This window comes from Equus asinus, chromosome 2 (genome assembly GCF_041296235.1).
Source record: "Equus asinus isolate D_3611 breed Donkey chromosome 2, EquAss-T2T_v2, whole genome shotgun sequence".
Taxonomy (NCBI): Eukaryota; Metazoa; Chordata; class Mammalia; order Perissodactyla; family Equidae; genus Equus; species Equus asinus.
The window spans coordinates 154,750,146-154,973,662 of record NC_091791.1 but is presented as its reverse complement, the minus strand read 5'-3'; the positions used below and the strand labels follow the sequence as shown (position 1 = coordinate 154,973,662).

General features: G+C 48.7%; 11 protein-coding genes and 1 long non-coding RNA gene across 31 annotated transcripts; 7 read left to right on the top strand and 5 right to left on the bottom strand.

Annotated features, from left to right (window-relative positions):
• Positions 1-21,105: 21,105 nt before the first annotated feature.
• Positions 21,106-51,060, top strand: RAD51 (RAD51 recombinase). The gene is made up of 10 exons (XM_014840738.3): positions 21,106-21,597; positions 24,683-24,785; positions 26,295-26,432; positions 32,297-32,414; positions 34,084-34,175; positions 40,397-40,491; positions 47,915-48,028; positions 48,381-48,510; positions 48,735-48,856; positions 49,324-51,060. The coding sequence occupies exons 2-10, from the start codon at positions 24,699-24,701 to the stop codon at positions 49,445-49,447; spliced, it is 1,020 nt and encodes a 339-aa protein (XP_014696224.1). The 5' UTR covers positions 21,106-21,597; positions 24,683-24,698; the 3' UTR covers positions 49,448-51,060.
• RMDN3 (regulator of microtubule dynamics 3) lies at positions 51,061-66,752 on the bottom strand. Of its 13 annotated transcripts, none has more exons than XM_044765127.2 (13): positions 66,632-66,752; positions 66,054-66,256; positions 64,101-64,293; positions 63,550-63,708; positions 58,104-58,383; positions 57,222-57,324; positions 54,846-54,906; positions 53,191-53,266; positions 52,950-53,027; positions 52,609-52,707; positions 52,333-52,386; positions 52,109-52,189; positions 51,061-51,801 (listed from the first exon to the last, which is right to left on the bottom strand). In XM_044765127.2, the coding sequence occupies exons 2-13, from the start codon at positions 66,244-66,246 to the stop codon at positions 51,748-51,750; spliced, it is 1,431 nt and encodes a 476-aa protein (XP_044621062.1). In that variant the 5' UTR covers positions 66,247-66,256; positions 66,632-66,752; the 3' UTR covers positions 51,061-51,747. The 13 variants fall into 13 exon arrangements, with proteins under 13 accessions (XP_044621062.1, XP_070359620.1, XP_044621064.1 ...); XM_070503519.1 differs by having other exon boundaries at positions 63,550-63,693; XM_044765129.2 differs by having other exon boundaries at positions 66,054-66,253; positions 66,632-66,740.
• Positions 66,753-70,938: 4,186 nt separating this feature from the next.
• On the top strand, positions 70,939-76,131 carry GCHFR (GTP cyclohydrolase I feedback regulator). 2 transcript variants are annotated; one of them, XM_014840742.3, is made up of 3 exons: positions 72,066-72,504; positions 74,340-74,434; positions 75,628-76,131. In XM_014840742.3, exons 1-3 carry the CDS (start codon positions 72,469-72,471, stop codon positions 75,749-75,751), a joined length of 255 nt encoding a protein of 84 aa, XP_014696228.1. In that variant the 5' UTR covers positions 72,066-72,468; the 3' UTR covers positions 75,752-76,131. The 2 variants fall into 2 exon arrangements, with proteins under 2 accessions (XP_070359658.1, XP_014696228.1); XM_070503557.1 differs by lacking the exons at positions 74,340-74,434; positions 75,628-76,131 and adding an exon at positions 73,639-73,817 and having other exon boundaries at positions 70,939-72,504.
• On the bottom strand, positions 72,658-112,509 carry DNAJC17 (DnaJ heat shock protein family (Hsp40) member C17). Of its 2 annotated transcripts, XM_044765135.2 has the most exons (12): positions 112,377-112,509; positions 86,939-87,008; positions 86,571-86,629; positions 86,251-86,338; positions 84,728-84,813; positions 84,392-84,488; positions 83,768-83,811; positions 83,260-83,337; positions 82,614-82,694; positions 81,977-82,087; positions 72,964-73,038; positions 72,658-72,885 (listed from the first exon to the last, which is right to left on the bottom strand). In XM_044765135.2, the coding sequence occupies exons 1-12, from the start codon at positions 112,452-112,454 to the stop codon at positions 72,796-72,798; spliced, it is 957 nt and encodes a 318-aa protein (XP_044621070.1). In that variant the 5' UTR covers positions 112,455-112,509; the 3' UTR covers positions 72,658-72,795. The 2 variants fall into 2 exon arrangements, with proteins under 2 accessions (XP_044621070.1, XP_044621072.1); XM_044765137.2 differs by lacking the exons at positions 72,658-72,885; positions 72,964-73,038 and adding an exon at positions 76,247-76,502.
• C2H15orf62 (chromosome 2 C15orf62 homolog) lies at positions 77,178-79,520 on the top strand. Its single transcript, XM_014840741.3, has 2 exons — positions 77,178-78,674; positions 78,799-79,520. The coding sequence occupies exon 2, from the start codon at positions 78,993-78,995 to the stop codon at positions 79,518-79,520; it is 528 nt and encodes a 175-aa protein (XP_014696227.1). The 5' UTR covers positions 77,178-78,674; positions 78,799-78,992.
• An 81-nt stretch (positions 112,510-112,590) lies between the features above and the next one.
• Positions 112,591-119,159, top strand: ZFYVE19 (zinc finger FYVE-type containing 19). Its single transcript, XM_014857379.3, has 11 exons — positions 112,591-112,882; positions 114,171-114,292; positions 114,459-114,512; positions 114,899-115,017; positions 115,117-115,262; positions 115,636-115,744; positions 117,213-117,422; positions 117,864-117,943; positions 118,265-118,363; positions 118,499-118,626; positions 118,711-119,159. Exons 1-11 carry the CDS (start codon positions 112,829-112,831, stop codon positions 118,787-118,789), a joined length of 1,200 nt encoding a protein of 399 aa, XP_014712865.3. The 5' UTR covers positions 112,591-112,828; the 3' UTR covers positions 118,790-119,159.
• An 887-nt stretch (positions 119,160-120,046) lies between these two features.
• PPP1R14D (protein phosphatase 1 regulatory inhibitor subunit 14D) lies at positions 120,047-131,451 on the bottom strand. The gene is made up of 4 exons (XM_014857288.3): positions 131,070-131,451; positions 120,783-120,866; positions 120,549-120,581; positions 120,047-120,360 (listed from the first exon to the last, which is right to left on the bottom strand). The coding sequence occupies exons 1-4, from the start codon at positions 131,322-131,324 to the stop codon at positions 120,295-120,297; spliced, it is 438 nt and encodes a 145-aa protein (XP_014712774.1). The 5' UTR covers positions 131,325-131,451; the 3' UTR covers positions 120,047-120,294.
• A 6,968-nt stretch (positions 131,452-138,419) lies between these two features.
• SPINT1 (serine peptidase inhibitor, Kunitz type 1) lies at positions 138,420-151,228 on the top strand. 6 transcript variants are annotated; one of them, XM_014857377.3, is made up of 12 exons: positions 138,420-139,473; positions 139,728-139,873; positions 140,182-140,721; positions 147,145-147,272; positions 147,500-147,635; positions 147,726-147,896; positions 148,081-148,107; positions 148,423-148,548; positions 148,665-148,715; positions 149,465-149,635; positions 149,848-149,895; positions 150,331-151,228. In XM_014857377.3, exons 1-12 carry the CDS (start codon positions 139,121-139,123, stop codon positions 150,540-150,542), a joined length of 2,109 nt encoding a protein of 702 aa, XP_014712863.3. In that variant the 5' UTR covers positions 138,420-139,120; the 3' UTR covers positions 150,543-151,228. The 6 variants fall into 6 exon arrangements, with proteins under 6 accessions (XP_014712863.3, XP_014712864.3, XP_070359614.1 ...); XM_014857378.3 differs by having other exon boundaries at positions 138,420-139,477; positions 139,728-139,961; XM_070503515.1 differs by having other exon boundaries at positions 139,313-139,473; positions 139,728-139,961.
• On the bottom strand, positions 149,068-153,481 carry LOC139043251 (uncharacterized). The gene is made up of 3 exons (XR_011500311.1): positions 153,358-153,481; positions 150,045-150,126; positions 149,068-149,194 (listed from the first exon to the last, which is right to left on the bottom strand). It is a non-coding gene; the product is annotated as an uncharacterized lncRNA (long non-coding RNA).
• Positions 153,482-162,418: 8,937 nt separating this feature from the next.
• Positions 162,419-164,763, bottom strand: RHOV (ras homolog family member V). The gene is made up of 3 exons (XM_014857372.3): positions 164,220-164,763; positions 163,966-164,024; positions 162,419-163,768 (listed from the first exon to the last, which is right to left on the bottom strand). The coding sequence occupies exons 1-3, from the start codon at positions 164,425-164,427 to the stop codon at positions 163,325-163,327; spliced, it is 711 nt and encodes a 236-aa protein (XP_014712858.3). The 5' UTR covers positions 164,428-164,763; the 3' UTR covers positions 162,419-163,324.
• Positions 164,764-183,219: 18,456 nt separating this feature from the next.
• On the top strand, positions 183,220-191,662 carry VPS18 (VPS18 core subunit of CORVET and HOPS complexes). Its single transcript, XM_014857371.3, has 5 exons — positions 183,220-183,638; positions 184,677-184,818; positions 187,418-187,509; positions 187,657-189,527; positions 190,328-191,662. Exons 1-5 carry the CDS (start codon positions 183,548-183,550, stop codon positions 191,051-191,053), a joined length of 2,922 nt encoding a protein of 973 aa, XP_014712857.3. The 5' UTR covers positions 183,220-183,547; the 3' UTR covers positions 191,054-191,662.
• A 21,637-nt stretch (positions 191,663-213,299) lies between these two features.
• Positions 213,300-222,588, top strand: DLL4 (delta like canonical Notch ligand 4). The gene is made up of 11 exons (XM_014857369.3): positions 213,300-213,767; positions 213,879-214,148; positions 214,641-214,698; positions 215,498-215,761; positions 216,172-216,232; positions 216,319-216,449; positions 217,939-218,108; positions 218,282-218,501; positions 219,654-220,356; positions 220,863-220,971; positions 221,507-222,588. The coding sequence occupies exons 1-11, from the start codon at positions 213,702-213,704 to the stop codon at positions 221,510-221,512; spliced, it is 2,058 nt and encodes a 685-aa protein (XP_014712855.2). The 5' UTR covers positions 213,300-213,701; the 3' UTR covers positions 221,513-222,588.
• The last annotated feature ends 929 nt before the right edge of the window (positions 222,589-223,517 follow it).

Genomic DNA, 223,517 nt, shown 5'->3' with positions numbered 1-223,517 from the left:
TAAAATCATGCAGGAAGAACATCAGTGTCATGGCAGAATGAGCTTGCCCAGGGCTCTCTCCCATCCAATATACAAGAAAAAGAAGCAACCGTATTCCAACAGAAAATATCCTAATATCACAGGCATCCTTGGAGAGTCACAACAGCCAAATGATGGAGGGCAGAGAGGCTGGAGCCCCCCTCGGAGGAGCTGGAATGGGATAAGAGAACTTCACTCCCTCCCCTAAAGACTGGGATTGCTGCCGTGGGAGGCTCTGTGAGGGAAGGAGTGGAGGAGAGGTCACACATCCACAGGATCACCCAGGACTCCCTAGTGCCCTTGCAGCCTAGAGGGAAGCCCTCTAATGGGGCGAAAGCTTTTGCGTGGGGTGACCTCATCAAGCCAAGACCCCAGGAGACCAGATAGTGAGAGCTGATCAGGAAACCCGGGACTGCATGCTAGAGAAAATGCCCCCCACCCCCACCCCAGTGCTGTGCCATGCCATCTCGGCTGAAGGCAACGGGCTCAGAATACACGGCTCTCAACCCCCATCCAGTGGCAATAGGCTGTAACTACAACCAAATAATATCACAATGGGAAAAACCCATACTTCCAGCATCAGGCAATTCACCAAAACTCCAGACTAGAGAGAAAATGACAAGCACCCAGAATTTAGTCCTGGGCATGCAGAAATAAGTAAACTAAATGACAATGAATTCAGAATACCTATCGTCAAAAAATTCAATGAGGTAAAAGAGAATATACATAAACAGTTCAATGAGTTCAGGAGCTACTTCACAAAAGAGATTGAAACTATAAAGAAGAATCAATCAGAAATACTAGAGATGAAAGACACAATGGAAGAGATAAAACAAAATATGGATTCCCTGAATGCTCATGTGGACACCATAGAGGAGCAGATCAACATAATCGAAGATAGATATGCTGAATTGCTCCAGACAGAGGAGGAGAGAGAACTGAGACTAAATTGAAATGAAGAAAGTCTCTGAGAAATATCCGACTCAATGAGGAAATGTAACATAAGAATTATAGGTATCACAGAAGGTGAAGGGAAGGAGAATGGAGCAGAAAGCATGCTCCAATAAATAATAGTGGAGAACTTCCCAAATCTAGGGAATGAGAGAGAAATATGTGTCGAGGAAACTTTCTGATCTCCTAGATTTGTCAATGTAAAAAGACCTACTGCAAGGCATATAGCAATAAAACTGGCAAAAATGAATGACAAAGAAAGAATACTCAGGGCAGCAAGGCAGAAGAAAATAACCTACAAAGGAACCCCTATCAGACTTTCAGCAGATTTCTCTACAGAAACCTTACAAGCTAGGAGAGAATGGAATGACATATTCAAAACTTTAAAAGATAAAAATCTTCAGCCAAGAATACTCTATCCAGTAAAAATATCCTTCAGATATGAGGGAGAAATTAAATCTTTCCCAGACAAACAAAAGCTAAGGGACTTCATAGTCTCGAGACACCCCCTACAAGAAATCCTCGAGAAGGCCCTCATACCTGAAAAAAGAGAAAAAGGGAGAAAGGGGTCACAAAACACAGAGTAAGGAGACAAATAGAATCAGAATAGGATAGCAAATATTCAACAACAGCATTAGCATAAAGGGAAGGAAAACACCAAAAATAATGACAATCATGTCACTTTAACCACAAACTCACAACACAAGTTGGAATAAGATATGAGAATAATAACTTAGGAGGGGAGGAGGAAAGGAACTGAATCAGTTTAGACTAAGGAAATAAGAGGCCATCAGAAAATGGACTATGTTATGCATAAGATTCTTAATACAAACTTCAGGGTAGCCACTAAACTAAAAAGCAGAACAGAGACACAAAAAATAAATAAGGAAAAAACTAAGAAACACAACATAAGAAACTGCAGAAATCAACGGTTAGACCAAAACATACAGGACGAGAAACAAAAGAAAATGCAGGAAAACCAGAAAATGAGTGACAGAATGACAGCATTAAGCCCTCATACATCAATAATCACCCTCAACATAAACAGATTGAACTCTCCAATAAAAAGACACAGAGTGGCAAGATGGATTAAAGAACAAGATCCAATAATTTGTTGCCTCCGGGAAACACACCTCAGCTCCAAGGACAAACACAGACTCAGAGCAGAGGGGTGGAAGATGATACTCCAAGCTAATGGCAAACAAAAGAAAGCAGGTGTTGCAATACTCATATCAGACAAAGTAGATTTCAAGATAAGCCAGGTAAAGAGAGACAAAGAGGGGCAATATATAATGATCAAAGGAACACTACATCAAGAAGAAATAACGCTTATAAATATCTATGCACCCAACACAGGAGCACCAGAGTTCATAAAGCAACTATTAACAAACCTAAAAGAAGATATCAAAAATAACACAATAATAGTAAGGGACTGCAACACCCCACTCACATCACTGGAGAGATCATCCAGACAGAAAATCAACAAGGAAACAGTGGAATTAAATGAAAAGCTAAAACAGTTGGATTTAATAGACGTATGTAGAATATTCCATCCAAAAACAGCAGAATACATGTTCTTCTCAAGTGCGCATGGGACATTCTCAAGGATAGACCATATGTTGAGAAAAAGGCAAGCCTCTATAAATTTTAAAAAATTGAAATAATAACAAGCATCTCTGATAATCATGCTATAAAGCTAGAAATTAATTACAAGAAAAAAGCTGAGAAAGGGACAAAGATGTGGAGACTAAACAATATGCTATTCAACAAGTAATGGAGCATTGAAGAAATCAAAAAATACCTGGAGACAAATGAAAATGATAACATGCCATACCAACTCATATGTGATATAGCAAAACCTGTATTAAGAGGGAAATTCATCATAATGCAGGCACACCTTAACAAACAAGAAAAATCCCAAATAAGCAATCTCAAATTACACCTAACTGAATTAGAAGAACAAACAAAGCCAAAAGTCAGCAGAAGGAGAGAAATAATAAAAATCAGAGCAGAAATAAATGCTATTGAAACAAAAAAGGCAGTAGAAAGGATCAATAAAACAAACAGCTGGTTCTTTGAGAAGATAAATAAAATTGACAAACCCCTAGCCAGACTTACAAAGAAAACAAGAGAGAAAGCTCAAATAAACAAAATCAGAAATGAAAGAGGAGAAATACAACGGATTATAAGAGAATACTATGAAAAACTATATGCCAACAAAATGGATACCTAGAGGAAACATAAATTCTTAGACTCTTACAACCTCCCAAAGCTAGGTCAAGAAGAAACAGACAATCTGAACAGACCAATCACAAGGAAAGAGATTGAAACAGCAATCAAAACATCCCTAAGAATAAAACCCCAGGAGCAGATGGCTTTCCTGGGGAATTCTACCAAACTTTCAGACAGGATTTAATACCTATACTTTTCAAGCTATTCCAAAAAAGTAGGGAGGATGGAACACTTCCTAACACATTGTATGAGGCCAACATCACTCTGATACGAAGCCTGACAAACACAGCACGAAAAAGGAGAACTACAAGCCTATATCACTGATGAACGTAGATGCAAAAATTCTCAACAAAATTTTGGCAACCTGAATTCAGCAATACATCAAAAGAATCATACATCATGATCAAGTGGGATTCATACCAGGGACACAGGGATGGTTCAACATCTGCAAATCAATCAACGTGATACACCACATCAACAAATTGAGGAATAAAAACCACATGATCATCTCAATAGATGGAGAGAAAACATTTGAGAAGATCCAAGAGCCATTTATGATAAAAACTCATAACAAAATGAGGATAGAAGGAAATTACCTCAACATAATAAAGGCCATATATGACAAACCCACAGCCAACATCATACTCAATGGGCAAAAACTGAGCGCCATCCCCCTGAGAACAGGAATGAGACTAGGATGCCATCTATCACCACTCTTATTCAACATAGTACTGGAGGTTTTGGCCAGAGCAATTAGGCAAGAGAAAGGAAGAAAATGAATTCAAATAGGGAGTGAAGAAGTGAAACTCTCACTGTTTGCAGATGACATGATCTTATATATAGAAAACCCCAAAGAATCCATTGGAAAACTTTTAGAAATAATCAACAACTACAGCAAAGTTGCAGAGTATAAAATCAACTTACATAAGTCAGTAGCATTTCTATACTTTAATAACGAACTAACAGAAAAAGAACTCAAGAACACAATACCATGCACAATCACAACAAAAAGAATAAAATACCTTGGGGTGAATTTAACTAAGGAAGTGAAAGACCTATACAACGAAAACTACAAGACTTTCCTGAAAGAAATTGATGACGACATAAAGAGATGGAAAGACATTCCTTGCACATGGATTGGAAGAATAAACACAGTTAAAATGTCCATACTACCTAAAGCAATCTACAGATTCAATGCAATCCCAATCAGAATCCCAATGACATTCTTTACAGAAATTGAACAAAGAATCCTAAAATTCACATGGGGCAACAAAAGACCCTGAATTGCTAAAGCAATCCTGTGAAAAAAGAACAAAGCTGGAGGCATCACAATCCCTGACTTCAAAACATACTACAAAGCTACAGTAATCAAAACAGCATGGTACTGGTACAAAAACAGGTGCACAGATTAATGGAACAGAATCGAAAGCCCAGAAATAAATCCACACATCTATGGACAGCTAATCTTCAACAAAGGAGCTGAGGGCATACAATGGAGAAAAGAAAGTCTTTTCAACAAATGGTGCTGGGAAAACGGGACACCCACATGTAAAAGAATGAAAATTGACCACTCTTTTTCACCATTCACAAAAACAAACTCAAAATGGATCAAAGACCTAAAGGTAAGACCTGAAACCATAAGGCTTCTAGAAGAAAATTTAGGCAGTACACTCTTTGACATCAGTATTAAAAGGATCTTTTCGGACACCATGTCTTCTCAGATGAGGGAAACAATAGAAAGAATAAACAAATGGGACTTCATCAGACTAAAGAGCTTCTTCAAGGCAAGGGAAAACAGGATTGAAACAAAAAAATAACCCACCAATCGGGAAAAAATATTTTCAAGTCATATATCTGACAAAGGGTTAATCTCCATAATATATAAAGAACTCACACAACTCAACAACAAAAAATCAAACAACCCAATCAAAAAATGGGCAGGGGACATGAACAGACATTTCTCCAAAGAAGATATATGGATGGCCAATAGGCACATGAAAAGATGTTCATCACTACTGATCATCAGGGAAATGCAAATCAAAACTACACTAAGCTATTACCTTACACCTGTTAGAATGGCAAAAATATCGAAAATAAAAAGTAATAAATGTTGGAGAGGTTGTGGAGAAAAAGGAACTCTCATACACTGTTTGTGGGAATGCAAACTGGTGGAGCCACTATGGAAAACAGTATGGATATTTCTCAAAAAATTAAAAATAGAAATACCATATGACGCAGCCATCTCACTACTGGGTATTTATCCAAAGAACTTGAAATCAGCAATTCCAAAAGTCACATGCACCCCTATGTTCATCGCAGCATTATTTACAATAGCCAAGATGTGGAAGCAACCTAAGTGTCCATCAACTGATGATTGGATAAAGAAGATGTGGTATATATATATATATATATATATATATATAAAATGGACTACTACTCAGCCATAAAAAAGGATAAAATCAGGACTGGCCCCATGGCCGAGTGGTTAAGTTCGCGCGCTCTGCTCCAGGCGGCCCAGTGTTTTGTTGGTTCGAATCCTGGGCGCGGACATGGTACTGCTCATCAAACCATGCCTAGGCAGCGTCCCACATGCCACAACTAGAAGGACCCACAACGAAGAATATACAACTATGTACTGGGGAGCTTTGGGGAGAAAAAGGAAAAAAAGAAAATCTTAAAAAAAAAAAAGGATAAAATCGTCCCATTCACAACAACATGGATAGACCTTGAGAGAATTATGTTAAGTGAAATAAGCCAGATAGAGAAAGACAATCTCTGTATGACTCCACTCATATGTGGAAGTTAAACATGTAGACAAAGAGAACAGATTAGTGGCTACCAGGGGAAAGGGGAGGTGGGGGTGGACACAAAGGGTGAACTGGTGCACCTACAACATGACTGGCAAAGAATAATGTACAATTGAAATTTCAAAAGGTTGTAAACTATCATAATCTCAATAAAAAGCTAAAAAAAAAATCACACAGGAAGCGGACAACCTGATCCAGATCATTGCTGAAGTGTCTCAAGACCCCACGTTGCTGCGAAACAAGGACCGCCTGTGCCAAAAGTGTGGCCACAAAGAGGCAGTGTTCTTCCAGCCACACAATGCCAGGGTGGAGGACACCACGTGCCTGTACTACCAGGGCCCCATGCTTTGGCCACTGCTGGACAGAGTGAAACCCTCCTCTCCTACGTGTAATAAATGCTGAGTTGTGTGCAGGCAAAACAAACAAAAACAACAAAAACCATAGCCATCAGGTATTGCACCCTATCTTCACATCACCTCTGCACAGCCCACCTCTAAAGCAACTAGTAATCTACTTTTTATCACTATAAATTTACCTAGTCTGGACATTTCATATAAATAATATTTCATTATATGAATATACCACATTTTCTTTATACATGATTAGGGCAATTAGGCAAGGAAAGGAAAGAAAAAGCATCCAGACTAGAAAGGAAGTAGTAAAGCTATTTGCAGATGATGTGATCTTGTATGTGTATAAAAAATCCTAAGCAATTCACTAAAAACTATTAGAACTAATAAACAAGTTCAGCAAGGTTGCAAGATACAACATCACTATGTAAAAATCAATAGTATTTCAGTGACTACAGTTAGTAATACCTTATGGTATAATTGAAATTTGCTAAGAGAGCAGAACTTAAGTGTTCTCACCCCCCCCCAAAAAAAGAGTAAATGTGAGGTAATGGATGTGTCAATTAACTCAGTGATGGGAATCCTTTTACAATGGATACTTACATCAAATCATAATGTTCTATACTTTAAATATGTTATGATTTTATTTGTCAACTATACCTCAATAAAGCTGAAAAAAAAGACAACCTCAAAAAAATCCATAGTATTTCTACATATTTGGCAATGAACAATCCAAAAATCGAAATTAAGAAAAACAATTCCGTTTACAATAGCATCAAAAAGAACGATATATTTAGGAATAAATTTAACTAAAGAGGTACAAGATTTATGCACTGGAAACAACAAAACACTGCTGGAAGAAATTAAAGAAGATCTAAATAAATGGAAAGACATTTCATGTGCATGGATTGAAAGATTTAAACTGTTAAGATGGCAGTAGTACTATCTAAAGCAATCTACAGATTTGATGCAATCCCTATCAAAATCCCACCAGCATGTTTTTTTGCAGGATGGAAAATGGAAAAGTTGGTCCTAAAAATTTGTATGGAATTGCAAAGGGCACTGGATAGCCAAAAAAAATCTTGAAAAAGAAGAACCAAGTTGGAGGGCTCACATTTCCTGATTTCAAAACTTACTACAAAATTACAGTAGTCAAACAGCATGGCAGTGCCATAAAGACAGATGTAAAGATCAATGGAATAGAATAGAGAGCCCAGAAATAAACTCTTACATATGTGGTCAATTATACAAGGGTAACAAGACTATTCAATGGGGAAAAGATAGTCTTTTCAACAAACGGTGCTGGGAAAACTGGATATCCACATACAAAAGAATTAAGCTAGACCCTTACCTTATACCATATACAAAATTAACTCAAAATGGATCAAAAACTTAAATGTAACAGCTAAAACTATAAACTTTTAGAAGAAAACAGGGATAAATCTCCATCACATACAGATATGGCAATGGAATTTTAAAGATGACACCAAAAGCACAAGCAACAATAAAAAGGTATACTAGACTTCATCAAAATCAAAAACTTTTGTGCACTGAAGGGTATTATCAAGAAAGTGAAAAGACAACCTAAAGAGCAGGAGAAAAATTTGCACATCACATACCTGATAAGAGTCTAGTATCCGGAATATATATAGAATTCTTATAACTTAACAACATAATAGACAACTCAATTTTTAAAAAGGCCAAAGGACTTGAATAGATATTTCTCCAAAGAAGATATACAAGTGACCAACAAGTACATGAAAAATATGTTTGAGATCATTAGTCATTAGGGAAATGCAAATTCAAGCCACAGTGAGACACCACCATAAACCCACTAGGATGGGATGATAAAAGAATAGAAAACAAGTGTTGGAAAGGATGTGGAGAATTCAGAACGTTGTGCAGTGCTGATGGGAATGTAAAATGATGCACCCACTGTGGAAGACAGTTGACCAGTTTCTCAAAAGGTTAAACATAGAACTCCCATATGACCCAGGAATTCCACTCCTAGGTATATGTTCAAAAGAATTGAAAGCAGGGACTCGAAAAGGTATTTTACATCAACGTTCATAGCAGAATTATTCACAACAGCCAAAAGGTGGAAACAACCCAAGTTTCAATGAATGAAAGGTTAAACAAAATGTAGTATATACATACTACAGATGAATGAATAAATAAAACACAGTATATACAATCCATGGATTCAGCCATGAAAAGAAGTAAAATTTTGATTTATGCTATAATATGAATGGACCTTGGAAACATTATGCTTAGTGAAATAAGCTAGACACAAAAGGACAAATATTGTATGATTCCACTTCTGTGAGGTACCTACAGACCTTTGGTTCCACTAGTTTTTACATGCAATTCATTTGTGTGTGCGTGTATAGTTCTATGCAGTTTTATCCCATGTATAGATTTGTGTAGCCACCACCACAATCAAGATACAGAATTGGTCTATCACCAGAGAGTTATGACTCTTACAGTACCACTTTATAGTCACACAAATGCCTCTGTCCGTATCTCCTGGCAAACACTAATCTGTTTTCTATCTGTATAATTTTATCAATTTTAGAATTGTTGTATAAATGGAATTGTAAGATATGTAACCTTGCGATACTAGGGTTTTTTCCACTCAACATGATGCCATTGAGATTCACCCAAGTTGTCATATGTATAAATAATTTGTTCCCTTTTACTGTGGAGGATTATTCCCATTGTATGGATGTACCACAGTTTGTTTAACCATTCACGCATTGAAGGACCCTGGGCTGTTTCCAGTTTGGGGCTATTATGAGTGAAGTGGCTATGAAAACTCAGGGACAAGTTTTGTATAAACATACATTCTTATTTCTCTGGGATAAATGTCCAAGAGTGCACCTGCTTTGTCCATAGGACAAGTGTATGTTTAGTTTTATAAGAAACTGCCATACTGTTTTCCATAGTGGGTGCACCATTTTACACTCCCATGAACAATGCATGAGAGATCCAGTTTCTCTACATCCTCATCAGCATTTAGTATTACCACTATTTTTTATTTTTGCTGTTCTAATATATGTATAATGATAGTACTGTGGTTTGAATGTGCATTTCTCTAATGGCTAACATCTTTTTGTGTGCTTATTTGACATCTGTGTCTCTTCTTTAATGCAATGTCTGTTCATCCCTTCTGCCCATTTTCTAATTGTTTTTTGTTTTTGTTTTTACTGTTGAGTTTTCAAAGTTCTTTATGTATTATAAATATAATTCTTTTGTCAGATATGTGGTTTGTAAATGTTTTTCTCGGTCTGTACTTTGTCTTTTAGTCCTCTTAACAGGGTCTTTTGCGGAACAAAATTTTGATGAATTTTCATGTAAGTACATATTTATTAGGAAATTCTCCTACCTTGCACTCTTCTACTTTATTTCCAGCTTCATCCATCTCTTCCTTTAGGGTATCTATTTTTGATGGAAGTCTCTGAAAGTTGGTTCCTGAAGATTTGTGACCCTAGTTCCACCTGCAAAACATGGGGGTAGGGGCTGGCCCCATGGCTGAGTGGTTAAGTTCGCATGCTCCGCTTCAGCAGCCCAGGGTTTCACGGGTTCAGATCCTGGATGTGGACATGGCACCGCTCATCACGCCATGCTGAGGTGGTGTCCCACATGCCACAACTAGAAGGACCCACAACTAAAAAATATACAACTATGCAGTGAGGGGCTTTGGGGAGAAAAAGGAAAAATAAAATCTAAAAGAAAAAAACCACAGGGGTAGCCAGTATCTGAGAACCAGTTGTACAGACTCAATTTTACAGAGTCATGAACCCAATGGAGACAGACTCCTTTCCCAAGACTGATTCCACCTGGGATGGATATCAGTCCCTAGGATGCCAGCTTCTCTGGAGTTTATCCTCTAAGAATGGAAGTAGGCAAAAAGAGACATTAGCTTCCCACCATGACAGGACTCTCACAGAGCTGGGAGTAGCTATCTGCTCTGAGCAGAATCTACCACATCTTGTCTCACACAAGGCCTGATACTGGCCTTGATATCAGTTCCCCTACATTGAACCAAGCGTATATGGAGTTAAAACCAAAAGCACTTGTCCCCCTCACCTGCTTCTTTAAGTTACATTCATATTTAAATATCCGTTGTTTCAAACCTTTGTATCCCTGAACTTCACAGGGCAAATAGAAGTTACAAATTGTTAGAACCCAGATGGCCTCATGCTAATATTTTGGCTAGTTAGAGGTCCTTTATGGTTTCATTACAGGGAAACCAATATCCAGAGACTATCAAGAAGCTGAAGCTTCCCAGAGCCCAACTCCTCGACTTCCTAGCATCAGAATCCATCATTGACCCCAGGCAGACAACCAAAGATGCTCATCCATAGATTCCCTTATCTCACCATCCTCCTTGCTGCAAGCAGCCTCACAAGGCCAAACGCAGGCTGGTGGGACAACGCTGACCAGCAAGGCCACAGGCTCTCCCTCCCCTACATAAAACCCTAAATAAAGACCCTTACTTGTAGCTTTTCTGAGAGTTTGGGATTATAGTGTTAGCTGTCCACTATCCTTGCTCAGCACTTTGCAATAAAATGCCTACTTTCTTCCACTACACCTGGTGTCAAAAATTGGCTTGCTGCTCAGCAGGTGAGCAAACTCACTTCAGGTTCGATATCAGGCCCACTGCTGGAAATTAATTGATGAAACCCCTTTCCTGTAGTGTCCAATCATGGATTCTTTGCCACAAAAACCCTCTTGCTCTCCTGCTTTGATCTGGAATGTTCCCTGTGCCATGGGGAGTCAGTTCCTGGTCTTGCAGATCCCTTATGACTCCTCCTACTACCATCCTGACCTGTGATTACTTTCAGCAGGTGAAAGCCAGAACTTCAATCTTTTTTTTTTTTTGAGAAAGATTAGCCCTGAGCTAGCATCTGCTGCCAATCCTCCTCTTTTTGCTGAGGAAGACTGCCCCTGAGCTAACATCCGTGCCCATCTTCCTCTACTTTACATCTGGGACACCTGCCACAGCATGGCTTGACAAGCAGCGCATAGGTCTGCATCTGGGATCTGAACTGGCGAACCCTGGGCTGCTGAAGTGGAATGTGCAGACTTGACCACTGAGCCACCAGGCCAGCCCCAGAACTTCAATCTTGTAACTATCAATGGATAGATTTTGAATACACTGAAAGAATTAAAAACACTTGTAAGAATATTCTAAAGATAATATGTATAGCACCTCTGAAACATAACATGGAATATTTACATTCCCTTTATATTAAGTCAAAAGGACTCCCCCCAAAAAAGAATTATGTTATATCAATAGTAGGGGGGTGTATGGGGGATAATAACCTAAAACAATTTCTATTTAGTTTTCAAGTGTGTTTTGACCTTCTCTTTGAATATGGATATGCCTGCTATCGTGGAAAGTTCTAACACTTGAAATACAGATATTATATAGTTGCAGCATGAAAACACATGTTAGCAACTTACCCAGCTTTCCAGATGCTGCACTGCCCCCATAACACTATGCTCTGCCCTCTTCCACATTCCTGATGTAACGCACTCCTCCACAGAAAGGCTTTAGCAATCTGCCAAAGCAAAACTGACCGTGCTATGCAGTGGACAGAGCAGGGACTTCGGAGTCTGACATGCTCAAGTTTGAGGCTTGATTCTACCTTCACCAGCTATGTGATCTTGGGCAAAGACTGGACCTCTGCACCTCAGATGCCTCGTCTATAAAACTAAGATAATAAACACCATCTGCCTTGCAAAGCTGTCATAATGGACAAAGGAGAGAAATATATATACCTAGGCATGTGTGTGTGCATATAAAGTGTGATGTATGATGAATTCTCACTTAATGTTAGCTATTATTTTCCTCCAGGGAAAAGCCATAAGAATAAGTAAAAGTAAAGAAGAAATAGTTAACTGTTTCAGTTTCTCTAATACCAACTTTGATTAGTTAAGTGAACAAGACCATGACCGCGGGATCAAGAATCAGTGTTGAAATCTCCTGTGGGGTACATTTATTGCAGATGTAAAATTTCTGGCAGATAAGCATCCATAATAGTGCTCAACCAGCTCCAGTGAGGGAGCACTCACGGCCTTGTTTAACCATTAGAACGTTCCTCCTTATCTTGAACAAAAACCTACCTCAGGGTGGCGTCCACTCCCTGGTCCCAGTCCACAGGATTCTACTCTCAGTTGTACACCTGACAAGGAGAAGGTGGACTTTGCAGTCAGTATCCTAGCTCTGCCATTGATTATGTCTAAGGCACGAAGCAAGTCATAGAGACACTATGTGCAGGTTCTTCCCTTATGTGTAAAACAAGTGTCCTCTCAAAAGTAGGCATGTTACATAACCTGCTACCCCCCGTCCTCTCTCTGACCCTCATTGAGGGGCCTCTGCATTTGGTATCCAGCCGAGAGTGACGCACAGTAAGCCAGAGATACCAATCCATATCTGTTAAAAATATGAATGAGCAAATGAATAAGGATTGGTGGGAGAATCAAATGAACTGACATATCATGTATGCAGCTCGATACCCGGTATGTGGCAAGTGTCCAATAAGCAGTGGCAAGTATTTTACCATACATTAATTCCCAGATGTACTGTTTATCACCTCAGCATTTCTTAGGACATGTCTTCACAATCGATTTATACATTTAATAGAGTGTTGTTTCTTTCTTTCCCCAAAAAAGCAGTTATTAAATCAGAGGTGCATCTGATACTCAACTGCATCTTAGAAACAAGGAAATGCAGTATTGTGACAGATTTTCTAAATCTGCGATTAAAGCATCTGATATGGAGAAACTCAGAAAATGACAGCTGTATCTCCATATATTTGCCAAAGAGAAATAATCTTATCTACCTCACAAGACTGCAGCAAAGCTGCCTGTTTTTGTAAATAAAGTTTTATTGGAATGCCAGAAAAAAAGGGGGGACCAGCCCCAGCATAGTGGTTAAGTTCTGCATGCTCCACTTCCACAGCCAGGGTTCACGGGTTTGGATCCCAGATGCAGACATATAGCACCGGTCAGCCATGCTGTGGCAGCATCCTTTGTATAAAGTGGAGGAAGATTGGCAACAGATGTTAGCTCAGAGCTAATCTTCCTCAGCAAAAAAAAAAAAAGTATATATGTGTATATATGTATGTGATGTATGTGTGTGAGTGAGACAGAAAATGAGAGAGAGAAAGAAAATATAGCAAAATGCTAACAACTGATGAATCTAGGTAACGGGTACACAGGTGTTTAATTGTACCATTCTTTCAACATTCTGTAGGCTTGAATTTTTTCAAAACAAAAAAATTGGAAGTGAAAAAAGGTTTACTTGGTAGCCAAGTAACTAGAAGTAGTCTAGTTCTGAGAGAGATTTGATACAGGCTTTAGGGAAGCTTGATGGAACACTTTATTAAATGTATATGTTTTGTTCCAACTGTTTTTTTTGTTTGTTTGGTTGGTTTTTGGTGAGGAAGATTGGCCCTGAGCTACATCTGTTGTCAATCTTCCCCTTTTTGCTCGAGGGAGATTGTCAGTGAGCTAACATCTGTATCAATCTTTCTTTATTTTGTATGTAGGATGCCACTACAGCATGGAGTGATGAGTGGTGTGTATGTCCGTGCCTGGGATCTGAACGGGCAAACCCCAGGCTGCCAAAGCACTTAACCACTACGCCACCAGGCTGGCCCCCAGCAACTGTTTTTTTTTTTTTCAAAGATTGGTACCGGAGCTAACAACTGTTGCCAATCTTCTTTTTTTTTTTCTGCTTTTTCTTCCCAAATCCCCCGAGTACATAGTTGTATATTTTAGTTGTGGGTCTTTCTAGTTGCAACATGTGGGACGCCGCCTCAGCATGGCCTGACAAGCAGTGCCATGTCTGCACCGAGGATCCAAACCAGTGAAACCGTGGGCCACCGAAGCAGAGTGTGCAAACTGAACCACTCGCCCATGGGGCCGGTCCCCCAGCAACTGTTTTTGATGCCAAATTTCTTTTTTTTCTTCCCTAGACTATACCAAATTCTTGCTATTGGTGTTCCTCTATCCTTTAAAAATTTTCCAAATTAAAAATTTTATTGAGTGCTCTTTTTTAAAAAATAAGATCTAAATCTGTACTATTTTTAGTTTTTGAGTGGATAATACATTCATGTGGCCCCAAATTTAAACCTATACTGCTAGTCAGTGGCCATGCTGTGGTGGTGGCCCACATGCAAAATAGAAGAAGATTTGTAATAGATGTTAGCTCAGGGTGAGTCTTCCTCAGCAAAACAAACAAACAAACAAAAGTACCAAAAGGAAAGTAAAAAGTTTCTCTTTGAATGCCTTCAGCCTCTAGAAGTCCAATGCACCATCCATTGTGCCACGAAGCCACCTTTTACTCTGCGGCCAGACAGTCAATTTCCCTTCTTGGAGACAACCAATGTTACTAGTTTCTTGTCCATTCTTCTAAAGCTATCCTGTGTACAAAAGCAAACCTGTATGCAACTAGGTAGGAGTGTGAAATAGGAATTTCTTGGGGCCAGCCCCATGGCTGAGTGGTTAAGTTCGCTCTGCTTCAGCAGCCCAGGGTTTCACCAGTTTGGATCCCGGGCATGGACATGGTACTGCTCATCAAGCCATGCTGAGGTGGCATCCCACATAGCACAACCAGAAGGACCTACAACTAGAATATACGACTATGTACTGGGGGGCTTTAGGGCAAAGAAGAAGAAAAGAAGATTGGCGACAGATGTTAGCTCAGGTGCCAATCTTTAAAAAAATAAAATAAAAATAAAAATATATATATACATTTCTTTTCTCCCTCTTTTTTACACAAATAATAGCACATCAATATACACTATTATTCATTTTCCTTTTCACTTAACTACATTTCTTGATAGGTTCAGATCAGCACATAAAGAACTTCTAACATATATTTTTTTCCTTTTAATTAAATACTGTTACCCAGCCCTAAGGAACCAGTGACCCACAAGTGGGTCCTTTTGCCAGAGCTGCTTCTGCCAATAGAATGAGACTGGGTTCAGAATAGCAGAGCAGGAACATTATTCCTTGATCAATGAATGGAGGAGGCAGAGCTCCTGCTCTGAAACACCTTCTACCCGGAAGGAAAGCTGAGCAGGGTTCTTACAGGATGTGAAGGGGGTGGGGTCTCCACATCATGGCTTAGGGCAAGTGCATTTGGGGCACGCGCAGATCTTCCCTTCTTGTACACGGCACCTTTTGCACACATTTCCTTTCGCCCATGGCACCCCATCGCCATCTTGGACCTTTCTGGGTTGGACCCATCCTGCGGTTGGCCCTCTGGCAATGTTCTGCCTTGGTTCCTGTAAGCAAGTACAACTTAAAAACAAAGGATTAGCCATGTCCGCACCCAGGATCCAAACCAGGGAACCCTGGGCCGCCTAAGCAGAACGTGTGCACTTAACCACTACACCACCAGGAGGGCCCCTTCCAAACTTTTTGATGGTATCACAATATGGTTTTAATTTGCCTTTCTTTCATTATGTGTGAAGTTAAGCTTCTTTACCTATACTTTGGAGCAATTTTTATCTCCTGTTCTGTGTACTGTCTGTTGATAATCTTTGCCCATTTTTCTGAGTTATTTATCTTTCTCATTGGCTTGTAAGACGTCTTTAAATATAAGAGAAAATAACTCTTTGTGATCCAGGTTCCAAATTTCCCCCCACTTTGTTGTGTTATTTGACTTTATTTATGATGAGTTTTGCCATTTAGAATTTTAAAGATACATAGTCCAATGTATCAATATTTTATTTTATAGCTTTTAGGGCTTGCATCATATTTAGATTTTCCCCACTGTAAGATCCATGGTTTCTCTCAGAACTTTTATGGTTTAATACTTTACATTTATATCTTCGATCTATTTGGAAACTTATCTTAACATAAAGTATGAGATAAGTATCCCAAATAATTTTTTCCAGATGGCTATGTGGTTATCCCAGCACCATTTATTAACCAGCCTATTTTTCCCCACTGATTCAGAATGCTTCTTTTATCATATATTAAATTTCTCTATGTATTTGTATCTATATCTGAGTGTGACAGGCAGAATAATAGTCCCCCAATGTCCACATTCTAATTCCTGAGACCTGTGAATGTTACCTTACACGGCAATAGGGACTTTGCAGATGTTTTGAAGCATCTTGACATGGGGAGACTATGCTGGATTAGGTGGGTGGGCCCAATGCGATCACAAGGGTCCTTATAAGAGGGAGGCCGAATGTCAGAGTTAGAGAAGGAGATGTGATGCTGGAAGCAGCGGTCAGAGTGATTGTTGGCTTTCAAGATGGAGGAAGGGGCCTTGAGCCAAAGAATGCAGATGCCTCTAGAAACTAGAAAAGGCAAAGGAAGAGATTCTCTCCTAGGACCTCCGGAAGGAACACAATTCTGCCAACACCTTGATTTCAGGCCAATGAAACCCATTTAGGAATTCTGACCTCCAGAACTGTAAGATAATACATTTTTGTTGTTTCAAGCCACTAAATTTGTGGTAATTTGTTACAGTAGCAATAGGAAACTAAGACACTGGAAAACCATTCTGTTCCATTGACCTATCTTTTTCGTACAAGTACTTTTTAATTATTGTAGTTTTATAATATGTTTTAATATTTGGTTGGTTCAGGCTCTAGTTACTTCAGGATTTTCCTAGCTCTTCTTGCTTTTTATTTTACCATTATAAAGGTGAGAACTAGTTTGATCACTTCCCAAAAAAATCTTGTTGGCATTTATACTGAGATCATGTTACACTAAATTCAAAGATCAACTAATGGAGAACTGAAATGCTTAAGATGTTGAGTCTTCCAAAACAAGTAGACAGTATGCTTTTCTATTTTGTGTCCTTTAAGATCTTAAAGTTTCCTTCTTACAGGATGTGCACTTTTCTTGTTAAGTTTATCCTGAGGCATTTTACATTTTTGTTACGATTTTTAAATTATCATAAGGTCAAAACAAATTCATACCAAAAATTCAAACAATACATAAAAGAATACAGATGAAGGCAAAGTCATCCAAAATTTTACTGGTGAGCAACCTTCTGTAGACTAGGTTCTCTTAGCCATAAAGAAGAGCAATGACTGTTACGTAGGCAACCAACAGTGACTGCCACAAATCCTGCTGGGGTTTCTATTGGGAATTCACTGATTTTGGAGAATTTTCAACTTTATAATCTTGAGCCTTCTCTCTGGGAACACAGTTTTGGAGATTTCTCCACATGGGTCCTGAACATTTCTAAAAGTTTATTCCCAGAAATGTTTTGTGTTTCCAATGTGAATGGGATCTTTTTTTCTATTACATTGTCTAGTTATTGTTAGTACTTAATAAAGCTCTGATCTTTTTATATTTTGTAATCAGTTACACTATTGTCCCTTAAACTGTCCAGGTATATAATCATATCTGTAAATCTTTTCCAACATTTACATCTTTTATTATTTACTTTTAAATTATTTTTTATTATTTCATGCTTTTATTATTACACTTAGTGGCACTTCCTGAACAATAGTAAATAATAGTGGCAATAGACAACTTTGCTCTTCATTCTAATGAAAGTGTTTCACTGGTAAGCAGATGACAGCAGCTTGTTTGGGATATCTGTTTTCTTCTTGATCATGTTAAGGAAACATCTAATTCCTTTTTACCTTTTTTCCCCTTAATCAGGAATTTATGTTGAATTTTAATGAATGCCTTTTCAAAATGATGAAATTTACCATAGGGTTTTTCTCCTTGACCTATTAATGTGGTCAATTATAATTAGAGACTTCCTAATACTAAATCTTCCTCACACTACTCAAATGGATCACCTTGACGTGACACTGGGTTTCCCTTTCCATTCTCCAGGTTGACTATGCCAATGAGATTTTTTTTTTTTTTGAGGAAGATTAGCCCTGAGCTAACATCCACTGCCAAGCCTGTGGGTTTTTTTTTTTTTTTTCTGAAGAAGATTGGCCCTGAGCTAACATCTGTGCCCATCTTCCTCTACTTTATAGGTGGGATGCCTGCCACAGCACGGCTTGATAATCGGTGTATAGGTCCATTCTGGGGATCTGAACTGGTGAACCCTGGGCCACTGAAGTGGAGTGCATGAACTTAACTAATGTACCACCAGGCCAGCCCCTAAGATTATTTTTCTTAAGATAAAAGATTAGGTTTCTGCTTATTAAGTTTTGGTCTTATTAGAGGTTGTCTCCCTGAGATTTCAGATAGGACACCTCGATTACAATTTGGGATATATCCAAAACCTTTCAATTACACATTTATAAATATTCTCATGGATTGTTAATTTAACTGTTAGTGAGAAATCTAGTTTGTCTTATTTCCAAGTTCTTAGTGGGTTGTTGGAAGAAAGGAACAGAAAACTACTCTACACTAAAATGGAAGGGAGATTTATTGGCATGTAGGGGTATCCCATGGACCTCCAGAGCAGTAAGTGTTGTTGGGCCTCTAAGAAATTGGAAGGGAGATCTGGAAAGCAGTCAGAATTCGAAACTGTTTTCTTTCCGTCTCAGACTCTCTCCTACTTTCTTAGTCTCTCAATTTCTTAATCTTTCTGCAGATGGGGCTTCTCTGGTTTGACATCCAGGAACTAGACACAGGAACTTCATTTTAATGACAGATCAAATGCACGAGACTTCACTCAGCCAAGAGGGGTCTGCAGATGTTCTGAGGAGGAGGGTGTGTGAAGAACTGGAGGGAAAGGTGGGTATCTTCGGTATGGAAGGCAACTCACTATCATCCTCAGGAACCCTCTGTAATCACTAAGTTAGTTTGGCTCTACCCCCAGAATGCTTCCTGAATCTGTTCTTTCTGGTGTTGCTCTAACTCACGCCTTCATCTCTTGCCTGAAATATTGCGAAAGCTTCCTAACGGTTTTCGCTGTCTTTACTTTCACTCTCCTGAAATCTGTCCTTCATTGCCACAAGATAATGGTGTGAGGATTAAATAAAAACTTAATGAACTTTAAAGCACTCCACAAACATAAAGGAGTGGTGGAGGAAAAAGTAGATCTAACCACATGACTCGTCTGCTTAAAAACTTCCAATGATTTCCCCATTACCTAAAAAGTAAAGACCAAGCTCCATACGTGGTCTTAAGCTTTTTCACAGCCTGAACCAAACATAACTTTCCAGTCTCGGCACCTCTTACGACACTTTCCCTCTCTCTTCAGACAATACTATTCCTTAACCACATCATTAATTTCCACACCCAAACTGCTCTATCTGCTTATGTCTTACCTCTCTTCTTCTTTGCCCAGGAAACCCTATTTACCCTTTAAAACTGGAATCACAAGCCAAATTTCCTAGTAAACAACAATAAGGTTTACCCTCTCAAAATCAATGCCTCCTTCTACCGGAGTCCTGCAAATACCCAGTAAAGTACCACAGCTTAACTAATATTTCAGTCATTTCTTTCTCCCCTCCACAAGCTCTATTTCCCAGCTTAACATGTCTACTTGAGTTTCCTCAGCTCCACCACCTGCAGGGGCCTAGAAAGTGCCCGGCTCTGGCAATTTGACTGAGTCAGAGGCTCACAACAACCCAAAGTGCCAAAAGCCCATGTTTAGAAACTTCACTGACCAGACAAGGGAAACAATAACAAAAATAAACAAAGAGGACTACCTCAAACTAAAAGGCTTCTGCACAGCAAAGGAAACCATCAATAAAACGAAAAGACAACCTAACAATTGGGAGAAGATATTTGCAAACCACATATCCAATAACGGCTTAATATCCAAAATACATAAAGAACTCATACATCTCCATAACAAAAAAACTAACAACCCAATTTAAAAATGGGCAAAAGATCTGAACAGACCTTTCTCCAGAGAAGATATTCGGATGGCCAACAGGCACATCACAGGATGTTCAACATCATTAACTATCAGGAAAATGCAAATCAAAGCTACAATGAGATATCACCTCCTGTCAGAATGGTTATAATTAACAAGACAGGAAACAAGAAGTGTTGGAGAGGATGTGGAGAGAAGGGAACTCTCATACACTGCTGGTGGGAGTGCAAACTGGCACAGCTACTATGGAAAACAGCATGGAGATTCCTCAAAAAACTAAGACTAGAACTCCAATACGATCTGGCTATTCCACTGCTGGGTATTTATTGAAAGAACATGAAAACACGAATGAGTAAAGATACATGCACCCCTATGTTCACCGCAGTATTATTCATAATAGCCAAGACTTGGAAGCAACCTAGGTGCCCATCAAGGGACGAATGGATAAAGAAGATGTGGTATATATACACAAGGGAATACTACTCAGCCATAAGAAACAATGAAATCCAGCCACTTGTGACAACATGGATGGACCTTGAGGGTATCATGGCAAGTGAAGTAAGTCCGAGGGAGAAAGTCAAATACCATACATCTCACTCATCAGTAGAAGATAAAACAACAATCACATAGAGACAGAAATTGGATTGGTGGTTATCACAGGGGAGGTGGGGAGCGAGGAAGGCGAAAGGTGTGATTAAGCACATGTGTATCCTGAGGGATGGTAATTAGTCTTTGGGGGGTGAACATAATGCAATCTACACAGGAATCGAAATATAATGATGTACACCTGAAATTTATATAATGTTATAAACCAATGTTACAACAACAAAAAGATTTAAAAAGAAGAAACTTCAGAAGCAAATCACTAACAGCTCTCTGGAGCCAGGATATTTCCCAGAGGGATTGAGGAGCTAATCCCTCGGCGTCCTCCGGCGAGGCATACTGGGAGTTGTAGTCTCAGGCCTACCCCACTACCTCTTGGGAGTTGTAGTCCTCGGTGCGGTAAAGAAAAGAAAGGAGCAAGTCCCAAATTTTTAATTAGTCGTTAGGGGGGAAAGGAAGAGGGCAATCCATAATAGCAGGCAAAGTCAAGCTCCGTGGTCCCACCTCAGACTCGCTAGCAGTGGCCGAAGATGCCAGAAGGCGTATCCGAGAAGGACGGGGAGACGTTACGTTGACGCGGGCGTGACCCTGACGGAGGTTTGGCGGGATTTCCGAAAGCCGCCGGGGAGAGCGGGCGCTGAGGCCTGAGACGGAGGCCTGAGGGGGGCCGAGACGCACTCCGAGGCGCGTAGTCGCTAGCCGAAGCTCGCCTGGGTTGTGTGCAGAGGCCGAAGCGACGGAGTAGAGAAGCGGGGCGCAGGCCAGGGGGTCTGGAGTCTGTCCGCGGCAGCCGGGCCCAAGCCAGCGGAGGGAAGTCGGAGCGCGCAGCCCGCCCGAGCGAGCGGCGCTGCAGGCCGAGGTGAGGGTGTCAGGCGCGGCCCGGGCCCCTTTCCGCCGCCGGGCTCGTCCCCGCGGTAGCCGGACCGGCCCCAGGCCCGTGTCCCTCCAGCCGGCTTATGGGGCGCCTCTGCGCCGAGGGAGAAGCTCCAACATGGCGGGGCGGAGCAGGGGCTTGCCCGGGCCCGTCCGACTTTGGGAGCTCGTGGTGGCGAGAACAGCAGCGGAGCCCAGTCTTTAGAGCTGGGAGCAGCCTTGGGGGCCTTTCTTTCCCCCAGCCACTTTAGGGGCGTGGCCGAGGAAGCCCAGATCCGGGGAGGCGTAAGTGACCTAAAGTCGCAGCTGTTGAGTGTCAAGGCCGGGGTTTCCGGATTTCTGGTCAGCCCTCTCTCCCTCACGCCCTGCTGCGCTCACAAAGTGCCGGCCTCCAGTTGCCGAAAGGAGATTTTCGGTATCCAACGCGCAAGACCGTTTAGTGATGCCTACGGAATGATCTGTAGGGAGATTTGGTTTTTAAAACAACTTCTAAAGTGAAGTGTAATAGACGTATGGAAAAATGCACAGATCAAAGCGTACACAGCTCCATGAATTATTACAAAATGAACATACCTGTGTAATCAGCACTCAAGAAGTAGAATGCTGTCAGCACTTGTTCCCCCTGGTCTAATACTCTCCCGGCTTCTCCCCGAAGGGAACCACTGTGTTGACGTCTAACGCCCTTGACTAGTTTTGCCTGTTTCTGAATTTTACATAAGTAAGACTGTATGTTTCTATTTTTGTGTCTGGCTTTGGTCAACATTGCCTAGATTCATACATGTCTTTGCGTGTAGCAGTAGTTCTTTGTCGTTGGTATCTTGTATTCCTTATTCATTCTACCCATGGTTGACGTTGGGTTGTTTCTGGTTTTTTGCTTTTATAAGAAAGGCTGCTGAGGACATTTCTGTATACGTTTTGGTGCACATGTGTATGCTTTTCAACGGGTTAATAATAGAGTATTGAAATTCCTGGGTCATAGCATTTGTCTATCTTCAACTTTCACGTGTAATACTAGTTTTCCAAAGTTGTACCAATTTACATTCAAACCAGCAGTGTTTTGAGTGTTTTGTTGTTCCACATTCTTGCTAACACTTGATTTTGTCAATCTTTTTAATTTTAGCTATTCTGGTAGGTATATAGTTATATTTTGTTCTTTTAATTTTTAATTTTGCTGATTATTAATGAGGTTGAGCGTTTGTTCATACCTTTTTTGGCCGTTTGGATATCTTCTATCGTGAAGGCCTTGTTCAGATCTCTTGCCTGTTTTTCTTCTGGGTTGTCTGTCTTGCTGATTTGAAGGAATTCTTTATGTATTCTGATTATCAGCCCCTGGTTATATATGTGGTAAATATTTTCTCCCCTCACTGTAGTTTGACTTTTCATTCTCTTATTAATGGTGTCTTTTGATGGATAGAAGTTCTAAATATAAGTATAGTTCAGTTTTTCAGCTTTTTCCTTTTTGATTATTGCTTTTTTTTTTTTTTAAAGATTGGCACCTGAGCTAACAACTGTTGCCAATCTTTTTTTTTTCTGCTTTTTCTCCCCTAATCCCCCCTTTACACAGTTGTACATTCTAGCTGTGGGTCCTTCTAGTTGTGGACTTGGGACAGCACCTCAGCATGGCTTGATGAGGGGTGCCATGTCCGCGCCCGGGATCCGGGCCGGCGAAACCCTGGGCCACCGAAGTGGAGCGCACAAACTTAACCGCTTGGCCACGGGGCCGGCCCCTGGTTACTGCTTTATGTATCTAGTTCAAGAAACCTTTAACCCAAAGTTGTGAAGATACATGTCTACATTCTAAAAGCTTTGTTTTTACATTTAGATCTATAATCTAAATTGGAAATTGATTGTTTTTCTGTGGTGTGAGATAGAGATCAAGTTTATTTTATTCTTTAAGGCTATCCAATCAGCCCAGCACTATTTATTGAAAAGACCATCCTTCCATTACTCTGCTTTGCCATCTTTTCCATAAATTATGAAGGGAGACATTTAAATTTAAATTACATTCAGCTGATTCGATATTTGGAATTATCATAAGCTCAGGTTATGCTAAATCTGCCATCTGAGAGATCTGTACTTGAACCAATTAAGAACAAATGATCATGTCAAGTCTCTAAGAATGGAGATTTCCTATTTGTTATCTTTTGAGTTAAATTTATCCTGATGGTTTAACTGTCCAGGTTGTTTTGGTGTGATTTAGGTTCATTTATTCTGTGGACATCAAGACTTGTTCGCTTTTACTAGTACCTCCTGAAGACAGTTACAGATGTTTTTTGTTCTCAGTTCTTCGTTTCACCCTGAGCAATCTTAACCCTCTCATAATGACCTGACTTGAGCTTTTGGCCTTATGCTTATCTGGAAGGTTTCAGACTAAGCAGGGTACTTGCATGTTATTTATTCATTTGTGCATTCACTGAGGTCTGTAATTGATTAAAATGGTGATCTTTAAATTTCATACACTCCTATTAGAAGCAAAATGTGTGACTACAAGCATGATCCTTGCCTGAGCTGGGAATTTACCTCTCATCTCCATCTATTGTTTCTCTATCAGGAATGGAGGCTTATGGGCAATCATTCTGTACCTTCATTTCACTCCTGTCCCACCACCCCCAAACCCTGCTTGCTGGAAGGGAACAATGGAACTGAAGCAGTTTAACCATTCACATTTTTTTTTTTTTTAATTATAAGTAGAGTCCCAGAAAGTCTGCATTCATTTGCCAAATATTTACCAAACACCTGACAGTTATGATGTATTGTAGAGTGTATAGAAATAAATAAAATTTGGCCCCTACTCTCAAGGAATATGAAGCAGGGGACCAGGGGCATGTAGTTGATCTAGTTAAGCTATGCATCTTTAAGAAGCAAAATAGTCCTGGCTCTCCCTAGTCTTTCTGATACAACTAGCAAAGTAGAAGGGAAAGCTGGTGAGAGATTTGTTCTTTTTCCTGCCATGAGTCGGTCAGTGAATAGACCAAAAGCCTAGCAAGGAATTTTTCAGAGATTTATTGTAAACCTGAGTTTGCAGCTCTTTACTTTTAGTGTTCTTCCTGATGGCCATCTGTATTTTTCAGTCTTGAACACTGAGTAATGGCTATGCAGATGCAGCTTGAAGCAAATGCAGATACTTCAGTGGAAGAAGAGAGCTTTGGCCCACAACCTGTTTCACGGTTAGAGGTATGTGTTAGTTGCTAATTTTGGAACTACAGTACTGGACTAGATTCTTCTACCTATTGGGAGAAATCACAACTTTTACATATACCATTGGTTTACTACCTCAAATCAAGACCCAAATTAGAGTTTTCAGGGGCATTGTCAAGGATCCTGTGGAAAGGCTTAAGATAGTTGCTAAACATGTCTGTCTAGATCTCTTCTTTTGTTGAGAATTCTCCTCCTAATTTATCATTTTTCTTTCTCAGAGCTGGATTGTCAGAAACTAAGAAACCCTAGGATCCCATGGCGGAGTCATTTGTACTAAGTATGAAATTACTGTTCAGGGAATTACAGTGGCCAGGGCCAGCTATATGGGAAGGAGAGAGGAGCAACATCTCTCCATTGACCCAGATCTGTGCTGAAGTTAGTAGGAAGACAGCTGTCATAGAGAGGCAGAAGGGCTTGAAGTGTGAAGGTATAAGAGCCAGGCTCTAGCTTAGGACTCTGCACAAGAGCTGGGGCCTTGCACTATTTCTGCCCACTGTACAGAGGCCCCGGTGTGAGTGCAGCTGACATGGGCCAAAAGAAGTAGGAGTGAAAGCAGAGAAAGCCTTCATTCTTCTGTTTCTTTACACATATTCCTCCCATCCCCAGCTAAGCTTCAGGACTCCAGAAGTTACTTAAATGGGTTTGTGATAAACATTAGAGGGTTTAGAGTCATAACTTGTTATCGTGAGCATCCTTAAATACACATGTATATTGCTTATTGCTTAAATATTAATAGCAGACATGGTTTGTATGGGCAGATACTATTCTCTCCCCTCTCCAAACCTTCCCTGACCCCCAAATACATAGACATCTCCCCATGCTTTCCCCCAAGTCATGGTTTCGGTGGCTAATAAAACCAAAGCTGACTTTGTATATAGGGAGGAAGAGGTACCTTTAGGTGGCTTGTTTTGAGAAGTATGTATGTAAGTCCCTGACCAAAAGTAGTTTTCCCCATTCTTAATTCAGTTGTTAGAGCAGAGCTTTCTAGTCATTGTGCTGCCAAAAGGATATTGATATGCTAAGATACTGTTCTTCTTAGCTCTGGGGCAACCTTATCTGTTTACCCTAGCTTAGTGTAGACGATATTATTTTTTGTGTGTGCTTGATATGGGAAACACTGGTTTAAAGTGGCCATTTAGGGCTTAGGGTCTCAAAGTTCATTTAGAGTCCCAGGCATAAAAGGTCGAGAGTTGCAGGTTTATTCCCAGTGCTTAGGAATTACTGGTTTAATCTCATTTCGTGATGAGTCCATTATAAGAGTTTTAATATACATGACATAGTGCTAGTTTAAAACTGGTTTTGCTAATGAAAAGGTTGATAATTTGTTATTAAATACCTCATATGTAGGGCACACTTTTCAAAGCTTTTGCATATTAATATCACAGTTCTCAAAAAGAGCTCTGTGAAGTAGGTAGGGCAAATATCCACACTGGACAGTTGAGAGAACTGAAGCTTAAATTTATCCCTGGTTTTCTTCACTTGTAGCAATGTGGCATAAATGCCAATGATGTGAAGAAATTGGAAGAAGCCGGATTCCATACTGTGGAGGCTGTTGCCTATGCACCAAAGAAGGAGCTAATAAATATTAAGGGGATTAGTGAAGCCAAAGCTGATAAAATTCTGGTAAGTACTGCTTATGTAACCTAGGGAGGCATTAGTGGAAATAGTACAAAGGGGTATACAGTGAAAAGTGGTGGTCTTTCTCCTTCTATCCCTCATTGTTGACAGGATGACCCTGTCCCCCTTTTCAGAGGTGACTGCATTACCAGTTAATTATCTTTGTATGTACCTCCTTGCATAAATTGGAATTTTCTCTAGGGAATTACAGTATCATGGGTTATGACATAAATACTGCCAAATTGACTACCACTTTGCACTCCTACCAGCAGTGAGTGGTGTGTACCTTATCTTTCTGGATATTAGGATGTCATGCCTTAGAAATATATTTGTTAGTATGCAGCCACTAAAAACAGTTTTGAAGAATATTCATTGTCATAGGAAAATGTTCCTGATATAAGAAAGCAGCTTAACAAAACATGCGTGTATGTATGTATACACACATGAATATACGTGTGTGTGTATATGTGCTTGATTTTTGTTTTTAAAAATGTGTGTTTGTGTATAGCACATACACTGGGGGTAAATACACTACAATATTAACTGTTATTTCTGGATGGTAAGAATGTGAACAATTTTTATTTTGCCTCAGTTTTCTGAAGTTTCTACATTTTTTTTTTTAAAGATTTTATTTTTTTCCTTTTTCTCCCCAAAACCCCCCAGTACATAGTTGTATATTTTTCAGTTGTTGGTCCTTCTAGTTGTGGCATGTGGGATGCTGCCTCAGCATGGTTTGGTGATCAGTGCCATGTCCATGCCCAGGATTCGAACTGACGAAACACTGGGCCGCCTGCAGCAGAGCGCGCGAACTTAACCACTCAGCTATGGGTCCAGCCCCATACATTTTCTATAATAAACATATATTACTTTTAAATAGACAAGCTGTTTTTATCACTTGAATTGAAAGTCATATTAATTAGTCTCTCTGTGTATAATCTGTTAATTAATCACAGGCAAGATTCTTTAATGATGACCAGAGAATGTGATTTCAAATCATGAGCTTAGTTTTTTTTACATTAATAAATGACATAAAAATGATTTTACTGGCTTAGCGGAAATGAGGTAGTAACTTAATAATCTCTTATACTATATAGCACTTTAACTTTGAAATCCCATCCTTTTCACTATATTCTCATTTGGCCCTCATAACGACACAGAGAGAGAGGTAGGGCCAGGATTCTCCCTGTTTTACAGATGTGGAAGCTTAGGCACAGTGGTTCAGTGATTTATCCAAGGTCATACAGATGATGGCAGAACTAAGACGAGAACCCAGTTATTTTCATCCTATTATACTGTGATCCTTTGTTGTCTCCCTCCAAGGTCTTAGAGCTACTATTTATTATTCTTGGGTCAGACATCTTTAGCACCCATAATTCCCCATGATTACATTTTATTTTATGCACTTATCCTCTGGTATTTATATAGTTACACAGTTTGATTGGCTTTACCCTTGAACTTTTATATAGTGTAAAGCAAATATTTATCTATAAAGTTATGTTTTCATATTTTGTGTTGATTCCTGTTATAGTTTCACAGAAATTTTCTCTGAAAAAGAATCTTCAAAAGCCAAAGAATCTTCAAAAAGAATGCATTTGTTATTATTGGGAGCTTCCTCACATGTAGTTCTGCCATGTAGCTTAGTCAAATGGACAATATCTGAGATTTGTTTGTACTTATTTAATATCTCATACATTAATATATGCACAACCCAGTATTATACTAAGAGCTTGAAATTTGTAAGCACTGGCAGGGCTGTTATTCCATTTATTTAGTACCAGTCTGTGATAGTAAGCCACTCAGGGCTCAAAAATCATAAGTAATTCTTAATTTAAGTCCTTGGAGTAAAGGTGTTGCCATCCATGGAAGTATGAAATTGTCATTTATTGGATTACTCAAATAAATAAATGTTTGTTGAAGTGGTGACTTAATTGAAAATAAAAGTTCTGAGTCCCTAATGCCTCACTGAAAGATTGTGATGTTGACTAAGCCAGTAGGTGGCTCTAAAGTCTGTTGTTTCTTTCTGGGCATGGATTTTTGACTGAACAGATCCTGACAGGGTCTTTGCTTATGCCTTGTCAGACATTAGTTTTAAAAATCAAATCCAGTGTTTTGTTTCTGTGAAAACATATATACAAACCTGTAATAAGTGAAATGAGATGTGCAAAGTGATATAGATAGGTCTTTTTATTTTTCTGTCCTCTTTGATTTCAGACATTTTATGAGTTTCTGGTGGGTAAAGACTGTGTTATTTGCTTTTAAAGGTTAAAGAATATTTGGTCAGTCACAGTGGCTATCCCCTCCCATTCCCCCAAAGTCTTTGGAACTGAGACTTTCAGCAAGAAGATCCACTGTCACAGTGGAGAAAGGAAACTAAAGAAAAGAAAAATCGTGTTCAAAATATAAATCAAAGTGGTTTCTTAACAAGAGAGAGAGATATGGTGAACAAAACAACTCATTCAGAAGGTGGCAGATTCTTCTGTGGTCGTCTTCACATTTTCAAAGTTTAATGTAGTTGTAATTGGCTTTTGTTGAGCTCTGCTCTCTTGGTGCACTATGACAGCACTGACAGATTCAGCATGCATTTTTTTTGTAATATTTTTCTTTTACTTGCCATTCTATGTAGTGTTCAAGGATTTGGTAGTTCTTAGCTATTGAAAACTCCAACAGATTTAACACTTCTGCCTAGCACAGATGAAAGCAGGCTTATTGTCTAAGAATAGAAGTAAAGTTCTGCCAAATTGCAGTTGCCTGGTTTTACTTCAGATTTCACTTTGGTTATAATATTCTGTTTTTTTTAAGAACTCGTAGACTAGAAAATGTAGAGGTTAAAATCACTAGAAGGGAAAGCATCTCCTATGAGTATTTTTTCTTCAACTTTTTTCTTTTCTCAAAAGCCCCCTAGTACATAGTTGTATATTCTAGTTGTGAGTGCCTCTCTTTGTGCTATGTGGGACGCCCCCTCACTATGGCTTAAGGAGTAGTGCCATGTCCGCACCCAGGATCTGAACCAACAAAACCCTGGGCCACCAAAGCAGAGCGCACAAACCTAACTACTTGGCTATGGGGCTGGCCCCCCACCCCTTTTTTTTAATTATTATTATTCATTTTAAATATGAGGAAGATTCGCCCTGATCTAACATTCACCACCAATCCTCCTCTTTTTGCTGAGGAAGATTGACCCTGAGCTAACACCTGTGCCCATCTTCCTCTATTTTATATGTAGGACACCTGCCACAGCCTGGCTTGATAAGTGGTGCATAGGTCCACGCCCAGGATCCGAACCTGTGAACCCCAGGCTGCCAAAGTGGAGCATGGGAACTTAATTGCTACGCTACCCGGCCAGCCCCTTCTTCAACATTTTGTTATTAAAATTTTTGAACTTACTGCAAAGCTTGAAAGAATTTTACAATGAACACGTATATACCCGTCAAGTAGACTCTACCATTAACATTTTAATATGCTTGCTTTATCACCTATTTATCTCTCAATCCAGTGATCAGTGTATCTTGGAATTTTTCTATGCTTTTCAAAGAAAGTTGCAGATGTCAGTACAATTCCTCCTAAATATTTTAGCATATATTAACTAGAGTTCAATATTGGTTTATAGTTCCCCCCCTTGGTATTTTTATTTTCTAATTTTCATTAATCTTCATTCATCTTGAAGATTAGAAGTTATGGGAAGAGACATCACAGAAAAAAGAAGGGAAGAAATTCTCAAAGAAATAATACAAGAAAATTTCCCAGAGCTTAAGGGAAGCAGAAGTCTTACATAGTAAGACCCACACCTAGATACATCATTGTGAAATTTTAGTATACCAGTCATAAAGAGAAGATTCAGAGAGAAAAAACTAAGTGACCTGAAAAAACCAAAAATCAGAAAGACAGCACATTTCTTATCAGAAATCTGGATGGTAGAAGCTAGTAGAGCAATGCCTTCAAAGATCTGAGAGAAAATAATTTTGAACTTAGAATTCTATTGTAGTAATATTATTAATCAAGTATTAGGGGAGAATAAAACATTTTCAGAAATAGAGGAATTCTGAACGTTTTTCTCTTGTCCACTCTTAGGAAGTTACTTGAGAATATACTTTACCAAAATGAGGGTGGAAAACAAAATCTAGGTTAGAGTGACTCCAACTCAAGTACTCAGTGAAGGAAGACCCAGGACAGTAGCTAGCCTGGAGAGCAGACAGCCCAGTTTGGAGAAGGAAAGGAGATCATCAGGGGGAAAGAAGGATTCAATAGAATACATAGTAAGATTGAGAGGTTGGAAAATTTGAGAAATGATAAAGTCAGACACTTGAGAAAGACATCACTCAGTTATAAAAGTAAGGTAAAATGGAGCGTGATTTTGAAACTGGTGGTGTATAAAAAAGAACGAATTTGAGTTTGACGGTAGAAATCTTTGAGAGACATAGGGTTGTTAACATTGGAGCCTTAGTGAAAGAATTGTATTTCTAGCACACCATTTGGTTCTGCAGTGAATTATATTTACAAAGCTATAATATAAACACGGTAATGAATTTTCAAGAGAAGTATTAAGTAGTAGACAAGTTTAAAGAATAATGCAACTCACTACTTAGCTGTTCATTGATTTTTTCTTTTTGTTGTAGCAAATTTTGAATTACAAGTTTAATCTTTTTACTTGCTGTAGATCTATTCAGTTTTTCGTTTTTTGTTTTTTATAGTCAAACTAAGATAATTTATTTTACTGAATTTAGACTCAAATTCAATTATTCAGTGCCTTGGCTTGGATTCTTTTTCTAGAGTGAGTTTTAATAGTTTGTATCTAGGAATTTCCCTATTTCATCTAAGTTATCTGATTTGTTGGCATGGAGTTTTATTTTTGTAAGATTAGTGGTAGTGTTCCCTCTTTCACTTCTGATTTTAGTGATTAGAGCCTTTTTTTCTTGGTCTAGCTAAAGATTTATCAATTGTGTTGATCTTTTCAAAGAACCAACTTCTGGTTTTCTTGATTTTCTCTATTATATTTCTATTCTCTATTTCATTAGTTTCCGCTCTAATCTTATTTCCTTCCTTCTGCTTGCTTTATGGTTAGTTTGCTCTTCTTTTTCTAGGATCTTAAGATGGAAGGTTAGGTTATTGATTTGAGATCATTCTAACAGAGGTGTTTACAGCTATAAATTTCCCTTTAAGCACTGCTTTTGCCACATCCCATAAGTTTTGGTATATTGTGTCTTCATTTTCTTTCATCTCAAAGTATTTTATAATTTCCCTTGTGATTTCTTCTTTGACTCATTGGTTATTTAGGAGTGTAATGTTTAATTTCCACATATTTGTGAATGCATTTATTTTTAAATTTTGGAATCAACCTATAGATTGATCATTGAAGGCTTATCAATGACTACAAAATAGGATATAAATGTTCTCAACCTTGATAATGTATAAGAAAAGGTACAGCTGACAGAAGGGGAAGTAGACATGGAGGTAAAGGACAAATGTCCTCATTTAAGGTAGTTGAAAGTTACAATCTGTGATTGATGGACCAGGAAATCAAGGTTTAAATATGTTGTTAGACTTTGTATTATAGTGTTAATTTATCATAAATCAGGTGAAGTACACATGTGGGTCTATAATTTCTTTTTTCTTTTTTTTTTTTTTTTACTACATGAATGTGTTACTTAAATTGGCAATTAAAAAGTTAGTCTTCATGGAGTCTCTAAGTTAGTTTATCTTTTAGTTGCCAGAGAGAGAAATTAATCCTAGAACTAGAACTACTAGTATTTTGATGACTTTTTAAAGAGAAATCATTCTGGAAATTTTGTTAGCTGTCGTCTCTTTCTATTGCATGCGTGCTTCTTGTTTTACTAAGTATATTTTGTTGATTTGACATTTCTTATTTTTCCCAGACTGAGGCAGCTAAATTAGTTCCAATGGGTTTCACCACTGCAACTGAGTTCCACCAAAGGCGATCAGAGATCATACAGATTACTACTGGCTCCAAAGAGCTTGACAAACTACTTCAAGGTGTAGTAATCCCTTATCATATGTTGTGAACTGCAGTTAGCAAAGCATCCAGGTCACAGAACAAAACTGAAGTATTTGGGTAGAATTTATGTGTTAGCTATGATTGAGAGAGAAGAGAAGGATCCACACTGAAGAAGTAAAACTGCTGCAGGCTGGAACCTGACTTATAAAATACTGAAGTTATCTTCCAGTTAAATAATTTAATCTCCATTTAATATTGTAGTCAGAGAGTAAGCGCCCTCTGCCTAAAGAAATAATTATAACGTTCTACTCTACTACAAGGTTGACAATCTGATGATTGGTTAAAAAATTCCATGTTTTGGATGGACCTTGAGGGTATTATGTTAAGTGAAATAAGCCAGAGAGAGAAAGATGAACTCTGTATGACTCCACTCATAGGTGGAAGTTAACATATAGACAAGGAGATCTGATCGGTGGTTAGCAGGGGCGAGGGGGGTTGGGGGAGGGCGGAGGGCACAAAGGGTGAAGTGGTGCACCTACGACATGACTAACAATGATGTACAACTGAAATTTCACAAGGTTGTAAACTATCATAATCTTAATTAAAAAAAAAATTCCATGTTTGAATACTACATTGTAGTACACACTAACCTTCAAGACTTTATGGAAAGCTGTAAAGTTTTAAAACTTTTGAAAACATTACTGTCCTAAATTATTGCAAAGTTAGATTTGGTTCTTGTTGCTTCCCCAAATATTTAATAATTTAAGTGCCCCCCCCCCCTTTTTTTTCCTTCTTCCAAAGCCCTCTGGTACACAGTTGTGTATTTTTTAGTTGTGGGTCCTTCTAGTTGTGGCATGTGGGATGCCGCCTCAGCATGGCTCGGTGAGCAGTACCACGTCCGCACCAGGATTTGAACTGGCGAAATCCTGAGCCACCAAAGCAGAGCGCGCAAACCCAACCACTTGGCCACGGGGTCGGCCACAAGTTTTTTTTTTTTAGGGTGCAACATAGCATGAGTTCGAGAATCACACTCAAATTTGAATGTTAGCTCTCCTGTCCCCCCTCCCAGCATTTATGGCTGTATTACATGGTGCGAATTACTTAATAGTTCTATGCTTCAGTTTTCTTCTCTTCTTAATGAGGATAAAAAGACCTCCCACGTTATAAGTTATTGGAATTAGATAAAGTGATGCATATAAATACATAGCACTGTGCCAGGTACACGAGAAACATTTAGTAAATATTAGATGACATATCTTTTTTTTTTGAATGACTGCTTATTGACTTGTGTTGGTATTGTTCTGTGTCTTGATCGTGGTGGTAGTTACATGAAGCTACAGATGTGATGAAATTTTATAGAACACACAAATGAGTGCATGTATAACTGGAGAAACCTGACCAAGCTCTGTCGATTGTATCAATGTCAGAAAACTGATATTGATTGTTTACTTTACGATTGTTATGTAAAATGTTAATATTGGAGGAGTTTGGGTGAAGAATTCATGGGACCTCCCTGTACATTTCTTTGCAGTTTTCTATAAATCTAGAATTATTTCAAAATAAAAAGTATTTTAAAAATTACTGCTTGTTGAAAATTATATTTCCAAATTATGTAAACATCTTTCTGATGAGCTTCAAGGGCATTTCTCTGATTATTGTTTCTAAACATTGTATTGTGCTAAGAGGTGTTTCTTATTGCTCTTTTAGGAGGAATTGAGACTGGATCCATTACAGAGATGTTTGGAGAATTCCGAACTGGGAAGACCCAGATCTGTCATACATTGGCTGTGACATGCCAGGTGAGCTGTTGGGGCTCTAACTAATCAAATCAGCAAGAATGAGTTGATTCCTGCTATTTGCAAGCATCTTTTGGGATGGCACTTTGTCTGTCCTTAAGAATCCTATAGATTCCTACTGCAAAATTCTTTCACATTTTAAGAAACTTCTAGATCATTGATTTCAAATACTTTGGTACCATCTACTAGGCCTCCCCTCACTGTCACCTGCCCTCTTCACTAGTCTAGATTTTATGATTCATCATTAAAATCATTCCTTTACAAATACCCTCAGATTTACATCTCCCACCTGAAGAGATGCCAATCTTAGATGAACGCTGTCTGTCTTCTCAGTGCCTATTGCCAAATAGGCAGTCAAACTGGAGAAAAATCATAACATAATGCTAATTGGCTTCACTTTAAATTCAAGATGACAAAGTAGGTTAACGTTCAGTACTGTTTCGCAGATCTGCTGAATTTCTCCATTTAGGCATACTTTTTCCCACTTAGTAAGACAACTGTCTTGTACTTTGTCCTTTCTCCTCAAACCTTCTTGCTTCTCTTCAACCTTCACTCTCAGCCAATGACCTAACTTACTCTTCATATCAAATCTATAAATCCACTTACATTTATACCCACCTTTTCTTATCTTGGGTTACAATGGAGAAAGTGTCTCTTTTCCTCTCAAAGGCCCATCCTACCAGTGTGATCTGGTTACCATCTCCTGCCACCTTCTCAAGGACTCTACTCCTGTTTTCTGCTCTGCCTCTCTATTAGATGATCCTCATTGGTATACACACATATCTATTTCCATCTTTAGGAGAAAACCTTTCCTGGACTCCTTTTGTTTCTTCTTCCTTTACTTATGCTCCCATTCATGGGTGGATTTGGAAACCGACATGGTGAGTTAAATAATTGCTTAAGGTCGTATCTCATTTAAGTAGTAGATACAGGTGTCAAATGAAACTTCAGAGCCCATGCTCTTAAAACCTTCATAAGATTAGAACCTGTAACTGGCTTGTTCTCTGCTGTATTGCTAGTCAGTCTTCAGCACTCAGTAAATACTTGAATGGATGGAGATGATAAAATAGATGTCCTAAGGCATACCTGATACATTATAAATGGTATAGAGGAAGTAGCATAACTATTTAAGGAAGAGAGAGGGATTACTTCACCCTAGAGTAAGCATGGAATACTTTATGGAGAAAAGAGATTGGACCAGACTCCTGAAGAATGCTAAATTTGAGCAGGTAAAAAAATTAAAAATCATTTAACTGTAGGGAATGGTATGAACAGAAGTACAGGGGACAGGGAGGCATAACGTATTGAGGAGAAGACAATAAATAAACCATTTACTTAGAGGTTTTATTTGGAAAAGTTGTAGGAGATAAATCTTAAAAGGACACATTAAGACCATATTTTAGAAGGTCTTGACTCCAGTGTAAGAAGTTTATATTGGGCTGGCCCAGTGGCACAGCGGTTAAGTGCACATGTTCTGCTTTTGTGGCCCGGGGTTCGCTGGTTCGGATCTCGGGTCTGGACATGGCACCGCTTGGCAAGCCATGCTGTAGTAGGCATCCCTCATATAAAGTAGAGGAAGATGGGCATGGATGTTAGCTCAGGGCCAGTCTTCCTCAGCAAAAAGAGGAGCATTGGCCGCAGATGTTAGCTCAGGGCTAATCGTCCTCAAAAAAAAAAAAAATGTTTATATTTGATTCTGTAAAGAGTGGGGATCATTCAGTGTTTCACAGCCGAAGAATAACATGAGCAAAATTCTCAAAAATATTCTAGTAGCGACCTGTTGAATGAATTGGAAGGAGAGTTGAGAGCTGAGGGTACTTGATGTGTGATTATTACAAGAATTAGCTGATCTGGACTAAAGTAAAATAGTGAGACTGAAGGGATATAGGCAGAAGATACACAGTCATACATCACTTAACAGCGAGGATATGTTCTAAGAAATGCATAATTAGGTGCTTTCATTGTTGTGCGAACATCATAGAGTACACTTACACAAACCTAGATGGTATTGCCTATACACATGTGGGCTATGTGGTACTAATCTTATGGGACCACCATCCTATATGCAGTCCATCATTGAAACATCATTTTGTGGTGTATGACTGTAAAGGGCAGCACTTAATGATTGACAATAAAAAATATCCCTCAGCCCAACAGTGTATTAATTTGGTAACTTTAAAAAGGATTGAGGAGAGAGAGACAGTTTTTATGGAAAGATGAGTTCAAGTTTAGAGGTGGTGAGGTTGAGATGATGAGACAAGAAGTGAAAATTTCTAGCAGTATTTAGAGATGTGGAACTAAGTCTTATACAGAGAAGTAACATTGGAATCTCTGAAAATGAAAGATCTATGAGAGAGAAACATAGAGAGGAGGATATAGAAGAGAAACTGAACAAACTTCACTGTTTTGCAACTTCAAGCAATGTTTTGAGGAGCCCTTTTTCTTCTTTGAGTGGGATCCTAGCATTCCCTGGCTTTAAGAGTATACTGCTGTGAGTGGCTGGCCCACAAAGCACCCTGGAACCGGACTCATTCCCATGGGCCAACTCTCAAAATCTTTTGAAGCTTTATTACAGTTTTAGCTATATCATTGTGATAGAGGAGGCTTCCCAGTATCTTTCTATTCTAGTGTGAATTTTTATCCTCTCGATAAAGTAACAGTAGTTCTTGGAACTCATTTATGAAAATGAATTTAGATATCAAATATAAATTGTTCTTTTTTGTGTTTTTTCCCTTGTAAAACAAGTTATGAACTGTCCTTCATAATTTATTCTGTATTTAAATAGCACTTTATCAAAAATATTTATTACATTGATATAATGCTGTGCTATAGTTAAAGATGCTATGTGCCATAAAAAAAATAGGAATTTTGTTAGGACCTTGTGTCCTGCATAGGATTCACAGTTAGTAAAACACATATCTGTGGAGACTAGTATAATGAGACCGATGTTCTCAAGTCACCCAAGAAAATTTGTCTCCTTATTTTTCTCATGTTACAGATGGGTCCTTCATCAGTCATTACTTCTGCTTGAAACAGTGCATGCCATTTCTTGAGACAGGAAAATATTCTGGTTCTTTACGAATGAAAATTTATCTCACAGCAAGAGATAGTCTCCTGTTTTGCTCATCATTTTCCTTTCTCACTTGTCATTTTAATTGTATTTCTTTCCTCTATTGCTCTACTGATCTTTTCATTGCAGACCAAAACGTCACCATGTGTCTTATGAGACAGTCAAGTTAGGATTCCAAGTAGATCTAAGCTGGTGTCGGCTCTGCTTATAAATAATTCTGAGGAGGGAAGAGCTGGGGAGACATGAGAACTTTTAGGATAATAAGGGAGGAATCATTGAGGAGAAGAAGAAGAGTGGTAGTGAGCTGTGGGAGCTATAGCTTATCTCCAGAGCACCAATAGAAAATTGTTACTAAAGGGAAATAGGACTGTTTAAAATATCACCCTGACATGGGTCATTTGACATGATGTGTGACATTTTGAAATAGAAATGTTTTCCCCATGTTTTGACAGGAATTCATGTGGAATAAATATTTAGAGGACAGTACACAATATCTATAGTTGCCAGGGCAACTCAGCATATCACACTGATGTTCTTCAGTTGTGTAAACAGAATCCTATCCTGGGAATGTTTATTAAGCAGTCAGCTAATGCTGGTCAACAATAAACTGAAGTAAAATTCACAAACATATTCTCTCTATAAAAATAACATTCACAGATGGCTGAACAACTATAGATCTTTGTTTTTTGTTTTCAGAGAAAAAGAATGCTAATTCATTAATAATAGAAAGGATTACATTTCACTATCCTAAGAGCTGAACCAGACATACAGAAAGGATGTTAGATTACTACTTAAATGTAAACATTATCTGCTCTCATTTGTTCAAATTTTTCAACTTAATGAAGTGAAACCCCATTATGTGTTAGATCTTTGTCTAATAGTGAAATTATGTAAATAAAGTTGAGAGCCATAGGTTACAAAAAATGAATACTACATGCTTGTTCAAAGTACTAGGGTCATTTTAAAATTTTCAGAAGACAATTTAACATCAGTACTGGTTTTAAATGCACATGCCCTTTGACAGAAAATGTGTCTTACAAAACTTTTCACATATGGTCAAGGATAAATGTACAAAGAGTTTACACCGTAGCATTATCAAATGGTTAAAGTTAAAAACAGCCTGCATTACTATAAAATAGGAAGATGAGTTAAATTATGATACTGTTATTAAAAATAGCTAATCTTGTGGTGTCTCAGCCGAGTAACACAAAATGGCTGCGATGGCACTGGGAGGGCAAGGTGGAGGAGACAAAATGGGTTGGAGTGCAGAGTACATAGTCCATCCACTTGAGACTGGCCCAAAATATACTGGGACCTTGTCCACTCCTCTGCTGTCAGTCTGCTTACCTGTGCCCAGCCACATTATGGCCTCCCTTCTGCCCAAGGAGGTCTACCTAGCAAGAAAAGAATCCCTTCTCATGCTAGCACTAAAGATACCAGAAAGTGAGAGAAGGGGGGAACCTCATTCGTCTTAATTCCTGGGGACTTAGCCCTCTGAGTGTCAAGATTTTCTCCTCCCCAAAAAACTGAGGCAGTTTCTGCTTTTTGTCCTTTTGGCCAATAGTTCCAAACCTTTCCTCTATCAAGACACTCTCTCTCTCTGTTTTTTGTTTTTTGGTTTTTTTTTTTTGCTTGAGAAAGATTGTCACTGAGCAAACATCTGTGCCAATCTTCCTCTGTTTTGTATGTGGGATGCTGACACAGCATGGCTTGATGAGCGGTGTGTAGGTCCACATCCAGGATCCAAACCCGCAAACCCTTGGCTGCTGAAGTGGAGCACATGAACTTAACCACTATGCCACCAGGCAATCCCCAAGACTCTCTTGTTGTATACATAGTCCTTGTTCCTTCTGTTGATTCCTATCATTTGAAAGATTTTATCTGCCAACCTGCCAAATGATAACATAATCATTTTTTCCTTTCGCAGTTAATAAAGGCTTTGTAACTGAGTATATGCTAAAATCAGTGCCCTAGAGATAGAGGATATCATAAGTCTTCAAAGTGCTTTCTGTATGCTAGGCACTGTGCTAAAATAAACACTTTACATGAATTACTTAATCTTCAAAGATGGGTTTTATCTACACTTTACAGAAAAGGAAGCTGAGATTTAATATTCTCAGGGTCACATAGTAAGTGGCAGAACCACATAGTATATAAAAAGTATTTGTATGAAAATGCATAGAAAATGATGTGGAAGATTACTTCTGGGAGATGAGAGTGATGAAGAAGAGCTTTCAGTTTTTGCTTGACTTATTCTATATTGTTTGAATTTTTAATACAAGCATATGGTACTTTTGTAATTTTGAAAAAAAAAATTCTCAGAAATAGGAAAAGAAAGAAAATTTGGTGCTACCAGGCCCTTAATGTAAAACGTCTTAAAGGATTTTCTTAAGAATTTAAAGGTGAATTATGGCTTCAAAGTAGATTTCTAGGGTGGAAACTACCCTTTAACATGATTCTCTTAAAATTTGTAGAACTTAAAGATGTCTGGCATGGGACGGGTAGCTGGAAGCAGAAATTTGAGTAGCTCTTGAGACAGTTTTCACGGCATTCCTCCTTTTATGTTTTTTCCCACTCTTACTTTCTATTATTATTTTTTTCTTTCTTCTCTTGTTCATTTGTAACATCGCTATGTGCTATTGGAGCAAACACCTTTTTTCTTCTTTGTTGCTGATATTTTAAACTTCTAGGATGCCCCTGGGGCATTGCCAGTATCCTTTAGTAACCCATAGGAACGAACTCTGCTCTATAAAGTGAGGTGTAAGTGTGGTTTGGATATGCTAAAATTAATTGAGTATCACATGAGAATCTAAATGACCTTCCACATGTTTTTACTTTTGAGAGAATTGATCAGTATTGTGTTGGTATACAGTCATAGAATTTTATCACCTACTTTGAACTATATTTCCAAGCAGTCCAACTCTGGCAAGATTCTAGCCTCCCCTGCCAGGGGGCACAATGAGGTTTATATCTACTACTAAGTATATTTCTGTCAGAAGGGAATGTCTCCTCTCTGCCTCTGATTGTCACTTTAAAGTGTTTTTTCCTTTTGCTTTATTTAATGGGGGGCAAATTATAGACCCATCATGGGGAGCTTAGTCACTTATATCAGAAGTACAGTGTTCATTTCCACTGTTATTTTTGTTCTCTCTAGCTTCCCATTGACCGAGGTGGAGGTGAAGGAAAGGCCATGTACATTGATACCGAAGGTACCTTTAGACCAGAACGGCTGCTAGCAGTGGCTGAGAGGTGGGTTACTAGATTAGCAGAGAAATATGGCTGCATCTATCATTATAGTGATTGCCAGGGTTAGTTGAATGTCTAACGAATGTCTCTTCTCTTACTGCTCCATATTCTGAAGTTATATGTGTGGTTCAAAAGAATGACCTTCCTTAGTAGAGAAGAGCATTCTTCATTAGTCAGAAAACTATGAATTGCCATCAGACTGGATAAGAAACAAGATCCAACAATATGCTGTCTTCCAGAGAAACACTTTAGATTCAAGGACACAAATAGGTTCCAAGTAAAAGGATGGAAAAAGATATCACATGCAAACAATAACCATAAGAGAGCTGGAATGGCTATACTAATATCAGATGAAATAGACTTTAAGACAAACAAAATTACTAGAGACAGAGGAACATTTTATATTTAAAAGCTCAGTTCACTGGGAAGGTATAAGAATTATAAACAAATACATACGTAATAACAGAGCCTCAAAATATGTGAATCAAAAACTAACATAATTGAAGGGTGAAATAGACAATTCAACCATAATAATTAGGGACCAGCATCTTACTTTCAATAACAGAAGATTTATCAGATGCCCTGATAAAGGGCATTTATGAAAAACCTACAGCTAGCATCGTACTTGATGGTGAAAGTCTGAATGCTTTCTCCTTAAGATCAGAAATAAGGCAAGGATGTCCATTCTCACTACTTGTATTCCACATTGTAGTGAAGGTCTTAGCCAGTGCAATCAGGCAAGAAAATGAAATAAAAGCCTTCCAGATTGGAGTGTAAGGTGTAAAACTATCTTTATTCACTGATGACATGATCCTAAGGGATCATGTAGAAAATCCTAAGGAGACTACACACAAAAAAAACTGCTAGAACTAAATTAGTTCAGCAAGGTTGCAAGATACAATGTCAATATTCAAAAATCCATTGTATTTCTATATACTAGCAATGAACAAATCAAAAATTAAGAAAACAATTCTATTCACAGTAGCAACGAAAATAATAAAATAGTAATAAATGTAACAAGTGTAAGATTTGCACACTGAAAACTACAAAACATTGCTGAGAGAAATTGAAGATCTACATAAATAGAGAAACATTTCACATTTATAGATAGGAAGACGCATTATTATTAAAATGGTAGTTCTCTCTCAAATTGGTCCATAGATTTGACACAATCCCTATTGAAATTCTAGCAAGTTTTTTGCGGAAATTGACAAGCTGATTATAAAATTTGTATGGAAATAACAAGGACCCAGATAGCCAGAACATTCTTGAAAGAAAAAAAAAAAAATTGGAGGTCTTAGTCTTCCAGATTTTAAAACTTACTATAAAGTAACAATAATCAAGACAGGGTGGTGCTGGTGTAAGGATAGACATACAAATCAACAAAACAGAACTGAGAGTTCAGAAATAAATTCTTGCATTTATAGTCGCTTGATTTTTGACAAAGGTGCCTAGGCGATTTAGTGGGGGAAATAATAGTGAAATAATAATTGTCTTTTCAATGAATGGTGCTATGTAGTTGGATATCCATGTGCAAAAAGATAAATTTTAGACCTTACCCTACACTATACATAAAAATTAACCAAAAGTGGATAATATCTGGTGGTTCTCCAAAAAAAATTAAACAGAATTACAAAATGATCCAGCAAAACCACTTCTGGGTATATACTCAAAAGAATTGAAAGCAGGGACTCAAACTGGTACTAATATGCCAATGTTCCTAGCAGCACTATTCACAATAGCCAAAAGGTAGAAGCAACCCAAGTATCCATCAGCAGACGAATGGATAAACAAAATGTCATACATACATACAATGGAATATTATTCAGTCTTAAAAAGGAAATTCTCACACATGCTACAGCATGGATGAAACTTGAAAGTACTGTGCTAAGTGAAATAGCCAGTTGCAAAAGGACACATAGTGTATGATTCCTCTTATATGAGGTAGTTAGAGTAGTCAAATTCATAAAGACAGAAAGTAGAATGGGGTTGCCAGGGGCTGGGGGTGCGGAGAATGGGAGGTACTGTTTAATGGGTACAGAGTTTCAGTTTGAGATGATAAAAAAATTCTGGAGGTGGATGGTGGTGATGGTTGTATAACAGTGGGAATGTACTTATTGCCAGTGGACTGTACACTTTAAAAAGGTTAAAATGGTAAATTTTATGTATATTTGCTATAAACTTTTTTAAAGGACGATAGTCCTAAATGTAAGAGCTAAAACTATAAAACTCTTAGGAAAAAACCGGAGAAAACCTTTGTGACCTTAAGGTAGGCAAAGGTTTCTTAGATACAACGCCAAAAAGCAAAGACCATGGAAGAAAAAATCAGGAGCCAGCCCAATGGCATAGTGGTTAAGTTCACGCATTCCACTTCAGCAGCCTGGGGTTTGCAGGTTCAGATCCTGGGTGTGGACCTACACACTGCTTGTCAAGCCATGCTGTGGCGGTGTCCCACATGCAAAATAGAGGAAGATTGGCACAGAGGTTAGCTCAGGGCCAATCTTCCTCACCAAAAAACAAAAAAGAAAGTTGATAATAGAGTCACTTTTCATTTCATGAAAATTTAAAACTTCTGTGCTTCAAAGAACACTATCAAGAAAGTGAAAAGACAACCCAAAGAATGTGAGAAAATATTTGCAAATCATATATCTGATAAGAGTCTAGTACTCAGAATATATAAAGATCTTGCAACCTAACAGTAAAAAGACAACCCAATTGAAAAATGAGTGAAGGACTTACATAGACATTTCTCCAAGGAAGATAAACAAATGGACAATAAGCACATGAAAAGATGTTCAACATTATTAGTCGAGGAAGTGCAAATTAAAGCCACAGTGAGATAAAATAATCAAAAAGATAGTAACAAGTGTTGGGAAGAATGTGGAGAAACTGGAACCCTAATATATTGCTGGTGAGACTGTAAAATGGTGCAGTCACTTTGAAAAACTGTGGCAGTTAAACATAAATTTACCATATGACCCAGCAATTTCACTCTGGTTATGTACCCAAGAGATATGAAAAGATGTCCACACAGAGACTTGTAAGTGGGTGTTTATAGTATTATTGTAATAAGCAAAAACTGGAAACCAACCAATTTTCCATCAACTGGTAAATGAATAAGCAAAATTTGGTTTATCCATACAATGGAATGCTATTCAAAATAGAAAGGAATGAAGTACTGATACATGTTACAACATGGATGAATCTCAAAAACATGCTAAATGACAGAAGCTATACACAAAAGACTATATATTATATGATTCCATTTATATGAAATTTCCAGAAGGGGAAAATCTATAGAGACAGTAGATTGGTGGTTGCCTGGGGCTGGAAGTAGGAACAGGAAGTAACTGCAAATAGACATGAGAGATCTTTTTTGGATGATGGAAATGTTCTAAAATTGGATTGTTGGGGGCCGGCCCCATGGCTGGGTGGTTAAGTTCGCGTGCTCCGCTTCCGCAGCCCAGGGTTTTGCCCGTTTGGGTCCTGGGTATGAACATGGCACCACTTGTTAAGCCATGCTGAGGTGGCATCCCATGTGCCACAACTACAAGGACCCACAACTAAAATATACAAGTATGTACTGGGGGGATTTGGGGAGAAAAAGCAGAAGAAAAAAATGAAGATTGGCAACAGTTGTTAGCTCAGTGCCAATCTTTTAAAAAATAAATAAAATTATATTGTGATGATGGTTGTACAACTCTGCAAATTTACTGAAAAGTCATTGAATTTTATACTTAAAATGGGTCAATTTTATGGTATATAAATTACACCTCGGTAAAGCTGGTAAAGAATTTACTTTTACCATTACATCCCCTAATACAGCTTTCAAATAAACTCTCAAAGTTGTCTTACTTATTTTCCCTTCTCTGGGGTCAAATGTGATAATTTGGTCCCTACCACACATTACTGAAACCTAGTGATTAAATAGAATTTAATTGCATGTTGAGATGTCAGACTCCAGTTAGAACCTGCCTGGCTAAGTTGAGGAGAATTTTCTTTTCTAGTTTTATAATTATAACAAAATTCTCTTTACCAGTTTACAATCTGAGGAATCGAAGCCATCAAATGTACACCGTTGAGGCATAAAATTAGGTTGGAACAATAATTGCAGCTCTTTGCCTCTGCTTATAAAATCCTTGTCAAGAGAAAAGAATTACTCCTTTGCAACCTGATCTAAGTTTCCTAAAGATGAGTATAGTAAACTCTGTCTTCCCTCTGCAAGTTGTTTTTGGTGTTCTTGTACATAAACCACACTTTTAATTTTTAAGTATGCTATTTTAGTAGTTGAAGAGTTCTCTTTTGGATAAAGTCATTGATTTTGTCCAGCAACATAAATGTTCAGATAGGATAGAGGAGATAGTAGGGTGTTGGCTATGAGGACAAGGACTTTGTTTTAATCACTCATATCCCTACGCCCTAGAACAGGGCCTCCAGTATTTGTTAATCAATGAATATTTATTAATTAGGGCCATGTTTATGGCTATTTTGTCAACTAAAAGAAAAATAGGTTTAAATAGAAATTTCATCAATTCACTTTAATCACTTCTACCTATCAAGAAAAAATTTTATAATTGAATTTCTGTTTATGTATATTGCACTTAAAAATTTATATTTCTGAGACAGTTACAGGGCCTCCTTAAGCTAATACCTAATTTCCCTTCACAACAGCACAACCCTCACTGATTAATTTTTGCCATGCCCTTGTGCAGAATATTAACCCACATTCAGGTTCCAGGAGCTCAGAGGTTCTCAGGATGTTGTCCTCAGTACTGCTGCATTAGCATCACCTGGGAACTTGTTCCAAATGCAAATTCTCTGACACCACTCCAGATCTACTGAATTAGAAACGGAGACTCTGAGGATAGGGTCCAGCAATCTGTTTGAACAAGTTCTCCTGGTAATCCAGGTGCTTGCTGAAGTTTGAGAACCACAGCCACAATTGCTAGCTACAGGATCACCACCTTTTTTGAAAGCTCTGTTAAGTACTGTGAAGAGAGAATGACAGAACCCCCTTGAGGCAATACAGCTGAGCTTGTCAAACTAACATGTTAAGAATCACCTGAAATATTTAAGTATGCAAATTATCACACCTCTTCCTTGAAAATTGTGATTCATTAAGTCTGGATTAGGCCCAGGAATTTACCTTCTTTTTAACGGGTGTTCCAGGTTATTCTCATCTTTAAGGAAGTTCTGGAAACACTATGAGACAGGATGCTTATTTCCAACTAACTTTTTCCAAGTTGTGGGAATTAAAAATTCCATGTGCTGCTCTAGGAACATAAGCACAGAGATCCTTATAGTCTTTTTTTGTGAAAGCTGCTGAGAGAACAGCCAGGATAACTCTTGTTTTTCTCATAAACCATCCATATTTTGATATCAAAAGATAAATCTCCCTTCCTGGTAGTAGATTATATCAATGCTTCTTGAGGCAAGATTAGAAGACTTGTGTTGCACAGTATTTAGGCCTTTTGAGTCTTTTTTTCTATCTTACAGTTATGATTTGAATATAGAAAATTTTATCTCCTTATTCCTATTTTATTTGGTTGGGATTCCCAAGGTAAAACTATCCTTACATCATTTCCTTATCTCCATGCCCAGACTTAAGTAATAATTCATTATCAATCCACTTAATGCCAGAGCTAAACTTCCATTGGTGTTGATAATGGCGAAGAATAGCAGGAGAAATGTCCAGGAAAGTGCAAAGACTGCGCCTAACATGAAGAATCCATTGTGTGATATGGAAAGTTCAGTTGGGTAGAGTGGAACCTCCTGCTATTGAAGTTCAGCTTATTGCAGTGTTATTTCAAGTGCTAGAACAGTCTTTTGTTTTTTCTATTTTTGGGAGGAGGAAAAATGAGAAGAAAGCTGTTTTACTAAAGCTAAATCTCAGAAAAACAGGTTTGACACTGTATGCTTTTGTAATGATCAGAGTCTCCACATAGAATAGATTGCTTTAAAAGACTGATAGAATTGTAACTGTAGAAACTTTTGGCTCTCAAAGAATTACAGCACATTGATTTTGTCTAAACAGATTCTCTTTTGAACTATGACATAAGGGAGTCAGTATAATACTTTTGGAATATAATTTCAGGTGACAATATGAAAATATTACTTGGGTTAAAGTGATGATATATGGTTCTCTTTTTGTTTGGGTTGTGGATAAAAGCTTTTTATTCAGCAACATTTATTCAGAATTTACAAGGTATAAAAAATGTGCTAGGTAGAGAGGCCTGGTCTTTCCCCTCGAGAAATTTGTAGTCTAGTAAATGAATGGCAGGGTAGCTCCTCACAAGTGCCATAAAAAGGCCTAAGTCAAGTTTTCTGGAAGTGTGGAAGAGGGAGAATCACATATCTGAGAGGTGCAGGGAAGCCTTTATGAAAGTGCAGGCATTTAGTTGTCTTTTTTATAGATAGGTAAATCAAACTACCTTTGAAGCAATAGGGCCCACTGTGACAGATTTAATGAGAATGAAAATTGTCTTACTCAAACCACCTTGAACATTCATGCCTTAGGCAGCAGTTACAAAGGTGAGGAAATATAGATTATTCTAAGAAAATAGGAGATACTGTATTTGCCTTTTTTAAATGCAAAGGAAAAAGAATCATTATGAAGTCTAAGATGAGTTAAGGTATCACTTATTTAACCATACTACATACATGTCACATATTCTGTCTGAACTGTAACTAGTTACCAGCAAGAAAAAAGGGGAGAACAGAAGAAATGAAATATACTTGTTTCTCTTGAACTTCTTACAGTTTTGAGTTCTTGCTTAGAAGGTTTTATTCTTTTTTTTTTTTCTTGAGGAAGATTAGCCCTGAGCTAACTACTGCCAATCCTCCTCTTTTTGCTGAAGAGGGCTGGCCCTGAGCTAACATCCATGCCCATCTTCCTGTACTTTATACGTGGGACGCCTACCACAGCATGGCTTTTGCCAAGCCGTGCCATGTCTGCAACCGGGATCCAAACTGGCGAACCCCGGGCAGCCGAGAAGCGGAACGTGCGAACTTAACCACTGCGCCACCGGGCTGGCCCCGGTTTTATTCTTATATAACAACAGTTTATATTAATTTAATTGATCTGAGTGATTATTTTTGTTTCAGTCCCAATTCTGTCGTGTTGCCCTTGGCTTTTCCAGGAGAACACTGCTTTCTTATACTTGGAAATTGTCATTCTAGTTCAGGAGTCCTCAAAGAATAGATTTGATTTATCTCAAAATCCTGCCAGGAAGATCTCTCTAAAGCAGTTGCTGCTGTCATCTCTTTCTGTAGTTTGCCTGGACTTGCTAATAGAGAGGGAATTATATTCTTTAGCCCCCAACACCACTACTTACCTACACATCCAGGTAATTTCGTTGTTAGAGATGAATTTCTCATCTGCCTGAGTTGTGCATGCAGCCTGAAAATGTTCTCTCCTCTCTTCTAGATATGGCCTCTCTGGCAGTGATGTCCTGGATAACGTAGCATATGCTCGAGGGTTCAACACAGACCACCAGACCCAGCTTCTTTATCAAGCATCAGCCATGATGGTAGAGTCCAGGTATGTGCTCAGTAGAAGCCACTGAATATGCTCCCAGAGCCCCACCCTGAATCCTGTAGAGGCAGTTTGGCCAAATTGATAGTAGCTTCAATTAGAAATGGGAAGATTTAAGTTTTAGTTTTGACACCTTGCTTTGTGGTTTAGGTCAAGTCACTGTTAAAATATGAAACCATAATTCACCTGAACTTGTTGGAAATTTTACCTGGTTATATGGTGCCTCAGACATGAATGCTGTACAAATATTTTAATAAAACATCTATATATGCAAGTGTTTTATGATTATGAAGTTTTAGGGTAGTGAGGAAGGGAGCAGCATCTGACATAGGCTTCAGAGAATCCTTGCTCCCTGTAGGTATGCACTGCTAATTGTAGACAGTGCCACCGCCCTCTACAGAACAGACTATTCGGGCCGTGGTGAGCTTTCAGCCAGGCAGATGCACTTGGCCAGGTTTCTGCGGATGCTTCTGCGACTTGCTGATGAGGTAAGTTGTGGGGTAGTGACAGAGAATGCCTGTTTTCAGGGGCTATGAATTCCAGGAGCCTTGCTGGGAGGCCAGGACATGAGGGCTTGGTATCATCAAGATATCAGTTGGATATGAAGAGAGACTTTAGTCATTCATTGCTTTGTGGGGGATAAGGGTGGCAGCCCTAAGGTCTTTAGAATATCTGTGGCCACAAAAAATGACATTTATGCTTTCCCCATCAGTTTGGTGTAGCAGTGGTAATCACCAACCAGGTGGTAGCCCAAGTGGACGGAGCAGCTATGTTTGCTGCAGATCCTAAAAAACCTATTGGAGGAAATATCATTGCTCATGCCTCAACAACCAGGTAAAGTGATGGGATAGACGACTTCATCTTGGAATGTCATGTTAACTGTGGAGTAGACATGAAGATATAACATTTCCATTTAAACCCTGTTAAAGCTACTGTTGTGTGTAATTACACAGGAGCCCTTGCTAAATCTAACTGTCACGCTCTGGTTAGTTCAGGTGTTTGCTTTTAGTTCATAAAGGAATTAAAAGCCTGAAATGCGGAAGAATGAATATGAAGCATTGATATACCTCTCCCTCGTTATTTAAAAAAAAAAAAAAAACTGTTTCCATGTGGAAAATCCACTAAGGTGGATACAGGACAGAAATGGATTTCTCCAGGTTGGAAGTGCCCTAAAGAAGAACCCCGAAGTCTTTCTAGGAAGTACATATGTCTAAAAAAAATTTAAGTCCACCATAAAAAGTCAAGTATAGAATTTCTTAATTATAATAACTTTAGTGCTTTGGTCTGTGTCTTTGGGTCAGACTGTACCTGAGGAAAGGAAGAGGGGAAACCAGAATCTGCAAAATCTACGACTCTCCCTGTCTTCCTGAAGCTGAAGCTATGTTTGCCATCAATGCGGATGGAGTGGGAGATGCCAAAGACTGAATCATTGGGTTTTTTCCTGTGATAAACCTTCAGTGCTGCAGCCTAATGGAGAAGACTGCTCCCTGGGGTTCTGCACAGGCCTCTTCCTGTTGTGACTGCCAGAAACAGGCTTCCGGGAAAACAGCCATTGTATCAGCTTTTCTGATGGTGTAAACAGGAGACAGGTCAGTAGTCACAAACTGATCTGAAATGTTTATTCCTTCTAGAGTGTATTAATCTCTATGTGAATTCTTTGGATTTGGGAGGGGAGATATGGAATACGTTTGACATAGTCCCTTGGGGTTGACTCAGGACTAACAGCTGTCTACTGGACAATTTTATGCTTCAAAGAAAACTAAAGCTAGGGAGACCTAACTCTTCTCTCACTGTCTGAATAATGTTGGAAAAAATGCCTCAGCTAAGCAGCAAAGGGAATGGGTCTCCTTCAGGTTCTTTTTCTCTGTCAGTAAAACTGTCAATCAGAAGGAGGTTTTTAAGTTTGTTTGCCTGAATTATCTTATGCAAGAATTTGTTTTTAGTTAAGGGTACTGAGTAGGTCTGCTGGGCTGCCAGCCCTTCACCATCTACATGCTGTGGTTTTTTACTGCTAAGAGCAACTCAAGATAGTTCTGGAATCTTAAGCATTTCAGAGGCTCTTTAAGTAAGCAGATTCAGGGTGGGGCTGCTAATAATGTAATTTGTTGTGAATGTGCTGTTTTTCTGGTATAAGCTGAATACTTCAAGATAGCGCCTTCATAATATCTTTTTGGCAGTAGATAGGGGTGATCAGTTTCTATTGCTTTAAAATTGAAAATTTAAAAGGGAAGTCCTACATTCAGATGATTGAGCTGGTTGTCCTTCAACCTAATAGAGAATGTTACAAAATAGATATACTATGGCTTTCCTGTGGCCTTTGCTTTTATTCTGTAAGTCTCATGTAGAGTTCCGGTACTTGCCTGGATTATTCTACTTCTGGAGTCTGAGATAATCCTCGTCTTCCCCTTCAGACTTCTACTCAGGATGGGTTTTAACCAGCTCTTGCAATTTCAAAGGGCCTTTCAGCTAATATTGGGAGGAGAGGTGGTAAAAATCTGTTATTGCCTGTGTTGATCCTACTATGTGTAGGGAGATAGGAAGACATAGTCAATTCACTGCAGCCATGTTTCAAAAGCAGTTCTGTTCCCTGACTTTATAAAGAATGGAGTACCTTCCAGGTCTTCTCTTTTGTTTCTACGCTGCAAAACAAACCTGGGATGGCATAATAAAGCCACAGTGACAGATTCTGGAATGGAAGCTTGGTTCTTGTATAAAAGCATCTCAAACCTAGAAACTTGTCTCAGTTTTTCTTATAGATTAGGCTTTGTGCTGTTAGTCCTAAGAGTGAACATGAGAGGGTCAAGGAACACTACTTAGTTGGAATAGGCCTTGTTAGGCTAAAAATAAGGTCTCTGCCTATGTTTTACACGTAACTAAAATGTTCACTGGAAATAGCATTAACCAAAGAGCTTATTCTAAACTATCTGATGCTGTTTTTTTCTGCTTGTCTGCAGTAGCCTCTGTAGTAAGAAACAATTATAGAAGTGTCAAGCAAGAATAAGGAGCTGATAACAAATAAACATAGGGGAATACAATCATTTCTAGTCAAATTTGGTTTATTTCAAGTTTGTACCAAAATATATACCAGGCAACTTTCAGTCTCATAAGCCTTTATGCACTGCTGTCATTCCAAAACTGCCGGGAATCTAGAAGTCAGGTGGCCCAGCCCCTTGGCCCAAGAATACACTTAGAATCCACATGATACGTAAGAAGAGGGCCATATCAGTGGACTGCCCTGGCCCTTCCTTTTACCCTAGTAGGTAGGGTGTGATTTTAGGACTAAGGTGTGGAAATATTAATCAGTGAAAAAGATTAAAGAGTACAAGTTCTGCGTTTTGTTCCTACAGCTCTCTGAAGTTCATCCACCTCACTAGCAGTTGCAAGGCAGCCCTCAGTGCTCTTACCCACTCTCAACCCTAGGGCAAGTGCTATGCTAGTCTTGATTTTTCAAGAATTTACCTAAGGGAGAGAACAATAGAAACCCAAGCCACAAGTACTTCCCCAATTTCAGATTAGGCAAGGGATTAGAATAAATTAATCCGTGGACAATAGTCAAGAAATTGGAGAATGATAGCAGGTACCCAGTCAGACCCAGGAGTCAGGACACTCCCTTAACCAGTCTTGCTCAGTTTCCTGATCTAAGCAGAGCCTAAGGGAAAAAAGAATTGATTTTTCCCCCCTTAAGGAGTGGTATCCCTCAAGTCGTGGTGGCCACTGAAATGTGATTATTCTCCTAAAATTACTTCCAATTCCTCTAGATCCTTCTGGAAAGCTGAATCCTAGGGAGACAAGAGAATAAGACTAGGACTCAAAATCTAAGCCAACATTTCCCAAACCACTAGTACCCAAGAAGGGCCCTTTACTGCCTACTTTCCTAAGATAGCCTGGAGCCTCTGAAATCTTCCTTCCCCACCCTCCCCCCCCCACCCCCCACCCCGTGAGATGTATACAAAAGAGCCTACATGTAAAAGTGTAGACTCTCTCTTCCATGGAAATAAGACCTCAAGGGAGAATATTCTTTCCTGAAAAGGTCACATGATGACTCAATGATGGAACCCAGCGTTAGAAAAGCTCTTAAAGTATTACCTCATTAGTGACATCTGGCAGCTCCAGAGCCAACTTCATCCACTGCCTAGCTTCAGAGTTTTTTCCTAGTTCTCTGTAGCACTGAGAAGAGACAACAGTGAAAACCTGGGAGAAATACCGCCAGGAGACTAGAAGGGGATGAGTATAGGATGCTTTCAAGAGTTCTCAGAAATATCATCAACATAGATATTTTTGTCTATGTTGGAATAGGCAGGTAAGTTTACCTTGGAAATATATACCCTTCCTGCTTTGGAAAATCCTGGCTGTAGTTCTTCAGCCTGGAGAAGGAAGGAAAGCATTTCAGTAAGGAGTTTCCAAATTTAGTTAGGCTAAAGTTTATTTAAATAGAGATTTCCAGTCCCCAGCCTGAAGACAGATTCAGTGGATCTGGGAAGCAATATTTTTTATAAGCTCTCCAGGTGGTTCTGATTTTCCCATAGAATAAGCAAAAATAAAACTGTCCCCTAACATTTTTGGCTTCTGTCCACCCTTCCCTGTACCTTTAGGAAGCTCTGGAGGGCATCCTGCACAGTGGCACTGAGAGTGCTTTCAAACAAAGCTGTAGCAGTTTTTTTTTCTAGCCAGCCCAGGTGAGAGACCTGCCACCAAAAGACCAAGGTGTGAATAAAATGTTTTAAGAAGTATCTTTAGGAACATCAAATATTCTGTAGTGAAAACAAACAGGGTCAAGTAAGGCTGGGTCCAATCAAGCAGTACCATGACTGTTTAGAGGAAATGGCACCTGGGTCAGACCAGGTTGAGGATCCTGTTCTTCCTGGCAAGGAGATCAGTGTCACAGGACACTTTGGGCCCTTATATCAAGGCCTGGGATTTAGCTCACCTGATAGCACCACCTGCCAAGGAGAAAGTGAGCCAGGGGGTTTTCTGGCTGGAGAGCAATGGCTTTGTCCACATGCTCCTGGGGGGAAAATGTAAATATAAACTAACATCAGACACTGGAGTTGCAAAGGGAAGAGAGGCAAGTTATAGAGGCTCTAGGAACACCCTTCACAAGGATCTAGGATGCAGCAGGGAACCTGGACTAGACCAGCACAAGGGGAGGAGGAGAAGCCTTTCCTCACCTTGAAGCTAAAGCCACTCTGGACGCGCCTCTGGATGCCCTCATGCTCAGCCAGCTGACCACAAAGCACTGCATACCTATGGGGGAAAGCAGCAAGCTCAGGGACAAGGACTGGGTACTGTCACTGCAAGGAATGCATGTGGCCTAACTGTACTGCCCCCTTGCCCCCTCAACTAGAGCTGAAAATACTGTTTCCATCTGTATTTAATTCCTCTTCTCACAGATCTGTGGTCCCAATTCATGTTCTTTAGCAAACACAGTAGGAGATTCACAAGTCTCCAAAGTATACTAGGTACAAAAAAGCTGGGTCCTCCCTAGGAAATCTCTCTTATACTTAATATTTAGGCAAGGGGTCACTCTAGACCTCCAAATTTCACCTCATAATGAATACAATCATAGGTATCATAAAAACTCAGAAAGCAGATCTCTAATAATCAGCAACAGAGTGTTGATACTTGTCTCCTGAGCAGACAGTGAAGGAACGTTTCCTTAGCCTTGGAAGTATACATGTACATCACTGGGAAACCGCACTCCAGGCCAGTCAGACTGGGACGGGGCACTCCAGGAGTTTCTCATGCTAACTTGGGAACCAACAGAAGCAGAGAAAGAAAGCCCTCCAATTTCAGCCCTCTCCTTCACATCCTCTCTCCCAGGGGAACAAAGCCAGGCAGCTTCCCATCTTTTGTCTTCACAAACAAAGGTCTCATCCCCCATCCCCCAGCATTGTTTCTAGAAACACAGCTGACATTAAATGAGCGTCTAAAGGCCCAATTTCCTTTTCTAGTAATTCACTAAATATCTGGGGGTATTTGCATCAGATCCATAGAGAGGCTCATTTCCATGTTTATTCCAAACAGCTGTTTCCCAAGAATAGCTAAGAAAATGAGGTCAATTTCTATCTTTGGGAGCCCAGGAGTCCCAAGAAAGCCCACAGGGAAGCAGCACCTGTGACACCCAAGAAACAGTGACGTGGCCTCTGAGAAGAGCCCTTGCAGAGGCAAAGTTTCAGCAACAGATGGAGAAATAGCCTCTCCCACCTCACGGTCTGAGGGCAGAGATATGGAAAGGAAGGGAGGGAGGTTGGAAAGGAACATTTTCACTAAAATCTGAGGTGCTGGAACCAGGCCCCAGGACACAAGTTGGCAATGACGCATGCAAGTTGGCAGAGCTTTACCTCACATGAGACCACAAAAGGGCTAATGCTTTTTAAGCTAATAAATTGACTGCTGAACTTCCTGGGGGGTGAGCTCACATTCACTTTTCCTCATGCGAGCCAAGCAAGGAAGCCAAAATCCACCACCAGCCAGGGATCACAGCTAGGGGAAAGGAGAGCTTATGCAGGGGACGAGAGCTGCAAATTGTCTGAGCCTCCCTGAGAGCCAAGAGCCCACAAGTTTTCTGGCTAGGATGACTCTTACAAAGACTCATTTCTCCAAGCCCCAACAGAGGGAGGTACCTAACCCCCAAGGCACCTTCCAAAGAAAACTTCTCTGGGTCCCTGGCTGGGAGTAGGGTGGGGCATATCGAAATAAAGGCCAGAGCTCCCTCTCCTGGTTTCTCTGGCAAATGCCTTTGTGGCCAGGACGGAGAAAAGAAAGGGCTTTCCTCTGCTCTAACCCATGCTGGCTCTTCCCGGGCCCCTGAGGGTGTTATTACCACAGGTGACATTCAGCATTCTCAGCCCCCTTCTCCAGAGCGGCCTCCGCTTCTTCTTTTCCTGTAGGACAAAGGTGATCCAGAGTTAACAAGAACTCCCACGCACACTTCCACAGAAGAGGCTGTGGGAAGAATGACTGCTCTAGCTCTCACCAACCCCTCCCCAACCTGGACTGGTTTGGAAATAGTTGTGAACTTGAGCAGAATGAAAAGCAGCAAATAGCTTCTCAGGGATGACTTCTGCTTCACCTTGCTCTCTCTCTCTGTCATCAGCTGCCCCAGCTACCTTGTTTTTGCAACACCCACCTGATATGCTCGAGGCATTTCAAATATAAAAGAACCAATGGCAATCAGAAACTGTCCCCAACAGACCTTCCCCCAGAGGGCTTTTGATTTGTGTTCTAGACAGGCTTCAGGGTGTCCATGAATGCCTCTGAAGTTGTATAAAATGTTACGTACATGTGCATTTTATTGAGGAGAGGGTCCACAACTTTGATCAAATTCTCAAAAGGATCCACAATCCAAGAACATTCTTTATGGCTCTCGGCCAAAACTCCTCACCAGAGCCAAACAGACTGAGGTCTGACCAGAGATGACTCACTCAGTCTTACCCAAGTTTTCTAGGCACCAAGACTAATAAAAATATGAAGGTCAAACCACATGAAAGCTTTAGACAAGGGACCCTTAAGAGTGTCAAGGAGCCTGGAGCCCTCGAGATGAAGACTATCAGGCCTACACACAGGAGAAAAGAGCACACTTAATCAAGTTTAATCAAAGGAAAAGTTCCTTTGATTAAAATGGAACAAAAGTAATAAGGTTGTATATGCAACAAATACATTTTTAAAACAGCTGATGAGAACCCTACATCCCCCTTTCCAAACAGAAGAACCATATGGCCCTGCTAATGAGGGACACTGTCTCTTAGGGGACTTCTCTCCGCCACCCCCCGCCCCCCTTCAAAGCACTGTCTCACTAGGAAAATAATAGTGAAGAATGAGACAAGTAGTTCCTGCCAAGACAGACAGACGGGGGGTGAACAGATATCGCCTGAGATCCTAAAGAATGGCTGCCTCCTGGTGGTCCAGCTTCTAGAGATGGAACAAAATGAAGAACTTCAGAACCAGCAAGGATGGTGCTAAAAAGCTAGAATCCCAGAGCAGGGCCTTCACAGATGCTCTACAGTCATCTCACCTCCAGCAGGAACAGACTAGTCCAAAGGTGTTAAGCTGGGGAAGCCAGACCAGACCAGTGCTGGCCGTGGCTGCTCCTCTAACCACCGCCCCACCTCCACCTGCAGGGTTCATGCTGGGTACTAGTACTAATAAGAGATGATCAATGAGCAAAGGAAAGGAAAGGTTCTTATTGATAACAAGAGTCCAAAAATCAGCCCAAAAGCTGATCAGAATCCTCATCTGAAATTTAGGAGAGAAAACAAACTGTTTTGAAAAGAAAGAAACAGTAATTAAGCAAGCACCTTTTGCTGAAACTTCCAGAGATTTTTCTGAAAATCTGTATCAATAAACATTTAACTCAATTGGCCTGTTTTTCTATATCAACAAAATTCTACAAATGTTTAGAACAATGACCTTGAGTTACTGTTAGATTCTACATAATCAAAGATTCAATAATGTTTGCAAGGCTGTACTTACAAAAGTGGGAAAGCAGACAAATCTACTTTAGATCAGATAACTCTGGATAACTAACTGAACCACAAGGCCTGAAAGCCCATTGATGGTGCCTGACCCAGAGGGTGTGTGGTTAGACAGGATGCATCATCTTCCCCATGAAACCAGCCTCTTTTTTAAGAGAAGCCCTAGGATTCTCAGTGACCTCATGACAGACAGTAACGAGCCCTGAGCCTGGCACAAGTCAGATGCACCCTACCCACCAGGCAACCCACTTTGGCAACAGAGTTGCTAAGTAGATCCCAGGGACTACTGAGCTAGCAGTATTCTCCCAAACTGCTCCTTACAGGTGCTCACCTAACATACCCCACTTATTATATTCTTAGAACACCTGCCCCACAGGCTCCATAACTGAAACAGATTCCGCAGCAGCAGCAGCAGCAGCAAAAAACCTCTTCAGATTAAGAAAGCAGGCTCTGCTGTCTTTGTGGTTGGGAGAAAACAAAGAATTATGCTAATAGGATACACTACTGAAAACACGTGCACCTGTGTTCACCATCATGCTGTACAGACTGCTCTGCCCCAAGGAGGAAGCAGGGCTCCCTGGAGGCCAGGGTTTGTCCCCAGTGAGTACACCATAACTGCCCCGACAGCCTGCATCTTGGTGGTTCCCCTGGGCCCAAGCAGCTGGGCTGGCTCCACCTGCAGAGTCAGTGAGTCACCTTCCCACCAGGAGCCTGTTGGCACTTACCATTTAGGGCATACGACTTCTTCTCGCTTGCCTCCTCAGTGAGCTCACACATGTCACTGTAAGCCCGGGCCAGGCGCCAGAGAAAGTCTTGCCGGCTTCCATACTGCCAACCAAACAGAGGGATGAGGCCCCTCTTCCCTCAGCTGCAGAGAATTGGGGCTGTGGCCTTCTCCCTCCCACCTTTGAGTTTCCAAGGTAGTGTGTTACACCAACACTGACTGACATCAGGCTACCACCCCCATGCAACCTCCCACCTGCAGTTAACTGACGACACTGTCTCTCTAGCCAGTAGATTCCAGAGTGAGGGCACTCTGACCTCCTACTACTGTAAGGAAGAAAGGTCAACTCCAAGATGTAATGAGGCACAGCAAGAGAAGTCTTTTTCATCGTGCCACAATGAAGAACATGAGAAAATGCCCAAGAAAAGGGAAAATTCTGACTTTAGGGGCATTTATACACAAGAGAGCTCTGTATAAATAAGTTCTGGCAGTGAACCTGAGGAGAAGGGAAGTGCAGATGAGTGACCTACACACTTGTCACTTATGGAAACTTCAAGTGGGGCAGCCAGCTTGGACTGCCTCAAGGGAAATAAAAGAGTAAAAAAAATTCCAGTTCTTTCCACGTTTCTCCCTAAAGTGAGAGGTGGTGCTCTTCTGCAGTCTCTCCAGGAGGCAGAGGACCGCCCTGTGGGGGAGGGGGGAGGAGCTCTAGGGTGAGGGGTGCCTGGCCTCCTTGGACTAGGATTTGCAACCCTGGGGGAAAGATGCAGACCTAGCCATCTGGCCCTCATTTCCCCATGTCACCTTGCCGGGTCAGTAACCCCAGTGGCCTGCCGTCATACGCTGGGGGTCAGCAGGGTGGGGAAGGGAGGGGGAGCCTCACCGCCAGCTTGTTGTTGAGCAGCAGCTGAAAGCCCTCCCGCCTGCCCTGCTCACTGCCCTGGTGCAGCTCATCCGCCTGCTGCAGGAGGGGCAGAACATCCTCCAGGCCAGGGGAGCCTCCGGCCTCCAGGGCTCCTGTGTCCAGACCCGAAGCCATCTCCAGGTCCAGAGAATCCTTTCTTCCCATCTTCACAGTCTCACAGCTCACTTCATCTTCCCCATCGTCACTCTCCCTGTCAGAGTCCCGCTCATAGTCAGACTCGGCATTGGCTGTTGTGTAACTGGCAGAGAAATGTAAGTGACACGATGAGGTGAGCCCCAGTGCCCCTAGGGTCAACCCTCCACCCACAAAGAGGGACTCTGCATGGCACTGTCATTGAGAGCACCAAGTAAGAACCGTTCCCACCATTTAGAGGCAGAAATTAGTCCTCAAAGCTTCCTATAGAACTATGGACTGGGAAAATGACCCCGGAGGGGAAGAGTGACCAACTGGGGGCCCTGTGAGAGGTTAATATGAGAACTCCCTGCTTAATTACCATCAAGCCTGCCCGAAAATAGAGAAAAAGAGAAAGTCTAGAAAGGTGTGTACCAAAATGTTGCCAGTAGATCTCTCAGGGTAGAGGAATAAAAGGTCATTTTTCCCTCGTCTTTTAATAGATGATTTCTTTAATAAACATAATCTTCTTATAAACAAAAAAGAAAAAAATGTTTACGATAAAAACCTTAAGATATAGGTGGAGCTGATCTCCTGAGCTACATGGCTCACCAGGCTAATGGTTTATCAATCATTTTTGCTTTATCAGCCAAAGGCACCTGCCAGAACCAGCATGAGTGGGTGCCGGCCTCTGAGGCCATGGATAGCCACAAATAGTCAAACTGTCTTTCTCAATTCAAGATGTACCTCTGCCCCAAGTCAGCAACCAAACCTAAACCACAGCAGGAGTAGCCCTTGGCAACTTTGGGAACTTGCTGGGGATGGGGAGGGGCCACTTTGCAGCAGGGAGCAGGAGAGGAGGAAGATGCAAGCCACCCCTTGGGAAGGTGTCTGGGGCTCCATAAGCCAGGGTCTCCTAGGGCGCCCCAACCCTGGTAGGCCCACTGAAGAGGAAGCCAAGTTTCTCAGATCTTGGCCTCCACCAGCAGCTGATTAGGGTGTTTTCTCTAATTGCCAACTGAATCAGATAAACACTGAGCAAGGGAGAAGGTAAGACTTCCAGAGGCCACAACCAGATACCAGAGAGCCCTCCAAACTGAAGGAAAAGCAGGTTCTGTCAGAGCCAGAAGGTTCTGAAGCACAGGGAAGATCTTAACATCACTTAGGGATAAGCCGTCCTCCATCCTGGAATGAAAGGGGTGGGATCCCTATGGCTGGAGCAAAACAGAGCTGAGGGAAAGGGGTGGGAGAAACTCCGAATACAGTCCATACAAGACAGTCTAAAGTCAGAGGCTGAATGTTTAGGCTGAAGTACTGTCTTGCTCATCCAGAAAGGCAGAGATGACAAGGAAGCAGGCTCCAGAAGGTAGCAAGTGAGCAGCCAGACCTGGTGCCCAATCCACGCTGACTGCTTTATAGAGGAGCTTCCAGACTCATCTAATGAAGGGGCCCCAGGAGCATTTACTACAGGAACTTGTAAGGGGCATTTAAAATCTTCCTGACCTCACCTTGCTTTTTTAGCAGGTTATCCAAGTATCTTTCCCCTCTAACAATTTGCAGTAAAAACTTTAGAAATTAAAGGGACAAGGAAAAGTGGCATCAGATTTCACAACCAACCTGGGTGGTGATGAGAGAGACCACAGGGGGGCAGCCTAGAGAAACTCCCAACTAATTCCTTCCTAGGGCTTAGTCAACAAGCTGTCCCAAATGAAAGTCAAATCTGAGTCTACCAGTGCCCCTACTCAGCCTAGCCAGGCCCAAAGGCAAAATGGCTAAGTGGGTTATCTGGGGTGGAGAGCTTGAGAATCATCACCTCCTGTTGCTACAAAGAAGGGAAGACCCATTCCCTGCTCAGCTGAAGGCTGCCCTGGCCAATCAGGAGTTCAAATCAGGAGTCTCCCAGGGAGGGACCCCTGCTCTTTTCGCTAGAGTACAGGCATCAGCACAGTGTCTCCAGGGAGCTGAGCAGGAAGAAAGTCCTGCACTGCTGTGATCCCTCGGGGTCGTAAAGGGCAGGGAGCTGACATGGACAAGGGAAAGGAGCAGTCAGGAGGGGACTTACTGCCACCCAGAGTGGGAGCTGGTAGAGCCCTGTGAGGCAAAGGGGCTCCAGGGAGGCTGGCACTGGGAGGAGGCCCTTTATTGCACCTCAGCCCCACTGGGAGGCGCTCTGCCTCAGTAGTCTGCAACTCTGCTGCCTGGCATGTGGTGGGCAGGCCAACACTTGTTGAGTGAGCACCAACATCAGCCCCAGGGGCTTCCAGGGCTTCAGAGGAGATTTACCATGTGCCAGAGGTATGCGGGCTGCTGTCTCTGCATTCACACCATTCTTTCACATTTCTTGGGACCACCAACCCAGCCCTGGGAGAAATCCATTAGAAGAGAGAAGGGTGGCCCTTTTGTTTAGCATGCCCCGCAGCTTCTGAGATCAGCCAGGGACAGCAGGGGCCTTTGAAAAGGCCTTTTGGATCTGTGCACTCAGACAGAACACACTGTCCCCACAGAGGGTCGAGGACCCAAGGCTCCCTTAGAGCAAGGAGACCAGAGCTACCCTACTCTGCTCCTTGAGGAGAGCCCACAAGTCAGTGATCAAGGACTCAGTTATATACATATCCCCTCCTTCCGGCAATTAAGTTTCTTTCAACTCCTCAGCCCCATTAGAGGGGCTGAGCTAAAGTATTAAAGACAACCAGGTACGGCCCCTGACCCTGAGAAGACTCACTGTTGGGGAAGATAAGACCAACCCAGATGAGGGGGTAAATGCCTGAGGAGTGGCAATGAGGGTGCATGCGATCTCGGCTGGGATGCCTGGGAAGGCTTACAGGAGGAGCTGGCGTTTTAGGGCAAGTTGGGTTTTGACAGGGAGGAAACTGAAGCTGTGTTTGGTGCAATGCTCGGAACAAGCTCACACGATGATTCTGCCCCTGCCACATTCAGTCAATCCCCTAGGAGCTCAAAGTTGCTATTTTATTTTATTTGTAAGAAAGAGGGAGGCTACAGCCTTCAGTGGAGTAGAGTAGCCCATCCAATCTTATCCTTTTGTCCCTCAAAGCAGCACTCCTTCCCCCAGGCCCGTGTGTTCAAAGCCATTCCAGAGTTAGCGGTCTCCCAGAATTTTTCTTTGACTTATACAGCACTGGCCATGGCAAAAAGAATTATTCACCGTGGTCACCACCCCAGATAGCAGCCAGCTAAACCAGAGTCTGGCACCACGTACCATGTTCGGCCTCCACATGCCACAGGATCGGTCATGGGGCTGAGCCTGCTGGAGCTACAATTAAGAAAGCCACCCTTCCTCTCATCCCATTAGAGGTGGCTGGCAGCCCTGTCCTGTCCTTTATGACCTTGGGAGGCCCAGGGAGCCCCCTAAGCAGTGAAGCACCCCCAGCTTCCCTGGTTAACCACTCTGGCTCTCTCTGCCCCCAGAAGTTTGTACACTTCTTAAGATCATCAAGGACCTTAAGTTCTACATCCTGATCTTGGGCAGAGCTGTGACCTTTCCTTCTGTTCTACCCTCTTACAATGTTCAGAGGCCAATTCCCCACCCAAGTGACCTGCTTCCTTGGGTTGCATAGAGATGCTCTTTAAGTCTCAGTGCCCACTATCAACTACTGTCCTTCTTTCTTTTCAATCCAGATGTGTCAAATATTAATTTCACGTTTGCCCCCACTAACACAGCCCTCTGAAAGCATCTCTCAGCCCAGAGGTAGCAGGTAAATTGAATAGAAAAGGGCCACTTCTGCTAGCTCTTGAGAATACAGATAATAGGGATCAGATAACACAAATGGAGGACTACAGCTCTTTACCAAAACTGCACTTGTTCAAGGGGCACCTGAGCAATAATCAAATCCAGCACAGATGCCCAATGGCAGTGAAGTGGAAAAAGAGAGTAACACTTTCGTAATTTTCTTAGAAAACCAAATGAGGAGAAACAGGGAATATAACGGCCAAAACAAGAAAACAAGGCTGAAATGTCTTGAGTGAGATGTACTGAACAAACCGTCCTGCTACGGGCAGGTCTTCCCTGGGCAGGGAGCTATGGCAGCTCTGAGTCCATGGAAAGAATTCCCAAGGGCTGCATGTGACACATCTTCCTGTGAAAGCCCTTCTGTGCCCTGACAACTGGGCCATGCCTCAAATCGCAGACCCTTACGCCTGCAGATGAGCCCAGCTGCCGGGAGAATGGACTCGGGGTCAGACAGGCTAAGCCAGCACTGCACGTTGCACAGACCCAGGCAAGGCGTCAAACTCACTAAGCTCAAGGCTCCATCTGAGCAACAGGGAGAAGACAACCACCACCTACGTCACAGGATCCGTGTGAGGAGAGAGCTCTCAAGCGCTTAGCAGAGAGTCTGTCACAGGGACAGAATAAATGGTAGTTAATATTATAAGGTGTTTCAGCTAAAAGGGGACAGTGCTGCAAAGATCAAAATTTTAACTTTTGGTTTCCACGTGCATGTTTGGAGCCAAATCAGTCATTCTGACCTGACAGAAGGTTTGGCTGTTCTCTGCACCAGTCTTTTCCTTGAGGAGGAAGAAAGGTCAGATACCAAGGAGAGATCAGCCTCTAGACCTCAGACAGGCCAGCCGGATGACTGACCCAGCAGCAGACCAGGGCAGACGCTGCCAGTGACAGCACCAGCCACCACAACAAGATGTTCATTCAGACTCCGTCCTTGGAACCAAAGTTTCAAAATGGCACCAGTGGTTTAAAATCAAAAAGTCCTTAGCCTAACCAAGTTTGCAGGCTGTCTACCACACTCCTGCTGGCTGCCCTGTCTCACAGTGAGGCCTATGGTCAGAGGTGCTGGGCCACCGGTTACTCGGGAGAGTCATTTTTGTAAAGATGGCAAGGGAGCGTGAGCAAGGAAGAGAGCGTCCAGGGGAGGGGCACACACTTCATGCTTAGAGAGTCGGTCCACCCAGCTCAGCCACTCAGTGAAGGAGATAAAGTCATACAACAAGCCTTACAAAGTCCTCTGATAACACAGGAAAATGCTCACTAATGTTACAGGAAAACCAAAATAAAAAATCTAATAACTAAGTAAAAACAAACCTACTCAGAGGAAAACAAGAGACGCGAGCAATAACCACTAACATTTCCATTTGTCTGGATGACATAAGGTGGATGGTTTTTCTTGTTTCAACTGCTCTGTATTTTACTTATTTATACCCTTACCTTGTTCCAAAAATTATTTATAGCAGTTTGGTGTGAATTTTCCATTGATAAACATTACTTTTACAAAAGGTAACCTGGCTGAAGCCACGACCGCTTCCAGGAGCAACAACTCACCCCCCTTCGCTCTCAGCATCTGTGAATGTGGTTCCCGAGGTGGCCGTGAAGTAGACGGAGCTGGAGCCAGTGGAGTCACTCCTCTCCCGGGCAAATGGGAACCTTCGCCGCCGAGACACTCTCTGGGTCTCTTCCACGTGAGATCTGAAAAGCCGGCCCCTTTCCAGAGGGTGCCATTAAGCCCCATCCAGCCTGTCTTTCCCCTCACCATGAGGAAGCCTCTTAATACTGCTCCTCATCAAAGGGTCAAGAGCAGAGAAAATCCTAGGTCTCTACCCTCAGGGGAACAGGAGGGCAGCTCCCTGGACCCAGCCTGCATGGGCAGGCCAGGTTAGTCAGAAGAAAGCGTTTCAGCTGCTACACTAGACCATGAGGGCCCAAAAGCTACCAGGAATGTGTGCAAGGTAAGGTCCCAAGTATACAGCATGCTGCCAATTAGGTGAGAAGCTAAAATTGGCTTCTTTCTTAGAGACAGACAGCAAAGGCCAGAACCTTAAATGAAAAAGCTGTAGGGGCTGGGGACAAGGCAGGAGACAGGATGCGTTACTCACCGGACCTCCCCAACAATCTGCCCGGCAAGCCCTTGCAGGCTGCTCCTCAGCTCCTCCACCTCCCGCCGCAGTGCCACCAGACTGGTCAGCACAAAGTCCAGGCGGTCCAGCACCTCCTCCTGCCCTTCTCGTGGAAGGCCGGGCAGCACCGCAGCATCTCCAGCCTCGCCTGGGACTGCCCGCAACGGCCGCACTGAAGGAGGGAGGACAGGAGACAGTGATGCCACGGGATACAGTGAGGGAAAGATCTGGCGCCTAGAATTCAAGAACACTTGCTTCTCACTGGAGTTTAATTTACAAAGACCCTTTAGGCTCAGTTAGCATATGTTCACAGCTAAGTCCTGGTCACGAGTCCCAAGTAACTATCCAGAAAAAAAGTCAAGGTCCCCATCTCTAAACAAGAGCCCTCTGTTCCAAGAACCTTCCACACCAGGTCCTTCAGCAGTACTGCACACCACAGCAGATAGTGTAAAATGCTTGCAAGACTGTGGTATCTAGAAGGCAGGACAGCTGCCCTGCTAGAGTAAAAGAGAAACCTTTACCTGACTATATACTGCCCAAGTACCAGGCAGTCAACACCAGCCACACAGCAAAACTAAAACTGAGCTTGCTCACATTCTGATCGTTCACGTCACAAAGAATAGCAAAGAAAACGCTGAGTGCCTCTCAAGAACTTCACTGAGTATCATCAGAGAGGGGCAAAGAGAAAGGGTACACCAGAAAAAGCCAAGCCAAACCTCATCGGATAAACACCATTCCCAAGCCATGAAGTGAGCTGTAGGTCAATTCCAACAGCACATACTGGGAAACGAAGGCAACTGGACTGGAAAATGTAAGAACAGGAAAGAAACCAGGAAGGCAGGACCCACAGTCCAGGCAACCATAGATCTGTTAAAGGAGATCTAGTAACAATCTGGGCCAGACTACCACACACACCCAACAATGTTCAAGAATGTCGAGCAAGAAAGATCCCTGGGAATGTGGCCACTTTCTCCCCACCTCAGCAGAAGAAAGACAACTGCTAGGAAATTACAAACGAACAAAACACAAGGAAAAGACAGACAAGCACACTTGCAATCCTAGGTTACCACCAGGTTATAAGATGCTGACAGCAGGTGGCAACTGAAGGTGATAACTCTTTGAAGACTATTCTAAAACTAACTTTTCCAAACCATCTGGCATTTGGTAATCAGAGATAACATTCATTCCCAATTAATATGGGGTGAAATGATCGGAACGCTCCTCCATTCCACAGACCTGAGGGGAGTGGTTTGAACCAGCCCCAGATGCTTTCCTCAAATGAGTTGTTGACATGGAAAGTTTGCAAAACTGAAAGCACTACCCCTCTCAGCTGTGGCTGCCTTCCAGCGATATTCAGCTTCAACTGCAGTAAGTGCACACCCAGCCCCGGGCCAGGGAAAGTCCACAGGACCAGGTGACCAGGCCCAAGCCTGCCACTTACTTGCCCTGTGACCAACTCAGGAAACTTATGCAATCTTTTTGAATCTGGATTCCCTCATAAGAAGGATAAAAAAAATGGATTAGGTAGTCTCCAACGCCCCTTCAAATTCTAATAGTACGTAACGTAATACACAAGCCTCAAGACGTTTAATGCCTGTAGGATTAGCTTTTCCTTTTGTCTTCTTTTGGGCCCTTCCTCTACTTACTAAACACCTCATCCAACACTAAGCAAGTGCCTTTAATACATACATAGCACTACTGTGGCCAGAACTAAAAGTGAAAGCTGAACAGCCTTTCCACAATACATTTTCCTGAAATTAGAGGTGAAAGAGTACAGAAGAGGAAGACTGCTTTCCTTTTCAATAAGCTTTCCAAAAAGGTGAAACTCTCAGGCACCCCCTCCCTCTGTTGTCCTGTCCCACAGGTTCTGCCAAAGGCAGCCCGGACCCCAGGCCCATCCATCAGCCGTGACTGCGGCCGCAGGGGACCTACCCTGGCGTCCGGGCTCGGACGTCGGCGTATAGTCCAGGGAGTTCGGCAGGCTCTGGGTCTGGGTCTGGCCATGGCGCTGGTTCCATTTCCACCGTCGGCTGTAAAGGGCACAGAGGAATCCAAGGCCCGCGGCGGTGCCCAGCAACAGTCCCAGCCCGGCGCGGGCGCCGCCCAAGGCCCCCAAACTAGACATGCTGCACCTGCTGCCCGCGTGAGCCACCGGGAGCCGGCGGCGGGGCAGGGGGAGAGAGATTCGTGAGTGTGGTGTCCCCACCCCCAAGGCCGACCCCCTGGAGATGTCTCCTTGCCCAGACCCTGAGCTCCCAACCACCCTCACCCCAGTCCGGACCCTAAAGTTGCCGCCAGCGCCTCGAGCCTGACTCCCGCGCCTCTCACTCAGCTTCCCCTCCAACACGCCCCCTAACCCTGACTCCCGATCAGGTTTCTGGGCCTCCGACCCTCCCCCCAGCCTCACGACACGGCAGACTACAAGCCCGCCGCCCTGGCTGCAACCTCCCGGCCTCCCTCCCGCCCTTGAAGGCGCCCCGGCCTGGCAGGAGACCCACGCAGACCCTTACCCGCCTCCTCACCACCATGGCAGCGGCCGCCGCCTCACGCTGTCAATGACCGTGACGTCAGTAAGCGGCGCCTCAGCACCGCGCGCAGTCAGCACGGCGTGGGGAGATGACTACACGAGGCTCCGCCTCCAGCCCAGGTTTTTTCAGGGGGCGGGACCACGGGGCGCCCCCAGAGGGGCGGAGCCAGCAGAGAGCGGGAAAGGGGAACGGAGAAGCCGGGAGAAGGGAGGGAACAAGGGGCAAAGCTGGGACTTCTAGGGCCGCATGCTCCAGCAGTAACCCCCGCGGTCTGCCCAGCTGAGGTCTGTTATATGCTCAGCAAATTCACACTTTCTACCTTCAGATCTACTGTTGCTGGTGCCTAGAATGACCCATTCTCTACCTGGAAAACGCTACCGTGTCCCTACCTTTACCTTAACACTCTGCCAAAACTCAGACTTTATTTGATTTTGGCTTAATTTGTTTATTCATTTTTACTCACACCATTTGCTAAGCACTAGACAATAGCGCCTTTGACAGTTGAGATTAGAACAGATAAATCGTTGGTTATCCACAAGAGGTCCCGGAGTTCCCAGGGTCAGCTTCTGCCTGTTGACACTTAAAAACTCACAGATGCACACCCCAGCACTAAAAAAAGCCTTAAACGCTACATTGTCGTTATTACATTAACCAGGGGTAGGATTATAAATTGTTTTTCCATTTCCAGAATGTAATGAAATTCATAATACCAGCTCAATACAAGGTTGACATAAGGGAAACCATATTGTAGAAAAGAAGCCATATTGTAACTTTGAATGACCTCTAACTGGATACCACTCTCCAGGAGATCTGCCTGCTCCGTAGATTTTATGACCCCTGCTAGTGCATATACCTCCCAGCTGCAATAAGAGGATAAGAAGATACCTTTGTTCTTTTGAGTTCCTTAGGAATGTGATGACCCCCAAACAGAGAGTCTGTGCTGATAGCCATCTCAGTGACAACTGATAGATCCGGTGTGGTGACTCCTGGTTCAACATTCCTAACTGCTTCAAGATTCTCTGCCTCCTGAAGATGGTTCTTTTGGACATTAGTTGGCCATCATCCCTCTTGCTAGCAAGCTGTGATAAAATGCCCTTTCTCTGCCACCATCTTACCTCTTGACGGTTGGCTTTTGCTTCCCAGCCAGCAGAAAGCCCTTCATGTGGTAACATTCTGTTCCTCTACTGGTAACATTTTTTAACATTTGAGTGAGGCTGAAATTTGACTTGATTTCTGATTGCTTAAATTGGTTCAGATACTATTTCGCTTTTTTTGTTTTTAAATCTGTGTTCATCAGTTTTTCTGTGCCCACCCGTGGCCCATAGATTCTTTTAAAGATTGGCACCTGTGCTAACATCTATTGCCTATCTTTGTTGTTGTTGTTGTTGGTCTTCTCCCCAAAGCACCCCCAGTACACAGTTGTATAGTCTAATTATGAGTGCCTCTGATTGTGCTATATGGGATGCCCCCCCAACATGACCTGATGAGTGGTGCCATGTCCGTGCCAGGGACCAAAACTGGCAAAACCCTGGGCCACCAAAGCGGAGCATGAGAACTTAACCACTTGGCCACGGGCCAGCCCCCATAGATTCTTTTATATTCCATTTTATTCTTGTGATCTTATGCAATTTCTTGTAGTTTTAGAAACTAAAAATACAGGATTTTATGGACTATGATTCCAATTTTATCATCGACATTTCTTAAGAGTTAAAATTTAGTTTTGGGGCCGGCCCCGTGGCGCAGCAGTTAAGTGCACACGTTCCACTTCGCTGGCCTGGGGTTTGCTGGTTCAGATCCTGGGTGCGGACATGACACTGCTTGGCAAGCCATGCTGTGGCAGGCGTCCCATGTATAAAGTAGAGGAAGATGGGCACAGATGTTAGCTCAGGGCCAGTCTTCCTCAGCAAAAAGAGGAGGATTAACAGCAGATGTTAGCTCAGGGCTAATCTTCCTCAAATAAATAAATTAAAAAACAAAAAAATTAGTTTAGTGACAGCCTAAATGTCTAGACCAGTCCTCCCAAAATCCTTGACTAGATATTTATTTACCTTTTAATTGTGAGATACTTTACACATATAAGAGTACATTTAGGGGGCCAGCCCAGTGGCGTAGTGGTTAAGTTCGCACCTGCCGCTTCTTGGCAGCCCGGCCGGTTAGGATCCCGGTGCGGACATGGCACTACTTGGCAAAAGCCATGCTATGGTAGGCATCCCATATATAAAGTAGAGGAAGATGGGCATGGATGTTAGCTCAGGGCCAGGCTTCCTTAGCAAAAAGAGGAGGATTGGCAGTAGTTAGCTCAGGGCTAATAAAAAATTCCTCAAAAAAAAAAAAAGTACATTTAATTTATATATACATTCTAAAGACTAATTTAAAAGCAGTGAGGTACCCACCGCACAGCTTAAGGAATAGAACTTCACCAGTACCTTCTACTCCTTTTTAAGGATTCAGTTCAATTAGTACCTCTTGAGATATACTAAGGGATTATTAACTATGATTGTCTTGATGATGAGAAAAGAGTGTTTTTAGTATCCTTTTCCACATTTTTTTCCTCATTTTTCTGAAATAAGCATGCGTTTCTCTTGTAATAAGAAAAAATATTAACTTTATTTTAGAGGTAATAAAAATTCATTTCATCCGGGAAATCTTCCCAGGCCACCACCTTGGTGGAATTAATCTTTTTATCTTTCTCTGCTCCTGAGGCTCCATTACCTCCATTACACTTGGTGCCTGATTATTTGCTTTCTATCTGTCTACCCCACTGGACCGCTCCCTCTTCAGGATGAGGTTCACGCCTAATTCATCTCCTCGTCCCCTGTGCCTAGCACAGCTCTAATACAGAAGCCACCCATGAAAGCTGAATAGAGGAAGGCAGGCAAGAAGGAATGACCAATACCCAGGCCCTGCCACTCAGACGATGCTTTCATGATGAAAAGCGGAGTTGTGGAAGAACAATTTCTCTTCTTTTTGCAGGGGAGGAAGATCTGCCAGACTGATTGTGGCAAGAGGCAAGGCCAGATGGGCAGACCAAGCAGGGGAATTCATTTCCCCCTGGATATTAAAGATGTTATCTGGCGAGTAGGTGGCTGCCAGGGCATTCAGCACGGGGTGAGCAATTCTGGATGGAGCTCTCTATCTTACACTGCATCTGCAGATCAGCTTTGCAAATGTAATAAAGCCCTGGCAGCCTGAGACATGCACTGCCCTTCCATCTCCCCCCAACCCTCCACAGCCCAACCTGAGAGAGCAGAGAGCAGAGCGGACCCCTAACTGCTGCTCTGCTCTCTGGCCAGAACGAGAGAGCCTTATCTACTTGGCTCTCCCAAGAGAGGAGACAGGGTCAAATGCCTTGGGCTAGTGGCTTTACCCCTTGTGTCTAACCTCTAAGGTACTTGACACTTAAAAAAATTATTTTTATTTTTTAATTGTTCTTACAAAATATTTAATGGCTACAAAAGAGTATTTATAATACATGTAGAAAGATTGAGTACATTTATAACTCTTTGCACCCATATCCTAGTGGAAGAGAACATCACTTTTGCCTTTTAAGACCCCTGCACGTCTGTCCCCATCCTGTTCCTTTCCCTTCTCTCAGAGGTGACCAGTACCCTGACTATTACATTTATCATTCCTTTACTTTTCTTTATAATTTGGCCACATGTTTTTATCCCCAAACAATATATTGTTTAGTTCTGCAAGTTTGTGAGCTTTATGTAAATAGGATTATTCTATATTTTTCTAAGACTTGCTTTTTCACTCAGCACTTTCACTGCTATACAGTGCCCACTGCATGAAGCAACCAAAAACTTACTCCACTTTTGATGGCTATAAGGACTGTTTCCAGTTTTTTTCCTCATTACAAACAGCGCTGTTAGGAATATTCTTGCACATGGACCTGGATGCGTGTCAGTGAGTTTTTCTGAGGTTGATGTGGGAGAGGTCTGGCTGGGTCACCCGGGAGGCATCTAGCTTTACTAGATGATTGTTTTCCCAGGTGATTGTATCAATCATAACAATTTGCAATCCCAACAGTAGTCATTCCAGTTGTTAGAGATCTTCACCAATACTTGACGTTTACAGATTTTGTGTGTGTCTGTGCAAATCATTAAAGCAGTATTGACTGTGGTTTAAACTGTAGTTTAATTTGCATTTCTGGGATTTCTAATGATACTGAACATCGTGTTGTACGTTTATTGGCCAGTTCCATTCTCTCTTTTGAGAGTACCTGTTCTAGTCATTTGCCCATGTTTCTTCTACTGATTTATCTTTTTTCTCATTGATTTGTAGGAGTTCTTTATATGTGTTGGGGATTAATCCTTTGTCAGTTTAACAAACCTTTTGTTAAGCACGAATACGTTTTTTTGTGTGGGGGGGGTGAGTGAGGGGGGAGATTCGCCCTGAGTTAACAGCTGTGCCAATCTTCCTCCATTTTGTATGTGGGATGCCGCCACAGCATGGCTTGACAGCATGTATAGGTCTGTGCCGTGGACCCGAACCCATGACTGGGGCTGCAAAAGTGGAGCATGCGAACTTAACCACTACCCCACAGGCCAGCTACGCAGGAATGTGCCTTCTCTCTCTAGCTAAAATGTTAGTTCTGGAGGTAGAGAAGAGGGGTAGAGACTGCAGAGTAACAAATTAGACCAGTAAGGATCCTTTAGGATTACAACTTCCCAGTTCCCTTAGAGCGCTCTCCGCATCTTGTCCAAGTGCTGGAGGCTCTGTAAGCGCCCTTCAATGAAGAGTTTTCAAGGGCAGGGAGGGCACGTTACAGGCTGTTGTTTTGCTTTGTTTTTTTAGAGAACCAATCACAACAAGGCAGGTAAGGAATGTAGAGTTGTCGCATTTTGATACATCCAGACGAGGGCGTGCACGCGTGGAGGTGAACTCGCTGCCCTCTCATTGGTGCCCGGGGCGGGGAGCTTTGTTTTGCCCCAAGTGTTGTCCTGAGTTCTCCCGCGCGTGCGCCACCTTTCTCCAGCATCGCGGGAAGCCGTCGGAACGCAGGGCCAGGATCGGTTGGGCTGAGTCCCTCCAGGCGGGCACCCGGCCAAGCGCTCAGTTCCTTTACAGATTCACCTACAGGGCCACAGAAATGCGAGGCTCCGCCGCTGGACTGGGCATTACCGTCGGGGAGGCCGGAATGCGCAGTGCAGCCGAGACGGCATTTCAGCTGTGGCCTCAAGCCTCCTACCCCTCTCTCCCGCGCGCTGAAGTCGTCTCTGGAGACCGTGTCTTGGGGACGGGAAGTGGGGATCTGCTAAAATCACCCCAACCGCTGAGTGGGGTGAGCTGGAGCTTAGGAGGCTTCAGCGGGGTCGTCGTTGGCTCCCTGCTCTGCTTCGCAGGGACGAGGGCGGGGACCAGCAGGACTTTGGAACCTGTTACTGGAGGCGTTGCAGTAAGAGGGCGCAAGGACGACACGCGCACATGGCGCCACGGCCCGCCGCAGCCGGCCGAGCCCGGCGGGCCACCCCGCCTCCAGGCTGCGGGGGCGGGAGCGGCCCCCCCCCCCAACACGCACCCCTCCTGGCGGCCAGACGACCGGTGGAAGCCGTGGTCGCAGCCCATGTCCCAGGGCGCTGCCCAGAGGGCAGGGGGCGGGCCCGAGTCGCCGAGGGCCTGGGCGCGTCACGGCGCCCGCTCCTGATTGGCCGGCCGCGGCGGTCACGGGCCGGGCGCACCCGGACTGGCGCCGCCCGAGGCCAGCGCCGGAGTAACGGGACTCGCGGCGGCGGGTCGCAGTCCCAGAGCCCGAGGAGCTGGCGAGGGCGCCGGCCTAAAACCGAGGGTGGGAGCCCGGCCGGGACGCGCGCACCATGCCCTACCTGCTCATCAGCACCCAGATCCGCATGGTGAGTACCCGGCGCCCGGCCGGCTGGAGTTGGCGCTGGCCGGGCCGAGGGGGCTGCGGCAGCACCGAGGCGCCTCCCTCCCGGGGGGGGAGGGAGGGGGGGGTGCCTGGACCCGGAAGCCGCCCGGGACACGCCCCCTCGGGCCGCTGGGAGGGAGCCTGGAGACCGGACTCTGCTCGGGTCCCAGCACTCGGGGAGCTCTGGCCAGCCCGGCGCCTCCAGGGCCGCGAAGGAGGCCGGGTGCGTGCGCCTCCGCGCCCGACCGAGCGCCGGGCACCTGCGGCTCCTGTCCTACCTGTCGCGGGAGGTCCGAGCCTCCGGGAGGGACCCAGGAAGCCCTGGCCTCACCGTGCAGCACCCACTGCTCCACACAGAACCGCTCTGCAGGGGGGAAAAAGTGAAATAACCTGAGGGAAAGAGGTTTGGAAAAGAAAAGGACGTGCTAAGGCACTAAAATACCTGTGCCAAGTGCCTGGCCCATCCACAGCCACTAGCTGCACCCATAGGCACTTCCAGGAAGAGCGATCCGAGGCCCTAGGAAAGGAAGAGAAGAAAGAATTTCCTGCTCGTGAAGAAGCCAGGGGAGACAGGCCTTAGGGTTAGAGGTGGGGAGAACACCGGCCAGCAGTCAGAAGTCACGCCCCTTTCTCTCTGCGCAATTTCCTGGTCTGAGAAGGTGCTGGTCGCCCCAGGAGTCCCCTTTTAGCTTCAGAATGATAAGACTGGGTCCCCCAGCTGGGCAGCAGGATGCTTCTCTGCCCCTTCCCACTCCCCGTGCTTGGGTGATCCCTCAGCGGGTACACAGCTTCCTTGGGATGAAAGAGATAGCAGGTGAGCTCGGCGCCTGACCGCAGGGGTCTTGGCAGTGACCTAGGGCGATGGTGTGAGGGCCAGTCACCTGTGCAGGTGTTAAAATGTGGACTCCTGGGCCCCTTCCCAGACCTCCTGAAACACTGTATCAGCCTGGGGCTGGGGAATTCAGTGCTCCTTCTCAGGCAATTCTTTATATATATATATATATATATATATATATATATATTTATTTAAGATAGCAGCTTTATTGATATAAAATACATATAGGCATAGAATTCACCAATTTAAAATGTACAATTCAATGGCTTTTTATTTTTTTAGGATGTTCAGAGTTGTGCTACCATCACCATAATCAATTTTAGAACATTTCCATTGCCTTAAAAAGAAACCCTTTACCCATACCTCAGATCTTACCCGTCACTCCTCATTTCCTGAGCCCCCCAGCCTTAGGTAACTGCTAATCTACTTTCTGTCATATTTGGTCTTTTGTGCCTGGCTTCTTTCACTTGCATGTTTTCAGGGTTCATCCATATTGTAGCATGGGTCAGTACTCATTCCTTTTTATTGCTAAATAAGATTCCATTGTATGGGCATACCACATTTTATGTATCCATCCATCAGCTGACAAACATTTAGGCTGTTGCTACTTTTTGGCTGTTACGAGTAATGCCGCTGTGAACCTTGGTGTACAAGTTTTTGTGTGGAGGTATGTCTTCATCTCTCTGTTCTCCAGGTGATTCTGCTACACACAAACACGGATGGTGGTGCCTGGCATGCAGGTGCCAGTAGTTGGGCAATGCCCAGCTCGGCAAGGAGGGGCTAGAGAGGCCCCACACTGCTTGGCCTGATTACTGACAGGCCCCACCGCTTCCCAGCTTGTGCTCAGCCCCCAAGCTTCCTCACACCCCCTCTAGCCCTTCACTGAAGCTGGCTCAGGGCCAGCAAGCAGGGGAGGACGGAGACGTGAGACCTGCCAGCTCTCCCTGGCAGCAGCCGAGCAGCCGCTGTGGCTTCCCTTGCAGGAGGTGGGCCCCACCATGGTGGGCGATGAGCACTCAGATCCGGAGCTGATGCAGCATCTAGGGGCCTCAAAAAGAAGTGTCCTAGGAAACAACTTGTAAGTAGCGGCATTGCTAAGTATCTTCTCCTCACCAGCCCCAGGCCTGTCTGTCCCTGTTCCCTTTACACAACCATCAAGCCCAGGGTCAGCCTTGGAGCCCCTTGTCCTGCATCCTGGGGCTTTGACCTCTGCAGGGGGGGGTCCCCGTCTATGGCCTCACCATAGCTCCCTGAGCTTTTTTTTGCTCTGAAAGCTTTCCCACTGGCCCTCCCTTCACAAGAGGACCCCAGGACAAAGTCCCAGGAGAGAGCCTGATTCCCTGGGCATAGGACTCCCTAGAGGACTGTTCCTTGCCCTGCCTTGCTCCAAGCGGGAGCCCATCAAGGCAAAGACAGGCAGAGAGAGAAAGGTTTCTGTCTTGAAGAGCCAGCTGAGTAACAAAGTGAAGCCCTAGAAACAGGGAGCAGGCAGCCTGGGTCCTACTTTCGGCTCAGCTGCTACCTGGGGACTTGGCCACTTTCCTTGGCAGCCTCCCCACCAGTTCCACGTCTGAACAGTGAGCGCTGTTTCCTTTTCTGCCCCCTCACCGCTTCCTCTGTAGGCAGGGGGAACTCTGGCTCCACAGGTTCCAAACTCCTGAGAGGGGTTGGCAGAAGGAGTCCCAGTTCAAAGCCAGGAGAAAGGAGGCCAGCTGGCCCCAGCCCCTTGGGCCAGGTTGGAGGGCTGAAGCCACCAACCCCATCCTTTTGCCTCAAGGCACTTGTCTCAAGATGCCTGGCTTGGGGCCTGAGCCCTTTATCCGCTTGATGGCCCTTCAGAATCAACCCTGAAAGAAGAGAAACCAAGCTTTTCCCATGCCTGGAAGCGGCACCCAGAGCCAGGAGCTATTAGGGGCCAGCCCGTTGCTCCAGGACTGCAGGGCAGCCAGAGCAGGCAGAGGCCTGGGGGAGGAGCCAGGGAGAGCAGGCCACTCCTCCTGAATAGAGCAGTGGCCCAGGGCACGTGAGGGGTCGTGGGGTGTCTGGGTTCTACTATCTGTCAGACGGTGGGAAAGTGGTGACTTCCTTAGGTTGTTAGGAGGATGGGCTCATGCCTGCAAAGCCAGGGGAGGGTGTGGGGACTGTGCACTGAGCTTGGCTCCCAGCTGCAGTGAGTGTTCCTGACCAGGCCTCGTCTTCAGCAGATACCAGCTTTGTAGTTGTAGGGGGAGCTCGCACTGTGTACCCGCTCATGCTGCCCCCTCTTTGCAGTTGTGAGTACTACGTCAATGACCCTCCTCGCATAGTCCTGGACAAGCTGGAACGCAGGGGCTTCCGTGTGCTGAGCATGACGGGTGTGGGCCAGACGCTGGTGTGGTGCCTGCACAAGGAGTGACCCCCTCACACCGAGGAGCAGACGGGGCACCCCTTCTTTCGAGTGGTTGCCACTGGCCCCAACCCCCGCCTCACTTCACTACCCTGCCCTTCTCTTCCCAAATCATCACTCTCCTGGGCCCGGAAGCACTGGGCAGTGAGTGGCCTTCTCTGAAACCTGCCTCAGCCGGAGGGAGGGCAGGGCCCGTTGCCCTGGTGTTCCTGCTGTCCCTCCAGCTTCACATCTGGAGAGGGCCCTGGAAGAGGCCATGTTCTGTGGGCAGGCCGAAGGGGCCAGTGAGAGCCAGGCCGCCCCTGGCTGGGAGCTGGGCAGAGCATGGGCCCAGGACTGGGTGGGTGGATCCTGCACAGCGGGTCCAAGCCAATAAAGGGCTGTGATGAGCGGCTGCTCCTCTGCTGGCGCACTGACTCTCACCACAGGGAGCGCCTCTCTGGGGTCTGCCCGCTCACTCGGGGGAGAGGCAGGCCTGGGTGGGGCCCTCTGAGGCAGAGCGCAGACACCAGGGCCACACTTGAGCAAGCCAGCACCCTACAGCTATGTATGCAATAGAGGAAGACTTAAAAAAAAAGAAAGTTTATTGGTGGTATTTAAGAAAAGGGCTGTGGTGGGGAGGCCTGGACGCTGGTGCCTACGTGGGCTGCGCCGCCTTGTCCTCCTGCTGCATCTGGGCAATCAGCTGTTGCCGCTCAGCTGCCTGGCGCATGCGCATCATGACGAGGCTCTCATAGTCCCTCTCAGACCGCACTGAGCCCTGGGGGACAGAGTGGGGACAGGGAGGGGTTAAGGGCAGCAGAGCACAGCTCCAGACCCGGAGGACAGGGACGAGGCAGAGCTGCAGTCAAGAGTCAAGGAGGGAGGATGCCAGGAAGGGGAGGACCCCGGAACAGCCTGCGACCCCGACTCCCCCACATTCCCTCCGAGCAGGCAGGCCTGTGGCCGCAGGCCCACTGCTCAGCTGGCTCCCCTTCAGCCCACCCAACCAGTTATCCCCGCCACCTCTCCTTCCCAGGCCCTTCGCATCTACAGTCAGCTTGGCTTCATCCTTCCCGGGTGAATCACTTCCTAGGCCCTCGGCTCCCTTCACTTCCTCTCAGCCCTTTATTTGACACTCACTTCCTCCACCCTGTGGTTTCTGCTTCTCACAGATTCCAGTGAAGGGAGGCTGTCAAAGGTGCAGGAATCCACTCCGCTCTGCCCCCTCCCAGCTGCCCACCTTCCCTGTGGCCTGGCTCCTGCTGAGGACGCAGGAGCAGGGAGCCCCACCCTAGACAGCCTCAATCAGCCCCACCCTAGGAGGAGAGAGACAAGCAAGAGGCCGGCTTGCCTCCTAAAAACACAAACCAGGGCTCCTGCAGGGCAGGGCTCGTGGCTTTTTCTTTTATGCTCTTGCCAGCACAGTGCAGGGGATTAAAGAGTGCTATATTTTAATAATCAAAAGAATAATAAACAGTCACCTCAATGGGCCAAGGCTGTGCGGTGGAGAGGCAGCTCTACGGCAGAGCCCTGAGCCGCCAACCCCATGCCCTGATAAGGTCTGCAGTGGGAATTAAATCTCTTCCTCCCTCAGTGCAGCTGAAGCTGTGTGAAGTGTGAAGCCCACCTGAACTGGCAGAGAAGCCAGCCAGGCCCAGGGGGTTGCACAGAAGAGGACACTGCTGAGCCCTCTTCTGCGGTACACCAAGCTGGGGCACTGTCATGGAATAAGCCAGGGGGAAAGGCTGGTGGCCAGTGACCTGGGGAGTAAGAAGGGAGTGGCTGGAGTTAAGATGCCAGGCCCTGGCCAACTGGTTTGGACTAAGGGGTGTACAAAACCGGGAAGTGGTATGCAGCTCAGATGCCCCTGTCCCTGCCCACGGCCTCACCCCTCCTCCTTCCCAGACTGCAGCAGCAGCAGCTCTGAGGAGAGCTGCCCTCCCAGCCAGACCCACTTCCTAAGCTTGGCCCAGAGCACCGCTGAAATTCAGGGCAGCCCCATGTGGCCCAGCCCCCTCCAAGAGGAGGGACCCTGGGCAGCCGGAGGGGAAGGGCTGGAGCACAGCGGAGTAGGAGGCAGCAGGACCCAGGACCTCAACTGCTCTCCCCTGCTCTGAGGCCATCTGGGTCAATCAAGGAGGGATAAGGAAATGAGCGGCTAGACTGGGTGTCAGGCCAAAGGGAGGGCAATTCTCTCCACCCCCCCAAGGTAATGCTGCTCTGCCAAGAAAACGTGGAGTCACCCTGGTGTGCCTGAGCCCAGCCCTGGGCGGAGCCAACCCTTTACAGGCACGGGGCTGTTCCCCGTGAACACACCCTCTGCCTCTTTCTCCCTATACCTGCAGGTTCTGCTAATGAGGGCCTGTCACCAGGCCCCAGGGCTGAGTCACTCGCACCAGGGACAGGTCTCTCTTCCTTCCCCAACAATTGTTCCACATGCCTGCCTTTCAATTAACTCCCACCCTCCCTGGGCTCCTCCCTCCCAGACACACTGGGGGCTGGGGAGTCTGGCCTGCCCAGGGTGGTGGGCCTGTGGGGAAAAAGGAGGCCGCGTGGTGACACATAAAGCAGGCTGCCCCCACATGAGTCCCCAGAGGAATCTTAAGCTCCCCAGTGCCCTGGGGTGTTGGCCCGGGCTGCCCAATCCCTGCCTGCGGATGCTGCAATTACCTCAGCACGAAACCCAGCTTCCCACCTGACTGACTCAGCTGCAAACAATAACACAGCTCCACTGCCACACACAGGCACAAACAGCCAAGCCACTCATCAGAGTCCCCAGCCGCAGCAGACAGCACAGCCCTGTGCTGCTCTGGACATGGGTGCAGGGGCCAGGGAGGGAAGGTGAGCAGGGCCATGAGGAGCCCAGTGCCGGCCAAGGAGCACAGGCTGCCCCCGCCAGCTGAGAAGATCCATCTCTGACTCCACGGGAGCAGCCCTCACTCTGGCTCCAGTAAGTGCTGCTTCTTCCTCTTGGGGTTTTTTCTACTGTCCTATCAAGTGACCAGGCCACTCCTGTCCCTCTGGGAAACTCCCAGCTCTCTGCTCTCCTGGACAAAAGCACCCTCCTCCTGCAGCCTCATCTCACCATCCAAGATGCTGGCCAGAGGCCTATGCTGAGCAGAAACCTGGAGGCCCCTGCTCCGGGCCCAGTAGGGCCATCTCTCCAATTCCTGACAGTCACTGCTCCAGCAGGGAACCAAATGGCCCGCGGCTGCTCTTGACCAGGCTTCGGAGGTACCAGGCTTGTCTGCTGGCTCCCCGGGGTCCCATGGAGACCTGGCGGAAAGGCTCCTTCCGCAACGCCTCCTTCTTCAAGCGGCTGAGCCTGGGGCGGCCACGACGACTCCGGCGACAGGGCAGTGTGCTTAGCCAGGCCAGCACAGCTGGCGGGGACCATGAGGAGTACAGCAACCGAGAGGTCATCCGGGAGCTGCAAGGGAGGCCAGATGGCCGGCGCCTGCCACTGTGGGGAGATGAGCAGCCCCGGGCCACCCTGCTGGCCCCCCCGAAGCCCCCGCGTCTCTACCGAGAGAGCTCCAGCTGCCCCAACATCCTGGAGCCGACACCTGCCTACACTGCTGCCTACTCGGCTACCCTGCCCTCAGCGCTCTCCCTGGCGGGCACCCTCCACCACTGCTCCGAGGAGGACCTTCTGGACACTCCCCCCTTCCAGGGGACACGGGCTCCAGACCTTAATGATCCCTTCTTCTCCTTCAAAGTGGACCTGGGGATTTCTCTTCTTGAAGAAGTTCTACAGATGCTGAGGGAACAGTTTCCCAATGAGCCCAGCTTCTGAATGCGGCGAGGGTGGGCAGAGAAGGGCTGACTGGAAGACCCAGAGCCTGGGGACCCAGGGAAGGAGGGTACAGTCGTGGATTAAGGAAAAGGTAGGGAGACGAATCCAGGGCCCTGCCTGCCCTCTGGGACCTGAAGAATCCTCCAGGTCACCCCAGAGTGCAGGGCAGAGGGTCAGAGGCAAGCTGGAAACGCTGTGAGGGTGGCGCTTGCTGGCAGGGACCCTGAAGGCAGCTGGCTAAGCTGGGGAGGGAGGCCACGCCTAAACTGCGGGGACCAGGCAGAGGTCAGCAGAGGGGGAGGGTGGCACAAGTGCCAGTCAAGGGGTGGAAGACACAGAGACCTGGCAGATCAGACAGGTGCCCTGTGCCAGCCCCCTCTGAAGCCACTGTCAACAGAGAGAGGTTACAGGACAGGTCTAGGCAAAAGTGGTCCACCCCAGGCAGAAGAGGAAAGGGGGGAGACTTGAGGGGAGGAGGATGAGACAGGCTTGACCTTGTCTGATACGGTAGCCACTGGCTCCATGTAGCTGTTGTAGTTGGAATTAATATAAGTAAAATTAAAAATTTAGTTCCTCAGTTGCACTAGCTGCATTTCAACTGCTCAACAGCCACACATGACTAACGGCTACCACGGCTACCACACTGGACAGTGCAGGTGAACATTAACATCACTGGAGAAGGTTCTATCGGACAGCGCTGGCCTAGACCATGGCCTGGAGCCACCAGTGGCATGGTGGGAAGGGGAAGCACATGGGCCTGCGAGGGGAGGGAGGGGCTGGCAGAGTCGGAAGAGCAGAGCACGGAGACATACAGAGCCTAACTCATGAAAAAGGCCAAAAGAATCTCAGCAGAAACGGGCGCGTGAGAGACTTGAGCTGCCAACACAGCCGCCCGGAGCTCTCCCCAGTGCCCGAGGAAGGTGGCTCGAGGGCATGCCAGCCAAAGGCACAGACACACCTTGCAAAGGGGTGCTATGGGGAATCCCCAGAATCATCACTGATGGGAGCCCTTGGGAAATGCACCAAAAATAGTGGTAGATTTCCCCCCTTCCCACCCCCATGAGAAGTGGCTTAGGGGATGGACCCAAACTCGTGGCTGTTACCGTGAAGAGGCGTAGCTGGTCTGCCTCTTCCACAGAAGAGCTGTGGCCCACAGCTGGTCCACCAGGACTGGAGAGCTCTGCCTGCCCGGACCGTCTGAGGATGGGGGCCTGCCACCCAGGGCCGAGCCCCCTGGGTCAAGGCCATAGGCCGCGCTACTGCCCCACTCTGTGGCCTGACCAGAAGACTTGAAACCAGAGCCCAAGTTGGCTGGGCCATGTGGTTCTGACATGCCAGGCCTTTCCAAGCGTGGCAGAGGGGGAGAGGGGAGCTTCAATGCACACGCTTCCACAACCCAGACCTTGTGGCCCCCTCTTCCCTCCTCTTGTGTGGATGTGCCGAGCTGAAAGCCTCCCCTCTGGATGCAGGAGATAATGAATAAAGTTCTTTCTAACACAGCCTATGGAGTGTCATCTGGGGCTGTGAAATGCTGGGACTCACAGTGGGGGAATGAGGTCTCTAAAGAAGGGTCCTGAGTTGGGTTCAGACCAGTTCATTTTCCTGCTCTGTCCAGGGTCTGGGACACACTCGCAGAAAACTTCCCGTCCTCACGGCCAGGTGAGGGGCACGTAGGGGAGCAGGGGTGGCATGACCGAGGCGATGAAAGCAAAGGCCTTGCTGACACACGGAGGGGCATTCCCCCACAGAGGGGTCTGTGAACACATCAGCCTGAGGCTCCCACACACCCCCAGGCCATTTCACAGAAGGGAGAGTCCTTGGCCTGAAAGCTCTCTGTCCCACCAAAGTAGGGGCAGGTGTGACCAGGGCCCTGTGTGTGTGTGTTTGGGGGGTGCTGAGCTGTGAGGACTAAGAGCTAGTGCTGGGCACGCGTCAGCTGAAGTCTCTGATTCACTATGAGTCAGGCACCCAGGTAGCGCCCCAGTGTCAGCCGGGTAGCCCGTGTTATTTCTAAGGAAATGATCCCTCTTGCCAGCAGGGGCCTGTCTAGGACAGACACATCTGGAAAACAAGTTGGGAAGGGAAGCAGCTGCCCGTGTCACCTGCCTCTTCCCCGCAGCACTAGGTCGTCTAAATGCCAAATCCTTCACACCACAACCGAGCACCCCGCGGCCCAGGAAAACCCCTTTGAGTGATGGTGAGAGCCCCAACTGGAGCCTGGGACAGGAGGGAAGGTAAGGTCTAAGAATTATGCGTGGTGTGGGGCCCCCTGGCTCTCAGAGCCAAAAACATGTCAGCACGGAACCGCAGTCCCCCTGCTTGGTGGGTGGACCTGCCCATCTCACTCTACTCCCCGTGACCTGCATTTGCAAGGAAAGGGCCCTGAGAAGAGCCCAAACAGGAAAAGGGCCCCCAAACTCTGAGCAGGCCAAGTTGGGTGAGGCCTGGCTCCTTACCTGTGACAGTCCTGGGTGGCTGAAGCCCACTGCACCCTGGGGCTGTCCCTCCAACCAGGAAATCTTCAGAGGGTTATTGACCAGGCCCACTTCATTCTGGACAGCCAGCTCCTGCCAACACAGCATCCAGCCCTGGTCCCATCACTCCAGTCAGCTATGAGGTGGCTCTCTCTTCCCCCACTGAAAGAACCAGAGCCAGCACTCTCGTCCTCCAAGAGGGCCAAGCAACCTCCGCAAACCTCCCACGGTGCTGTGCTGAAGCTCTGACCCTCCTCATGGGCGATTGAGGCGTACGAGCCTTCTGACTGAGGAGTGGGAGAAGGGGAGAAGGCAGTGCGGGACCCCCAAACTGGAGGCGTGCCGGCTTCCACAGGAGGGTGGAGGGTGTGGACCAGGCAGCAGATAACAAAGTCAGTCTGTGCTCTCCTTCATCCCTGGAGCATTCTCCCATCCGTCCCTTCACTTGCTGTGCCACTACTCCAGGGAGTTGGGGGGCTCCTGGGGAACTTTGGCTCTGAGCTGGACCAGAGATCCCTGGGGAGTGTGGATACCTAAGCTCAGAGGGCCCACAGAATTAGGTCCCTCCCCTGGAATGGCAGGGCGCCAGTGGCCCCCCAAAGCCTCACGCAGCACTCACCGCAGCCTTGACGGTCGCAAACTCCACCACGGCGGTGCCTGCCTTCTTACTGGACAGCACCAGGTTGAGCACCTCTCCATACTGTGGGGACAAGGGGCCCTGTAAGCATGGCTCAGCCTTCAGGATGGCCCACCTCATGCCAGAGACAAGCCTGGGCTGCCCTGAGGCCCACCAGGTCATTACTTCTTGTTGCTAGGCTCCCAGAGCGGGGAGAGCAGAGATGGGAAAGGAAGGACTTTTCCAGGAATGCAGAAGGATGGCACAGGGGAGCTGGGCCAAGGACTGGGCACTTAGAAAGGCAGAGCTGCACAGCAGCGTCAGCAACTGAAGGCAGTGGAGAGAATGGGGCTTTTGTGCCAGATGCCCACATCCTCTGTCCCCACACTCGGCCAAGCCCTCTGCTTCTAGGGATGACAAGGGCTAGACCCGGCAGTGAGGGTGAGACCAGGCCGGAGGCCACACATGGCAACAAGAGTGACTGGAGGGCGGTGGCCTGGGGAGAAGTCTCCAGGCTGTCCTATGGTCTATGTGACAGAAAAAACAAAAGGCAGGTAGAGACGGAAGGGAAGTTTAGGAAGGAGCTCCTGGGGTTTGGGCTGAGATGTGGCATGAGGTGACAGGAAAGGGGCAAGTCAGCAGGGCAGACCTTCTGAAAAAGCTGCAGGAGGACGTCTCTGGAGTAGCCACCATCCGACTCGACCTCCTTCTTGCACCTCCATTTCAGCTGAGAAGACAGCAGTGGGCGTCACCATTAACCACTGACCTTCGCCTGAACAGCACAGACCCCTACACTGAGCTTTAGTCCACACAGACACCCTGCCAGTCTTCAAGGCCCTTCTAATCTAGGGAGCACCCCCCCCAAAATGTGTTCCCCTTGAAAATGACAGGCAGGCACCCTGCTCACCCACTGCCGTGTTTCCAGCCCTATAAGATACTCTCCTTCGGGGGCTTCTGGAGAGTGCTGCGCTGAAACCGTGAGGGCTAAGAGCAGCCTTTCACGGCACATCCTCATCCCGAGGCGGCAGAATGGGAGGATGTGGGTAGTGCTGTTGGCTCCTAGATCCAGCGTCCCCGCCAGAACCCCGAGCCACTGGAAGCATCTGCTCTTGCGGATAGAGGTAGTGTAAAGTGGCCCATGGGCCCACAGGGCTCACCTTTAGCTTGGGGGTCGCTTTGCCTTCAGGATTTTCTGGCTTTCCTAGAAAATTTGGGGAAATTAGCAAGGTAGAATATGAGGAAGCCAGAGATTCTCCCAAAGGAGATACTGCCCAGAGCCAGAAGGACCTAGAAAAAGTCATTCCTGACTAAGGGCAGTGTCTGCCCTGCCCTGCTGAGGAGCCTGGTGGGGAAGGTAGAGGCAATAACGCCCGCATCCCGACGAGCCGCTAGCCCAGGGGCGTCTGCCCAGCTGCCTGCTGAAGGCCACGGTCAGCACTCTGCCAACAAAGGGCTGGGGGCAAGAGGCAGAGGCACAGACCACACAGTTCCCCTGAAACAAAGTGTCCCAGGGCCTTTCCCCCTAGTAATATGCTCCAAAATAGAACCAGCTCTGCCTGGGACTGAGACCAGAGGGGCCAGGACATCTTAGGCAGAGTGAAAAGCAAATAGGCCCCAGAGAACTGGTAGGAAGAAGGGACAGGCGGCCCGTGTCCGAGAGGGGTGCCTCTGGGTTCCGGCAGGTGGAAGCCTCCACAGCGACTCCACTGGGCAGCCAGCATGGCCACTCTGGGCATCTGGAGCCCCCTCAGAGGCGGAGGCGGCGGGGGCTGGCCTCTCACCTCTCAACCTCTGCTCCCGTTCCTGGCGGATCTGCTCCTGGATCAACCGCTGCTGCTCCTGCAGCTGCCGGGAACCCTCTTCTCGCAGGCGTTCGATCTGCAGAGCAGGGGTTGGGAGGGTGACAATTCTGTGCAGATCCAATTCCAGGTTGGCTCACCTTGTAAAGGTCCCTGGGAGGTTCCACCTGCAAGGTAGGGCTCAGCAACCTGCGGGTGGGACAGATTACCCAGATCCTACAGAAGAAGGTGGAAAGGTGCCCTCCCCTGCCACGACCGCCACTGGGTCCCCCTCCTCCTCCTGCAGATGGCCTCGGGCCAGTGTGCCTGGACGCTCACCTCTTGCTCAAGCGTCCTGGTGCTCCGGCTCTCCTCCTCCTCCTCACTGCCATGGGCCTGGGCCTGCCGCTCCCGGGCCTCCAGGTCTAGGCACAAAGGTCGAATGACCCAATGTCTGGTCTAAGCGGTTTCTATGTGGCCTCAGCCCGCCAGCTCCGGATGCTTCCCCAGAGTCTCACACGGGATGAAACCATACAGTAACTCTGCCACCTGCCTCCACACCCCTGTGCTCCCAAGTTCATTTCTACTGAGAAAAGTCATAGCACAGAAGAAGCATAGGCTGCAGCTGAGCGGCCGGGGTCTGGAAGAGTTAAATCAGCTCACGCTGATCAAGCCGGTTCTCTGATCAGTGAACAGGGCGTGGGTGGGTGCTTATGTCGTGGGTGGGTGCTTATGTCAGCGGCCCAGGGCCATGTCAGGGATGCCAGTAGGTGGAGCTGCTGGCCTCCGCTCCTGGAGTTTGGCACCACAGCCTGACCTGTGACCCTGCTTTGGCTTTGATGCTTTTCCCACCACTGAGCTCAAGTTCCCACTGTCTTCTTTCCCTCCCCCTCAACTTGCACTGATCAAGCCTCACTGCGGACCGGCTACGGCCACTCCTAGAGGGACGGCCGACTCTGTGCGAGGGAGTCACCCCAGGTCCTGGAGCCCTTCCCGCCTTCCAAGAGAAACTTGCTTGTGGCTCTGTGCCAGGCCAGTTGCTGTGGCAAACCCTTCTCTCAGGCCTGGGCCTCACTGCTTTCTTTTCTCTGCACTTTACTTGCCTACAATGTCCAAGGTTGTTTGTTTGTTTTTGATAGACAGATGGATGTACTGGGATGGCATATGCACATATTAAATATACAGATATCAAATAGGTGAGAAGAAGGGGAGAAAAATCAAGAAAAGAATGCCTGGAACAATCTTACTAGGGTGATGGAAATATTCTAAAATTGATTTATAGTCGTAGGTGCACCATTTGGTAAATTTACTAAAAATTCTTGAATTGTACACTTGAAATGGGTGGATATTATGATATACAAAATATAGCTCAATAAAGCTATTTTTATAAAAAAAGAATGCCTAGACTTCTCTGGATATTTCCGAGGGGACTTCTCAGAGTGAAAGCTCTGTGCAGAAATGAGGCTAGGAGGAGTCACCATGACGGCACAGTGACTGAGAACACTGGTCCTGCTCACACTGCGTGGCTTTACGTCCCAGCGCCAGCAAGTTCTTATCCTTTTGGTGCCTTAGCTTCTTTGTCTATAAAAAATGGGTTTAGTAATACCCACTCCTTGGATGGTTGTGATAATTAAAGGAGACAGTAAAACATCTGTCACAATGCTTAGCTAATAGTAAATCTAGTCACTGTTATTATTTCTAAGGGTGTCCTTTGGGATCCACCCCTAAGAACAGGGTTCTGCCTAGAGCTGAGCAAAAAAAGCTGAGTAGCTGGAACTGAAGTTCCAGGAAGACAGGTGAGGGAGCTGCGTGGGAATGGCCCCGGGAAGCCGCAGGCCACCCAGCACCACGACGTCACCTACCAAGTTTCACTTTCTTCCTTCTCTCATCAAGTTTCTGGGTCCTCTCTGCTGCCTGCTTCTTGGCTTTCCTGACCTTGTCATACGCAGCCTGGTGGGAGAAAGGAACGCCAAGGAGCACTCAGCCAGAGAAGCACAGAGCCCAGGCATCTTCCTGGTCCTGCCACCCAGCCCCAGAGCCATCGGGAAGCAGCCTGGTGACTGGGTCTCCGGGCTGGGACGGCAAGGACTGTGCCACATGGCAGGGTATAGAAGATGGAGGGGGAAGTGCCACAGTGGTCTCTACCCTGGGGGACGATTCAGATAGAGGAGGATGTGCTCACCCTGGCTGCAGCATCAGTCAACACCTCCAAGGCCTGAGAAAGCTGGTGGAAGAGTTCAGCTAAACATAAGGATCAAAAAAGAGAGAAAAGAAAAATAGTTAGACTTGGTGATGGTGTGCTCCCTCAACAAAGCACCTCAAAGAAGCCAAAGGCTGGCAGAAAAGCTGACATCAGCAGATGAAGGACGAGCAAAGAAAGGTGTGCACATCAGCAAATGACCAGAGGCCCCTAAGGTGCAAAGAGCAGCTGTGGGGCCCAGCACCAGGCTGCGCGCATCGGCGCTGCACAGCACTCACACGGGAGCAGAGATGGGGAAACACCACACCCGGGCGAGCGGGTCTCCTTCTTCCCATGCCTAAGACTCTCACCTGCCCTGGGATTATCCGGATTTTTGTCTGGGTGGCAGGAGAGGGCCTTCTGCCTATATGCCTTCTTCACCTGGAAGAGTCAGAAGATGTGGTTAATCACTCTCTCATCCACAGGCAGACAGGAAAGCCTTGCTGAAGCGATAAGGGAAATCGAGGGAGTGTTCCCCATCACTAGAAGACAGGCTGCTGGCTCCCACAGTGCAACAGTCACTTCACAACCACCGAGGACATTTGCAGTTGAGGAGGTAAAGGCCACGGAGGGAGGTGGCTGCTGTCCCACAGCAGGGGCGCTGGGCCCACTTCCTGCCCACAGCCCAATCCTACCACCTAGGATGTCCAAGGGCTTCTGGCAGGGGCAGGTTTCTCTACGGCCACATGGGAACAGACACCCTCACACGTTCTTCTTGGGCATGTAAAGCGGGGCAACCTTTCTAGAGGAAAATTTAGCCATCAAATTTTAAAATTTTCCCTTTGACTCACTTGTAAGAATTTGGACTTGTAGAAGTATGCCAAAATAAACACACAAGGATGTCCACTGTAACACTGTTTATATCAGCCCCCAACTGGAACCATCCAAAATCTCCATCAACAGGGAGATCCAGTGAAAAAATTATGATAGACAGAAGTCTATATGTGATGACTAGAAAGATCTTCAAATCCTTATCACAAGAAATAAAAAAATAAAATTCTGTAACTGTGTACGGTGACGGAAGTCAACTAGACTTCTTGTAGCGATCATTTCACAATCTATACAAATATGGAATCATCATATTGTACACCTGAAATTAATACAATGCTATAGGTCAATTATACCTCAATGAAAAAAAAATCTTCAAGGTATAGTGTGTGAAAAAAACAAGGCTTAGAACAGTATATACAATATGATCATTTTGGGGTTTAAAATAAACAAATAAATAAAAGAAACATAAATACTTAGAGATAGTCAAACCAGTGCAGAGCCTTTGTTTTCTTTTTTCTCAAAGTAATCGTAAGAAATTTAACAGAGGTGGGGCCGGCCCCGTGGCCGAGTGGTTAAGTTCGCCCGCTCCGTCTCGGCGGCCCAGGGTTTTGCCGGTTCGGATCCTGGGCACAGACATGGCACTGCACACCAGGCCATGCTGAGGTGGCGTCCCACATGCTACAACTAGAAGGACCTACAACTAAAAAGAAATATACAACTAGCTACCAGGGGGCTTTGGGGAGAAAAAGGAAAAACAAAATCTTAAAAAAGAAAAAAAGTATTACTTCTTAGATCAGAAAAATAAACCAACATAGGTACCAATATTCTCTTTCACATATTACCCACCCAGCTGTTTTAAGGGAAAGCAGAGCTCAAAATCCCAGGATCTGCCCTCTGCTTCCTGAGGCCTTGCCTTCACTTCCGCCTGCACACCTCACCTGCTGCTCAAACCTCCTGGCAGGAGGAGCCTCTGTACCCAGAACTTCCACGAGCAGCCAAGCAGACTGGCTATCCGGGCTTCTCAGAGGGAACCAATAAATACTTCTATCCATAGTGTGTGAAACAAGGACCTTCAGAGGCAAGCAGCCAGCAGCACCAGGGTAGGGCCTGTGGGTGGGTGCCTGGTTCCACTACCACCTCCATGGCCAAGGAGGGCCAGCAGCTCCTAGCCCAGGACCTCTGGGGTGTGCTGCCACCTGCTGGGCCATGGCCAGCACCACACCTCCATCAGCCCATCAGCTCCAGAGCCAGAGGGAGTACCACTCACAGGACCGGCCTTGAGCAGCCAGGGTGCAGAAGTGCTTCCTGGCCCTCCCACCTTCCAATCGCCCAGCTGTGCTCACCTGGCCCACCTGCTTGCCTCCCCACCCCAACCTGGCTTTCACCACTGAAAAAGAACAACAACAAAATCTAGCTCCGTTTTCACTATTAGAAAAATACTAAGAGAAGTGGAGGTGATAGTTTTACAAATAAGCTTACATTAGAAACATCACCTTTACTCTTCAGGCCCCTCTGCATTTCCCTTTTCTCCCTTTCTCTTCCTTTTGCCACCCCCATGGTGACCCCGACCTCATTTCGATTTTATTTTAAGTCTAGCCTTTACTACATATTCTTTATATTTTAAGGTCTTTTGTTTTTTCAATAAGTGAAACAATCCAAAAATATATAAAGAGAAAGTTCAAAAGCTAATGTTCTTTCCCCATTTCCCCCACCCTCTCATCCAGGTTCCAACGTTAACTGGATGGTGGGCGTCCTCCTAAACCTTCCTCCTTGATCAGTGTGACACTCAGGAGTCTTCCGGGGTTTGTTTCAGCCTCTCTACCCCCACCTCTCTCTCCGGCCCCGTGTCCGCCTCTCTGAGGCGGGTGAGAAGCAGACAGAGGCGGGGTGCCTCTTGCCTCACCCCACAGCGCCCCCTGGGAATGACCTTCCTCGGGACCAGGAGCAGCAGCGCGCCCTACTGGTGTCAGGGATTCCGTGGACTAGGGTTTCTCTGGTCTCGCGGGGCTCTCTAAAGTGTTATATGTTCTTTTTCGTAAATCAAAGAGGGACAATAAAAGAGAGAGAGGGGGCAAGAGAGATAAAAGGAGCATGCGGTAGCCTGGGTGGTAGTACATTCTTTGTTTTCTTTTTTTTTCTTTTGAGAGGATGCTTTATGGATTTTATTCTAAAGGAATGATATTAAATATTGTTTTGTGGTTTATAATTCACTTTAGATGTTCTATATCAAAAAATTGCTTTTTTACTTAAATAAGGAAACAAAATTGTTCAAAGTGAAAAAAATTAATTATGTAATAATGGGAAATTAATCTGTACATATTAACTTGCTTCCTTATCAATTCTCCTTCCAGAATGTGTTCCTTTGACAAATGTCCATAACCGTCTCAGCAGATTTTATTTGAAGCAGCAGTGCAACTACGCAGACCTAGGTAACCTCACTCCGTCTGGGTGGACCCCAGCTTACCCCCACTCCTCTAGCCTCCCACACTCCCAACATCTACAACCAAACACCACTGCCCCAATCAGCTTGATGAATCCTGGACCCCCATTCCCTCAAGGCCTGCTATGGGCCTCAAGTCCAAACCACCCTTTAAAGGTATAAAGGGCTGACCATTCTGTGTTTCAAGATCCAATAGGGAAACGTTATCAGTTTCATGCACTGGCTGGATACTAGTAGGGAGAGAGGTGAGGATGCTATTCATCCCCAGGGAGGTACATCTAAGGGTAGAAGGAGACCTCTCGGAGAGCCCTCCAGTACAGCCCTGAATCTACTCCACCTGCTGGATCCACGGATGGAACACCTAGGACATACAAGGGCTGAGCTGGAGCTGGGGATATAGAGAAAAATCAGGCATTTCCTTGACACTGAAGAGGAAGGACGCTCTTAGCAAGGAAGATGGCCATGAAAACAATGAATTACATTACAGTCACGGTGTGTGAGATGCCATAACATGGTCCACAAGAATGAAAACACAGAGCCAGCCCTGATGGCCCAGTGGTTAAAGTTCAGCGCTCACCACTTTGGCAGCCCAGGTTCGCTTCCTGGTCACGGAACCAAACCACCTGTCTGTCAGTTGCCATGCTGTGGTGGCAGCTCACATTGAAGAACTAGAACAACTTACAATTATATACAACCATGTATATGATATGGGGCTTTGGGGAGGAAAAAAAAAATAATGAAAACACAGAGAAGATGGTGACTAATATTAGCCCTGAAGGCTTCCCAGAGGAGGCAGTATCTGAGCTGGGTCTGAAAGATGAGCAGTACTTCTTCTGAGAGGAGAAATGTAAAAGCTTTGCTTTAATGGGGAAAAGGTGCTGAGAACAAAAAAGGACATGAAAAAAGAGAGACATGGTTGCAATAAAACATAGAAGTAAAAATATTTTTGTCAAAGGATATTTTGGTTAATTAAAAAACTTCAACCAAAGAAAAGTAATGGAAGAAAACTAGAAAAAGAATAAATTCATACAAACAGGTTTTCACTCACAGACTTGGGATGAAGAAATGCCAGGGAATGAGAGCACACATACAGGCAAAGAAACGCTAACCGGGCCGAGAAGAGAAGGAAACAAAGAAGAAAGAATGATGAACTTAACTCAGGCAAGGGTACTGAAAACATAAGAAAATTCATGTGACTCATAATGTACATGTGCTTCATGAAAGACAGAGCAGAACGATCAGAAGGGAAAGCCCCAGGGTGCACACGAGCAGGGCCAGACGTGCACAGCCTTCTGAGCTCACGAGAGGAGGCTTTTGGGGTCTCCAAGCCCAAAGAACTTGAACCTCGATGTTCTCTGTCAGCTAGGAAAGCGTATCATAAAGCACAAAGGCAAGATTAATATTAGGAACATATAAGGTTGGCTCATACAGTAATAAATGTAAAAATTCAATATATGGTAAAAAGTATTATTAAAATTTATTACACCGAGTGAAAAAAAAGTTCTATTATCATCTCAAATCATATACCAAAATAATTCCAGACAGATCAAAAACCAAATATAAAAAACAAAATTAAAAGAACCTAAAAGAAAGAAAGCATTGGGACCATTAGTCTGCCTTTAGGATGGGAAAGAAATTCCTAAGCGTTAAAGCCAGGGAAGAAATCACACACACGTGTGCACACATGCAGGCACACATACACAAAATGAATGGATCTACAATGAAAAATTTTAAATTTCTCTAACTCAAAAATAATAGGGCCAGCCTGTGGCATAGCAGTTAAGTTTGTGTGCTCTGCTTCGTCAGCCGCAGGTTCGCAGGTTCGGATACCGGGTGTGGACCCACATACCGCTCATCAAGCCATGCTGTGGTGGTATCCTACATACAAAAATAGAGGAAGACTGGCACAGATGTTAGCTCAGCAACAATCTTCCTCAAGAAAAAAGAGGAAGATTGGCAACAGATCTTAGCTTAGGGGCAATCTTCCTCATCAAAAAAAAATTGGACAAAATTAAAAGACAGGGAAAATGAAAACTGAGGGAGTTATCTGCATGAAATATAAGACAACACAATCCTCACTATAAAAAGAACTCATGCCAAAAAAAAACAAACTACAAGGAAATACAGAAAGAACATGAAGAGACAATTTATAGAATACAAATGATTAATAACAAGAAAATGTTCAACCTCACACACACAAATTAAGTCCCTTTTCACCTATTGATGGACAACAAGGAAGAACAGGATGGTGTTTAATGTTGGTGGCTTTGTGGTGAATATGACACAATGATTCTGGAAAGCAATCTGGCAGTTCATATCAGGAGGCTTTGAAAAGTTCAGACCCTTTGATCCAGCAAGGCCTCTTGCAAGAGTCTGTTCTAAAGCCAGCCCTGATGGCCCAGCAGTTAAAGTTCGGCATGTTCCACTTTGGCGGCCTGGGTTTGGTTCCTGGGCGTGGAACCACACCACTCTCGTCTGTCAGTAGCCATGGTGTGGCGGTGGGTCACATAGAAGAACCAGAAGAATTTACAACTATACACAACTATGTACTGGGGCTTTGAGGGGGAAAAAGAAGAAAAAAGGAGGAAGATTGGCAACGGATGTCAGCTTAGGGCCAATCCTCCTCTACAAAAAAAGGTCTATTCTAAAGAAATATTTAAAACTTCATACAATATTTATAAATACTGCTGTTTATTTATAGCATTATTTATAATAAGGTCAGTAGCATTTACATTCCAAAAAATAGTAACTAGCACTTATATAGCCAGGTTTTGGGGTTTTTTTGAGGAAGATTAGCCCTGGGCTAACATCTGCTGCCAATGCTCCTCTTTTTTTTTCCTTTTTTTTATTTGCTGAGGAACACTGCCCCTGCAGTAACATCCATGCCCATCTTCCTCTACTTTACATGTGGGATGCCTACCACAGCATGGCTTGTCAAGTGGTGCCATGTTCGTACTTGGGATCTGAACTGGCGAACCCTGGGCTGCCAAAGTGGAACGTGCGCCTCTGGGCCGGCCCCTACCAGCTCTTATATAATGCTCACTGTGTGCTACGCTCTGTTTGAAGTGCTTTATATCCAATAACTTATTTAACCCTTAAAACATCCCTATGAGGTAAAAACTATTATCCTCATTTTATAAATGAGGAAACTATGACATAATGAGGGGTTAATTATGATACTGAAACTATATTCAAATAAAAAAACATGCAGGGGCCAGCCTGGTGGCGCAGTGGTTAAGTACACACGTTCCACTTTGGTGGCCCAGGGTTCACTGATTCAGATCCCAGGTGCGGACATGGTACTACTTGGCAAGCCATGCTGTGGTAGACGTCCCACGTATAAAGTGGAGGAAGATGGGCACGGATGTTAGCTCAGGGCTAGTCTTCCTCAGCAAAAAGAGGAGGATTGGCAGCAGATGTTAGCTCAGGGCTAATCTCCCTCAAAAAAAAAAAAAAAAAAAATTCCAAAGGCATTTTTCACAGAAATAGAGAAAACAATCCTAAAATTTGCATGGAACCACAAAAAACTCTGAATAGGTAGAGTGATTCTGAGAAAGAGGAACAAAGCTGGAGGCATCACACTTCCTGATTTCAAACTATATTACAAAGCTATCATAATCAAAACAGAATGGTATTAGCACAACAACAGATACACAGATCAATGGAATAGAATAGAGGGGCAAGGAATAAATCCACGCATATATTGTCAATTAATTTACAACAAAGGAGCCAAGAATATACAATGGGGGAAGGACAGTCTCTTCAATAAATGGTGTTAGGGAAATTGGACAGCACTATGCAAAAGAATGGAACTAGGGTTGGCCTCGTGGCAGAGTGGTTAAGTTCCCGTGCTCCGCTTTGGCAGCCCAGGTTTCACTGGTTCAGATTCTGGGCACGGACATGGCACTGCTCATCAGGCCATGCTGAGGCAGCGTCTCACATTGCACAACTAGAAGGACCTACAAGTAGAACATACAACTATATGCTGGGTATATACTGGGGGGCCTTGGGGAGAAGGAGAAGGAAAAATACATATTGGCAACAGACATTACCTCAGGTGCCAATCTTTAAAAAAAAAAAAAAAAAGAATGAAACTGGACCACTATCTTACACCATACACAAAAATTAACACAAAATAGGTTAAAGACTTGAATTTAAGACTTGAAATCTTATAAAACTCCTCGAAGGAGGGGCCGGCCCCATGGTGTAGTTGTTAAGTTCAGTGCGCTCCATATGGTGGCCCAGATTCATGGGTTCAGACTCCAGGTGCAGATCTACACCACTCGTCAGCCATGCTGTGGTGGAGACCCACACATAAAGTGGAGGAGGACTGGCAAAGACGTTAGCTCAGGGTTAATCTTCCTCAGCAAAAAAACCCCAAATTCCTAGAAGGAAATAAAGGTGGTAAGCTCCTTGACATTGGTCTTGGTGATGATTTTTTAGATTTGACACCAAAAACAAAAGCAACAAAAGCAAAAATAAACAAGTGGGACTACATCAAACTAAAAAGCTTCTGCACAGCAAAGAAAACAATCAACAAAATGAAAAGGTAACCTACAGAATGAGAGAAAATATTTGCAAATCATATATCTGACAAAGGGTTAATATCCAAAATACATAAAGAACTCACACAGCTCAATAGCAAAAAAAAAAACCCACAACAATTTGATTTAAAAATGGCCAGAGGATCTGAATAGACATTTTTCCAAATAATACATCCAGATGGCCAACAGGTACACGAAAAGATGTTCAACATCACTAATCATCAGGGAAACGCCCATCAAAACCACAATGAGATATATCAGCTCACACCTGTTAGAATGGCTAGCATCAAAAAGACAAAAAATAACGAGTGTTGGTGAGGCTGTGGAGAAAAGGGAACAAACCCTGTGCAGTGTTGGTGAGAATGTAAACTGGTACAGCCACAAAGGAAAACAGTACAGAGGTGGTTGCTCAAAAAATTAAAAATAGAACTACCATATGATCCAGCAATTCCACTTTTGGGTATTTATCAGAAGGAAATGAAAACACTAACTCAAAAGGATGTATGCACCCCCATGTTCACTGCAACGTCATTTACAATAGCAAAGGCATGGAAGCAACCTAAGTGCCCATCGATGGATGAATGGATAAAGAACAGTAGATATACACAAGGAAATATTATCTAGCCATAAAAAAGAAGGAAATTTTGCCATTTGTGACAACATGGATGACCTTGAGGGCATTATGCTGAGTGAAATGAGTCAGACAAAAGCAAATACTGTGTGATTTCACTTATACATGGAATCTAAACAACCACCACCAAAATTGAACTAACAAATACAGAGAACAGACTGGTGGTTGCCGGTGGGGGGTGGCGAGGAGGGGCAGGGGGATGAAATGGGTGAAGGAGGTCAAGGTACAAATTTCCATGACATATACTTATAAAATAAGTCAGTCATGGGGATGTAACGTATAGCATGGTAACTAGAGGTAATAATAAGTATTGCATATTTGAAAGTTGCTAAGAAAGTAGACCTTAAAAGTTCTTATCACAAGAAAAAAAATTTTGCAACTATGTGTGGTGATGGATGTTAACTAGACTTATTGTGGTGATCATTTTACAATATATATATATTGAATCATTATGTTGTATACGTGAAACTAATATAATAACACATGTCACCTGCATCTCTATAAAAAAAAACAGGGATGTTTAGCCTCTATCTACTATTCTAAGCTAGGAGGAAGCATGGTTCACTGAAAGAAGGTTCTAGATGTGTTTTCAAATTTTGAATTTCCACATGGTGCTAGCATGACCTTGGGCAAATTACTGAATCTCACTCAGCCTTAGGTTCCTCAGTCGCAACGTGAAGGAAGCATCCCCTACACAGAGGCTGCTGTGAGGATTAAAGAAAATAACCCAAGTGAAGTACCTGACAAAAACTAGCACTCGATGTAAGTTCCAAACCCCTCACTGATCCACTCCTGGGAGGGAGGTAAATTGTGACACTAGCCCAGTATGATGCCAACCTGACAGGAACTCCAGGGATGGATGTGGCCCACAGGGGGCCCAGCTCAGCCCAATCTGAATTCTTGCAGGGGATGGGGCTGGTTTCCAGTCTGCTGGAGAGCAATTCTATAAAGTTCTATCCTTGGTAGCCTCCAGGGACTCTGAAATACCCTCATTCAAAGTGTCGAGGGCACAAGTAGGTAGCCTGAGACCTTCCAGAGCAGCTGTGAACCAAAACTCAGCCAGCCTAAGAATGCTGGTCAAGTGTGTCCGTCCTGATTAACTAGTTACTACTATCTTTAGCTCCTAAGCCTGCCCCGGGCAGGGCCCATTCCTGGGTTTTAGCCTGGAAGGTCAGTTTTGACTTCAAACCAGTTGGCCTTAAGTTTGGTGTCTTGTGTTACAAACTGGATTCCCAGCTTTGCCCAGCCCTCCTGGAATGACTGCTGTCTGAAGAATTTCTCATCAGGTAAACACAACGCTCCTATGGCAGGCCATTGAAAAGCTTCTGGTGTCAATATCGTTGATTATGAAATAATTCTACCTTATTAGCAGCTCAAGAGGCTGGATTCAAGAAGATGCAACAATAGTTTTCCTAACTATGATAGAGTTAGGAAGAGGAACTCTCAGAAGAACAAAGAAATGGAGGGGCCCTGCGTATAATGATGTGGGATAAAGACAGGACTGCCTAAGCCAGGCGTCGGTGTTGGCAGCCCCTCCAAGAAACTGAGTCTCAGGTGCTGGGACCACTTAGGCAGGTGAAGTGCCCACAGCAAGCTGCCAAAGGCTCCTGGATTGTCTTAACACCTGCAGCTTTCCTTCTTGACCTACAGGTTTCCCCTAACGCCCGTCTCCTTAGCACTTGGAAACATTCATTTGCATCTCCTGAGACTTCACAGAGAGGAGCTAGGTGACAGCTGAGGGGCTTCCCATCCAATGCCCCCAGCCCGGACCATGGTTTTTCAGAAGACCAGGCTGTCTCCGAGGCCCAGCACCAGCACGACAAAGATCTCAGATCAACAGAAGAGCCACGAGGACTTGAAACTCCCGTTTGCAGAAGTGTGGTCTTTCTCCTGACATCTTCCTAAAATGTTACTGCCTCCCTCCCCTGCTTCTCCATCCTAGGACACTGCTTGAGTTCAATCTGTCTTCCAGGTCTCGGGATCGTCATCCGGAACATAACCTACTCAACACTACAACACGTACAGGTGATACTCAAGGCAAAGAGTCAGGCATTTCCTATGCTTCCTCAGGGGGCGATGATCTTAAATTCTACTTTTTCTGGGCTTTTTCTCTCTTCCCCAGTCAGCCTCTACTAGACAGGACCAGATTCTGGCACTTCCCTAGAGGTGCTTTCTAACCTGCTGTTTCTTTTCTGGTATGGTCTGGAAAAACGGATAAACTGGTTACAATTACACCTTAAATGAGAGCATACAGGTATTATGGGGGTTCCCCATACAAATAAAGGGAATGTGCTTTCAGGGGCAAGGAGTTTTGCTTATCCCCAGGGCCCAGAACAGTACACGAACAGCACCTGGCACTTAGCAGGCACACAATAAATACCTATTGAATGAAAGTGGCAAAGATTCATTCATTCGCAACCAAAACACAGTAGGAAACCTCAACTATGTCAGTTACTTGAGGCCCACTGAGGAGCAGAAGGCAGCGGTGCTGTCTGGATCCTAGGAGACCTTACCACTATTTCACAATTTCCCCTTCTACCTGCTAACACCTCCTCTTGAGAAACCGAGTCTGGTAAAGGGAAGAAATCACTACAGCGGACTGCCAAGAAAACCACCATGAGAACTATATATCATCCCCCCAGAGCCCACATCACAGAGGGGAAGAATGACTCATGAGCAGCAACCACCCAGCCCTTCCTGGAGGTTCCATAACTGGTTCTGCCGCTCGCAGCAACCTGAGCACAGAGCAGGGAAGGGGGCTGGAAGCTGGGTTCCCCGCCATCTCACTGGGTGTTGTGCCAGGCACACAGCAGGGCCTCTGACAATCCACCTGCCTCCAGTTTCACCTCTTGAGGGAAATGAACTCATGAGTCACCCAAAAAAGCAAGGTGCTAAAGGGGCCAATAAACATAAAATAGCCCATCATTAACTTAAAAGAACGGTGCCCTACAAAGAAGAGATCATTACTTTTTTAAAAGGCTGTTGTCCTCTCTTAAAATAAAACTTGAGGCCAGGTAAGTAAGTGTTACAAGTAATTAGGCCCAGTTCTCAAAAGCTAGACTCACAGGTCGGACTCAGATACAGACGACACACAGGGAGGCTGCTCTATGTGACAAGAAGCACTAAATGCACCAACCCTCCCAGTCAATCAGCTAGGATGCCATTACCAGGACCGCTTCCAGGAATGGGAACAGTCAGTGATCTTGGCGCAGGCAGTAATTCTCCCCAAGCCTGAGGGAGGCAGACAGCGCCCCATCCCTGCAGGAGCCAGAACACCAGAGGGTATGTGACTGCCCGATGGCACAGCAGGAAGCAAACCACAGAGCTCTGGGCACTTATCCACAACTCCCTCTGCTTCAAAGATTGGTCACTGTCATTCCTTACAGGCTGTGGCCCACAATGCCACAGCAGTACAGAGAAATCCCCAAATGCCTGGTCACTACAGACACCGCAGACTGCTCCTAAGGCTCAGCGCAATCAGGGTGCCTGCGGGTGGTACTGAGATGATTCTGGGAGAACTCCAGCCTCACACCAACATCTCTCTTCGTCTGCTAACCATGCCCATGGTCCAGACTCAGGACAGTGACCTGAGTAGCCTGGACCAACTGGGCCTGCACACAAGGCCTGGCCTACTTCTCCCCAAATGTTGCCCCTATGCACCCTTTGGGATCTGAATCCTCAGCCCATCTCTGAGGTCACTCTTCAGCTCCTCCCATCCCTCAGGCTCTCACCCCCGGGTCCCCTCACCTTTAGGCCTCTCAGCACTCCCTCCTGGGCCTCAACCTCTGCCCTGCCCTCCTTCTCAGCCCACTTCCCCAAACCAGTTGCCCACCTGGAGCTCCGTCTACGTTCCTCCTCCTCCTCAGACACCCCTTTCTCTCAGTCCCTGCCTCCTCCCTCCCACCCTTACCCTAAGCACCCCTATATCAGGCTCCGATGCCAAAATCCTTGCCCGCCTTCCTCCTAGGTTGGAGATTCTCACCCCTCAGATCTGTCAGATACCCTGCGTCTGGCTGCCCCTCACCTCTCCCCACTGCCTGCTGTCACCGTCAGTGCCTGGAGACCCGGTTCCCAGCCCCAGAGCCACTCTCTGCCCAGGCTCTGCACTCTCCCAAGGTGCAGAACTCCTTCTCTCTGGGCTCTCCTTACTTCCTACATCTCAGTCATGTCTTTTTTTTCCCTTAATGCACTGATTTCCCTTATAAACAAATTTATGTTAGTAAAAAGAAGTGAATCGATTTAAAAAAAAATAGTAAGTGACTAGTACTCAGGAACAGCAAAAATAAGGAAAGCAGCTATGCAAATGGGGAATATTCTGAGTACTGCCTCGGCTGAAATGGAAACTGCATTTTGGTAGTTTTAACACAAATTGTAACGCTTTTTCTCAAGCTGTCCAGGCCGGCTTCCTACCTGTCAGGTTCACCTGGGTTGGCAGCTTTACTCAATCAAATCTCTGGGTCTGTCACAGACGGAGCTGCAAGGCTCTCTTGCAGTTGTCCTAATTGCTCCTAAAATGTGGGTCATGGAAAAAACGCTGAAAAAGGAGTAGAAAATTCGGGTTTGTGCAGGCATTCTGCATTTCCCAGCCACCTTATGCTGGGGAAGTCAATTAAACTCAGTCTCAGTTTTCTCATCTATAAATTGGAGCTAATAGTCTTTGCCTACCTCACAGACTTGTTTTGAAGATCACATCAAATGAGATAATTTATGTGAAAGCACTTTGGTGTCATATAAATGTGAGGTATGGTTTTGAATGCTAATGAGTAGCTTACAGCTTACGAACACAAATGAATCATTCCTTCTGACTTAACAGGCAGACAAGCAACTTCAAAAATCCAGAGCTTCAGCCAGACACCCAAACCCAGGAGTGAGTTAACCAGCGGAGAGACAACCAAACCCAGGAGTGAGTTAACCAGCGGAGAGACACCCAAACCCAGGAGTGAGTTAACCATCGGAGAGACACCGGGAGGACGGGGAGGCCTGGCTCCTGGTCCCACCCGGTGATGGTCAGGCCCTCAGTGAACGAAGAACTGTTGGCAAGTGACACCAGGCTCAGTGCCCAACTCGAGGCCTCAGCGCCTGGTCTGGAGGTGAGAGGCTTTGGGAAAGGCTCCTGTTGGAGACTGTGGACTGAGTCAAGCCCACCTCAGATCCTGAAATAGCTCCTAGATGCCCACAGAATCAAGTCCAGCCACTCTGGGGCCTAGAGGCCTGAAGACACCACGTTTCTCAGATTCATCTCCTGCCACATCCTCCACAAGCCCTGGGCAATGCCCCATGCCTTGTCACTCCAGGCACTTTTACTTCTACACCTTCATGCTCAGGCCTTCCCTTCAAGCCTTTCTCTGTCCTCTGTCCTCAAAAACCTACTCTTCTTACGTCTCTAAGAAACCATATTGGTGTGTCACACTCAGGAATGTAACAGAGGGCCAGCCCGGTGGCACAGCAGTTAAGTGTGCATGTTCCACTTCTCGGCGGCCCGGGGTTCACTGGTTCGGATCCCGGGTGCAGACATGGCACTGCTTGGCAAAAGCCATGCTGTGGTAGGCATCCCACATATAAAGTAGAGGAAGATAGGCATGGATGCTAGCTCAGGGCCAGTCTTCCTCAGCAAAAAGAGGAGGATTGGCAGTAGTTAGCTCAGGGCTAATCTTCCTCAAAAAAAAAAAAAGAACGTAACAGAAATATGTAGTCTAAATAAAGGTATTAGCTAGCATACAGGTAAAATAGCCCTTTCCTTAAAGCAATAATAAAATATAACCTCCCTTCTCTGAAAATGTCAATAAGTTTCCACGGTAGTTTTTCTGGTAAACAGACTTAAAATTTGAGTCTTGAAAGAGTTTATCAAAATGCACTTTCAAGCACCTGCCTTCACCAAGTAATACCTCCTAAGATAACAGCGAGTTATACCCCTCTAAAGGCTTCCAGTGAAAAGGGAGGCTGCTCTAGACAGGAGAGGGAGACAAGCATCGGCTGCACAGGGTGGAAAGAATATTAAACGGGGGCTCCAGTCCGGCCCGACACTCACTCACTGGCTGATCTTGGGCAAGTTCCATATCCTCTCTGGACCTCCACCCTCCTGTCTACAAAATGAAGAAAGTCAGTGACCACAAAGATCCCTCCTAACTCTGCTGCAATACAGTCGTTTCTTCACTCAAGGCCTTGCACAAAACACCTCCTCAGGGAAGTCTTCCCTGATCCTGCCAATCCTATGAATCATGTCTTCCTCTTCGTCCCTACAGCATTTTCCTTATATACTTTTATTGAACCTCTTTCACTGTACCTAAGAATTCATTGTTTACTACACTGTGTGAGCCGTCAGAAAGCAGAGGCGATATCCTCTTCAGCTCTCAAGTCCCACCAGTCCCACCATGCCCCCCCAGGACCTTGTCCATGGTGATAAACGCCATTCATTCGTAGATTTGAACTAAGCAGTGAACTCTGGTGATCCTCAGTTTTGTTCCATCTGACTCCCCTCCTCCATTCTACCCTGACGGCTGCCTCAGTTGAGAATCGCCAGCGTGGTGTCAGATAAATCAGCACTGGTCTGTCAGGACTGGAATGAGCGAGAAGGGGTCAGGGTCGCGGCAACCACGGACGTGAGCTGTGGGACAGCTGTACTTGACTTGAGCACTTACAGTGTACGGATGATGGAATGACAATGCAACAGCAAGAGATAGCTGGCAGTGAGCACACACTCTGCGCCAGGCACAGTGCTAAGAGCTTTACTTGGATCGAGCCCACAACAACACTGGCAAGGAGGGACTGCCAGCATTCCCATTTTGCAGAGAGGGAAGCCAAGGCACACAGAGGTTAAATATTTGCATAAAGGTCACATACTACATAAGTCATGGAGCCAGTATCTAGGCAGTCTGACTCCAAAGTCCACTGTCTTAACTCACAGGTGATGAGTACAAAGGTGATTATAAAGGCACATTTACAATTCCCAGCATTGCTCAGTGCTCTGTATTATGATTTCCATCCATTCTGAACACATGGTAGATGTAACAAGCAACAGTTCCTGGCCTTACTTGTTAAGATTAGTTATAAAAACGATTATTTTCTACACTAAGTTACACCTTCCAGGAAATCATCTGATTAGAAAATGTCAACTTCTAGAATTATCAGCTTTAACATCTGCATTTCAAAACGATGGGCCACAGGAGCACGAGACAGAAAAGCTGGAAACAAACAAAATGGGATGACCTTACAGAGACGGCTCTCTTCACTTTTGTATCTCTAGCACCAGGCTCTGAGGCTGGCACACGGTAGGCACTTAGTAAGTCTATAGAATCAAATGCTGTTTGTGGGAAATGTTTCTCCCTTCCTCTAAAACACACATGGAGAAAGGGAAAGGAAACCACCAAGAAGCAGGGAGAACGCTGTAAAGTTTGGCTGAATAAAAGCCCAGTGTGGGGGCTGGCCTCATGGCTGAGTGGTTAAGTTCGCGCACTCCGCTGCAGGTGGCCCAGGGTTTCGTTGGTTCGAATCCTGGGCGCGGACATGGCACTGCTCATCAGACCACGCTGAGGCAGCGTCCCACATGCCACAACTAGAAGAACCCACAACGAAGAATACACAACTATGTACCGGGGGGCTTTGGGGAGAAAAAGGAAAAAATAAATAAATAAAAAATCTTTAAAAAAAAAAAAAGCCTAGTGTGCCCGCTCTGGGCAGGGCACTGGGCACTGGCACACAGCATGCTGTTTTTGAGAGCTAGGATAGGAACTGCCAGCAGAGAGACAGGCGATCTCCTACCTATGCAGTGGGAGTATAAGTCGGTACCACCTTTCAGAAAGACAATTTTGAGAAAGCTTTTAAATATATTTACTTTTGCTCTAGTGATTTCACTTCGTCACAAAGTTTTACTGCCTAAGAATAGTAATGCGTATTCATCCAATCATTCAACAAGGATTTACTGAGCACCTGTCAAGGGCTAGGCATCGTTCTAGGTGCTAGAGACAGCAGTAAACACAACAGACGAAGCCCCTTCCTGGATTTTTTACATTCTACTGGAGGAGACCAATGATAGGCAAATGGGTATGGAATATAATGTGTAGTAGTGAGATGTACTACTTTGAAATATACAGCAGAGTAAGGGTGTGGGGCAGCGAATTTAAACAGGTGGTCAGGAAAGTCTCTCTGAGGGGGTGATATTTGAATGGAAATCTGAATAAGGTGTGGGGGTGAGATACACAACTGCCAGGAGAAAGAGAGTCTGAGCAGAAGGATTAGCAAGTGTAAAGGCCCTGAAGCAGGAACAGGTTAGGTCAATTTGAAAAAATATCACTGGAGGTCCATTTCACACCCATTAGGATGGTTATTATCCAAAATACAGAACATGACAAGTGTCGGAGAGGATGTGGAGAAACTGGAACTCTTGTGCAGGTAGGAACGTGCAATGGTGCAGCTGCTGTGGAAGGCAGTATGGTGGTTCCTGAAAACATCAAACATAGATGGGCCGGCTCATCAAGCCATGCCGAGGCGGCATCCCACATAGCACAACTAGAATACACAACTACGCACTGGGGGGCTTTGGGGAGAAAGAAAAAAAAAAATATATATATATAGGCAACAGATGTTAGCTCAGGGCCAATCTTTAAAAAAAAAGAACATTAAACATAGAGTTACCATATGATCCAGCAAGGTCACTTCTGGTTATATACCCAAAAGACATGAAAGTAGGACTCTAATAGATACTTAAACACTCGTGTTCACAGGGGCATTATTCACAATAGCCAAAAGGTGGAAGAACCCAAATGTCCATCGACAGACAAATGGATAAACAAAATGTGGTCTATACACACAATGGAATATTATTCAGCCTTAAAAAGGGAATTCTGATACATGCTACAACATGGATGAACCTTGAAAACACTAAGTGAAATAAGCCAGAGACAAAAGAAAAAATGTATGATATTCGTATGTTGACTTGTATGAGGTACATAGTACAGTCAAGTTCACAGAGGAAGAAAAGTAGAATAGCAGATATGAGGGGCTGGGGGGAGAAGGGAGCGGGGAGTTAATGTTTAAAGGTACGGAATTTCAGTTTGAGATGATGAAAAAGTTCTAGAAATGTACAGTGGTGATGGTTGCACAACAATGTGAATGTATTTAATGTCACTGAATTGTATACTCAAAAAGGGTTAAGATGCTAAATTTTATGTTATGTATATTTCACCACAATTGAAAAAAAAAATCCCTTGGGCCGGCCCCGTGGCCGAGTGGTTAAGTTGGTGCGCTCCGCTGCAGGCGGCCCAGTGTTTCGTTCGTTCGAATCCTGGGCGCGAACACGGCACTGCTCATCAAACCACGCTGAGGCGGCATCCCACATGCCACAACTAGAAGGACCCACAACGAAGAATATACAACTATGTACCGGGGGGCTTTGGGGAGAAAAAGGAAAAAATAAAATCTTTAAAAAAAAAAAAATCCCAGGAGGACTGATGGGGCTGGAGTACAGTGAACATGGGGAGAATGGTAGGGAAAGTGCAAGAGAGGTAATGCGGGCCCCATGGGCCAGGAAAAGCCTTTGGGTTTCATTCTAAGACTGATGAGAAGCCACTGGGGAGGTGGGAGCAGAGATGACACAATCCGATTTACAGTCTAAAGGCTTAGTGTGGCTGCTGAGTGAAGAGGGAGCAAGAACAGAACCAGGAAAAGGATTAGAAGGGCACTGCAGTCACCTAGGTAATTCCAGAGATTACCTCATAATCTCTTGAGGATTTGCAAATGGCATTAATCCACAACCTACTCTTCATCTTGGTAGGCCCTGGGGCCCTGCCCTGTCCCATGAGTGTGTGTGTGTGTGTGTGTGTGCATGCACGGTGCACAAGCATGTGCACACGACACATAAGAATCCAGGGCTCACTGCTTCAGGTTCTAGCAGGGGACTGGATTCCCGGGGCATGATACTCTCCCCAGGAGCACTTCCATACCAAACCCAGGTCCTCAATTTAAGGCTTTTACAAAAAACGACACCTTGCCCCACCTGTCTCCTAGAGCTGGATGGGGAACAAAAATGTCTACCTTTGGGAATTGCTGACTCTCCAAATTCCCATGAATGGTGGTGTTTAGCCCATTTCTGGGCCCCTCAGGTTTGTTGTGAAGAGGGGAAAACATGTGCAGCTCCACATACAGAAGGTGGAGTTGGACTTGCGCCTAACTCTAGCAGGCGCAGGCAGACTTCTGAAAAGGGCCAGACAGTAAAAATTGTAGCGGGTCACATATGGTCTTTGCCACGCATTCTTCTTTCTGTTTTGTTTTGGTTTGGTTGGTGGTTTTTATTGTAAAATATATGTAACATAAAACATACATAACATAAAATCTACCGTTTTAACTATTTTTAAGTATACATTCTGTGGCATTAGGTACATTCATATTATTGCACCACCATTAATTACCACCATTAATCTCCAGAACTTTTTTATCTTGTAAAACTGAAACTCTGTATCAATTAAATACCAACTCCTCATTCCATTCCCACCCTCTAGCCCCTGGCAACCCCCATTCCACTTTCTGTCTCTATGAATCTGACTACTTTAGGAACCTCATACAAGAGGAATCATACAATATTTGCCCTTTTGTGACTAGTTTATTTCACTCAGTATAATGTCTTCCAGTTTCATCCATGTTGTAACTTGTCAGAATCTCCTTCCTTTTTAAGGCTGAATAATATACCATTGTGTATAGGGCTGGCCCGGTGGAGCAGCAGTTAAGTTCGCACATTCTGCTTCTTGGCAGCACGGGGTTCGCCGGTTAGGATCCCGGGTGTGGACATAGCACCGCTTGGCACGCCATGCTGTGGTAGGCATCCCACATATAAAGTAGACGAAGATGGGCATGGATGTTAGCTCAGGGCCAGGCTTCCTCAGCAAAAAAGAGGAGGATTGGCAGTAGTTAGCTCAGGGCTAATCTTCCTCAAAAAGGAAAAATATTCCACTGTATGTATAGACCATATTTCGCTTATTCATTCAGCTGCGGACAGCCACTTCGGTTGTTCCCACCTTTTGCCTATTGCAAATAAGGCTACTATGAACAAAGATGTACAAATATCTGTTTGAGTCCCCACTTTCACTTCTTTTGGGTATACACCCTGAAGCAAAATTGTTGAATCGTACGGTAATTCTATGTTTAATTTCTTGAGGAATCACCATATGTTTTCCATAGCAGCTGCACCACTAGTAATGCACAAGGGTTCCCATTTCTCCACATCCTCGCTAACAGTTGCTACTTTCTGGGGTTTTCTTTTCTTTTTTTTTTTTCTTAAGATTTTTTATTTTTTCCTTTTTTATTCCTCCCCTAAGCCCCCCCATACATAGTTGTATATTCTTCATTGTGGGTCCTTCTAGTTGTGGCATGTGGGAGGCTGCCTCAGCGTGGTTTGATGAGCAGTGCCATGTCCACGCCCAGGATTCGAACCGACGAAACACTGGGCCGCCTGCAGCGGAGCGCGCGAACTTAACCACTCGGCCACGGCGCCAGCCTGGGGTTTTCTTTTAATAGTCATCCTAGTGGGTGTGAAGTGGTATCTCACTGTGGATTTGATTTGCATTTCCCTAATGACTAGTGGTATTGAACATTTTTTCACGTACTTACTGGCCATTTATATATCTTCTTTGGAGAAATGTCAATTCAAGTCCTTTGCTGATTTTAAAGTCAAGTTGTTTGGTTTTTGTTGTTGAGTTGTAGTTGTTGTTTTACAATCCTTTAAACATGCAATAACCATTCTTAGCTCCTGGGCCATTAAAAAAACAGGTCATGGGCCATTTGACCTCTGAAGCTTGCCCAACTTCCTCATTTTACCTTTGAGGAAAATCAGACCCTGGGTGAGGCAGTGACTGCCCCAGGTCTCCTGATTCTCAAGTCAAGTTGTTCCGGAGGTCTCTGTAGCCACTGCTTCACTCATTCAGCAAATATTTATGAGGGCCCACTCTGTGCCAGTTACCCAGGAAGGGGCTGTACTGAAGTGAACTGATCAGATCTGTTCCTCAGAGCTCCCAGATCTGCTCCCCTTACAGCAGAGAGCAAGCCATGAGACAAATAACCACCCAAATGAATACGTAACTGCAAACCAAAATAAGTGCTGGGAAGAGAACCATCTGCCATGAAAGAGAATAATAGGCCAGGCCTCTCTGAGGAAGTGGGACTTAAGCTGAGTTCTGAAGGAAAAGGAAAAGTAATCCAGATTAACGGGAGGGGAGGAAGAACATTCTTGGCAGACGAAAAAGCATGAATGAAGGGGTAAGAATTCTACTGAGTATCTTATTAAAAGCGCAATAGGGTTTAAGGGAGTACCAAGATCATTCCATTTTCTGTGAGGAGAACAGATTGGAGGAAAGCAACAGATCGGAATAGAAGGGACTGGAAGCAGGAAGACCAGTTGGCAGGATACTCTAATTGTTCAGATGGAGGTTGATGGGGGCTTGGGCTGGAGTGGTGGTGGTGGAGAAAGAGATAAGTAAACAGGTTCGAAAATTATTAGGGAGGTTGACTCATTAGGACCTGGTGATAGACTAGATGGCGGGAGTGAGAGGATTGGGAGGTATCAAGAATGACTCCAGACTTACACAAATGAACAATAAAAAAGCAAACAACCTGATCAAAAACTGGGCAGAGGAGATGAACAGACATTTTTCCAAAGAAGATATACAGATGGCCAATAAACACATGAAAAGACGTTCAACATCACTAATCATCAGGGAAATGCAAATCAAAACTACACTAAGATACCACCTTATGCCTGTTAAAATGGCTATAATCACTAAGACAAAAAATAACAAATGTTGGAGAGGGTGTGGAGAGAAGGGAACCCTCATCCACTGCTGGTGGGAATGCAAACTCGTGCAGCCACTATGGAAAACAGTATGAAGACCCCTCAAAAAACTAAAAATAGAACTACCATATCACCCAGCTATCCCACCACTGGGAATCCACCCAAACAACTTGAAATCAACAATCCAAAGTAACATATGCACCCTTATGTTCATTGCAGCACTATTCACAATAGCCAAGACATGGAAGCAACCCAAGTGCCCATCAACCGATGACTGGATAAAGAAGATGTGGTGTATATATATATATATATATATACACCACACACACACACACACACACACACACATATATATATATATATATACACAATGGAATACTACTCAGTCAGGAAAAAAGACAAATTCATCCTGTGGGGACCTGGAAATGGCCACCCCAAGATATGTCTCTTTGGCATGAGGATTATTTGAGGCTGATTGCTTTTGATAAATTGGGACAGGGAAGGAGGCTCTGAGGAGTGGAACTTGCTTGCCCTTTGTTAAGAGACATTTACATTGTAAAGGAACTCTCCATCTGTAAAGGTGCCTCCCTCTCTGTACCAGGAAGAAGAAAGGAGATGACCTTGTCTCTAGAAACTCTTAATCAATGGGGAAGGCAAGGACTTAAATCTGCATTTGTTTATTGTGCTTGTCTGGTAACCTCCTGTAACTGACTTCCCTCCCTCTCCCAACATTGCCATTTCTTTCAGGATTAAGCATCTTTCCTTAGGCTAGGAACTGACTGCTGCGCTCATCTGTGACCACCCAGTTCGAGACAATAGACTTGCCTCCTGCTACGCCCACTGAGATAGCAGACCCACTACGTGCTGTGTCCATGAAGTGCTATGCAATCTTGTGACTATTGTGGGAGGGACATTTCAATCCTATGTGAAACACCCTGTTTGGGGGTATATAACCACTCTGTGCACCCCACTTCTTTGGTGCCCTTTCTTCCTTCAGGAAGAAAGGCCCCAGGCCATGGTTCCTCATAAAGCTTTGTTTAATTTTCTCTTGCTGTTTTGTCTCATGTGAATTTAATTCATTCTCTGGCCAGACAAACCCACTTTGGATAGAGGAAAAGTCTTCCTCCCCTACAATCCCATTTGCAATAACATGGAAGGACCTAGAGGGAATTATGCTAAGCAAAATAAGCCAGTCGGAGAAAGACAAACACCAGATGAGTTCACTCATATGTGGAATATAAACAAGTACTGGGACAAAGAAAATAGTTCAGTGGTTATCGGGGAAAGGGGGGTGGGGGGGACACTGGGGGTGAAGGGGAGCACTTATGTGATGACAGTCAAAAAATAATGTACAACTGAAATCTCACATTGATGTAAACTATGATGAACTCAATAAAAAAAAAAAAAAAATGACTCCAGATTCCCAGCTCGAGTGGATGGATAGTGGTGCCATTTACTAAGAAGGAGAAGTCCAAAGAAGGAGGAGGTCTGGAGAGAGAAGTTCAAGAGTTTGATTCTGGATGTCGTAAGATTGAGACCCCTGTGAAGCATCCAAATGGTGAGATCAAATAGGCAGATGGATATAGAGACTTGGGATTCAGAGAAGTGGTCTGAACGAAAGTTAAGTCTGATGTTGGTGCCCAGCACTACCACAGAGGTGAATGGTGCTGGACAGAGTGACACAGGGGAAGGAGCACTGACCTGGGCTGGGCATCAGGGGATCTGGGTTCTAGTCCCAATTCTATCACTAATCACTCTCTCTGAGTTTCAGTTTTACTATCAATAACACAAGAGGTTGGCCTAGATGAGAATATCTTTAACTTTTTTTGAATAAGAAGTACCTCCTCTCCTCAAAAATGAATATACAAAAACTATTACACATGATTTCAGGGGTTTATTCAGTTCGTGTTGATGTGGGGTCAGTGAGCCGAGGAGTCAAAAGAAAGATTTCTTGGACTCTCAGGATCTGGGAGTAGCGCTCTTTTATTTAGAGAATAGTGTGGAATAGCATGGGGACAGGGTCCATGGGCAGTCAGAGCTGCTGCGTGGGGACAGGACCCACAGGCAGGAGGAGCTGCTGCTGCCACCGCTGCTGCTGCTGCAAACACAGGTGGAGAGTAAGGCTAAATTTAAGGCATAGGTATGTGAGCCATCTCTTTACAAGACAAAGGAAAGAATATGTAAAAAGAGTTGTTAAAATGCTATCAGTGCCGGTAGGTTCTGGTTATCAAACCGGATTAAGTAAATGGCAGAAGCCACGCTTAAATATTACCTTCAGCTAAAGACAAAGGAGGATGTTGGGGGGGGGAGGGGTCAGTTACATGAGGTTGCCAGACAGTAAACAACTTAAGTTCTTGCCTTCCCCATGAAGAGTTTCCAGAGATAAGGCCATCCCCAACAGATGGAGATTTCCTTTACAAATGCAAACATCTCTCAAAGGGCAAGCAAATCCCAGTCCTCGGAGCCTGCTTCTCATCTGCAGTTTTAAAAGTAACCAGCCTAAAATAATCCTCATCACTTGTCACCTTTCTTTGGACCCCAAATTAAGAACTCCTAGACTATGCGAGCAGACAACCAAAGTTTAGGAGGCCTTCCTTGTATATACTTTATTAGTCCTCCAGGTGCTCCCACAGAATACAACAAGGCCTCAACCTACTTTTCAAGGTTTACGTTCTTTTACTCCTTCTTGGCCTATGCTCCAGACAAACTGTACTGTACCCACCCTCCCCTTTCTCAGAATACACTTCCTCCATCTCCACACATCCAAACTCTGCACGTTCTTCAAGGTTTCAAATGCCTTCTCTGTTTCCCCTGCCCCTTCTCCCAGACTAGAAGAAACCTCAGCCTACTCTGAACATCCACAGCACTCTGTCGGTATCCCTTTTTAAGGAACTGACACGTTCTCCCTTGTATTATAGTTGTGCCTCCCCTAGTAAAAGGCAGGAGCAGCACTTGTTACCCTTTACAAAGAGCCTCCTCACACAACCCTTATCTCATCTGAATGAAAACTGGATCCCAACCACACTGCCCTGCTTAGACCTTGGTTTCTTGCCTAGACAACAGCCCCACCTGATCCCCTAGTGGTAGTGCCTCTATCCACCCTCCATTCGTGTCCATTCTGCATACTGATGTTGAATATTTTCTCTAAAATCTGATTATGTCACTTCTCTGATTAATATATACACCAATGGTTCACAACTGCCTTTCTCAAGAGTTCTCAACTTCAGGGTTTCAACACATGTCCAAAGTAATTTCTATTAAGGAAGTACTAATTAAACAATTGACAAATGTAGAGCACTTAGAATAGTGCCCAGCACATACAGGTGTTAGGCATTATTAATACTGAAATTTTAAGACTTCTAATACAGGTATAGCAAATGCTTTTGGTCTTCTGTACGCATGCCCATGGCCCATTTCTTTTTTTTTTTAAAGATGAGCTCTGAGTTTTTTTCTTCTTCTCCTCCCCAAAACCCCCCAATACATAGTTGTATATTCTAGTTGTGGGTCCCTCTAGTTGTAGCATGTGGGACGCCAGCTCAACATGGCTTGATGAGCACTGCTAGGTCTGCACCCAGGGTCCGAACTGGAGAAAGCTTGGGCCACCCAAGTAGAGTGGGAGCTTAACCACTTGGATACAGGGTCGGCCCAGCCTATGGCCCATTTCTCACCGCAGCTGCAGCTGCAGAGGACAGCTCTGAGTAGGCTGAAAGCATTCCTCCTCAAGGGCCCTATGGGTCTCCCTGCTTTTCTGCCCCAGACCTGCTGCTTCTCACAAGCTCACTCAACTCATGAGCAGAGCAGCGTGGAAGTACAGGGACATTCGCAGGCATTAATTTTCATCTGATGAATTTACCTGCCTCCCCTTCCTTCACTGCTACAACTACACTACGATCCAGAAGAAGATAAGCAAAATCTTCATTACAGCTTGATCCGTGTCCTACTCCCTGGCACATTTATCAACACCTTCCTGTGGAACTCCAGGTGTCCGCCTTACCCTTCTGATCCTCCTGTTTTCGGCCCACTAGCACATGTTGAGAGGGCAACACCTGAGCATTAGTTACTTGAAAAGAGTCAATGGGCTGGGGTGGGAAAAAAACAGACGGCAGAGTCATAGGTAACAGTGCCAAGGAGGAGATGAAAAGGGAGTGGAGGGACCCTGAGACCTGGCCTTTCTTCCGCCCTAGGCTCTAAGCGGAGTTAAATCAGCCTGCAGGAGGGTCTGAACGAAGCACCTCCAGCCACAGTCAAGACAGAAGCGGAATCAGAGGCTGCCACTGCGCAGGCGCAGGGAGGAGGCTAGCCTTCCCTCCCAGGCTCACCCCGCGGCCTCTCCTAGACAAGAGCCACAGAGAGAGCACTGTTTCCCGCGCGAGGAGCCTCGCTCCTGTGCCACCCTCTTCCTCGTAAGGCCCTCAGACCATCCAGAAAAGGACTGCGAGCCCACCTTCTCTGGCCATTAGGCCACCCCTCGCTCCCCGCCCAGGGCCCGGCCGAACCTGGAAGGCGGGTGCCAGCCACGGGCGAGGCGCCTAGGCAGAAGGGGCCGCCAGGCCGCTCGGAATCGTCCTTCCTCGCCAATCATTCTCACCTCTTTGTCCGCCGCCTTCTCCTCGATACCTAGCAGAGCGTACAGGTCCATCTGTAAGAGCTCCTTGGCCACCGCCATGGTTTCCACCCTAGCTGGATTCGTACTACAACTCCCAAGAGTCTAAGCGTGCGTGGGGATTCCCGGGGACCGTCGGCCCCGTGTTGGCTAAGTGGCGCTTAGCCCCCTGGGAAATGTGTTCTGGGTCAGGCTTGACTGCCTCTGAGGGAAGCGGGTAGTCGTAAATGAACTACGACTCCCAGCAGCCCCCACGCCCGGGCTGCTGCTCTCCAGCTGGGGTGGCGAGTCGCCATTCCCCAGCCGGAGGCCGTGGCTGGCGCGCGCGAGTGGGCGTGGGGGGCGGGGGCGGGGCTCCGTGAAGGTCCAGGGGGCCCCGGACCTGGCGGGCGGAGTTTCAACTCTGCAGACCCTGCCGCGCCGCGCCGGGACCCAGGATGGAGAGTAGGTGCTACGGCTGCGCTGTCAAGTTCACCCTCTTCAAGAAGGAGGCGAGTCTTCTCTCCTCGAGGGCTAAAGGGCTAGGGAGGACGCGGAGTGGAGGGAAAAGCGTAGGACTTGCAGTCCGTAGACTTGGTTTTACGCCCCTTTCCAGCTGCGTGCTTTTGATGAAGTCTCTGAGCCTCAGTTTCCATTTCTGTAAAATGGGGCTAACATTCCCTCGCTTCAGGGGTTGGTGTGAGGATCCAGTGAGGTGCTGGAGGTAAAAGTTCCTTATAATGTAAAGTGCGCTCCTGTTGTTTTTGCAAAACTAGGCTTTTCTGTCTGCCAAGTGAAGAATCCGGCTGCTTCCTTCTCTCCACCCTGCTGCTTCCCAGCCCCATCTTAGTTAATACCCTGGGACCACGCTCCATCTCGCCTTACCCGTACTCTCTGCTCTGAAACCTTCCCCATCACGCCGGCTGCCCTTCCCAGGTTTCTTGAGTTAGGTTACCGGCTGCCTTCCTCCTGCCCTCAGGGCACCATGGCAAAGTCTCTTTTGTCCTCAGCACAGACCCGCTAAGTCTCCTCCGCTGGTAGACTGCTGGCTTCCTCTGCCTCAGTCGTGACCAGGAGATAGGAACCAGAGAGAATGAATGAATAGCAGGTGGGGAGGCAGATCCGTGTAGCACTCAGAAACCTGGATTTTGGAGGGAGGGTGGTCAGGGTTCACATTTGAGCTCTGCTGTCTTATTTACGGGATGACCTTGGTTTGGGCAGGTCATATAACCTCTCTGACTCCCTCTGAAATAGGAATAATAATGGTGGTCATCAGGATTAAGTAAAATGCTGTGTATAAATTGTGAGCATTAAGTCAGATGATGAATATTAAGTACTGAGCTTAGTGCCTGGCACACACTAAGTGCTAAATAAATGGAGGCTATTGTTACCATCCTGTCCATCCTGAGCCAAGCCTCCCTCCATCTCTGCTAGAGCAGAGAAGGCCTGGGCTCTGCACTCTCTCCAATTCTCCTTTGTTGAAGGGTCAGTGACCTGAAACATAGGCCTTTCCAGTTTGTCTTCTACACCCCAGGGTCAAGGAATTGAAGACAGGATAAAAAGCATGGGAATTTTGCATGAAGCTTTACTTGATTTGAATCAAGTAAGACTGGAGATTGAGAAATTGCTTTACCCTCCAATGCTGTCTCTCTCTAGGCCTTGGGGGCCCCACTCCTCATCCTCTTCCCAGCAGCTGTTCGCACCTTCAGTGTCTTCTTCCTGTGTGTGCTTGAAGGGTACCAGGGAGGAGCCTGCAGGGGTGGGTGAGAGGTGGATTCCCCTCCTTCATGTTTCTTGTAGTATGGCTGTAAGAACTGTGGCCGGGCCTTCTGTTCCGGCTGCCTGAGCTTCAGTGCAGCGGTGCCTCGGGCTGGAAACACCCAGCAGAAAGTCTGCAAGCAGTGCCATGAGGTCCTGACCAGGTGAGAAGCCAACGTGGGCAAAGATTCAGCCAACCATGGCAGCAGGCACCTGGCCAGCCTTTACAGCCTTGTGCTCTGTGGCTAGAGGGCAGCCCAGGAAGTGTGTGGGGTTGGGGACACTGGCTGGCAGATGGCAGGACTTCTGAAACAGATTTCTTCTCTATAGAGGATCTTCTCCTGTCAGTGCCTCCAAATGGTCACCACCTCAGAACTATAAGAAGTAAGTGCTGAAGGGACAGAGACGAATGGAGATGGGGAAAGGACAAGGGAGCCATAGGGTAGCACTCTCTTCCTAACCCCTAGATCAAGTGGGCACAGAGTCAGGAGAATGTCTACCTCTCAGGCTCCTGAATCCCGCTTGGACTCAGAAAGCAGCTCATCAGCCCTCTCCCCAGAAAGGGTTCTTGGTAGACCCTGCCCTCTCAGCTTGGTAGACCTTGACCTGGTCAGCTGCGTTGGGCTCCAGGGCGACATGAGTGAAGACTACAGAAGACTGTCCATTGGAGGCCTCCCTAGATGCCTAGAATTCTTTGAATGGGAGTGAGTGAGTGGTGCCTTCATCCCTCCCTTCTGCCTTCTTCAAGAGCCTCTATCTCATCTTGTCAGGCGTGTGGCAGCCTTGGAAGCCAAGCAGAAGTCCCACACTCCACGGAGTCAGGTACTGAGCCAGCAAGACCAAGTCATTGCTGAGCGCCTAGCACGGCTCCGCCAGGAGAACAAGCCCAGTGAGTGGCGGCAAGCAGGGTGGCCTAACGGACACCATCCAGGGCTCCAGGGACTGGGAGTTCTCTGGATCTTACAAGGTTCCCCCATGCCAATTGCAGAGTCAGTGCCCTCACAGGCGGAGATAGAAGCCAGGCTAGCTGCACTGAGGGATGAACCCCAGGGTTCCATACCTTCCACCAAGGAGATGGAGGCACGGCTTGCTGCATTGCAGGGCAGAGTTCCGCCTTCTCACACCCCCCAGCTGGTGAGTTCTATGGCTTGGGAGGGAAGGGGGTCCTAGAACGAGGAACCAGAAGAAGCCCAGATACACCTATGCTTATGTACTTGGCAAGAGCTGGCAAACCCTCCCCCCTCTGCACCCTGCTCCTAATCCTCAGGCCTGCTGCCAGGCCAGGGAACCAGGGTCAAGCAGCAGGATTGGGTCGGGCAGGAAAGAGTGGCCCCTCAGTCCTGTTGGGGACTGCTAGTTCTACTCAGTTATGTGGGCCCTGGATTAGTCCCCTTTCTCTGAGCTTTGAGATGTCCACAACATCCACCCCTGACCTAGACTGCTCTGGGCCTTACAGTGTGGCTTCCGCCCTCTCCTGCTCCCCACTGAGGTTTTCTGCTCTGAACAGGCACATCAACCACCAGACACCAGGACCCAGGCCCAGCAGGCACAGGATCTGCTGACACAGCTGGCAGCTGAGGTGGCTATTGATGAGAGCTGGGAACGAGGAGGCCCAGGTAACCCCTCCACCTGGCTTGCCCAGGGACCTGCCCCACCTCTTTCCCCAGGTAGGAGAGGCTCTGCTGCACCCTCTCTGGGAGGTGAATATAAATCAGAGAACAATCAACATTATAAGAGCTACCATTTATTGAGTATTTACTTCAACGGGAGTCAGTGTAAGCCTAGTGGATAAGTGTGTTGGCCTTAGAATCAGACAGTGATTCCCGGTTCTACCACTTACTAGCTGGGTGACCCTGGGCAACATCCTTGACCTATCTAAGTCTCACTTTCCTCCTCTGTACAATGGAGATATGTGTGGTAACACCCACCTCCTGGGAAAGTCGTGAGGAGTAAATGAGATAATCCAATAAGTGCTTAGGACCCTGCCTGGCTCATAGGACGTGCTCAGTGAATGTTCTCTGCATTGATCATGATGAGGAAGAGGAGGCTAAAGTTAATTAAAATTACATAAAATTTAAAATTCAGCTCCTCAGGGTTATCAGCTACATTTCAAGTGCTCAGTAGCCACATGTGGGTCATGGCTACCATCTTGGAGAGACAGATATAGACCATGATATGGAATGTTTCCATCATCATAAAAAATTCTATCAGGCAGTGCTGTTCAAAGGCTTCAGAGCAGTGGTTCTCAAGCAGGGATGATTTTCCCTCCAGGGCCCATTTGGCAATATCTGGGGACTTTGTTGTCACTACTCAGATGGTACCACTGGCATCTAGTGAGCAGCAGCCAGGGATGCTGCTAAACATCATACAATGTACAAGACAGCCCCACGACAAAGAATTACCCTGTCCAAGCTGTCAGTGGAATCAAGATTGAGAAACCCTGCTTTAGAGACACGATCTCATTCAATATCCTTAGTAATGCTATGAGGTGCATACTGTTATTATCCATATTTAATAAAATGATGAAACTGAGGCCCGGTGAGCTCAAGGAACTTGGCCGAGGTCACACAGCTATTAAGTGGCAGATCTTGGACTTCATCCCAAAGCTGTCTCATTTCAAATCTCTTGCTCTGAAACCATTTCAGAGCCACATCCACTCTGGTAAAATTCTTTCCGTCAGTGACATACAAGACCTGAGTTTCCCTCCTGTCCTCTCTGTGCTGCTCCCTGGAAGTGCTTCCAACCTGTAAGGCAGAGGCTGGCTGAACCTTGGCCTCCCCAAACCCTGATCCTTTTGGTCGGTGATTCTCCTACCATGGGGTGCCCACCCTAAGGGTAGCATGTTACAGTATCAGGTGGGTGGGGATGGATGTGGTTGAAGAAAACAAGTCTAAGATTACTAGCTTTTTACATTTGGAAAAATGGGGGAAATACTCATTTTACTTGTAATATAAACCACAGGAGCTAGTGCTGAACAAAAAGCTGGTCATCTATGGTTTTTTTAAAAAGTTGAGAAATGGGCTCAGTGGCTTCTGATGAGTAGCTAGAATGTCTTTGCCTCCCTGACTGCATTGCTCCTTCCAGCTGCCTCTGTCCAGAACGACCTCAACCAGGGTGGCCCAGGGGGCCAGAGCACTGATTCCAAGGGGCAGGCCACCTGGTCCCTGGAGGAGGAGAAGAGCAGGCTGCTGGCTGAGGCAGCAATCGAGCTGCGGCAGGAGAACACGAGGCAGGAGCGGATCCTGGCCCTTGCCAAGCGCCTGGCCGTGCTGCGGGGAGAGGACCCCGAAAGAGGTAGAGGCTGGGGAGCAGCCGCTCACTCACATCCATTGGGCTGGCCCCCCGCTCCCACCCCCAGGCCAAGCTCTGCAAAATGGCTGCACTCTGTGCCAGGCTGAGTCAGGTGCCGGGGTCCCCATGCCCAGGGGTCCAACAAGCTCTGCCCAGAGTCACGAGGAAGGTACTGGGGCAAAGCAGTGGATGAGGAGTAAGTGGCAGTCTTCAGGGGACAGGGGACCCTCAGTCCCTTCAGGTGCAGAGCCTTCTGTTCCTGCCCCCCAGCCCTGCAGAATGGGATAGGGAGGGGCAGGGTCTGATCAGAGTGGCTGCAGAGCTGCTCAGCTCTGGAACAAGTGCCACTGGGAACCCAACCAGCTCTGGGGCAAGAGTATAGCCACTCAGGTGAACTCTCTCAGCCTCACTCCTCCTCCCCTGCTCCCATCTCCCCGGTCTAAGTGACCCTTCAAGACTATCGCCTCCCAGACAGTGATGACGACGAGGATGAGGAGACAGCCATCCAGAGAGTCCTGCAGCAGGTGAGGCCCGTCTCAGCCACCCGGCCATCCCGTGTCCTGCCCACCTCGCTGCCCCACCTCCCACCTGGCCCCATTCATCTTGCCTCCGCTCTGAGGCTGGATGGTCAGTTGCTGTGCAGCTCCTGTTCTAGCTGGGGCCCTACTGTCCCTGTGACCCAGACCTGCCCCTTGGCCCATTGAGATGGGGTGTCAGCACCCACAGGCAACAGATAAAGGAAGAGGGGTTGAGAAGCTAAGGCTACAGAGCACATAAATACAGGGGGTGGGGTCGCTGGGCCTGGGCCTGGAGCAGTGAGCTGTACCTCTTTGCTCTGCCCACAGCTCACTGAAGAAGCCGCCCTGGATGAGGCAAGTGGCTTTAACATTCCCATGGAGCCAACTCCCCAACCCCGGGCCCAATCCCACAGGGCAGAGCCTGAGGTGAGAAAAGCCCCAGACACAGACCCCCAGGCTGCCACCACAGCCTGCCTCCCTGCCTGGCCGGCTGCTCCTGCAACAGCCCTCCCATACCTCATCGGGTATCTTACTGTCCCCATTCCTTTCTGGTCCCTGAAGGCCCAGGCCATGGCCCCCAGGCCTGAGGCTGAGGAAGAGGAGCTCCCCTGGTGCTGCATCTGCAATGAGGATGCCACCCTGCGTTGTGCTGGCTGTGACGGAGACCTCTACTGTGCCCGCTGCTTCCGGTAGGTACAGGTAGAATGTTCTGTGAGACTGGGAGGATTTGAGGGCTGCCTGTGATTCCTGACCTGTGTCTGTTTGTTCTGCAGGGAAGGCCATGATGCCTTTGATCTTAAAGAGCACCAGACATCTCCCTATCACCCCCCGTATGCAGGCCGAGGGCACTGAGGAGACCCTGGTCCTCCTGGGAAGGTGATCCTACAGGCTGTTGCACAGGCTGGGGCGCCCACTCTGGGCCCAGCTTCAGGGCATCTGACGGGAGAGCATGTCAGGCTAGACTGCCCACAGATGCATCCTTTCCGGAATCTCAGTGTCCCTGGAAGGAGGAAAGAGTCTCCATTCGAGATAACTGGAGGAGCCAGAGGGAAGGCAGAAGTCAGGAACCCTCCAGCAGCAAAGCCTGGACTGGGAGTGAGAGGCATGATGGGGAAAGACCAGACTGAATCTAAAGATGAGCCTTGAAACCTGCTCAAGGGCCCGGGGCCCTCCCCTGGCACTTAGTGGATCTAATAAAGTATTTGATTCCTTGGACCCAGCATCTCTTAATTCTAAAATCCTGTAGGCCCTGGACCTGGGCCCTTGGAGAGGTGGCAAGAGTAGAGTAGGCTATAAGTCCAGGCCTGTGGGGTGAGGAAAAAGGTTGAGCCATCCTGCAAGCTTCTCCAGGCAGGAACAGTCCCCCCTGTCCTGGTGGCCGTGTACACAGTAGGCATGAACTGAACTGTGCTTCCTGCTCTGCGCAGCCCAGCTTAGCCCCCAGGCCCCACCATCTTTGATTTCTTAGCCTCTTTAGTACTGAAACACTGCATGCACAAACGATGAATGTGTGCCCTGCTTTGAGCCTTACTCCCAAAGGACACCACCTCCCAGGGCTCCTGTCCCAACCTCCCTGCCATTCAGACTCAGTGCCTGTTTCAAGCAACTCCCTCCTGGCCTCTCAGCCTGGACCCTTTATACCCCTCTGCTTAGCCCCTGCTTTATCTCTTCCTGCCTCTGGCTGGAGCCAGCTCAACAAAGCGTCCTCAACCTGAGGCCTGCTGCATCATTTAGGGAGGAAGGAGAGTTCAGCCTTCCCTGATGCCCCCAGACCCAGCTAGGTTTTTCCTGTTACCTCTCCTCTGGGATTCAAAACTATTCTGCCGCTTGGGCTCCTATTATTGGTGATGCCAGGACGCTGTGTGTCTTAGCCAGGTGCCCGCTGGTTGGCCTCTGGGCCTTGGTAGATTGTGATCTCTCTGAAGCAGAACTGTGGCTTTCATCTTTGAATTCTCAAGGTCTGTTTGGATGGATGGGTAGGTGAATGGATGGATGGATGAGGTGTGCAGATAGAGCCTAGTGACTCAGGCTGCTGGCCTTCTGGTATATCACTTCACCCTCTCCCTCCCCCATCCCTCAGCACAGATATGCTCCACACTCCATTCAGCTGGGGCTTCTAAAGGTTTTATCCACTTAGCCACCAAGGAAAGCACGGGGCAACAGCCACGACTGGCTCCCAGAAAGCCCAGCTGACAGGAACTAGCTGTGACTGCACAAACACCAGGGGTGTCCAAATGTCCCTCATCCTCCACGTTCCTTGTCTGTGTCTCAAGGAGTCATTTCCCTTGCAGCCCGGGATCCAGAGGTTCACGGCAGGCCCGGCAGTGCTGAGGCTGCTGAAGGTAGTCTCACAAGGCTTATTTCTGAGGCCGACTGAGTCTACGGAGTTTCTTGAGTTCACCAAGCAGCTCAGAGATAAACGGCTGAGAGAGAAACAGGGATGAGATCAAGGCATGGGGTCATACCCACCCGCCACACTGCCCTCCCTAATCCCCCCTGACCCCATTTCCCCAGAGCCGGGAAGGAGAAGGACCCAGGGCCAAGCTTTCCTTTCGTTAGCTGCCTCCCCACTGGGCCTCTTCTTACCCCCAGATCAGCAGAGCATCCTTACCTCTGTGGGGCGGGGACAGTTTTGGAGAATGGCCTGGGTAGAAGAAAGAGAAGTGGGTCCCCAAGCCACAACACTTTCCCGCAAGCCCCACTCAGTCTCCCAGGAATTCTCTCCTCTGAATTGGTTCTCCCCACTCCACCCAAAGAAGCAGAGCCTGGGTTCCTGGGTTCCCTAGTCCAAGCCCAGCTTCCATCCCCCGACCCCTGGGGCTTGGGCCCAGCCCGCCCATTCTACCTCCAACTGAGTCTTCTGTTCTTCTGTGGATAGTTCCATGAGAGCCTCCAGGTCAATCTCAGGCTCTGAAGGAGTTGGTTGATCCTGTTTAGGAATCACATGGGGCTCAGAGGGGCCTGGCCAGCTGGAGCCGGAGTGATGTTTACCGTCAGGGGCTCACCCTCCTCCCACCCTATTTCCCATGTTCAGTCCTTCTCCTCACCTTACTCAAACCACCCACTCATTCTTCCATTCAACAGTTACTGAAGACCTACTATGTTCCACCTGAAACAATGTTAGGGCTCTTTATAAAGAGTATCTGTTCATTCTTCCTGGAAATAGAACAAAGAATCCTAAAATTCATATGGGGCAACAAAAGACCCCAAATAGCTAAAGCAATCCTGAGAAAAAAGAACACAGCTGGAGGCATCACAATCCCTGACTTCAAAACATACTACAAAGCTACAATAATCAAAACAGCATGGTACAGGCACAAAAACAGACACACACATCAATGGAAGTGAACTGAGAGCTCAGAAATAAAACCACACAGCTAATCTTCCACAAAGGAGCTAAGAACATACAACGGAGAAAGGAGAGTCTCTTCAATAATTGGTGTTGGGAAAACTGGACAGCCACATACAAGAGAATGAAAGTAGACGACTACCTTTCACCATACACAAAAATTAACTCAAAATGGATCAAAGACTTGAAGGTAAGACCTGAAACCATAAAACTCCTAGGAAAAAATATAGGCAGTACACTCTTTGACGTCAGTCTCAGAAGCATCTTTTTGAATACCATGTCTACTCAGACATGGGAAACAAAGGAAAAAATAAGTGGGACTTCATACGACTAAAGAGCTTCTGCAAGGCAAATAAAACCAGAATCAAAACAAAAAGACAACCCACCAACTGGGAGAAAATATTTGCAAATCATATATCCAACAGGGGGTTAATCTCCATAATATATTAAAGAATTCACCCAACTGAATGACAAAAAACAACCCAATCAAACAATGCCCAGAGGATATGAACAGACATTTTTCCAAAGAAGATATACAGATGGCCAATAAACACATGAAAAGATGCTCATTATCACTAACTATCAGGGAAATGCAAATCAAAACTACACTAAGATATCACCTTACACCCATTAGAATGGCTATAATCACAAAGACAAAAAATAACAAATATTGGAGAGGATGTAGAGAAAAGGGAATTCTCATACACTGCTGGTCAAATACAGGGCCGGCCCGGTGGTACAGCAGTTAAGTTCGCACATTCTGCTTCGGCGGCCCAGGGCTCGCCGGTTCAGATCCTGGGTATGGACATGGCACCACTTGGCACACCATGCTGTGGTAGGCGTCCCACATATAAAGTAGAGGAAGATGGGCACGGATGTTAGCTCAGGGCCAGTCTTCCTCAGCAAAAAGAGGAGGATTGGCAGCAGATGTTAGCTCAGGACTAATCTTCCTCAAAAAAAAAGTCAGATATAGAGGTATCATCTGATCCAGCAATTCCACTCCTGGGTCTATTCCCAAGAGAAATGACAACATATCCACACAAAAATTTGCACATGAATGTCCATAGCGGCATTATTCATAGGAATCAAAAAGTGAAAACAACCCAAATGTTCATTGACTGATGGATAAATAAAATATGATATAACCATACAATATCATTCAGCAATATATAGGAAGAAAGCACTGATTCGTGCTACAACATGAATGATTTTATTTTTCCTTTTTCTTCCCAAAGGCCCACAGTACATAGTTGTATATTTTTATTTGTGGATCCTTCTCATTGTGGCATGTGGGATGTGGCATGTACACTTTAAATGGGTGAATTGTATGGTATGTGAATCATATCTCAATAAAGCTGCCTTTAAAAGTTATTACAGTCATTGAAAAAAACCTAAACAATACAGAGTTTATAAAATTAAAAATGAAAGAAGCTCAAGATAATGAGAAGAAAAACCACAGACTGGGAGAAATATTTGCAAAAGATATATCTGATAAAGGACTGTTATCCAAAATACACAAAGAACTCTTGAAACTCAACAAGATAAGAAGTGAACAACCCAATTTAAAAACGGGCAAAAGATTCGAACAGATGCCTTACTGAAGAAGATGTGCGGATGGCAAAGAGTATATGAGAAGATGCTCAACCACATATCTCATTAAAACACTGCAAATTAAAACAATAGTGAGATACCACTACATACCTATTAAAATGGCAAAAAATCCAAAATACTGAGAAAACCAAATGCTAATGAGGATGTAGAGCAACAGGAACTCTCATTTATTCCTGGTGGGATGCAAAATGTACAGCCACTTTGGAAGACAGTTTGTCAGTTTCTTACAAAACTAAACATACTCTTACCACACGATCCAGCAATTGGTATTTACCCAAATGAGCTGAAAACAGGTTCACACAAAAATGTTCACATGGATGTTTATAGCAGCCTTATTTATAATTGCCAAAACTTGGACGCAACCAAGATGTCCTTCAGCAGGTGCGTGGATAAATAAACTATGGTACATCCAGACAATGGAATATGATCCTGTGCTAAAACGAAACAAGCTATCAAATCATGAAAAGACATGCAGGAAGCTTAAATGTATATTACTAAGTGAACAAAACCAATCTGAAAAGTCTACATACTGTATAATTCTAACTATGTGACATTCTGGGAAAGGCAAAACTATGAAGATAGTAAAAAAGATCAGTGGTTGCCGTGGGTTGGAGGGAGGGCGGGATGAATAGGTGGCGCACAGAGGGTTCCAGGGCAGTGCAACTACTCTGTATGACACTGCTGGTGGATACACATCATTATACATTTGCCAAAACCCACAGAATGTGTAACACCAAGAGTGAATCCTAATATAAACTACGGACTGTTGGTGATTATGATGTGTCGATAAGTTCATCGATGGTTAACAAACGTACTGCTCCAGTGGGCAACATTTATAGGAGGGGAGGCAGTGCGTGTGTGGGGGCTGGGGGAATATGGCAACTCTCTGTAGTTTCCGCTCAATTTTTCTGTGAACCTAAAACTGCTCTAAAAAATAAAGTCTACTTTAAAAAAAGATGTAACCTCAAGGGCCAAGATCTAATAAACTTAATTTTTTACTGCTTCATCAAGGACTTTCTCAAGAGAAAGTGGCATGGTGGTGAAGAGCATGATTACTAGTACAGGTTGGTGCCACTTTCTTTTTTTTTCTTTTTAAAGATTACACCTGAGCTAACAACTCTTGCCAATCTTTTTTTTTTTTTTTCTGGCTTTTTTTCCCCAAATCCCCCCAGTACATAGTTGTCTATTTTAGTTGTGGGTCCTACTAGTTGTGGCACGTGGGACGCCGCCTCAGCGTGGCCTGATGAGCAGTGCCATGTCCGCTTCCAGGATCCGAACCAGTGAAACCCTGGACGGCCCACAGCAGAGTGCGTGAACTTAACCACTCAGCCATAGGGCCAGCCCCAGTGCCACTTTCTTGATTCGTGCTAAGGGCCACCATTGCTTTTGCATCATCAGTGCAAATGTCAACCTAATGAAAAAGGAAAACAATATCTTAGTATTATTGTGAAAATAATCATGGACCTCCCGAAAGGGTCTTAGGAACCCTGAGGGTCACCAGAACACACTTCAAGAACTGCTGTCTTATCCATTTTTCTATTGGTTTGTTCGGTGTTTTCTTATTGATTTAAGAATCTTTTTTTTTTTTATATAATTCAGATAAGCCCTAGTATTCCACATATGATGGAAATAGCCTTTGTGTTTGGGGGAGGGGCTGGAGCAATAGATATTTGTGTTGGGGTTTTGCTGCTGCTTCTTTTTTTTAATGCTTAGCAATTACCCATACTGACTTGGATAAATATTTGATATTCGCCTTTGTATTTTCCTAGATGTTTGATGATTTCACCTTTTCCATTCGATTATTTAATCCTTTGGCATCTATTCAACAACTGTGTCAAGTGGCTGCTATTAACCCAGCACTGTGAACTTGGGAACTTGAGTGAACAAAACAAAATCTAGCCCTCAAAGAGCCTACATGTTAGGGGCAGTTGAGGAGACGTAATAAAAACAGATGTACTAAGTAATTAATTTGTATAATTTGTTTAAAGGTAAGTACTATTTGGGGAACTTTTTGGATGATGAAAATGTTCCGTATCTTGATTGGCGTAGTGGTTACATACAGCAAAGTGCAGCCAAACGTACACCTCCAACAGGCAGATCTTATTCTCTGTCAATCATGCTTCGATAAAGTTGATTTTTAAGGAAAAGAAAGAAAAAGAAGTCTCATCTACCCCCTCACTCCTTTCACTGCCAACAGGTAACCACGGTTAACAGTTTCGGTCCCTCCATACCTTTTTTAAAAGTTAACGGTTCTAGAGTTCTGAGTCAGCCTTTTCACCCCACACTCTAGACCTTCCCTTTGCTGCCTTGGTTTCTACCTCGTCTGATTCAGCATTCATTCAGTTAATGCCTGTTTATCAAGTGCACGCTATGTACCAAGCACTGTGATGAGAGCTGGGGCCATAACAGCAAGACGGACACACACGATCCTGCCCTTGAAAAGCTCAGTCTCCTGAGGGACACAGACTAGTGAGGGCTATAGACACAGTTACAATTCAGGGCAATAAGCACTCTGATGAGATACTAAGATACTATGGGGGCACATGGAAGGGGGACCTAACCAAGCCTGGGGTTTAGAAGGCTTCCTGGAAGAAGTGACCTCTAATCTGAGACCTGAAGACTGAGTAAGAATTAACCAGATATTTATGCTTCTGGTCATGATGGAGTAACAGGGGCCAGATTTATTCTCCCAAGATAAATAACTAGAAAACTAGACAAAAATATATGAACAACATCTTCAGACATTGGACAACAGGTAGCTCAGGACTATCAGCGAAAGAAAGGAAACAAAAGAGGTAAACTCTATAATTGCCTTGGGTTTCTTCCTGGAGGCAATTTCCAGATCTCAGGGCAGAGAGGAAGGTCCCAAGCAGAGCACAGTGGTCTTGCTAAATTGATGTGACAGAGATCAGAGTGCAGGGTTGAGGTGGCTAGAAGTTGTTGGACAAAGTTCTGGACAGGAGGGAGTTATGAAAAAAGAGGCCTCCAGAAATCTGTATAAGGGTTCTCTTGAGTCTTTGCTAAATGCAAGATGCACATTCATAGGGTGAAACTTCACAAGGCCAATGAGGCACTGAGGGCACAGAGATGAACAGTTCCTAGACCTCACACAAGACTGGGGACAAATCAAGTTGCAGACAAGCAGAGTGGACAGACATTGCTGACCATGCAGGAATTCAAGAGAGACCTCAGAAGGGCCACACTTTAGTAGGAGGGGTCAATTATTCTTTAGATTAAAAGCCACTCTAGACTCACCTTAACAGAGCTTAAAAACAAGGCTCACAAGGACCAAACTGAACCACAAGTAACTCAACTGCCTACTACAACAAAGCTCAACCCTCTTAAAAGGAAGAAAAAAAAAATTCAGCTACCCAACAACATAAAATTCACAATGTCTAGTATCCAATAAAAAATCACTAGTCATGCCACGAAGCAGGAAATGTGACCTATAACCAAGGAGAAAAGGCAATTAGGGGCTGGCCCCATGGCCACGTGGTTAAGTTTGTGTGCTCTGCTTCGGTGACCCAGGGTTTCTCCGGTTCGAATCCTGGGCGCGGACGTGGCACCGCTCGTCAGGCCATCCTGAGGTGGTGTCCCACATGCCACAACTAGAAGGACCCACAACTAAAAGAAAATACACAACTATGTATCGCGGGGCTTTGGGGAGAAAAAGGAAAAATAAAATCTTTAAAAAAAATGTCAATTAGTAGAAGCAGACCCAGAAGTGACAGAGATGATGGACTTAGAAGATGAGGAAAACATAAATATAATAATGAAAGAAATGGAAGATATGAGAAAGAACCAAATGGAGCATCTAGAGATGAAAAGTACAGTATTTTAAATGAGAAATTTGCTGGATGGAATTAACAGTATATTTGATGCTGCAGGAAAAAAGGTCAGTTGAACTTGAAGATAGAGCAAAAGAAACTAGACAAAATGAAGCCTAGAGAGAAAAAAACCTGGGGGGAAAAAATAAGAGAACAGCACAGAGCCTTGGTGACCTGTGGGACCATGTTAAGGGGTCTAACAGATCACTAATTGGAATCCTAGAAGGTGGAGGGTGTAGGCAAATAATAAAGATGCATTCTGGGGGCCGGCCCTGTGGCCAAGTGGCTAAGTTAGCGCACTCCACTTAGGTGGCCCGGAGTGTCGCCGGTTCAGATCCCAGGCACGGACATGATACCTCTCGTCAGGCCATGCTGTGGCGGCGTCCCACGTAGCACAACCAGAGGCACTCACAACTAGAATATACAGCTATGTACTGGGAGGCTTTGGGGAGAAGAAAGAAAGAAAAAAAACCCCACAAACTGGCCACAGATGTTAGCTCAGGTGCCAATCTTAAAAAAAAAAAGAAAGATCCATTCTAATGATTAGAATTTCTCCTCTAAAAAGCATCAGTCCTGCCCCCAAAGCCTTTGTATATTTCTTATGATATTAACTATACGCCTATTGGATGTAAAGTATGTAAATTACTGAGAGTCATTTTGCCCCTGTAGCCTAGAGTTGAGAATATGGGTTCATATCATAATCCAAATATTCTTTCCCTCAAGTATTTTTTGAATTCTCAGAAAATGAGGGGATATATCCAACAACTCCTACTGAGATGAACAAGTGTGGTAAACTTGTAACTCTGTATTACATGTGGTAGTTTCCTGCCAAGTGCTGCCTGATGTTACCCCCTTTCTCACCTCCACTCCATACTCAGGCCCCTTACTCCTGATCCCTACGCCATGGGGACCAGCAATGGAGTAAAGCTCAGAGACAAGCTAACAAATCTTTGTTTCACATATTTATTGACAATATTTTTTTAAAGTTGGAAGTTTAATAGATTGTTTCTTACAGTGTCACCACATCAAAAGTGTTGCATCAGGGCTGGCCCAGTGGTCGAGCGGTTAAGTTCACACACTCTGCTGCTGGCGGCCCAGGGTTTCACTGGTTCAAATCCTGGGCACGGACGTGGCACTGCTCATCAGGTCATGCTGAGGCAGCGTCCCACATGCCACAACTAGAAGGACCCACAACTAAAATATACAACTATGTTCTGGAGGGCTTGGGGGAGAAAAAAGGAAAAAATAAAATCTTTAAAATAAAATAAAATAAATAAAATAAAATCTTTAAAAAATATATATATTAAAAAAAAGGGGCCGACCTGGTGGTGCAGCGATTAAGTTCGCATGTTCTGCTTCTTGGTGGCCCAGGGTTCACCGGTTCGGATCCCGGGTGTGGACATGGCACTGCTTGGCATGCCATGCTGTGGTAGGTGTCCCACATGTAAAGTGGAGGAAGATGAGCATGGATGTCAGCTCAGGGCCAGTCTTCCTCAGCAAAAAGAGGAGGATTGGCAGTAGTTAGCTCAGGGCTAATCTTCCTCAAAAAAAAAAAAAAAGTGTTGCATTAAAACACCAGCTGCCACCAGGAAAAGATAGTATTATGGAAGCTATAGAAAAGCAATGTTTAAAAATTCTGGGGTTGGGGCTGGCCCTGTGGCCTAGTGGTTAAGTTTGCGCACTCCGCTGCAGGCGGCCCAGTGTTTCGTTCGTTCGAATCCTGGGCGCGGACATGGCACTGCTCATCAAACCACGCTGAGGCAGCGTCCCACATGCCACAACTAGAAGAACCCACAACAAAGAATATACCACTATGTACTGGGGGGCTTTGGGGAGAAAAAGGAAAAAATAAAATCTTAAAAAAAAAAAAAAACTCTGGGGTGGTCACAGTGTCCCCTGCTGATGTGCACATTAGATTAAACCGCAAGGCAGTGATTCTGGCAAGAGCTCTCCACAGAGTGGTGGGAACAGAAGCCAGATTCCAGTGGTGTGAATGGTGATAGGAAGGGAAAAGGTAAGTGAGGATGGACAAACCCTCCAAGGAGTCTTCTTGTAAAGGAGACGTGAAATAGGGGATGGGAACTGGAAGGCGGCAGGCTGTTGAGCAAGAGACTCCTTAAAATAGGAGAAACTCAGGAGGGTTGAAGTCCCTTCTTAGAAGCCAAATCCACACTCTACCTCTGGACAGTGGGAGCTCCAGGGCCCCAGGTCTGTTTGTTGTGATGAACCCGAATTTGGTTCCTCTGAAGACCCCAAAGCACGCTGCACATCCAGTGAGAAGAAGTGGGCCCCTCCAATAAAGGAAGGTGAGTGCCATTAAACTAAACTAAATATGTAGCAATGCATCCCTTGAACGACTCCCAGGGTGCTATGGAAGGTGGGCATGCGGAGGAGAGCCCTGGTGGGCGGGGAGGGGCTCTGTGAAGGTAGAACTAGGGCAGGGTAAGCCTGGAGACTGCGTTGCCTCAATCTCTGCCCAAAACGGCCAGCCACCTGGGGCTTCCCCAGCCACTTGGCTGCTTCCTGCTGGAAAGAGCAGAGAGTGGGAGAAGAACTGCCACGTGGCCCCTTTGGACAATTGCCATGGCAACTCTAGACCGGGTATTTGATTTTGGCCATTGCCTGGGAGCGGTCCTCCCACATGTCCTGTTTTCCAATAGTATAAGCTCATTATTGTACAGCTTTCCCCCGCCTTGATCTCGCAAAACAAGTTTCTTTAGCTAGTGTCTTTCCCCTCTGCCTGGAAGAATTTACCCTGAGGTGTCTGAAACATGAAACTTTTCATGCAAGTGCACAACACTCTGAAATTGAAACTGAATCAGAAAGAGAAGGTGCTGGCAGTAGTGAAGGGCAGTGGAGGTGCCCTGCAAGGTCAGAGCAGATACAGGCCAAGAAAGCTCTCCTCTCCTGATCCAGCTCCAGGGCATCTCCCCACCCTCCTCGAATGGGCCCAGGATGCCGCAGGGGACATGCACCAAATTGACACATGACCCAGTGAGCTTCACAAGACAGCCCAGGCCACATGCATCACTCTTCCCCGCCCCCAACCACAGGGCAGCTGACACAGCCCTTGCCTGGAAGAATCTCAGGCCCTCGCTGCCCCAAAAAGAAAAGAGAGGACCTGAGTTGAGAAGGAGGAGAAACAAGGACCATGGTATGCGGACAAGGAGGACTCCTGGTCTCTGGCTTGGTACAGTGATTCTCAGCTGGCCACACGCTAGAATCAACTGCGGAGCTTATAAAAAAGACCAGCGCCTGGGCCCTATCCTAGTAGATATAAAGTCAGTGGAGGTGCAGCCGGGGCATCGGGTTTTTCTGAAGTACTTCAGGGGTGGAGAACCGCTAGCTGCTCCAATAAGTGCTCAGGCTCTGCCAGCACAGCCCCAGCTCCTAGTTATGTGACCTTGGGCTAGTTCCTCCACATCTCTAAGGCTCCACTTCCTCCATGGTAAAGCAGTACCTACCTAATGGAGTAGTGGGATGGGCTGAATGAGATAGTGCGTGTCCAGAGCTGGGCACTGGGCCTAGCACAGAGTTAAGTGCTCAAAATGTAATTCTTGTTGAAGCAACAGTTGTTACTATCTAGGACCCCAACTTGGAGGTATCGAAGTAAGAAAATGCCACTTTCCGTGACAAGGGGCCAAGACCCATCCTTTTCCCAGGTTAGGGTTGAGGGGGGTCAGTCAGGGCTGGGGCCAAGGCTGGGTCAGGCGCTGGTGTTAGCCTCACTGTTGGTTACTCTGATGTTCTCTTGGGCTCTGTCCATTCTGAGATGATGGAAATGTTCTACAGCTGTCCTGACAATATGGTAGCCACTAGCCACATGGGGCTGCGGGGCGCTTGAAATGTGTCTAGTGTGACTAAGGAACTGGATTTTCAGTTTTATTTAATTTTTATTAATTTAAATAGCTACACACCGCTAATAGCTACAGTTGTGGACACTGCAGCTCTCGACCGCATGTGTGCTGAGGATGAGAGTAAATAAAGATATAAAACGAAGAAAAATAGCCCTTCTACTGTCTCATTTGAGCATCAAAAAGTCCTACGAAGGAGATATGACAGGCACCGACAGCCCTGTTTTATACATTAGGAAACTAAGTCTCAGGGATGTTGAAAGACCTGCCCCAGATTAGGAACAGTTAGAGGCAGAGCCTAGACCAGAGGGAGGCAGATTTGTGGGCTGCAAAGCCATGCCTCACCTGTTGGGAAAAGCTTTCCGTGGGAGCATCTCGCATCAGCCCTCCAGCAACTCCTGAGGTCTCCAGGCAGGCTTTCTCCCAGCCATCTGCCCGGGCCCCAGGCACCATGTTGTCACCCCCCGACCCCCACCCCTGGTGCTACCCACCTGGAAGAGTTCCTGAACCTGTGCATCCACCCACTGCTCCATCTCCAGCCAGCGCTGGAGTTGCCCCCGGTCGTACTTCACCGTCAGCCGGCTGGGTCTCCGGGACCTGGGCACTTTGGAGAGGTCGGTGTGGGACTTTGACTCTGAGTCTGTGGATGACGTCCTCCTCCTCCCAGAAGCCCACTGGACCTTCTTACTTGAGTTCTCCCTGTCTGGGTTGGGAGATGTGCAGGAAGTGGGGCTTGAAGACAGCATGGAAGGATCGGCCTGGGCAAGGAGCCGGGAAAAACTGCCAGTCAGAGCAAGGGTGCCAGGGAAGTGAGGAGACGGAGAACAGAGGGAGAGGCCAGCAGAGAAGAAAGGAAGGCGGGAGGGAGGGAGGCCCAAGGCTCCAGGAAGGGCCGGGGTCAAAGATCAACAGGCCTTTGTCTGGTGCTGGGAATGCCAGTCTTCTGGCTCCCTGCTGCCAGTTAGTGGCACTCCTGAGCAGTGCCCCAGCCTCCCTTCCTGCAGCCACTGGGGCCCAGAGTGATATAAACTGCAGTCGAACAAAGGTCAAGTGGGTGCCGTGCCTCGGGAGGAAGAAAGGGCCCTTGTATCCTGAGGGGTGTGGGGCTCTGACGGGCGCTCTATGGCCGGCTCTGGAACAAGACCTAAGTCACATTCACCTGAGAGCCTCAGCATCCCACCTTCCTGGGCCTGGACCCACCTGGGCCCTAAGCAGCAGCAGTCAGACGGATCCAGCAGGAGCAGAGTCCCTGGCCGGCAGGGGCTCCTGTTGGGAGTATGTTGCTGCTGGGGGCAGAGTCTCGCCAGGGATGGTTAGAGGAGGGGTTATCTCTGGCTCCCGTGGGGTCAGTACCCTCTTGTCGGGGGGTGTGTCTGAATGTGAGCTGCCTTTGGGAATATGTGAGGGCAGAGGGGCTCCTCTGTCAGCTGGCGCTGTGCACTTGTGGAGGAAATTTATCCAGCTCGTCTACCATGCCAGGGTCCCAGAAGCGACTGCTTAGGAAGCCATGTTTATCGTCACATGACCCTCCTCTCACTCAAGTGCTTCCTGACAAAGAGGAAACCTGCAGATCTAACTTACACCCAGGAGTCAGGACTAATACTTTTAGCCATACTTGCATTCTAAAGGAAGGGTATTTTTGCTTACTTAGTAGTCCTTTGTAACAAAAATTTCTAAACTTTTAAAAAAATTTACAGGAGAGCACTATAATTTTTTTTTAATGGACAGCTCAGAAAGACAAATGAAAAGCGAAAGTTTCTCTCCTCTTCCCAGCTCCCCACCAACAGCTCGCTTTTAGTTCTCTGTAATCACCATTATCGCTTTATGTAATATCATAAATTTGTCCATTTTAGACAGTCTCTCTCATTCCCTCAATACGAAGGATGAGAAATTAACTCCCTCATCTCCTTTACTTTCCATGTTCCAATTTTTGTTTATATATTTCTTTTTAGGTCTTGTGGTGTCGCCTTTAAGATGCTGAGTTTCTGTTTCCAACGTATTGACATCAACCATGACACACGGACTCCTAAAAGAGAGCTTTAGACAAAGGCTGCTAGATGAGTCTTTAACGATGAAATTTTGGGGCCCTACGTACGTTATCAGGGTGGGGGAGGTGTTTGAGGGCTGGAGGCCGGGATGGTAGCCTGGAAAAGCCCAGGCTCTGCAGGAAGGCTGACAGATCTGAGTTCACACTCAGTTTTGTCCTGCCTTGGTTTTATAACCTTCAAGCTTTACAACTTCTTTGAGTCTGTTTTCTCACCTGCAAAATGGGGTTTGGGGAGGATTAAATGAGATGATGTATGTAAACATTTAGCAGGGTGTCCAAAACATAGTCCCTTCTCAGTAGATATCCATCCTCTTCCTTTCTTTGCCTTCCCATTCTCCCTGACTTCCGGGGGGAGGGGGTCTGTCCCCCAAAGGCTGGCCCTGGGATTTCTCTGCAGTGGCTTCCTTCCCGGCCCTCTTTGGAAGAGGGTGGAGATGGGCCTGTAGACTCAGCTCTTACTTCGAGCCTGTGATGGCAGGCATTATTATGATAGTCTCCTCCCTCTTCTGTTTCCTGTCTTTGGAAGGGTTTGGGAGCCCTTTCAGAAAAGGAACTAGATCAGAAGAGTCACTGGGTTTTTTTCCACTCATTAACTCATTCATTAACAAAGATTTTATGAGCTCCTCTAGCAGGCCAAGCATTATGCTCAATACTGGGGATTGGCAGTCCCTGCCTTCATGAGCTTACAGTCTAGCGTGAAAATAAACAAATATTTAGTCAACTAATCAAATAAATGTGAAATTACCACTATATTTCGTGATCTGAAGAAAAGGTAAGAGGTGCTACGAGAATGTCTAGTGAGGGTGTGACCTAGTAAATGGTAACATCTGAACTGAGTTCTGAAGAACGAGTAGGAGGCATAAGGCCAGCAGAAGTGGATCTAACAAAAGGTAGAGCATATGTAAAAGCCCTGTGGCAGGAGGGAGACAGTGAGTACAACGGACTAGGAACAGAGAGAGGAGGGAGAGAAAAGTGAGCCATGAGGCAGAAGGGATGAAGGTATACACACAAGGCCCTCTGAACCATGTTGAGGAGTTTTGCCTCCATCCTAAGACCACTGGGAATCACTGAAGAGTCTTAAGCAATGGTGGTTGGGCAGGCTGACATGTTCAGATTTAAATTTCCAAAGATCCCCCTGGCTGTTGAATAGATCAGAGGGTGCAGAAGGCCTGGAGGAGACCAGCTGGGAGGCCACTGCTGCAGGGGTTGACCAGGGAGGCAGTGCTGTCAATATCGAGAAGTGGACAGACTGGAGAGCTAATCAGGGAGTAATATTTAATAGAACTTGGTGATAGATTAGGGGTACATAATATGCAAACTTCATGGATGCCTACACAGGGACACAGACAGGTTCATGCACAGAGCCTCTCTGATCCTGTTTCCTCATCTGTAAATGGGGGGTTGGTGAGATTCTGCATGAGCACGCAGCATGGCCTGGTGAAGCTCGATGGCACACAAATGAGTTATGTCCGTTATTTATAGTGTGAGGTTCCTTGTTTACATTCTTCCATCTCAGCATTGACACACGTCTCAGTGGCCTAGGTGTGTCATGTGTCACCATTCCTCAATAAGTTTGCCCAAGATAAGGGAACTCAAGACCCAAGATAAGATAGGAAGAGAAAACCACCAGGACCGCAAGGCTGCATCAGGGCAGGGAAACAAAGAGGATGCAGGCCTGGGCAGAGGCGAGGGTGTCTGCCCTGCTCTCCTGTCCTGGCCTGGGTCCAGTAGTGGGATAAATGGGCAGCAGGCACAACCCATCAGAACCAGGCTGTTCTTTTTCTGTTTGGTGAGGAAGATTGGCCCTGAGCTAACATCTGTGCCAATCTTCCTCTATTTTTTGTATGTGGGATGCCTCCACTACATGGCTTGATGAGCAGTGTGTTGGTCTGCGCCTAGGATCCAAACCCGTGAACCCAGCTGAAGAAGCAGAGCACGTGAAATTAACCACTATGCCACCAGGCTGGCCCCAATTGTGAGTATTTTTGACATTAGGAGAATTCTTCAAAAATGCCCCTTTGAGAGCTGCAGCAGTATCTGAGAGGAACTGTCTCCTTTAAATAAAGATTGAACTAATGACAGTGACCTCACCTTGAAAAATATTGCATTACTTTCCCCAAAATTCATTATCAAAAATGCTCAGTTCTGTTCTATCAGTGGAATTAGTGGGCTCTTACTTAGACCATTAAAACTAAAATTTATTGGGGCCAGCCCCGTGGCCGAGTGGTTGAGTTCGTGCGCTCTGCTTTGGCGGCCCAGGGTTTCGCTGGTTCGAACCCTGGGCACGGACATGGCACCATTCATCAAGCCATGCTGAAGCAGCATCCCACATGCCACAACCAGAAGGACCCACAACTAAAAATACACAACTATGTACCAGGGGGCTTTGGGAGAAAAAGGAAAAATAAAATCTCATGTTAAAAAAAAAAACCCTAAAATTTATTGATTTATGATTATTAGATCATTAAAACTAAAATTTATTCTGTAAATATATTATCCTTCTGTTTCAGTTATCATTGCCACACTGTTTCAGTTATTATTGCCACATAACAAACCACCCGACATTAAAGCCTTAAAACAAACACAGTCATTTATTTGCTCACGATTCTGCAACTTGGGCAGACTTGGCAGATGCAGCTAGTTCCTGCTGGGGGGGACTCGACAGGGCTAAGGATGCAAGATGGCTTCACGCAGTGCCTCAGCTGCGGTGGCTGGGAGACAGCTGGACCCCTTTCTCTCCCTTCATAGTCTCGCATCCTCCAGGGTCTTGCTCTTTTCAGGTGGCCTGTCTTTCCTGCAAGGAGTCAAATTTTTTTACATCACAACTGGTTCTATGAGGGAAAAATGGAAGCCACAAGGCTGAGATCTGGAAGTCATGCGGCACCACTCCTGCTTCGTCCTATTGGTTAAAGCAAGTGACAGTCAAAGGGAAGGGAAAGAAAGATACCACCTCTTGGTGGGAGGAGCAGGCTGCACATACAGGAAGGGGAGGTCTGGTCCACCATCTTCTGCAGAGAATCCACCACAGCTCCCCATAGAAACCACCATATCACTGTCTGAGACAAGGCACTCAGTGTTCTTTTTCTTTCTTTTTCAGAATTTTATATAAATACACACATATATATATGTGTGTATATATATATTTTTTTTTCTTTTTTTTGGCTGGGAAAGATTCACCCTGAGCTAACTTCTGTTGCCAGTCTTTCTCTCACTTTGTTTTCTCCTCAAAGCCTCAGTCCATAGTTGTATATTCTAGTTGTAAGTCTGTTTAGTTCTTCTATGTGAGCTGCTGCCACAGCACGGCTACTGACAGACAAGTGGTGTGGTTCTGTGCCCGGGAACTGAACCTAGGCTGCCAAAGGAGAGTGTGCTAAACTTTAACCACTGGGCCATTAGGGCTGGCTCAGTGTTCCTTTTCTTTTTTTTCTTTCTTTCTTTTTTCTTTTTGAGGAAGATTGGCCCTGAGGTAACATCTGTGCCAATATTCCTCTATTTTATGGGGGATGCCACCACAGCGTGGCTTGACGTGCAGTGCTAGGTCCGCGCCAGGATCGAACCTATGGACCCTGGGCCCCGGAAGTAGAGTGTGTGAACTTAACCATTAGGCCACCTGGCCAGCCCCTCAGTGTTCCTTTCCTAGTAGTGTTAAGGACTGAATATTCTCACCAAACCACCCACTCCTCAGAGCAATGGTCAGTACCGGTGCTCTGGCAAATGGGAATGAAGGCTAGTGTAAACCCAAGCCTTCTCTCCCCAAATTCACAGAGAGAGGGTGAGCCACATGGTCTAACAAAAGAACAAACTCATCCAGACAGCTCTCCTTGGGCCTGCAATATAGAATTAGAAAACAATATCATCTGGAAACACTTTGCAGGGAGGCAGTTCAGAATCACAGAAAGGGCCCAAGATTGGCAGTCAAGAGACATGAGGGGCTGGCCCAGTGGTGCAGCGGTTAAGTTCACACATTCCACTTCTCAGCGGCCCAGGGTTCACCAGTTCGGATCCCGGGTGCTGACATGGCACTGCGTGGCACACCATGCTGTGGTAGGCGTCCCACATATAAAGTAGAGGAAGATGGGCACGGATGTCAGCTCAGGGCCAGCCTTCCTCAACAAAAAGAAGAGGATTGGCAACAGTTAGCTCAGGGCTAATCTTCCTCAAAAAAAAAAAAAGAGAGAGATCTGAAATCTGGGCTGGCCTCTGCCACTAGCTCTGTGTCTCTGAACAAATCAAGAACAAATCTCAGCCTCACTAGGAAGAAGGGCTTTAACTAAGGCCCACGATAGCTCTGCCACTCTCTGCCTCTCCACATACTGAACTTTATGAGTCCATCCAGGTAACACTGCCAGAGGGGCTCTTGGGGGTCACTAGGGTCTGAACAGGTGAAGGGCAGATGAAGGCAGGACTGGAGGAGGGAACCTTGTGCAGGGTGGCTGGGAGTCTATCTGGAAGCTGGCATAGAACCCAGAACAAGGGCAGCCGTGGCAATAGACAAGAAGGGATGGACATGAGTGACTACCAGGGAAAACTGTCAGGACCCAGGGACTGGCTGGACGGTTGCAGAGAAAGCCCACGGACAGGCAGTGGGCACCGGTAACTCCAAAGTGACTGGGATGATGAGACCAGGAGGGAATGTGGACAGAGTGATTTGGGGCTAAATATAACGAATGCAAAGGTTGTCATGATGTATTCCTCTCTTCACTATGGAAGCATTCCATGCTCACTAAAGGGCACTTGGAAAATAATTTAAAAACAAGAAAGAAGAAATATTATCCCATATTCCCACCATTCAAATGCCGTCACTTTCACCACTTTGTTGCACTATCTTAGTCCTCTCCCTGTTATGCGTAGTTTTTTTTTTTTTTTAGTATGTAAGAAGCAACATGAGGTAGTGGGAAAAGTGTAGTTTTTGATGTAAGAGAGACTTGGGATAAGGTTTTGGCTCTGTCACTTTTTTCAGGCAAAAATTCATTGAGCACTCATGGTCTCAAATGCTTTATCTGTATTAACTCATTGGTTCCTCATAACAACCCTATGGAGCCATATTTCATTTACAAAGAGGCTAAATAACTCGCCGAAGGCCACACCCATGATAAGCGGCAGATGAGAGAGCTAAACCCAGTAGTCTGAGCCAGAAGGCCACAAGCTCAACCCCTATACAGCCTTGGCTTCCACTCTTCCCTGCATGACCTTGATGGCGTTAGTAAACTTGTGCAAAGTAGAAACTATTCTCAGAGTTGTCGTGGGCATTAGCAATTATATATGTCAAGTGTCTGGCACGCAGTAAGCATCTCAACTAATGGCGGCTGCTCACCACTTGAAAATGAGTTTTTGTTTCAGGCAAGTTGAATCTGAGGTGAGGGTGGAACTTCTGGCTGAAGTTAGAATTGCGAGTCTGGCAAAGCCCGGGGTTTAGGTGCTGAAGCAACGGAATTGGCCTGCCTGGGCTCCAACCCCTGCTCTGCCACCTAACTGCCACATGACCTGACAGGTAAGTTCACCTGTCTGAGCCTGTTTGCTCATCTGTAAAGTGAGGATAAAAATAGTACCTACTTTCTTGGTTTGTTTTGAGTATACAAGGCAATGTACGTGAAGTGCTTAGGAACAGGGTTTGGGCATTGTCAATGCTTGATAAATGTAGGTTTTTGTAACAGTGTGTACCATGGATGTAATGATAAATCTGTGATAATGTAAAATTACAAGAAGGTAAGCATCTCCTGTGTTAGCATTTCTGTGCAAATAAGGTATCAGAGGAGGCAGGAATCAAATCAAACAAAACCCTTTCTTTCCAGTAAGTGCACAACCGTTTGCTTCATTCCCAGCAAACCATCTTTGCCCTGTGTCCACCACTGTGCCAGGGGCTCTGGAAAAATCCAGAAAATCCAGAGAAAGGGAGACAGACCCCAGATTCCCATCCCTGACACCCACAACGTAGGCAGCTGGCAGATGTTTCAGTTCAGCCAGGAAAGTGACCGAAAGTTTGGCTATGGGACCCAGCAGGTCAAGCCGTTCTAAATGAGAAATTAGGACGAACGTTCCCCTTGGGCAGGGGTTTGTTAAGTCATCACGAAAAGGGGTGGAATCTCTTATTTCGTGAGGGCATTAATAAGAGCAATCTTGCTCTGGAGGGAAAGATCTTTAAGAGTTCTTCACTCAGGAGCAGCAGTGAGGGTGGCATCAAAGAGTCCACGGTTCCGTGAAGGTCATTCATTAACTCTGCTACTTTGATGAGTTGGAACCTCTAAGCTTCCAAGGATGGCATTTCACTGGAAGAGAGTGGCCAGCTCTTAACCAGGAGCACATGGGTGAGAGAGAAGAGGGAACCTGTGTTCCAGGGGAGACAGCAGAAGCTAACAGGGCGCTAAGGATGCTAATGAGCGCCAACAGGGACTTAGCTCCGACGGGGCCCGGAACCTAAACGTTAGTACAAGAGGAGGGAAGGCCTCAAACAAAAGGGAAACACTGCGAATCAGGCTGGGAAATGGGACGCGGGAAATGGCCTCAGCTTCTCACTCAGGCAGAAAGGAGGGCTTCCTGGAGCTGGCAAGGGCGGGGACGCTGGAGCAGGCATCCCGGATTCCACTTATCAAAGGTGCAGCCACACAGCTTCTAGGATCTCTTCCGGCCACGAGATGGAAATGTTTCCCGAGGGCTGACGCCGACGGCAAGATCGTTTGCATCGGGCTTTCCCCCAAGTCTCCTCCCCCAGCCCCTTCACCAGCGCCTCAGGCATGGGGCTGGAAATGCGGGCCGGAACAGAAAGGAAGGCAGGAAGCAACCGGCCAGATCGCCCGACCCTCACGTGCCCGACGTCGAGGGAGCTTCCCGGCCGGGTCCGGGCCTCCGAGGTCGGTGAGCACTTCTGGGGCGCGGGGCCTCCCTGCGAGGCTGGACTCGGTGGAGCCTGCGGACAGCAGCCTGGAGGGGTGCGCCCCGGTGCCGGTCGCCCCAGGGCCTCAGAGCCCCCTTGGGGACCCAACCGCAGGGGAGTGGGGATGGCGGGCTGGGCAGTCCGGAAGCTCGCCAGGGCGGGGCGGCCGAGGCGCACCGGGCATGGGCGGGGCCAGCGGCACTAGGGTTAACGTCCGCCCCGCCCCGACAGCGCTGACTCAGTTTCACCAGAAACTAGGAGGAGGAGGTGGCCGATCCAGCGCACCGGGCAGCGGGGCGGAAGCGGCGGGCCGAGCCGCGCAGGAAGGCGGGACCGGAACCTCGGCAGGCCCGGCCCCACCCCACTCACCTGCGCAGGTAACCGGGGCCCGGCGCGCGCCGAGGCGGAGGCAGAGCCGGACGGAGCATGTTTGGCCCTTTGTTTTCCGCCCTCGCGTGCGTCCGGGTACGCGAGCTCCTCAGCCGGCAGTCGGGCCGTCCGTGGGTGGCGGGGCTGGGGGTCACCCCAGTGCGCGTGGGAGGGCTGGGCGCGCGTGCGCCTCTCCCTCTTTGGGTGCTCGATGCTCCCCTCCCTCCTCTGCACTTCCTCCCGGCCCGCCCGCCTCCCTTGAAGTCTCCCCAGCTGATGTGGTGTGTCTCCTCCTCCGTCCCCTCCCCTCTTTCAGGTCTCAAGCACCCTTGGGGCCCAGAGGCCCGCACTGTGAAGGTGACCCCCGTGGGGAGGAGGGCGACGGCCCCTGGGAGGACGATGGCCGGCGCCCACCTCTCCCAGGCCCTCATCCCAGCGGTCCTGGTTTGGCTCCTATGCGAGCTCGGCCTCCGGGGCACCCAGGCCGGGCCGCCGCCCGAGTCCCCTGGGCTGCCCGCAGGACCCGCCTGCCTGGACAGCTTCACCGCCGGGGTGCCTGACTTCGTGCTCGACACCGAGGCCTCGGTCAGCAACGGGGCCACTTTCCTGGGCTCCCCGACCGTCCGCCGCGGCTGGGACTGCGTGCGCGCCTGCTGCACCACTCAGAACTGCAACTTGGCGCTGGTGGAGCTGCGCTCCGACGGCGGGGAGGACGCCATCGCCACCTGCTTCCTCATGGACTGCCTCTACGAGCAGAACTTCGTGTGCAAGTTCGCGCCCAGGGAGGGCTTCATCAACTACCTCACGCGGGAGGTTTACCGCTCCTACCGCGAGCTGCGGACCCAGGGCTTTGGAGGTAAGGAGGAGGGTGCTGGGATGGTTGCATCTGGAGAGACTAAGAAAGGGCGCTGGTGATGGAGTCCTGGGGGAGGCGAGCATCAGAAAGGAGTTAAGGGGCCCGCGTAGTGGTTAAGTTTGCGCGATCCGCTTGGGCGGCCCAGAGTTGGCCAGTTCCGATCCTGGGCACGGACCTAGCGCCGCTCCTCAAGCCATGTTGAGGCGGCGTCCCACATAGAAGACTAGAAAGACCTACAACTAGGGTATGCAACTATGTACTGCGGCTTTGGGGAAAGAAAAAAAAGAAGATTGGCAACAGATGTGCGCTCAGAGCCAATCTTCCTCACCCCCCCCAAAATAATTATGTATATTAAAAAGAAAAAAAGAAAGGAGTTAAAAGGAGAGTCCATTCTACCCCAGCTCCTCCTTAGAAGTGGGTAGTATAAACAGTAAACAGACGGGCTACTGAGTGGGGAGGGGCAACATCCGAGAGCCCAGACTCTGGCTCAGGAATTCGGGATGCTGAGTGGGCTGATGCTCTAGGGTGTGTGTGTGGAAGAGAGGAGGCAGCTCCTCAGGATTCCCGATGTCTGGCCCTGCTTTGCTGAGTCAGGGAGTGAGCTGTCTGGAGGCTGCCTGGTGAGCAGATAGGCCCCTCTGGCCAAGCACTGGCCTGGACACCTTGAGGCCCTATCCAGTGAGCCCGGTGAAGGGTAGTCTCCTATGCTGTTGGGCTTGGGATGGGTTAGCATCTCTGTGCACCCCGCCCCCCAACATATTGCCCTTTTGGTGGGCTGGGGAAAACTGCCAGACCCCAGAGACTAAAGAACAAGCCCAAGAATGGGGGTGACCCAAACAGGGAGAGGGTGGTGTTGTGGGCACCGTAGCCTAGAGGCTCTAGGGTGGGGGTGAGGAGGGTTGCTGGGTGAGTCAGCCCACTGGTATGTGTACCTGGTGGGGGAGGGATGTCAGCTGTCCCGGCAGGTGAGTTTGTGTGCCCTCCCTGCTTAGGATCTGGGAGCCGAGCTGTCTGCTCGCCTTGTTTATCTCCAAGGATAAGGGCAAAGTGGGGGCCAGGGCTCCTCCTCTTTCCTCCTGGGACTGAGCAGTTCTCTGGCTCAGGGTCCCTCCAGAGACCTTCGTTCCCCATTCTCGCCACCAGCTGTTCTGGCCAGGTGGGGCTCCAGGGCAGCGATGGGTCATGACTGATAACCTCTGCTAGCGCTTTACAGTTCACCGATTGCTGTGCCACCCAGCCTCTCACTTAGGCCTCATGATAACCACCTTTGACAAGGGTGCTATTAGTAGTCACCCCACTTTTTAGATTAGCAAATCGACTCCTGTGTTAAATAATTTGCTCAGGATAACACTGCCCGTAATGGGAGGCCTGGAACTCAACTCCAGGAGGGACTTCCAAAAGTCTCGTGCTGTTTTTCATACAAGACCACCTTTCTAGAAGAAACCTGTCTCTGACCCAAGACAGCCCAGCGGATAACAGAACCAGAGACCTGGGAACCCAGCGGCCAGGACTGGGCTGGGGCTGACTCTGGGGCTGGACTCAATTCTGGAAAGTGGAGAAGGAGCTTCCCTCTCCAGCCTTTTCCTGGGCCATCCTTTCTCCCAGGCGAAGGCTTGCTCTTCTCCCTGTCCTTCGAGTAGCTCTCCTGGATCTCTGAGGAGAGCTGTGATGAGGACTCTGGGGGGGGGGCTCCATCTTAAGGCCAGGCTGGGCCACCAAGTCCCACTGAGCCAGAGCCTGAGCCTGTTCCACAAGGAAGTAGCAGAGCGTGTAGGTGGTGATGACTCTTAATTGACCTGAGCTCCCTTGCTGCTCTGATGGAGGCCCCATGGGAGTCCCACTCCAGGGCCAGTGCCTGGAACTCTGGGGTCTGGTCAGGGAGCTGAGCTGGACCGAGTCACATGGTTTTGGGACCAGCCTTTCTTATCTGGAAACCTCAGCCTGCTCCTAGATTAGCCTGTTTGGCACAAGACAGGGTGGACGGGGATTTCCTGGGGCATTTAGGGAGCTGGGTAGGGCTTTGACTGAGTATGAGCTCCAGGCCATTTTCAGGGCCGGGCGCTGCTGCAATGCTTTGGGGAGTGGGGGAAGCTGTGTGTGTGTTAAGGAGTCCATTCTCAGCTGAGAGTTTGGAGGTGGATAAGAGAAGGATCAAGCCATTAGAGCATCCTGGAGGTGAGGGTAGGTGGAGCAGGCAAGGTGGGCGGGGATGCTTAGGCCTTCTAAACCTTTCTCTTTTTTTGGTGAGGAAGATTGTCCCTGAGCTAACATCTGTGCCAGTCTTCCTCTATTTTGTGTGTGAGATGCTGCCACAGCATGGCCACTGATGAGTGGTGTAGATCGAGTGAGTGGTGTAGATCTGCACCTGGGAAGTGAACCTGGCTGTGGAAGAACAGCGCACTAACTTAACCACTGCGCCACCAGGCCAGCCCCCAAACCTGTGATTCTTGTACCGGGTAGAGAGAAACCCTCCCCAGAGCGAGTTGATTTGTTCACCTTCCCCTGCCTGTGGCCAGTCCAATCCAGATTCCTGCGGCCGCCTGAGCACCCTGCTCCTTCCTCCATCGCCCTCCATCCCCCTCCTCGGCTCTCCCCCTCTTTCCCTTCGAGGAGTGGCTTGGGAGGTGGAGTCTGTGTTTCCCTGGAGATATCCTAAGGCCTGGCCTCTGGGGCAGAGGCTGGTTTTATTGCCATTCTAGCCCTTTGCTCTCTTAGGGATGGGAAGCAGGGAGTGGTAGGGCAGGGCCTGTGCCCCTTGCTCCTGAAGACTGGGGCCTGGACAGGACGGCTGTGTGGGTGGACTTCACTGATTTGGCTGAAGGTCTGACACATCGCTCTGGCTGCCGCTTCCACCCTGGGGGCTAGTGGGGCTAGCCTGCCTGTCTGCCAGGGAGACTGCCAAGGAGTCTGTCTCCTGTCTCCTTTCTCCTTTTAAACGGCTGATCGCTTTCTGCAAATGCAAGGAGAGAGGAACGGGCTCCTCCTAGCTCCTTGCCCCCTTGCCCCGGAGCCCTGTTGGCCTCCTCCTGATCTCCAGCCAAGCCACTGGGCTGAGGGATGGTTCCAGACAGGCACTTTCCTTTCCTGCTCTCCTGGTCTTATTTCCCCTCAACTCCTGGAACCCAGATCCTTTTTCTCTTTCTCCGAGGCCTCTGCACCATTTGACATGTTTCTCTGTGGCAGCTCTCCCCTCCCATCCTTTTGCTGTCACTGTGTGTCCTGGTCTTCTCACCCATGGGACCACCCTCTGTGAGTCCCACAATGGCTCTGCTTTCCCTGCCTCCTCAAAGGGGAATCTCTATGACTCAGCCTCCTGTCAGCCTTCTTATCTTTTCCCTTCTCTTCTTCCATTGAACTCTCTTACCCTTGACGTAACCCTCCGTAAGGCCTCTCTGGAGTGCAGTTTGGTAACGTTCATCCAAAGTGTAAGTGCACAACCTTCCACGCAATTCCACTTGTAGGAATTCATCTTGTGACTATACTTATACGCGTGTGAAGCAACTTACCAGCCAGTTATTCACTGTAGTGTTGTTTATAATAGCAAAGGATTGGAAACGATCTCGATGTCTGTCAGCATCTTATAATTGGATACTGTGAGCCTGTTTTAATAATAATCATAATAAACCCTGAGGCAGCATGGTTTAGTTCTTTAAAAAAAATTTTTTTTATTGGTGCAGGATAGTGCCTTTTTGTTGTTTTCTGAGGAAGATTTGCCCTGAACTAACATCTGTGCCAGTCTTTCCTATGTTTTGTATGTGAGTCAGTGCCACAGCCTGGCCACCGAGAAGTGGTGTAGGTACATGCCCAGGAACTGAACCCGGGCCACCAATGCAGAGCCTCTAAATTAAGAGGAGATTGGTAGACTGGTTAATTAAGTTGTAAATTATAGTGCATTCATACAATGAGTACTCTTCAAAAGAAAAGAAAAGAAACTGTGTTGTCATGGAATGATTTCTAAAATATATTATGGGAAAAATAAGAAGAACCTGCATGCTTATGAATTCAATACTCTGGATAGTCACACACATAAACCAGTTAAAGAATGGAGTGCCTCTGGAGAGAGGAACCTGGGGGATTACGGAGAAGAGGCGACTTAATTCTCACTGCCCTTTTGTGTTTTTTGAAGTTTATATTATGTATATGTATTACCTAAGCTAAAAACAACAAAACCACAAGATTATAAAAGCTATCAAAATCACACCTCTGGGCAGGTGGTGACCTGCAGCGTGGTGTTTTGGAAAGAGCATGAGCTATAGAGTCAGACAGACCAGGGTTCAAATCCCAGCTCAGCTGTTTAGAAGCTGAGCGATCCTGGGCAAGTTATTTAACCTCTCTGATGTCAATGTTCTTCTCTGGAAAGGGGTGAGAACACCGTTGTGGCATCATGGTTAGAAAGCAAGTTAATGTAGGTCAGGGGTCATCAAACTTTCTGTGAAAGTTCAAATGGTAAATATTTTGGGTTTTGTGGGCCATGCAGTCTCTGTCAGAACTATTCAGTTCTGCTGTCGTCACATGAAAGCAGCCGTACACGGTATGTAAATGAATAGGCGAGGCTGTCTTCCAATTTACAGACAAAATTTGATTTTTACGTACTTTTCACATCATGAAATATTATTCTTTGGATTTTTTTCAGCCATTTAGAAATGTAACAGGTGGTGGGCTGGATTTGGCTTGTGGGCCATAGTTTGCCAACCCTTGACGTAGATGATGCAGGTAACGTACCTACGTGATGCCAGGCACACACTCAGTGAGTGGCAGCTTTGTTAATAAGTATGACTCCAGATCCATCTCCCGTCCTCGCCTCTCTGGAGCGCCCTCTGCACACCGCCCCTCTGGATGGTCTTCTCTCCCTCAAGTTCAACTTCTCTGTGATTGAACCCACGAGTTCCCTCTGCATCTGGTTTCCCTTCTGCCTGGGCTCTGGCTCTTCCTCCCCAGTTCCCAGAGTCTGTCATGCATGGAAACCTGAAGCGTCTGCTCAGCATTGTTCCCACATCCGCCTTAGCTGTCAGGCCCCTGATTCAGACCGCTCCTGTTACATCTGCCGTGAACCGCTGACTGGTCCACTCGTCTCCTCACTCCATAGAAATAATTCCAAACAGTTGCATAAACAGCCCTACCTGGAGCTCAGCACTGTCGCTGCTGTTCAGGCCCTTGGCCCTCCCTTAGGACTCCTGGACCTCGATCGTGCATCTAGGAGGTCAATGTCTGGTGCAGCCAGGGCTTCCAGAACTCTGCACCACTGCTCGTGGCTAGTGTGTGTCCCCTTCCTATACTGCCAGTTGTTAAATATTTGAATGTCACTCCTGCTGTGTCCACATGCCCTGGCCTGGCATCTAGGGCCCTTTGGGGTCTCTCTGAGCCCAGCTGGTTTTCTTAATGTCTGCCAAACCAGCTTTGCAAATTCCCAGCTCCTTGCTTTGGCTCCTCATGTTTTCTGCTGTCACCAACAACACAGCACATTCTTCCCCGCCACCAAACAAAAACAAAATAAAAGAATCAAAAACTCCTTTCTCCTTTCTTCAGAAAGCCTTGACTTATTCCTGTAGCCTGCTGTGGCCTCTCCCTTCTCTGAATGTCCTCTTCCTTGTCTTGTACACGTACCACGTATCACTTCTTGCTGGGTCTTTTCTCCCATGTGTTTCATGTTGTTAGGTCTTATCTGTAGTCTCCTCAAGGGCAGTATATTAATCTTCTATGGCTGCTTTGACAAATTACGACAAACTGAGTGACTTAAAACAACAGAAATTCATTGTCTCACAGTTCTAGAGGCCAGAAGTCCAAAATCAAGGTGTGAGCAGGGCCACACTCCCTCTGAAGACCCTAGGGAGAATCCATCCTTGCCTCTTCAGCCCCCTCATAACTGGAGGCAGGATCTGTCTGAGGTGGCAGAGACACCCTCTTCCTGTAGCCACTCACCCTGGGACCCTAAGACCTGCCACATTGCTGGCCAGGGACGCTGAGCTTAAGGTCTCTACTAGGATGGGCATCTCAGCAACCAGCCAGCAGACTGATGGGTGGTAGGTGTTAGTCACACATTTACTTATTTGGCTTTCCAAAAATAATGTTACTTTAACTTTTTAAAGTAATTGGCACAAGACCTGCTTACTGTAGAAGATAGGAATAATCCCTCCGATATATATATATATTTATGTATATATTTCCTAAATAGGATCAGATGGCACATGCTACTCAGTCATTTGTTTCAGAATGTGAGTTTAACAACATAAAAATGTCTTCAGTATACCAAAGACATAATATATCTAAGAGAGAGCAAGAAGATGGTTGAGTGGTGAGCTCTTGCCTGCACCCCATGCGGACTGCCCAGGATTAGGCTGGTCTAGGGGTGGCCCATCCTTCCCCCACTGCCAGGAGAGAGCTGGTCCATCCAGTGAGAGTTGACCTTGCCTCCCCCTCCCCCAGGGTCCGGGATCCCCAGGATCTGGGCAGGCGTGGACTTGAAGGTGCAGCCCCAGGAACCCCTGGTGCTGAAGGGTGTGGGGACCACAGATTGGCACCTACTGCAGGGTGACACGGACGTCAGGGTAGAGGTGAGACACTGGGCTGGCTCCCTGACCCCCTCCTCAGCTCTCCAGACCCCCCTTTCTGGGGCCACAGACCAACCAGTGGCTCTAGGTGGGGTGGGGTGGATAGAAGCTGAGGATGCATTTAATACCAAGTCCCTCTGCTCTCCCTAGGGGAGGTGTGTGGCTGGGAGGGCCTGGGACAGCCCAAGGGCATCAGGGGGTCGCAGCCTGATGGCCACTCCTATATACAGAAGAATGATCTGGACCAAGTGGAGCTGTGGGGACTTAAGGAGGGCGCCTACCTGTTCCAGCTGAGAGCTGGCTCAGACCAGCCAGACAGCACGACCAACATCACCATCACCGTGCTATCCGCCAAGCAGACAGAAGGTGAGGGAGGGGGCGGGGAGGCAGCACCTGGAGTAACCCCCTCTGTTGATTGGCCCTGCAGGCACCTCTCATAAGCCTTCCTCCCCCTAGAATATTGCCTCGCATCCAGCAAGGTGGGGCGCTGCCGTGGTTCCTTCCCCCGCTGGTACTACGACCCCACAGAACAGATCTGCAAGAGTTTTGTTTATGGAGGTTGCTTGGGCAACAAGAACAACTACCTTCGGGAAGAAGAGTGCAAGCTGGCCTGCCGCGATGTGCAAGGTGGGCCTTTGCGGGGCAGCTTTGGGGCTCAGGTGACTTTCCCCCAGGGTGAGTTGTCTGCCTACACCGGTCAGAGAGGTGGGCATGGGAGTCCTCCATTCACAGACCCCCATTCCCCCGGTCAGCTCATCCCTGCTGGGGCCTGGCCCTGCCTCCTCTCACTTCTCTGTCTTCTCCTTCCCAGGTCCATCCGTGGAAAGGCACCATCCAGGTGGGCTTTGTTCCTTTCCGTTCCCCTCATCCCTGCCACATCACATCCCTGCCCCTGACCCAGCTGCTTTTGCCCGAGTCATTCCTCCCTTCATAGGATGTGGAAGGACCACAAAGGCCCCACCCCTCGCTGCCCAGCATCCTCCTCTCCTCCCAGTTTGTGTGTTGGAAGGCTCAGGACGGGGAGGGCAGGAGGGGAACAAGGACGTGTCATGATGCTGTGTGGGGGTAGAGAGAGCCAGGTACATGATGGCCCTTTGGTACATGCTGGTCTCTTCTCGAGCCTGACCTCACCCTCCCGCCCCGCCCCACCCAGTGTGCTCAGGCACCTGTCCCTCCACCAAGTTCCGCTGCAGCGATGGCTGTTGCATCGACAGCTTCTTGGAGTGTGACGACACTCCCGACTGCCCCGATGCCTCCGATGAGGCCACCTGTGACAAATGTGAGGCCTGGGAGATGGCGGGGCAGGAGGGCAGCAGAGGGGAGGTCCCGAACTTTCACCCTGCACCCCTGGGAGACCCTCGTTGGGCCTGTGCCTCTGATCTCTCATCTTTGCAGACACCAGTGGCTTCGAGGAGCTCCAGAACATCCATTTCCATAGTGACAAAGGTGAGGTCCTCCCCAGGGCCCCTGGGTCAGGGCCAATGCCGGCACTGCCATCCTCACTCATCCCATCAGCGTGCCGAGGAGCCTGCTGTGTGTGCCAGGCTGGGGGCAGAGAGAGCTGGGGGGCTCCTGAGCTCCTTTGGCTCTGTTTCCCAAACGTCAGTCATCCTCTTCACACCTTCAGAAATTTAGCCATGCCCACGTATTGCTGAGGTGTTCTTTACTTCATGTTTTTTCTATAATCAATTAGTTTTTTAACTTAATGTACTAAAAGGGAAATTTGACATCACTCCCATCAATGGAAAGCCACTGTTCCATGCCACAAATTGAGATCGACTATTAAAATAAGTATAATAAAACAAGGGTAATCAATTTTAGCTGGACGTCGTTGCCGCTGAGGCTCAGAGCCCGAGCCTTCTTTGTTAAGAGGTAGGCCGTCCAGGGCTGGAGTGGAAACCGAGACCTTGACACAATGAGAGAAGCTGAAAGAAAATTGAAAAAGAAATAGTTCTGTGAGTTGGTGTAGTTACTTCTGTACTTAAACTATGACCCAGGATTTGTCTTCCATGCTTTTGGCAACACTTTACATGGGCCAGATGTTTCTGGGGCTCTGAGGCCCTCACTGAGTCACAGCCGTCCTTGGCATAAGATGGGTCAGGAGGTGGCAGGCAGCAACCATGTGGAGCCTAGTGGACGGTGGCAGGGAGGCCCTGGGGACTAACTCACCCCTCTGCCTGCTCCTCACCCCCCAGGGCACTGCGTGGACCTGCCGGACACAGGCCTCTGCTTGGAGAGCATCCCACGCTGGTACTACAACCCCTTCAGTGAACGCTGCGCCCGCTTTACCTATGGCGGTTGTTATGGCAACAAGAACAACTTTGAGGAGGAGCAGCAGTGCCTTGAGTCCTGCCGTGGCATCTCCAGTGAGCAGGGCAGTGGGAGGTGGAAGATGGGAGGGTCAAGGCTTTGCTAGGGTGTTCTGCTCTCTCCCAAAGCCTGGGCTGGTCACGCCTTGTCCTCAGCACCTGGAGTAGGGGCTAGAGAGGATGGCAGGGTGGGGGGAGCCTGGAGCACCAGAGAGCAACTGACTCAGAGCCCTTAGTATTGACTTGTCTCTTTCCCCATCATTTTGTAGAGAAGGATGTATTTGGTCTGCGGCGGGAAAGCCACATTCCCAGCGTAGGTAAGCCTTGGTCTGCCCTGTCTCCAGTGAATAGGTATCAACTCAAGGATCAACTCCACTCACTTGGTTGTCACTGCCTAAACCTGTGTTGAGAAGGATCCTAAGGTTGACTAAAGTGACAGAGTACCACAATCAATAATTATTGTTACCTGCCATGGGCCAGGGAGGGGAGCATGGTAAAGTGCATGCAAGATGTTTGCCATCAGAGTCTCAGGCCTTTCCCCACACCACCTGCAAGGAAAGCAACCTGGAGCTGAGACCCGAGGCCCATAAGCATCCCTCCCACTGAGCTCCTCATGGAGCCACTCAGTTCTCATGTGCTCGAGGTCCTTCCACACCTGGCATCCATTGGACTTGATCCCTTCAGTATAGAATGGGGGTGGGCATCAGAACTGAGAAGGCCCCGGGAGCTCATTTGGCCCCTTCTTCCCCCAGGCTCCGTGGAGGTTGCCGTTGCAGTGCTCTTAGTCACCTGCATTGTGGTGGTGGCAGCCATCCTGGGTTACTGCTTCATCAAGAACCAGAGAAAGAGCTTCCACAGACACCACCACCGCCGCCCTCCGCCTCCTACCCCCACCAGCTCCACAGTCTCCACCACTGAGGACACGGAGCACCTGGTCTATAACCACACGACCCGACCCCTCTGAGCTGGAGTTGCCTTGGCCCTTTGGCCTGGGCCTCTCGCCAGCTCTCACCTGGCCCTGCTTCCTCCTTGCCTAGGTGGAGGCTGGGCTGGGGAAGACTTTGGGACTAGACTCCTCTAGCCTGTTTCCCGGGACCATTCTGCCTCAGAGGCCAGGGCTCCAGCCCCACCTGAAGGTGTCTCAGCTGTGCTCAGGCTATTTGCTCCTGAGGAAGCTCAAGGGTCCAAGAGGAGCAGAAAACCTTTGAGTCAGGAGTCCCACACACAGATGGACCTCTCTGCCTAGGATTTTGGAGGAAGTCAGAGTTTGATTCCTGTTCAGAGCTGCCTGCCCTGACCCCATGGCGTTGGGAAGGGGCCTGGGGCTGTGTTGGAAGTTGGAGGCCCCAACCCAGTCCTCCTGAGCTGCCCCTCCCACTCTGCCCAGTCCAGAGCTGGGGGGAGGGACCTCCATATTTTGTGCTGTACAGAGTTGCTTTTTGGTTATTTAATGCTGTGGGGGTGGGTGAGAGGAGTGGAAAGTGCTGGTCTGGCCTCTGCCGCTTCTCCTTTCCCCAAGAGTGGGCCCCAGCCTGGCCTGGCCTGGCTCACAGGGCCAGATCCATGGCATCCTCCCGGCACCCTCCAGGGCTCCCCTACTTCCCACAGGCCTAAGTCCACGCATAGTGTAATAAATGGTTTGTCCTGTGAGCCTTCTGCCTCTGCTCTGTGGGCCAGGAGAGGGACAGAGCCGCTGGGGGGAGATGGGACCGCCCTGTCCAACTGGTTCAGGCTTTGGCCACCCTGTTTAGCAGGTTTTCCTACCCTCCCTGAAACTGCCCCAGCCCCTGAGGGTAGAGGGAAGTGCCAAGTTTGACCACCAGAGGGGAGGGGAGGGGAGGGGAGGGGAAGGGTGAGATGCCATGGGAGCCCGGGCCGGGCCTCAGGAGGCTGCAGTGCTCTGCTGAGCCTTCTTTCTCCCTATCTGAGCCTGTCAACAAGCCTGGCCAGGAGCTGGGACGTCTTCACTGCAGTGTGTCATTGAGGACTGAGGGGAGGGAGGTTCTTATCTCCACTCCCTACAGTCCCATCTGGCCCGGGTCACCATCTCCCTTGCTCACCCACAGAAGCTGTTGCTTCTTCACAGGACTGCGGCTGCCCCCAGGCTCTGCGCTCCTGCCCAGGGCCTTCAGCGGAGGTCCGCCACTGATCCACACCCCTCCATTGGTTTGAGCCACCAAAGTCATACTTTTAATTCATTTCTTCATTTCTTAAACAAATTATTAAGTTCCTATTTACCAGGTCCCACCAATCGTTAGAAATTCAGTATTGTCCCGATGAGCACAGAGGAAGCACCCTGTAAGTGCTGTATGGACCTCAAGTGACTGCCTTGGTCCACAACCTGTGATAAAGGTGCTATCTTCATCTCCATTTCACAGGTGGGGAGACTGACTCAGTGGGGTTGAGTTCGCAAGGTCGTAGAACTGGTACGGGAGGACCAGATTCAAACCCTAACATTATGGCTCCAGAGAGTCTTACAAAAGGGATACTTTTAAATGGTGATAAGTGCTGTGCAGAAAAATAAAATGGCCATGTGAGAGATTGGGGGCTACTTTCTGCAACCCAGGTGAGTGTACGCATATGAGTCATAAGTGTGCTTTTCTGGAACTGCACACGCCCAGGAGGCAGGCACCCAGATCAAGAAGCAGAACCTTACTGACACCCCAGGATGGACCTCCTTTTGACGAGTAACCTGCTAATACCTCTGTGTTTTTGTACCTGTTGTACCGTCAGCCCAGACCACCCTCCCTTTCTCATCTTTCAGCCTCAGCTCAGGTTTTTGTCCAGGAAATGCTACCACACACATCAAGGTGGGGGCACTCCCTGCTCTGCAGCCCTGTGTGTGGTCACAGGACCCTGAGCACAGAGCACTCCCTTTTCCATTTACTTGTTTTCCCTCCCGGTTATGAGCTCCTGGAAACGTGGATGGCATCTCAGTCATCTCTGAGTCTCCAGTCCCCCATGCTCGCTCTATGACTTTAGTAAATGGCAGTGGTTCCCTAAGTGTTAAGTGGATGGGGGGTGGGGATGGGAGCTGGTTGCTGTGCTTTGGCTGTTCCCGTTGCATAGAGCACTGTATTTTTGCTTTCTACTTTGCCAGCCGCTCATCTGTCCTTCAAGGGTCAAACCAGGCTCCCTCCCTCGTCTGGTCCCCCAACACTGGGAACCGACCCCCTCATCCGCTGGTTCTCTGAGCACTTCAGGGCGAGGTTAATGACTCCTTAAATTCTGTATCCCGATGCCTACAACAGTGATCAACACAGAATAAATGCTTAATAAGTGTTGGACCGAAGACCATCCTCTCAGGGAGGGGTGGAGAGGAAGGGGGACGCTGCCAAGCAAAGCGCCATCCAGAGCGAGAGCCGCTGGGGTGGAGGCGGGGCACAGGGGCGTCAGCTATGGCGACTGGAGGTGGGATCGCGCAGGGGCCGCTAGGGGGCACTCTTAGCACTACTGGGCGCTGTGCTCTCGCTGCAAGGGTTTGGACAGAGTACACTAGTCCCAGGGAGGTGGCAGGTGTGAAGCGATGAAAGCTGAGACGCAGCCCCTGAGCTCCTGGAGTTACGCTCCAGAGCGCAGGCGGCGGGATGCAAATACTGTAACAAAACAATTTGGTCCCCAAACTGCTCCTTATCTCTCTCTGTGTCTTCCCCAGCCCCGCTCTGCTCCATCCCCACCCAAATTATTCCCTTTCTCAGAACTTTCACGCCTCCATTCCCTTACATAGACAGTTGCCTCCACCTCAGATGCCCCTTTGCCCCTGGAAAGCTCCTACTTACCCCGTTGATCCAGCTCAAAAAGCCTTCCCTGTTTCCCCAGCCAAAGTTCACTGCTGCCCGCTCCATTCTCTCCTGCTGTCCATGGCTCTGCTTCGTACGTATGGCCCACGTTAGTACATGTCTGCCCTCATCTGCTTCATGTCCTCCATGTGGGGGCCCTCTTGTGGATAGAGGTATCCAACAAGTGGCTGTTGAATAAAGCAGGGGGTGGTTAAACTATTAAGAAGGAGGTTGAGAAATGGCTTCATGAAGGAGGTATAAAATGAGACGAGCAGGTAGGTGTGGGTGTTCCAGGCATAGCAAAATCATAGTGAGCAAAAGCTGGGCAGTGGAGATCCTGGGTCTTGTTTTGTGTGGGAAGCAGTGAGCCGCTCAGTTTGGTTCAAGCATTGAGAGGGAAAGCTGGGGGGTTGGTGGGCAGAGGCCACGTTGGTGGGCACTTGGGGATTTGAACAGGGAAAGGAGTGGTCCAAACTCAGCTTTAAGGAGTGGAGAGTAAGGAGGCCATATCACTAGAGGTTGCACCGCAGGGAGAGGGAAGAAGGGAGGAAGCCACAACAAGTAAACCAGGCAGAATAACCTACATGAAGTACAGATAGAAGTGCAGAGAAGGCTAGTTGAAAGCTTGCACGCTGGCAGCCTGCAATTATGCTTTGGCTCAAACAGCAGTTAAATTTCTTTAATTAGTTATCAACAAAGAGTCAGGAAACTTCATTTTTAAAAAATGCATATTTCTAGCTTCTGGAGGAAACCCGGGGAGCTGTCCATTTGCGGCCCACATTGCTGCAGGAATGCAGGCGCTGAGTTCCAGTCCTCTTGAGCTGGGCGGGCGCTAACCCATCCACAGCCGCCATCCAGCCTGCTGTTCCCAGGGGCCTCCAGGCATTTAACTGTGGGACCTTCATCATCTTATCCCTTATAGCCCATCCTGCCTTCCCTATGTTGGGGAGTTTTCTCCGAAACTTACTGGTCTCAACAGTTCAAATAAACAATGACAAAAACTAAGCTGTTTCTCCCAAACCTATCCCTGCCCACTTAAACAAACAGCCCTGAATGAGCAGTGGTTTGCCCTATTGCACAAGACCACTCCCTTCCCCACCCAACCGCAGCTAGTCTGAAGCCTGGGAAGACACTTTCAGCTCCCACCCCCCCCCAAAGGGGTGGTTGTCAATAGTGCTACCTGGAAGCCCTGAACCCGGAAGCCCGGCTTCAGCCCAGGGGATGGCCCAAACTTTCCCACAGGTTCTCTAGGAGCGCCTGCCTCTCCTTGCTCCAGTCTGCCATGGCTCCTGGGGGTTCTAGCAGCAGAGCCCAGAACCTGAAAGACCAAGACAATAGACTGGGAAAGAAATGAAGAGGCCCCTTGTCGTGGGGCTAAAAAAAAAAAAAGGCTATATGTTTAGAAAAACAAAAAAAGATATTTCCCCAAATGTCCATAGTGTTATCTCATTGATGAAATTATAGGTGGTTTTCGTTTTCTTTTTGTCAAGCTGCCTTCTCTAAATTTTCTACAATGAATATCTATTGCTTTTGTAATAAGAAAAAGTTGTGAGTTTAAAAAACAAAAAGTATTCAGATGTATTTCAGAAAGAAACAAATCACCAGACCATGAAGCGCTGAGATGGGATAGAGACAGTGTGGATGGAACAGAGCAGAGGCTGCTGGAGATCTGGGGAAGGGGGAAACTCCGAGACTTACTAACTGGATTATGCAGAGGGAGAACCTGAGGCAGCGGAGGCTTCAGGTTTTCTGTCCTGGGAGCCTGGATGGGTGACAGTGCCATCGACAGAAACAGGGCCCAGTGGAGGAGGGGCAGCTTTGGGACAACCAGACAGAAGGTGAGGGGTCACCCGGTACCAGATGGAGACTGGTTTTACTGATTTTATTGTGGGTTACTTAGTTTTTGTTTTCTTATGCCTTGCCTTACTGGGGAAAGATTTAAAGGCAGCTTGAAATGGCCTATAAATTATGAGATAACGTAAGTATAAATAAGAACAAGATTGAAAAAAGGAGCAAGAAGGAACATAAAATAGGGCCAGGAATAAGGAATATTTTATGAAAATATATGAGTTTTGTAGTCTTTGGGCCATACAGTTAGTTCTGAGTGTTCCAGCTGCAGGTGCATCCTGTGAGGCCCTGGAGGTGAGGGGTCTTGGTGGGGAGGATGGAGCTCCTGGATTTGGGAGTAGGCTGTGTGAGGGTAAAACAGGAGCGGGGAGATTCCTGAGAGAGAGAAACACAGCGGCCCTCGAAAGGAGAGCAGAAAGCAAGGAGAGCGTCTTCTCAGAGGAAGAGAAAGCAGAGGAGGAGTGGTCAGAGGGGTGGCAGGAGATAGAGGGGAGAGAAGTTTAAAGGTGAGGGGTTTCAAAGCCTGCCAGGGTCAGGAAGGAGGAAGCTGGGGATGAGGAGCTGGCTGACCATCAGGTGTGGTTGAAAGGGCAGTGGTCGTGGAGAAGCCAGGTGGAAACCTAACCAGGGACCAGGGCTGGGAGCAGAGTCAGGGTGGAGGCTGCTGTTGGTGTAGTGGGAAGAGTGAAGAGCCGGTGTCGTCGCACAGAGAGCTGGAGGAGGAGGAGAGGCCTGTGCTGGGTTTTAGGCATGCAGGGAGAGGCTGAAGGTCCAGGGGGAACCAAACACTGATGGAGTACAAAAGATTACGTTGTGGACCCACCAACTCACTTGGGGTTGTCTTCCCAGTAGATTTTCTCTGACGCATTTACTTTCTCCCCAGTGGTCCTCTTTGCAACCAGTTTATGACCTTGGGTTACCAGGCTGACCAGGGTTACTCTGTGGCCCCCAAGGAGGGCGTTCATAGTAGCCTATGAAAAGCAAAGGACTTGGACTAGATGACAAGATCCTTTCTATCCCCAAACCGTGATGTTGGCCTCAGGTTACAAGCTCTAGGACCCTCTGAGTGCAGAGCTGGGGAAGGCTGTCAGAGCCAAGTTGTTGAGGCCTAGAGAAGGGCAGCAACTGGCCCAAGGCCATACAGCCAGTGATTGGGGACAGAGCTAGGCTAGGAAGTTTCTGAGCCCCAAACTTTTTGCTCTGATGTCTCATCTTTAGTCGACTAGACTCCTGGCTTCAGCTTCTGTCCTTTCTCTGGAAATGGGACAAAGGAAGCAGGAGCCAGGCCAAGAAACTGTCAGGGCTGGTCCCAAACCCCAGGAGGCTGGAAACCCCAGGTCCACACCCATGTAAACAGAGGCCAGCACTGATACCTCCTACTTGGCTCTCAAGATAGCTTCCTCTAAAGCAGTTCCCGCTATTATCTTGCATATCCCTGCAGGCCCCCTGGGAGCCAGGGAGGGGCAGAGAATATTAGCCCTCCTTCACAAGTGGGAGACACTGAGAAGAGGAGGAAGTCTGTAATTTGCCCAAAGTAGCCCAGCCAGTCGGGGATGGGGCTGGCACAGGAGGCCCGTGGGAGATGGGGTGGTCAGCAGAGCACATGACCTGCTGGGAGGTGCCATGGGTAGGAAAATGGACACAGCCGCAGGAATTGAGAGTCCCCTGTCTTAGCATAAGAGTGATCTCGCCATCCCTGGAGGGAGACATCTGGAGAGAGGCTCTGCTTGCTCCCCAACTGGTGCAGGGTACTGGGGAGGGAGAGAAGACGAGCAGAGGCAGTGAACGCGGCCACAGAGAATATAGGTCCAAGGGAGGAAGCAGTGGCAGCTCAGGTGTTGCTGGGTGGGTCCGTGCTGCCTGCTTTTCTGCCAGCTTCAAAGGGCCCCAGGGAACCCCTAGACCCACAGCGGACCCAAAGGCTCCCCTGTTGCCTTCCACTGCCAAGGGGCCAGGGAGTCATCTGGACACCTGGGGAGAGAGGGGGGTGGCACAGGGGAGGGTCAAGGAGGTTGTGGAGCTGATGACAATGACTGGCTCCACCTTTTAGAGGGGTTATGAGTAAGGTGACCATAAGCCCAGGTTCTTAATGGCTCTCCCATTCAGTCTTAAAAATATTCTGAGTCCAACAATGAATTCTGTGGTCATCCCAGTTATGGGGCAAATCCTCTGTTCAGTGGAGAAAGCCTTGAGAACATTCCACTAGGAGGGCAGGCCTGGTTCAGTGCTGCCATCTCTCTTCACATCCCACCTCCCGCCCTGTCTCCCTCTGCCTCCCTCCCCAGCCCAGGACAACCTACTCTGTCCCATAAACCATACCTCCCAGCCCTGCCCTCTGAGACAACCATTTCTAGGGAGCGGAACCCCCAAGGTGGCACACTAGAAAGAGGCCTGCACCTGGGGTCAGGAAAGCAGGTCCAGGGCCCAGCTATGCCTTAACCCTGGTCATGTGACTCTGTGCTTCTGTCTCCTCATCTGGAAACTGGAGCTAATAAGAGCCATCAGGCCTATCTGGAAGTTCAGTTGTAGGAATGGAATGCTGTGATGGAGGAGATAAGGATGCCTAAGCCTTGCTGCACACAGAGACAGAAACCAGTGGTTCCCAGGGACAGCCAGCACTGCCCAGGCCCAGGAAGTCAATCTCTGCTGTTGCCACAGCGTGACTAATGTGGCCCCTCGGCTGGCTGAGTTCTGCTCACCGGAGGATCTGGCCCAGGCCCAAGGAGGGCGCTGACAGCGCAGCCCTGCTGGGAGCTGATTTCCTGGCAGCCAGGCACAGTGGGCAGGTCTGACCTGTGAGAGCCCGGTTACCGCCTGGGGCCTGGGCTGGTTGCAAAAGGGGCCGGTGCTCCTGACGCAGTCTGCTTTCGGTCTCACTCATTCTCCCAAGCTGGTTCCCAGGAGAACGGGGAGCTCACGGAGGGTGTGTCACCTCTGCCCTGGGCACCACTCCGCTCCCAGGGGAAGAGGAAGCAAGGCACACACGCACACCAGCCCAGGCCAGCATGACACTCAGCACAAAGACACACATGGGGGCCAGCCCCGTGGCTAAGTTTGCGCGCTCCGCTTCGGTGGCCCAGGGTCTTGCCGGTACAGATCTTGGGCGCAGACATGGCACCACTCATCAAGTCGTGCTAAGGGGGCATCCCACATAGCAGAGCCAGACGGACCTACAACTAGAATATACAACTACGTACTGGGGGGCCTTGGGGAGAAGAAGAAGAAAAAAAAAGAAGATTGGCAACAGATGTTAGCTTAGGTGCCAATCTTTAAAAAAAAAAGATGTACACGGAGAGAGACCCTCACACACATCCACACAGAATTGAGCCTAGACACACAAAGACACATGGACACAGAACCCAGGAAACTGGGCTCAACCTAGATGTGCACACACAGACACAGAGACCAACATACACACACAGAGACACACAGGGTTGTGTATAACACACACTCCTCAGGACAGACATACACATGCAGAGCTATACATGTGTTGCATAAAGATAGACACCCACACTTACAGACATGGATGCACAGACTTGCACATATATGGAAATATGCAGTTTTTCACAAAGACAATATCCACTTTAAATACACAAGAACAAAAACAGGGACTAGAGAAATGTATATGAACACAAATATATACACACCTTGTCATCATTTAGCATTTATTGAACACCCACCATCTGCTAGTCACACTCCAACAGAAAAAGCCCCTCCCCCTGGAGTCATACATACACAGAAACTCAGGTTCCCTCGGAAGAGCACACGGGACTATGTCGAGGCCCGGTCTCCAAGTCAAAGACGAAGAACTTTGTTTTCTGGTAGGTGGTCAACAACCCACGGTGGAAAAAAATAACTAGTTGTTGATGTAGTCTCATTTATAACAGAAAAAAAAAGTTAAAGGAAAACAACCTAAATGCCCCCCAAATGGGGAACTAGTTGAAGAAATCATGGTCAGGGGAAATAGTAAGCACACATTCACACTCAGGGACAGCCTCTGGTTCCAGTTTATAATAACGTGAAAAAAGTTAAAATTTTAAATGAAAAAACCAAAAATACAAAATTGTGTATACAGCATGAGCACAAAAAATGTTTAAAAGTAGGCATAGAACTAAAGACTGGAAAGAAGCACATCAAAACGTTGTTATTGATGTTAGGGGGGAGTTAAGACTATGAGTAAATTTTCAATCTTCTAGTTCTTTGGATTTTCCAATTTTTCTACGAGTGTTTATTATGGGAGAAAAAAAGATTAAAACAAATCAACTAAAGGTTGGTTACACAGACATTAAAAACAATTTACATCAATAAGGACAGGTGTGTGGGGCCGGCCCGGTGGCACAGTGGTTAAGTTCGCACGTTCCACTTCGGCAGCCCAGGGTTCGCCAGTTCGGATCCTGGGTGTGCACATGGCACCACTTGTCAAGCCACACTGTGGTGGGCGTCCCACATATAAAATAGAGGAAGATGGGCATGGATGTTAGCTCAGGGCCAGTCTTCCTCAGCAAAAAGAGGAGGATTGGCAGCAGATGTTAGCTCAGGGCTAATCTTCCTCAAAAAAAAAAAATTTAAATAAGGACAGCTGTCTAAGAATGTATATGTATGAAACGTACAATTTTATCCAGTTAATAGAATCAACATTCCTTTACATTTAGACTCAAGAGTGGAGAAAACAGATAGATAGAGAAAGAGATAAAAACAGTTCCAGAAAAGTAGAGAAAGACCATATTCTAGAGAGAGACAGAAGCAGAGCAAGCTGGGGGGTTTGGAACCACCAGATAAATCCGTCTGGTCCTGCTTGGGCTGGGCCCCACACCTCAGAGAGCCTTTCCAGCAAGCCATTGCTCTTAGGCTTGTCTCCAGGCTTTGGTGATACAAACCTGAAGCTGAGCTTGATCCTCAGTGTCCCCTCCATGGCTCACTGGTTGGCTTTTTATCCTTGAACACTTAGGGGTCGCAGCCAACATTGCCTGAGCCCAGTACCCTGTGGGAGGATAGGGGCATGCACGGGACTCTCTCTCTCCATTTAGCTGGGGAGATGCAGCCTGAGTAGGTGACCAGATTTGGAGTGCTCTCAGCGTGCCAAGAGAGTGGCGTAGATACTAAGACAGGTGAAAGACGCCTCCTGGGGAAGGGGGGTAATGGAAGACGGCTAGAGGAGAAACAGGGCATCTGGGAGGGGTCCTTTCCAAACTAGAGGATTTGGCCACAGCAAAGACTTGAATTTAGAAGTCAAGAAATGATTGGAGGGGCCGACCCCGCGGCCGAGTGATTAAGTTTGCGCGCTCTGCTTCGGCGGCCCAGGGTTTCACCGGTTCGAATCCTGGGTGAGGACGTGGCACTGCTCATCAGGCCATGTTGAGGCAACATCCCACATGCCACAACTAGAAGGACCCACAACTAAAAAATATACAACTATGTACTGGGGGGATTTGGGGAGAAAACACAAAAAAGAAAAAAAAGAAATAATTGGGGATCACCGGGACAAGCTGGCCTGGTCAGCCTGGTCCAGAGAAGGCCTTGAATGCTGAAACGAGGAGCTGGGAGTTCACTGTGGGCAATGAGAGCTGGTAACAGTTTTGAGTTGGGGAGCTGCCAGAGGGAAGACAGCAGCACTGGAGGGACTGGAGTAGGGAGCAGCAGTGGCAGGGGCATCAGCAGGGGTGAAGCTGATGGAGGAGCTGCTGACCAGGCTCGATGGCCCACATGACCCAGCAGGAGAGGAGGCACGGTGATGTGGATGTGCTGGTGCCGTCAAAGAATCAGGGGAGAAGTCAGAGGCGGGGCCCAGACATTACCCAATTAGGCTCTCCCCCGCCCCCACCCAGGACACCTCTAAGGCCCCTCAGAACAGTCTGAAAGCCTCAAATCCAGAGTCCAGAGTCCTTTGTTTTGTAAATGAGGAACCGGAGGCACAGAGAAGGGAAGATTTGCCTAAGGTAATGGTTGATGTCAGAGCCTGAACTTGAACCTGGGTCTCTGCCCCACTGGGGAGTATGTCAGGCTGGGTTGAGGTAACCGCACACTGTGGAGCTGGGGTGGGACACCCCTCAGAACCTGGCTACAGCGCCTCCACCTGAGGGGGGCGAGGAGACAAAGGGAGGCGAGGGTGGCTGGAGCTCTTGGGGAGGGGCCCCTGTGGGGCAGGAGGCGGGCAGTCTTGGCTAAAACTAAACTTGGGGATTATCTGAGGTTTCACTTGGCTAGGATTTCTGTCCCTCAGCCACGCTCTTTCTCACACACACACACAGCTGTAACTTCCTGCAGAGGGAGCTGGGCTGGGACAGGGTGAGAGCTCACCTGGCCAGCACTTGCCTAGCAGGTGTCCCAGGTGTGCCTTAGCAACACCTCCCCACAGGAATAACACTGACCCATGGACCCAACTCTAGAGTTAGCAAAGTGCTCTTACAGCCACTTGGTAATAATCCCTCACTTGAGATAATACCCTTTTTCTCTGGGCTTCACTTTCCTCATGGGTAAAATAAAGCGGGGTTTTATTTCCCACAAGGTGCCCTTTAATGTTCCTTCCAGCTCCATTTTCGGGGAATGTTCTCTGGATCCCTGATCCTCTCCAAGTCCTCACCCAATGAACCCTGACTCCCATAGGATTTCTGGGACCAAACTTCTATTTAAATTGCTGACAACCAGCACCCTGACCTTCACTAGGTCCTTATGTGGACTGTGAGGGCCAAGGTGGAAGACTGGGTCCAACCAACCCATGCCCATGAAGTTTGGCCAGTGGTTGAGGTTTAGGCTGTAGAGGAGTCCCTTCACCCTCAGGCTCTGAGCCAGGAGGCCTCCCAGCCTGAGACCCTGGGCCCTGGGAACTGTTAGAAGGATCAGAGCAGGAAGGCTGGAGGGCTCAGGATCGCCCCAGAGCCCCAGCACGGAGCTTGGTGCTCTAGAAAGGAGGGGGAGAAGGGAGAGGCACCACCCGCCCGGTGAGGTCATGGGAAAGCAGCTCTGGCGCTGACACCTGGGGAAACCCGTTTCCAGGCTGCTTCCCACGCTAGCTCTCCTGGGAACCAGCTAAGCCTCAAGCAGGGAGCCCCAAACCTGCCTCCCCAGACCAGTTCCCATCACACTGTCCCATGAGTCTAGCCCCCACCTTTCAACCTAGCCTCAGTCCTTTACTACCCAAACCATCTCCAGCCATACTGTAGGGCCATAAGGGAGTGATGGGCTGACTGCTCCAGGAAATGACACAGACAGCAGCTTCAGAAACTTACAGCTTTATTGGCAGACTCTGCACTGCTCTACCATCTAGGATGTGACCTTGGAGAAAAAGGTGACCCCAGCCTCTTTTTCCTCCAGGCTCCAGTTTGCAGCTCCTCCCCCTCCTCTTGCTGGGCCTTGCCTCTCACTTCCTGGCCCACTCCTGGCCCAGCCAGTTTGGGCAGTGCCTAGGGAGCCCTGAGACTCAGTTCTTCCCAGGGACCAGCCCCACCCTTCCTAGCCTTGGCGGGTGAGGGCAGCCCAGGTGTCAGCCTTGCTCCTCTGCTGCCCTACTTCTCTGCTCTCCTTCTCCTAGCTCTCCTTCCTTCCAGGCCTAGCTCTCTGTTCTGCCTGCTCCTCCTCAACCCAAGGCTCCAAGGCCTTGCTTTCTGCTCCCTCTCAATCTCTCGCTGACCTCTGTCTTACCTAGTCCATCCCAAACTTCTCTCCAAATCAGAGCTGGACACCTTCCAGCCTTTCCAGATACCCCGCTGTTCCCAGGGCTCTTCCTCACTCCTGTGACAAGGAGGGAGTGGAGATCACCAAAAAGGGCCCTAATTCAGCCAGGCTGATGTGAAGGCCCATGATAAGAAACTGGGAATTGGATCCCAAACTGTGTGAAGGTGACTGACACTGTCAGAACCATCTCATGAAAATCAAAGTGCTGGGTTTCTCTGTGAGCCTTGACCACAGAAATCCAAGTCAGAGCCTTCCTTCCTCCAGGCCCTAGGCTCACCCTTGCATCTAAGTGTGGCCAGTTAGAGACCAGAATCACCCCAGTTTTCAGAAGGGAACTGAGTCCCAATGGAGTGGCGGGCTGGGCCAGTAGCCCCCTCAAAGGCCCCTTGCCCTAGGTTCTAGAAGTCTGTGGCCGATGGCCTACTGCTCCCTACGCTGCCATAGCTGTTCAAACAAAGCAGAAGAACTTCTTCCAGCGGCAGCGGGAGAGGGTGCGCACACCTTTGGCATTCAGTTTCTTCTCCAGCCGGGCTTTGTGCTCGATCGCACTGAGAATGGCTGAGTCAAACACCTCCTTCAAGTTCTTCTGTGTCAAGGCTGAGCACTCTAGGTAGCAGCAGGCCCGGATCTTCTCGGCCAGACCCTGAGCCTGGGGTTGGGGCACCGGGCCCTCCCGCCCACCTTGGTCCAGCTCAATCAGTACATTGACATCGTCCCTCAGGTCGGCCTGGGTGCCCACCAGCAGCACGGGCGCCTGGGGGTTGTGAGTGCGGATCTCGGGCAGCCATTTCTCTGTGATGTTTTGGAAGGAGCTGGGCTGCACCACGCTGAAGCAGGCCAGGAAGACATCGGTATCCGGGTAGCAGAGGGAGCGAAGGCGGTCAAAGTCTTCCTGGGATGGGAAGGCCAGGTCATTAGTAGGATTGCTTCCCGCCACCGGGAGCGGGAATCCGCCCATCACCGGCGGTTGCAGACCTGAGACTCGTAACCAAGGGCCCAAGGCCTTCCCCATTCCTGTTCGATCTGGGGTCCTCCCAGCCTCCAGCCCACCTCCCCCCAGCCCAGAAGAGGCCGCTCCCAGCTCCTCACCTGTCCTGCCGTGTCCCAGAGCTCAATGCGCACAGGGGCTCCATCCACCAGGACTTGCACTGCAGGGGCGGGGCGGAGGATAGCCTCAATTAGAAGAGCGTCCTGGGCCCCAGAGCCCTCACCAGCGCCACCTCGAGGCCTGCTCCCGCCTCCCTCCCCGGGGGCTTCCTTGCCCTCGCGCCTCGGCGCGGGCCCCAGTCCGCAGGTGCACAACCTACCCCCAGCCACGCGGCCGCCGGGGCCGTTGAACGTACCGGAGAAGGTGTCCAGGGCCGTGGGCCGGTAGCGCGCGGGGTACCCATTGCAGGTGTAGCTGACGATGAGGCTGCTCTTGCCCACGGCGCCGTCGCCCACCAGCACGCACTTGATGCCCAGCTCCGGGGTCGCGCTGCCCCGCCGCGGGGGAGGGGTCGGGGCCCGGAGCGGGGACGACTCGGCCTCGCTCAGCTCCCGCGGGGGCATGGCCCGCTCCGGGGACAGCCCGGGACCAGGCTCGGCTGTGCTCAGGGAAGCAGGTACTGCTGGCCACCTCTGACTGAGTCCGCAGAGGCCAGGCACGCCGGTCCGCCGCTACCGGGGGGTATATCTGGGGCGCCGCCCACCTTATCTGCATATCCCGAGCGGCCCCGGACCACGCCCACCCGCCGGGCCGCCTCCCGGACTCCGTCTGCAGCGCGCCGCGGGAGGCAGGGCAATCTCCAAACACCGGGAGGAAGACACGCTGGCCGAAAGCGGACGCTCAGAGAATCACACAGGGACGAAGACAAAGAATTGCCAAAATGAGGCAGATCTGAGTATCTTGGCAGAGAAAGATAGCCAGGATTTATTGTTAGGAGGAAGAAGCAAGTCGCAGAAAAAAATAATTGCAGTGTATTCAAATTAAACCTTTGTTCAAAACAACTATACGTATGTTAGTACGAGTATAAAAAAGTCTGGATAATAATTTTATTAATTAAAGAATGATTTTTAAAAATATACAGATCATGAAGATAAACTCGAGCGTGAACACAGCAGTCTGGAATGTATTGTACTCCCGTCCACGGAAGAGCTTCACTCCGCTCCCCTGAAGGAACTCTGGGTGTTGGAGAAGCTGGCTGGGGAGGATCTTCAGGACCATTCTCCAGTGGAATATTTTCTAAATCCCCTGAATCCCTAATATTATCTTCATCATCATCATCATCATCCAAAGCGCATAGTAATTACCTGTTGGCAGATGCAGTTCTGGGCTGCCCACTGTCCTTGCCTGAGAAGGAGTTTACAGATTAAGGCAAGAGATCCCAGGTAGCCCTAGGAAGGTCACCCAGAGAGCAACTGAAGTAGCCTGATGCTAATTTCATCTCTTTATTCCAGCCACACCAAGTGATGCCAGGCCCAGAATCCTTTCTCTGAACCCCAAGGCGGTCTTACATCTCAGCCTACGCAAAGATCATTGAAAATACCTCAGAGTTGTTGCAGAGAATGTTGGGGGGGGGGTGCCACTGCATATTAGAGAAAAGAGATAATCCTAATTCTCAAACAGTTGGTAGTATAAAAATCCATAAATTCAAATCTCTAAATCTCTTGGGAAAAGTCTCAGGACCGCTGATTTTAATTGATTTTCTTTTTCACTCAAAAGTTGAGGACCATAGCTAGAAAATTGCTGATTTAACCATTAAAATCTTGACTGTGGAGAAATGGTAGGATCCCCAGTATCTATTTCTCCATCCCAGGGCTACATCCTACATTCCCTCCGTCCGAATGTCTGGGGCTGCTAACAATCCCTAATTATAGCCCCAAAGTCTTCCGGGACACATCCACATAAGTTTATTCGTCTAGCAGGTGAAAGAGGCCCCCAGAGTGTTGTCTTGCTGTTGTACCCCCCAGAAGATCCAGTAGCTGTTCTTTTTTTCTCCTGGAAAGGGAGGCAAGCACGGGGATTTGGAAAGAGCGGGACGGCAGGTGACCTGTCCTGGTATTCCTAGCTCTTCAGCTCTTTAGCTGTGTGGCTCCTGGGAAATCCCTTGATCCATCTCAGCGCTGTGAAAGGACAGGTGAAGCAGGTTTGTTTCTGAAAGTGCTTCTGGTGCAAGCAGTGTGTAATTCAGGGACCCTACGGAAGTTGCCCCAGCCCAGGAGTCTGGGACGAAATTACTACACACACACACAGAGGCTCTTTTTCCTGGTGCTCTTGTCCTTCTACCTAAGTTTTAATGATAGTTTTATTGTAGCTGTAAATTTGAGGTTAATTCTGTTTAATCCTTTCTGCAGGTGAAGGGATATAAATAATGCACAAATGGGGGGAGGTGTCTGCTAGGCTTGGGTAAAAGCCCTGACGGCCTGGGACAGGCCGTTCTTCGCTGGCCCACGGTGGGAAGACTTTCTGATCTAGGTCCCTCTGTCTAAGCTGGTTTAGGGATAGTCTCGTCAGCAAGAGGGGGAGGGAGGAGACAACCTGGGGAGCTGGTGAGTCACCTGTTTCTCAGCTGAGGACTTGCAATTCTGGCTGCTGCTGCTGGGAAAGTCCCCTCCTGAGGGTGGGCTGAGTCTTATTCCTGTCCACCTGACAGATCATCTGGCCCAACGTCCAGCCAGGCACACATTTGCTAAGATCAAAACACGGCCCTGACATTCTCCTTGGAGAAAAGATTGATTCTAGAACTGGGGCAGAAAATATACAAGATGAACCTGGAGCATTTTGTAGCACAGAAAGTAAGGAAGTGCTAAACAAACAAACTGAGCGGAAGTTGGAGATACGTCAAAAGGAGACGGGGGCCAGCTGAAAGAGCTTCCAAAGGCTGAATCTGGAAAAATTTGAGCAACGAAATAAAGTAGCATTGGATTATAACCCAAAGTATAAAGTAAATATCCACAAGTCTATTCTGGTATAAATAAATGATCAAATACATAAACAAACGGAGGATAATAGACAAATCTCCTGTGGAGAATTCCAATTAATGTACGTAGATACTCTGCCCTCGAGGAGCATAAACCCCATCTCCTTAAGTGTGGGCTGTGCATAGTGACTTTCTTCCAAAGAGGACAGTGTGGAAACGATGGGGGATAAAAAAACAGTACCTTTACAGGGGAGAATCCTGACAAATACTCCCTCAACCAGGTGATCAAGATTAAAATCAGGGGCTGGCCCCATGGCCGAGTGGTGGGGTTCGTGTGCTCTGCTTCATTGGCCCAGGGTTTCGCCAGTTCGAATCCTGGGCTCAGACGTGGCACCGCTCATCAGGCCATGCTGAGGTGGCGTCCCACATGCCACAACTAGAAGGACCCACAACTCAAAAATACACAACTATGTACCGGGGGGCTTTGGGAGAAAAAAGGAAAAAAATAAAATCTTTAAAAAAAAAAGATTAAAATCAACATCAATAAATCAAGTTGATATTTATGTACCCTTGATATGAGGTGATGAGAATGGCATTTTTCTTCTGTGGTTTTCCTCACAAGAACCCCAGTCTAATTACGAGAAAAACATCAGAAAAATTCCACTGGGGAAACATTCTATGAAATGCCTGCCCAGTACTCTTTAAAAACTGTCAAGGGGATCAAAAACAAGGAAAGTCTGAAAAACTGCCACAGTCAAGAGGAGAGATGACAACTCACTGTGATGTCGTATGCTGGATGCGACCTGGGAACAGAAAGAGGGCATTAGGGAAAAATGAAGGAATTCTGAATAAAATATGAATTTAGTTAATAATAATGTACCAGTGCTGGTTCATTAATTGTGACAAATGTACTGTACTAATATAAGATGTTCATAGCAGAGGAACCTGGGTGTGAGGTATATAGGAACCTTCTGTACTATCTTCTCAATTTTTCTATAAATCTAAACTGTTCTAAAATAAAGTTTATTAAAAAAAAAAAACTAAAAGCAAAAACATGGCCTTGACATTGAATCATGGCAGTAATAATATTTTGTTTCCAAAATGTCCAACACAGTTGTGTAGGGCTTTAGACTTGTAAAAGTGCTTAATTTTGCCCTGGCTCATAAGAACTCAAGTGAGATTGCTGTGGGGTAGGGCTGAGTATACTGGGGCCCAGAGGAGTTAGGGGACTTGCCCTAAGATCAAAGAACTAGTAAGTGGCAGACAGCCTCAGAACCAGCAATCCCTAGGTCCACTCTCGGGTGTGGTCAGGTTCTTAGGCATTTCTGTTTATCTCTTTTTTTTTTTTCTTTTGAGGAAGATTAGCCCTGAGCTAACATCTGTTGCCAGTCCTCCTCTTTTTGCTGAGGAAGACTGGCCCTGAGCTCACATCCATGCCCATCTTACTCTACTCTACATGCAGGACGCCTGCCACAGCATGGCTTGACAAGTGGTGCCATGTCCGCACCCGGGATCCGAACCGGCAAACCCCGGGTGGCAAAAGCAGAAGGTGTGCACTTAACTGCTGTGCCACGGAGCCAGCCCTCTTAGCTTATTATAAATTACCACATACCTTGGGATACCTACAGCAAAACCTCGACTCAAGAACAAACCAAAAGAAACCTACCCCTACCCCGCCACCATGATTTTCCAACTGTTGAAAAGGGATTAACAAAAGAACACCAGTGGGGAAGAAGAGTTTATTGAAAAAGTTCAATGCAGAGGTTCCTTGTGAGTGAAATGCACCTCATGCAGTCTTTTTCTATTTCTTCTGCATACCCTACTCCAAGCCCCCAAGTCAGACCTGCTGATCAGAGCAAGCCCAGAGACTTAAATGGGCAGGGCAGAAAGCTTCAAAATAAAAAGAATTTTTTATTTAACACTTAATTTGTTTGTCAGTAATACCTCAATAAAGCTGGGGGAAAAAACCCACTTATTGGCCAGCCCGGTGGTGTAGTGGTTAACTTCATGCACTTTGCTTTAGCGGCCTAGGGTTTATGAGTTCAGATCCCAGGCGCGGACCTACACACTGCTCATCAAGCCATGCTTGGTGGTGTCCAACATACAAAATAGAGGAAGACTGGCACAGATGTTAGCTCAGGGCCAATCTTCCTCACCAAAAAACCCCCAAACAAACAAAACCCCCACTTATTTACCAAACACTCATGATAATAATAATACAATAATTAGAGTGCACACTTTCTGAGCTTTCCAGTTAATTGGGTTACCAGAGGAGTGCTTGTATCGTGGGAGGGAGTTGGTGGCAAATCCAGTGGCCTGGGCTCAGTTGGCTTCATGGTGGCCCCCAGGACCGGATCCCACTAGCCAGCCTCAGCCCCCACGGTCCCACCCCCTCTATGTCCTCTGCCTCCTGGGCTTCTGCTCTGTCCTGCCCCCTCCCCCACACCCAGCCTTAGCCTCTGCTTCTCCCTGCCTTTCTCTCCACCGCCTCTCCATCCAGCTGATCCCAACTACTAATTGATTCCCCCCTCAACTGTCTCTTTCTTGCCCAGACCTTGCATGCAAGCTCTGGCCCTTGAGTATTTTTGAAACACCTGCAGGAGTTGCCACCCAAAACGTTCATCTAAAAGGATTCTCTTCTTTCATTAATTGGGCTCCCCTCCTAACTTCGTTATTTCTGACAATGGTAGCACAATTCTCTCAAGTTAATGAAGTGGAAGGAGTTGGAGCTGAACACAAATCTTCCTTGACTTGAGGGAGGTTACGTCCTACCTGATAAACCCATCATAAGTTGAAAATATCATTAAGTCAAAAATTGCCTTCAGGGGCCGGCCCACTGGCACAGCAGTTAAGTTCGCACATTCCGCTTCTCAGTGGGCTGGGGTTCGCCAGTTCAGATCCCGGGTGCAGACATGGCATCGCATGGCACACCATGCTGTGGTAGGCGTCCCACATATAAAGTGGAGGAAGATGAGCACGGATGTTAGCTCAGGGCCAGCCTTCCTCAGAAAAAAGAGGAGGATTGGCAGTAGTTAGCTCAGGGGTAATCTTCCTCAAAAAAAGATAAAAAATTGCCTTCAATCCACATAACCTCTCAAACATCATCACTTAGCCTAGCCTACCTTAAACATGCTCAGAACACTTACATTAGCCTACAGTTGGGACAATCCTCTAACACAAAGCCTATTTTATAATAAAGAGTTGAACATCTCATGTAGCTTATTGAATACTGTACTGAAAGTGAAAAACAGAATGGTTGTCTGGGGACAGAATGGTTCTCAGCGTATGGGTTGTTCACCCTCCTGATCGAGTGGCTGACTGGGAGCTGCAGCTCACTGCCCCTGCCCTGCATCACGGAGAGTATTGTACCATATCACTAGCCTGGGAAAAGATCAAAATCCTAAATTCGAAGTATGATTTCTACTGGATGTGTATCGCTTTCGCATCACCATAAAGTTGAAAAATGGACCATCGTAAGTTGGGGACCGTCTGTAGTTTCCAAACCTCACAATGCACTTGGACTCCTTCCTCTGTTTCCTCCTCAATCCTTAGTCCTTTCATTGAAGTGCTTGGCTCTCCTCTTCCTTTTGGCATCCTTTGCCTCAATAATCCCCTCCTCCCTGCCACCCTGTCTTTGTTTTATTCATTTCTAGCACACCCAAGCTTCCTAATACAGCAGATTTCTTTTGTCACTCTCCCACTCAAAAACCTACAGCGAATCCCTGTTAGGCATTGGATAGAGCGTGCGAGTCCCTGCTGGGCATCCCTCACCCTCCAATCAGAGTACACCTCCAGGATGGGAGAAGCGGCCACTGAAAATGGTCCTTAAGAGAATTTTCAACAACATAGGAAAATGTTAAAAGATAATGTTAAATGATACAGAATTATATAAACAGTTTGAGTCTAAGTATTTTTAAAAAATGATGTAGAGTTAGAGGAAAAGAGAGTCCTACATGAAGGACATACCAAAATGTGGGGAGTCGTTACCACTAGGTGGGGAGCTTTCTGCCCGACGTACAGTGGGCCTCTCTGTTTTGCCTCACATGTAATGATCACTAAGCACATGTTAGCTATTGACATTATGCTGCTTATCTGCATTTTCTCCTTTTTCTACAGTGGATATGCTACTTTTGCAAAGAAAAAAGTTACTGAAATTTTAAAAACTATTTATTGTATATTTAGGAGAAAAACGATAGAGGAAATGCACCAACGTGTCAACAATGATTGCCTCTGGATAGCAAGATGAGGGATAGTTTGTTTTCATTCACTTGTTCATTCCGTGAGGTTCTTTGCGAACCCGCCGTGGGCCAGGCACTGTGGAAAGTGCTGAGGGCACAGCGGTGAATAACACAGGCCTCCTCTGTTCCCCGACCTTGCTCTGCCCCCATCAACCCCCCTTCTCTGAACTCACTGTCTGCTGCACTGATTATGAGAATTGAGAATGCTCTATGTTTCCTGGGAGCGTCCCTCACACTTCAAGCAGCTAGAGGACAAGGAAGTTCTCCTACAACTTCTGGCTCTTACTGCCCCAGCCCAGTGGCATCCCACTGGGTAGGAGCTTATTAAGGATTTGTGGAATGAACGAATAAATGAATGGTGAGGCATGGCTGCCAAATGATAAAAAGACTGGTGGGCAGCCCCACCTTCCCTCATGCCACAAATGCTTGTCCAAATGGGCAAGCCCTGGGCCCAGCCAAATCCTTAGTTGCTTCTCCCCAAAGACCTGCTCCACTGGCCCAAATTCTTCTCTGGACTGGCAGCTGGGGCCTGATACCAGTGAGGTCCATTCAAGTCTCTGGGGTTAACACTGGACCGTGGGCTATCCTTTGATGATGATCATCATCATGATGAACATTAGCGACTTTACAAAATGAGGACCCAATAAACCAGCGTTCAGTTAGTAATCATATCACTCCAAATTCTCTTCGTGGCATTGCTTTTATAAATTTGCACTTTACTTAGTTGTAATCAGGGATGATATTTAAATTATTTAGCAATTGGTATGTTCTCAAAGAGATGATAGCTCTTGTGTTGGCACAGCTTTTTAGAAGACCTCTCGTGTGCCTGAGATTAATCCTTCCACGGATGGGTCCTGGGGAGGAGTGATAGGGAGGGGCACACTCAGAGAAGTGGATTTTTTTTTAAAAGATTGGCACCTGAGCTAACATCTGTTGCCAATCTTCTTTTTCTTCTTCTTCTTCTCCCTAGAGCCCCCCAGTATGCAGTTGTATATTCTAGTTGTAGGTCCTTCTGGTTGTGGCATGTGGGATGCCACCTCAGTATGGCCTGACGAGCAGTGCCGTGTCCGCGCCCGGGATCCAAACCAGCGAAACCCTGGGCCACGGAAGCTGAGCGCGCGAACTTAACCCCTTGACCACGGCAGGCCCCAGGGAAGTGGATATTTCAACAGCTGGTGTGGCTAACCTGCTGTGCACCTGCTGAACTTTATCAGTCTGGGTGGATTTGGAATGATTGTGAACCAAGCAAAGAGGGCTGGGAAACAGCCTGAAGAAACAGCAGGCGTCACGGCCAGAGGGGAAAGAGCCTGGTCTATTTTGGAATTAAAACTAGCTCAGCCTGGCTGAGGAAGAGTGGCGAGAAACGGGCTGGAAAGGGAGGCAGGAGCCGAGCCAGGCCACACCGCAGCTTCTCCTTGTTCCTTCCCGGGGAACAGCTAGGCCTCGAGTGACCAGGACAAAGGGGTGTCCCAGGACGCAGAATTTTCAGTGCTAAAACCAGGAGGGTTGGTTCCCCTAACTAGATGTCTTTTTGCTCCTGTTAGTGAACCAGCCTGCTCTTCAGAAAGACCGCAGCCCTTGAAACTAGAAACAGCAAGATTTTCCAAACAGACATGAAATCATCTTACACTATTTTTCATGAAAGTACTGATATGAAAGGTACTGGTTTTTGTTCACACTTAAGTTTGCATAAAGCTAGCATTTCTAAATCAAATTCCTTTCCCCTCCTTTATCTCAAATTACAATTTTGTGAACAAGAGACAGGTTAACTGGAGGTCAAAAGCCTGGGCTCTGGACCAAAGCGCGTGGATAGGTATCTAGGTTTTGTTACTTCTTAGCTGTTGTCTTCTCCAGGCTGCAGTTTTCCTGTCAGTAAAACGGGATTAAAATAGTACCTATTTCGTAGAAAGTTGTAGGGATTAAATGCATTACAGAGAATGCTTAGAATAGTGCCCCATACAGAGAGAGTGCTCTGCATGGGGCACTATTATTATAATTATCTTCCCTCTGGGTCATGGCAAGTGTTTTTAGATGAAGTCAAGGCCCTGCCGGAGAATGAACAGTACAAATTTGTCAGGTAAGGTACGATTCAGAATTTTGTCTCACGTGACCCAGATAGGGAACACAAAAAGAAATTAGATTTTATTCACATCAGTCTAATATACTGGTACGGTCGTCCCTTGGTATCTGCGGGGAATTGGTGTCAGGACCTCCATGGATACCAAAATCTGCAGATGCTCAAGACCCTTAGCCGGCTTTCTGCAACCACAGGTTCCACATTCGAGGATTCAACCAATCGCAGACGGTAAACATAGTGCATGATCCGAGGTTGGTTGGTTGAATCCGTGGATGCGGAACCTACAGATACGGAGGGCCAACTATATGGTTATTATCTTTATTTTACTGATGAGGAAATTGAATCTCTATAGAGGTTAAGTGACTTGCCCAAGGCCTCATGGCTAAGAGACAGCCAGGACTGCAGAGCCGAGGTCTGTCACACTAACAACACTCTCTTTTCAGTCCTCCCCTTAAGAATTATGGGCTACAAAGCGGGTTATCTACTATTTTATTATCTTTTGCCTTATAAACACTAAATACCATTCTGACATTTGGTCAGAGATGTTTTTAAAATTTGGTGTTGTAATCAATTTTATTGAGATATCATTTACGCATAGGATGCACACATTTTAAGTGTAGCGTTCAATGAGTTTTGACCAGTGTGTCCCCACCGCCACAATCAAGATACAAAACATTTCCATCTCCCCTAAAAAGTTCCTTCTTGCTCCTTTCTAGTCAACCCTCCATCCCACGCTAGGTCCCAGGCAAACACTGATCAGCTTTCCATCACTAAAGCTTAATTTTTGCCTGTTTTAGAATTTCAGATGGATAGAATCATACTCCATGTACTCTCTCACGTCTGGCTTCTGGAGCTCCGTATGTTTTGAGATTCATTCATGCTGTTGTGTGTAAGGGTAGTTGGTTCTTCTTTATTGCTGAATAGTATTCCATCGTATGGGGGGACCAGAGTTTGTCTATTCTCTTGTTGATAGACCATTTGAGTTGTTTCCAATTCGGGGCTATTATGAATGAAGCTGTTATAAACATTTGTGTACAAATCTTTGTGTGGACGTATGTTTTCTTTCGCTTGGGTAAATAACCAGGTATGGAATTGCTCGGTCATAAAGTAAGTGCATGTTAAGTGGCTGTTAATGGTTGCACCATTTTATATCTTCACCAGCACTGAGTTCCAGTTGCTTCACAACCTCACAGTGCTAAGTATTAGGGGTCTTTTTAAACATTTTGGATTTTATTGTTGTATTTTTACTACTATTTTTAATACAAAAATCTCATCATTTTTAAAAATTTGAAAACAGTTTCGGGGCCGGCCCCATGGCTGAATGGTTAAGTTCACGTGCTCTGCTGCAGTGGTCCAGGGTTTCGCCCGTTCAAGCCCTGGGCGCAGACATGGCACCGCTCATTGGGCCACACTGAGGAGGCATCCCACATGCCACAACTAGAAGGACCCACAACTAAAGATACACAACTATGTACCGGGGGGCTTTGGGACAAAAAGGAATAATAAAATCTTAAAAAAAAAAAAAAACAGTTTCTACAAAGGCCATGTGGGTGAGTACAGGCAAGTTTAATTCAGACATGTGCAGTGTGATATAGTGCACATGTGTAAACGCACATTAACATGTTAAGTCATGGGCTGGCCCGGTGGTGCGAGGGTTAAGTTCGCACATTCTGCTTCGGTGGCCCGCGGTTCACTGGTTTGGATCCTGGGTGCCGACATATGCACCGTTTGTTAAGCCATGCTGTGGCAGGTGTCCCACATATAAAGTAGAGGAAGATGGGCACGGATGTTAGCTCAGGGCCAATCTTCTTCAGCAAAAAAGAGGAGGATTGGCAGCAGATGTTAGCCCAGGGCTAATCTTCCTCAAAAAAAAAAAAATAAATAAATAAATAAAAACATGTCAAATCATGCCTCAATTCAACAGGACTTCCCAGGACTCACAGTTTGTCAGGTCTTATGATCTAAAAGGTTGGAGGCAGAAGGAGGGCTGGTTGTTAGATTTTATTGGGTTTTACATTAATCAGAGAAGGCTTCTTGGCTGAAGGATCTTTTTTTTTTTTTTCAGAGTTTTGCGGGGCGTTTTTTGTTTGTTTTTATTTTTTCCTTTTTCTCCCCAAAGCCCCCCAGTACATAGTTGTATATTCTTCGTTGTGGGTCCTTCTAGTTGTGGCATGTGGGCCGCTGCCTCAGCGTGGTTTGATGAGCAGTGCCATGTCCGCGCCCAGGATTCGAACCAACGAAACACTGGGCCGCCTGCTGCAGAGCGTGCGAACTTAACCACTCAGCCACAGGGCCAGCCCCTGAAGGATCTTCTGAAATGAGTCCTAGACTAAGGGATAGACAAGAAGCACAGCAACCGGCTCTCAGGCAGTGCCCTGAAAACCATTATCCTCCAGATGCCTCTAAACGGACAGCGTCAAGGGTTTGGCTTTCAGAGAATCACAGAATGTTAGAGATGGTTTACAGCTGAGGAAAGGAGAGGAGCTCAGAGGAACTAGGTGACTTGTCCGACAGCATCTGGCTGAGTTAGGTTCCATTTCCTGAAAAGAAGGGGGACCTGGAAACAGCTCAGAGAGTGGTGCCAGGGAGAGCAAAGCCTGGGAGGGGTTCCTGGCAGAGGTGGTGCTGGCACAAAGCATAGACCCCACCAAGACCCCCATGCTTCCTAAAAGAAGTTTATAAAACTATACTGACAACTAAAACTTTTCTTTTTTAAAAAATTTTATTGAGGTCATAATAGTTTATAACTGTGAAATTTCAGGTGTACATTATTATTCGTCAGTCACCATATAAATGTGCCCCTTCACCCCTTGTGCCCACCCCCTTACCCCCCTCCCCTCTGGTAACCACTAATCGGTTCTCTTTGTCGGTGTGTTAGTTTATCTTCCCCCATGAGTGAAATCATGTGGCGTTTGTCTTTCTCTGGTTTATCTCACTTAACATCATACCCTCAAGGTCCATCCATGTTGTTGCAAATGGGACCATTTTGTCTCTTTTATCGCTAAGTAGTATTCTGTTGTATATACACACCACATCTTTATCCATTCATCAGTAGCAGGGGCACTTGGGTTGCTTCCACATCTCGGCTATTGTGAATAATGCTGCAAGGAACATAGGGGTGCATGAGTCTCTTTGAATTGTTGATTTCAAGTTCTTTGGATAAACACCCAGTAGTGGGATAACTGGGTCGTATAGTATTTCTATTTTTAATTTTTTGAGAAATCTTCATACTGTAAAACTTTTCGTTTTAAAACCAAATAGTTGCAAAAGACTAACTTCTCGCATACTGTAAATATTAACGTTTAAACAAAACTGTTACCTCACTCTTATAAGTGGATGCATTAGAATCTAAATACCAAAGCAATTTGATACTCTCCCTCATCCATTTAAAAAATATATGAACAAGCTCTACTTTAACAGCTGAAAATTTTACATTATTCATTTTCTCAGTTTCCATTCGCACTGTAATACACATTATGCTTGAAAGTTTTTATTAATATATCATCCTAATTATTTGTAAATAGTCTATACATTTTTTGAACCTTATAATGTTGTGTTTCTTGATACTATAAGGCTCTTAATCTTAACATTGTTTTCTTTTGAATGAATATATTACAATTATGATTCAACTGATCAAAACATAAATATATTACACATTTTCATAATAATTACACATAAAAAGTAAAATTATATTAGAAATACATCCTTTGAGGGGGCTGGCCTGGTGGCACAGTGGTTAAGTGCACACATTCTGCTTCAGCGGCCTGTGGTTCGCTGGTTCAGATCCCGGGTGCGCACACGGCACCACTTGGCAAGCCATGCTGTGGTAGGCGTCCCACATATAAAGTAGAGGAAGGTGGGCACGGATGTTAGCTCAGGGCCAGTCTTCCTCAGCAAAAAGAGGAGGATTGGCAGCAGATGTTAGCTCAGGGTCAGTCTTCCTCAAAAAAAACCCCAAAACAAACAAACAACAAAAAACAATTTAAAAAAAGGAGAATACATCATTTGATGAGATTCGTAGGGCTTTTTTGTTTTTATTTTCAATTAGTTCATGTCTTCGTGGACAGAATACTTGAGTGAGAGAAAGTTTACCATCAATTCTCTTTGGATATTTTGTTGTTTTGTGTTGATGTAAATGTGGAGAAATCTGTTCACACAGCTCATTAGACGGAAATGGAAGGAGGTATATAGTACGGCAAGTTTACCTGATTACTTCACCCCCTTTCAAACTGTACACCAAAAATATTAGTGATTTTTTTTTCCAGTCAGCTAAAACCTGACTAAGTTTTCAAATCGTATTGAAATTAAAGAACTAGAAACCATTTGATTCACAAAGGACTTGACACCTGGTCTTTTTTTTTTTTTTAAGATTTTATTTTTTCTTTTCCTTTCCTCCCAAAGCCCCTCCAGTACATAGTTATATATTTTCAGTTGTGGGTCCTTCTAGTTGTGGCATGTGGGACGCCATCTCAGCATGGCTTGATGAGCAGTGCCATGTCCACACCCAGGATTCAAACTGCCGAAACCCCGGGCCACTGAAGCAGAGTGCGCAAACTTACCCACTTGGCCACAGGGCTGGCCCCTGACACCTGGTCTTTATTCTCTCTGTGGGAACACTGACGATAATTCCAGTGGTCTCTTGGCTGGGCTCCCTGGGAATCTGTATGACCTGAAGCAATGCCCCAAGGGGTGTGGGTGCACTTTTCTTTTGAGAAGTAGGGGCGGGGGAGGGGGATGGGGACCTGGGGGTGGGGGGGCACGAACTGCCCCTTGCTCCCAGGTGACTTCTCCTGCTGGTCACTTTTAGGAAAGAGCCCAGGGAAGCTGAGGCTCTGGACACTGATTCCCTTAAAACCATGTGGTGCCTGCGCCCCTGGGGAGAGCCTTCTGCGCCCCTAAGGACATGTGAATCCCAGTCTGAGGACTGCTGACCTGAGGATGCTTTATCTCCCACGTCAACAAGTGTCCTGGCCCCTCCCGCCCGGGGCCTTCTCTTGGGCCACCGGGCCTACATCCCCAGAAGGTGGTGGGAAGAAGGAGGCGGGCTGGGCCCATACATGCCTTGGGAGGGGCCTTGACGTTCATTCAGTGAGAGAGGGGATGACAGTAACAGGGAGGGGAGAAGGCTTTTTGAGAATTGGGGCGATTCAGGTAGGTTTGGAAACATCTGGAAGGGAACCAAACAGGAAGGAGAAGAGATTTACAGCCTCTTGGAAAGGGTTGTGAAGAGGCCGAGGGCCTTCTTTCCTTCAGCATGTTTTAACAGGAGCCAACAGTGCCCAGGGCCCTGCACCAGGAGCAGGTGTGCAGACACCTCTCCCTGCCCTCAGGGAGCTTATAGCAGAGGGCCCAGGGACAAGAGGAAGGGGGAGAGGAAGGGAAGGGGAAGAAGTGGTGGGGAGGAGGAGGGAGGGAGTGGAGGAAGAGGAGGGACAGGTAGAGAGGTAGGGAGGGGGGAAGAAGAGAGAGAGAGAGACAGACAGACAGACAGACAGAAGTTACCAGGCAAGTGTAATGCAGGGTGATCATAATGTGGGACGATCGGCACAGAGGGCTGAGGGACCACCCCGAAGGGCCCTGATCCTGGCAAGGGGAGGACCATCAGGGAAGCCAGTCCAGAGGGAGCAAACCTCCAAGACCATACTCAAGTGTCTAGAGGGGCAGGGTGCACTCTGGGAATATCCTTAGATCAGCACTGAGAGATAACAGACCCGATAGAGTTTACCTGGCGATGAGGTGAAGGACGGCTCGGTTTCTTTAATAAGTCTTGTAGCTCTCTCTTTTAAAATGTATACACATATTATGCTGATTAAAAATTAAAGTTAAAAACAGATTTCTAAATCGCCCATGCAGAAGGATCCTGAGTGATTTAAACTTCACCCCCAAGGAAGCATTACCGCCCCCTCCGTAGCCGTGGGCTGTGTGCAGTGACCGCCTTCCAAAGAGGACCGTGTGGGAAGAGGGGAAGGAGTCACTCTACAGTGGAGAGACCTGACAAACACCACCTCAGCCGGGCGATCAAGGTCAACACCATCAGGGTTAAGTCACGGTGATGGTATGTACCCGTTGATATGATGTGATGATAATGAGACTTTACCTCCCAAAACCCTTAACCCCAGTCTAATCCTGAGAAAAGACAAATCCCAATGCAGAGCTTCCTACAAAACCCCTGCCCAGCCCTCCTCCAAACTGCCAAGGTCATCTAAGATAGGGAAAGTCTGAAATCTGCCGCAGTCCACAGGGCCTAAGGGGACACGACAACTAAACGTGAGGTGGGATCCTGGAACAGGAGGAGGACATCAGGGAAACACTAAGGACATCTGAAGCATGGACTTCAGTTAATAATAATGCATCAGTATTGGTTCACTAATTTTAACTAACGTAAGATGTCCGTAGTAAGGGAAACTGGAGCGAGGTTTCTGGAAACTCTCACTATCTTTTCTACTATCTTCTCTACTACCTTCTCACTTTTTCTGTAAATCTAAACCCATACTCAGAAAGAAAGTCTACTTTTAAAAACCGAATGACTCACTTAAATCAAGCAAATCATTCCTTTTGGTCTGGGTCTTCATTCCGTCAACAATTACTACGAACAGTTAACCTGTACTGAGCATTTTCTAGGAATAGGCACAGTGCCGAGTGATCTGCATCATATCCTATAATACTTACAGTGCTATCAGATAGATTTTTCTCATTTCACAAAGGTAGAAACTGAAGCATGAGAAAGCTCGTTTTTGCAATTCTCTTGTAAATATGTATTAGTGAGTTAGTGACTGCCCCCGTGGGGGTCTCACGTGCAACTATCCAGACTGGGCTCAGTCCTGTGACCTCTGCACCACCCCCGACCCCAGCTCTTCCTCCTCCTGGAAGGTGGTGACACTGCACCATTGGCCAGGTCTCCCCAGGAGTTGTCCTGCACTCCCTGCCCCCAACCCCGCACAACTAACTTGATGCTAAGTCCAGTGGGCCCCTCCTCAGAAATGTCTCCCCGGAGTCTTCCTAGTCTAATCTCTCTTTCTCTGGGTTGGGCTCTCACCTCCTCTCTGCTTCTGCCCGAGGTCTCATCCTCTCTGATGGGGACTCCACCCAAGCCACCACCCATCCTTCTAGAGGCCGCATCTGATGATCTCATCCCCAAACAAAGCCTTCTGGTGGCCCTGTCAATAACTTTCACAATCTGGCCACAGCTGGGTCCACTGCCCTCCTCCCACGGGCTCCAGCTTTCCCCCTAGACTTCATATTGATTGCAGGTCTTTGCTCCTGGTTCTCTTGAGTCCTCCCTAATGCCTCCCTTTTTTTGTCCTTGGAAATTGTACATGCCCTTCAAGTGTTAGTTCACCTGGTTTCGTACACCAATCCTCTTTCTCTGTGGCCCAGCCCTTACTCTCCTGGCAGCTGCCACATGGATTCTGAGGGTTAAGAGCTCGTGGTTCTGTAGCTCCAGCTGTGAGTTCCCTAAGGCACCTGTGTATTCCTGTGCTCAAGAATGTTTAGGTTATTCCCCACAATCAGCATCTGTGATATCAAAGCAAAATGCCCACGCTTCATAATTAGGTGACAGTAAGTGGCCCGGACAAGAAAAGCCATGGCAGTTCTGAGGGGCAAGTTGTGGTCTAGAGAGGTTTCCCGGAGGAGGTGGACTTGAGAGTAATTATCAGATTAAAGCCGCATTTAGAGTTTATTGAGCACATGCTCTATGTTTGACGTTAGGCTATAGCAATGAGCTTTCACCTAGATCACCTCATTTACTCTTCAACACAGACGTACTAACTAAGTATCGTTACACCATTTCTGTAGATGAGGAAACTGAAGCTAAGAGCATCATATGTACCATGTCACAGCTAGTGAGTAATTGGGCCGGGACAGGACAGCTGGTCTCTGGCTCTTACTCCAAAGTCCAGCCTAAGGATTGAAGAATGACGATGTGGAGGAGTACTGCCATAATCAATTCAACAGGAAGGATGGACTGAGTCTGTAGCAAGCGAGGCCCACTTAAGCCCCACCCCATACATCCCAGAGAGCAGTGGTACTCAAGAGGGAGGCTTTGGGGATAGCAAGGAGGTGGCTGGAAGAATTCTGTGTCCCTGAGACATCCCTCCTATGCTGGGACCCGCTCCATGCAGAGGGACACTCTGCAAAGTCCAGACCTGAAGAATCACCTGTACCCCCCTCCCTCAGCTTACATCCGGAGCGTGGGCATTGTGGTGGTGAACGCTTCAGCATCTGCTTGGATTTGAATATTGCCTCCTTCCCCACTTCCTGGTCAGATGACCTTGGACAAATTGCTCCACCATTCTGAACTTCAGCATCCGCTTTTGTAATGTGGGGGAAAGAGCAGTGCCTACTTCACAGCGTTAGTGTGAGGGTAAAATGAAATAATGAATATTAGGAACTTAGTGTGGGTCTTGGCACATTGTTGTACTCAGTAAAGGTACCTTTTATGATTATCTGACCTTTGCCTGGACCTAATGCAATCAGCAGGTGATCTGGGGTGGAGCCTTATGCACGGAGCAGGGCAGTGCTCTGCCTGGGATCACCTTTCCCAGGGCAGAAACCTCCTGCCTACCGCCCAAGTCGGCCAAATTCCTTCCTCGGACCTAGCCTGCAGGGCGTGGCTCCAGCAGCGTCGCAGGCCCGGGGCGGAGAAGCGGGACGGGGGTGCGGCGGGAAGTTATCTTGGATCACTTATCTTGTCGCCCCCTCCCGGGCCAGGGCCACTCCACCCAGGGGGCGCTTGTTGGGGGCAGGTGAGAGCCCAGTCCTCCGCTCCTGGCAGGGAAGTTCTGCGACAGTAGAGTGACCACACAATGTACGGTGCAAACCTGGACGCTTCTGAGAGTTAAGGGGGCGCTCTTAGTCATTACGCGGGTGCTTCCCGTTAAAGCCAGGACAGCGGTGACCCTGGCCAAGAGCCTTCCACTTTAGCAAGGTAGATCCCATGGGCCCCAGAAGGAAACAGACTCCGTCGGGGTCGCCGAGGCGGGTGGAAGAAGGAAAGCCAACCGCAGTCGGCACCGGAACCCTCGCGGTTCTGCCACTTAGGACTCCTCATGTGCCTCCAACATCACTTGTCCCTTGTTCCTCCCAGGCTTTGCCGGTATTTGTTCCCCGCTCCTCCGAGCTCCCACAGTGCTGTGGCCACGTCCCTGTTTACGCCCCACGAGGGCAGAGATTTTTGTCTCTACCGTGCTCCCAGAGCCAGGAAAAGTGCCTGGCACAGAGCGTGCGCTCACTTGTGGAACCAGTGTACTTCTATCGCTTTTCTAGCATTAAGTACCTATTTACTGGCCCATCGTCCCTGCTGGATTATGACCTTCAAGGACGGTATTGTACTTATCTCTGTGACCCCAGCACCTAGCCCAAGGCCAGGCACAGAGTAACTGCTCAACACCATTTTGGTTAATGAGCGAATGGAAGTGGCCAAGCACTCCTTAGCGGTGCCTCATGATCTCTGCCTCCTCTCTGTCTCCCCTCACACAGAGGAAGCATTACGGAGCAAGCTAGAAGCAGATTAAGAAGCACATGGCTTCCCGCTGGCCGGCCCACCAGCGCGGCCACTTTCTGGAGGCTGGTGGGCCCCTGGAGTTGGGAGGAGAGGCCAGGACTGCTTACCTGTGCCTTGTGAAGCAGGGTCAAGACAGCGATTAGATCGCGGAACGGGAGGTTCTCCTGCAGACCTAGGGCAGCGGGCTCTTTAGAAAGGTGGGAGCGGGAGCCAGACAGGGAGGCTGAGCGGTCCATCTGAGAGAGGGAGGGAAGCCTGGGCATGAAAGGTGCTGGGGACCGGCTCCGAGGCTGCGGCTGGACAGCGCTGGGCGGGTTGAAGAGGGGGCTGAGGAAGCCGACATTGCCGCCTAGTGTCAAGGCCGAGAACTGCAGCAGGGTCTGGAGGGAGGGGCTGGCGTTCCTCAGGGCCGGCTCTCCACCCCGCTCGCCTCCAGGTCGGAAGCGTTCAGGGCTCCGCCCCCAGGCCGAGCCCTGCCGCAGCGCTCCCGGCTCCCGCCAGCCAGCGCAGACTGGGCCCCGGCCCCGCCCCCGCAGGTCGCACCACGCCTCCGGGGGGCCGGCGGGGCGACGTTCCCGCACGAGCGTGCGTGGGGGGGGAGGGGGAGAGAACCCGGAAGTTACGTAATAGGCGCGCGTCCCGGGGGCGGGAGTCAGCTGAGCTGCCGGGGCGAGGTTGGGACCGCCTGCATCGGCGGAGGGGAGCCGGTGGTCTCTTGGGGGAGGGAGCAGGGTGCAGAACCGCGCCACGTTTAAGGGGGCGGGCCCGCCGGTCTTCCCGCTCTATAAGGCAAGAGGGAGAAGATCCTCAGGGTTTTAAAGGGGAGGAGTCGGCGGCGGAGTGGCAGGATCTGTCAGGTCCCTGTCGAGGCTGGGGAGCCGCAGCTTTTACTCTGGGGCGACCGGGATCCTTGGGGGGAACCCTGTTGTAATCCCAGAAGCCGGGCACCATGGCGTCCATCCTGGATGAATACGAGGACTCCCTGTCCCGCTCAGCCGTCTTGCAGCCTGGCTGCCCCAGCGTGGGCATCCCCCACTCGGGTAAGGGAGGGAAGGGCGCCGCTGCCCTTCTTGGCCCTCTTGGCACCTGCGGGGGAGGAGCGGGGAGGGTGGCTCCGAGAGCTCGGTTCACCTCCTTCACATGCAGTCCGGAGCTAGGCCCCTGATTCTCTTAAGGCTCTGTGGATGGTCGAAGTTTGGAAGAGCAGCAAGAGCAATCGCGTGATCTAGGCCCTACACTTAGGGTCCTTCTAAGAGGGAACCGGGACCCAGATAAGGAAGTGACTTGCCTGCAGGGCCGCAGTTGGGAGAACTGAGAATAGGCTCCAGGTTTCACCTGGTTCTGTGCTTTTCTCGCCAGGCCCCTTCTGGAGGTGGGAGGAAGAGAGTGGGGGAAAGAAACTGAGGAAAGGGGAGTGTTGTAGGGGAGGGGGGATGGTCCTGGAGGGAACTTTGTCACTGAACAGGGAAAAATGAAGTGTTTTAGGCCTTTGCTAGAGCTGGGTGCAGCCTGGAGTTGTGGGGAAAATTTGGTAGAAAGTAGTAGAGTTGGCAGAGGGGATGAAGTGCGGGGATATTTTGAGCAACGGTAATGGGAGTTAAGGCTGGAGAGAGAGCAGCTGCAGTTTGTTAACCAACTGATGGGAGGGTCCCCAGGGCTCCCTCTGCCCTTGTTCTCCTGGAGACTCACTCAGAGCATTACTGCATGGTCAAGGAGGAGGGGAAAGAGTGGAACTAGACTCTAGTTGAGCTGGGGTGGCTGGGCCAAAGATTGATAAGGGAGAAAGCCCAACCCCTTCCTCCCATTACCAGTGGGGACAGGTGCATCGTGGTGTGACAGCATCCCAAGGGCTCACAGAATCAACCCCTCCCTGCTGTCAGAAGTGTGGGAAAAGCCCAGGACCCCTAATGGAGAGGTGATTGACAAACTACTTGATATATTGATATTAAACTGTTAACCAAGGTCCTGGGGTAGGAATATGCTGGGAAAGTGGAGAGGAGCCCTGTTTCGTTGCTGCCTCTCCTTGCCCTTTCTCAGTCTTTCCCACAGCAAACCTTTTCTTTGCTCCTCACCTGCAGGGTATGTGAATGCCCAGCTGGAGAAGGAAGTCCCCATCTTCACGAAGCAGCGCATTGACTTTACCCCTTCCGAGCGGATCACCAGTCTTGTTGTCTCCTGCAATCAGCTCTGCATGAGCCTGGGCAAGGATACACTGCTCCGGTAACTGAGGCCCAAAAGGTTTAGGAGTAGGGAGTGGATTGGTGGTGTTTGGGGGACTGTTAGCTCACTGGGGCCTTTCTTCCACTCTGGGCTGGTAAAGCAGTGGATTTGGAGTTTTCAGGAAATACCCTGTCCCTTCCCAGAGAGAACCAGTGTAGTGTAGTAGCTAAGAATCAGATAGACCTGGACTCAGATCCCAGCTCTACCATTTACCAGCTGTGGAATCTTCTCTAATGTGTGCCTTCATCTGTTAAAGATAGTACCATCCCACAAGTTAGTCATATAGATCAGTGGAACTGTCTAAGTCCTGAAATAAATCCACTATAATGGAAATTATATCTCACTAAAACTGGAAATAAAAATGAATAAATAGATGGAAATAATATATGACAAAGGTGTCAGCAAAATTGTTTATCTATCCAGAATAATCATTTGGGTAAAACAGAGCTAAGCCTCTTTTACAAAAATGAATTCTAGGTGGAATACTTATTTAAATATAAAAAATAATGTGAATATTAAAAGAACATTTAATAAATTTCTATCTTCTTGGCCTGAAGGGAGACCTTCTTACGTAAGCTAAAAAATCCAGAAGCCACAGGGAAAAAGGTAGATATATCTAACTACATAGTAATTTTATGACAAAATAAAAACAAAAAAGCACTATGAATTAGGTCAACACAAAAGATGGTGGGAAAATAATCTGTTTCACAAATAACTAAAGGTTTACATTCTTGTTCCTTAAAAAACCGTTACAAATTAATAAGAAAAAGAGAATTCAGTGGAAGAGGGAGGCAAAGAATGTAAACAAGCAGTTCACAGAACGGGCACTTTGGATTTCCAGTAAAAGCTGAGAATATTCTCAGTCTCTGGGAAATGCAAATTAAAAAAACAATAAGATACCATTTTTTTTAACCCAGAAGTGGACTCTCACACATTGCTGCTGAGAGTATAAATTGCCACCATGTTTTGGAAAAGTAATCTGGCAATGTTTGTTAAAATTTTATTTATTTATTTTAAAGGTTTTATTTTTCCTTTTCTCCCCAAAGCCCCCTGGTACATAGTTGTGTATTTTTAGTTGTTGGTCCTTCTAATTGTGGCATGTAGGACGCCGCCTCAGCATGGCCTGATGAGGAGTGCCATGTCTGCACCCAGGATCCGAACCGGCGAAATCCTGGGCCGCCAAAGCAGAGCACGAGAACTTAACCACTCGGCCAGGGGCCTGGCCCTGTGTTAAAATTTTAAATACCTCTAATTTTGACCCAGCAATCCCACTTTGGGGAATACATAGCTATAAAAAGGAAGGTACCAATTTGCAAGGCTACAGATACAAGGAGAGTGATAGCAGTATTATTTGTGGTAGGAAAAACTGGACCCAAGCTGAATGCCCATCAACAGGAAGATGGTGATTAAATTATGGTTCAGCCGTAAAAGGGAATATTATTCAGTTATTAAAACACTGAGTTAGAACTGTATCTGTTGACCCAGTGGATTGTTCATGAAATATCATTAACTGAGAAAAGCAAGTTACAAATTAGTATCATACACATATATACACAATATGAAGGCATTTTTGTAAAAACAGTGACAAAACAGCCCTGTTTATGTTATGAGCATGGAGAAAGATGTTAACCTCAGTTTTCTCCATTGGGAATGAAGTGTTAGAGAAGAAAATCATTAACTTTTTCTTTATACATATTTTCAATTTGATTCTTTAATTAGAATGAGCGTGTACTTTGAAAAGAATTTAATAAAATAAACAGGAGCACCCCTCAAAGTTATTATGAAGATTAATGCAGATAATACTAGATTAAGCTCTTGGCATGGTGCTGGGTATATAGAAAGTGCCCAGTAACCATTAGCTACCATTCATTGTTCCCTTTTGACCCCAGCAATTTGGGATACCCCTGCCCATCTTCCCGGCTGCACTGTAGATGTGTGGAGCAGAGGGAAAAGACATCTGCTTAGTCACTGCTCAAAATGAGGTGGGGGAATTCTCAGCCAAGAGTTCTTTCTTTTTTCTGCTTTATCTCTCCACATCCCCCAGGTACATAATTCTATATTTTAGTTGTGGGTCCTTCTAGTTGTGGCATGTCGGATGCCGCCTCAGTGTGGCCTGAAGACCAGTGCCAGGATGTCTGCGCCCAGGATCCGAACTGGTGAAACCCTGGGCTGCTGAAGTGGAGCATGCGAACTTAACCACTCGGCCATGGGGCCAGCCCCTCAGAGCCGAGTGTTCTTAAGTAGGCCCCTGTATGTGTTTCAGAGTGCCTTTGGGGATTGCATTCAGAATTTTATGTGTAGGGGCCAGCCCAGTGGTAGTGGTTAAGTTCCCGTGCTCTGCTTCGGTGGCCCAGGGTTGGCTGCTTCAGATCCCAGGCACGGACCTACGTACCGCTTATCAAGCCATGCTGTGGCAGGTGTCCCATATATAAAGTAGAGGAAGATGGGTGTGGATGTTAGCTTGGGACTAATCTTCCTCAAAAAAAAAAAGCATTTTATGCATATATGTAGATTTCAGGGAAGAGAGGCTGTGGCTTTCATCAGATTATAAAGAGGTCTGTCCTTCTCTGGAGTGATGTTGTGCCTCTTATCCTGACAGCATTGACTTGGGCAAAGCAAACGAACCCAACCATGTGGAGCTGGGGCGCAAGGATGATGCCAAAGTTCACAAGATGTTCCTGGACCATACTGGTAAGTGGTGGCGGAGGTCTGAAGTTGGGGGAGTTGGCGCTGAGTGTAAGTCCCTGCCTTGGGTGGGTGGGATCTGGGGGGAGGGTCATGGGGGAGGCTAAGGGCAATGGCAGCATCCTCTAGGGTGCCATGCTCTCCCCACTCCAGGCTCTCACCTGCTGATTGCTCTGAGCAGCACTGAGGTCCTCTACGTGAACCGTAATGGACAGAAGGTCCGGCCCCTGGCACGCTGGAAGGGGCAGCTGGTGGAGAGTGTGGGCTGGAACAAGGCACTGGGCACTGAGAGCAGCACAGGCCCCATCCTGGTCGGCACTGCCCAAGGCCAGATCTTCGAAGCAGAGCTCTCAGCCAGCGAGGGTGGGCTTTTTGGCCCTGCCCCGGATCTCTACTTCCGTCCATTGTATGTGCTAAATGAAGAAGGGGGTCCCGCGCCTGTGTGCTCCCTTGAGGCCGAGCGGGGCCCTGATGGCCGTGGCTTTGTTATCGCCACCACTCGGCAGCGCCTCTTCCAGTTCATAGGCCGAGCAGCAGAGGGAGCTGAGGCCCAGGGCTTCTCAGGGCTCTTTGCTGCCTATGCTGACCACCCACCCCCTTTCCGTGAGTTCCCCAGCAGTCTGGGCTACAGCGAGTTGGCCTTCTATACCCCTAAGTTGCGCTCTGCACCCCGGGCCTTCGCCTGGATGATGGGGGATGGCGTGCTGTATGGAGCATTGGACTGTGGGCGTCCTGACTCCCTGCTGAGTGAGGAGCGAGTCTGGGAGTACCCAGAGGAGGTAGGTCCTGGGGCCAGCCCACCCCTGGCCATCGTCCTCACCCAGTTCCACTTCCTGCTGCTGCTGGCGGACCGGGTGGAGGCGGTGTGCACGCTGACAGGGCAGGTGGTGCTGCGGGACCACTTCCTGGAGAAGTTTGGGCCGCTGAAGCACATGGTGAAGGACTCCTCCACGGGCCACCTGTGGGCCTACACTGAACGGGCTGTCTTCCGCTACCATGTGCAGCGGGAGGCCCGGGATGTCTGGCGCACCTACCTGGACATGAACCGCTTCGACCTGGCCAAAGAGTATTGTCGAGAGCGGCCGGACTGCCTGGACACGGTCCTGGCCCGGGAGGCTGATTTCTGCTTTCGCCAGCGTCGTTACCTGGAGAGCGCCCGCTGCTACGCCCTGACCCAGAGCTACTTTGAGGAGATCGCCCTCAAGTTCTTGGAGGCCCGACAGGAGGAGGCTCTGGCTGAGTTCCTGCAGCGAAAACTGGCCGGTTTGAAGCCAGCCGAGCGTACCCAGGCCACGCTGCTTACCACCTGGCTCACGGAGCTCTACCTGAGCCGGCTCGGGGCTCTGCAGGGTGATCCAGAAGCCCTGAACCTCTACCGGGAGACACGGGAGCGCTTCCGTGCTTTCCTCAGCAGCCCCCGCCACAAGGAGTGGCTCTTCGCCAGCCGGGCCTCCATCCACGAGCTGCTCGCCAGCCATGGGGACACGGAACACATGGTGTACTTTGCTGTGATCATGCAGGACTACGAGCGGGTGGTGGCATACCACTGCCAGCATGAGGCCTACGAGGAGGCCCTGGCCGTGCTTGCCCGCCATCGTGACCCTCAGCTCTTCTACAAGTTCTCGCCCATCCTCATCCGTCACATCCCCCGCCAGCTGGTGGACGCCTGGATTGAGCTGGGCAGCCGGCTGGATGCCCGGCAGCTCATCCCTGCCCTGGTAAACTATAGCCAGGGCGGCGAGGCCCAGCAGGTGAGCCAGGCCATCCGCTACATGGAGTTCTGCGTGAACGTGCTGGGCGAGACTGAGCAGGCCATTCACAATTACCTGCTGTCTCTGTATGCCCGAGGCCAGCCAGCCTCTCTGCTGGCCTACCTCGAGCAGGCCGGGGCCAGCCCGCACCGCGTGCATTACGACCTCAAGTATGCGCTGCGGCTCTGCGCTGAGCACGGCCACCACCGTGCTTGTGTTCATGTCTACAAGGTCCTGGAGCTGTATGAGGAGGCTGTGGATCTGGCCCTTCAGGTGAGCAAATGAGGCTTGACCCCATCCAGGAGAGGGGCCTGGAGAGCAGTAGCTTCAGATACTGAAGGGGGATGGGGGGCTCTGGCCATCAGGTACTGGCTTCCCTTGCAGAGAGGTGTTGTAGTGTAGAGGTTAAGAACATGAACTCTGAAGTCAGGGTTTGAATTCTGGTCATGCCACTTGCCTAAGCTGTGTGGCCTCGGTCTAATTTCTGAACCTCTCTGTGCCTCAGATAATTCAGCTGTGAAATGGGGGTACTATCGTAGTGCTTACCTCATAGGGTTGATTAAATTACTGTATATGAAAAGCACTCAGAACAGTGCCTGGTACAAAGGTAATTCTATGTACAAGCTAGCTATTGCATTATGGTTGCAATTGCAGAAGGGGAAGGTGCTGAGTTCCGTTTCTCAAATCATGAATCATCTCCTGCCTTAGGATCACATGAAGTGCTATTTAAAATGTTAGTGTCTGGATCTGAACCCAAGACTTACTGAATCAGAATGTCTGAGGGTGGGGGTCCAAAAATCTGTATTTTGACTATGTTCCCCAGGTGATTTTTAAATTCATTAACACTGAATCCCCTTCATCGTAAGTAGTTTTTACATAGCTGTGACAGGGACAGGTCCATTACTGACATAACTTCCTATCCTGGCCCCCAACCTTGCTTGCTGCCAGGGATCTGGGAATCCTGCACTGGGGCTTCTCCTCAGGCCCAGGTTCTCCCTGGGCATCTGTCTCTCCCAGTCTCTATCCGGGGCGGGGGGGACAGCTTGACCCCAACACTCATGGTCTCCCCACAGGTGGACGTGGACCTGGCTAAGCAGTGTGCTGACTTGCCCGAGGAAGATGAGGAACTGCGCAAGAAGCTGTGGCTGAAGATCGCACGGCACGTGGTGCAGGAGGAGGAAGATGTGCAGACGGCCATGGCCTGCCTGGCCAGCTGCCCCCTGCTCAAGATTGAGGATGTGCTGCCCTTCTTTCCGGACTTTGTCACCATCGACCACTTTAAGGAGGCGATCTGCAGCTCGCTTAAAGCCTACAACCACCACATCCAGGAGCTGCAGCGGGAGATGGAGGAGGCCACAGCCAGCGCCCAGCGCATCCGGCGAGACCTGCAGGAGCTGCGGGGCCGCTATGGCGCCGTGGAACCCCAGGACAAATGTGCCACCTGCGACTTCCCCCTGCTCAACCGCCCTTTTTACCTCTTCCTCTGTGGTCACATGTTCCATGCTGACTGCCTGCTGCAGGCCGTGCGGCCTGGCCTGCCAGCCTACAAGCAGGCCCGGCTCGAGGAGCTGCAGCGAAAGCTAGGGGCCGCCCCACCCCCTGCCAAGGGCTCTGCCCGGGTGAAGGAGGCGGAGGGTGGGGCTGCCGCTGGGGGGCCCAGCCGGGAACAGCTCAAGGCTGACCTCGATGAACTGGTGGCCGCTGAGTGTGTGTACTGTGGGGAGCTGATGATCCGCTCTATCGACCGGCCCTTCATCGACCCCCAGCACTACGAGGAGGAGCACCTCAGTTGGCTATAGGAAGGTGTCACCCCTGATGGGTGGGCAGGCAGTCGGGGGTAACTACTGCCCCCTCTTGGGATGGCCACCCCATAGTCGGTGCTCAGTCATCTGGAGACTGCTGGGCCATGACTGTGTTGAGGGCGTAGAATTATAGCTGTTGCCCTTGAGGCGTCAGCTATGAGTGCATTTTGCCGGCTGCCCGTGCTGTTCAGAGCCGCCTTGGGGCTGCTGTTATGCCGGGCTGTTAGCCTGCCTCCCAGTGGAGGGCCTGGGCCTGGAGAAGTCAGAATTCTGACCCATTACTGTCCCCCCTCCATCTAACAGCTCTCCTTTCCTTGTCCCTCCCCACACGCAGCCTGTTCACCTTCTAGAGTGAGAGTACCATTCTTCCTTTTCACTCTGTGCCTCTTCTCCCTCAGAGGTGTCTGCCCCTAGGTCCCAGAAGTGAAAAGACAGCCCCTCGGAGTCCTAGGCGTTGGGGGTGGGAAAGGTGGTGCTGAGGCGTGGCATGCTCTTGTGCACAGTGTCTGGGGCTCCAGGGTGAGGCGTGCCCTGGGGCTGAGGGCCTCATGGAGGACAGTGGGAGATGGCGATGGGGGTGGCGAGCATTAAACTGTCTGCACTGTGCTGGTGGCTCTGGAGTTGATGGCTTTGTTGATGCTGGGCTGAGAGGTATGTGAGTGGTCTCCAGGCGGGGCTGGAGTGCCACAGGGAGGCTGCCAGGGCTCTGCATCCCTTCAAACCTTGGCCCTCACTCCTTCACCTGGAGATTTGACAGGACGATTTTGCCATTTCTGCTCGCTTCCTTGTCCCTCCATCCTCTCTGACTCCAGGCTTCTGTTGGGAATTACGGCCCACCATCCTGTCTCGAGGTCGAGACTGTTCTTCCCTCTGGCCAGCAGGTGGTGCTGCTCCCCACAGAATCCTCCGCACTCAGGCAGCTCGGGGCGCTGATTTCTCAAGTCACCTTCTCCACTAGAGCTTCCTCAGTCTGGTCCCTCCCTAGCTGTCCCAAGAATTTTCTGGGAGTCTCCACTGCCTAACCAGAAATCTCATTCTTCCTCCCACTACTCGCCCTTAGCATGCTGGATTTTCCTTGCCCAGATCCCTGGATCCCAGCATTCCCAGCTGCTTCCTGGCTTTGATTCTGCCCTTGCACTCTCTGGCATTTATTGTTGAGACTGCCACTGCCACCATCCATGGCATTTGGAAGATCTGTTTTCTCCCCATCTAGCTCCTGTGACCTGCCCCTCCCCCCAGATTACACTTCTTCAGTTGTAGCTGGAGGCTAAGCCCTAGGGAGTTCTGGAGCAGGACCTTCCTGTGACATCAGCTGAGCACCCTTTGCACCCTGGACTGGTGTTCATAGTCCACTACCTGGCTCTCTGGGTGTGGTCTGTCAGCTGCCCAGGCTGAAGCAAAATCATGAGTGTTCCTGGAATCAGGCTGGGGTCAGGCCACCTGGCTGGTGACTGCAGGCTTCTTTCCCCTGCAGCCTAATCCTCTTCCAAAACTTGTCTCCTGCAGTTCTGGTGGAACCTTGCCCTGCCGTGCTCCCCAGCCACTAGAACAGGGTCTCTTCATGCACTCTGCCAACCGACAGGGCTAGAAGCTGCCCGTCTTTGATAAGCCTCAGATTACCCATCCTCCTCCAGAAGCAAGAGCGGGAGCAAATGTGTGTGTGTGGGTCCCACTGGGTGAGTAGAGGGCATTCTAATCCTGCTTCCTTTCCACTCTTCCAGGAAGATTTGGAGGGCTCCTGCTCCTTTCCTCTCCCCATAGGGCCTAAGGCTCCCCTCACCTGCCCAGTGGAGGGCTCAGGGGTACTGCTCCCCACTGTCAGTGAGTATTAGGTATAAACCTTGGCCTGCCATTGGTGTGGTCACTTGCTGACTTAGAACAGCTTGGGGCTTCTGTCTTTGCGCATAATGGGTGCCTAACACATGTTAGTTAAACAAACACTGCCCTATCGCTCCCTCCTCTCACAGGACTTGGCTAAGACAGCCTGCGTCGCCCCTGCCCCTTCTGTCCTCTCCTAAGCCTACCCATCTGGCCCTCAGCTTCTTCCTCTTTCCTGGAAAAAGGCCCCAGGCTTCCCTGGCACTGACAGAATGGGGTTCCGTTGAGTCAGGGCAACGGGAAACCACAGCTCTTAGATCCCTGGAAACCAAGCAAGGCCTGGAATGGAGGAGAGTGAGAAGGCCCTGAGGGCCTTGGCCCTAAGCCTGGGGGAGGGCCAGAAGGGGGTGGGGTGGGGGAGCAGCTGCGTGGGCAGGGGCCAAGATGAATGAGCTGCTTCTGGAGAGGTCACTGGAAATAGGAGGAGTGGCCACAGGCAGTGACGCTGGGATCAGGGCAGGAGGCCTGTAAACAAGGAAGCCACCTGGGGGAGACGCAGGGCGGCCACTGGTCCTGGGAGCAGGTGCTTCCTGAGGCCCGCCCTTGAGGGCCCTGGGGGGCCGCCTGGCTAAGTCGGCAGCGGGCACTAGGGGGCGCTGTCTGCTGGCTTCCCGAACTCCAGCTCTCTTTCACAGCTCCAGGGGGAGTGGCCATCAGAGGGTGTGCCGAGCGGTGTCTGAGGTTCGGCTTGCCCCTGGCCGTCCTCCTTTCTTTCCCCAAGGCACACGCCAAGGGTGCTAGCCCTGGCATGGAGGGCGCGGGGCTCAGAGGCTGGCCAGCCTGAGTGTGAGCTCATGCCCCCGGGACCACCAATTCTCGCCGTTCCTACCCCACTCCCACCCCAGGGCCCGCGTCGCAGGCCGGCTGCACCGACCCCATTGATTGGGAGGGGGCTCCGAGGCCATCAGGCTCCGGGCTGCCCTGGGCGCTGCCCCCCTGGCGCCAGGGAAACAAAAGGTTAGAGAGCCCAGAGGGAGTTATCTGGCCCCACCACCACCGGGGGAGGGAGAGGGGGCCAAGAGGGGCACACCTCCTCCCCACTCCCCCAGCTCTGCAGATTCTTCGAGACACTTTCACAGGCGGAAATTCCCAGAGGTCAGAGGAGGGAAACGGTTAATTCCTTTTATTCAATGGGTCCCCCCTACACGCCTCCCCCCAACTTCCTCCCTCCACTTCCCGCCCCCCCCCTGTGTGAACAGGAAGTGGAGAGGAAAAGGCTCTGAGCAGAGCAGCTGGGAGCAGGAGGCAGGGAGTGGGTGCAGGCTTGGTGCCAGCCCTGCCCCTCATGGTTACTTGCTGGAGGGCCAGACCCACTGTGGCCTGGGAAAGAACCTGCAGCCCCGCTAGCTAGTGGCAGCAGGTCCAGGAAACAGCCTGGTGTCTGAGCCCCCTTCCCTCAGCCTGTCTCAGGTCAGTGGCTGCTTCACTGAGGGTGCAAAGCCTCCTCTGCCGGAGACCCAGCTGCCCTGGCCACTGCAGCCCCACCCCCACTGCAGGCTGGGCATCCTGAGGCTGGCAGGCATCTCTTCAGGCAGCCGCCGGTCCTGGCACTGGCTCCAGCCACTCAGCCCCTTGGCCCTGCCAGTTCTTTGAAGCTCATGCAGTGCTTCCTGTTTGGGGCGGGCGATGCCAGGGCCCCTCCCCCACTATTGTTCTGTAGAGACCATAGGTCCATCTGTTGCCCCATGGTGGGGCCCCTAGGCAGTGCCACACGGGAGCAGCACCACAAAGGACCCTGCTGGCAGCTTTGCTTACATGGAGCCAGGCTGGGCCCTGCAGCAGGTTGAGGATGAATGGTGGTGAGAGGCAGGCCTCGGGTGGGCAGTAGGAGAGAAAGAAGATGCTAGATAGTTCTAGTTCTTGGGCAGCTGGAGCCCTCAGCTTTCTCCTCCACCTGGAACATGGAGATGATGATATTCAGGGAGCTATTCATACTGAAGCCACCAGGAAAGGAACACCATTCTTATGTCTGGATTCCAGAGGGGAAAACTGAGGCAGAAGGGCAAACTTTGGTCTAGGACAGCCAATAAAAGAAAACGAAGTAGGATCCTTCTTTCAAGGGGATTAGCCCCTGTTTGCTGAACGCCCCCCGACTGGGTACTTTCCGCTCCCTGAACAGCTTTGCCTTTTTGCAGCTTTCGTCTTGAAGTAGCCCTTGAGCTGAGCAGTCAGGAATCACAAGGTCATGAGAAGTTAGGGTGGCCCTAGGTTGGTGACCAGCAACCACTGAGAACAAGCCCGGGCAGGCCTGGCAGAAAAAGAGAAAGGGGCACTGGTCTGACCCCAGAAAAGTGGGTGCTGCTTCTGGTTCCCAAGCTGCCGTGGCCAAAGGTCTGTTTGTGTTTCTCAGGTGTGGAGGCAAGTGCCCTGTAATTCTGCAGCTCATCTCCTCTGCCGTGGCCTGATTCTATGGGTCGGACCTCTACCTGCTTCCTCCCACAGGGCTGGAAGCCCAGACATGGTCTACCCCACTTTCCTTGCCAGATCCTCTGGCCTCTCTTCCCAGCCCAGGACCTGAATTGCCTAGATCGCAGCTCCCAGAAGGAGAGAGCTGCAGAGACGTCAGATGGAGGCCATAGAGTGAGGTGAGACCCCTGCTCAAATAAAAAGATTCATGGATGTCCAATACCTGAAATTGATATGCTGAGCTTCCCTGGTGGAAGTTAGGCTGGTGGGGGCCCACACCCCCATTCACTGTCCTTTCCTCCCCCACCCCAATCTCTATAGGATGCCAGGATGCCCAGGACCTCAGTTTGAAAACCACTGAGCTGCCAATCCCACCTCCTGATTTTACAGATGCTGAATGTAAGAGGAGAACTTGGTAGCTGACACAAAGCTCCATCCAGGATCCAGTCCCTTCTCCACGAGATTCAGCATCAGTCAGCAGTGATCCCATGACCATTGGGAACCAAACGCTGTCCTAGGCCTTCCTTGTGCTCCCTCTCCATCTCCAGCCAAAGTGGGTCGAGCTGAGGGACAGGGAGGTGATCTGGAAAGAGCAAGTGCAACTCTCTGCTCTGCCGTGTATCAGCTGTCTGTTTAATCACATCCTCAGAACCTCAACTTCTTCACCTATAAAATGTGAATAAATAGAACAGACCTTGAGAGACCCAAGTGAAGCTTCAAGGAGAGAGGGCAGCGCATCTACAAAATCAGCCCAGGGCCTGCCCGCTGAGCACTTCCTGTCGGCTTGCTTCTCTTCCACTTTCTCTGAGCCTCATTCCTCTGGGACCCCATGACCCCTGTCGTGGCTCTGCCCTCAAAAACCCCTCTCATCTCTCGGGGAATCAGAGTGGAGTCAGAAGAAAGAGGCTTAATTGAGAAGGTTTTTCTGGTTTCTCAAAAGACCACGATTCTGGGGAAGAGAGGCTCAGGATGGGTATGAGAGAGGAAGCCCTCAGGCATATAGAATATGGCCGCAGAGGGACAGGAGTGTTACCTTGGGGGGGGCGGAGTCCTGCTTTCCTGGAGGAGAGTGGGCGAGTGGGCACTACTCCAGCTCCAGAGCATGGATCGGATAGGCCGGGCGGGGGCTGGGCCAGGCGTGGCTCTTCTGCCAGCCTGCCCTCATGGTCCAGCCCAGAACTTGCACAACAGCCTGGCTTGCTGGCTGCCTGTTTGGCTGGCAGTCCCCTGGGAACCTTAGGAAGTCCCCCTTGTCCTCCCCTTGACCTTTGACCCCTTAGGCCTGCTACAGGCCAGAATTCCAGGCAGCTGTCCTCTCTTTTACCTTCTGTTCCTGGCCATTTCCCTTTAAGCCTGGGACTAGGAGACACCCCAAACCCCTACCTTATAGCTCATCCTTTCACATGCTCTCAGGTACAGACCCACTGGGGCCTCCCCTGGGGCAGCTCCCTATGTGAGCCAGTGGGGACCCTCGGCCACAAGCCAGCAGGACCCTTGGAGTCTAGCTATCTGGAGGGCCCAAGCCTTTCAGGAGAGCCCCCACCACCACCAAGTGCTCCTGACACCAGACATCCGCCCAGGTGCCCTGCCCAACTCCATCCCTGTCCCAAAGCCCAGCGGGTGAAGCCAGGAACAGCAGACAGAACCTCCCCATCTCCCTCCATCCTCTGAGCAGTTGAAGTCCGAAGAACCCTTGATACTGTTCTACATTAAACCGTGCTGCGCCTCACCGCCCTCAGTTTCACAATCAAATAATTCCCTTTGGTTTTCTAGCGGAATTTTTGCTTTTATTTTTTAGGGTTTCTCGGCGTTTTTTTTTAACGCAATCAGTCTAAATTTGTCATCGCACATCCCCCATTTCCGCCCCTAAGGGCCTCCTTTTCATCCCCTGGAATCTGGAAACCATATGTGTGGGCAGAAACCCCCCAGCATCCCCCACGGCACCCTGGCCCAGCCCGGCCTCCACAGGGCCAGCCTGTTAGCAGGGGAAGAGTCTACACTCCAGGCTGGGGCTGGAAAGGGAGTTTCTCTTTGGACCTTCCCAGCTCAAGCCATGGAGAGGCCGTGTGGTCTAGTGGTTAGGGCTGGAACACATAGGTTTTGTCCCCAGCAATCTCTTTGACTAACTCAAGAAGCCTGGGAAAGTCCCCTTGGTACCCAAAGGACTCAGTTTCCCCACCGGCTGAGGGGCTCAAAGCTTCACCAGCTACCTCATCTTCTACCTGCCTCGGTAAAAAGAGTTTTTGATCCATAATTATTTGCTCTGTTACCTACTAGTTGTGTGACCTTGACAAACGGCTTAATCTTTCTGAACCTCAATTTCCTTATCTATAAATTAGAAACTATTATTGTACCTCCCTCCTGGCTGCTGTTAGGGTTAAACAAGAAAACATATTCTTAAGAGCCCAGCACCAAGCATGCTATACAAGCTCAATAAACAGTAGATGTTATTGTTAATAATAAGTAGAAATACATGATGAGGGGGAGTGTGTTAGTGGGCCGTGCTCTGAGGCCCACCCTGTCTGCCCCTGCCGCTCCTGCTCAGGCTGCCCTCTGCGGACCTTCCTTGGGCCTCCTCTGGCTCTAGAAGGGGCGGGGATGCATTACCAGTCAGTCATTGTGGATCTCGGCTGAGGCCCTGCTGCTCTTCCCCGTCTCCATGACGACCCCAGCCCCTCCCCTCCTTCCTTCCTCAGGAGCTTTCTGTTTACTGTAAACAGCTGCCCCAGCTCAGCCCTCGCTGATCCCGCCCAGGGTCAGCCAGACCCTCTCTGAACTGGGGACTGGCTTGATGTGTGACGGTCTGGGCGCAGCGTCCTGGGCTCCACGCGTCCTTCAAAAGGCTCTGCTTTGCCACCTTGACTGGAAGGGAGGGAACAAAGAGAGAGGAAGGGCCTGTCACCTCAGACCAGGGCAGCCAGGGCCTCAGAGAAGAGGAGCAGATGGAACGTCATTGAGGAGGACCACGCTGAGGGGGCTTGGCAGCGAGATCTCCAGCTTGGCCTTAGACTGACCTGGGTTCAAATCCTGGCCTGGATTTGCTCACTGTGTGACCTCAGGCTGGTCATCTAACTTCTCTAAGCTTCACTCAGTTTATTGATTTGTAAAAGGAAGATAATAAGACCTTCCTCCGAGGACTGGTCACTGTGTCGACTGGTGATAATGCATGTACGTCATCATGGCATGTTGCTAGCCTGCACTGATGGTGGCTGGATTTATTGTTTCACCTCTCAGCTCAGATACTCTCCTGCCCAGGGACCTTGCATGAGTCCCTGCATGCCTCCATCCCACAAGCCTAATAGTGTGCGTACGTGTGCACAAAGCACATATGCACACGCACACAGCAAACACATACGAGCCAGGAAATGAAATGAAACTCACAAGTGTCTGAGGCATGGGAGACTCTCCATGAAGGTGGAGAAGGAGTCTAACTGTTTCCTAAGCCCACACCTGGGCCTGAGCGGGCTGACATTGGAGCTGGGACATCGGCATGACCACCATCACCAGGTCACCACAACTGCCTACCTCTCCCTCCACTCAGCCCCAAGGATGGCACCCACCCTCCCTGCCCAGCTAAGCACAGTACAGAAATACAGGGAATGCTGTTATGGTGCGGCTCCCCTTTCCTGGGGGTCAAGCTTTCAGGGCAAGATGTCTGGGGCGTGGGGCTCCTGGCTCCCAGCTCCCGAGGGACCCACGTTAGCTGCTTTGACTCTGCAGCACCCTTGGAAGTGCCAGCCAGCAGGGGAGACTCAACGGGTGAGATTTCCTGCCATTCCCCTTACCACCAGAACCAGGGTAGGCTGGGGTTGGGCAGGGGCATTTATCGATTTGAGTCATTCCCCACAGGCCCATGAGTAAGTGCGGCTCTGGATTTCCAGCCCTTACCCCCAGGCCCCACCACCAAGATGCCTGTGGGGGTCTTCCAGGGCTGGGTCCCTGCCGGTCCCAGGTGCAGCTGAAGGGGGGCGGGGTTCCGCCCTGGTCTCGGCTCCCTCCAGAGCAGAGAGTAGCAGCTGGAGGTTTGTGGGCTTAGCTGACTCTGCTGCCCCCTCAGTCCCTTGCCAACAGCCGGGCCTAACTCTGGAGTTTCTGTCCTCACCCCGGCCTGGGCTGCATGAGAAAGGAGAGGAGCCCCCAGTACTGAAGTCAGCCCCGTGGACAGGGCTGGAAATCCCCCACTTCTTACCTTGGCCAGTTGAGGAAACAGCCTCCCGGCAGAGGGCCGCTTCCCGCCAGGGACTTTTCTCCTGGGGGTGACACAGCATACAGGGCAGCTGCAGGGACCCCAGCCACACTCCAGCTAGCCTGGGGGCGAGGGGAGCATCGCACAGGCCCATTCTCTCCCTTGCAGGGAGCATGGCAGCCAAAGGTCCTAGAACCCAACTGGGGCTTAAGCAGGCCCAAGAGGGTGGGCAGGGAGAAGGGAGGTCACGGGAGGCAGTGGCGGCCAGGAAGGTCCACACTGCTGGCGGCATCCAGGAGAGTGACCAGGCCTAAGCAGTTCTACACCCAGAGCTCACCAGCCCTTCCTCCACGGCTCCCTTCCCTCACCCAGCACCCAATCTGAAACAGGCTTCTATAGGAGGTAAAGCCCTCACTAATCTCCTGGCTGGTGGTCTCCAAACTTTTTGGATTATGAATATTTATGTATAGATTATACACTACAGTCAAAACCCATAATGAATATTATAAGAGTTCAATTTATGTTTTAGATAAAAAGTAAGTCCATATAGAAATCCTCCTATTTCCTCCCGCCCCGGGCAGATGGTCTTGCTCACTCCTGCTCACAGCCCGTGGTGGAGCCCACCACCCTGAGAGGTGAAGGCAGGAGAGCCTCTCTCAGAGCAGACCATCCACCTTGCAGGAGGGTACAGGGTGTGGGGGCGGCTGGTTTTCTTAATCATCGCAAACCACAAACAATTGAGTCAGCCACATCTGAAGCCCTTCCATTTATTGTTGTTAACTTGAAAAGAAACTTGGTTATCTTAGGCCCTACTGCTGCGGTGGTGGTTCTGTGGCAGCTGCCCCCCGAAGGCCCAGGCAGCCTGCCCCTAGAACCACAACACCCCGGAGTAGAAAGTGAGCGTTTGTCAAGGAAGAATGCACAGGCCCGAGTGTGTGTGTGTTTCACGTATGTGCACACGAGTGCATGAGCGCCTGGGGTGTGCCGTTCCAACAGAACCTGCTCAGTGACAGCCTCTGTTTTCTGGTCTGCTGGGTATGGGGGCCTCACATAGGTCACACAGGTAATGAGACACCTGCCATTAACCCTTCTTCCCCGAGTCATGAACCTCTAACATTGAATCAGATACCTTTTCTCATCCGTGTCCTCACACATAACCATTCAGGTAGGTAAGGCAGGTCTCAATAGGTCTGTGTTGGAGGTGAGGGGTCCAAGGCACAGAGAGGTGAGGGAATTGCCCAAAGTCACACAGCTTGGCAGAGCTGGGGCTCCTATGTGCTCCCCGTCCTCCCAGGGTGCCTCTCCTCATGTCCAGCCACCGTGCAGCTGTGGGGCAGCCTGCCCTTTTGCCCTCTCCCTGTCCTTGGAAATGTGGCCCAGCCCAGGGGTCAACCCTCTCAGCAGGGAGCAGGGGCCCCACAGGCAGAGGATAGGGGTCTGACTTTTCTGCCAAGGCCAGAGTCGCCCCCCCACCCCACTCCAACTGGCCCGGCTGGCTCTGGGGCCAGAGCTTCCTCCTTGATCCAAAGGCTCAGCCTTCTAAGGGTGGCAGAGGGGGAGGAGGACGGAGAAGGGAGGGTTCAACCTCCAGCCCCCTCCCCCCTCACTGACAGCTGTAATCTGCTTGGGAAAATCTCTTTTTTTTTCCGCACAGGAAAAAATATTAGTTGTCCCGATAACAAGGAAAACAAAATCCAGTGCAGGGCATCAGAGACTTCCTGAGGCGGGAAACAATGTCCAGCGAGCTCAGTGGAGAAGCCTGAGCTGGGAGGCTTAGGGGGAGCTGAGAGAGGACACTGGTCCAGGCCTATCCGGCCGGTGGGGGAGGGGGATGACAGATCGAGGAACTTGGAAAAAAGATTTCCCCCCCAAAAACCTTGAAGTCTGAGCTGTTGAGCTATATCCGGGAAATGATTCAGGACCGGCGCACATCCCTAAATGGGATCAGGCCCCATCAGCTCAGGTGCTCCGAGTCTCCCTCTCTTCCCTCCCTAGCCCCAGCCTGTCCTTCCGGGTGCTGTCCCTCAGCCTGGGGGGCTGGGGGGTGAGGCTGGAGGGTCCCCTCCCAGGGGCTTGGAGAGGCCGTGGGCAGCCCATGGGCACCCCTCCCCCTGGCTTCTCGGCTTGTGCCCACAGCTGCTTCCTTGGGTAACTTTCCACTGGGGGGGGGGTCAAGAAGGGGAGGACTGCTCCAAAGGCCCCACCCCCAGGCCTAGGGGACTCTGTTGCCCATTTCCCTCTCAGCCAAGGGCACTTACTGCTATTTGGTCCAGTGAGTGTGGCCTCTGAGCACTATGGGCGGGAGGAGGAGCAGGTGAGGCCCCAGGATTGCAAGCCGGGCCCTATGCTCCCAGTGAGCAGTAGTTCTCAGTCCCATCTGCACATCGTGTCACTTAGGGAGCCTTTAGAAAACACCAGGGCCTCCTAGGCCTCATCCCAGACCAATTGTATCAGAATCTCTAGGGAGCTGCTCAGGTGACTCTTGTGTGTAGTCAGGGATGAGAACCCCTGCTCCACGACCCTGTGACTCTGGTCACTTGCTGGCTGGTCCCCTCAACCTCTATCATCAGCACTGGCCCCTCAGTTCCAGATTGGAGCCCCTCAGAAATTATCACCTAGCTGGCGGCCTCCAGAGGTGCCTGCAGAGTTCCCTGCCCAGGTGGAGGCCAGCTGCCCAACCCAATAGCAGGTCCTGGGTTACCCCCGCCCTCCCTCTGCTTTCTCCTATCCCCTGGGCAATGATGCCTGGGGCCTTTGTTCTCAGCTAACAGGAGTGTGACCAGAAACCTACCCACAGCTTAATTGCAGCCCCATTCACTGACCATAGGCTGGCCACTGTTCACACTCAAGCTGCCCAGCTCTCCCACTCAGCATCCCCCACCCCCACCACAGCCTGCAGTCCAGGCAAGCCCAATGTAGCTCCTCCCTACATCCCAGGGTCATCGCCAGCTTTGTTCTCAGGAGGACCAGAGGTTCTTTCTCCCACAATGCCCTCAGCCCTTGCCCTGCACAAACCTAGGGCCCTCGGGAGATCTGGGCTCTGAGCACAGGGGCTGTGACTCCCCTCGGGCTGGGGGGGCCTGCTAGGGTGCTGCTGCTGTGCCATGCCAGATACTCAGCTTACCTGGTAGGCTCTTTGAGGTCAGAGACCATTCCCGGTTCAGTTTTGATTGTTTATAAGCACCTACCAGTCACCTAAGTGCTAGGTCTGTGGCGGTATGGGCACATGGAGAGGGCCACAGTCCCTCCTCTCAAAGGCCTTCTCAAAACGGAGCGAGGGGCTGTAATGAGCCATCACAAGGTAGTACCATTTCAATTCCTGGGAACTCCCCACCAGCACAGTGTAGGGAGCATTTGCAACCACTCCATAAATGTTTGTTGAATGAATATTTGTTTCATAAGTGGAGCATAGTATGCCCCTCCCCTAGTAGTGCAAATAAAGGGAAATAGCTTAGGAGTCAGGACAAGGTGGGGTTCCAATTGCATCAAATGGGGAGGAGGAGGATAGAATGAGCTGGGGCCTGCAGCCTGGCTGACGAGAACTCATTAGGGTCCCTTTTGGCTCCCGGCTAGGCTTTTATCAACTGAGGGGACTTGCAAGTCCTCAGGGTCTGTCCAGACCTGTAAGTTCTCACCCTCTCTGCCCAAGTGGTCTTGCCCACCAGGAGCATCACCAGACATCCTCAGATGCAGGACCACAGAGCAGGCTTTTCCTTTCTCCTAAGGGGGCCTTCTTGGCCTGGGATTCCCAGGGGTCTCCCCTTTACCTCTGGAGGAGCCCAACCCAGCTCCCAGCCCCCATCACAGCATTTTCCAAACAGGTGGAGGATGCTGGGAACAGTGGCCACCTGGCTGCGGGAGAGGGGAAGCCCCAGTGCATGTCCCTGGGGCTTCAGTCCCCAGCGGGAAACCGTTGGCTGCGAAGCCACTGCCTGCTCCCCAGAAGCTTAGCTTCTGACCCTTGGCCTGGGCAGTGGGCAGCAGGCTTCAGGAGCTTGGGGTAGGGAGGCTTATAAGGGAGGGGCTGCCATCCCAGCTGCCTAGCTCTGGGTACTAACAGGCCACGCCGGGGGCAGCCGAGATGGGGGGGGGGGGGGCGCACCACCACCTGCTTTTCCTTGTTTTGTTTTCAGGGCACTAATTACTGTGCTGAGCTCCGAGCTGCCTAATGAGGCCGTTTGGATTTCCTGTTGTTCTGGCTTCCCAAGACCCTTAAAGGGCCAGCATCGCACTAGGAGCGTGCCTGGGTGGGCCACCAACCGCTCTGGTGAGGGTGAGCCCAGAGGGGCTATCGCTAGGCCCGGCCTGAATGCCAAGGGCAGTGACAAGGGGCTGGTCCAGTACTTCCTGGCCACTCTCACGCCCTCCATGAGGACCTGCTCAGAAGTGCCCGCTCCGGAAGCAGGAGCTTCAGAACTCTGCAGCCTGGCCAGAGCCTGGGGTGGGGAGGAGGGGGAGGCAAGGAGGCCAGCGCTGTAGAGGAAAGGCTGGTGATGTCACCAGTGCCCAGACTGTGAGAACCGCTGTAGCAGCGGGCAGGAGGGAAGCGCCGTGACGTCCTGTTCCCCCCCTACCCTGGAAAATAAACACTTGTTGTCTGAGCAGCCAGCGCCACTTCCGAAGGGGTAGGCTGGCCGGGCGAGAGGCCCAGAAACGGGTCTGAGCCCAGCTTTGAGCAAAGGCCTTTGCCCAAGTTGGATGCAGAAAGGCCTGAGGGTCAGGCTGCTCCTAACGCAGCCACTCTATGGCACACCGCCCAACGGGGCTCACAGGAGGCATTTGTCCCTTCTGCACCTTAGGGTCCCGTCTGCACGTGGAGGAGCTGAGCATGGCTGGGGATGCCTGGAGCCCCTTCCGTGTTGCTGCAGGCTGCAGATGGGCTGGCAGGGCAGGTGGGGGGCGCCCCTCTGCCTCCTGAGTCTCCCTCAGATTTGAGGCACAGCCTCGGCCCTAGGACCTGTCCCAAGTGCCCCTCAGGCTGCCTCAGACTGTGGGTCCCCTGGGCCCCAGAAGGCCTGGCCTGCAGCGCCTTCCCCCACAGACGGGGTGACGACATTGTTGTTCTTATACGGGGCCTTCCGCCTGGAGTTCCGGCTCCGCTAAATGGTGGGAATGAGGGTCCCAGGGACAAAGCCAGCCTGGTTCCCGCAGCCACCTCAGAATGGACGGAATCCCCATTGTGTGCGGGCGCCCCATGCCCGCCCTCCCCTTGCCCGAGCCGGACATGCCAACAAACAGCTCATTGAGCCCGGGGGAGGGGCCCGGGAGACAACAATGTCCCCCAGCGGGCCAGGGCAGTGAGCTCAGCTGGGGGTGGGGGCTGCCGTGGAGGCCGGAGGGCGATGATCTCAGCCTCAGGAGGGCCAGCCCTTGCGACAGGCTGACCTGAGCCTGGCCTCCCTGGTGAGGCTGAGAAGGACTGACCAGGGCTGCCCCACCCCTGCTGCCCCACCCCCCGGGCGGAGCTGGGAACCGACCCGTGCTTCTCACGCTTAACTGGCCCCAGCCCAGGGCGCCAAACAGGCGCAGCAGGGGGTCCCACAGGACCCAAAGCCACCCAAGAGGCTGGTGGACCCTCCCTCTGGCAGTGCCATTCCAGAAGCCCCCCAGCGAGGCCCAGCCCAAACAGAGCCCTCTCACACCACCAGCCCACACTGATCACAGCAAGACTTTCAGATGAAAAGGAGGATGCACTTTCTATAACTAGAACCATCTAAAGAGGATCAGCCCGGAGAGGGGGTGAGGGTCCCGTCCCTGGAGGTATTCAAGCCCTTAGCTATAGACTATGGAGTTGGTCTAGGTGCTCTTGAGAGGTCAGCTCACCCTGAGCTTCTAGATATAGGACCCCAGCTCATTCCCTCAAGACATGTCTGGACTCCCTTTGTGGGTTTCAGGCCTGAGGTTGGAGGAATCCTGGCCTCATCCAACACTTTATCCTTTTCCAAGCAAGTCTGAGCTGTCAGGTAGGGCCTCAGAATATCAGATTCAGCTCCTGATGTCCACAGGATGTGGAGATAAAATCGAGGCCCATGAAAAGGAGCGTGATGACCTGTGGAACCAGGGTTCAGAGAGGGGCTGGGGCCCCAAGGGTCAAAGGAGGCTTTGTGGGGGAGAGGGGATTGTGCTGGGCCTGGAAAAAAGAGCAGAACTTAGATAAAGAGAAGAGAGGGCATTCCCGGCAGAAGGAATGGAGAGAGGGAAAGGATCAGGGTGGAAATGAAGTGGGTATAGCTGGAGCAGACTTCACATGTGGAGGGCTGGACGTGAGGTTAGATAGCTAGGGTATGAGATCCAGCAGACAGACAAATTCAGACTCGATCGATGGGCATTAGGGAACCTGTGGGCCTCGATTTTATCTCCACATCCTGTGGACATCAGGAGCTGAATCTGATATTCCTTTTGGCCACACCAATCTTAGCCCAGGACGAGGCATACGGTAGACCTGGTCCACAACTAGCTGACGGATGGACCCAAACTGCGTATGCATGTGGGCTCACACACAGACCTCAGGAAGACTAACCATGGGGTGAAAAGCTCTTCTCCTGATGAAACCCGTCTTCTGTCTGCATTCTTTTCTTCTGATGGCAGTTTGATGGACTCGTCCCAGGTCTCTCCAGCTTCCTCCTTACCTGGAGAAGGGCTGTGGTAATGGGGGTGGGGGATCAGGCCACTTAGGGGAGGAAAGAAAGGAGAGAGGGGGGAGTCAGCCACAGGGCAACAGAGGGATTTTGGTGGCAGAATGGCTCCCACAATGGGAAAGTTCATGCTGCCCAAGCAAGACTCATGAGACCGGAGTGAGAGGGTACAAAAGAGGGTTGAAGCCTATCTATTTTGAAATGTATAGAATTAGCTGAGGCTGTTACTGAATCTCCTGGTACCAGAGACCCCAAGTATTCACCATTGCTCTCCAGACCTTAAATTCAGCCTGCCCCGTGGCTGCAAAGGTTGCGTGGCTGGACAGCTCCATAGGGCTTGTTTATCTGAAAGTGGCAGCCAGAGGGCTGGGGGCAAGAGAGACAAAGTGACATTGGCTAACAGTGGCCTAAATTGTCCAAAAAAACTCCTTGGAGCTGAGAGGAGGCCCACGTCCTGGTACCTCCCAGACCTCTCTGGACTTCTTCCCTGGGGACAGTCTAGACACAAGGAGAATTCTCAGGACTAGAGGTTCTTTGCTAATCGCAGGCAAGGCAAGTTACTCATTAGCAAGCATCAACATGCAATTCTCATCAGCTCTAGGGGAGAGTTCAACCTGGATTAACAACTGGGATACACAGTGTAGACACTGTCACAGGAAGTTCTCCCATACGTCTAACCTAAATCCTTCCTGCCACAATTGAAGCCCGTTTCCTCTCATTCTGACTGTGGTAGGAGAAGGAGACAGCTGGTCACCATCCTCTGCTTAAGACCCATCACCTACTTGATCGTGGCAGTCAGATTCCTCCTCAGCCTTTTCCAGGGAACAGTGACCTGCCTGCTCAGGCAGCTGTTCACAGAGTTGGCACCTGTCCCCAGTTTCTTTCTCTGTATTTGAGAGTGTTTGAAACACAGTACTTCCTGGTTCAGGCCTGACCCTTCCTTCCAGGGAGGCTGCAGGGGACCACAGCCTGTCTAGTAACCTCCACTCCCGGGTTCCTGGGGCTGCAGAAAGGGAGAGGTGCGACCCCACCCCTATCTCTTGATTGCTCCAAGTCCTAGGAGGCAGCTGGGATCAGAGATCAGAGGCTGTGTGGAGAAATGAGGAGAGGTCAGAGTTTCTTCTTGGAGATGAGTTGGTGCTCAGTGGAGGAAGGTAAAGGGCACGCAAGGACCTGGGGACTCCAAGGGGTCAGAGACATGCTGGGCCTCGATACTAATGAAGGCCAGAACCAGGAGAGGGGAGTAAGGGCTGAGGGGAGTGAGGGCTGAGGCCAGAGCTGGAAGAAGGGAGTGAGGGCTAAGCGGGAGGGTGGAGCAGGGAGAGCTTCCCACCTGTCAAAGTTTACAGACAAGAGAGGTTTCGGGGACAGCTGCGCCATACGCTGGGGGCAAGAGGAGAGGACAGTGCAGGCTAGCACAGCTAGGGCAGAGGCTGAGTGGATGAGGAGGCTTCTGCAGGGGAAGAAAAACCTCAGGGTAGGGAAGCCGGTCCAAGATTAAGGGCTGAGGGGCTCAAGCCCTGGTCACCCACCCCACCCTGTCCTTCAGCACAAGTTGGCAGAAGGTTCTCTTTTGGCCCCCATCGCTCTCAGTAGTGCCTTGCCCTGTGCCCTCTGTCCTCTAGCCCTGTAAGCCCCCTTCTCAGAGTCCTCTGTGCCCTGAGGGATCTGGGCAAGAGGGAAGGGCAGGCTGGGGCCAGGCCTGCAGCCTGAGGGTCTCCGTGCAGAGGCCTCCCTGAACCTTCTCTCCCTTGCCCTGAGCCTCCCTGCTCACTAGCTCTGGTGGGGACAGGAAAGAGCTAGGGAAGGGGAAGCCAGGGACTCTGGGAAAGTTGCCGAGGAGGCTGCCCTAAACCCCGGACTCCTCTGTGGCTGGAAATACCCGCTGTGTGGCTCCTGGCCTTGGCTTTCCAGGCATCCCCTGGGTTTGGCAAATGAAGCTGGGGCCCCCCATCAATGAAGGCCCTTGCCTCCAACCAGCAGGTCTCCACCCTGCCCCTCCTCTCTCCCCTTCTTTCCTCCTGACCAGCACACGGGAGGCCTGGGGAAAGCTTCCTTCCTACCCAGTTAAAAGGGGCTTCTCAGGTCAGCGGCCCTCAGTTCTCTCTTGGGCCCATTGTCTCTGCAGGCCAAAGCTTTTCTCATCAAGCAGAGGGCCCAGTCCACACCAGTTACCCCAGGTGCAGGCATCACCTACCCTGGTCTTCTGAGAAGGCGAAGGAGACAGAGTATGGGGCTAGCCCAGGCCCTCAGGCTCCTAGGAACCTGGAAGAGAGAAGGTGGAGGCCTTTGTGGTCTCATGAGGAGCCAGAGCAGGCATTCTGACTCATGCTCGATGGTCTCACCCACACGGACATCCTTTCCTTGGGACATTTGGGTCATCAGTCATGAGCCAACAGCCAGTGGACAGTCCAGTCCAGTTCAGTTTGTGTGCCCTTTTGGTGACATGGGAGGGCTGAGGCCCCTGGCTGCCAGGAGCCTCAATGACCAAGGCCGTTCAGAAGCTGACTTTTCCTTCCTCCTACACGCCCCTGCTCTGAAACACCGCTATCAAGGAGGAGGGGTGCCAGCTTGAGACCTACACTCGGCCCTGGCTGGAAGGTCATCTCTGGAAGGCCAAGGCCATGGCAATTGGTTCTTCCAAACCTTCATCTCTTCTGAACCCATTCTCATCCATTCTCAAAGCTCCAGTCTTCTCCCTCCAGTCAAGAACCTTGGCTCATCCCCTTCCCACAAAAGGCCCTCGCAGCTCAGGTTTTCTGCAGCGTCCATCTCTTTTCCTTGCCCCACCTGGCTTTCCTCTCTTTTTTTTCCATCCTCTGCTCCTCTTGCCTCATTGCTTATGACTGTTTGCCTTCAGCTCTCCTTTGTCTTTCCTTTCCTCTTGGAGCTCATTTGCTGTGAGGAATCTCCCCTTTACTCTAGGTCTGCCCCTGGCTGTCAGGATGTCACCTGGGGGGAAGGAAATGAATGTTTATTGGGCCTTGCAGGTGCATGATCTGATACAGTTCTTCAGTCACCCTCCCAGGTCGCTGTCATGATTATGCCCATTGCACAGATGAGAAAACTGAGGTGTAGAGTTAGAGTTAAATTACAGGCCCAAGACCACATTGTTGGCAAGTGCCAAGAGCCAGAGCCATGTCGTGCTTATTCACCAGACTCAACCAGAGGTTGTGGAGCCATTCCAACTCAACCCTCCCCAGTTCCATCAGGGAGATTCTTCAGAACTCTGTCTCCGCAGGGCCCAAGCCCCGGGTCCTATCCCTTCCTCCTTCTCACAGGGGCTCTCACATCTTATCATCAGCCACTGCATCCTGTTTCCCCGGGTGAAGCCCCCAAATGAGTTCTCAAGGCCACCATCAAGTCATCATTTTCTTCCTCTCTCCTCCAGCAGCCTCAGGCCTGTTCTATGGGGAACCCACTCTGGCCTGCGGGAAAGACCCGGAGCAGGCAGTTCCTCGTAGGGACTCCAGAGAGAGGTGGCTGAGGCCCCGCGGAGCGCCGCCTGCCAGCGGGAATCCCGGCGCTAACCGCTGGCGCCCCTCGAGGGGAGGGGCGAGGGCGGAGGTAGTTCTGCGGCGGCATCTGTCCCAGGCGGGCGGGAAGCTGCTGCATTAAATTGTAAAATCGATTTATTGACCGGCAGGTGCGAGCAGCGGCAGATGGAGAGTAGCGCTGCCGGGGCGCATCTGCGGGGAGCGGCGACATCGATTCTGGCCCCCCTCCGAAACCCCTCGGTCCTGGTCCTTTCTCGTCGGCTCGCTCTCAACTGCAGGGCCAAGGTCCGCGAAACGGCGGCGCCTGGGCGGCTAGGGTAGCTCAGCTCCCTCCCCTACCCCCTCCTGGCCTCAGGGTCCGGGCTGCGCCCCCACGGCTGGCAGCCCCTGCCAGCCCCACTGCCCCAGTTGGCACGCGGCGGGCCGGGCTGACGCGTGGCAGCGCCCTGCGGCAGATGAGGCACGCGCCGGCCTCATTTCAATGTGAATGGCTCGAATGGAGCAGCCATGTGGCAGCAACAGTTTGCAAATCTCCCCGCCTTCTGTGCAGCTCCCCGGCCGCTGCTCCCTGCACTTGGCCCCTTCTCCGCAGCGACCACAGCGGCGCCCCTCAAGGCTTAAGCGCCCCGCCCAAGCTAGAACAGCTCGCCCGCCCCCGGCCTGCCTTCACCTGCCGTGGCGGGCGCCGTGGCCTGACCCCGCCGCGCTCTTACCTGCGTGCAATTGGCCTCGCGGAGAACGCTGGCCCGGGGATGGGAAAAACGGCGCTGGAGGCCTCCGAGCCGCGCTGCTGGCCCCGGGGACGGCGCGCAGGCTGCCCGGTGGAGGAGGGCTCCGGGGCTCTCCGCGGGCCCCTGTCAACCCCAGTCACCTGGGGTCAGCTTGGAGGCACGGCGGCGGGAAGACAACTTTGGCGCTTCCCAGCCCCAGGTGCGGGTTCTGCCCGCTGGGGGGCTGTGTGCAGCGGCCGAGCGGAAAGGACAGCAGAAGCAGAGGGCCCCTGGGGCAGAGGCTGCAGGCCTTGCGTGCGTGAAGCCAGGCCTCGCCCCTGCCCCGGCTCCGGACGCTGGGCAGTGTTTAGGGGGCCGGTCTCAGTGAGGATGCGTGGACCCTCACAGGGCCCATAGTCAGTCGGGGAGAGCCCAGGGGGGTCAGGCCTTGCAACACGCCTCCTCTCCAGGGTGTCGCCTAGCGTCTGCGCAGGGGCAGGGGCAGCAGACGCCCACAGTGGGTCCACAGTGGGTCCAAGCCCACTGTGATTTGTGGCCTTCCATCGCTTCACGGCATCCCGCTCCTGGGAGCCCCTGGGACACGTGTTGGGTTCTTCTGTCTGAAAGTCGTGAGTGGGAGAAAAAGAGAGGCGCCCCAGCTGTGGTGCCTTGCATTTCGGTTCCCTGCCCACAAGCGTGGCCCTCTCCTGCTCCGCAAATGTGGGCAAAGTTGGACCCCAGCAGACTGGAGACCTAGTGGGTACTCGGGGTGGAGGCTGGCGGCTAGGTCCTAGCCGGGTATTGAACTTCTGGGACTCTCTGGGGTCACAAACAGGTGCTTCACAAGTGCCTTTTGTTAGTGAGGAGAACTTAACCCTTTCCTCCGGTCAGAGGATTTCTAGGTCTCTGGGATCCCTTGCATTTCCTGTCTCTGAGGATAATGATAATACTTTTGTTCGGTGCTTGACTGTCTGCAAAGTGCTTTGGGGCACATTAGTCCGGATGTGTACGACGGGTAGAGAGTGTTTCAGAGCTACCAGAATTGAGCGTGATGCCTCCCTGGGATTGGATGTCTCCCTTGAGGGTCAGGCAAGTGCCAGCGCCAGAAAAGGAGCCAGTTTTTATGAACTCCCAGGCCAGGATTTGGGCGTGGAAGCGGACAGAACTAGGTAGGGCTGGATGCCAGCTCAGAGGAGGGCGAGGGGCACTCTTTGGCACCCTACGCAGGTCTAGGGCTCCATAGAGTATGGGCGGAGAGGATGGGGGACCCACTTGTCAGGATCGCTGGGAGGCAAGCCCCGGGCTCCCCCTCCCTCGGGCCTGGGGACTCAGCCTGCCCATAACCTACATTAACTCTGGAGCGCAGCCTGGGCCCATCTGCCGGCCCCCGCCCCACCTCGGTTCCCCACGCCAACCCGCTCGCGCCAGATGGTGGCTGGGAGGGGTGGCCGTGCGTGGGGGACCCCGGAGCCCGTCTCCTCACCTCGCCCCTCCCCCAACCCACGCTCCCAACCTCTTGTTTCTCATCCTTCCCCCCAATCCTTCGCCAACACCCCCAAGTCAAAAAAATCAGACCATGCTCGGCCTAGGCAGCTGTTGGGTTCCGTGCCGCGCCCCCCTCCCGGCCTCCCCCGGGCCCGCGCCGCGTCCCTGCTCCCCCCGCGCCGATCTTATCGCCCGACGACAGCCATCGCCATGCAGGCGGGCTGACAGCTGAAGCCACAGGGCCCCCGCTGCCCTCAGCGTCGCAGAGAGCGAGCTCCCCAGCACCCCCGAGACTGGGAGAAGCCGGCCCTCCCCGGTCTAAGGCCTCCGGGGATCGCGCTGTGTTCCGAGAAAGCAGCTGCACTGCCGCCGCTCGAAGTGGGGCCACCCTGGGGAGCCGCGAAGGCGAGACGGGTGAAGCCGCCTGAAACTCAAAAGAGCCCGCGCCCTTCCAGTTCCAACCTACGTCTCGCCCTATGAGGAGAGGACCCGGGTCTGCCCGGCCTCAACCCCTCACCTGACTCTACAGTGGCTTGAGCCAACTGTGGAAGCAGGAGAGTTCCTCCCTGCCCCAACGGAGCGACAGGACGCGCGGGCAGGGGCTTGGGACTGCTGGGGTGGGGGGAGACCGCGGGCTCTGGAGCTGAAGCTGAACCCAGGTGAGGGGAGGTGCTGGAGGCGGGGCCAGACCCTCATTACCATACAGCTGAGGACGCGCCCCTTTCTCCTACCTCGGGGACCACGCCCCCCACCTCCCGACCACGCGTCTAGCGGCTGGCACGCGCCAAGCCCAGGCGGGGGGCAGAAGGGAGAAGGCACGCGCTGGACACGCCCCCCGCAACTAGGGAGGGAGACACCCACCAGGTGGAGGGAGGGAGCCCCGGAGTCTTAGACGCTTGGCCCCTTGCCTTGCCCCGAGTGGCCACAGAGAGGTTAATGCGTCTGCTGGCTTCCCTGCTGCGCCGGAGACTATGGTGGGTGGGCGCTCACAGGTTGGGGGCCGACTAGGCGAGGATTCCCGAAGCTCCGGGAAGGAAGAGATCGGAGTCCTTTGCTGTTGGTTTCGCTTTCTGGACTTAAGTTCTTTTTTACCTGCTCCGGGGCTGCAGGTAAATAGCGTGGCTACGGACGCACCGCCCACGGGGACTCCCCAGTGTCTCCGCCCCCACGACCATCCGGGAACCACTTGCTCACCTCCCGCCCCATTCCCCCCGGCCCTCCCCCTATCCTCCCACTGCGAGGGTCTCGGCCTGTAACCCCGTGATTGCGAAGAACTGGTCACCTCCGCACGCTCAGAGCTGGGGGACCAGGGACTGAGAGCTGCATGGAGGGGCGGGGACCTGTGCCTGACTGGCCGGCGGGGAGGGGGGATGGCGAGGGAGGAGGCCCCCTCCGGGCGGCGCTGGGGCTGTAGCAGCTAGAGGCCCGGAGGGGTGGGGAGAGTGACCATGAGTCTGAGTGACAGGCAGCGAGGAGAGGAGCCAATATATATAAGGAAGGCTCCGGAGCGCACAGGTTTCAGTAGCGGCGCTGAGCGCAGGCTGGGAACACGAGGCTAAGAGCCGCAGCTCAAGCCGCCTCAGCGCAGTGTACCCGGGCACTAGCCCGCTTGCAGCCCGAGGATTAGCCCGAGGACACGTCCTCTGCGCGGCCACCGCCCAGCCGCCCTCACCTGGATTACCTACCGAGGCAGTTGCAGCGGAGCTAGCGAGGAGCGAGGCAGGAGGAAAGCCTTGAGCGGAGCCTAGCTTTTCAGGTCCCCCTCCGGCGGGTGGACGCGCGGGAAAGCGGCGTCCTGAACGGAGCCAGCTCCAGGGCGGGCGAGTGGACAGAGCGACGCCCCAGGGGATGGCAGCGGCGTCCCGTAGCGCCTCTGGCTGGGCGCTACTACTGCTGGTGGCACTTTGGCAGCAGGTAACGACCCGCGCCCTCGCTGCCCCCTCCCGTCGCGCCCTGGGCCTGAGCCCCGGGCATCTACCAAGCTGACCGCTCCCCTCCCTCCTTCCCTCGGTCCCTGTGCAATAGCGCGCGGCCGGCTCGGGAGTCTTCCAGCTGCAGCTGCAGGAGTTTGCCAACGAGCGAGGCGTTCTGGCCAGCGGGCGGCCGTGCGAACCCGGCTGCCGGACCTTCTTCCGCGTCTGCCTTAAGCACTTCCAGGCGGTTGTCTCGCCCGGGCCCTGCACCTTCGGCAGCGTCTCCACGCCTGTGTTGGGCACCAACTCCTTCGCGGTCGGGGATGACAGTAGCGGCGGGGGACGCAACCCTCTCCAACTGCCCTTCAATTTCACCTGGCCGGTGAGCACAGCCTGGGCGCACTGGGAGGTCACGAAAGCCAAGAGAAGGGAGTTCCCTGGGACCAAAGCCCTCTCCCCAGATTTCCTAGGTCCCCTCAAAAAAATGGGGCGCTCTCTTTTGATCCTTTCTTTTTGCTGGGACTTCATCCTCGAAAAGGCTCTCACCATTCTTCCTCTTCCCAGTTGTACGCCCCCTCTTCTCCTAGCTCTTGGGATACGATTTTCATCACCTACCCCTCCGGCGCGTCCCCCACCTCCGAATGACTCTCGCGTACATTCCTCATTCCTCAACCCTCCTCCTACCCCGGGTTCTCCTCTCGCCTTCCCTGCTAGCGCGCGATGCTGCGCACAGACCCGTTATGTTGACCCCGGCGCAGTAACTGTATCCTGCAATTAGACTAATTAAACCGGCTGCCGCGAGGCACCCCCACCTCCCCCCCTGCTCATCTCGCTCGCTCTCTGTCTTCCCCCGCCCCCTCCTTTCTCTTCCCAGGGTACCTTCTCGCTCATCATCGAAGCTTGGCACGCGCCTGGAGATGACCTGAGGCCAGGTGAGTAGCTCGCTCCGTCGCCACAGGGGGGCGCCACGGCACAGCCCCGAAAGAGTTAAGCTGTCATAGGCGGGGGAAGCGCGGGGTGGGGGGTGGGGGGCAGGACGCTAAGCTGGGCCAGGAGCTGCGCCCCGCGCTGGACGCTCGGATTCCGCCCGCTGCCTGGACTCTGAGCACAATTGCGTTTCCTGCGGGTTATTTTTGGCGTGGGAACGCGGGGAGCGCGGCGGTGAGAAAGGCCGAGGCTGCCAGCGCCGCTGACGGGCCCCTTCCTGTATTTTACACCTTTCGCGAATTCCGCTCCTTTGGAAAGGGAATAATGGCTTTGGGATGTTGTTCTGACACAGAGGAAAAGGATATTTCAGCAGCACAACAATTCTCACTTTGAAAAGGAAAAAGAAAAGCATTACCCATCTCTGAGGGCAGAACCCCTGAATGGGCACCTAAGGACCCCTTGCTCCCAGGGTCCTCCCTGGCTTGGAGAGCTTTTCTTTTTCTTTTCTTTTCTTTTCTTTTTTTTTCCTTTTTTTCCATTTTGACCTCTTTTCCTCTTTCCCCTGCCTATCTGCCTCCAGAACACTGGAATATCTTCACATCCTTCTATTGTCCCCTTTTTGAATGGTATCAGGCCCCTTGCACATGCACACTCACAGGGCAGCTAAGCAGTGGGACCTTTGGGTTCCTTTGGCCTGTGCTTGCTGGCAGGTGGGGGTCATCTGGACAACTGGTTTGATCCAGTAGTTGCTGGCACTCTCGGGGACTGGCTGCCCTTCCTTGACCTGGCCCTCTGCCCCTTCAGAGGCCTTGACACCAGACGCGCTCATCAGCAAGATCGCCATCCAGGGCTCCCTAGCTGTGGGTCAGAACTGGTTACTGGATGAGCAGACCAGCCTCCTCACAAGGCTGCGCTACTCTTACCGGGTCATCTGCAGTGACAACTACTATGGGGACAGCTGCTCACGCCTGTGCAAGAAGCGCAATGACCACTTCGGCCACTACGTGTGCCAGCCAGATGGCAGCCTGTCCTGCCTGCCCGGCTGGACTGGGGAGTACTGCGAACAGCGTAAGCAGCCAAGCTCCCACCTGCCTGGAGGGGGGTCCCCTGAGCAAACACAGTGGCGTCTTCTTGGCCACAGCCTGCCTCTCTTGCAGAGCTGGTCCGGGCTGCCCACTAGCTGGACCTCAGGAACAGCTGGGGATGCTTAGGATGGGCTTGAACTCTGACCTTGTCTCTTCTTAGTGCTCCTCCCCATCATACCAAACCCCCAAGGACCCCATTATTGCATCCATCCAGCCTGGATTCTCCTTCCCTGTGCCACTGTTTCCCTTTAAGACACCCACGACTCCTTTGGGAGGCCAGGAGTGGGAAGTGAGCCCAAGAGAGCTGGGGCACCCCCAAGGCCAGGAGAGGGTGAGTAGGGTTTCAGAGTGCTTGGCATCCCAATCTCACCCAGCCCTGTTTTCTTTCCTTAGCTGTCTGTCTGTCTGGCTGTCATGAGCAGAATGGGTACTGCAGCAAGCCAGCGGAGTGCATGTGAGTAGAGGACAGGAAGTGGTGAGAGGGGAGCCATCCCCTGGCTAGGCCCTCACCTCACCCTCAGCCTCCCTTTTTCCCCACAGCTGCCGCCCAGGCTGGCAGGGCCGCCTATGCAACGAATGCATCCCCCACAATGGCTGTCGCCATGGCACCTGCAACACCCCCTGGCAATGTACCTGTGACGAGGGCTGGGGAGGGCTATTCTGTGACCAAGGTGAGTCAGGGCAAAGAGAGGATGCAGAGGGGATGGGAGAGATGGGCTGGGAGGCAGACTTGTCACCTGGACCCTTCTTACCTGGTGATCGCTGCATTGGCTTTCCCATTATCCTTCAAGGGGCTTGAAACTTTTAAGGATCTTTACAACTGGCCTAGAACGAGATGGTGGATCCTTCTTCCTCAGGTGCTGGGGAGATAGGGTGGCTGTAGAAGCCAAGAGGGTGATAAGTTGGCAGCTTGGAGGTTGCACCCATAAATTCCAGCAAGGCCAAAGAGAGAGGGATGCCGGGCTCAGTTCCTCTTTCTACCTCGTAGTTACCTATTAACCCCCTAAGTGTTTGCTTACCTGCCAGGGCTGTTTGAGCAGCTCTCCCCTAAACAGCTGTCTGGTTGGGTGTGCCCACCGGCTGCAGGTGAGCGGGGCCTCTGGGCGGAGTGACATCTAACCGACTTCTCTTGGTGTGGGCAGAAACAGCCTCCCTTGTTCTTCCCTGGTTGCACTTGCCAGGCAGCTGCCAGAGCCCACGGTGTCTCTTCCTGGTGTTTGTTGAGGCTGGTCCCTCTTCTGGCTGCACGGGGGTCTGCCAGCCCCAACCGTGGGGGAGGGAGCCTTTTCTCTTTCATCCTGGTAGCCAGCTGCAGTGTGTGCCTGCCATTTTCAGGGTCAAATGGGGTGGTTGCTGCCATGGAGACTCCAGCACAGGCCTGGGTTGGGTGGGCATGGGGCTTGCCAGGATAGAAAGAACTTGCCTAGAAGACTCGCTGGCAACAAGGGGCTTGGAATTCAGCCTCTGTATTCCATGTGTGTGTGGGTGTGTGCGCGTGCGTGCACGTGTGTGTATCTGTGTGACTTTCTCTCGCCACCTCCCAAACACACACACGCACACCTGGTTCCTGTCCATTTTCTTTCCCCTCCCCACGTTTGCTCCCAGGTGACACAGTCATATACTCATGCAAACACAGCCCTCATGGTCCCTATATTTGCTCTGTCTGGTTCTCCCTCTCTGTCCTTCCCAAATAAGAAAACAAATACTTATATTTAAAAATACCCTCATAATACATTCTCCTTTAAAAAATGCCTGGTCACTACGTATGGTGGCTTTTGCCTCCCCTCTGCCATTTCCACCTGTTAAAATTATATCCCTCCTTCTCGGCTTATGCCAGCTGTGCCTCTCCCATGAAGCCTTTACTGACTTTTACTTTGACACGTGGCCTTGCTATCCACTCCTCTTCCTTACCTTCCTTCTACCCTGGCGGCCAGAGTTTGTGAGCTTACCTGTCAGGCAGTTGTCCAACTGTGTTTTTTCAACTTTGATCAATGGCGCTGGTCAGTTGTGGTTCAAGGTGCTTCAATATACATGATTTCATTGGCAGAGGAGGAAGGATATTTGGGCCCAGAAGACTTTGAAGTGAACTTGCACTACAAGGAGCCTGGAGGGGGGACCATTCTCTAGCTCTGCTCAGCTGGTTGGTTCCTGTCTCTGCAGATCTCAACTACTGCACCCACCATTCCCCGTGCAAGAACGGGGCGACGTGCTCCAATAGTGGGCAGAGGAGCTACACCTGCACCTGTCGCCCAGGCTACACTGGCGTGGACTGTGAGCTGGAGCTCAGTGAGTGTGACAGCAATCCCTGCCGCAATGGAGGCAGCTGTAAGGTGAGGCCCAGGCCAGCGCAGGAAGGCAGAGGTCAGACCAGGTGGCATCCAGGCTTCCCCACTGCAGGTGGCCAGTGGATGAGCAGCCAGGGACAGGTGGGGGGGCCTAACCCCCAGCCATGTGTCCCTGTCCCCCAAGGTCTGACTTTAGCCCCTTTCTGGTCTCTCTCCAGGACCAGGAGGATGGCTACCACTGCCTGTGTCCCCCAGGCTACTATGGCCTGCACTGTGAACACAGCACCTTGAGCTGTGCTGACTCTCCCTGCTTCAATGGGGGCTCCTGCCAGGAACGCAACCAGGGGGCCAGCTATGCCTGCGAATGCCCTCCCAACTTCACTGGCTCCAACTGTGAGAAGAAAGTGGACAGGTGTACCAGCAACCCGTGTGCCAATGGTGCGTCCTGTTGCTTTGCTAAACTGATGGACCAACCCTGGGTCCAAGAGAGCCTTCTGATGAGGGAAGGTCAGGGGCCTTGTCTGCCACTCTGGGCAAGCTGAGATGGGTCCCCGTCTGCTCTGTATGGTGAAGAGCTTGCGTGATCAGCTGAGCTGCTTTGGAAGAGGGGTAGCAGGTCGAGGCCTGAGGAGGAGTCCTGTGCCCCCTGCGTGGCTTCCATTCCTATTCCCATGTCAGAGGCCTGAGCTGGCTGGGGTGGCCTCTGACCCTCTCCAGGAAGTCCTGGACTAGAGAGAGGGACGTTGGAGGCCTCTTGTCTCTCCTCTGAGGAGGCTGGTACGGTTAGGGCCCTGCTCCTAAAGGCCTCAGTTTGCCCCATGGCCTTGCCCCATGGAGCCTGGCATGGCACAAGGCATCTAGAATGTTCAGCATCTTTTGGGCACAAAGCAAGCTGGTTATCTTTGTCTCCTTGGGCTCCTGGTGACCCTCTGTGAGGCAAGCGGACAGCACTGTGCAAGAGAGAAGCCTCGGGAGTGGGGAGGGGTTGGAAGGGCTGCGATGGAGTCTGCTCTCTAGCTAATGGCTTAGTTAGCTCCCTGGAGCCACAGGTTTCTTCATCACTGAGTGGGAAATATCCCTGTCTTCTGTCTTTCATCTGGCTGTGGGGATGAAATGAAACAGTGATCATTACGTTTATTTGAACATTTACTATATACCAGGCATGTGCTCCTGCCTTCACGCCCCATCCTACCTAACCCCCAGAGGTCTCCTATGGAGGGGATAGCATGAACTCCAATTTAACAAATGAGGAAACTGAGGCTCAGAGATAAGCTAGAGCAACAGGTGCCAGATCCCCAGCTAGAGAGAGGCAGCTGAGAGTCAAACCCAAGCACATCTGTCCCATTCTACTGTCAAGCTCTGTAAGATGCTAGTCATTTTTATACATGAGCCCACTGAGGCACAGAGGACCAGGGTCACACTGAGCTCCAGGTCTCCTGTCTCTTCGCACAGTACTCTTTGTAGTAGGGTCTGTAAGTGCTGGCTGTTCATGGAGGCAGAAGGACCCAAGCTTGTTCCTGGGATCGGGCACTCACCTGCACCAGGGGGGTTCCCGCCTGATTGCTGACTTGTGCCCGCGTGTACCCACAGGGGGCCAGTGCCTGAGCCGAGGTCCAACCCGAATGTGCCGCTGCCGTCCTGGATTCACAGGCACCCACTGTGAACGCCACATCAGTGACTGTGCCTGCAGCCCTTGTGCCCATGGTGGCACTTGCCATGACCTAGAGAACGGGCTGGTGTGCACCTGCCCTCCTGGCTTCTCTGGCCGGCGCTGCGAGGTGCGGACAGCCAGCGACGTCTGTGCCTCTGGACCCTGCTTCAACGGGGCCACCTGCTACACTGGCCTCTCCACGGACAGCTTTGTCTGCAACTGTCCCTATGGCTTTGTGGGCAGCCGCTGCGAGTTCCCTGTGAGCATGCCGCCCAGCTTCCCCTGGGTGGCTGTCTCCCTGGGCGTGGGGCTGGTCGTGGTGCTGGTGTTGCTGGGCATGGTGGCAGTGGCTGTGCGGCAGCTGCGGCTTCGGCGGCCCGATGATGACAGCAGGGAGGCCATGAACAACCTGTCGGACTTCCAGAAAGACAACCTGATCCCCACGGCCCAGCTCAAGAACACAAACCAGAAGAAGGAGCTGGAAGTGGACTGTGGCTTGGACAAGTCCAACTGTGGCAAACAGCAGAACCACACATTGGACTATAATCTGGCCCCAGGGCCCTTGGGGCGGGGGACCATACTGGGAAAATACTCCCACGGTGACAAGAGCTTAGGGGAGAAGGCGCCACTGCGGTTACACAGGTGAGCAGCACTTGGAAGCCCAGGACCTCGCCACTGACCCCTGCATGGTTCTGCCTGGGCCTCCCCGGGATAGGCGGGAGGCTGGCACCAGCCCTTGACTGCTTTTAAGCAAACAAGGGGTTTTGATACCGGCAGGAGGATCCTCCAATAAGATTTCTGCCAGGGGTCCTTTGTCCCTCCCTCCCATTCATTCACTCACAAATGTCAAGTGTCCACACTGTGTCTCTTGGGACTTCCATCTTTCTACAGCATGGCTTGCCTCTAGTGGCAATGCTGGCTTTTTCCAGGCCTGAGACCCCTTGATGAGGTTGGGGGTCCTGTGGCTCTCTTAGGGGCCTTCTCCTAACTACCCCCCAGGCTAGAATTGGCATCCCCAGTCCCTGTGTTTCTCCCAGAGCCACCTCTGCCAGTGCCCTTTGGCTCGCCAGGGTCCAGGTTAGCATCCCCATCCTCTCCGCAGCCCTCTCCCCAGCCCTCCCTCACCAGCCCGTCTTGTGTTCCCTCAGTGAAAAGCCAGAGTGTCGGATATCAGCGATATGCTCCCCCAGGGACTCCATGTACCAGTCTGTGTGTTTGATATCAGAGGAGAGAAATGAATGTGTCATTGCCACAGAGGTGAGTGCTGGGCTTGCCTGTCCTTCCAGCATGTCCCCTCCTACCTTTTGGGGATGAGAAAGTGGCCTGGTTACTCCTGACCCCAGGGGCCGCTCCTGAAGGGTGGGTCAGAGCCCCTCCTTGGCAGGCCAGGTTCAGTGGCTCTCGGGTCCCTGCTGGCCTCGTTGCCACAGAGGGTGTGAAACAGGAGCCGTGGCGGTGAGCCGGGCCTGATCTCTTCCTGCTCTGTTAGTGTTGGGCTGGGCAGCCGTGGCACCTGGCCAGCTTCCAGGTGCTGCTTCCCAGCTGCTGGTGGCTGAGGGTGGTTGCTCTGTGCCCCTCCTGCCCCTTCTCATTGGCTTCCTCCATTGGCCCACCTCATGAGCACAGGCTGCCAGGCATGTGCATGTGCTGGGGCAGAAGACCCGGGAGGGCTGCCCACCTTCCCTTCACCCCGCCTGCCCCATTGCTTCTCCTAGGGAGGCCCAGGGAGGCCATGGAGGGAGTGCTTTTACCCCGAGGTGACCCACTTCCCTGCTCTCCACATGTTCCCCAGGTATAAGGCAGAGCCTCCCCAGGACATCCCAGCTTTGCCCCAGCAGCTGGACCTTCCTTCTGCATTGTTTACATTGCATCCTGGATGGGACGTTTTTAATATGCAACGTGCTGCTCTCAGGAGGAAGAGGGAATGGCATGAACTGGACAGACTGTGAACTTGCCAAGAGATGCAGTACCCTTCCACACCTTTGGGTGTCTGTCTGGCATCAGATTGGCAGCCATGCCAGCAAGGGGAACGGAGGAGAGGAGAGGTGCCACTTGGACCTGCCCTGCCAGCAGTGGCCTTCAGAGGGCTCCTTTGGGGCTCTGGCCTGTTTTCCAGAGGGAGTGGCAGTGACCCTGTGGGGCCTGGAGCTGCTGTGGTCTCCACTGGCATCTGTTTCCAAAAGTGCCTTTGGCCCGGGCTCCATGGCGACAGCTGGGTCCAAATCAGAGAGGAGAGAGGAGGCCAGTAAGGGCAGGGCCATCCATCCGTGGGCCGGGAAACCATCAGGTGTGGCTCTTGGCAGGAGTTGCCCTGCAGGTGAGGTGAGTGCCCGAAGCAGAGGAACACTTTCCGCCCTGTGCCTCCAGCTACCGCATGTGGGCCTTGCTCATAACACCACCCCAGCCTCTCCCTGGCCCAGGCCCTCTGGGCGAGGATGTTGGTAAGCCTTACCTGGCTTCTGTAGCCTCTGGCCTTGGGTGCCTATGGGCTCCTATGAGCAGACAGGTGGAGGGTCTGTCCCTTCTGTCAGCCAGGAGCGCCAGGCCTACCTGGGGAGCTCAGGGCAGTGATGCTGGAAATTCCAGCGAGGGAGAAATTGGGTGCTGTCGCCACCTAGACCCTTTCCTCCCTCAAGCCCGTCCCTGCGGCCTCAAGCCTGGGCTCTGCCCACGCCCACTACCGCCCTCAGACCACCCTTGAAGCCGATCTTCAGAAATCAATAATATGAGTTTTTATTTTGTTTGTTTTTTGTAGTTTATTTTGGAGTCTAGTATTTCGATAATTTAAGAATCAGAAGCACTGACCTTTCTACATTTTATAACATTATTTTGTATATAATGTGTATTTATAATATGGAACAGATGTGTACAGGAGTTTATTACTTCTTGGGTCCTGTCTTTGTGATGGCAGAGTGGGAGTCTCCTCATCCTCACTCGCCTTCTCATATTGCTTTCGGCTGCCCCACCAGAAGCCCCAGGACCTGCGCATGCACTTGGGCTTGGCCTGCTGTGCTCCAGACCCGTATCCCCTCCAGGCCTGGGGGAGCCCGGCCTCACCCATCTAGTTCCCTGCTTGCTGTCTGGAGGCTGGCTGCATCTCCCCTTAGACTCCCACTGTTCCCGGGGGATATGCCCCCTGGCCCGAATCTATCCCTCTTTTCTTTCCTGGAGCCTGAAAAAGCTTATGGGCTCCCTAGTCAGCCTGAGGGATACAGGAATTTGGGGGAATGGGATAATTCTGCCTGTTTTCTTCTTTTCAAAAGCATTCTCTTGTCAGAGAATGGGGTCTCTGAACCATGATGATGTGTGGGTCCTGCCTCCTGCCGTTGCAGGGTTTTAGATGGACTGCATCCTATTCTTTTCTCAGCTCCAGCAGGGCACTGGTCTTGAGGCGGTGCTTTGCCTTGGGTCTGTCCTCCTTGCAGCTGGGCGGGAGAGCTGAGTCTGGGCGCCTGGTCTGCCTGGAGCTGCTGGAGTTTATTGAACACCGCAGGGAGGGGTGGGGGAGGAGGTAGCCTTCCCTCAGCCCAAGTGTCTCTGGCTGAGGCACCAATGAGGGAATTTCCAGTCTCTACTTCATGCCTAGCTTCCTCTAAGGCGCAGGATGGTCCCTAGGGTGCCACAGTCCTTTCTCTACAGCCACAAACATTCTCCATGGAGAGCAAATGATGAAAAAATGAGCCGTTGACAAAAAGCTGAGCAGATGCTCCCGGCTCTCAGCCTGTCCCAGTAAAGCAAAATAGACCCACCAGATGCTCCCAAGTCTATGCCCTGCTCCTTGCTCTCCCTTTTCCTCTTTCTCC

Bases quoted from the DNA above. Each gene is read 5' to 3' on its own strand.
- RAD51 (XM_014840738.3), top strand. From the start codon at position 24,699: ATGGCTATGCAGATGCAGCTTGAAGCAAATGCAGATACTTCAGTGGAA. The intron at 24,786-26,294 runs GTATGTGTTAGT...CTTCACTTGTAG, and splicing joins AACCTGTTTCACGGTTAGAG to CAATGTGGCATAAATGCCAA. The intron at 34,176-40,396 runs GTGAGCTGTTGG...TGTTCTCTCTAG, and splicing joins CATTGGCTGTGACATGCCAG to CTTCCCATTGACCGAGGTGG.
- RMDN3 (XM_044765127.2), bottom strand. From the start codon at position 66,246: ATGTCTAGTTTGGGGGCCTTGGGCGGCGCCCGCGCCGGGCTGGGACTG. The intron at 63,709-64,100 runs GTGAGTAACGCA...CCCTCTGGAAAG, and splicing joins CAGATTGTTGGGGAGGTCCG to GGGCCGGCTTTTCAGATCTC. The intron at 53,267-54,845 runs GTAATAACACCC...TTTCCCCCATAG, and splicing joins AATGCTGAATGTCACCTGTG to GTATGCAGTGCTTTGTGGTC.
- GCHFR (XM_070503557.1), top strand. From the start codon at position 72,080: ATGGCGCCACGGCCCGCCGCAGCCGGCCGAGCCCGGCGGGCCACCCCG. The intron at 72,505-73,638 runs GTGAGTACCCGG...TTATTTTTTTAG, and splicing joins TCAGCACCCAGATCCGCATG to GATGTTCAGAGTTGTGCTAC.
- C2H15orf62 (XM_014840741.3), top strand. From the start codon at position 78,993: ATGGAGACCTGGCGGAAAGGCTCCTTCCGCAACGCCTCCTTCTTCAAG.
- DNAJC17 (XM_044765135.2), bottom strand. From the start codon at position 112,454: ATGGCGGTGGCCAAGGAGCTCTTACAGATGGACCTGTACGCTCTGCTA. The intron at 86,630-86,938 runs GTGAGAGTCTTA...CCTTATGTTTAG, and splicing joins TCCGGATAATCCCAGGGCAG to CTGAACTCTTCCACCAGCTT. The intron at 84,489-84,727 runs GTGAGCGTCCAG...CCTGCTCTGCAG, and splicing joins CCAGGACGCTTGAGCAAGAG to ATCGAACGCCTGCGAGAAGA.
- ZFYVE19 (XM_014857379.3), top strand. From the start codon at position 112,829: ATGGAGAGTAGGTGCTACGGCTGCGCTGTCAAGTTCACCCTCTTCAAG. The intron at 115,745-117,212 runs GTAACCCCTCCA...TGCTCCTTCCAG, and splicing joins CTGGGAACGAGGAGGCCCAG to CTGCCTCTGTCCAGAACGAC. The intron at 118,364-118,498 runs GTGAGAAAAGCC...TGGTCCCTGAAG, and splicing joins CCCACAGGGCAGAGCCTGAG to GCCCAGGCCATGGCCCCCAG.
- PPP1R14D (XM_014857288.3), bottom strand. From the start codon at position 131,324: ATGCTGTCTTCAAGCCCCACTTCCTGCACATCTCCCAACCCAGACAGG. The intron at 120,867-131,069 runs GTGGGTAGCACC...ATTCCTAAACAG, and splicing joins AGGTTCAGGAACTCTTCCAG to GATCAACCAACTCCTTCAGA. The intron at 120,361-120,548 runs GTAAGGATGCTC...TTTCTCTCTCAG, and splicing joins ACTGTCCCCGCCCCACAGAG to CCGTTTATCTCTGAGCTGCT.
- SPINT1 (XM_014857377.3), top strand. From the start codon at position 139,121: ATGGCCTCAGCTTCTCACTCAGGCAGAAAGGAGGGCTTCCTGGAGCTG. The intron at 140,722-147,144 runs GTAAGGAGGAGG...CCCCTCCCCCAG, and splicing joins GCGGACCCAGGGCTTTGGAG to GGTCCGGGATCCCCAGGATC. The intron at 149,636-149,847 runs GTGAGCAGGGCA...ATCATTTTGTAG, and splicing joins GTCCTGCCGTGGCATCTCCA to AGAAGGATGTATTTGGTCTG.
- RHOV (XM_014857372.3), bottom strand. From the start codon at position 164,427: ATGCCCCCGCGGGAGCTGAGCGAGGCCGAGTCGTCCCCGCTCCGGGCC. The intron at 164,025-164,219 runs GTACGTTCAACG...CCGCCCCTGCAG, and splicing joins GGCCCTGGACACCTTCTCCG to TGCAAGTCCTGGTGGATGGA. The intron at 163,769-163,965 runs GTGAGGAGCTGG...TTCCCATCCCAG, and splicing joins TCTGGGACACGGCAGGACAG to GAAGACTTTGACCGCCTTCG.
- VPS18 (XM_014857371.3), top strand. From the start codon at position 183,548: ATGGCGTCCATCCTGGATGAATACGAGGACTCCCTGTCCCGCTCAGCC. The intron at 187,510-187,656 runs GTAAGTGGTGGC...TCCCCACTCCAG, and splicing joins GATGTTCCTGGACCATACTG to GCTCTCACCTGCTGATTGCT. The intron at 189,528-190,327 runs GTGAGCAAATGA...GTCTCCCCACAG, and splicing joins CTGTGGATCTGGCCCTTCAG to GTGGACGTGGACCTGGCTAA.
- DLL4 (XM_014857369.3), top strand. From the start codon at position 213,702: ATGGCAGCGGCGTCCCGTAGCGCCTCTGGCTGGGCGCTACTACTGCTG. The intron at 214,149-214,640 runs GTGAGCACAGCC...TTCTCTTCCCAG, and splicing joins CCTTCAATTTCACCTGGCCG to GGTACCTTCTCGCTCATCAT. The intron at 216,450-217,938 runs GTGAGTCAGGGC...CTGTCTCTGCAG, and splicing joins AGGGCTATTCTGTGACCAAG to ATCTCAACTACTGCACCCAC.